The sequence below is a fragment of the Delphinus delphis genome, chromosome 6 (genome assembly GCF_949987515.2).
Source record: "Delphinus delphis chromosome 6, mDelDel1.2, whole genome shotgun sequence".
NCBI classification, from domain to species: domain Eukaryota; kingdom Metazoa; phylum Chordata; class Mammalia; order Artiodactyla; family Delphinidae; genus Delphinus; species Delphinus delphis.
In genome coordinates this window covers 7,295,793-7,537,344 of record NC_082688.1, presented here as the reverse complement: position 1 = coordinate 7,537,344, position 241,552 = coordinate 7,295,793, and the positions used below count along the sequence as shown (strand labels likewise).

The 241,552-nt window shown below is 48.7% G+C and overlaps 8 protein-coding genes, 1 non-coding gene and 1 pseudogene across 27 annotated transcripts in view; 8 read left to right on the top strand and 2 right to left on the bottom strand.

Moving 5' to 3' along the window:
• Positions 1-4,385: 4,385 nt before the first annotated feature.
• Positions 4,386-4,594, top strand: LOC132427819 (small nucleolar RNA U3). Its single transcript, XR_009520022.1, has one exon. It is a non-coding gene; the product is annotated as a small nucleolar RNA U3 (small nucleolar RNA).
• Positions 4,595-12,196: 7,602 nt separating this feature from the next.
• Positions 12,197-23,334, top strand: CERCAM (cerebral endothelial cell adhesion molecule). 2 transcript variants are annotated; one of them, XM_060013291.1, is made up of 13 exons: positions 12,197-12,280; positions 14,513-14,623; positions 14,799-14,916; positions 15,475-15,609; positions 15,764-15,968; positions 18,421-18,540; positions 18,799-18,875; positions 18,969-19,075; positions 19,938-20,070; positions 21,441-21,568; positions 21,687-21,890; positions 22,283-22,535; positions 22,846-23,334. In XM_060013291.1, exons 1-12 carry the CDS (start codon positions 12,219-12,221, stop codon positions 22,533-22,535), a joined length of 1,653 nt encoding a protein of 550 aa, XP_059869274.1. In that variant the 5' UTR covers positions 12,197-12,218; the 3' UTR covers positions 22,846-23,334. The 2 variants fall into 2 exon arrangements, with proteins under 2 accessions (XP_059869274.1, XP_059869273.1); XM_060013290.1 differs by lacking the exon at positions 12,197-12,280 and adding an exon at positions 12,744-13,076.
• A 1,791-nt stretch (positions 23,335-25,125) lies between these two features.
• Positions 25,126-25,610, top strand: LOC132426498 (peptidyl-prolyl cis-trans isomerase A-like; annotated as a pseudogene).
• Positions 25,611-33,007: 7,397 nt separating this feature from the next.
• On the top strand, positions 33,008-63,841 carry ODF2 (outer dense fiber of sperm tails 2). 8 transcript variants are annotated; one of them, XM_060014051.1, is made up of 22 exons: positions 33,053-33,171; positions 34,306-34,445; positions 35,821-35,911; positions 36,760-36,876; positions 37,153-37,278; positions 43,887-44,036; positions 44,975-45,135; positions 45,920-46,049; positions 46,610-46,741; positions 50,083-50,154; positions 51,260-51,331; positions 51,453-51,569; positions 52,204-52,389; positions 52,914-53,023; positions 54,761-54,896; positions 57,213-57,323; positions 57,469-57,573; positions 58,604-58,762; positions 60,109-60,209; positions 61,695-61,857; positions 62,281-62,406; positions 62,854-63,841. In XM_060014051.1, exons 2-22 carry the CDS (start codon positions 34,414-34,416, stop codon positions 63,040-63,042), a joined length of 2,586 nt encoding a protein of 861 aa, XP_059870034.1. In that variant the 5' UTR covers positions 33,053-33,171; positions 34,306-34,413; the 3' UTR covers positions 63,043-63,841. The 8 variants fall into 8 exon arrangements, with proteins under 8 accessions (XP_059870031.1, XP_059870030.1, XP_059870035.1 ...); XM_060014050.1 differs by having other exon boundaries at positions 43,887-44,057; XM_060014048.1 differs by lacking the exon at positions 34,306-34,445 and having other exon boundaries at positions 33,008-33,171; positions 37,153-37,221; positions 43,887-44,057.
• Positions 63,842-65,795: 1,954 nt separating this feature from the next.
• On the top strand, positions 65,796-109,629 carry GLE1 (GLE1 RNA export mediator). Of its 2 annotated transcripts, none has more exons than XM_060014046.1 (16): positions 65,796-65,948; positions 70,877-71,098; positions 76,972-77,082; positions 80,663-80,811; positions 81,070-81,130; positions 81,365-81,619; positions 95,571-95,802; positions 96,394-96,506; positions 96,667-96,736; positions 101,458-101,600; positions 101,705-101,895; positions 102,401-102,530; positions 103,301-103,405; positions 106,321-106,403; positions 107,194-107,257; positions 108,444-109,629. In XM_060014046.1, exons 1-16 carry the CDS (start codon positions 65,850-65,852, stop codon positions 108,510-108,512), a joined length of 2,097 nt encoding a protein of 698 aa, XP_059870029.1. In that variant the 5' UTR covers positions 65,796-65,849; the 3' UTR covers positions 108,513-109,629. The 2 variants fall into 2 exon arrangements, with proteins under 2 accessions (XP_059870029.1, XP_059870028.1); XM_060014045.1 differs by having other exon boundaries at positions 96,379-96,506.
• An 11,898-nt stretch (positions 109,630-121,527) lies between these two features.
• SPTAN1 (spectrin alpha, non-erythrocytic 1) lies at positions 121,528-181,835 on the top strand. 5 transcript variants are annotated; one of them, XM_060014039.1, is made up of 57 exons: positions 121,528-121,640; positions 132,232-132,471; positions 133,444-133,569; positions 137,599-137,739; positions 137,970-138,116; positions 139,471-139,604; positions 139,770-139,914; positions 139,992-140,146; positions 140,835-140,970; positions 143,215-143,316; positions 144,190-144,327; positions 144,835-144,945; positions 145,510-145,587; positions 145,699-145,854; positions 146,082-146,286; positions 147,060-147,241; positions 147,599-147,842; positions 148,043-148,165; positions 148,734-148,951; positions 149,724-149,816; positions 150,116-150,250; positions 151,303-151,451; positions 152,536-152,595; positions 153,711-153,909; positions 155,917-156,021; positions 156,456-156,479; positions 157,258-157,293; positions 159,429-159,476; positions 160,238-160,329; positions 160,607-160,751; positions 160,841-161,022; positions 161,584-161,683; positions 161,804-162,001; positions 162,103-162,249; positions 163,312-163,415; positions 163,521-163,683; positions 164,080-164,094; positions 165,728-165,859; positions 166,132-166,269; positions 167,087-167,191; positions 169,094-169,302; positions 170,121-170,241; positions 170,426-170,547; positions 170,834-170,966; positions 172,689-172,787; positions 174,290-174,449; positions 175,108-175,184; positions 175,816-176,025; positions 176,405-176,701; positions 177,090-177,202; positions 177,570-177,587; positions 180,024-180,078; positions 180,540-180,736; positions 180,868-180,921; positions 181,009-181,155; positions 181,240-181,387; positions 181,699-181,835. In XM_060014039.1, exons 2-57 carry the CDS (start codon positions 132,235-132,237, stop codon positions 181,822-181,824), a joined length of 7,434 nt encoding a protein of 2,477 aa, XP_059870022.1. In that variant the 5' UTR covers positions 121,528-121,640; positions 132,232-132,234; the 3' UTR covers positions 181,825-181,835. The 5 variants fall into 5 exon arrangements, with proteins under 5 accessions (XP_059870022.1, XP_059870025.1, XP_059870024.1 ...); XM_060014042.1 differs by lacking the exon at positions 152,536-152,595; XM_060014041.1 differs by lacking the exon at positions 159,429-159,476.
• A 325-nt stretch (positions 181,836-182,160) lies between these two features.
• On the bottom strand, positions 182,161-202,238 carry DYNC2I2 (dynein 2 intermediate chain 2). Its single transcript, XM_069540732.1, has 9 exons — positions 201,717-202,238; positions 190,875-191,123; positions 185,555-185,664; positions 184,903-185,060; positions 184,215-184,324; positions 183,637-183,804; positions 183,207-183,439; positions 182,717-182,874; positions 182,161-182,501 (listed from the first exon to the last, which is right to left on the bottom strand). Exons 1-9 carry the CDS (start codon positions 202,236-202,238, stop codon positions 182,263-182,265), a joined length of 1,947 nt encoding a protein of 648 aa, XP_069396833.1. The 3' UTR covers positions 182,161-182,262.
• A 13,389-nt stretch (positions 202,239-215,627) lies between these two features.
• On the bottom strand, positions 215,628-216,301 carry LOC132426861 (cold shock domain-containing protein E1). The gene has a single exon (XM_060013650.2). It carries the CDS (start codon positions 216,275-216,277, stop codon positions 215,732-215,734), a length of 546 nt encoding a protein of 181 aa, XP_059869633.2. The 5' UTR covers positions 216,278-216,301; the 3' UTR covers positions 215,628-215,731.
• A 9,553-nt stretch (positions 216,302-225,854) lies between these two features.
• On the top strand, positions 225,855-233,991 carry SET (SET nuclear proto-oncogene). 2 transcript variants are annotated; one of them, XM_060014034.1, is made up of 9 exons: positions 225,855-226,443; positions 227,317-227,424; positions 227,975-228,032; positions 228,695-228,837; positions 229,174-229,277; positions 229,375-229,488; positions 230,323-230,493; positions 230,595-230,741; positions 232,180-233,991. In XM_060014034.1, the coding sequence occupies exons 1-9, from the start codon at positions 226,371-226,373 to the stop codon at positions 232,201-232,203; spliced, it is 942 nt and encodes a 313-aa protein (XP_059870017.1). In that variant the 5' UTR covers positions 225,855-226,370; the 3' UTR covers positions 232,204-233,991. The 2 variants fall into 2 exon arrangements, with proteins under 2 accessions (XP_059870017.1, XP_059870018.1); XM_060014035.1 differs by lacking the exon at positions 227,317-227,424.
• Positions 233,992-237,083: 3,092 nt separating this feature from the next.
• Positions 237,084-241,552, top strand: part of PKN3 (protein kinase N3) — an 11,656-nt gene continuing 7,187 nt past the window's right edge. For 4 of the 5 annotated variants that reach the window (XM_060014028.1, XM_060014029.1, XM_060014032.1 and 1 more), the window contains exons 1-6: positions 237,084-237,449; positions 239,452-239,692; positions 239,895-240,040; positions 240,685-240,796; positions 240,870-240,997; positions 241,203-241,386. In XM_060014028.1, coding sequence (XP_059870011.1) covers positions 237,426-237,449; positions 239,452-239,692; positions 239,895-240,040; positions 240,685-240,796; positions 240,870-240,997; positions 241,203-241,386 — 835 coding nt within the window. In that variant the 5' untranslated portion in view covers positions 237,084-237,425. Of the gene's footprint in view, positions 237,450-238,536; positions 238,605-239,451; positions 239,693-239,894; positions 240,041-240,684; positions 240,797-240,869; positions 240,998-241,202; positions 241,387-241,552 lie in introns of those variants that run through there. The other variant, XM_060014030.1, reaches the window with a different exon arrangement.

Below are 241,552 nucleotides of genomic sequence, written 5' to 3'. Positions count from 1 at the left end.
TGATATTTACCCACTGTCGAATTTGTCTCTCCACTAGAATGTAAGCCCTCCGTGGACAGGGATCATGTCCTATTCATTGCTACATCCCCAGCACCTAGAAGAATGCCAGACCCTTAGAAGGTGCTAACTTTTATTAAATGCCTGGGTAAAGGGATAGATAGATGGGCGGATGCATGGGTCATTGTAATCCAGTTCAAAACGACCATATATTAAGTCCTGGGCACTGGGCTAAGCACTTCTCATGGATTATGACAGCTTTGTGAGGAACGCTGTTACTGTTCCCATTGTACAGACCAAGAACCCGAGGCCCAGAGAGAGGAAGTGACTGCCCCCAGGTGCAGAGCCCAGGTTATTTATATTTTTTTAAAATTATTTGGCTGTGTTGGGTCTTTGTTGCTGCACGCGGGCTTTCTCTAGTTGTGGCGAGCGGGGGCTACTCTTCGTTGCAGTGTGTGGGCTTCTCATTGCGGTGGCTTCTCTTGTTGCAGAGCACGGGCTCTGGGCATGCGGGCTTCAGTAGTTGCAGCACGTGGGCTCAGTAGTTGCAACGCGCGGGCTCCAGGAGAGCCCAGGTTTTACACCCAAGTCTGTCTATCAGCAAAGGCCATGTTCGTACCCAAGCCACCATCTGACACGTCTATTTTCCCAGCACCCGATGATGTTGGAGCCATTGGAAGTTAAGAGCTGGGACTCAGACATATTGTCTGATTCCAGTTATGGAAATATTCAGAATAGGTAAATCTATAGAAACAGAAAGCAAAAAATCATAGCTTAGGGATGAAGGGAGGAGACGTTTGGGGGGAACAGGGAGTGAAAACTAATGGGTATGGGGTTTCTTTTGGGGGTGATGTAAAGGTTCGAAAGTTGATTGTGGCGATGGTTGTGCAACTCTGGATACACTAAAAACCATTAGATTGTACATTTTAAATGGGCGAATTGTATGGTATGTGGATTACATCTCAGTAAAGCTGGTATTAAGAAAATGGTCGGGGCTCAAGAATCTCACCTCTGCCGCTTACCTGCGAGGCACATCACGTCGCATCTCTGAGCCTCAGGTTCCTAAACCCGTAAAATGGGGAAAATAAACGTCTCATGGGGTTAATGTAAGCACTAACTAAGATAATACATGTTACTATCCTCATTTTATCGAAGGGGAGCCTTAGGCCCAGAAAAGGGAAGTGACTTGGCCTAGGATGCACAGCTGGTGGGTGACAGGTGAGGGGCTCTGGCCTGGGTCTCTGAGCACTGCTGCTTCTTCTAGCATGATGTAGACTGGGTCAACATTTGTGCACCCACCCAGCCCACCACCACCACTCCCTTCCATCTTCCCCATCTTCCCCCTTCTCTTGGGCACTGAGGCCCTGTCTCCCCACTGCCCATGCCCATGAGCAGACTGAGGTAGCGAGATTCCCCCAGAGCACAAGACGCCCTCTCCCCCAGCCCCTACCCTGCTCCCCTCCTGGAGCCATGATGCTGTCTTGCCTTTGCTTGTAATAAAGAAAATATCTCAGCTACCCTTCCACAGTTGCTTGGCAACCCCAAAGGGGGGTGGGGGGAGCAAAGGGGAGGAGGAAAGGGGGAGAACTCTGGAGCCAATCTGGAGACAAAGAGTAGGATTTGGGTGACATGGAGCCTGTTCTTAGTGCTAACCTGGCCTGGCCGGGGCGACGGGTGGGGGCAGGGGGCTTCCTCTCACCCCACTGTCTCACACCAATAAATATGGATTAGGGAAATGGGCAGAGTTTTTCCCACGGGCCTGAAAGACCACATCTGACCTTTCTACCCCCTTTATGTACCAACATGACAGTCAGAGAGAGCAAAGAGCAGGACCCCCTGAGATGCCTCCCCCGTGGCCTTCTGACTTGGGGAAACTTTTCACCCTCCTCCTTCCCCAGGCCCCAGACCAGGTCACAGCCCCGCCTGGGCCCAGGTCCCAGAGACAGGAGGAGGCTGCTCTTCAGGGGCCAGTCAGGAGCTCCCAGCCTCGACGGCACAGAGCCCAGGCGGGCGGCCCTGGGGCAGCCTGTAAAGGTGCTCCCTGCCTCCCGTGCCAGCCCCCTGCCCCGTGGCTCGGGCTCTGTGCCCCCTGTCCCGCCCACCTCTGCCTGGGCTCCCTGCATTAGCAGCCCTGCTCTCCCCACTGGCCCTCCTACAGCCCTGTCCCTCTTCCTCGTCTTTCCTGACCTCACTTCACACCCCTCTTCCCCCACCACCCTCGTTTCCATTTGGTTTCCCTCTTTTCCTCTTCTCCAGGGTGGGCCCCCCTGCCGTAGTCCCCCCCAGACCAGGAAGCTCTTGAGGCTGAGGTTCCTGAAGGGAAGATGGCAGAAGGGGTTGCAAAGGCGGGAGGGTGGGGTGGTGATCTCTCTCCCTGGTGCCCCAGCTCCCTGGCCACTGGCCCGGGGTGGAAAAAGGCCTCTCTGAATGGAGTCAGTGTGGAGACAGGAAAAGCAAACACCTCAGCCTGGGCTGTACTGGCCTGCTGGGGCGGGGGACAGGATGGGGCAGGGGACTGGGCTCGTCTCAACCTCGCCCCGTCAACCCTCCCTTGGTTCCCGAGGGCCCATGGCTTCCTGGACCCTCAGCCCACAGTGTCCAGAAAAGGAGTGGGTTTAGGGACTGGGGACAAGCCCTCCAGGAGACACCTTTGCCCCAATCTTTCCCTGCCCCCCTGCCCAACCCCCAGCCAGTGCCCTTCCTGCCCAGCAGATGCCAGGAAAATCTGTGCCCGGGAAGGGCGGGCTAGCACCTGAGGGCCTGCCTGACCAGCCCTTCTCAGCAGCGGGAACTGGGTAGGCAAGTCACCTTGTGCCAGAGATGGCCCCAGCAGTGCCATCCACCTCCCGGGCCGAGGGGACCCCAAGATGCTCTGCCCAGGTGAGTGCTCCTCTGGAACCACAGCCGGGCAGTGAGGGAGCGGGAGGCTTTGTCGGGGCTCCCTATGCGTCCCCAGAAATCTGTGACATTTTCTGTCGGACTGTCTCACCCTCTGTCTGCGGTGCGTGTGGCACTTGTAGTTTGGTGAGAGGAACCAAAAGGATGATTAGAAGAGCTGGAGGTGATATGGGGATGAAGGGAGACAGAAGGGGCTGGAGTCTGGGAGCGGGACTTCTAGATTCCAAGCCAACCTTTTGCTTAAGACCTATGGAATCACAGAGGCTCCTGTGATGGTCTCCTTTGAACACTTTGGATCCTAAAAGACTTTTGGAATGAGCTCAGAGAGGGGTAGCAACTCATCCTGGGTGACACAGCGAGTTGGTGGAACTGGAACTCAAACCCACCAGGCCCCCTTATGACGCCAAGGGCAGTACTGTTTGTGCTCTGGGCGCTGTGCTCGGCCACCTTGCCTTCGCCCTCCACGTACAGTTTGGTCCCTCTGACTTTCAGGGGCAGTTGGGGGAGGGCAGACTCTGGATAGCACCTCCCAGGGCATCCTTCCCTTTCTATCCTCTCTCCAGGCATCATGCCCAGGGCCAAGCAACCCCTGCCCAGGCATCAGAGAAGCCACAATCTCTTCTGATGAGAAGGCATGATTTGGCCTTGACCTTACAGATCCCAGAGAATGTGGCCCCCTTAGGTCTCAGGGTCTAACTGTAGTCCCTTATGCTGTAATCAAAGCCCAACCACTCCTTGGAAAGCAAGGCCAACAGCTGACTGCCTGCTACAGGGTCCCCAAAGTGCCCACCTTGAGGTGCCCTGGCCATGGCACCTTCCTGAATAGAAACAGGCAGCCCTCACTGAGTCAGATGCTGTTCTAAGGCCTTGCATATACTTCGCTGAATGGTCTCCACACTCCTAAAAGGTGGGTTCAGTTTTACAGATTGGAAAACTGAGGCACAGAAAGTAGAAGTAACTGTCCGTGGACCCACTGCCAGGAAAAGTCAGAGCTGGGATTCGAACTCACAGCCTGGCTCCAGTGCCCTGAGCCCTTAAATGTTCTCCTATCCTGCCTCTAATTCCTAGGAGGTCTCCACTAGAGGTCATTGTGTCCAGTCCCCGCATCTGGGTGTCTGCCCAGGCCAACCTCTGCTCACAGACAAGAATCATTCTAGTTTTTAAAGGCACCTGCTCCAAGGGTGGAGTTCCCCCTGGGGGTAATCAGACATTTATTTATTCATAGCCTTCTGGCTGGGAGGACAGGCTTTCCCACCCAGGACTCAGCAGGGTCCAGCTGCCTCGTTGTCCCTCTCTCCTTCCCACTGCAGTATAATCTATAATCAGAAGAGAACCAGCCTTGCCTCATGTCTCGGCTCCATAACCTCCAAGCTGTGTGTCCCTGGACAAGTGACTCAACTTCTCTGAGCCTCAGTTATCAACTGTAAACTAGGGTTAATGGTACACCCGCTTTGTGCGGTTGGTGAGGATTAAATGATAAAAGCGGATGAAAAACTCTACTTTCAGGAATCATGTCTGTAGTTTGTTACTAGAAAAGTTTCTCTGAACGTGTAGAGCACCGGAAACCGCGAGGAGGAGGCACAGCATTCTCTCCTGAGTGTGAAACCTGCTCTTGGTGTTGCTTCTGCAGCTGCCATTTGCCATTGATAATCGCTCTTCTCTTGGGAGAGTAAGAGGCAGAGGATGCTGCCTGAGTGTTCGCCATCATTAAAAAAAAGAAAAAGAGAAAAAGAAAAAGTGGGGGGGGGGTGGCTTAAGGCAGAAAGGGGTCAGTGATCACAGTGCCTGGCACCTGTGAAGTGCCCAGAATGAAGTGGTAAATCCTCTCATCATCATCATCATCATCGTCACTGAGACCCTTTTGCCCGCAGGATCGGAGCCTCTTTGCTTTCAGCCTTATCGTTTAGCCTCCTCGTTACAGAGAGAGAAACTGAGGCCCAGAGTGGGGAAGGGCTTTCTCAGCAGGAAAGCTCTCAGGTCCCCTCATTCCCTGTTGGATCCCCTGTCTCTTCTCCTTCACTCCTTCCCACCTCGAGTCCTGCCCTGGCTTTCCGTGCCCAGGGTCGGGCCCTGGCTCCCAGTCCTGCCCAGGCAGTGCCCAGGAGAGAAGCGAGCAGCGGTTGGAAGAGTAGACGCAGAGGCCCGGCGCGTTCTCAGCCCTGGCTCTTTGTCTGTCGCTTTGTGATGGTAAGTGCTGCTCCTAAATCAGTTCTGTGACACTGTTATTGTTGCCCAGGGCGCAAAGAGTCTAAACTTTTCCCCTGAGGTCAAGAATGTGGCCGGTCCCCAAGCCGCCCGGAGCAGGGGCCTGGGTGGCTGGGGGTGGGGCTGGGGCCTCACCCCGAGCTGGGGCGAGATGTTGGGGGGAGGGGGTCAGCGGGAACAAAACGCTTTGAAATGCCTCCTCTCCATCACTGCCAACATTGTCCGCTGCCCACGGGGGGCCTGGCACCGCCTTGCCGGGGCTCCGGCCCCCAGCCCTGGCCAGGCCCGGCCCGGCATCTGAAAATGGACAGAAGGTTATTGTCCCTCCTCGCAGCCCTTTGTCTGCCCCAGTTCCAGATGTCTAGGCTGGGACCAGGGAGCTGACCCATGGTGGGCAGGGGGGAGGGGACAAAGGGGGAGAGCACGGGTCACTGCATCCTGAGGGGTCATTCCCAGACCCTGAGATCCCACCCAGCCACAGCCCAGTCACCTTCTGGGCCGTCTCAGCCCTGGGATTGTCCCTGTTCCCTTGTCTCTCCTCCCCTTCCCGGCAGACCAGGTTCCGGGCTCAGGAAGAGTTAAGGGCGCTTTGGGATTCCCACTGCTCTACCCCGCTAACTGTGTGATCTGGATAAGCTGTGCCCCTTCTCGCAGCCTTTGCTCTCGCGTGGGTATCACTGGACCAGGGTGCATTCATTCACAAGAAATGACAGAGCCCTCCTATGTGCCCGCTCCGTGCTGGGCATGGGGGCGCACAATGGTGGGTGGGCCACTCAGATCCTTCCGGATTGTCGTTTATAGTCGTGATAGTAAAGGGCAACATTTCCCACCGACTCTCTCTGTGTCAGGTACCTGCTAACCGCTTTACCTGCATTATCTCATCCTTTTCACAACAAAATCAAGGACGCAGTAGATATTGTTCTTCTATCCATTTTCTAACTTTGGATACTGAGATTCCGAGAGGTAAAGTCCCTTGCCCAAAACTAGGCGGCCAGGAAGCAGCAGAGCTGGGATCTTAGCCCAGGCTGACCGCAGCCACCGAGAGGAATGATCCACTAATAAACACTTGGAAGGTGCTGAGCGCAGAGCCTGGCACTGCTCCGGACTCAGCCCACGGAGTGGGTGGTGGTGGTAATTCCACCCGTGAGCTTCCCATTTCACAGATGGTGCTACTGAGGCCCAGATCAGAGAGAGAGAAGCTCGGGGAAACTTAAATAGCAACACCAACCGGGATTCCAGGACCACCAGGGTCGGCCAGAGAGAGGCAGGCAGCCCGATTTTGGTTTCAAACCCCAGTTCCGTGTGGGCTTGGGCAAGTGATTTAGCTTCACCATGCCTCCATTTTCTCATCTATAAGATGAAGATATTCCCTACTTCACAGGGTTGTTGTGAAAACTAAGTTAGGTAATACATTTCAAGCACTTAGCACAATGCCTGGCACACAGCAGACAGTTAATGATAGCTATTACTGTTATTATTCTGAATGGGGTAACATCTATCCTTTTGAACCTTCCTCTCACCTGGGGTCACCTGAGGACAAGGCTCTGTTGAGAGGAGGGAGGGGCTGCGGGTTAGCAGTTGCTGAGTGGGGGTGGGGATAGCAATGCTTGGTCTGCTTGGGGGTTTCTAGAAGTGTTGCGACACGATACTCCTGCAGGTCAGAGGAAGGCAGAAGGGGTCAGGCTGGGAGGGGAAGGGGCTGCCTGGCCCCAGAGGAGTTAACAGCTCCCGGGCCCTGGCCCAGCGGGACTGCCACGATTTTAGCAGAGGAGCCAGGGCTGCTTCCTGATGGGCAAAACAGCTGGCTACACGAGGAAAACAGCTGGCCTGGACCCAGCCTCCTGAGGACAGAGGCAGATTCTCAGAGGAGGACAGCTCCACATCTGGGCTCCTGGGAGAGGAGGGCATGGCCAAGAGCGAGAGGGTGGTCCTTTGGGGGTGGGGTGGGCATTGGGTGGGACCCTGGAAGATGAGGGGGCATGGGCAGATTCCTCGACCAGAGACCAAGATATGCTATGTCTAAGCGGAGTGGTGACTCCATCTGGAATTTGGGGGTCTCAGTCTCCCCTCAAATAGGAAAGATGAGGGGCAGGGGAGCAGATGGGGGGCAAGACTTTGGCGTTCAGCCCTGGGTCCGCTTGGAACCGGGCTTGGAACTTCATGTAGGAGGGAGCCTACTGGGGCTCCTGGACCCCCATCTGCCGAGCTGCACCAGGACCAGGAGCAGGGTGTGAGCTCCTGCTCTGGCCAGGATCCTGGGCTCCCTTGGCCACAAAGCAGGACAGGGGCCCAGAGAGCCCCCAACCCAGGAGACGTGAAGCTCGCAGCTGGTAAGAGCTCCATCCGTGCATCCCCTCTGCCGTAGGCTCCCCGTTCCCATCCTGCTTGGCTGCCAGGCTGTGAGGACCCGCAACCCTGGGGCTCTGTGTGGGCCCTGGGGTACTTTTAGGCTGCCCCCACCCGTTGGCAGGGAAACAGCACCTGAGACCTCGCGTTAGGTTGGGCAGGGAAGGTGGAGGGTTAATGGGGGTGTGACCAGGGTCCACTGGACCACAGCCACCTGCCAGGGCTCCTGACCCCCAAGCCCCACAGGCCAGACACCCCTAATTTCTCTCTGACCTAGGGGGCTCCTCTAGCCCACCTTCCTAACCTCCAGGAAGAGGGGGTTGGCCTTCACCTTGGGTGTGCCAACCTCAGCGCCCCTCTCCCTGATGAAGGTCACTCTTCAGGGTCCCTGCCTGTAGGCAGACCTTGGAGCTGAGGCTCCCAGAGGGGAGAAGAAGGGTGCCGGGGAGGGGGATAATTCTTCCAGGGTCTCTGTTTCCGGAAGCCAGGGTGGAGCCTGAGGCACTGGCGCCACCACCTGGCTTTGGCCAGAACTACAATGGCTGAGGGACGGGAGTGAAGATGCTGTGGGGAGGGGAATCCAGAGCCCAACTATGTGTTGGTCCAGGGTGGTCTGGGTCCTATTCAGCCAGATGGACCCAAAACAATCATTTTCGGGGTCCTACGTGACCCCTAGAATGAGGCCTTAGGCCCATAGAATAGCAGCCTCAAACTTGAGCTGGCATCAAAATCACCTGAAAGGCTTGTTGGTTTAACCTCCACTCCCAGAGTTTATGATTCAGTAGATATGGGGAGGGGCTTAGGAATCTGCATTTCTAACAATTTCCAGGTGACGCTGCTGCTGGCTCTGGTCCAGGGACCATGTTTTGAGAACCACTGCTTTAGAATTTCGGCGGGTTTGGCGCAATATTACCTTTGCAGAGTACGCCATATTATTATATGTGAAGGCAAAAAAATGAGTGTAAGTAGGAGCACAGGTGCTTGGTCGGCCCACCCTAGTCAGTAACCCCATAATATTTCTTTTTTTAAATTAATTTTTATTGGAGTATTGTTGATTTACAATGTTGTTAGTTTCTGCTGTGCAGCAAAGTGATTCAGCTATACATATATATATATCCACTCCTTTTTAGATTCTGTTCCCATATAGGTCATTACAGAGCATTGAGTGGAGTTCCCTGTGCCATACAGTAGGTTCTTATGACCTCATCATGTTTCTATTGAGAACCCACCCAGTGCCCGGCTGTTCCTGCTCTAGGGCTGGTATAAAATGGTGAAGGCGGCGGACGGGTCCCTGCCTCAGAACTCACAGCTGGGCAGGCGTGGCATGTGACCTTTCCACTTGCGAGTCTAAAAGGCAGCTCAAAATAAGGTCCAGCGCAGAACCTGATTTCACATTCTACCTGCTGCTTCTCAGGTCTTCCCCATTCAGAACCTATCCCACCACCCAGCCCACTTCAAACCCTGTGAGTCATCCTGACTCCTCGCTCCATCTCTCACATCTAATCCCATAAGGCTGTGGGCTCTGCCTCCATTACATCTCAGCCCTGCCCACCGTCATCTCTCCCAGTACCAGGCTCTCCTGGGCTTTCATCCTTGCCCCCGTGGTCCACCCTCTGAGCTGCAGCCAGAGCGATCTTTTTAAGAGGAATCCTGTCACTCCTCTGCTTACCCCCTCCAGTGTCTTCGTGTTGCACTTTTCAAAAGAATCCAAAATCCTGCCATAGTTTTAAGGCCCTAAGTGGTCCTCACCTCTTACCACACTCCCCTTGCTCACTTTGCTCCAGCTACCCTGGCCTCCTTGCTTGTTCCCACCTGTTCCCTCCATCTGGAACACTCTTCCCCAGATCTGCTCTTGGCTGGCTCCCCTTTGCTCTGAAATGTCTTCACTGACCCCTCTATTCAATGTTGCCTCCCACCCTCAGCTACTCTCTGTTCTCATTACCTTGTTTTATTTTGTTCATAGCATTTACTGTTCTTCGAAGTTATCTATTAATTTATCAGTTTGCTTGTTTCCTGTCTGTCTTCCCTCATCAGAATGTGAGCACCTTAGGAACAGAGACTGTCTGTACCTCTGTATCCCCAGTACCTAGAATTCTTCCTGCACATAGCGTGTGCTCAATAAATATTTGCTGAATGAATGGGATTATATAGGATTCCCTGTAGGAGTAGGTCCCCCTGACATGACATCAGGGAAGGCTTTCCAGAGGGCCTGTAGAAGTTGGCCCAGTTCAAGCAGAGGAATTAAAAAAAAAAAGGATGTGGGAAGGTCTTCAAGCATGAAGTGTTCTGGAAACTGTACATAGTCCAATTTGGCTGGAGCAGGAGATAGGGGAGGGGAGGTCAGAGGAGTTGGAGAAGCAGCAGGCAGGCCACGAAGGGCCTCCTTGTCCCTTGAGGGGTTTGAGCTCTATGCTGAGGGCAATGGCAGCCCCCAAAGGGTGTAACACCATGCAGTTGAGAAAGCACCACTGCGTGAAGAACAGTTTCCAGGGAGAAAGCCTCGGGCGCGGGGGTGAGTACTGGCAGGTGCTGTAGCCCAGATGAGTGGTGCTGATGCCCTGAGCCGCGCAAGTGGCCACGTGCAGGAGACATTGAGGTGGTCTAGCCAGGATGAGGAGTGGGCTGAGAGAGAGGCACTTGTAATCAGCTTGAGGGAGGCCACCGGAGTGGGAGCAGGTTTGGGGGAAAGACTGGGGTTCTGTTTTAGACAGATGGAATGTGGTCCAGGTGAGAAGCAGAGACACATGTCAGTTTTGCAGAAAGAGGGAGTAGTCCATGAGGTCAGCTGCTGGAGGGAGCCCTCTTGGATGAGGGGCCAGGAGGATGCCGGTCTTGACGGGAGCAGTTTGGCTGGAGCAGCCTTGGTGTGTGTCAATCAGCGAATGAAGGTGAGGAAGTGAGACCGGGAGCAAAGCACAGGCAGGCAGCTGACTGTATTCATATATTTTTTAAAAATATTTATTTATTTATTTGGCTGCACCAGGTCTTAGCTGCGGCATGTGGGATCTTCGTTGCAGCATGCAGGATCTTTTGTTGCGGCATGAGGGATTTTAGTTGCGGCATGTGGGATTTAGTTCCCTGACCAGGGATCGAACCAGGGCCCCCTGCATTAGGAGCATGGAGTCTTAACCACTGGACCACCAGGGAAGTCCCTGTATTCACATTTTAAGTTGGGGGAGGTTTAAGTCCTTTGGAATGTTGAAGGAAGGATCCAGAAGAGACGGATGTTGGTGATCCAGGAAGGGCAAGAGAATGGCTTTTGGAGTCCAAGGATGGTTCTGTTATGAGGAAGAGGTGCCTCTTCCATGGTAATAGGCCGTGAGAGCACAGGCCAGCTTGGTCGCAGGGCGTGGAAGGTTTGGAGGCTGGAAATAAGAGTTCTCAGGTGATGGCTTCTCTTTTTCCAAAGAAGGCAGGAAGATTTTCACTGGGGGAGAAGGAGTGGAGTGAGGGCTTCAGAAGACCCGGGCGTGTGAAATGCCACAGAGGAGCAGGGGCAGCAGCACAGGGAAACTGGATTGTTGGGCTCAGTGAAAGTCCAGTGGAGAGTGGAGATCAGGAGTGTGCAGCAGTCTTAACGTGCCCCAAAGCAAGATGGCTGTAGGGTTTTTTCAGGCAGGAATGATGGGAGAACCCTGGGGCAAGGGAGTCAGTGACAGGCTAGACCACTGGGTGAACTGCGGAGGGAGAGAGGTGAAGATGGGAGGGGTCAGTGCATTGGGAGGAGGACGACGACTGAGGTGAGAGAAGAATCTGGAAGCCCCATGACTAATAGCATGGGCAGAGGCTCTGGGATGATCCTGGGATGGGTGAGGTGGGGGATATTGCTTTGGTATCCCCAGGACTTCCCTGGCGGTCCAGTGGTTGAGCCTCCACGCTTCCACTTCAGGGGGCACGGGTTCAATCCCTGGTCAGGGAACTAAGATCTTGCATGTTGCTCAGCATGACAAAAAAAAAAAAAAAGGGTATCCCCTTTCTGGGGCTGGGAGTGCCTTCCAGCAGAGGCAGCCATGCAAGGGAAGGGACTCATTATTTCCCCAGGATGCTTCAGGGGGCCTCAGGCCTTCCATTGCAGGGCACTGGCTGTGAAGCAGCCCCACCTGGAAGCTGTTGGAGGCATTGGAGCTGGGCTGGAGACCAGGACTCTGGGGTCTGATGCCTCCACATGCTGCCCCATCACCAGGCTGTTCCTTGCTGGGCCCCCACCCCTTTTCTTGCAGTGGCTTAGCCCCCCTCCCTGACCCTGGGAAGAACCTGAAGGGGGACCCAAAGGTGCCATAGGAGAGTAGGTTCCCATGGGTGAGGGGCTGAATGGAAGGAGAGGCTGGCTTCTCCAGTTCTGTCTTCCAGCCCCAGGAACTCTTCCCGCCTGCCAGGCCCCATGCATAGAATGAAGTGCATTCACGCTCTCAAGGAATCCTTGCAAACCCTCCGAGGTGGGTGCTGTTAGCAGCCCTTCTACCCAGGAGGCCCTGAGGCTCCGGGAAAGCGACCTGCCTGAGGTTGGTGGTAGAGAGGAGCTAGAACCCACCGCTGGTGCCTCCAGACCCCTCCCCTCCCCTGCCCTAAGAGAGTCTGGGGACCCTCTTCCATCTCAGCAGGGGCCTTAGGACCCCGACTCTGACCAGACACAGGAGTCACACTGCTTTGGAGGGGGCTGGGTCACCGTGAGGGGCTGAGTGGTGCCCCATGTTCTACACTCAATCTAAGAGTAGGCCTTGCTCTCCTAAAGGGCCGGAGCAGTGCCAGTGCTGGCGACGGAGGCGAGGACGATGACGCGCGGGGGACGTCAGGCTCGGACCCATCCCTCAGAGCGGCGGGATGACGTCTGCAGGTCAGGGGGACCCCCTCCCCGCCCCCCAAGCCGGTCTTTCTGTCCGCCCACGCGTCGGCTGGCTGGTCTGAGAAGTTCCGTCTGGGCCCGCCAGAGGGCGCCCGGGGGCGGTGGAGGGGGCTGGAGCTGGGGAACCCGGAAAGGCCGCGGCCCAGTGGGTCCCGTCTGCGGCTCAGGTCAGAGGGTCAGATGGATGGCCAGGGAATCCGGATTCAGGGGCGCTCAGTGGAGCCGGATTCTGGCGATTGCACGCCCAGGGATTCGTAGTCGAGCATTCTGAGATGCCCGGGCGGCTCGGATGCCGTCCCCCACGACCCTCCAGCCGGGAGGGAGCTGCTCCTGGATCGCGTCCGGGGCGGGTGTCCGGTCCCTGGCCCTGCGATGCCCCTGGTCGAGGAGAGGACACTTGAGAATCCACGAATAGGGGTTAGGAGTGGGAGTCCACTCTTTGGGGGGTGCGCCCCCCACAACCCCTTCCGGGCCCGCCTCGGCCCCGCCCCGGCCCCAGGCCCCGCCCCGGCTGGGCCGCACCGCACCGCCCACTACCCTCGGCTAGGCTGGGAGCCCCGGGGGCCGCCGCAGCCGCCAGAGCGCCCGCCATGCGCGCTGCCCCCGCTGCCCCGCTGCTCCAGCTGCTGCTCCTGCTGGGGCCGCGGCTCGAGGCTGCGGGCGTCGCAGAGCCGCCGCTGCCCGCCGTGGTCCTTGCCATCCTGGCCCGCAATGCCGAGCACTCTCTGCCCCACTACCTGGGCGCGCTGGAGCGGCTGGACTACCCCCGGGCCAGGATGGCCCTCTGGTGAGAGAGACCCGGGCATCGGCATCCACCGGGCATCTATCCCCCAACCCCACCGACAGTCCGGGCTCCAGATGGCCCCATCTGCTCGCTGCCCAGACACCACCCAGACAGGCCCCTCCCTCGCAGATAGGCCCTCCGCAACCCGTGTCTCCGGACAGGACCCCTTATCCCCCTGGCCCTGCAGACTGACCTCTGAGGCCTTAGGTTGACAGAGGGACACCATTCCCTAATTCTGGCCCCTATTCCACCTCTTGGGACCTCCTCTGGGTGTAAGTTGGGCCCAGTCCCTCTTGCCCTAGCCCTCAGAGCTGAAACTGAACCCGTGGGACCTGTGGTTGGCCTGATTTGGAGCGGAGCAGACAGGAGCAGCTGGCGTCCCCTGGGGCCCGATGTGGCACAGACCAGCAGGCCTCCGGGTTCCTGGGGAGCCCGTGAGGGTGCTCTCAGCCCTGGGCTCCATGCTGCCCTATGGGGGAGTCCCACCCGTTCCCCCTTCCCCTGGGCTGGTTCCAGCCTCTCTCAGGAGAGGGGCTGGGTCCTGCGGCCAAGGGCAAAGCCCCCTTCCTGCAGTCTCTCCCCCTAGGCGTCCCTGCAGGGCACTGGAATCAGAGGCCACAGTCTGTGGAAGCCAGAGCAGGGAGGAGTCCCAAGCTGAGGTTGGGGATAAACTGAGAGAAATGACCAAACTACCCTCCCTCCCCAACACACCGAAGTTGGGCTGGGTTTGGAGCCAGTGGCCTGGGGAGGCTGCCCACAATTACCAGTTTGGGAGTTAGTTAGTTCCCACCCATAGAAGACTTGACACGTAGTTAATCTTCACTTCTGGGGAATTGACTTAAAGGGGCAGTATCACCTAAAACCTGGGCTCTTGGCTAAGCCCCCTGCACCCCGCTCTGTCATGAGAGCCCCTTCAGAGAGGCTACTCGTGGTGGCAACGGAGCTCGGGCCCATCAGCATTTCTCAGGGACGCTCAGAGTGTGGTTTGGTCGTTATTACAACTATCTGGTGGAGGGAAGCAGCAGCTCCTCTGTCCAGTCCTGACTCAGAGAGGGGAGGGGGCTGACCTGTGGTCACACAGCAGGGAAGGAAGGTAACCAGAGAATGTGGCAGGCATGTTCCTCAAAGTTGAGGTACTTTTCATCCTTCAAAATGCATTTGAGTTCTGTCATCTCAGCCCCTGAGCATGCCAGGACAGCTTAAAGTTACAGGAAGAAAGTGAAGCCCAGAGAGGGTCAGAACCTGCCTGAGGTCACACAGTGGATCACAGACCTATGATTGGGACCTGGCTTCCTGCCTTCCTCTGGAGCACACCTACTTCCTCTGCTCCCAGGAGAGGCCAGCCCTGCAAGTGTTGGTGCTCCGGGGGTCAAGGCTGCCTCAGGGTTTGGTCCTTCGGTGGCTGTGCCCCCTCACCCTTCTTCCTCCTGTGTCCTCAGGTGTGCCACAGACCACAACGTGGACAACACCACAGAGATGCTGCAGGAGTGGCTGGCTGCTGTGGGCGATGACTATGCTGCTGTGGTCTGGAGGCCTGAGGGGGAGCCCAGGTGGTGACCTGAGGGGAACGTTTTCTGGGGAAGATGGATAACAGCTGCAGCCCAGGGAAGGAAAGGGACAGCCCTGAGCCACAGCCTCCAGACCAGGGCTCTGTCCACTGCCCTGCAGAGAGGAACACCACATGCACCTACCGCATGGGAACATCTCATCGTTTTACTCCCTCAGGTCCTACCCAGACGAAGAGGGCCCTAAGCACTGGACCAAAGAAAGGCACCAGTTTCTGATGGAGCTGAAACAGGAAGCCCTGACCTTTGCCAGGGACTGGGGGGCTGACTATATCCTGGTAAGAAAGCCTGGCCTACAATTGGGCTTCCCACAGGTGGTGGCACCTGTCCTTGACAGAAATCTTGGCGTGACTTAACCACCTGTAGGCTGGCTCCTTCAGCTAGCAACCTGGGTCAGAACCCAGATCAGATATTGAGCTTGGATCCCTATGCTTGAGCTCAGACTTGGTACTAAACCTGGATCCCTGAGTCAGAGTGCAGGGTATATACTGAGACTCGATCCCTGGGCTAGAGCCCAGAGTATAAACTGAGCCTAGTTCCCTGGACTAGAGCTCAGAGTAGGTCTTTGGATTTACTTCCTAAAACTTCAGATAAAGTTCTTAGATCAGCAATTCGGGTATAATCTCTGGACCCAATCCCCAAGCCAGTGCCCCAGACTAGATTCTTGGTCCAGAAACGGATCTACTGGTTTATAGGTTAGACCTCTCTGAGGGAACCCCATTGGATCCTGGGAGACTTTCTGGGTTTCTGGAGATCTGGAGGGATCCCACTCAGTGAATCCTTGGGGGACTGCAGCCCAGACAAGGCTGGGGCCTGTGACATCCCCCTCCCCACAGTTTGCAGATACGGACAACATTCTGACCAACAACCAGACACTGCGGCTTCTGATCGAGCAGGGGCTGCCCGTGGTGGCCCCGATGCTGGACTCTCAGACCTACTACTCCAATTTCTGGTGTGGGATCACCCCTCAGGTAAGGCCGGGTTCGGGGGCCTCAGGAGGCTTGAGGTCTGAGAGGAGGGACGTGGAGAGACTGAAGGCCTTAGGGTCTGTGGGCCCTGGCAGGGGAGCAGTGTGCTGGGGATGGAGGGGCGCCCTCTCACAGCCCGGAGCCACCCCTTCCCCAGGGCTACTACCGCCGCACAGCCGACTACTTCCCTACCAAGAACCGCCAGCGCCGGGGCTGCTTCCGTGTCCCCATGGTCCACTCCACCTTCCTGGTATCCCTGCGGGCGGAGGGGACAGAACAGCTGTGCTTCTACCCCCCTCACCCCAACTATACCTGGCCCTTCGACGACATCATCGTCTTCGCCTACGCCTGTCAGGCTGCTGGTGAGGACAGCTCTCCTTGAGCCTTTCTCCCAGGCCTCTAGGCCTTTGCACATGCTATTCCCTCTGCTTGGTGTGCTCTTCCCCACTCTGCAATTAATCTTTTTAATTCCTGTGTGTCCTCCAGGTCATAGACTTTCTTGGGCCCACCGCCCCAGTAGGTTAGATGTCCTTCTGGCCGTCCCCACCATGGCACTTTCACGTATTCCTTCATTAGGCAAATATTTATGGGACACCTACCAGGTGCCAGGCACTGGGGAGACAGTGGTGAGTAAAATCAGGCAGTCTCTGACCTCCTGGATCCTCCAGTCCAGTCAGTCAAAGGATCACACAAATCAATGTCCAGTCACAATGACCGGAAGAAGAGCTTTTTGATTATAGGTGTTTTGGGAGCTTAGACTGGAGTTAACCTGTCAGGGAAGGCTTCCTGGAGGATGTAAACTTTGGGGCTGAGATCTGAAGTATGGGCAGACATTAACAAGATAGACAGAGCAGGACAGAGCATTTTAAGCAATGGGACCAGCAGGTGCAAAGGCCCTGTGGTGGCAGGGGATGCAAGAAGGCAGGCAGCTGGAGCACAGTAAGCAAAAGGGGCATGGTGCAGGCTGAGGCAGGAAAGGTAGGCAGGGGCCAGCTTGTGTGGACTTGATGGGCAAGCATCTGGTCTTTAGCCTGTGGGTGTCGGGCAGCCATCAGAGGATCACGTGATTGGATCTGAACACTAGAAAATATCATTCTGTTGTCAGTGGTTATTTTTAAGATGAAGGTTACTAGAAAGTGTTTGGGTTTGGGGAATTCCCTGGCGGTCCAGTGCTTAGGACTCTGTGCTTTCTCTGCTGAGGACTCAGGTTTGATCCCTGGTCAGGGAACGAAGATCCCGCAAGCTGTGTAGCGCAGCCAAAAAAAAACAAAAAGAAAAAAAAGTGTTTGGGTTTGGATGGGATAAACCCAGTTCTGAGGAAGAGTCGAAGTTGAGAGTGAGACGGAGATACTGCTGTTGGAATAAACATCTTGAGAAGGCTACAGAGAATGTATTTCATGGTGTGCACTCATGGGTGGCAAGGACGTGAAGGCTGTCTGGTGGGTGGAGAACTCTGCTCATGGTCAAGGTGAATTAGAAGTGATGATTTAATCAAGAAGTGTTGCACTTGGGCAAGCAGTGTGTGAGAAGTGTCCAGGGAGAAGAGTGTCATTTTTTTTTTTTTTTTGAGTGTCATCTTTTTTGTGTGTGTGCGTGAGGCACTAGCAACATCTGCAGTGCAGAGATGCAGGAAGAAAAAAAAATCAAGTGCAGAAAGAGAGTGAAGGTGAAACAAATACATGGAGAAAAAAATGAGAAGAAGCAAAAGTATTTCTTTTTTTTTTTTTTGGCTACACTGGGCGGCTTGTGGGATCTCAGTTCCTCAATCAGGGATTGAACCCAGGCTCAGAATCCTAACCACTAGGCCACCAGGGAATTCCCTATTTCCTTATTGTTTTCATTCCTACCTCTACTTTGAGTATCAGCTGCTCTTTATTGGTCAGCGGTTTGTAGGAATTTTGTGAACAGGGGTTTTGTCTCCATCATTCATGCTTCCACCACCTGCACTGGGCCAGGCTCTGTGCTCAATGCTGGGCCTGGAGTTAACTTTTTTTTTTTCTTCTGTTGTTGTTGTTGTTGTTGTTTTGTGGTACGCGGGCCTCTCACTGTTGTGGCCTCTCCCGTTGCGGAGCACAGTCTCCGTAGGTGCAGGCTCAGCGGCCATGGCTCACGGGCACAGCTGCTCGCAGCATGTGGGATCTTCCCGGACCGGGGCACGAACCCGTGTCCCCTGCATCGGCAGGCAGACTCTCAACCACTGCGCCACCAGGGAAGCCTTGGAGTTAACTTTTTAATAGATACCATGTGCCTGCCCTGGAGGACTCACAGTCTATAGAAGACAAAGGCTAAATAAATAATTATAATAAAGATGATAAACATTGAAGGAATAAAAAAGGCCACTCTGGTTGCCAGGTGGAGGACAGCATGGTGGGGGCAGGGGAGGGGGTAGGGTTAAGTGTAGGGATCCAGGGAAGAGGTGATGGTGCTGGATTGGCGAGGGGGGTTGGGCAGAGGTGGGAAAGATTTAGGGGGTGGAGCAACGCCCGGTGGCATCAGGTGGCTGTAGCCAGGTGTGAGTTTGCCTGCTCCTTCCTCACCTTGATCCCCTGAGGGCAGGGACTGTCTGTCTTTCTCACCACCAGCAGCCAGCTGGTGCTCTAGACACGTCTGTTGCGTGAATAAACCATTTCGGCAGGAAGATCCCTTAGATATTGTTTGAGCCAAGCCGTTTCTCCCTCCAAGCCCAGGTGGGAATGCCGGGTCCCAGACAGGACTCACGTTGTGGGTCACTGGCAGGACTGGGCCTAGGACCTCCCATCTGGGTTCTGAGAGCCCCACCCTGCACTCCAGTGCTCACTCGGCCTCTCTCCGCAGGGGTCTCGGCCCACGTGTGCAACGAGCACCGTTATGGGTACATGAACGTGCCTGTGAAATCCCACCAGGGGCTGGAGGATGAGAGAGTCAACTTCATCCACCTGATATTGGAAGCGCTGGGTGAGGGCTGCGAGCTGGTGTGTCCCCCCTCCCCACCGCTGGGGTTGAAGCCTCTCCCCAACTCATTCCCTGACTCTGGGCAAGTCCCTTTTCCCCCTGGGCCTCAGTCTGCCCATCCGTACAATGGAGGCAGGTGGATTCTGTGATCTCCTGCTGGGTATTCTGCCAGGGGGCAGGAACGAGGGGGGCTAGGACTCCAGGGCTGCCGCTGACTAGAGCCAGTAGGGACTCACGATGGGGGGGTGCTTTCCTCTGCAGTGCATGGGCCCCCCATGTGGGCCTCAGCTCATGTGTCCCGGCCCCCAAAGAGGCCCAGCAAGATGGGGTTTGATGAGGTAAGTCCTCCCGGCCTGCAGGATTGGGGCCAGGAGGTGGGTGGGCTCTCCCCTCCCCCTGCACCCACTCCCCTGCCTCCCCTCCTCTTCCAGGTGTTTGTCATCAGCCTGGCCCGCCGGCCCAACCGCCGAGAGCGCATGCTTAGTTCGCTCTGGGAGATGGAGATCTCTGGGCGTTTGGTGGATGCCGTGGACGGCCGGTGAGGCTTCCTGGGTGGGGACAGGACCCTGGGCAGCCAGTGGGGACCGGGTGGTCCATCACAGCTCCATGGGGGTGGGAAAAGCAGACAGTGAGCTGAATGAGTTTGCCGTTCTAGGAGGTATTCAAACAGGGCCTGAGTAATTCTGTCTCGGGGAGTCCCAGGGCAGACAGAACAGGACAGGGTGCCCTCCCTCAGCCCACCTGAGGGAGGAGAGTACAGTGGTTAAGGCCCAGGGTCTGGAGCTTCTGGGCGTGGTCACCAGCTGTGTGACCTCCATCTCTCAGCCCTACTGTGTAAACGGCGAGTAACTGCCTTCCTCTTAGGGGCTTGTAAGGGTTCAGTGAAGGTTTAGCCAGGGCCTGAAATGTAGTAAGTATCCCAAAGGTTAATAATGTCTTCATTACGATTATCAGGGTTACTCTTTTCCATCCTGAACTTAGGTCCCTGATGGGCGGGGCGAGGGTGGGAGCAGGCCAGTCGTGTTCCCCCGGCAACCAGGGGTCACGCGGCCCCACGTGCCCACTGCTGTTTGCTGCATACGCCCCGGCCCTGTGGACTGCAGGATGTCCATCCTTTGCTTGGGCCGCTGCCTAAGAAGTATCCGCCGCGTTCCCCGCATTCATCCTGGGGTGTGTCCCCCTCAGACTGCTGCCCCCTCCCCTTAGGATCCCCCCCGCCCGAGGTGGCAGTGGCTTTCCAGGTCCAGTCACTGATGGCTTCAGGCCACACGAAGCAGTAACAAGACTGAAGCCTCCTTCCAACCAGACTCCAGTGTGACTGTCCCCAACTTGCACAGGCCAGTTACCCCTGGACAGGTCCCTGGCGGGCACCCCTGACCCCCTTATACCATCTGCCTCAGGACACTCAACAGCAGTGTCATGAGGAGCCTCGGCGTGGACCTGCTTCCCGGCTACCAGGACCCCTACTCGGGCCGCACACTGACCAAGGGCGAGGTGGGCTGCTTCCTCAGCCACTACTCCATCTGGGAGGAGGTGAGGACCCCCATCCACTGCTCTGTGCCAGCACTCGTGTGACCGGGGCCTGACCGAGCACACCAACAATGACCCGGCCAGCAGCTTTCAGCCTCCTAAGGGCCCAACCCTATACCTTATTCACCCTGCGGTCTCCACTGAGCACCTGCTGTGTGCTAGGAGAGCTTCTGCTCTGAGAACACAGAGGTGAACAAGAAGAATGCAGCCGGTTCCTCCTGGGGCAAAGGGACCAGAGCAAGGCGCAGAAATCAAGAAAGAACTAAGCTTGCCGCGGAGCGGGGATATACAGGCTGTTCGAGAGTGCGGACTGGCCCGGCCTCCTGGCCTCCTGTGGGGTCAGGGTGGGCCTCGCCATTGAGGGGCAGGGAGAGGAGGCTTCTCAGCAGAGGAAGGCAGTGCGGGCACAGGCCCTGGGGCTGAAGGAGTTGGGTGTGTTCTGTGTGGGAAGAAGAAAGGCCTAGGGCTTGGCCAAGCAGCCTCAGCCCTGGGCTGGGGTGTGAGTGCCTGGGAGAGGTCACTGCCTGGACACAGCAGGAGAGGACCCGGGCCTGGCCCTCCAAGGGGCGCCCCCTCCAGGAGGTGGAACACAGACTCACTCCTTGTTTTTATTTTCTACTGTAGCCAGAATATGGGCGTGTGAGCTTATATTTCTGCTTTTCTGCTACCTCTGAACAGATTGAAGGATGATGTACGTTTCACCACTTACTGAGCTGATCTCATGCTCTTCTCACATTTCCAACAGTTACAAAAAGTATTTTTTCTCAGGGATGTGTGGGGCTAGGGCCTTCCTCCACCCCCCCAGCCCCCCACCCCCCAGCCTAGCTTCGTCGAGGAAAGCCCAAGAGGCAGAAGTGAGGAGCCAGGCCCTGGAGTCCAGCAGATGTGGCTCAGATCCCAGTTCTGCCACTTCCTGGCTGTGTGTCCTTGGACGAGTGGGTTCATCTCCCTGTGTCTCCATCTCCTTGCCGCAGTACAGGGACATCATGCCTCCTGAGGGTCCCTGGAGATGAGCACTGTGGCCCCAGTGCTCAGTGACTGCAGCAAGGGTTCTGATTGCCATTGTGATCTGCTTGGAGAGCAAGACTACCCTCTGGACCCGTCTTCCATCGGGAGAAACCACTCAGAGACGGGTCCCCTTCCCCGAAGGTCACGTAGCGCAAGGGCAGGGCTCGCAGGCCCCCTTACTTTGCCGGCCTGATTCAGGGCCAGGGGTGGAGGGAAGAAGGGAGGCCCCCCCCGCCCCGCCCAGCCTTTAGCAGCTGAGCGACGCAGCCAGGCTGAGCATTTGGCCTGTAACTGAGGCCAGGAGTGTCTGTCAGAGTCAGCCAGGTGGGAGGGGTCTAAAGAGCCTCCCCCACCGTGTACCACAGGTGGTTGCCCGGGGCCTGGCCCAGGTCGTGGTGTTTGAGGACGACGTGCGTTTTGAAAGCAATTTCAAGATGCGGCTGGAGCGGCTGATGAAGGAGGTGGAGGCGGAGAAACTTCCTTGGGACCTGATGTAGGCAGCCAGTGCCCCCAGGGGCCAGGGAGAGGGGTGGGCCTCCAGGGGTCTGCCTCCTCCTGAGGGGTCCTGGGACATCTACAGTGACTCCTGGGACCCCTGGTGTCACCTGCAGCTACCTCGGCCGGAAGCAGGTGAACCCTGAGGAGGAGGCAGCCGTGGAGGGGCTGCCGCACCTGGTGGTAGCTGGCTACTCGTACTGGACACTGGCGTACGTCCTGAGCCTGGCTGGCGCCCGCAAGCTGCTGGCCTCCCAGCCCCTGCGCCGAATGCTGCCCGTGGATGAGTTCCTGCCCATCATGTTTGACCAGCACCCCAAGTGAGCCTCAGATGGGGGCAGGGCAGGGTCAGCCTATCTCGAGAGCCCACCTCAGCAAGTAGTAAGTCCCCTCACTGGGCAGGTGGAGAGACTGAGGCTGGCAGGGCTGAGTCACTTCCTTCTGGTCACCAAGGAATAGCCCAGCTTAGCCTTGGAGTCAGACCAATCTATGTGTGAATTCTGTGATGCCCTGTGGTTTTCAGTCAAGCGATTTTCCTGTTCTGTGCCTCAGTTTCCCCATCCGGAAAATGGGGATAAGAGAAATCCTGCCTCAGGATTAGATGGGGAGGGCGGTCAGGTGCTCTGGGGGTGAGGTGCCTGGCTCCGGGCTGACATGGGTCTGGGTGGAGGGGCCTACCCCAGCCCCCCTGAGCCAGCCTCCCGCCTCCCAGTGAGCAGTACAAGGCACACTTCTGGCCGCGGGACCTGCGGGCCTTCTCAGCCCGGCCCCTGCTCGCTGCTCCCACCCACTACGCGGGGGACGCTGAGTGGCTCAGCGACACAGAGACCTCCTCGCCCTGGGACGATGACAGCGGCCGCCTCATCAGCTGGAGTGGCTCTTATAAGACCCTGCGGGACCCCCGCCTGGACCTGGCCGGCAGCAGTGGGCACAGCCTCCATCCCCACCCCCAGGATGAGCTCTAGGTGGGCCTCGGCTTTCTCTCGCCTTCAACGACTGACTCTGTGTTTGGGTCTCCCTTTCCTCTTCTCAGCTGTCTTCTCTCTCTCCCTCTCTCTGTCTCGGGCTTTCTCTCTCTCTGTCTCTGTTTGTATCTTTGACTGTGTCTGCATTTCTCTGTCCACCTCTAACTCCCTCTCTCTCGCTCTCTTTCTCTCTGCCCATCTCTATCTCTTTGTGTCTCTCACTATCTCTGTATCTGTTTCTGTCTCTGTCTCTCACTGTCCAACTCTAGTTCTTTCTACTTCTCTCCTCTTACCTCTCTTGTCCCACCAGGTCAGGCTGGTGACTCCAGAGAAGTACCAGGGAATAGGCCATAGCTGTCCAGGGAGCAGAGCAAGAGCCGCCACCAGGAACCATAGACCCAGTAGAGACCTGGCTGCCACCTTGGGCATGGCCACCCTGCCCTCTGGACTCGTCTTCCATTGGGAGAAACCACTCAGAGACGGGTCCCCTTCCCCAAAGGTCACGTAGCACAAGGGCAGGGCTCGCAGGCCCTCTTACTTTGCCAGCCTGATTCCGGGCCTGGGGTGGAGGGAAGAAGGGAGGGCCCCCAGCCTTCAGTTTCAAGCTGGGCGGACACAGGAGCCCTGCCCCCAGCTGAGGACCCAGCTGCTGGGGCCCCTCTGCCACCTTCTACCTCCACCTCAGTTCCCTATCCAGCTTGACACATGGGTCTCACCTGCCACCCTCTTCCCTGGCCAGTGGGAAGTGCAGGGAGGTGGGAGGAGGACCCAGCACACAGTAGGCCCTCAATAAAAGCTGGCTGGTATTGCACTTTATACTTCTTAACTCATGGTTGAGCCTCTTTGCGTGTCCTGAGGGCTGGGAGGGAGGCGTTCCTGATCTGTGGATGAGCAGGTGGAGAGACAGAGACGGGAGGGCAGCCTAGAGAAGGAGTCGGGCGATCGATCTGGCATCACGTCCTCAGTCTGCTCATTGGTGAAGTGGAGGTGGGAGGAGAAGTATCTCATGGGCCAGGTGGGTATAAAGTAGCCAGGCCTGGAGCCCAGCCCACAGTGAGTGCTTACCCACTGCGGCTGTCGTGGTCATCACTGGCCTCACCTTGCTGGCCAGGGTGGGCCCAGGCCAGACCGAGGGCTGCTGAGGCCTCCTTGCCTTTGGATCTTCACTTGTGCAGTTGGAACCCCTCCCCTGGAAGTGGCTGGGGAGATCCAGGGCTCCCCTCCTGCCCTAACTAGTGTGGCAGCCAGAGGGCGCAAGGTGGCAGAACCTGGACCTTGTGGGCCAGGGCGCCCTCTGCTGGTTTGGGGCCAGCAATGGGAAGGGAGCCTGGGGCATTTGGAATCCGCCCCCTGTGCTCTGGGTTACTTGCAGCAGCTTCACCTTCTAATGCTCTCCTGCTTGGGAACTGCCGGCCTTCCTCTCTCCCCACCCCTGGAAGGCCCAGCAACTGTCTCCACTGCCTGCGTTCAGGCAGCCGGAGGGGATGGGGAGGTGACTCCTTGTCTTGCCCGTAGCTGCTGTGGCTCCACCAGCGCAGGACCTGCCATCTCCAGGTTTCCTCCTTCAGAGGAGCCCCTCCCCCATGCAGCCCCTTGACTTGGTCTTGTAAGCCCCTGGGTCCTGGCAGAGTCAGTCAGGCACCCCCTGGGGCTGGGCTTTCCCTCCTTCCGTACCAGGGATGAGGTCCTGCTGGCCTGGCTTTGGTTCCAGAGCTTGGCATGGCTCTGAGAAGGACTTTAGGCCAGAGCTGTGGCATTGGTGCTTTGTTCATTCCAAGACCAAAAGCTATTGATTCTGGATGGCTATGACCTTGAGTAAGTCACTTCTCCCTTCCAGGCTCCAGGTGTCCCTTTCATTCATTAAAATGAACATTTATTGAGCACCCTCTATGGGCCATGTTTAGATACTAGGGATACAGCGGTGAATAAAACTGTCCCTCAAAAATCCCTGACCTCATAGAGCTGACATTCTAGTGAGGGAGACAGACAAAAACAGAGAAGCAAATATTGGAGGTTGTTAAGTCCTACAGAACAAAATGAGGGAGGAAATATCAAGTATGAGCTGAGAAGTTAACACATGAACAAAGACTTCAAGGAAGTGAGGGGACAAGCTATGGGGATATGGGAAAGAAGACCATTCTAGGCCAAGGGGGCAGCATATGCAAAGGTCCTGAGGCAGGAACAGGACTGGCAGGTTCAAAAGACAGGCAAGATGCCACTGTGGCTGGAGCAGAACGAGCAAGGAGGAGCCAAGTTCTGGAGGTGAGGGAGCCAAGGTCAGGGCCAGAGCACGGAGGGCCTTGGAGGTCATTTTGGCTTTTACTCTGAGACAGGGAGCCCCTGGAGGGTTTGAGGCAGACAAATGACACAATTTAATTTTTATTTTAACATGATTACCCTGGCTGCTGTAATGAAATGTAGTTGGATCCAGGGTAGCAGTAGGTAGATGGGTTAGGAACCCATTGTAATAATCCAAGTGAGACATGATGGTGCCCCAGACCAGGGTGTTAACAGTGGGGTCGGTGAGAGGCAGCAGCAGAATTTCAGGAGGAGACACTGATACGCCACCGCTGGGAGCTGCTCCCTGCGCTGCCTAGCAATGGTCAACCCCTCTGTGTTCTTCCACATTGTCAGCGAGCCCTTGGGCTGCATCTCCTTCAGGCTGTTTGCAGACAAAGTTCCAAAGACAGCAGAAAACTTGCGTGCTCTGAGCACTGGGGAGCAAAGATTTGGTTATGAGGGTCCTCCTTTCACAGAAGTATTCCGGGATTTATGTGCCAGGGTGGTACCATCATGGCACTGGTGGCATCCAGCTACAAGGAGAAATTTGATGACGAGAATTTCACCCTGAAACACACAGGTCCTGGCACCTTGTCTGTGGCAAATGCTGGACCCAACACAGGTGGTTCCCAGTTTCTCATCTGCACTGTCAAGACTGAGTGGCCGGATGGCAGGTGTGTGGTCTTTGGCAAGGTAGAAAAGGTCATGAACCGTGTGGCAGCCGTGGACCACGCTGGATCCAGCAATGGCAAGACCAGCAAGAAGCTCACCATTGCTGTCTGTGGACAAATCTAGTAAATCCGACTCGTGCCTTATCTTAAACAGCCCATTCCTTCCGTAGCTCAGTAGAGCATCCCTCACCCTCATCTGCTCGTGACCTCCTATAATCTTTGTGCTTTTGCTGCAGTGCTTTGGGTTTCACATTTTCCATTCCCCGCTCCAAGTCTAGCTGAATTGCAGAGTTAAGTTTATGATTATGAAATAAAAGCTAAACAACAACAGAGAGAGAGACCTAGACAGATTGAGGATAATGTCAAAGTTTTGGACCCAAATTACTAGAAGAATGGAACTGCCATCAACAGAAATGGAGAAAACTACAGAGTGTGGGGCAGGGGACTGGCTTGGGGCGGGAGGAGATCATTTTCAGATGTGCTGCATTTGAGATTCAGGTGCAGGTGTCAGTGAGTTAGATACACGAGACTGGGATTCAGGGGTCGGGTCTGGGCTGGAGATAGAAGCTTGGCATCCCCTGTCCTGACCCAGAAGTCCTGGCCCCAAACCACACACTCCACCACCTGTTGCCTGGGGAGCTGGTTGAAATGCAGATTCCTGCCCCCTCCTAATTCTCCTGCCCAGGGTTCTGATTCAGTAGGTTGTGGGTGAGGCCTGACTGTTTTTGAACAAAACTATCGCAGGTGATCCTGAGGAGCTGACAGGTTTGGGAACTGTAGCTAAATCTACATACGGTAAAATTTACTTTGATTTTTTTTTTGGAATGAATGAGTCTTTAAATTCTATAGTGCTTTACAATTTTCAAAAGTTTCACACACATGATTTCATATAATTCCATAATAACCCTGTTTTTCTCCTAACCCTCTACTGCACCTCCCCCTTCCCTGTCCCCACTGGTAACCCCTAGTTTGTTCTCTGTATCTAGGGGTGTGTTTCTTTTTTTAATTATGGATATTTATTTTATTTTATTTTTTTATGTTGGGGGTAGGAGTTTATTAATTTACTTATTTATTTTTGCTGTGTTGGGTCTTCGTTTCTGTGTGAGGGCTTTCTCTGGTTGCGGCGAGCGGGGGCCACCCTTCATTCTTTTTTGTTTTATTCACCAGTTTGTTGTATTTTTTTTTTTTAGATCCCACATATAAGTGATATCATACAGTATTTGTCTTTCTCTGTACTTTGATGATTTTTGACAGATGTAAAGTCATGCCACCAGTACTACAGTGAAGATACGGAATATATACATCCTCCCCAAAAGTTCTCTGCCTCTCTGCAGTCGATTCCCTTTTCCCACCCCAGTCCCTGGAAACCACTGATCTGTTTGCCTTTTCCAAACTGTCACCTGGATGGAATCATGTAGTACCTGGCCTTTTGTGTCTGTCTTCTTTTATCCAGTATGTTTTATTTGGAAGTTTTATACAAAACTGAGCTTTAAAGTCTTCCCTAATATTTTATACCACAGTTTCTAATCCTAATATATATTATGAAGAATGAAGTATGAAATTTTCATCAAGACTTCCAAACGTCCCCCAATACCCACCAGACTACTCAGATGCTGTGTAAATATTTTGGTTTTCTGTGGGTGCCCTGCTCTGAAAAAAGGCTGGGAAGTCTTTCTCCAAGGCATACCCACTGCTTGGGGGAGGCATGGGGAACTGCAAGAAAGTGAGAGTGGGGATGGGTCGGGGCAAGAACTAGGTCTCCTTCTCGCTCCTGCTGGACCACTTCTAATCTGCTCTTCCCCCCACCCCGCTACTGCCACAATAGTGTGCAAACCAAGAGACAAGGGGCTTTGCTATGAGTAAATGGCAGCTTTTGGGCATTAGCTGTTTGCCAACTGTTTCGCCTGCTTGGGGAGCTCTTTTTTTCCTTCCGGTTTCTTAGCCGAATTGTAGATGCTGGAGAATTCCCTGGCGGTCCAGTGGTTAGGACTCCGCACTTTCATTGCTGAGGGCCCTTGTTCAATCCCTGGTGGGGGAACTAAGATCCCTTAAACAGCAGGGCGGCCAAAAAAAAAAAAAAAAAGAAGGGATACTGGAGAAGAGCCCTCCCTGCAAACCTACTAGTCACAGCGTAGGCCTTGCGGGCAGAGAAAACTGGCTTGAGTTGTCTCAGCCCCTTCTAGCTCTATGACCATGGGCAAGTGTCCTGACCTCTCTCGAGGCTCAGTTTTCTGCTCTGTAAAATGGGATTACACTCAAGCCGACCTCACCGGATGTTGTGAGGATTCATTGAGCTAATGCAGGTGAGCGCGGTGCCTGGCACAGACGGAGTGCTGCACTGAGGGTCACTGGTATCACAGTGACCCTCCAGACGATGACAGTGAATCAGGATGGACTTGGGTGGTCTGCCTGAGTCAGAGGAAAAAGTGTGGCAGGGAGAAGGAGGGTGTCTCTGTAAACAGGTAATCTAATTTCCAATTTCACCTCTGCCACTTAATTATCTGTACCCCTTGAGCCAGGTCCTTCTCCTCTCTGTAAAATGTGTTTCCTTCATTAAAATGAAGGGGCATGACCAGATTTGCCCTCCAAGATCACTCCCAGATGGTCCGGGAAGTGGTTCTCAAACTTTAGAGTCCAAACTTTACAGTGCGTCCGAATCACCTGGAGAACTTGTTAAAACACAGATTGCTGCTCCCCCTGCCCCCCAGTTTCTGATTCAGTAAGTCTGGGGTGGAGCCTAAACAATGTGTGTTTCTAACAAGTTCCCTGGTGATGCTGATGTTGCTGGTACAGGGACCCCACTTTGAGAACCGCTGCTTTGGGCCACCGTAGAACCTGGACTCTCTTCTCAACTGAGTCCAGCGTCCATCCAATCTCAGAGGCCCAGGGTCACTGAGGGGCTGGTTAAAGGTCCAAGAGGAGCCAATCCTTGATAGGGCCTGGGAGAATTTTCTCTCCCTACTCCACCCAGGACTTGAAATCTCTCAAGTCACCTGAAAGAAAAAGCTAGACCCTGTTTGGAGCACGGATTCCTTCTCCCCAGGGTTATGCTGTGGCCATTGCATCAGGGCCCTGGAGGAAGTGCTCTAAGATGGAAACAACTGGTAATCAGGCCCTAGGGCAAATGGTGAGGCTGCTCCAGAGCCTAAGGACTCGGGCCATCCCCCTGCCAGGAGCTGCACGCAGGGCTGGGGTCCAGCGCTGGAGCTAACAACTCCTCCTTCACCTGTGTTTATTTCCAACGAATAAGAAAAGCCCAGGTTCATTGTTGAAATTTAGAGAAACAGAATGAGGAAACTAAAATCGTTAGTGTTAACATTCTGAGATAGTGTCTTCCGGTTAAAAATTAAAAAAATATCTTTTATTACTTAAGCTGGGTGGCTGGGTGGTGCTCCATTAGTGTTTATTTTGTTGTTATTAATATTATTATTATTTTTGGCTGCACCGTGCAGCATGCAGCAATCCTACTTCCCTGACCAGGGATGGAACCCATGCCCCGTGCAGTAGAAGCGCAGAGTCCTAACCACTGGACCGCCAGGGAAGTCCCGATTTTATTATACATCTTTAAATGGAACAGATACATTATGTTTGGGTTGAATTGTGTCCCCCAAAAGTTAATATGTTGAAGTCCTAACACCAGTACCTCAGAATGCAACTTTATTTGGAAATAGATTTGTTATAGTTGTAATTAGTTAGGATGAGGTCATACTGGAGAAATATGGGTCCCTAATATCCACTACAGCTGTTATCCTTATAAAAAGGGGAAATTTGGATGCAGACACACACACGTGGAGAAGGCCATTGGTAGACTGGAGTTCCGCTACCAAGGAACTACCAAAAGCTAGGACCAAGGCCTGGACCAGATCCTTCCCAAGCACCTTCAGAGGGAGCGTGACCCTGCCAACACCTTGATCTCAGACTCCTGGCCTCCAGAACTGTTTAGTTCTGTTTAGTTTCTGTTGTTTCATTCACCCAGTTTGTGGTACTTTGTCAAGGCAGCCCTAGGAAACTAATACACATTACATACCCTCTTTTGTTCACAGTTTTATTTTTTATTTCATTTATTTATTTTTAAATTTTTGACCGCCTCTCACGATATGAGGGATCTTAGTTACCCAACCAGGGATCGAACCCATACCCTGTGCAGTGGAAGCGCAGAGTCTTAACCACTGGACCACCGGGGAAGTCCCTGTTCACAGTTTTAAAAAGAGGATATATAAGTGTAATACAAGAAACACCCATGTATCCTCCACCCTAAATTTGTAGTTTTTTTCTCTGTGAATATATATCTACATCATCATGGTCGACTTACAGCTTTGCACCTTGCCTTTTACTTTTCTCAGCTATATGTTTTGGAAACCTTTGCACATTCAACAATTGATCTGTCTTATTATCTATTTTATTATTATTTTTTGGCTGCATTGGGTCTTCATTGCGGTGCGCGGACTTCTTACTATGGTGGCTTCTCTTGTTACGGAGCACGGGCTCTAGACGCGTAGGCTTCAGTAGTTGCAGCACGCAGCCTCACTAGTTGTGGCCCGCAGGCTCTAGAATGTAGGCTCAGCAGTTGTGGTGCACGGACTTAGTTGCTCCGCGGCATGTGGGATCTTCCCAGACCAGGGCTCGAACCCGTGTCCCCTGCATTGGCAGGCGGATTCTGAACCACTGCGCCACCAAGGAAGTCCGGTTACATCAGTTTTTAAACCTACCAGCAATGTGTGAGACTGCTTATTTCCCAATGTCCTCATCAGTGCTAGGTAGTGCTCTTAAAAAAAAAAGTGGCCAGTGCTGGCCAGGCTTGGAGTGGCTTGAATTCAGAAAACACGGTCCAGCAATCCAAAGTGATATCAGGGAATTCCCTGGCGGTACAGTGGTTAGGACTCCATGCTTCCACTGCAGGGGTCACGGGTTTGATCCCTGGTCAGGGAACTAGATCTCACAACTAAAAGATCCTGCATGCTGCAAAGAAGATCCCGCAAGCTGCAACTAAGGCTCGGCGCAGCCAAATAAATAATATATTTTTTAAAATTCCTGTTTTCTTTCCAATCGCACGTCCTTCCTGCAAGCCGCTTGATGCAGCCAAAACAAAACAAAACAAAAAACCGCCACAAAAAACAAAGTGATATCAGAATAACTCAAGTTCTTTACCTGCATTTCTCAAACACCACAAAAGGGGCAAATAACAGACCACAGCTATGCTTTAAAAATTCCCCTTCTCTGGGACTTCCCTGGTGGTCCAGTGGTTAAGACTCCGAGCTCCCAATGCAGGGGGCCCGGGTTCGATCCCTGGTCAGGGAACTAGATCTCACAACTAGAAGATCCTGCACGCTGCACAGAAGATCCTGCAAGCTGCAACTAAGACTCGGCGCAGACAAATAAATAAATAAATAAATAATATTTAAAGAAAAAATCCTGTTCTCTTTCCCATCGCACATCCTTCACCCACTACAGGTGTCCCTGTGCCCCTGTCTTCAGCACCCCTTCCTCCCTGTTGCCTGTCTCTAAGATTTTCCCCCTCCTCCTTCCTGTCACTCGTTTCCAGTGTATGCATGTGTGTGTATGTGTGTGTGTGTTGAGGGTGGTGACCTCTCAGTCCTGTCCATTCTCAGATTCTCCATCACAAAAGCCCCGAAGAACTGCACTGGCAGAGAAAAACCCTCCTCAGATGGTGGGTAGGGGACAGAACCACAGAGGCAAAATCCTTCAGTGGGTGGGGAGGGGAAAGCTTTAATCATTTCATCTGGTCACGTCAGAGGGGTTGGCTGTGTACTCCTTGAAGACCGAGTGGGATGTGTTGGTTTGGTGTCCCTCACCCTGGGCTTAGCACACAGTAGGGACTTCATAAATGTTGGTTCATTGAATGTGGGAGCACTGAGAAATGATCAACAACTCTGTGTTGGGGCTGGCAAGAGATGTTTTACAGAGATGTTTGACCTAGGCCTGGAAACAAGAAGGTTATCTTGGGCAGCAAAAATGACATCACTTCTTCTGAAGGTGGGGGAATAAGGTGGGGGAAGGTGGGAGAAGGTGGAGAGAATTCCACTGGATGAATTTATGTTTCTCTATGAAAAAGGAGAGTTGTCATATGGGATGGGGAAGAGGCAAAGATTTGGAAAAGCCAACGTGGCGGGCTTCCCTGGTGGCGCAGTGGTTCAGAATCCGCCTGCCAATGCAGGGGACACGGGTTTGAGCCCTGGTCCGGGAAGATCCCACATGCCGCGGAGCAACTAAGCCCGTGTGCCACAACTACTGAGCCTGCGCTCTACAACCCACGAGCCACAACTACTGAAGCCTTTGCGCCTCGAGCCCGTGCTCCGCAACAAGAGAAGTCACTGCAATGAGAAGCCCGTGCACCACAACGAAGAGCAGCCCCCCACTCACCGCAACTAGAGAAAGCCCGCGCACAGCAACAAAGACCCAACTCAGCCAAAAATACATAAATAAATAGACAGATAAATAAAAAGCCAACGTGGGGAGGAGGAGGGGGTCCAGGGATAAATTAAACCATTGCTGGGCAGTGGTGAGGGCTCAGCTGAGGGTGGAGGAAATGATTTGTGCATTTGATCTTTGCAGAGACTCTGGTGGTTGGATTACAATAAGGATTGGGGATCCATCATTTCTTCAACAGGGAGAAAATGAACGGGGCAAGGGAGTGGAGGGCTCCCTAACACTGAGGAATGAACGCCATAAGCATTAGACAGTAGGCGGGAAGGCAAAAGAATGCGTTCTGTTTGGAGAGGGGGGAGCTGGAACTTAAGATTTCAGGTGGACCAGTTGTGTGACCCTGGGAGTACATGGCTGAGGTGGAGAGAAGGTCATGGAGATGAGGATGTCAAGGAACTGAGGCCAGGATGGCCCTGAGGATGTTAAAGTCTCCCAGAATCCAGGGCGGCTGCGTGAGCCACGTGACAGCCCCCCATAATTGGCTGACAGTGAAGCATAGTTGAGAAGATGGAGACTCAGCGAGAACTTCAACGGAGTAGGTGTGTACACACAGCAGCATACAGTGTGCAGGAGGGCACTGACGAGCAAGAGGAACGCGGACCCTTCCCCCACCCTGGACAAAGACAGGCGATGTGGGAGGGGGAGAGAGTCTGGGTGGTGTGCAGAAGCGGGCTCCATCTCTGCACCAACAGGGGAGGAGAGACAGGGCTGTATTTCCAGAAGCAGCGCCCAGCTCCGGACAGTAACATGTTTCCTGACCCCTGAGCCCAGTGGCCTAATATGAATCAGAGGGAGTAGGCTAGAAGTTGGGCGCTCCTCTGAGTTTGGGGAACCGATGAGGGCTGAAGGCAGGGTAAAAATGGCGAAGGGGGGAAAGCTCGTCTTGACCGGTGAGGCAAGCCCGGTCGACGCAAGCCCGGGCCAGGCCCGTCAGTGGCGTCGCGCGTCTCCCTGGCGACGCTACGCGTGGCCCGGAAGGGGGTGGAGCTTCTGGTGGGGCGGGGCATCTCTGTGACGCCAGGGGCTGGGCCTAAATGGCGACACCCAAGAGGCTCCCGGGGGGGTTTGAACTGGCCAATGGGCGACCTGCCGATCGCTTGTCGGAAAAGGAGGAGAAAGCGGGGAGGAGTCGCTGCCAGAGCTGGATTGAATCCGCCGCGGCGTCTCCATGGCAAGACCCTGGCCTCTGACTTCAACGACTTCATAAGGAGGCGTTTCTGGGCGCAGCCGTGTCGCTTCTGGTGAGAGGCCGCCGGCAGGCGGGAGCCAGGGCGCTCCGGGGCGTTCCGCGGCCGCCGCCGGGCCTGGTCCCCACGGGCGGGGTGGCCCCCGCCGAGGTCGCCGGGTCCCGCTGCCCCCCCGGGCCGCCCCCGCCGGCACCCTCCGGCGCGCTCGTCCAGTTCCCGTCAGAATCTCGCCCCCCGCCCCGCCCACCGGCGCGGGCCTTCTCCTCCTCCCGCTAACGGGCGGGCCTTTCCTCACCTGGCCACCGGCAGGGTTCTGCTCCCTCCAGGCTTCGGCCTTCTCTCTATGGGCAGAAACTGGTCCCCTCCTGCCCGCTGGTGGGTGGTCGTCCCTTCTTTCCGCCGACAGAGACTGGCCCCGCGCCCTCTTGCCCGCCGGTGGGCGTCGCCCCGTCCGCCTCGCCCTCCCTGAGGGCCTCGGCCCGGCAGTTATTTGACGGCTTCTCGTAGGCAGCGCAGTCCCCGGGGACCGCCTCCGGGGCGCCCTACCCCGTTGGGTGGGTTCACCTGTCCAGCGGGCCTCCCGGTTCTCCCGCCGCGCTCCCTGCACGACCCGACGTCGAACCCGCTCTAACTCGGATACTAAATCTCAGCGGCCGCTGCTTCGCCCTGGAGGATTTTCCCTCTGCCGTCGGGGCACCCACTCGCTGCTTAGCGCCCCTTTCCCCCTGCAGCCTCCGCTCCTTCCTCCTTCAAATACTATTGGTCTTCTCGGGTGTCTATTTTGCCGGGAACGCCCTTCTCCTAGGAGACAGTTGCCCTGGCTCCGCCCCGACTATCCCTCCCGCTCCCTACGCCGGTTCCGGCCCTTTGGGGCCCACTTGGAGCCTAGCGGTTCTCTCCTGCCCTCTTCGCACGCGAGCCAGCATCTCAGGTTTTCCCCCTGGTGGCCACCCACCTTCCCTCCCGCGTGGGGCCTGGGTGTGGTGGTCCTTTACTTCGAAGTTCCGCCCCCTGGCCCTCCCTGGGGAGGGGAGCTCTCACCGCCCCGCCCACCGGGTCGCTCAGCCTCTCCTATCTCCCCCCACTTTGGCAGGACAGTCAGTTGCTGTGCGACTTGGACAGCAGAGGAGCACCTCCCAAGTTTTCATCCAACTGTCACCCCCAAAGCTTACACTCTCCTCCCCTCAGGACGTTTGATGCCCGGCCCCTGAGATTCTCACTGACACGCCCCTCTGGGTCCCCCTGAGCAGAGCCTGCTGACCCAATTGCCCACCTTTGCGGCTTTGATGCCTAACCATGTCTGCGTCATCCTCAGGCGGCTCCCCCAGGTACTGCCATTGTGGGGGGCGCCTCCGCCATAGGGCAGGGAAAAGCGGGCAGGGGCTCCCAGGCCAGGCTCACTGGATGATTCTCTTTTCAGCTCTCTGTTCTGTGTACTGAAAGCCTGGACCAAAACATTTAAAAATAATTTTTAAGAGGAAAGAGGAAAATGCACGCATGTAATCCCAGTTCTGCCTCCCTCTGGCCCGCCCTCCCTCAGGTGCCCCAGTTCCTGGTAGCAAATAGGATCACCATCGTTGTCATTGGAGTACTAGGTTCAGATCCTTTTTGAAAGGAGGTTAGGTGTAAATAAATAACAACCACGTAAGAGGTGGACGCGGCAGTTAGTCAGATGTTGGTGGAATCCAGGTAGTTTGATGGAAAACCCGCTGAGGGTGAGAGCTTTCCCAAATCTATTGGCTTCAAGTAAACAGAAATGTTCTAAGTGAGGAGGGAAAAAAAAAACCCATCTGCACAGATTTGGTATTCCTTGGCTAAATGATTAGTAGGACTCAAAAAATTTTTTTCTTTTATATCAAGGTGTGATATACATACAGCAAAATGTATGCTAAAGTGCTAAAGAATTTTTATGTTGCATTATTTTTTCCAAAATAATGGAGGGCGAGGGCAAGGTCATATTTTGGGGGCTGTCATCAGGCAGTGGGATGGATCAAATGTACTTTCCAAGTCCCTTCCCGTCCTGGAATTCTTGGATTGACTGCTGCCAGATTTTGGAGATTAAACTTTTGCTTTATTTGCAGATTTGGTGATGGGGCTGTTTATGTATAAGATGAATTACACGTGGTATTAAAAAAAAATCCGTAAAAGCAAAAATAACCCTGCCTCTTAGGGGCTTAACGGGTAGCAAATGGAATATTTTGGGAAATGGTCATTTTTCATCCTCTTATTTGAATATTTGACTATTAATTTTATGAAACTGAGTCACAGAGACCTTGTTCCTGAGCTTATGCCTCTGTCTTTTCATGGCAGTCATTCACTGAGCATTGTTCCAGCCAGTGTCCTGGGCACTTTCGCCCTTGGCCAGACTAACATGTTGGCTGTTGCCCACATGCTGCCTGCTTTTTTTGTCTCCTGACAGACAGGATGACAGCTGGGCTTTTCAGTAAAAGGTCACAATACGTGTGATGCGATGGCAGGTTAAAAGGCCAGCCCTGCGAATGCCCATCACCCCCTGCTTCCATCCCCCTGCCAGGCACACCATGAGAGCTTGGTGCTTGTGTACAGGGAGCCAAATGATTCCACACTGGTTCTCCTAGCCGTGGACTTGTTAGACACCATATGTAGTATATAACTTCGGGAGATCTAAGAAATAGAAGAGCTCTAGTTTTCTGCTTATAATCTGCTTCTTATGCCTGGGTACAGGTTTCCATCGTGTGAGAAGAACAGAGTAACAAGTCTCAAGCAGAAAAAGGTCTTGAGGACACCTTGTGGCTCACCCAGTGTGACTGTGACGGTAGGTGACATGCGCGCAGAGCAGCCCCGTGGTCTGTGGCCCCGCCAGAAGAAACGCTTCTGCTGGTAGCCCGGTGGCCAGGTGCTCTGTCAGGTGCCTTCATGCATAGCCTGCTGATTGATTGGATTTGGTTTTGCCGGTGGCAAGGCTGCCGGGTGTGAGGAGGTTGTGTTAGCCTAATCCTTCCAGACAAACTTCAAAAATCTGAAAACAGAATTTCCAAAAAAAAAGGAAAAAAGAAAAAAGTAAAAAAAAAAAGAATGGGGATTGACAGGAGCTGGTGGTAGGTGAGGGGTATGTGTTCAGCCCTGCTTAAGTGGCCTTTAGAATCCATACAACCTTCTCATCTCGGCATTTCCTCCAGCTTTCTGTCTTCACCGTCTTTTAGCTACCTGCTGCTTGAAGTATTTTGCACCGTAACCGTTCTGTGCGTGCTAATCCGCATGCCCCATTCAGATTCCGGTGTAGGAGGACTCACCTGCTTTCCATCTGTGCTGCGCTGAATCTCAGGAGGAGCTGTGCATTCCAGCAGGCTCGGAAAGAGATGCAGCTCTGAGGACCCCGGGGCCTGGGTTTGGGCTCTTTTGTAGAACTTGTGGGTCTCACAGACCCTTCTCTTGAACGGACCTGCATCTCCCCGGTGGTCTTCAGCTGGGATCTCTGCAGGAGCCTGCTGAATGGCACGCCCGCCTTGCTTCCTGCCCGCATGCCAGTAGTGCTGGTTGCTGTCCTGCTCGCTTGGTGGCTAGGCTTTCAGTGGCCCCCAGAGGCTGTGAGCTCGGTTTTTCACGCCCAGTTTACTCATCCACAGATCAACCTTTTTTGTGTTGTCCTCCCCCACCTGCCAGAAGCGAACCATGAAGGACCGCTCTTCAACTCCCCCCTTACATGTTCACGTGGATGAGAACACCCCTGTCCATGTCCACATAAAAAAACTCCCGAAAGCATCAGCGACCAACAGCCAGGTAGGAGCATGCCAGGGGGGCAAGGCCAAGGCTGTGGAGCAAGGCGACACCTCCCAGCTGGGCCTCCTCACACTTCTAACTCCAGAGATTTGAGAGACAGACACATTCGCTTTCAGAGCTCAGTTGCCTGGTTGGAAGGTAGGACGGTCACCTGGAAGTGGCAGCAGTAGCCTTAGTCAGAAGCGGCTCCCCAGCAGAGTTGGAAGCAGATGCCACCAGAGTGATGCCACGGCCAGCTGCGTGGGGAAGTGACCCTGGGTTTGTCCCTTTCCACAGAAATCACATAAGCGCGGAATGAAAGGGGACACCGTGAATGTGCGGCGGAGTGTCCGGGTGAAAACCAAGGTACCTTGGATGCCCCCTGGAAAATCATCCACCCGGCATGTGGGATGCAAGTGGGAGGTAGGCTCATTCTCGTTCAGGCTTTTCTTCTCCAATTGGTCAGGTTCTAGCAGGCCTCATACTCTGTATGGTTCAGGGTCGGCGGGAGCTCTCAGAGACATCCCAGTAGGTCCCGCTTACTAAGCGCCTTGCTAAACCCTGAAAGTGTGGGAATCTTCTTGAGTCCTGCCAACACTGCAATGCGGTAGGTCCCGCTCTCCTAAGGTGCAGATGAGGAAACCAAGGCTCAGAGAGGTGAAGTCTCACAGAGAGAGTAGCAGAGGTGGAGTTAGGACTCAGGGGTGTCTCATTCTAGAGGCGGTACTCGTAGGCTCTCTGATTTGTATGTGAGGAGCTACATGTCTTGCCCCACGTAACTTTGCTAGTGCCAAAGCATAATTTTAAAATATATACCAGAACGTACATATCCAAGAAAGCATCTTCACTTTTACGGTCACCCCCATAAGAGACCGTGCACGTATTGCATAGATGTCATCAAAACCACTGGAATAATCTCCTGAGGAATAACTGCCTTCCGTGTGAGTTGCCAAGGTTCCAAGAGAACTGTTGTCTTTTTTTAGCCACACCTCAAAACGTTTTGCTTGTCCATCTATCCATCCGTGCAGTCATTCATGCATTTCTTGCGACACTGCTGCACACTGGGGTTACAGCTGCAAACTGGCAGCTGTGCCTTCCTTACGCTTACGTTCTAGTCAATAGCAGTGAAGAAACTCATTGACAAGACAAGGCCTGTGACTGTGTTTTAGACAAAGATCTTATTATTGAGACAAGTAAAGGGCTTGAGACTACAGTTGGCCCTCTGTATCCACGGGTTCCACATCTGTAGATTCAACCAACCACAGATTTAAGAAAAAAAAAAAAATCCATAAAGTTCCAAAAAGCAAAACTTGAATTTGCTGTGTGCCAGCAACTACTGACAAAGCATTTACATTGAATTAGGTATTATAAATAATCTAGAGCTAATTTAAAGTATACAGGAGGAGGTGCCTAGGTTATGTGCAAATATTACACCATTTTATACAAGGGACTTGAGCATCCTTTGATTTTGATATCCATGAGGGTCCTGGAACCAATCCCTGTGGAGACCAAGGGATGACTATACCTTAAGATGATGATGCCTGATATATATATATATATATATATATATATATATATATATATATACACACACATATATATATATGTATATATACATGTACATATATATATATATATGTATGTATATATATATGTATTTTTTTTTGTGGTACGCGGGCCTCTCACTGCTGTGGCCTCTCCCGTTGTGCAGCACAGGCTCCGGACGCGCAGGCCCAGCGGCCATGGCTCACGGGCCCAGCCGCTCCGTGGCATGTGGGATCTTCCCGGACCGGGGCACGAACCCGTGTCCCCTGCATCGGCAGGCAGACTCTCAACAACTGCGCCACCAGGGAAGCCCCTGATCTATTTTGAAAGATTATCTTTCTGAGAACTTATTACTTTTAAAATTAGAAATAATAGTAATTACTCTGAAGTTTAGAGTCATACTTCACTCTCTTGACTCCCTGATTTACCATGTTATCCCTAAGAGACAAAGAGAGTTTGGTATTCTAGGGAATAAATGAAAAGTGTTCTGACATATCTCTCTATATAAAGTGCAAGGAAGACTGGAATTAAAATGCTTTTTAGATTTTTTTTACTATGTGTACCTCACTAATAATCAGTGAAATGTAAATTAGAAACAACTACATTTTAGATAAAACAAGCTATCATTTTTATTGAATGGAAAAAAGTTGAAAAGATTATGAATATCTTGTGTTGACAAGCATATGGGAGGTATCAACGAATCTTTTTTAGATGGTTTTTTGTTTGTGTTTTTTTTTTTTGGCCGCGCAGCATGGCATGTGGTATCTTAATTCCCCAACCAGGGATCGAACCTGTGCCCCCTGCAGTGGAAGTGCGGAGTCTTAACCACTGGACCACCAGGGAAGTCCCTGGACAGTTTTTTTTTGTTGTTGTTGTTGTTTAATATATGTTTTTTAAATTTATTTGTTTTATTTATTTATTTTTGGTTGTATTGGATCTTTGTTGCGGTACACGGGCTTCTCATTGCAGTGGCTTCTCTTGTTGCAGATCATGGGCTGTAGGCACACAGGCTTCAGTAGTTGTGGTGCACGGGTTTCAGTAGTTGTGGCTCGCGGGCTCTAGAGCACAGGCTCAGTAGTCGTGGCACACAGGCTTCGTTGCTCTGCGGCATGTGGGATCTTCCTGGACCAGGGCTTGAACCCGTGTGCCCTGCATTGGCAGGCGGATTCTTAACCACTGCGCCACCAGGGAAGTCCCCCTGGACAGTTTTGAGTGGATTGTGAAACCGATTCAGCCGTTCTGCAGGCAGTTTGGCAGCATCCATCCAAACATGGATTCTATAGTTCTACACTTGGGAATTGATGCTAAAAGTCACAGAAGAGTACAGGGATCTGTGTGTGTATCAGGATGTTTACTAAAGCATTGTTTGCAATAGAGAAAAATTAGAAGCAACCTAAATGTCTGTCAGGAGGGTATTGGTTAAATTATGATGCATCCATACAATGGAATGCCATGCAACCACTAGAAGATTGAGGTAGATATTTCTACATGATAATGAAGCACCAAGTGGCACAGCACGGAGAGTTTGGCCCTATTTGTGCAGAAAAGTGCATCTGTGTGTCCATGTGTGTATGGATATGTTTATATGTGCAAACCTGTTTTGGGGAGGAAATATAAGAAGTGGTAAGCAGTGATTACCTCTGGGGTGGGAGGCTTTAATGCTTTATCTTTTCATGGTTTGCTTGAATTTCTTTATAACAAACATACTATATTTTATTTAAAATGCTTTTTTCTTTTCTTTTTTTTTAATGAAGAGACTTAGTAGTTCTCAAATTATATATCAAAGTCATGCCACTGTGGAAATGGACTTCCTGTTGACATGGGTTCTAGGACTATGGTCCCCCCTGGAAAGCTCAGTGCCCCTTCCAGTCCTGGGGCCACAGAATTCTAGAAACGGAGGGGCCCAGAGATGTGACTTACCATCTCTCAAGCAGTAGCTGTCTTTCATGCTGTCCTCTTGGTTCAGCCCCTTTCCATTTTTCAGTGGCCTTCCATGTTCCTGGGAGGCCCCAGCCTGCCCTTACCATTATGGACAAGAGAGAAAAGACCACAGGAGGAAGAGTTTGTGGTGGAGCTGGACATGGACCCCGGAAGCTGCTATGTGCTTGTGGGGATTCATGTTTCTTTTCTTTCTTTTTAAATTAATTAATTAACTAATTTTTGGCTGTGTTGGGTCTTCGTTGCTAAACGTGGGCTTTCTCTAGTTGTGGCGAGCGGGGGCTACTCTTCGTTGTGGTGCATGGGCTTCTCATTGCGGTGACTTCTCTTGTTGCGGAGCACGGGCTCTAGGCACGTGGGCTCAGTAGTTGTGGCTCGCGGGCTCTAGAGCGCAGGCTCAGTAGTTGTGGCGCACGGGCTTAGTTGCTCTGCGGCATGTGGGATCTTCCTGGAGCAGAGCTCGAACCCGTGTCCCCTGCATTGGCAGGCGGATTCTTAACCGCTGCGCCACCAGGAAAGTCCCCGTGTTTCATTTTTAAAACCCCTCCTGGTACACAAGATAAGATCTTTGGGAGAAAGCAGGTCTGGGTTTTTTCTCTACCCTATTACTAATTAAGTCATCTATTTTTATGACAGAAAGCTGAAAATACAGAAAACTAGACAATCACTGTAATTCTACTACTCTAATCTGGCTGCTATTAAGTTTTAAAACCTTTTCATTGGAAAGTGCAGGATAGTACATGCATCAGAAGCGTGTTGATGAATTTTTACAAAGACCCAGCTCAAGAAACAACATCACCAGTCCTGTTCTTGTCACTGCCACCCTAAAACTATTAATATTTCGGTACATTTATTATCACTTTTTCCCATGCGGAGTTTTTTTTTCAAATTGTAATCATACTGTCTATACATTTTCCTATTGTCTTTCTTTTATATATTAAAATAACTCTTTTTCTTATAAAAGCAATGCACAGTCATTGTTGAAAATTAGAAAAAATTAGAAAATCTAAATCAGCATAAGGAAGAAAGTAAAAACCACCTGTAATTCCGCCACCCTGAGAAGAGACCCATGTAACTTCTAGGTGCAAGACTTCTGGATCTTTTCTTGTGAATAGACGTGTTCTTTTGATTTTTGTAACAATGGGATTATATTTTACTTATTGTTGTAATGTTCTTTTTTCCACCTATTTTGACTATATTTATATCGCACATTATTTTTTTAAGGCATTATTCCATTGTGTGTACATTTGTGTACTGTTAAGTATTTAACCAATACTATCTTGCTGTACATTTATCTATACCCTAGCCTTGAATTTAAATATTAATTCACATTCTTAGATATTCTTGATAAATTCCTCAAAAATAGAATTGCTGGGACAAAGGGCACATACATTTTTTAAATTGCACCCTATGAGTCCTACTTGTTTGACATAACAGTTTATACCCATATAAAACACTTCCTTTGGGAGGGGGAAGGGTAAGCTGGGATGAAGTGAGAGAGTGGCATGGACTTATATATACTACTGAATGTAAAATAGATAGCTAGTGGGAAGCAGCCGCATAGCACAGGGAGATCAGCTCAGTGCTTTATGACCACCTAGAGGGGTGGGATGGGGAGGGTGGGAGGGAGACGCAAGAGGGAGGAGATATGTACATGTATAGCTGATTCACTTTGTTATAAAGCAGAAACTAACACACCATGGTAAAGCAGTTATACTGCAATAAAGATTTTTAAAAAATTAAAAAAATAAAACACTTCCTTTTATTCCTGATAGCCATCATCTTTCCCTGGAAATTAGCACAGAAGTTTAGCCACCTCAGCTTACGAGAAGGAAAAAACGGTGCAAACAATGAGAAATAGCAATTACTTAATACAATGGAATAAATGTATAGAATGAGAGAGTCAAATTCAATATATCAAAATCCCATGGAGGGACTTACCTGGTGGTGCAGTGGATAAGACTCTGCACTGTCAATGCAGGGGGGCTCGGTTCGATCCCTGGTCAGGGAACTAGATGCCACATGCATGCCGCAACTAAGAGTTCACATGCCACAACTCAGGAGCCTGTGAGCTGCAACTCAGGAGCCTGCCTGCCACAACTAAGGAGCCCGCCTGCTGCACCTAAGACCCGGTGCAACCAAATAAATAAGTTAATTAATTAAAAGACAGTTAAAAAAACAACAACAAAAAAAAACATGGAAACACTTGCCCCCAGATTAGAATATCTTTTTGAAGTCTTGAAAGTATTATACAGCTTTGCATAAACTTCTCTGAGGGGGACATGCATTTTAAAAATTATTTTTTTAAGCTGATGTATTTAGGTAAATATTTTCTAGAAATACCATTTTAACCCTAAATAATTCAGTATGCATTTCTAATAACATTTTCTCCATAAGCAAAATAACAGTGATTAGTCCTAAAAACTTCACTTCATTTTTTTTTAAACTTAATTTCTTAATCATATAACATCTGGTTAATATTTAAATTTCTCCACTTGTCCTTAAAATACCTGTTATAGAAGATTTGTTTGCCTTTGCAACTATCCACAATATTCAATGTATTCATACAATATCCAATGTATTCATATTCATTTAAAAGACTTTTGACATATTTCATGTCTACCCTAGGTGTATGAAAATATTTACTGCCCCCAACTTTTGCCAACTTTGGGAATCACAGTTTTTGCCAATTTGTTATATCCTTCATTTTAAACTTGACACTGGGGATGTCCCTGGTGGTGCAGTGGTTAAGAATCGACCTGCCAATTCAGGGAACACGGGTTTGAGCCCCGGTCTGGGAAGATCCAACATGCTGCGGAGCAACTAAGCCCGTGCGCCACAACTACTGAGCCTGCTCTCTAGAGCTTGCGAGCCACAGCTACTGAGCCCGTGTGCCGCAATTGCTGAAGCCCACGCGCCTAGAACCCGTGCTCCACAACAAGAGAAGCCACCGCAATGAGAAGCCCGCGCACCGCAATGAAGAGTAGCCACTGCTCTTCGTTGCGGTGCGCGGGCTTCTCATTGCGGTGGCTTCTCTTGTTGCGGACCACGGGCTGTAGGCGTGCGGGCTTCAGTAGTTGTGTAACACACGCTTTTTATTTCTATGTTAGAAGAGCTTCAGAAACAACATTTAAACAAGGGTAGGGGGCTTCCCTGGTGACGCAGTGGTTGAGGGTCCGCCCGATGCAGGGGACACGGGTTTGTGCCCCGGTCCGGGAGGATCCCACATGCCGCGGAGCGGCTGGGCCCGTGAGCCGTGGCCACTGAGCCTGCGCATCCGGAGCCTGTGCTCCGCGGCAGGAGAGGCCACAGCAGTGAAAGGCCCGCGTATCGCAAAAAAAAAAAAAAGACAAAAAAAAAACAAACAAGGGTAGATAATGAGGCAGTGTTCCACCAAGAAGGTCGGTGTGCCCTTCCCCTTGGGGTCTCTGTGGTTTTGCCCTGTAGCAGTTTTAGCTCTTCCTGCTCAGCGGACAGCCAGGGATGGTGGGACCAATGGTTGCAGTTCTGCCTTATGACTTCATGTGTCTCTCCCTCCTCTACATCAGAATCCACCTCACTGCCTGGAGATCACACCACCATCTTCAGAAAAGCTGGTCTCAGTGATGCGGTTAAGTGACCTCTCTACCGAAGATGACGACTCGGGTCACTGTAAAATGAACCGTTATGATAAGAAGATTGACAGTCTAATGAACGCGGTTGGTTGTCTCAAGTCTGAGGTGAGGGAGGTAGGGGGCTGGGCTGGCCAGTGTCCCGAGGACACTTGGGACTGCCGGGTGAGTTCCTGGTGGACACCTCCTTCCAGCTGCCTCTGCAGGCCTCCCAGGGTTTCAGGTGCCCCTGGGGAGGTAGTCAGGGCAACCTGGGATCCCTTTCCATCAAGCACTTAGCCCAGGCCTGGCCCTGACCTTGCCTGGTGCTCTGTATGGATGGCCTGGTTTGATTTTTTACTACAGTAAACGAAGCCGGTGGTATTATTGTCCCTGTCTTGGAGATGTAGTGACTGGGACACTGGGGCCTCTGTTTTCCATTTTATACAAAAATTAAAAAAAAAAAAACAGAAAACAATGCCCCAAACAGGCAGAGGAAGTTTGTCCCCAGTTGCTGGGCTGTGTCTTTGGGTGGGATGTGGCAATGAAATTGGAAACAACTTGGAAGTCCAAGGCCCCCAACTAATAAGTTGGTGGAGCTGCCGTGGAATCCTCGTTGCGGCTGCTGACGGGGCCTGTGTCTTTAGTCCTCCCCTGCGACTGGGGCCCAGGGCCCTCTTGGAGAACCTGCGGCTGGTGGCTGCCTGGCAACAGGCCCGCCTTTCTCCACAGCCCGAGGGGCCTTTTTGTGACATCTCTCCTCCCGTGGAGTGCCAGCTGAACAACCGTTTGTATCCTGGCTCTGTCCCCAACCGGAAAGTCACTCAGGCTCCCTTTGCTCCCTTTCCTCAGTGACGAGGAAATGAGAGGAATCGTGTCTGTCCAGAGTCTTTGTGACGATTGACTGAGCTTGCGCCCAAAGGACCTCAGTAGTATGGAGTGCTCAATCGGAGGTGCCCCTTGCTTTGTCCAAAGCAGCGGACCTTGAGATGCGGTGGAGAGGAGCTCCTCCCCTCAGTGGCCCCTGCCTGCATGCCCCTGCACAGGTCAAGACGCAGAAGGGAGAGCGCCAGATGGCCAAAAGATTCCTGGAGGAACGCAAGGAGGAGCTGGAGGAGGTGGCCCAAGAGCTGGCCGAGACCGAGCACGAGAACACGGTACTGCGGCACAGCATCGAGCGCATCAAGGAGGAGAAGGACTTCACCATGTAAGGCGGCACTGCCCTGGGCACCTTCCCTCTTGCGGGGCTGCCCGAGCACCAGCCTAGCCCGGGTTACAGTGTTCAACAGAGTCACTAACACGCTCATGATTCCCGGTCAGGGAAGAGGGCCCCGCAGAGTTCCGGGGGGAGGGCATCAGGGAGGCCTTTCTGGAAACAACGGGAGTCCGGCAGGATGGTCAGGTGCTAGGCAGGTGAGTGCGGGGGAGGAAAACACGCCAGGTAGCAGGAACATCTTGCAGGAAGGCCCCAGGGCGGGAGGAGTTTGAGACTAAGAAATGAAAAGCGGGGCAGAGCAAGGGGAGAGGGTGGGCCGAGGGGAAGGGGGGCCACGGAGGTTGGCAGGGGCCGGCTCTTGGTGGCCACTTCGGGGTGTTTGCATCGAGGGCGGTTGGGAGCCACAGAAGGGTTTTCGAAGCGGGAAGTGGTGTGACCAGACTTGGCTCCAATGGGGAGAGTGGAGGGGAGGGCTCAAAAGTGGATCTGAAGATGGTAGTTAGGTGGCCATGGCAGTGGCTGGGGAACGAGGTGACACTGATTTCTGTCTGAGAGACAAGCAGGTGGCATAATGTCCCCCGGTGTGGAGGCCCTGCTCTGGTGGCCAGGTGTCCTTCCAGAAGGCCACTCGGGCCAGAAGGGCCATCCCTGCCCCCTCCCCCACTGTTCCCTGACCAGGAGATGAGCCTCGCAGGGCATTGTGAGGTGAGCGTCGGAGCTCCAGGTGGGCAGGGGCCTGGGAGGGCTCACAGAGCCCTGTTCTTTCTGGGCCCAGGCTTCAGAAGAAACACCTCCAGCAGGAGAAGGAGTGCCTCATGTCCAAGCTGATGGAGGCTGAAATGGATGGGGCTGCTGCGGCCAAACAAGTCATGGCCCTGAAGGATACCATCGGGAAACTGAAGACGGTAGGTGGCCAGCCCAACCGCCCAGTGCCGGGGCCGGGCCCAGAGCGGGGGCAGCTGCACACCGTGGCGGGGTCTTTCCGCTGTCTTCATGCTGACTTTATGACATCTTCAGGCCACGGCAGGGCACACTTAACTCCTCGACCCCCACCCCTCTTCTCACTTCTGGGGCCTGACCTTCGAGGCTGACCTTTGGTAGCCAGGGCCTCTGAGATGTCATCGTGGGTCTCCTGGGATCACAGTGAGTCAAGGCACGTGTCTGATTCCTGCCAGTATCAGCCACCAAATGTTGTCGTCCAGGAAGCGCACCTCGTCCAAGAAGCCCGCCCTAACTGCACTCGCCCACACTGAACTCTCCTGCCCTTTTCCCCACCTGGTGTTCTCAGCAGGCTCAGAACCTGCCCATCCTTCCAGGTCTGCCTCCTCCGGGAAGCCTGCCTTTGCCCAGCTCTTCTTGCCTGGGCTGCCTGGCACCAATACCTCTTAAGCTCCCCATGGGGACTCCCTGTGCCAGCTCTTCCCTTCTCCACCCGTGCCTGGCAAGACTGCCTGCTGTCTTCCAGGAGAAACAAATGACCTGCACGGACATCAACACCCTAACGAGGCAGAAGGAACTTCTCCTGCAGAAGCTGAGCACATTTGAGGAGACCAACCGCACCCTCCGAGAACTGCTAAGGGAACAGCACTGCAAAGAGGTGAGCTGCGGTCCTAGTCGCACCCCTACCCAGTGCTCACTCGGAGCCGTGGCCCTGTAGCACCGCAGGCTCCTGTCTGTAAAAAGAAAATATTCTTGGTGCCTGCCTGACCTGAGGGGGCCATAGAAAGATTTGCTGAAATCATTCATGTGAAATGCTGGGCATCTGGTAGACGAGTGCTGTCTTCGTTGTTGAAGTGGGCCTGGTGGCACAGGAAGGACCTTGAAAGTCAGAAGAGCAGTGGAGAGTCAGGCAGGGGTTCAGCCCATCCCAGGGGTCATGCGACAAAGCGGGGAGAAGACCAGACCTGAGTTTTGGTGAAGCAGGCGGCTTAATGGCTGGCGGACACATTGTATGGTATCAGTTTGTTTTCTTAAAAGGTGGTCTCTGAAATATATTTTATGTTAGCAAATGACTCTGAAAAGACTGACAGTATAAACAGCTCTCTTCCTGTTTGGTTCTAAACCAAAGGGATACCGAGAGTCTCAAAATGCCCATGCTGGGACTTCCCTGGCGGTCTAGTGGTTAGGACTCGGCGCTTCCACTGCTGTGGGCGCGGGTTCGATCCCTGGCTGGGGAACTAAGATCCTGCAAGCCTCGAGACGCAGTCAAAAAAAAAAAAAAGCCCGTCCTGATGAGATATTTTTTTTAGTTTAACTTTTTTAAAAGAACAGTGTCAACTTCCTTTGTTTGTAGTTTAAAAATTAATATTTAAAATAAGTAAAAGTGTACCCACTATCCAGCTTTCCAAACAAAACCTTGTCTACATGGTTAAATCCCTCTTGGTGTCTCCTTTGGCAGTAACCTCATCTTCCCATCAGAGGGAAACTTTATCTGGAATCTGAGAGTTTTTCACTTATATATGTATCCCTAAGAAACATATAGTATTGTTTAGCATGTTTTCAAACTTTACATAAATGATATTGTTCCATATGTTTTCTTCTGAGTTGGCTTTTTTCAATCAATGTTTTTATGAGATCCGTCCATTTTTATCCTTGAAACCTAAGGTAGTTCATTTTCACTGCTCTATTCCATTTTATGACAATACCACAACTTATTTACCCACTCTTCTGTTGATGGAGACAATTTTTGGTTGTTTGCTCTTACAAGTGTTACTTTGCGCATTCGTCTGTACTATCCCGGTGTACTTGAGGGTTTCCAGAATATATTTCTATGAATGTTACTAGTTATAGCTAAATTATTCTCTTAAAATAGTTTTATCTGTTTCATTTCCAGCTCAGTGTTCATGGGTTGGTGATTTTTACCTTTCTGGGCTTCAGTTTTCCCACCTATAAAATGGGAATAGCATCTTCCATGTGGGGTTGTGAGGGACTTAGAAGTGATGTGTGGACGAGGACTGTGCGTACTCCTGGCATGCAGTGGGTACTTGGTAAATGGTGGCTGTCGCTGCTGTTTGTCCTGGGACTGGGGGCGGTGGGGGGGACGGGGCTTCAGAAAACGTCTTCCTACCAGTTTTTTCCCTTTTCACCTTCTTAGCGCCTACAATCCGGGAATCCCGGAATCCCAGAATCTCCAGTTGGAGGTGAAGGGTCAGCTAATTTAAACTCCCACCACAGCAGGCGTTCCAGGTTCTGTACAGGCTCTCGCCTCCTCCCGCCCATGTGGCCCTCAGGACCACAGCCCTGCTGCGGTGCTTACTGGGGAGTACTCAGTGTGCTGGGGGAATGCTCTGGCTCTGGAGTCCTTTGGCTTAGCGCCCAGCTCTGCCATCTCTGGCTGTGTGATCTCAGGCAGCTCACGTCACTTCTCCCAGCCTCGATCTCCTCGTCTGTGGAATGGGGGTGGTGATAGTGCCTGGCTCCTTAGAGCAGGGGATTTGGTGAGATGGTGTGTTAGTTTGTGTAGAGTCCCCTGGAGGCTCAGAGGGCATGGCCTGTCGGGGCAGTGAGAATAGCTTCAGGCTCTGGGTCCCTGGCCTAGGTTTTCGTCCTACGTTCTTTGCCTCCTCTTGTTGCTAGAGAACCCATAATGCTGTCTTCCCCTAGTTCCTAGGTTCCTGGGAAACTTTGGGACCAGGGAGTCCTTTTCTCTTAGCCTGCGAAGGTGACCTGTGGGACTGAAAGGGAAAGGGGGGTGAGACTTCTTCTAGGGACACTTTATTTAGGTGACTGCGAAGAATAGAGACAGTTCAAAGACACAGCCCTGTGCGAGAGTGGGCAAAGGTGTGAGCAGGCAGTCCAGGGAAGAGGAAGCTTAAATGGTTAATAAGCATATGCATAAATAGGGAAATGCAAACTAAAACAGCAGGATTCATGCTGGCAAGACTGGCAACAGGCAGAGGCTGGCTACTGCCCGGCGTTCTCACGTCCTGTTTGTGTGCGTCAGTGCAGGCATTTTGCAGGGCATGTCACCTGCCACAAATCACAGATCTTCGGGCCCAGCCATTCTTACTCTTTGTATCAATCCTGGAGAGACACTTAGTACGTGCCCAACACGTCCACTGCTGCTGTGTTTACAGCTGCAAAGCCTGGGAACCACCTTATTGCCCAAAGGTTACGGGGGGGAGTTAAAAAATGCCACGGCATATTAGAGACAGAAAGCAGATTAGGGGTTGGGGATTTCCCTGGCGGTCCAGTGGTTAGGACTCAGTGCTTTCACTGCTGGAGCCTGGGTTCAATCCCTGGTCCCGGAACTAAGATCCTGCAAGCCATGTGGTGCGCCCGCCCCCTAAAAAAGAAAGCAGATTAGGGGTTTAGGGGGAGCTGGGGGGAGGGGAAAATGGAGACTGACGGCTTGACAGGTGCAGGTTTCCTTTTAGGGTGATGAAAAAATTCTGGAACTAGATGGTAATGCTGGTTACACAATATTGGAAATGTACCATATGCCACTGAATTTTACACTTAAAATGAAAAAGTTTGTTATATTTTACCACAATTAAAAAAATTATAATGTAATATACCACAAACCATTGAATTATACATTTCAAATTGGTGACTTGTATCTGAATTTATATCTCAATAAAACTGTGGTTAAAAAATCCAGTTGTGACACAAAAATACAGTATGATATCATTTTGGTAAAATTACACATTAATCCCTTCCCACCCCTCATCCCCCAAAAGATACTTCTCTAGGTGTAACTACGTATAAATGCATAGAGAAAGGATGGGCAGGACAGTCCGAACTCATAACAGCAGGGCTGGATTTGGAGGTAGGGATGAGGGGGACTTTATCGGTTTTCATTAAATATTTTATAATGAGAATATAATTTACTACTTCTATCATTAGAAGTATAATTTTTAGAAAAGGAACAGGACCTAGAGGATGTAGACATGTCAGTTTATTGCTTAATGAGTTGGCTTTCCCTGCCTTCCCTTGAAGGATTCCGAAAAGTTGATGGAGCAACAAGGAACATTATTGAAACGGCTGGCAGAGGCGGACTCCGAGAAAGCGGTAACACACAGCTCCCCCTGCCTGCTCCAGGGGGTATAGGCGACGGCGTAGAGGTGCTGAGTGGCAGCAGGAGGGCTGGAGCCCCGCTCTGACTTTTCTTTGGGTCTTAGTTTCATGATCTGTGAAATCATGAAACACATATCCCCGTCCCTCCTGCCCCACCGGGCTTGTCCCTCCTGCCCCACCGGGCTTGTCTAGTCAATCACTCGAGAGCTTGAACCACCAAGCTGGACATCAGCATGAGGGATGGTGATGACGGTGATGGATTTGTAAATCGTCAGAGTCTGTTCCCTGAATTTCCGTATTTGTATTATGGTACAGACTTGTTGACTCAACAATTCCAATCCTCCCAAGGAATCTCTCCCAAGGCAGCATGTTCCAAAGTCTGTTCCATAGAACCCTGAGTTCCTCAAGGTGTTAATGGGTACAAGAAACAAAAGGGGGGGTTGATCCATGGCCAAATAAATTTGGGGAACTGCTGCCCAGCCTGAATGACAAGTTAAACCAGCTGCTTAACTACAATACCTTTTGGAGCCTTTCATGTATTAATGCCTGTTGGGAGTCTCCAAGAGAAAGAAAGAAATAGAGACCATGGTTCCCGAGGTTTGGCCCTTGGCCCTCGGTGCCTGGCCGAACATCGCTGTAGGGGATTCAACGGTCATGGTGATAATGCCTAAACCTGCATTCCCAGCTCGAGAGCCTTATCAAATTATGATACATCCGTAAATTGAAATGTTAAGGTGCTTTTTCAAAAGATATAGAAGATTTAATCACACTATGGTAAATGTGGTTATAGTGCAAAATAGGTATCTGACTTTTTAATGTGTGCTAACAATGGTGATCTCTGGGTGGGGGATTATGGGGCTTCCTTAGTGTTTTGTGAGTCTGTGTTTCAGTGTGTCCCACAACTAGCATTATTTTAAATTGTTGTAAAAAATTGTGGTACAGATGCTGGGTGCTTCCTGCTAGGGTCTCTGTGACTTGGGCCAATGTATTTGGGACTTGGGCCCAGTGACCAGGCACTCACAGGAGTGTTTGTCCTCCCTGGGCGGGGCCTCCTCACCCTTCGCAGGGAGCTCAGACAGTGTGTGTGTGCCCTCTCCAGCGCCTGCTATTACTGCTGCAAGACAAAGACAAGGAGGTGGAAGAGCTCCTCCAGGAAATACAATGTGAGAAGGTACCGTCCCCAGCAGTTGCTCCTCTATATGGGCCAGCAGAGCTTAGTGGGTAGAGTGCGCTCTGGAACCAGAGAGCTGGGTTCAAACCCCGGCTCTGCCACTTTCTCTGTCTCTCCAAAGGCTCAAGCGAAGACAGCATCTGAGCTTTCGAAGTCCATGGAGACCATGCGTGGGCATTTGCAGGCACAGCTTCGGTGCAAAGAGGCAGAGAACAGTCGCCTCTGCATGCAGATCAAGGTACCTGCCAGCCCCACAAGTGGGGAAGGGAGGGGGCGGGGCCTGGCATTCGAAGGGCAGTGACCTGGCCAAGGCTCTCACACTCAGGAAGGCTTTGCCCTAAAGGTGTACAGGGCCGCTGTTGGCAAAGCACTCTGAGCCAGTGGCAAGAGCAGTGGACCCTGAGGGTCTTGGGTGCCCTTCCCAGCGGTGACCAATTGGGTGCCATGCCCCTGAGCCAATCACTTAATCCCTTAGGCCTTTAGTTCTCATAACTACCCATGGGGTAGGGGGTGGGCTCCAATGCAGCTTGCATCTTTGAGCCAGGGACCTGCTGAGGTCACAGCTCTGCTGAGGGACTGAGGAATATCTCTGACCACTATGCTGAGTTCAAGGAAGGATTCCAGAAGAGCTCTATCTTCACACTAAGACCCCAGTGGGTTCAGTAATGGGAGGGGTGCTACGGAGAGCTGGGAAGGGCCTCCACCTCTGCTCTGCACTGTGGGAGCTTTATGCCTCCACACAGTTTACCTGAGTTCTCTCTCCCTCATTCCTTCTTTTTGCTCGTCCCCTCTCACCTCTACTCTCTGCCTTGCCCCTTCCCGGCCTTCCTTGTCCCTCTCCCCGCACCTGCTCCCGGGCCGTCCTCTCCCAGAACCTGGAGCGCAGCGGAAACCAGCATAAGGTGGAAGTGGAGGCCATCATGGAGCAGCTGAAGGAACTGAAGCAGAAGGGAGAACGAGACAAAGAGTCCTTGAAGAGGGCCATCCGAGCCCAGAAAGAACGAGCTGAGAAGAGTGAGGAGTACGCTGAGCAGCTGCACGTGCAGCTTGCTGACAAGGTAGCAGGCCTCCCCGAGAAGGGCTGGCCGACGGTGAAGGGTCGGGGGTGGGTTGGCTGCCAGCGAATGGCTGCTTTGAGCAGGGAGAGGTGAAAAGCTGAGTAGAGGTGGCCGGGCGGGTGGGCGAACGGAGAGGAAGATGGCAGTGGAAAAGGGTGAATGAGCTGGGAGGACTGCTGGCTGCTGGGTGGAGGGAGAGGCGGGGGGGCAGTAAATGGGTAAAAGGATGACGATGGGGGTGGGCAGCTGGCTGGAGACAAGTGGAGGGTTTGTGGGACATTTTAACCACATCCATATTGTGGGTGGGAATGACAGTTAAGGAAGGATTTGCAGTCAGGGCGCGTGGGATGCTGGAAACTGAAAAGCAACAGCTGGGCTCCCACTTCACTCTCAGTGCTTCTAGGAAGGAATTTCAGGAGTGAGGTTGAAGTTATCAGGGTGAGGGGTGACCTGGGGTGACTCCCAGCTCGCTTGGCTTCAGCGGTGACACCAGGCTGATGGACCCTTCTGTCCCATGTTCCCAGGATCTTTATGTTGCTGAAGCTTTATCCACTCTGGAATCATGGAGGAGCCGCTACAACCAAGTTGTGAAAGACAAGGGGGACCTCGAGCTGGAAATTATTGTCCTGAACGAGTACGTCTGTGTTAGGAGAGGGCGTGTGGGCCAATGGGAGGAGGGGGTGTGCCAGTGCACGGCGCCAGGCAACCCGCGACAGCTCACGTCGCTCACACAGCTGCCATCTGGTCTCCTCTGGTCAGGGACTGCATCGGACTGAGCTGTGGGCGGCCCTGGGGTGGGCCTTCTGGTTGGACCCTGGGTCCTGGTGCCAGCCCCCGCCCCAGCATCCTACCCCCCGGCAGGCACTATGCAGGGGCCTTCTCTGCTCACACCTGGGCTTGAGCTGGGCCCCAGTCTGCACGGCATGGGAAATGGGCACAGGCACCCAGGAAGGTATCCTCCTTCCTGTCCTTGGGGCACAGGGCAGCTGGTAATCCCTCTGTCTTCTCTCAGTCGTTTTGTCCACCAGTCAGTAGGTCAGAGGTATGGCCTGGGAGTAGGGGGCAAAAGTGGCCTCAAGTTGAAGGTGACTGAACTCATACCTTTCTTGCCACTGGTGAACTGTCAACAGTGACCATTCTCAGAGTCAGCTATAGTCATGTGATCATTCATTTAAAGATACTTATCGAGCATACTATATAACAGGCTATGTGTTGGCCTTGAAGGTTACAGCAGTAAAAAAACAAATGCATTGGACTTCCCTGGTGGCACAGTGGTTATGAATCCACCTGCCAATGCTGGGGACATGGGTTCGAGCCCTGGTCCGGGAAGATCCCGCATGCCGTGGAGCAACTAAACCCGTGTGCCACAACTACTGAGCCTGCACTCTAGAGCCCGCGAGCCACAGCTACTGAGCCCGCGTGCCGCAACTACTGAAGCCCGCTCGCCTAGAGCCCGTGCTCTGAAACAAGAGAAGCCACCGCAGTGAGAAGCCTGTGCACCTCGACGAAGAGTAGCCCCCACTCGCTGCAACTAGAGAAAGCCCGTGTGCAGCAACGAAGACCCAACGCAGCCAAAAATAAATAAATGAAATAAATAAATTAAAAAAATTAAAAACTAAAAAATAAAGTTGCGTAGGAGTTTGCCAGTAAACCAATACAAGGCGTTTCCTTGGGCCTAGTCAGTACTCACTAAATATTTGCTGAGTGGTGAACTGTAATTTATCAATACTGAAAACATACACTGTGCAAAGGTTCTGCAGTATCAGGTAGGTCTACAGTCAAAAGCCCCAATGCTCTTCTCCTCAGTCTCTATTCTTGGATTATAGCCCTGCTGAGGGCCTGCGGGTAGGGGAAGGGAGCAAGGGAAGCTTGTGCCTTGTTATTGCTCATGGCACCTGCCCTCGACTGGAGGAGACAGAACCCCAGTGGAATATGTGTCTGAGGGAGACGGGTGCCTGGGGTTATCCCTGACCACTGGGCCTGCGAGTTCTGTCCTAACTTCAGTTCCTAATGGGTTAAGAGATCCAGGGGGTGCCGTGGGGAGCTGGGGAGGGACTGTGTCTCTGGACTTTGTCTTCAGGGAGTGTCTCAGCCTCACGGGAGGATCACAACAGAGAAGGCTTCTTGGAGGGGGTGGTATGAGAGACAAACCTTAAAAGGCTGTTAATACGAAGTGGGATACCTGGGAATGCCACAGGCGGCAGTGGCAGGGCAGCTGCTCCTCAGGGTGGAGACTGGGGAGCAGGCAGGTGCCAAGAAGAGAGACATGGGTGACCTGGGTAGGAACACTTGGCCCTACTCCATACCAAGTCCAGGGCTGCTCACAACCTGTGGAATTGATTCTGTCTGCTTTCACTTTGTGACCTTCCAGCCGGGTGACAGATCTTGTAAACCAACAACAAACCTTGGAGGAGAAGATGCGGGAAGACCGGGACAGCCTGGTGGAGAGACTACACCGGCAGACTGCCGAGTACTCCGCATTCAAGCTAGAGAATGAGAGGCTGAAGGTCGGTAGTGAGAGCCGGGACCAGGACGGTTGGGTGGAGAGCAGAGGCTGATGGTACTCCTGGTTGGGCCCCAGAGATGACCACCGGGGCCTTCAGAGGGCCTGGAGGCAGCAGCGTGATAAGAGGGCTTGTTCTGGAGTCGGAAAGACCTGGATTCAAGTCCTGACTCTGCCTCTTAGAGCTGCAGGACCTGAACGGGACGTTTCCTCCTGTGTTGCTGCAGTTTCCTCAGCGGGAGGAAATGAGGTCCTTGTGAGAAGGTGGTGATGCATGTGAAGTGCTTAGCATGACAGTCAGCCCCTGCACGTGAGATGGACCTGACTTTGAGGTTAACATTGACTCTTCTGGGGCACTACTGGGCCCCTTCACATGCATTAATTCTCACTTTAGCCTCCCAATAGTGTAATTATTATCTCTACTTTACCGAATAAGGAAACTGAAGCTTAGAGTTTAAGTTTCTTGCCAAGATTTTGCCCTTGGAAGCGTTGGAGTTGGGATTTGAACCTCAGTCTGACCCTGGGGCTCTAACCACTAGCTCTTAACCACTCCCTCTACACCCTCCCAGATCACCGAGGGCGAGAGGCAACCGAAAAGAGGTAGATGTTGCAGAGCCAGGTTGGATCTTGGTTTTTAGTTGATCTGGGCAATAACATCTAGATCTATTTATTTATTTATTACTGACTTTTTTTAAGTAAAATTGATTTTAAGGAAGTATAATACAGAAAGGTACACAAAATGAATGTAACTTTGTCCATCAGTCACCCTGATTGAACCTTAAAGCCAGCACCCCGGTGACCTTGCCTAGTTACAGACACCCCCTGCCAAGGGCACGGTTATCCTGACTTCTGTCACTGCAGATTAGTTTGCCTGGTTTTGAACTTTGTGCCTGGCCTTTATGGCTTTTAGTCAGCATTATGTTTGTGGAAGTTACCCATGTCATGTGTGGCAGTTCATCGTTCTCAGTGCAGTGCAGTGTATGAATGTACCACGGTGTGTTTATCCATTTTCCTGTCGGTGGACATTTGGGTTGTAGAACGTCTTTGTACCTCTTTTGGTGCATATATTTGGTGTATTTTTACAGTTTCTATACCTTGAAGTATAATAGAAATGCCAAGTCATCAGGTGGTGTACACAAATTCAGCTGTGGTAGATGTCACCAAATAGTAAAGCGGTTGTACAGATTTCCGCTCCCATCAGGGATATGTGAGATAATACTTGGTATTGTCCATCTTCTTCATTTTAGCCACTCTGGTGGGAGGATAGTAGTATCTCATTTCTTGTAGTGCAATTGTTGGATAAATGACAGATAAGCCCCGTGTCTAACAATTAGCTGGGGTATTGGTTGCAGTATGGTATGTCTGTGTGGTGAAACACAGTGTGACTGTTCAAAATGATTGTAGAAGTGTATTTTCCTAGCTGTTATCATTACAAAGATAAAATATGCTCATAGTGAAAGTTGAAAACATCACAGAAACGTTATATAGAAGTGAAGGTCCCTGTTACCGTAGATGTGTATTTTTCCAGTTTTTTCCCCTGATACTCACATACACATTCAAACACATGCACATCCATTCATCCAACCATTATTCTGCAGCTCGCTTTTCTCCTTCAACCATATTCCGTGGATATCTTTTTAGATTTTTTTTTTTGCTTTATCTCTTTTAAATGATTGCTTGTTATTTTTTTGAGATACCGTGATTTATTTTGTCCCATCTGCTAAGGTGAGCATTTGGGTTGTAGGAGAACATTCATTGATGAGAGAAGTAGTTCCCAACTTACTTGTTAATTGAAAAAGTTCGTTGCAAGGCAGTAAGTATATCATAATCCCATTCTTATTGGAAAAAATAAAATAGCTACACGGTTATCAATATATAGCCATATAATAAGGCATCATGATTCATTTTTCTTGGTTTTATCTCCCTTTTCTTTAGTGATAATGTAGTGCTCTTTTTTTTTTTTTTGGCCAAGCCGCAAGGCTTGTGGGATCTTAGTTCCCTAACCAGGGATTGGACCCGGGCCCCTGGCAGTGAAAGTGCTGAACTGAGTCCTAACCACTGAACCGCCAGGGAATTCCCCCATAATGTACTGCTTTTTGTAATAAGAACAAAAAACACAGGAGTCTCTTATTTGCATCTGTATGCACTTGAGTTGGTCTTATCAGGAATCCTGCCCTGGTGCCTCTCTGAGGAAAACTGCTGGTGTGGGTTTGAGTAGGTGGGGCTTCCCTTTGCTGGCCCCTCGGAGTAGGAGCTGGGGTTGGGATGGCCACCTGCCCCGGAACCTTCCCGCTGGTGACCGACGAGCCATCCCTTCTAGGCTAGCTTCACCCCTATGGAGGAGAAACTCAGCCAGGCGCATGTCGAGGTTCAGCAACTGAAGGCATCGGTTAAGAACTACGAGGGAATGATTGACAACTATAAGAGTCAGGTAGGCCTCTCAGGTGCCAAGCCTGCCAGGGCAGCGCCTCCCAGCAGGCTGGGATGGAGACTTACCATAAGGCCTCTCCTGGGAAGGTGTTTTTCACCAAAACTTGGCTCTGCCCAAGATGGCCCGATGCTTTCTTGGTCCCCAGGTGATGAAGACCAGGCTGGAGGCTGATGAAGTGGCTGCCCAGCTGGAACGCTGTGACAAAGAGAACAAGATCCTTAAAGATGAGATGAACAAAGAGATTGAAACGGTATTGTTCCCCTTCCTCGCTCTCTTCCCCTACCCAGTCCCATGTCTGTCAGTCTGTCCGTCTTGTTTGTCATTGGCCCTTTCCGATGTGGATGACAGAGATTCATGAAGGTTCTTATTGCTGGGCTGGTCCACTCTATTGTGTACGTACTCTCTCCTTCCTCGTCTCATCTCTTCCTTCTCTCCTGCTTCCTCATTATCCCTCTTTCTCATCCTGATTACCTTCTTTCTTCACTTTCCTTAAAAAAAAGTTCCCCTGCTTGGAACATCCAAGTGGATTCAAATCCACAGATCTGTCAGGCCTTAGCTGTGCCTATTTCATTCTGTGTGGTGTCTTTATTTTGTGCCAACCGAAAGTGTTCCTCCTGTCCCCTTCCCCAAAGAGCCTTATTCTTCTAGAGACGACTTGTCTCTCTAGAAGCAAAGGGGTCATCTTAATAGTAACCTTGGAGATGGATTGAGTCCAGGCTCAGCCATTAACTTGTTGCATAACCTTGGGCAAGTCACTGCCTCTCTCTAGTCCTCAGGCTCCTCGTTAATACAAGGATGCACTAAGCCCAGATAGGCCGTAGCTTTCCCTCTGACCTAGAGCATTGTGATTGCCTTCCCAGGGGCTTTGAGGTTAGACTAGACTTGAATCCTGCCTCTGCCAATTTGTAGCTGAGTGACCACGGGCAAATGATCCTTTGATCCTCAGCGTCCTTATATGGGGATAACGGCACCTACTTAATAGGTTGTTGTATGAATTTAATGAGTAATGCCTGGGTCCTGGAGTTTGCTACATGGTTGCCATTATTCTTCAATGACTGAAGGAGTGGCAGGCTCAAGTGGCCAGTCAGGGCCAAGTGTGTCCCCCCAGAGATCAGCTAGACACCCTCAGTGGCCTGCAGGGAGGCCGCACTTCTGCCCGTGGATCTTTCAGGATCCTTTCTGGGGACTAAGGGCGGCCCTGCCCTAAATCCAAAGCACTCTGCCTGGCCTCTTCAACAGCCAGGCCCTTCCCAACGGTGGGCCCCTCTCTCCCACTCCAGGCGCGGAGGCAGTTCCAGTCCCAGCTGGCTGACCTGCAGCAGCTGCCTGATATTCTCAAGATCACGGAGGCTAAGCTGGCAGAGTGCCAAGACCAGCTGCAGGGCTATGAGAGGAAGAATATCGACCTCACAGCCATCATATCAGACCTGCGCAGCCGGGTAAGGGACTGGCAGAAAGGTTCCCACGAACTAGCCCGAGCAGGGGCCCGCTTACCAAGATGAGCTGCACGCCCCCCGGCCCCCAGGGAGGACCACTTCCTTTTTCTTGGCTGCCGCTTTCTCAGAGGAGTGAGCTATCATCAGTGCTGTGAAATAAAAGTCTGGTGTGCCAAATGCCTTGTGTTTGCACAATGTGATTGTAGTTATAGGAGCCGCCACTCGATTGGAGCTGCCGGGCCCTCCTGCTCTTGCCCCTCCCCGAGGGTTCCAAGGCTCCGCCAGCCTCTGCCCTTCCCGCTCCGCTGCTGCCCTCAGCCATGCGCCACCAGCAGACACCAAGCCATAGGTTTTCTTTTTTTCCATCTTTCTCTTGCTTTAGCTGCCTTTCCGTAGTCTTAACAGACCCCTTGCCTGAGCTAGGGGTCCTGAAAGAGGACTTCCTTTCTACCAGAAGCAGTCTGCCTCTGGGTTACTGGAACCAAGCCTACGGTGTCTAAGAAATGCTATGCCTCTCGTCTGCACTGTGACCTTGGGCAAGACCCTTCCCCTCTCTTAACCTGCTTCCTTGTAGTACCAGTGAAAGTAGCTACCATTGTTTGAGCACGTGCTCGGTGCTCCAGCATTCCCTCATTGAATTCTCCCGGGAACTTTGTAAGGGGTCTTATTTTCCCCATTTTACAGAAAGCAGCCCAGGGCATAGAGGGGAGAAGTCATTGCCTGAGGTCACAGAGCTAATACTTGTCAACAGGGATTGGAACCCAGCCAGCTCTGTCTGGTTCCCAAGCCCAGGTTCTCAGCACTCTTAAATCACCAGGCTTCTCTTGAACCTGAGCATTCTCAGGGCCTTTCAGGCCCAGACGTCTGAGGCTTCTGCAGAAAGCAGCCTTCTGGATAACTTCTCAAACTTGCCAGCCTGAAGGACTCAGTAGATTTCCTGTGGCCTTGCCTGCATTTGTCCCCATTTAAGAAGAATGAACTCAGCGGTCCCAACTACATCCTCGGTAAAGCTCCGTGGTGTGTCATGTGGGCCAGTTAGGCCTGCCGTCTGCTTCTGCCTTCTCACGTCCGCCCAGATCCCACTGACTGGCCTCTCCTGATCAAGGAAGTGTCGTCGTGGCTCTTCAGGATCGAAGCTGGCTTCTCTCGGCGCAGGAAAGCCTTCAGTCTCGGGGGTCGGGCCTAACCTGTCCCCGCTCTCCCCTCTCCTCCAGGTTGTGCGTTGAGACTCAGATGCCTGCTGAGGGCAGTGTGCCTCTCTCCTGGGTGTGGATGACAGGTCACAGGGAGAAGGGAGGGCTGTACCGGGAAGTTCTTTCGTAAACCAGTCTGTGTTCCTGTCATTTTAGATCGAACATCAGGGGGACAAGCTGGAGATGGCAAGAGAGAAACATCAGGCTTCCCAGAAGGAAAATAAACAGCTGAGTCTGAAGGTGGATGAACTGGAGAGGTTAGAGGCACTTGGTCCCATCTCTGTCCTCTTCCTAGGACCTGAGACTTTCAGCCACTTAGCTGCTTTGGGCCTAGTGTGCAGAAGTGTTTGAGGGACTCAAGGCCCTGGAAGGTACTAGGCAGACCTTAGAGGAAAAGCTGCTTCCATTGCAGTGGTAGGCATTGTGGGAGAGAGGAAGGCGTTCTCCGGCCAGGGGGGACGCTCCATAGCAGTGTGATCAAGGTCAGACCATCCATAGGCATCATCTATCAGAAAGGCACGCTTCGTCCAAGCAAACGGGCAGGGCCAGGACGCTGCGATGGGGGCCTCCCCCCATTCTGCTCTTTGTTCCCGATCGTCCTTCCCAAGACCTTTCTGATCTGTTCTTCCCTGTTCCTCATGGACTATTGGAAGCAGTCGGGTAAAGAGGACACATTTTGGAATCAGAAGCTCTGGGCCTTGGTCCCAACTTGGCCACTTAACCTGCATTGTGATCTTGAGCAAGTCATTTCACCCTTTGAACCTCTGTTTACTCACCTTGAGAAAGGGACCAAGGTAGGGATAACAACCCAGCTCATGGGATTATTGTGAGTCCTCCATGAGATAATCCTCAAAGGGCTTAGCATTACTACCCGGCATGCAAAAATGTGCCATATATGTTAGTATATACGAGTTGATATCTTAGATGTGAGGAAACTGAGCTCAGGGAGAGGTTAAGTGACTTGCCCAAGGTCATATAGCTGGTACTTGGCAAAGCTGCGACTTAGACTGTCTTCCTCCAGGGCTTTTAGCATCTGTAAAATGAGGGCTGGAGCCTCAGTTTTCAGAGGTGAAAGGCTTGGGGTCCCAGGAGGCTGTAACTGGCCCAGGTGGCTCACACAGCCTGCCAGCAGGGACTTAAAGCAGGTGGTCTGCCCTGGGCTCCACCTCTACTCTGCTGGCCTCGAAGGTGTAGCTGGATTCAGCAGGACTTGCAGAGCTCCTTAAATTGGAAGGTGCCCTGGAAGTGCAGCGGGGACCATGTGTACACACGGGATGGTCACTGCTGCCCCATGGCTGGTCATGTATGATGTCGAGTGGCGCAGCTGAAGTCCCTTTGCTGAGGGAGGCAACAGTGAACAGAAGAAGTTAAGCATGTAGGTTTCGGTGACAGACGTGCTAGCTGTGCTGGCCTCAGCCAGTGACTTCAGCTGTCTTCGGCTCAGTTTCTTCATCTGTAAAGTGGGAATCATGATGGAACCCACCTGCCTGAGCCGCAAGTTGCTGTATTACACGTGATGACATACAGACTTAGCACAGCCGCGGTCAGTCTGTGCTTCTCCCACTCTTCGTACAGCTCCTTGCCGCCTTGCTGCTCAGCAGATTTCTTTGGTTTATTCCTGTTGTTCCTTGGAGATTCTTGGTGTGATGAGAACCCCAGCCCGGGGTGGCTGGCAGCCCCCAGCTGTGTGGAACCCGACAGGCAGGGGGACGAGCAGGATCTGATTGAATGCTTTCACCTAGGAAACTGGAGGCGACCAGTGCCCAGAATATCGAGTTCCTACAGGTGATTGCCAAGAGGGAGGAGGCAATCCACCAGTCCCAGCTGCGACTAGAAGAGAAAACCCGGGAATGTGGGACCCTGGCGAGGCAGTTGGAGAGTGCCATTGAAGATGCCAGGAGGCAGGTCAGTCTCAATTCTATTACTAACCTATCTCTGTGTCTTTGGACAAATCGCCTAACCCCTCTGAGCCTATCTCTCCATCTGAGAAATGGGCACATAGAAGTAGTACCTGCCTCATGAAATCATCATAAGGATCAAGTGAGCAATTATCGTAAAGGACTTGGCACTTTATTCACAACCGCTCCTTTGATTGCTGCCTGAGTGGGCATCAGACAGGTGTACCACGTCTTAGGTGATGACTCATGGAGCGTTGGCAAAGGGCAGGTAAAGCGGGGTTGCAGAAGTTGTCCCCATAGTTTGCTCCTGCCCTGAGGCTCCAGAGAATTGTCCGCAGTGAGACCAGTTAGTGGGAGCGGCCCAGCCTTCTCTTTACCAGGTGTTCCCCATGCCAGGTAAGCCAGCCCCACCTCTGTGCGTTTCTGGCAGGTGGAACAAACCAAGGAGCATGCAGCCTCCAAGGAGCGAGCAGCCCAGAACAAAATCCTGGACCTTGAGGCCCAGCTGAGCAGGACCAAGACTGAACTCAGCCAGCTCCGGCGGAGCCGGGATGATGTGAGTCGGGCTGGGGGTGGGAGGACGGGGTAGGAGCAGACAAGAAGGGAGTGGGTTGAGATCTGAGCTTCCTGGCGCCTGCAGGGCAAGATGTTCTGTTGTTTTTATGAATATGACATGGTTTTATTTTTCTCGCATCACTTTCCCGTCCCTTCAGGATATCCCAGGCCAACCCCCTTTTTTATTAACAGTTTTGTTAAGACAGCATTTACCGTAAAATTCCCTCATTCAAATTGCACAATTCAGTGGTTCTGAGTATATTCAGTGTTGTGCCATTATCACCACAATCCAGGTTTAGAATATTTTCAGAAAGAAAATTACCTGTTAGCAGCCACTCCCATTCCCCTGCCCCAACCCCTGGCAACCACTAATAAAGTCTCTGTCGCTATGGGTTTGTCTGTTCTGGATGTCACACACACTTGGCCCCGCCCCCGTTCCTCCTCTTAGGCTGACCGCCGCTACCAGAGCCGCCTGCAAGACCTGAAAGACCGCCTGGAGCAGTCGGAGAGCACCAACCGCAGCATGCAGAACTACGTCCAGTTCCTGAAGTCATCCTATGCCAACGTGTTTGGGGATGGTCCCTACACTTCCTACCTAACGAGCTCTCCCATCCGCTCCCGGTCTCCTCCTGCCTAAGGCAGCCACTCTTGGGCTAGGAGCTCGGATGGATGCCGTGGGAACTGAGGCTTTGCTAAGCCATACCCAGAAAGCCTGTTGGTTTTCCTCTCTCGTCCTGTGATGAAGTATGTTCAGGGTCTTGTCTTAGCTACTAGCTCCAGAAAAGTGCCTGAAGCAGCAGGGGATGAAGCAGAACCCACTTCGTTCTCTCCTCTCTGACAGCATCGCCTGACGGAAGTTTTTAATTACCCTGACAGGCCTTAAAGTTACTACTATTAGGGTCAGATTGTAACTCACCGTGACTTTTCTCATTCCTTTCCCAAGAGAATGTTTGGACTGGACTTGCCCTCCAGTTCCCTTACAGCTCTCTTCTTTTTAGGACTGTCTCTTGGGTTTTCCCTGACCTGAACCAGCAGGAGCTGTTCGCCAGAGGTCCTCACTGCTCCTCATGTTCACTTGCTGTTTCCCTTATTTCACGGGTATGGTGTTTTCCCCAAGGTGCTCCCCTCCCAAGCCCAGTGGAAACCTCTCATGGCCAGGTTTCCTCAAGGCCACTTGCCCTCACGCACTTGCCAATAGACACTCGAGGGCTTATGTCCAGTTCGCCTTGTAAAAGTACAATCCCAATCTCATTGATTTTTCTCTTTGCCAGGTTTGTATCTGTGGAATGCATTTATTCTTGAAACATGTATGTTGTTTTACAAAAAGCTTTTATAATCAGTATTTAAGTCTCCATCGGATGATTTCCTTTACCCGCCCCAGCCCTCTTCTAAAAATGATTCAGTAAAATGCTGCAGGAGAGCCAGTAAACGTTTTTAAAGGACTTGGTGTGTGAGACTCCTCATTTCATTTTGGCCAGGCTGGCTCTTTCTCCTTTGCGTGCTTTCACTTACAATCCCATGAAAGGCCTGGAGGAGACACACTGAAGGGCACTGCTCAGTGTGTGAGGGCAGCCTACTTTAGCTGTTAGGAGGAAGATGGGATGTGTATGTATTACTATTTTTTTAATGTTAATTGTTTTCTGAATGATAAGGTTATGGGCTATTTTTGTTCTCTTCACACTTTCCTGTATTTAAAAGAAAAAAAAATTCTTCAGAGAGAAGAGAACAAATTTGGTGTACTATGCTGGTACTGACCTCTGGGAGATCCAGTCTGGTCCTCTCTCAGCCACTCTAACCCAAGTCCAGGAGTTCCCCTATGTCCTCAAAAGCAATGGCTCCCACCCAGCCATCTGGATTCCACTACCAGAACCGCCCCACCCCCCCCATCCCCCCCGTTTTGGAGACATGCGTAGTTTCCAGCTTTTAATGTTTTGGGTTTTTTTGTTTGTTTGTTTTTAATTTTATTTCCAGCTTTTAATTTTGCCAAGGAAGGTCACTGAAATCACTACTACCGGCTACCACTGCCACAAAACCAAGCCTATTTTCACACCCTTAACACAAATGGACTTGAACTTTCATACAATGTATGAAAGCTCTTCCTAAGAAAAAACAGTTGGCAAACTTACACCGATGTGCATTCATTTCTGTATAGTTTGTCATTTCATTAGTTTGCCAAACTAATGAAAACCTCCTCAGTGCAGGGTTCTGCTATTTGTAACGATGGTGCGGGAAGCACCTCTTTTCCGGTCCATGGCTGGTATTCTCCCAAGAGCGTTCTATTTTTCTTCGTAAAATGTTGTATTCCAAAAAGTCCAGAGAGTTTGTGGGAAATGTTTATATTGCTTCAAACTCGAGAGTTTTCCTTTCTGCCTCAGACTGAGATCCCATGAAATGGGCAAAAGGGTCAAAAGTTAAAGGGTCCTAGTTAAAGCTGGCCTCAGGCAATGGTGAACATTTCATTTACTGAGAGATAATTCACATAAAATTCACTCTTTTAAAGTGTATAATTCAGTGGCTTTTAGTATATTCAAAGTTGTGCGACCACCACCTTTAGCTAATTCTCGAACATTGTCATCACACCCCAGTGGAACCCATACCATTAGCAGCTGCTCCCCATTCCCCTCCCCCCAGCCCCTGGCAACCACTAATAGTCTGTTTCTCTGGCTTTGTCACTCTGGACATTTCACATAAATCATACCATATTGTGACTGGCTTCTTTCACTCAGCACGATGTTTTCAAGGTTCATGTCGTAGCGTGTATTTGTACTTCATTTTTATGGCCCAATAATATCACATTTTGTGGATACACCATATTTTATTGACTCATTGACGAACACACGTGTTTCCATTTTTTGGCTGTTACAAGTAATTCAATATTCTACCAGTTTTTTGTGGACACATTTCTTTCGCGTATATATTTAGTAGAACTGCTGGGTTAATGGTAACTTTTTTGGCCGCAGGCAGGCGGGATCTTAATTCCCCGACCAGGTATGGAACCCGCGCCCCCTGCAGTGGAAGCGCACGAGTCTTAACCACTGCCAGGGAAGTCCCTCTTTAACCTTTTGATGAACTGCCAGACTGTCTTCCACAGGAGTTGACCCATTTTAGAGTCCCACTGGCAGCGTATGTATGAGGGTTCCAATTTCTCCACATGCTCATCAATACCTGTTCAGTTTTCTGCAACCCGGGAGGCCCAGCCTTCTGAAGCCCCCAGGTCGTAGCTCCCTGCAGGGGAGCGAGCCTCGGGCCAAGCCCTGTGCGCAGGCGCGTTGGTGGGCGGGCTCAGTGCCGGAGGTGGGGCCATGCAGCCGTTAGGGGCGGGATTGAACTGCGTCGCTACGTGTGCGCCCCGGAAGCGGAAGCGAGCACCTGTTTCCGGTCGGCTGATTCGAGGACTCGTTTTGTCTCAAGCGGCGCCCCTGGAGACCTGTAGCGGGGCAGGCCATGCCTTCCGAGGGTCGCTGCTGGGAGACCCTGCAGGCGCTGCGCAGGTCTGAGAAAGGTCGCATTTGCTACCACCGCGATTGGCTGTTGCGGGGCGAGGTGAGCAGTGGCCCCAAAGGGGGCGGTGGTCCTTCCTGCCCCTCGTCACGGGACTCTGCTCTTCCCTAGCCCTTGGCATGTCCTGCGCCAGGGAACCGGTGCGTTCTTGTAACAGCCCGGGTTTGCTGCTTGACTCCCGTGTGTGCACTACCGTCTCTCGCCTATTCTAGCCTTCCGTGGAGCTCCCCTTCAGACGTGCTCTTTGAAGGCTTCATTGCTCCCCGCAGCTGGCGTTAGGTGCCTGCGCCTATGTTGTCAAAGCAATCCTGGCCTCTCAGGGTCAGTTAGTTTACTGCGCGTCTCTTGTGTTAGGAGATCCAGATTTAGTGGTGAACGGTTAACAGGACCTAACTTATTGCTGCCAGTGAAATGACCAAACTTTTAGACGACGGAAGCTGGACGGACCTGGGAACTTTAATGGGGGCGTGGTCACTGCATCTAAGATTCGCAAAGCCCTGTACTAGACCGCGCAGGTGGGGGAATATAGAGACGGTTAAGGCATAACTCCTCTTCCCGAGTTGTTGGTAATCTAGCTACAGGTATGATGTCTTGTCTCTTCAGACTTAAATGTGAAACACTTCTAAAGCATTTCTGTCTTCATGTCTTTGACGGTTTTAAAGAATACATATGTTACATTCTATAGGATGAATTGCAGCCTGAATCTGTATGGTGTAGACTCAGATTATGCATTCTTAGCAGGACTACCACAGAAATGATGCTGTGTCCTCAGTAAGTCACATCAGTCACACATAGATGCTTCAGCCCATCCCAACACTGGTGATGCTCACATTGATCACTTGGTTACAACGGTAACTTCCAGATATTTCCACGTAAAATTCACTTAAAGTTCATCATTTTCGCTTTTGTAACTTCTTAGTATTTTGTTGAGAGGTAGTCCAAGGTTACACCAAAATATTTTTTTCTTATCAAACCTCCACCGTTAGCATTTATTGGTGATTTCTTCCTGAATCAGTCTTTTCTGTGATGTAGACGAATGGTGTTTCTTTATAGCTACCATTCCTACATTTGTTAGCTGGCGTTCTACTGTAAGGAAGAGCTTTCTTTTCTCTTCCGTTTAATTATTCATATCAGAATCCTCATGGGTTCCTTCTGTTTAATTGTTTATATCAGTATCCTCATGGGTTCCTATTTTATTCAATGAGTTGTGATCCACTACTTGTAACCTTGTGTGTGTATATTTGCCAGTTTATGTCTTTTGCTCATTTTTCTATTGGGGTTTTGCTAATATTTTATAAGTTCTTTATGTATTAAGGATAATAATATTCCTTTATCTGTGATATATATTGCATCTTTTTTTCTAGTTTGTCAGTTGAAATTATTTTCTCCGTTGATGGTGTTTTTTATGGGTTTATTTTTTACATTTGAAACTTTGCTCCTGGAATTTATTTTGGCGTAAAGAAAGAGTAAAAAGTTGTCTCAAATTCAAATAAAAGCTACTTTTATTATGGGACAAATAAAGCTACTTTTATTGTGGGACAGACCCACAGTCAACACAATACTCAGTGGTGGTGAAAAGCTGAAAGCCTTCCTGCTAAAATCTGGAGCAAGACAAGGATGCCCCCTCTCACCACTCCTAATCTAATATAGAATTGGAAGTCCTAGCCACAGCAGTCAGACAAGGGAAATAAATAGAAAGGTATCCAAATCAGAGGGAAGGGGTAAAATTGTTATTATATGCAGATTACATGGTACTATCTATAGAAAACCCTAAAGACTCCACAGAAAAACTACTAGAACTGATAAATAAATTTAGCAAGGTAGCAGGATATGAGATTAACATACAGAAATCTGTTGCATTTCTTTACACTAACAATGAAATATCAGAAAGGGAAAGTTTAAAAAAAAAACCCTTTTAAAGTCACATCCCCCCCCAAAAAAAAGAAACCTTAGAAATAAACCTGACCAAGGAGGTAAAAGACTTATATTCTGAGAACTGTAAAACACTGATAAAGGAAAGGAAATTGAAGATGATTCAAAGAAATGGAAAGATATCCCATGCTCTTGGATTGGAAAAATTAATATTATTAAAATAGCCATACTACCCAAAGCAATCTACAGGTTTATTGCAATCCCTATCAAATTACCCATGACATTTTTCACAGAACTAGAACAAGTAATCCTAAAATTTATATACAAGCACAAAAGACCCAGAATTGCCAAAGTAATCCTAAGGAAAAAGAACAAAACTGAAGGGATAACCCTCCCAGACTTTAGACAATACAACAAAGCTACAGTAATTAAAACAGCATGGTATTGGGACAAAAACAGACATATGGATCAATGAAACAGAATAGAGGGACCATAAATAAACCCACACACCTACAGTCAATTAATCTTCAACAAAGCAGGCAAGAATATACAATGGAGAAAGGACAGTCTCTTCAGAAGGGTGTTGGGAAAGTTGGACAACTGCACATGAATCAATGAAGTTAGAACATTTCCTCACAGCATACACAAAAATAAACTCAAAATGGCTTAAAGACTTAAATATAAGACATGACACCATAAAACTCCTAGAGGAAAACATAAGCAGAACATTCTCTGACATAAATCATAGCAGTGTTTTCTTAGTCTTCCAAGGCAATAGAAATAAAGCAAAAATAAACAAATGGGACCTAATCAAACTTACAAACTTTTGCACAGCAAAGGAAACCATAAACAAAATAAAGACAACCTACAGACTGGGAGAAAATATTTGTAAACGATGAAACCGACAAAGGCTTAATTTCCAAAATATACAAGCAGCTCGTACAACTCAATAACAAAAACAAACAACCCATTCCAAAAATGAGCAGAAGACATTTCTCGAAAGAAGACATACAGATGACCAATAGGCACATGAAAAGATGCTCAACATCGCTAATTATCAGAGAAATGCAAATCAGAACTACACTGAGGTACCACCTCATGCTGGTCAGAATGGCCATCATTAAAAAGTCTACAAATAATAAATGCTGCAGAGGATGTGGAGAAAAGGGAAGCCTCATACACTGCACCCCAGTGTATGAGGCTTCCCTTTTGAAAAGATATATGCACCCCAATGTTGTTAGTAGCACTATTTACAATAGCCAAGACATGGAATCAACTTAAATATCCATTGACAGATGAAGAGATAAAGAAGATGTGGTATATGTATACAATGGACTACTACTCAGCCATAAAAAGAATGAAATAATGCCATTTGCAGCAACATGGATGGACCTAGACATTATCAGACTAAGTGAAGTAAGCCAGAAAGAGAAAGACAGATACCATATGATATCACAAGTGGAATCTAAAATATGATCCAAATGAACTTTTTTTTTTTGGCTGCATTGGGTCTTCATTGCTGCGCGTGGGCTTTCTCTAGTAGCGGCAAGTGGGGGCTACTCTTCATTGTGGTGTGCGGGCTTCTCATTGCGGTGGCTCCTCTTGTTACGGAGCACGGGCTCTAGGCGCACGGGCTTCAGTAGTTGTGGCACACAGGCTCAGTAGTTGTGGCTTGGGGGCTCTAGAGCTCAAACTCAGTAGTTGTGGCTCTAGGCACGTGGGCTTCAGTAGTTGTGGCTCACAGGCTCTAGAGTGCAGACTCAGTAGTTGTGGTGCGCGGGCTTAGTTGCTCCGCAGCATGTGGGATCTTCTGGACCAGGGGTCAAACCCATGTGCCCTGCGTTGGCAGGGGGTTTCTTAACCACTGCACCACAAGGGAAGTCCCTAGTAAGCACTTTTCTATGCCTATTTTTTATTTGCTTATTTTCATTTTAAAAGGTATAACATGTTCATTTAGAAATTAAATACAGAAAATTAGAACAAGTAGAAATATGTCACTGATCACCCAAGCTTAACTTCTGGTATATTTCTTTCAAATTTGTTAGGGTATTTATTTGTATTTATTTTATATCATTGTAGACATAGTTATTTATACTCTTGTTTTTTCACTTAAAATTGAATCTTGGGGGAGGAGGAAATGGAGTACGGTCGTCAAATAATAGAAACTTCCAGTTATAAGATAGATAAGTACTAGGGATGTAATATACAACTTGACAACTGTTAGCTAACACAGCTATACAATATATAGGAAAGTTAAGAGAGTACCTGCTGAGAGTCTCATCACAAGAAGAAATTTTTTTTCCTTTTTTCTTTCTTTTGATTATATCTATATGAGAAGATGCATGTTGTTAGCTGAACCTATTTAATCATTTTACAATATATATAAATCAAAACATCGTGTTTAGGCCTTAAAATTTTACAGTGGTGTTTGTCAATTATTTTTCAATAAAACTGGAAAAATTTGAACCTTACATAGGATTCACAATTGGCATTTTTAAATGACTAATATTCACTGAGTGTGTATACCATAGTTTACTTCAAAATTCCTTTCATGTTCTTTTCTGTTACAACGTTTTAGATTGCTTTCAAATCTGCTTTTTTTTTTTGCGGTACGCAGGCCTCTCACTGCTGTGGCCTCTCCCGTTGCGGAGCACAGGCTCCGGATGCACAGGCTCAGTGGCCATGGCTCACGGGCCCAGCCGCTCCGCGGCATGTGGGATCTTCCCGGACCGGGGCACAAACCCGTGTCCCCTGCATCGGCAGGCGGACTCTCAACCACTGCGCCACCAGGGAAGCCCTCAAATCTGCTTTAATGACCATCTTTGTGCATTGTTCCTTTTTCTGTAGTTAGGGTTATTTAGTCTGATACTCTAAAAGGATAATAGTCAAAGTCATTATCAAGAAGCTACTGTACTTTCTCTTCATCTCTGATTGTTAATACAGTTACTTTGGGTCTTTGGTATGTATGTATGTATATATTTATTTAGGCCTTCTTAGATTTTCAGTAAAGCATGTAGTGGATTATAAGGACAAAATTATTTTTGATTGCTTAGATCAGTTGACATTCAAGTTGAGCTTAACCTTCTTCTTCCCTCTAGGATGTTTTAGAAGAATGTATGTCTCTTCCCAAGCTGTCTTCTTACTCTGGATGGGTAGTAGATCATGTCCTACCCAATATGCAAGAGAACCCACCTCCCTCTGAGACTTCAACATCCCCTAGATCTACTTCAGCCCTCGGCCAACCTTCATTTGTTCCCAAATCTCCTGTCAGAGACCCTGCCTTCTCACCAGTCTCCTCAGCAACACCAGATGGAACCAAGGTAAGGCTTTTGATCAGTGTAAGACAAAAGACAATGGTGGCTGCAAAGTTGAAGTGTTTAACATTGTCATACTACAGTGACCTTACTCTGGAGAAAATAATGGTTGCTTCTTCGAATTCTTGTAGCTGTTTGTAGCGACAGTGTTTTCCACATCACCCAGCGTTCTCTTTATGAAGACCCAGAGAGAGAAATTCCTCTCTATTCTTAGTACCAAGAATAGTAATTAATTTCATGAGCAAGTGGATTTTTTTCTCATGAGCGTTGCATCTGTTTAACTCAACAAGGTCTCCCTTTTTGTTGTTGGCTGCTGGAAAGCTTAGAGTAAATTTTATACTTGCTCTTAGATTTACATACCTTATTGTTGCTTCTGTATGAGTTTTTACCTTCTTTCTGGCTCTATTTTGTTTCTGCCTTTGTTTCTCCCACTTAAAACAGTTAAATTGTTGCTGGGGCTCTGCTCTTCTCTTTTCTCTTCTCTTCTCTTTCTTTGTATCTCTAGACGTATTTATTTATTTATTTATTTATGGCTGCATTGGGTCTTAGTTGCTGCACACGGGTTTTCTCTAGTTGCAACGAGCGGGGACTACTCTTCGTTGCGGTGTGCAGGCTTCTCATTGCAGTGGCTTCTCTTGTTGCGGAGCATAGGCTCTAGGCATGCGGGCTTCAGTAGTTGTGGCTTGCAGGCTCTAGAGCGCAGGCTCAGTAGTTGTGGTGCACAGGCTTAGTTGCTCCGCGGCATGTGGGATCTTCTGGACCAGGGCTCAAACCCATATCCCCTGCACCAGCAGGTGGATTCTTAACCACTGCACCACCAGGGAAGTCCTGTTGTTATGCTTTATGTTCCCTTATAAGCTGCATTAAATCCTTTCTGGATCAAAGTAAGATATAACAACTAGTATAACAAGAGTTAATAGAAAAAAAGTCTTCTAAACTTCTAAGCACTATTGTGCTTTTTCTTTCTTTTTTTTTTTTAAATTATTTATTTATTTATTTATTTTTGTCTGTGTTGAGTCTTTGTTTCTGTGCGAGGGCCTTCTCTAGTTGCGGCGAGCGGGGGCCACTCTCCATCGCGGTGCGCGGGCCTCTCGCTATCGCAGCCTCTCTTGTTGCGGAGCACAGGCTCCAGACGCACAGGCTCAGTAGTTGTGGCTCACGGGCTTAGTTGCTCCGCAGCATGTGGGATCTTCCCAGACCAGGGCTCGAACCCGTGTCCCCTGAATTAGCAGGCAGATGCTCAATCACTGTGCCACCAGGGAAGCCCAAAACTCCTAAGCACTATTGTGCTTTTTCAAGTTTTAGATTTTTGTGCCAGCAAAATAAGACTAGGCAACTCTTTAGAAAGGCAGAGATTACATTTTTCACGTTTAGCTTCCAAAAGACAAAGTTCTTTGTTCTTTTTGTTCATACTCACTGCAGACTTTTGTTTACTGAATATATATTATCAATTCAACAAAAGGAAGAAGTTAAATCTCCCTATGGTTTCATCATTTCAGTCATCAGTTACTTCTTTCCACTTTCATATGCCTGCATCCTTGTACCTTGGCATAATTAAATTGTATGTGCACTTTCATGTTCTGATTTTCCTTCCTAACTTTATTTTGTTCATGAACTATTTGAATTATTTGTTCACGTTATTTCCACCTTTGTAAATGTCTACTTAGAGGATATGTAATATCCTGTAATTTATTAAACTGCTCCTTTATTATTAGGCATTTATATTTTTCCATTTCATTGCTTTTAAAGATATTACACTGAGAAACTTTCTGCAGAGAGATCTTTCCGTTTTTAATCTTAAAATATGTCTTCTGGCTAATATCTTAAAATAAATGCCCAAATGATTTGACTGGCGTCAAAGATAAAAGGGTATGAACATTTGTTTGTAAATTTTAAACCTTTTTTTAAATTGTAAAATATTCATGACATAAAATTTACCATTTAACCATTTTTTAGAGTACAATTCAGTGGCATTAAGTACATTCATAGTGTTGTGTAATCGTCACCACTATCCATCTCCAGAACTTTTTCATCACCCAAAACTAAAAACACTACATTCATTAATCAATAACTCCAGGACTTTCCTGGTGGTGCAGTGGTTAAGAATCCACCTGCCAAGGCAGGGGACACGGGTTCGATCCCTGGTGTGGGAAGATCCTACATGCCATGGAGCAGCTAAGCCTGTGTGCCACAACTACTGAGCCTGCTCTCTAGAGCCTGCGAGCCACAACTACTGAGACCGCGAGCCACAACTGCTGAGCCTGCATGCCACAGCTACTGAAGCCCGCGTGCCATGCTCCACAACAAGAGAAGCCACCGCAATGAGAAGCCCGTGTGCCACAACGAAGAGTAGCCCCCGCTCACCACAACTAGAGAAAGGCCGCGCGCAGCAATGAAGACCCAACGCAGCCATAAATAAATAAATAAATAAATAACTCCTTATTTCCCCCTACCCCCAGTCCCTAGCAACCATCATTCTACTTTCCGTCTCTATGAATTTGACCATTTTAGGTACTTCGTATAAGTGGGATCATGTAATATTTGTCATTTTGTGACTGGTTTATTTCACTTAGCATAATGTCTTCAAGGTTCATCCATGTTGTCGCATGTGTCAGAATTTCCTTCCTTTTAAGGCTGAATAATACTCCACTGTGTGTACCATGTTTTGTTTATTCATTCATCTGTCACTGGACGTTTAGCTTGCTTCCACCTTTTGGCTGTTGGTGACTAGTGCTGCTCTGAATACGCATGTACATGTATTAGTTTGAGTACCTGTTTTCAATTCTTTGGGGTATGTACCCAGAAGTAGAATTGAGGAATCATATGGTAATTCTATGTTTAAATTTTTGAGGAACCATCATACTGTTTTCCACAGCAGCTGTATCATTTTACTTTCCTACTAGCAATGCACAAGGGTTTCAGTTTCTCCACACCTTTGCTAACGTTTGTTATTTGCTGGGTTGTTTTTGTCTGTTTGTTTGTTTTTATTTTGTTTTGTTTTACAAAAGCCATCCTAGTGGGCATGAAGTGTATCATTGTGGTTTTGATTTGCATTTCCCTAAATGATTAGTGATGTTGAGCATATTTTCATGTGCTTATTAGCCATTTGTATATCTTCTTTGGAGAAATGTCTTTGCAAGAGTTGTTCACAATAAGAAAGAATTTATTGTACAGTAAATAATAATCCTAAAAAATAATACAGGACAGAGATGATTATTCATATTATGAAAGACTGCATGATTACATACATAAAAAGTTTACTTTTTAGTTTATATTTCACACTTCATCTTTTAAAATATTAGTCTTTAAAAAATATTTCTAGCAATTGAGCATCATAGACACAAAAATGAACTTTAGCCTAAACTTTACAACTTACATAAAAATTAACTCAAAATGATCATGAACTTAAATGTAAAACTATAAGACTTTTAGGGAAAAAAAAAACATAATCAGAACCTAGGACTAGGTGAAGAGTTTTTAGATTTGGCACTAAAAACTTAATCGGGCTTCCCTGGTGGCGCAGTGGTTGAGAGCCCGCCTGCCGATGCAGGGGATGCGGGTTTGTGCACCGGTCTGGGAGGATCCCACGTGCCGCGGAGCGGATGGGCTTGTGAGCCATGGCCGCTGAGTCTGCGCGTCCGGAGCCTGTGCTCCGTGGCGGGAGAGGCCACAACAGTGAGGGGCCTGCGTACCGCAAAAAAAAAAAAACAACTTAATCCATAGAAGGAAAAATTAATAAATTGGACCTCATCAAATGAAAAGCGTGGCTCAGTGAATGACCTTGTGAAGAGGATGATCAGACAAGCTACTGACTGGGAGAAAGTAGTTGCAAACGACCTATCTGACAAAGGTTTATGTATCTAGAATATATTTAAAATATATATCGAGAATATATATTTAGAATATATTTTTAAAACTCAGAGGTTAAACAAAAACTTTCTAATCTTCAATTAGAAAATGAGCAAAAGATATGAACAGACATTTCACCTAAGACAATATATAGACAATATAAGTACATGAAAATATGTTCACAATCATTAGCCATTAAAGAAATGCAAATTAAAACCAGGACGAAGTAGCACTACACACCTATCAGAATGGTTAAAATAAAAAATAGTGACACCACCAAATGCTGACAATGATGTGGAGAATCTGGATCACTCGTGTATTTTGGGTGGAAATGTGGAACGGTACAGGCGCTCTAGAGAACAGTTTGGCAGTTTCTTATAAAACTAAATAGGTGCTTAACTATATGACCTAGCAGTTGCATTCTTGGGCATTTTTCCCAGAAAAATCAAAACTTATATTTACATAAAAATCTGTACACCAGTGATCATAGGAGCTTTATTTATTATATCCCCAAGCTGGAAACAGTGAAATGTCTTTCAACAGATGAATGGTTAAACAAACTGGTACATCTCTATCATGGAATACGACTGGCAATAAAAAGGAACAAGTCCTTGATAATGTGCAACAACTTAGGATCTCAGAGGCATTATACGAAGTGAAAAAAGCCAATCTCAAAAGATTCTGTGCTGTATGGTTCCATTTGTTTAATGTTCTTGAAATGCTATCATTATAGAGATGCAGAACAGATTAGCAATATAGAGGTGTGGCACGAGGAAGCTTCATGGTGATGGAACACTTCTGTACTTTGTGGTGGTGGCTACACATGTGATAAAATTGCATAAAACTGTACACGTACCCAAATGAATTCCTGTAAAACCTGGCGAAATCTGAATAAGTTCTGTGGCTCGTACCATCAATTTACCGTTTCCAACTTCCTGTAAATTATAATTATTTCAAAATTTAAAAAAAAATTTAAGTTTCTATGAGCAGCTTCTCAGAGGCAGCAGTTTCTAGTTCTGATCCTGCTAATAGTGTGGCATGCCCTCAGGCAGGCATCTTTCCCTCCTTAGGCCTCAGTTTCTTCATCTGTAAATCTGGTCCTGGACTACATTGCCAAGGTCCTCTCCAGGTATAAAATTCCGTAATTCTTAAGGTTTAAGTAAAGTTTTGGATGGCTTTATATAATGAATTGTATCATTTATAAATTTTTGGTGTTTAAGTAACAGAAACCCAGTTTAAACTAGCTTAAGCAAAACAAGGGAGTCAGGGGAGAAATTAATTAGCTCATATAACCAGGAAATCTAGGAGAGCATTTCGAATCAATTAGATCTAGAGGATCTATTTTCTGCTTGTCTGTCCTTGATACTATTTCTCACTTGATTCAGTGACTCAGACCCAGGGCTTTGCTTCTCCATTTCTCAGTTCTGTCTAACTCATCTTGGTTTCATCTTTCAGATAGACTGTCTGGCAGGATGTCTCTTGGTAGCCCTAGACACATATCTTCTTAGCTTAGCATCCCCAGAATAAGAGAAAGCCATCCCAAATAGCTCCATCAGGAAAATTCAGAGATGGACTCTGGCTTAGCTTAGGTCATAAGCCTCATTCCTGAAGTAGATACTGGGTACAAGGGAATAGAATACTTTGATTGCCAGGCTGGTCACATGCTTAGTGACCCCTGACACTAGGGGGCGTGGAAGAATCGGGGATGTGGGCTGGGGTTTCTCCATCCAAACCAACCCAGCAAAAACGGACACTTATTAGAAGAAATGGGGAAAATGTGCTGGACAAATCAAAACAAACGAGCAAGCAAAAAAAAAAAAAAAAACACAAAAAACTGTACAAAGCAAAAACATCCACTTTATTAAGGAAACCAACTAGAATAAGGTCAATATCATGAAAAGCACACTGGTTCTAACATATATTGTTTTGTTACTGGTTGTTCATAAGTAAGGATGTGATTTTTGTTCAGATTGAATAACACCAACTTTACCGTCTTAAAAGCTTAATTTTTCCATCTTCTGTCTGTATAGGACAAATACGAGTCCCAGCATACAGAACCTATGGTACTTCAGTCCTCCCAGGGGATCAAAGTGGAAGGCTGCATCCGAATGTATGAGCTGCTGCACAGAATGAAAGGAGCAGTGAGTAACCCTTGAAGTAAGACAGGCGTGACCCTAGGGAGCCACGTTTAAATGCAGTTCCTCAGGGATTATGAATGTCCACCATGTACTAATAATCATCGTGCCCCACCTACTAGTAGCTCTGATTCAGCTGGGGAGATAGCATAACATAGCAGTCAAGAGTAAGCTCTCTAAAGTCAAATCTGGTTTCAAATCCTACCTCTTCTATTTTACGTGTGACTTTGGGAAAATTACCTGGGCTTTCCTGGCTTCCATTTACTTCTCCAAAATTTGAAGATGATCTTTGTTGTCAGATAAGGTTATACTGAGAAGATTGACCTTAACAGCCTCTTGAAAAAAGAAAAGCACTATTTTAATTGGTTTATTTGACTTTATTCTTTTTATTAGAAAAACAATGCATGTTTTGTAAAACTTTTTCTTTTTCAAATTTTTATTTATTTATTTTTGGCTGTGTTGGGTCTTTGTTGCTGCACGCAGGCTTTTTCTAGTTGCGGTGAGTGCGGGCTACTCTTTGTTGTGGTGCGCAGGCTTCTTATGGCGGTGGCTTCTCTTGTTGTGGAGCACGGGCTCTAGGCACGTGGGCTTCAGTAGTTGTGGCTCGCGGGCTCTAGAGCACAGGCTCAGTAGTTGTGGCGCAGGGGCTTAGTTGCTCCACAGCATGTGGGAATCTTCCTGGGCCAGGGCTTGAACCCGTGTCTCCAGCATTGGCAGGCAGATTCTTAACCACTGTGCCACCAGGGAAGTCCCTGTAAAACTTTTTAAAGAGTACATGAGTTTATAAATTTAAAGTCTTCTAGCATCTACCCTCATTCATTTATTCATGGAATCACCAAATACTTATTGAGCACTTTTGTTCTAGGCCTAGATAAAATAGTGAACAGGGAATTCCCTGGCGGTCCAGTGGTTAGGACTCCATGCTTTCAATGCTGATGGCCTGGGTTCAGTCCCTGGTTGGAGAACTAAGATCCCATAAGCTGCGTGGCACAGCCAAAAGAAAAAAAAAAAAAACAGTGAACAAAGTAGACGCAATCCATGTCCTCATAGAGTTTGTATGCTGGAGGGAGAAACATAGAACCAAGGTTCTAAAATATAGTTAGAAGACTATTATAATCTGCGTGAGAGACAGCAACAGTCATTGAAGCATTCACTTTGACACTGGATAAAAAAGGATGACAGTTGCTTAGACTGGAGGGGAGCGGGTAGCAATGGAGATAGTGAGAGAGAGAAAGACAGTTTCTTCTTGAGTTTTCTCAGCTCTCTTCTTTCAATCATCACTTCTGCATGGACTTTCTGTCCTCCAGATGCGAGTAGAAAGGTTTTCCTTGCTGATAATCTTCCTCATATGCTCTCTGTTGTTGAGTCTTTTTTTTTCTTCCCAAGTTTTAATTAAACAGTCTCAGAGGAGAGGAGATATATATTTGTGTTCAATTTGCCGCCTTCTACTGGAAGTTTTTTTTTCTTCTTGTAAATTTATTTATTTATTTATTTATGGCTGAGTTGGGTCTTTGTTGCTGTGCATGGGCCCTCCCTAGTTGCAGCGAGTGGGGGCCACTCCTCGCTGCGGTGCACAGGCTTCTTATTGCAGTGGCCTCTCTTGTTGCAGAGTACGGGCTCTAGATGTGCAGGTTTCAGTAGCTGAGGCTCATGGGCTCTAGAGCGCAGCAGCAGCCGTGGCGCACGGGCTTCGTTGCTCCGCGGCATGTGGTATCTTCCTGGACCAGGGCTCGAACCTGTGTCCCCTTCATTGGCAGGCGGATTCTTAACCACTTTGCCACCAGGGAAGCCCTACTGGAAGTTTTAAAATAACTTTTAAAATACAATAGCCTAGGGCTTCCCTGGTGGCGCAGTGGTTGAGAGTCCGCCTGCCGATGCAGGGGACACAGGTTTGTGCCCCGGTCCAGGAAGATCCCACATGCCGCAGAGCGGCTGGGCCCGTGAGCCATGGCCGCTGAGCCTGCGCGTCCGGAGCCTGTGCTCCACAACGGGAGAAACCACAACAGTGAGAGGCCTGTGTACCGCAAAAAAAAAACCAAAAACAATAGCCTAATATCTTAACAATATATATTAACATATCACCATGCCAGTGTATACAGCATGTCATCTTCCTTAAAGGCTGCAGAGTATTTTCTAGTATGACCTACTGTAATATGTTTAACTATTTCCCTGTTAATTTAAATTGTTTCAAATTTACTACCATTATCAATAAGGATGCTCATTATCAATGAGCATCCTTGTACATATATCTATTTTTTTAAAATAAATTTATTTATTTTATTTATTTTTGGCTGCGTTGGGTCTTTGTTGTGGCACGCGGCCTTTTCATTGCAGTGGCTTCTCTTGTTGCAGAGCACGTACTCTAGGCATGGGGGCTTCAGTAGTTGTGGCACGTGAGCTCAGTAGTTGTGGCGCACGGGCTTAGTTGTTCCGTGGCATGTGGGAAGTCCCCTTGTACATATATCTTTGCACACATATGCAAGTATTTCCTCAGGACAAAGTCCTAAAATGGAATGAGTGTCAAAGGATATATACACTTTAAAATTTGATAGTTAAAATGTCAAATTGCTCTTATAAACCAAATGAGAGGGCTTCCCTGGTAGCACAGTGGTTAAGAATCCGCCTGCCAATGCAGGGGACATGGATTCGAGCCCTGGTCCAGGAAGATCCCACAGGCCGTGGAGCAACCAAGCCCGTGCACCACAACTACTGAGCCTGTGCTGTAGAGCCTGCGTGCCACAACTACTGAAGCCTGTGCACCTAGAGCCCGTGCTCCCCTCAACAAGAGAAGCCACTGCAATGAGAAGCCCCCACACTGCAACGAAGAGTAGCCCCCGCTCGCAGCAACTAGAGAAAACCTGCACGCAGCGATGAAGACCCAATGCAGCCAAAAATAAATAAATAAATAAATTTATTTTTAAAAAAAAAACAAATGAGAGTACTCTCGTGAATAATAAATGGAATACCTGGTACCCTTAGTTATAAAGGAATGGGACTTTGCTAAGTGACGGTGGAGGAAAAGACTCTAGGCAGAGATAATAACTTGAGGGAAGGAGTGAGATAGGAGTATGCATAGCATGTTTATGGAATTAGAATAAGGATTTCTTTAGATTACCCTGAAGCTCTCATAAGAATACACAGGATGGAAATTCCCTGGTGGTCCAGTGGTTACTGGACTCCATGCTTTCACGGACGAGGGCCCAGGTTCGATCTCCAGTCAGGGAGGTAAGATCCCACAAGCTGTAGAGTGTGGCCAAAACAGAAAAAGAGTACAGTAAGCTTAAGGATGGAAGCTTAAAAGTGCAGGGCTATTTGATACTGCGTTGGTGAATACCCGTCCATTCTTAGCTTATACTGGAGTGACATAAACCATATGGGGCAAATTGGAAAAGCTTTCCACAACAGCTGAGTTTAAAGATCAACCCAAAGCGGAGACGTGACTCAAGCAAAGGTTCCAAGAAGTAGGCAGATGATTCCATGCCCCGAAGTATCTTTGATGGAGTTAAGGGCTGATGGGAGGGCAGCCCATGGGGTAGATGAGCAGGGTGTGATGGAGCTGCAGAGAGCTGGTTTTGATCCTTTGCAGGAGGGCTTGAGGCAGTGGCAGGAGGAGCAGGAGAGGCAGGCGCGGGCCCTCTCTGAGATGGCATCTGAGCAGCTGAAGCGCTTTGATGAGCGGAAGGAACTGAAGCATCATAAAGAATTCCAGGACTTACGGGAAGTGATGGAGAAGAGGTGAGTTCCCTGAATTACAACGGGAATGTCGGCGTGGTCCACCGGAACTCTTTCCCTACATAAAACCCAAAGGGAAGGAGTTGAACTTCTTCTGAGTCCTTAAGTATCAAAATAAAATAGCCAGAGAAACTTATAACCTCGAAAAATGACCAACCTTGGAAAGATGAGCAATGCAACACAAAGAGAGGAGGCTTTTAGGAGAGGTAAAACAATTTTAGGAAGCATCCCTGACTCTTCCTCCCTCCATTTTTCATTCAGCTCCAGAGAAGCCCTGGGGCAGCAAGAGAAGCTGAAAGCTGAGCATCATCACAGGGCGAAGGTCAGAGCTTGGGAGAGTCCGTGTGGGTGTTCAGTGTCTGGGTGACGTGCCCGAGGAGTTGGGTTCCAGCACAGTCACAGAGGACCTGGCCCCTGTCATGCCACTGTGTGGCTGACTTGGGGCAGTCCTTTTGTCACTCTGGGCCTCTCTGTGAAAATAGGTAGCCCACACAGGACTGGAAGAATGTAGACAGAGAAGGCCCAGGAGCCCTTAATTTGACCGCCCTTCCTGTAGATTCTCAACCTGAAGCTGCGGGAGGCAGAGCAGCAGCGCCTGAAGCATGTGGAGCGGGAGCGGCTCCGGAAGGAAGAAGGCCAGATCCGCCTGCGGAACCTCTACGCGCTGCAGGAGGAGGTGCTGCACCTCAGCCAGCAGCTGGACGCCGCCGACCAGCGCAGAGACCTGCCCAGGGTCGACCTGTCTGCCTTCCGGACCCGAGGCAATCAGCTGTGCGGCCTCATCTCGGGGATCATCCGGGCCACTTCTGAGGTGAGGGGACTTCAGGAAGACTCTGTCTTTGAAATGAAGAACATTGAAAGCAAAACTGTTTTGTGATTTAAAAATAATACCTTCTTATTACCGCTTGTCATCCTCTTACCTAGAGATAACCACTGTTAGTGCTTTATATTTCTTTTTTCCCTGTGTATGTGTGTGTGTGTGTGTGATCTCACCCTAAATTGGGCTAATATAGATATAATTTCTTAGGTTAAAAAAAAAATTTGTTTCTTCCAACTACAAAATACTTTAGTTCATTCATTAATATAAACTGAACGCCTGCTATGCTTATGATAAAAATTAAAACCTTACAGAAATGTATATTGCTTTTTATCATTTGATATGGTATTTTGAACACGTAGTTACTGTAGTCATTGCAGTGTTAAAACCTGCAAGTATTGCCTTGACACATAATAGGTATTCAATAAATATTTGATGAACAGATGAAGTCGGATACTTCCAACATGTAACCATACCAAAATTTATTGAAAAAGCATGCCTATTGGTGAATATTTAAGTTTCTGTATTTTCACTATCGTGAGTAACACTGCAGTGATATCACTTTGTGTACGTCTTATCTGTATTTTTGATTATTTCTTTGAGGTAAATTCCTACAAATGGAATTACTTGGTCAAAGAACTTGAAGGTTTTGTTTTGTTTCTTTGTTTTTTTGGTTGCACCAGGTCTTAGTTGCGGCCCGCCGGCTCTTTAGTTGCAGCACATGGGCTCCTTAGTTGCAGCTCACTGGCTCCTTAGTTGTGGCATGCATGTGGGATCTAGTTCACTACCAGGAATTGAACCTGGGCCCCCTGCATTGGGGAGTACAGAGTCTTATCCACTGAACCACCAGGGAAGTCCCAACTTTAAGGTTCTTGATTTGCATCTTAAAGTTGTACCAGTTCACACTTCTATGAATTGTATGTTCTTCTTTTTTCTTTAACTTTTATTTTCCTTTTTTTAAATTTTTGGCGACGCTGCAGGATCTTATTTTAATTCCCCGACCAGGGATGGAATCCACACCCTCGGCAGTGAAAGCATGGTGTCCTAACCACTGGACTGCCAGGGAATTCCTAAATTCTATGTTCTTTGCCCTTTGTTCATATCTCTACCAGTTTGTGTTTTGAAAAATCAACTTATGTGAGTTCTAAATATTAAGAACCTTAAGCATTTATCATATTTGAGGCAGAAATTTATAGTTTATAGTTACCTTTCAATTCTCTTTTTGGCTTTTGTTTACCATTCTTTTTGTAAAATTTCAAACCTACACGGAAGTGGAGAGAACAGCATGATGTACCTTTTGGCACCCATTCCCCAGCTCCCTCAAGAATCTGCACATGGCAATCTCATTTCATCTATGCTGCCACCTGCACCCCTTCCTCCAGATGGTTTTACAGTAAATCTCAAACATACTACTTCATCTGGAAAATAATTTAGTATGTATCTCTAAAAGATATAACTCTCTATTACATAACCAAAACACTAATATCATACCTAAAAACCTAATAATTCATTTTATATGATCAGATATCTAGCCAGTGTTCAAATTTCTCCAGCTGTCTCAATAATTTTTTTTTTTTTACAATTGGTTGGAAAATTAACATCCATACAAAGTTCAGCTTTTTGGTTTGCTGTGTCTTACTTCAGTCTTTTAATCTTAAGACTCCCTTATCTCTCTCTTTTTTCTTGCTATTGTTGAAGAATCTGGATCATTTGTTCTATAAAATTTCCTACATTCTGGAAAATTTCAAGGCAATTGCTAACCCTAACCCTTGGATTTTTTTTTTTTGTAATGTCTGAAACATTTATATTAACATATTTCCATACAAATAACCCAAAGAAAGTTTAGTATTAGTTGTTTTTCTTTTTTTACTGCAGGTTCTTATTAGTCATCAATTTTATACACATCAGTGTATACATGTCAGTCCCAATCGTCCAATTCAGCACACCACCATCCCCACCCCACCACGGTTTTCCCCCCTTGGTGTCCATGTTTGTTCTCTACATCTGTGTCTCAACTTCTGCCTTGCAAACCGGTTCATCTGTACCATTTTTCTATGGTTCCACATACATGCGTTCCACATACATGCGTTAATATATGATATTTGTTTTTCTCTTTCTGACTTACTTCACTCTGTATGACAGTCTCTAGATCCATCCACGTCTCAACAAATGACTCGTTCCTTTATATGGCTGAGTAATATTCCATTGTATATATGTACCACATCTTTATCCGTTCATCTGTCGATGGGCATTTAGGTTGCTTCCATGACCTGGCTATTGTAAATAGTGCTGCAATGAACATTGGGGTGCATGTGGCTTTTTGAATTATGGTTTTCTCTGGGTATATGCCCAGTAGTGGGATTGCTGGATCATATGGTAATTCTAGTTTTAGTTTTATAAGGAACCTCCGTACTGTTCTCCATAGTGGCTGCATCAATTTACATGCCCACCAACAGTGCAAGAAGGTTCCCTTTTCTCCACACCCTCTCCAGCATCTGTTGTTTGTAGATTTTCTGACGATGCCCACTCTAACCGGTGTAAGGTGATACCTCATTGTAGTTTTGATTTGCATTTCTCTAATAATTAGTGATGTTGAGCAGCTTTTCATGTTCTTGGCCATCTGTATGTCTTCTTTGGAGAAATGTCTATTTAGGTCTTCTGCCCATTTTTGGATTGGGTTGTTTGTTTCTTTAATATTGAGCTGCATGAGCTGTTTATATATTTCAGAGATTAATCCTTTGTCCATTGATTCATTTGCAAATATTTTCTCCCATTCTGAGGGTTGTCTTTTCATCTTGTTTATGGTTTCCTTTGCTGTGCAAAAGCTTTTAAGTTTCATTAGGTGCCATTTTTTGTTTTTTTATTTCCATTACTCTAGGAGTAATCCATTACTCTAGGAGGTGGATCAAAAAAGATCTTGCTGTGATTTATGTCAGAGTGTTCTTCCTATGTTTTCCTCTAAGAGTTTTATAGTGTCCGGTCTTACATTTAGGTCTCGAATCTATTTTGAGTTTATTTTTTGTGTATGGTGTTAGGTAGTGTTCTAATTTCATTCTTTTACATGTAGCTGTCCAGTTTTCCCAGCACCACTTATTGAAGAGGCTGTCTTTTCTCCATTGTATATCTTTGCGTCCTTTGTCATAGATGAGTTAGCCATAGGTGCGTGGGTTTATCTCTGGGCTTTCTATCTTGTTCCTTTGATCTATGTTTCTGTTTTTGTGCCAGTACCATATTGTCTTGATTACTGTAGCTTTGTAGTATAGTCTGAAGTCAGGGAGTCTGATTCTTCCAGCTCCGTTTTTTCCCCTCAAGACTGCTTTGGTTATTTGGGGTCTTTTGTGTCTCTGTACAAATTTTAAGATGATTTGTTCTAGTTCCGTAAAAAATACCATTGGTAATTTGATAAGGATTGCACTAAATCTGTAGATTGCTTTGGGTAGTATAGTCATCTTCACAATATTAATTCTTCCAATCTAAGAACATGGTATATCCCTCCATCTGTTGGTACCATCTTTGATTTCTTTCATCAGCGTCTTATAGTTTTCTGGATACAGGTCTTTTGTCTCCCTAGGTAGGCTTATTCCTAGGTATTTTATTCTTTTTGTTTCAGTGGTAAATGGGAGTGTTTCCATAATTTCTCTTTCATATTTTTCATCATTAGTGTATAGGAATGCAAGAGATTTCTGTGCATTAATTTTGTATCCTGCAACTTTACCAAATTCACTGATTAGCTCTAGTAGTTTTCTGGTGGCATTTTTAGAATTCTCTATGTATAGTATCATGTCATCTGCAGACAGTGACAGTTTTACTTCTTCTTTTCCAATTTGTATTCCTTTTATTTCTTTTTCTTCTCTGATTGCCGTGGTTAGGACTTCCAAAACTATGTTGAATCATAGTGGTGAGAGTGGACATCCTTGTCTTGTTCCTGATCTTAGAGGAAATGCTTTCAGTTTTTCACCATTGAGAATGATGTTTGCTGTGGGTTTGTCATCTATGGCCTTTATTATGTTGAGGTAGGTCCCCTCTATGCCCACTTTCTGGAGAGTTTTTATCATAAATGGGTGTTGAATTTTGTCAAAAGCTTTTTCTGCATCTATTGAGATGATCATATGGTTTGTATTCTTCAATTTGTTAATATGGTGTATCACATTGATTGATTTGCGTATATTGAAGAATCCTTGCATCCCTGGGATAAATCCCACTTGTTCATGGTGTATGATCCTTTTAATGTGTTGTTGGATTCTGTTTGCTAGTGTTTTGTTGAGGATTTTCACATCTATATTCATCAGTGATATTGGTCTGTAATTTTCTTTTTTTGTAGTATCTTTGTCTAGTTTTTGGTATCAGGGTGATGGTGGCCTCATAGAATGAGTTTGGGAGTGTTCCTTTCTCTGCAATTTTTTGGAAGAGTTTGAGAAGGATGGGTGTTAGCTCTTCTCTAAATGTTTGATAGAATTCATCTGTGAAGCCATCTGGTCCTGAACTTTTGTTTGTTGGAAGATTTTTAATCACAGTTTCAATTTCATTACTTGTGATTGGTCTGTTCATATTTTCTGTTTCTTCCTGGTTCGGTCTTGGAAGGTTATACCTTTCTAAGAATTTGTCCATTTCTTCCAGGTTGTCCATTTTATTGGCTTAGAGTTGCTTGTAGTAGTCTCTTAGGATGCTTTGTATTTTTGCGGTGTCTGTTTTAACTTCTCCTTTTTCATTTCTAATTTTATTGATTTGAGTCCTCTCCCTCTTTTTCTTGATGAGTCTGGCTAATGGTTTATCAATTTTGTTTATCTTCTGAGAACCAGCTTTTAGGTTTTTTTTGTTGTTGTTGTTGGTTTTTGCGGTACGCGGGCCTCTCACTGTTGTGGCCTCTCCCGTTGTGGAGCACAGGCTCCGGACGTGCAGGCTCAGCGGCCATGGCTTATGGGCCCAGCCACTCCGCGGCATGTGGGATCTTCCCGGACCGGGGCACGAACCTGTATCCCCTGCATCGGCAGGCGGACTCTCAAGCACTGCGCCACCAGGGAAGCCCCAGCTTTTAGTTTTATTGATCTTTGCTATTGTTTTCTTTGTTTCTATTTTATTTATTTCTGCTCTGATCTTTATGATTTCTTTCCTTCTGCTAACTTTGGGTTTTGTTTGTTCTTCTTTCTCTAGTTCCTTTAGGTGAAAGGTTAGATTATTTATTTGAGATTTTTCTTGTTTCTTGAGGTAGACTTGTATAGCTATAAATTTCCCTCTTATAACTGCTTTTGCTGCATCCCATAGGTTTTGGATCATCATGTTTTCATTGTCATTTGTCTCTAGGTATTTTTTGATTTCCTCTTTGATTTTTTCAGTGGTCTCTTGGTTATTTAGTAACGTATTGTTTAGCCTCCATGTGTTTGTGCTTTTTACGGTTTTTTCCCTGTAATTCATTTCTAATCTCATAGCGTTGTGGTCAGAAAAGATGCTTGATGTGATTTCAATTTTCTTAAATTTACTGAGGCTTGATTTGTGACCCAAGATGTGATCTATCCTGGAGAATGTTCAGTGCACACTTGAGAAGAAAGTGTAATCTGCTGTTTTTGGATGGAATGTCCTATAAATATCAATTAAATCTGTCTGGTCTATTGTGTCATTTAATGCTTCTGTTTCCTTATTATTTCACTTTGGATGATCTGTCCATTGGTGTAAGTGAGGTGTTAAAGTCCCCCACTATTATTGTGTTACTGTTGATTTCCTCTTTTATAGCTGTTAGCAGTTGCCTTATGTATTGAGGTGCTTCTATGTTGGGTGCATATATATTTATAATTGTTATATCTTCTTCTTGGATTGATCCCTTGATCATTATGTAGTGTCCTTCCTTGTCTCTTGTAACATTCTTTATTTTAAAGTCTATTTTATCTGATATGAGTATAGCTACTCCAGCTTTCTTTTGATTTCCATTTGCATGGAATACCTTTTTCCATCCCCTCACTTTCAGTCTGTATGTGTCCCTAGGTCTGAAGTGGGTCTCTTGTAGACAGCATATATATGGGTCTTGTTTTTGTATCCATTCAGCAAGCCTGTGTCTTTTGGTTGGAGCATTTAATCCATTCACATTTAAGGTAATTATCGATATATATGTTCCTGTGACCATTTTCTTAATTGTTTTGGGTTTGTTTTTGTAGGTCCTTTTCTTCTCTTGTTTCCCACTTAGAGAAGTTCCTTTAGCATTTGTTGTAGAGCTGGTTTGGTGGTGCTGAATTCTCTTAGCTTTCACTTGTCTGTAAAGCTTTTGATTTCTCCATCGAATCTGAATGAGATCCTTGCCGGGTAGAGTAATCTTGGTTGTAGGTTCTTCCCTTTCATCACTTTAAGTATATCATGCCACTCCCTTCTGGCTTGTAGAGTTTCTGCTGAGAAATTGGCTGTTAACCTTATGGGAGTTCCCTTGTATGTTATTTTTCATTTTTCCCTTGCTGCTTTCGATAATTTTTCTTTGTCTTTAATTTTTGCCAATTTGATTACTATGTGTCTCGGCGTGTTTCTCCTTGGGTTTATCCTGTATGGGACTTGTTGTGCTTCCTGGACTTGGGTGGCTATTTCCTTTCCCATGTTAGGGAAGTTTTTGACTATAATCTCTTCAAATATTTTCTCAGGTCATTTCTCTCTCTCTTCTCCTTCTGGGACCCCTATAATGCGAATGTTGTTGCGTTTAATGTTGTCCCAGAGGTCTCTTAGGCCGTCTTCATTTCTTTGCATTCTTTATTCTGTTCCACAGCAGTGAATTCCACCATTCTGTCTTCCAGGTCAGTTATCCTTTCTTTTGCCTCAGTTATTCTGCTATTGATTCCTTCTGGTGTAGTTTTCATTTCAGTTATTGTATTGTTCATCTCTGTTTGTTTGTTCTTTAATTCTGCTAGGTCTTTGTTAAACATTTCTTGCACCTTCTCGATCTTTGCCTCCATTCTTTTTCCGAGGTCCTGGATCATCTTCACTATCATTATTCTGAATTCTTTTTTCTGGAAGGTTGCCTATCTCCACTTCATTTAGTTGTTTTTCTGGGGTTTTATCTTGTTCCTTCATCGGGTACATAGCCCTCTGCCTTTTCATCTTGTCTATCTTTCTGTGAATGTGGTTTTTGTTCCACAGGCTGCAGGATTGTAGTTCTTCTTGCTTCTCCCCTTGGATGTATTTTATAAATTTATTTCTGGCTGCATTGGGTCTTCGTTGCTGCACATGGGCTTTCTCTAGTTGTGGCGAGCAGGCTTCTCATTGCAGTGGCTTCTCTTGTTGCAGAGCACAGGCTCTAGGCACACAGGCTCAGTAGTTGTGGCTCGCGGGCTCTAGAGCACAGGCTCAGAAGTTGTGGCGCATGGGCTTGGTTGCTCCGTGGCATATGGGTTCTTCCCACACCAGAGCTTGAACCCATGTCCCTTGCATTGGCAGGCAGATTCTTAACCACTGCACCACCAGGGAAGTCCCTAATATGTTCTTTTATTCCTTGTATTTCCTGTGAATTTGTAACTTTCTCTAGGGCAGTGCTAAGAGAATTTTCTGTGATGATGGAAATGTTCCATATCTGTGCTATTCAATACAGCAGCCAGTGGCAACATGTGGTTATTGAGCACTTGAAATGTGACTAGTGTGACTGAAGAACTGAATTTTAACTTTTAAAAAGTTTTTAATTAACTTAAATGTGAAGAGCCTTATGTGGCCACCTTACTGCACAGTGCAGTCTAGAGGCTTGATCAGGTTCAGGTTTGAATTTTTTCCCCCCTGCAACAGTACTTCATAGTTGGGAGTGTGTATTTGTTACTGTATCACACCGGGAGGCGTAGAGTATCTGATGGTATTTCCATATGTGATGTTAAGATCAACCAGTGGCTTCAGATATCGTCAGGCTTATCTCCCATTTTAAAGATTCCTCTGAGCCTTTAGGTAATGATGTAGTAGCCATTGCTGATCATTACTTATATCTATTATTTCAGTAGGGGTGGTAAATTTTGAGTTTTTCTAATGCTATCATTTTTCTACATTTATTAGCTAGAATTCTACTACAAAGAAGAAAATTTCCCCGTAAACTATTTATCTTGAAGGGTAGTCTATATAGGGAAGGAAGGATAAATGATTGATTCTTTCCCTTTATCCGTTTTCAGAGTGTTGAGTTGCTTTTCTAGTATTCTCCCACAATGACTTGAGGTTCTTTTCTTTTACCTATCATTAAGAACATACGAATTTTATATATTTGAAGTGTAATATGTTTCAGTCTGTTATAGATTCATTGTTGTTCAAATTGTCCAGTGCGAACACCTTCACATTGGCTCCTCTGTCCTTTGGACATGGCCCCAGTAGTACTTGTTGCAGCAGAAAGCAGGCAAGCTGTTTCTACCTCATCTTGAACATTTTCTTCTCCAGAGCTAGAATCGGGCATTTCTTCGCAAAGCCTTATTACTTGTTAATGGGTAAAGGTATTAGAAAACACAGATTAGTTACTAGGATTTGTCATTGTTTTTAGACCTTTTCAATGGATTAAACTAGGAAGTGTGTTGTGGTTTTTTTTTTAGGTGACAATGCATCATTAATTAATGCTGACCTTTTCCATTTGAGTGTAGTAAAGGGTTACAGCATTTATTTAACTTCTTTACTTTTATGCATGTATCATTTTTATCACATATTGAAAATCTCAGTTTCTAAATTAATGAACACTACTTACTTACCTTACCCTACTGTGTATAATAAAATATAGGTGTGTATATATGTAATATATATGTGTAATTTCATAACATGTAATCTCAAAATAATAATACCAATACTAACAATATGATTGCTGATCACAGTTTAAGATTTGCAGTTCTTGGGACTTCCCTGGTGGTCCAATGACTAAGGCTTTGTGCTCCCAATGCAGGGGGCCCGGGCTCGATCCCTGATCAGGGAACTAGGTCCTACATGCCGCAGCTAAAGATCCTGCATGCCGCAACTAAGACCAGGAGCAGCCAAATAAATAAATAAATATTAAAAAAAAAAAAAAAAAGATTTGCAGTTCTTGGACTTCCCTGGCGGTCCAGTGGTTAAGACTCCCCCTTCCAGTGCAGGGGGTGCAGGTTCGACCCCTGGTCAGAGAGCTAAGATCCCACATGCCTTGCGGCCAAAAAACCAAAACATAAATAACAGAAGCAATATTGTAACAAAGGCTTTGTAATAAAGACTGTGAAAATGGTCCACGTCAAAAAAATCTTTAAAAAAAAAAGATTTGCAGTTCTTTTTGCCTACAGCTATATACCACTAAGGGATGTATGATTAAATTACTGTTTCATTTCACTTGAAATAATTCTCCTGAGACTTCCCCGGTGGTACAGTGGTTAAGAATCCGCCTGCCAATGAAGGGGACACGGGTTCTATCCCTGGTTCAGGAAGATCCCATATGCCGCGGAGCAACTGAGCCTGTGTGCCACAACTGCTGAGCCTGCACTCTAGAGCCCGTGAGCCACAACTACTGAAGCCCACGTGCCTAGAGCCCACGCTCCACAACAAGAGAAGCCACTACAATGAGAAGCCCGCGCACTGCAAGGAAGAGTAGCCCCCACTCGCCACAAGTAGAGAAAGCCCGAGAGCAGCAACGAAAACCCAACGCAGACAAAAGTAAATAAATAAATAAGTTTATTTTAAAAAAAGAAAGAAAGAAATCATTCTTACTGTTAAGCCACCTACTTGATAAACAGTTGGGTTCTTTGTTTCATTTTTGCTTTTGATTTTTAAGAGTTTTTTCCAACTGGATTTAATTTTATTTTATACTTACTGAAAACATTTACGTGATTCCAGAGTCAGAACTACAAAACAAGGTATATTTGGAGAAGTCTGGCTTTCTTCTCATTTGCTTCCACCCTGTTCTTGTCCTATCTGCCAGTGATTGTTTCTGTTAGCGTATTGGGTGTTGTATCTTTTCTTTAAAAACAAAAGCAGGGGGCTTCCCTGTGGAGCAGTGGTTAAAAATCCGCCTGCCAATGCAAGGGACGTGGGTTGGAGCCCTGGTCCGGGAAGATCCCACATGCCACAGAGCAACTAAGCCCATGCGCCACAACTACTGAGCCTGCGCTCTAGAGTCCATGTGCCACAACTACTGAGCCCACGTGCCACAACTACTGAAGCCTGCGCACCTAGAGCCTGTGCTCCGCAACAAGAGAAGCCACCGCAGTGAGAAGCCCGCGCACTGCAACAAAGAGTAGCCCCCGCTCACAGCATTTAGAGAAAGCCTGCGTGCAGCAGCAAAGACCCAACACAGCCAAAAATAAATAAATTTATTAAAAAACAAAAACAAAACAAATACATGGAATTTCCTGGTGGTCTAGTGGTTGGGACTCCACACTTCCATCACAGGGGGCACAGGTTCAATCCCTGGTTAGTGAACTAAGATCCCACAAGCCAAAAAAAAAAAAAAAGCATAAATATACATATATATGGTGTGTGTGTGTGTGTGTGTGTGTGTGTGTGTGTGTGCGCGTGTGTGTGTGTGTGTGTGTGTGTGTGTGTGTGTGTGTGTATCCCAGATAAAAGATAACTTGCTATAGACACTGTTCTGGACCCTGCTTTTTTGCACTTAATTTATCTTGGAGATCACTGCTTTGAAACATGTAGTTTTCTTCATTTCTTTATGTAACTGCTTAGCACTCTGTTCCGTTGCAACCATAGTTTATAACTTTTTTTTAAGGTCTTTATCTTTTTTTTTTATAAATTTATTTTTTATTTTTATTTATTCTTGGCTGTGTTGGGTCTTTGTTGCTGCACACGGGCTTTCTCTAGTTGCAGCGAGCAGGGGCTACTCTTTGTTGCAGTGTGTGGGCTTCTAATTGTGGTGGCTTCTGTTGTTGCAGAGCATGGGCTCTAGGTGCACGGGCTTCAGTAGTTGTGGCGCACGGACTTAGTTACTCCACAGCATGTGGGATCTTCCCAGACCAGGGCTTGAACCCGTGTCCCCTGTGTTGACAGGCGGATTCTTAACCACTGCGCCCCCAGGGAAGCCCTTATGACATTTTAAAAAATTATTTTATTTATTTATTTATTTATTTTTGCCTGTGTTGGGTCTTCGTTTCTGTGCGTGGGCTTTCTCTAGCTGCAGTGACCGGGGGCCCTTATGATATTTTTCTTTTTTTTTTTTTGCGGTACGTGGGCCTCTCACTGTTGCGGCCTCTCCCGTTGCAGAGCACAGGCTCCGGACGTGCAGGCTCAGCGGCCATGGCTCACAGGCCCAGCCGCTCCGCGGCATGTGGGATCTTCCCGGACCGGGGCACAAACCCGTGTCCCCTGCATCGGCAGGCGGACTCTCAACCACTGCGCCACCAGGGAAGCCCCTTTATGACATTTTTGGTGTAAGAATGCTTTGGGGTTTTTCCCCTCACTTAATCCACCTGGAATTTATTTGATGGTTGGTGGGAGATAAAGACCTTTATGCTGTAAAATATTCACACTATTTTACTACCACTTTCCCTCCTGATTTGTAAATATCTCTTATCACGCTAAATAGTATCCTAGGAGCTCTTTCTCAGTTTTGGTTTTTTTTAATTTTTATTTTATATTGGAGTAGAGTTGATTAACAATGTTGTGTTAGCTTCAGGTGTACAGCAAAGTGATTCATTTATACATGTACATGTATCTATTCAGTATTTTTTTCTGTTTCCTTGATGTGTTTTTATTCTTATATCAGGATCATTATAATTTAATTGATATAGCTTTATAATACATTCTAATACCTAAAAGACAAAACTTATCATGAATATCCTGTAGAATTTTTTTGTTGCTGTTGTTTTACTATCTGGAACAAGTTGGTTTAATATAAGAATTCAGGGATTTCCCTGGTGGCGCAGTGGTTAAGAATCTGCCTGCTAATGCAGGGGACACAGGTTCGAGCCCTGGTCCGGGAAGATCCCACATTCTGTGGAGCAACTAAGCCAGTGTGCCACAACTACTGAGCCTGCGCTCTAGAGCCTGCGAGGCACAACTACTGAGCCCATGTGCCACAACTACTGAAGCCCACGCACCTAGAGCCTGTGCTCTGCAACAAGAGAAGCCACCGCAATGAGAAGCCACCGCAATGAGAAACCCGCGCACCGCAACAAAGAGTAGCCCCCGCTCACTGCAACTAGAGAAAGCCCGCACTCAGCACCAAAGACCCAACTCAGCCAAAATAAATTAAAAAAATAAAATAAGAATTCAACATTGTAAATCAGCTATACTCCAATAAAATTTAATTTTTAAAAAAATAAATGAAAAATAAAAATAAAATAAGAGGACTTCTCAGACAAAGGCAAATATATCACTAATATGTGAAATCTAAAAAATGATACAAATGAAGTCATTTACAAAAGTAGAAACAGACTCACAGACTTCAAAAACAAACTTACGGTTAGCAAAGGGGAAAGGTGGGGGGAGGGCTAAATTAGGAGTTTGGGATTAACATATACACACTACTATATATAAAATAGATAACCAACAAGGACCTACTGTATAACACAGGAAACTCTACTCAATATTCTGTAGTCACCTATATGGGAAAAGAATCTGAAAAAGAATGGATATATGTATATGTATAACCGAATCACTTTGCTGTACAACTGATGCTAACACAACATTGTAATTCAATATACTCTAATATAAAATAAAAATTTTAAAAAGTGAAAAAAAGAGGACTTAATTCATGATGCATATACACCTGAAATTAATATAATATTGTATGTCAGTTATACTTCAGCCAAAAAATTTTTTTAATAAAAAATAAGAGATCTTGGTGTTTTAAGTATATTGCAAATATCGTAACATTTTACTGTTTCCACTGTTGCCTTATTTTTTGAGGTATAATTGACAACATGATGTTAGTTTCAGGTGTACAACCGTGATTCAGTATTTATAAACACTGCAAAGTGATCACAATAAGTCCAGTTATCTTCTGTCACCATAGAAACTAGGAAACATTTTGTTTTTCTTGTGATGAGAACTTTTAAGATTTACTCTCTTAGCACCTTTCAAATATACAACACAGTAGAGGCCTTGCTGATTTAACAGGCAAAACTATGAAACATGTTGATAGGACAGAACATAGAAAATGGTGCAGAGCTTCTCAATTCATTTTAAAATCCTGAGTGAAATTCTGACAAAATAGCACACTAAAAGAAATGTGCATGTTCGTTGGACTTGTATGTGAGCTGATTTATGAGCAGATGTTCTTAATAAAAGATAAAGAACTCAAATTTGTCAGTGACTCAAAGGAATAATGCACTATAACCAAAGAGGTGTCATTCTAAGAATAATGTAAAGCTGGTTCAGTTTTGATCTAGACTATTGCCACAAGCTTTTAAAAAATTATTCCAGGCTTCCCTGATGGCACAGTGGTTAAGAATCCGCCTGCCAATGTAGGGGACACAGGTTCGAGCCCTGGTCCAGGAAGATCCCACATGCCGTGGAGCAACTAAGCCCATGCGCCACAACTGCTGAGCGTGTGCTCTAGAGCCCAGGAGCCACAACTACTGAGCCCACGTGCCACAACTACTGAAGCCTGCGCGCCTAGAGCCCGTGCTCCACAACAAAAGAAGCCACTGCAATGAGAAGCCCGCGCACCGCAAGGAATATTAGCCCCCGCTCACTACAACTAGAGAAAGCCCGCACGCAGCAACGAAGACCCAGCGCAGCCAAAAAATAAATAGTTAAATGAAATAAAATAAAAAAAGAATTGGATACCATCTTAAAAAAAAAAAAAAGTTATTCCAGCCAGGGTTGGTGAGAGCATTGAAAAATCTCTCCGTTGATCCTGTGGATGTGATGGTAAATCGGTATTACCTTTAAGAGAACAGGAAAGCAGTAGGTATCAACGTGTTGAATGTGGGTACTCCACTGGCACAACTCCAGTTTAGAAATTTGTGAACTTGTGTGAGGTATGATTCAGCACCTCAGGTACCTAGGAAATAACCACTAAGCTCTGCCTCTGTCGCTGTGACAGAACGGCTTTCCCACAGCAGAGGAGCAAGCTGTGGCTGAGAGAGCGCTGCAGGAAATGCGGGACCTCCTTGTGAACTTGCAGCAGGAAATCGCCAGGGCCTGTGAGGACAGGAGGAGGCAGGATGAAGAGGAGGCCCAGGTACAGCGGCAAGAGTCACAGGTGCAGCAGGGGCCAGAGGTCCGTAAAGAGCCCCCAGCTTCCAGGCAGGGCCCAGGAGGGAAGCTGAATGAAGGTAGGTCTCGGTGTGGAAATGGTCCTTCAACTTGATGTGTAAAAGTTTCAGAATGGGAAAAGAAACAAGAACATGTTTTGAATATTATATTTAAGCTACAGGACAATTTACCAGAACTTTTAAATAATGTAAAATTCAGTACTTTCAGTGAATTAAATTTGGTTTTCGTTGATGTGAAGCCTCACGTCACATTCCAGCATTTGCTGTGAGGACTTGAAATTCTGTATAATTCTAGTAGATGTATTATTCCAAATTGCTGATACTGAGTATTTTAAATAAGTATGTATAGAATATATGTTTATTGAATACATAAGAGCATCGATATAGCATAGTGGTTCAGAACGCTGCCTTTGGAGCCAGATCAGTGGGAATCTAGTTTTTGTACTTCCTGGCAACGTGACTTTCGCAAGTTACCTAACCTTTCCATGACTGTTTCCTTATCTGTAACATGAAGATAATAATAGAATCTACCTCATAGGATTATTATGACAGTGAAAGCAGTTAATACATGTATAAGGTGATTAGAACAGTACCTGGCTCATATTAAATGTTTAAGAAATTCTCCTATTATGAAAGCCTTTCATCCCTCAGACCTCCAGGTGAAGGTGCAAGATAGTACAATGCAGTGGTACCAGCAGCTGCAGGAGGCCTCCAGTCAGTGTGTGTTGGCCTTTGAGGGACTGAGCAACAGCAAAGACAGTCAGGTAGGAGGGGTGGGAGTTGGGAATTCTCTGGGCCACATGGTGCCGCCCACAGCCTCGTGTCCCAGAGGAATGTAGCTAGCGTGTCACATTCCCTAACCCTAAGGGCGTCTACTCAGCTCTTCAGAACACTGTCTGCCTTCTCACTGCTCTGTTCTGACAGGCCAAAAAGATCAAGATGGACCTCCAGAAGGCTGCCACCATTCCAGTGAGCCAGATCTCCACCATTGCAGGTTGGTCAGAGGAATTAAGAACACGGCCCTTCACTACATTGTACAAGTATTTTTTGAGATTCCAAATCCACTTATCTGTAAAGTTCTTATAAATAGAATGTGTTTCAACAAATGTTGACCGTTGGGTTAGGTATATAAGCTGTATGCATATAGCTTACTCTCCTTTGTTTTCTTTCAACATGTAGAAGGAAATCATTACGTGTTTGTTGACACATTAAAAAAAATAAGCTATATATTAATAGTAAGTTACTGGGGACTTCCCTGGTGGTGCAGTGGTTAAGAATCTGCCCGCCAGGGGCTTCCCTGGTGGCGCAGTGGTTAAGAATCTGCCTGCCAATGCAGGGGACATGGGTCCGAGCCCTGGCCGGGGAAGATCCCACATGCCGCGGAGCAGCTAAGCCCGTGCGCCACAACTACTGAGCCTGCGCTCAAGAGCCCGCAAGCCACAACTACTGAGCACACGTGCCACAGCTACTGAAGCCTGCGTGCCTAGAGCCCATGCTCTGCAGCAAGAGAAGCCACCGCAATGAGAAGCCCTTGCACCGCAACGAAAAGTAGCCCCTGCTTGCCGCAACTAGAGAAAGCCTGCATGCAGCAACGAAGACCCAACACAGCCAAAAATAAAAACAAACTAATTAATTTTAAAAAAAAGAATCCGCCTGCCAATGCAGGGGACACGGGTTTAATCCCTGGTCCAGGAAGTTCCCACATGCTGCAGAGTAACAAAGCCTGTGCGCCACAACTGCTGAGCCTGTGTGCTGCAACTACTGAAGCCCGCATGCCTAGAGCCCATGCTCCACAAGAGAAGCCACCACAATGAGAAGCCTGTGCACTGCAACAAAGAGTAACCCCCACTCGCTGCAACTAAAGAAAGCCCGTGCGCAGCAATGAATACCCTAGGCAGCCAAAAAGAAAAAAAAGTGAATTGTTTAGGAAGGCTCTTACCTAAAGTTAGAAGTTATTGCAGAAAGCACCCCTAAGAGAACCGAGGATGTGACTTGTATTCTTTGCTTTTTGTCCTACAACATTAGCTTTTCCAGACTCGAAGCCTGCTTGTTAACACTTGAGAATGCTTTCCTTTTCTCTCCAGAGACTGAGATTTAGAGAGGAAGAACCAGACAGGGGAAAGACCCCTTTTTCCTATTCTTTAGAAACAGAGGTTCATTTTCACAGAGCTCAGATGTGGAAGCCTCCACAGTACAGACTGTGCTGCCCAGTGGCTGGGGAGCACATGCAGCGGGCAAGCTGCTCTGACTTAGCCTGGGTCCCAGTTCCCTTGAGTAACTTGTTGCCCAGAAAGCATAAGCAGTTGCAGTTCCTGCCCTTGAGAGGCTACATGACAGAACTTCCACATCACGTGGCTGCCTGGAATTCCTTCTGGAACAGGGCAAGGTCAAATAAGTAAACACGTATCACTTTCTAGATTGAAAGTGCCATTTCCTTTGATAGCCAAGGCAACGGGGGCGAGGTTGACTGAACAGCCGTTCCACACCTTCGCTGCTCTCCTCAGGCTCATCCTCAGGTCTTTACCCCTCAGCTGACCGCAGGCAGCCCTGCCTCCTCCTTCATCAGGAAAATTTGAGACGCCAGGTGTGAGATCCTCAGATGCACCCCCTTCCACCGATACACAGCTGTACTTACGTCTTGGTCTCCTGCTTCAAAAGGTGCGCTACCCTTCCGGCCCACACTTAGCCTTCTGCCTAAGCCTTGAACGAGGCTCGGGAGCCTTATTCTTATCCCCTCCCATCTCCTTCAAGAGAGATCGCTCCTGTTTTCTGCAAAATTACTCCCTTTTACAGGCTCCCTTCCCTTTAAACATGCCTGTCACTCACATTCTAAAATCTGTTTCTTTTGATTCTGTGTCTTCTCAGTATTTTCTAATTTTCTTGTTGCCTTTTGGTTAATTTATTTTTGGCTGCATTGGGTCTTCGTTGCTATGTGTAGGCTTTCTCTAGTTGCAGCAAGCTAGTCTTGGTTGCGGTGCATGGGCTTCTCATTGTGGTGGCTTCTCTTGTTGTAGAGCATGGGCTCTAGGCACGCGGGCTTCAGTAGTTGTGGCTCATGGGCTCAGTAGTTGCGGTGCACGGGCTTAGTTGCTCCACAGCATGTGGGATCTTCACGGACCAGGGCTCGAACCCATGTCCGCTGCATTGGCAGGCAGATTCTCAACCACTGCACTACCAGGGAAGTCCCCATGTTGCCTTTTGGTACCGTTGATTATTCCCTCCATCACCTCTACTCCTCTGGCTTCTGCAGCATCATTAATTTCCAGCTTCTCCTCCTCCCTCTCTTTCTCCTTTGTGGGTTCCTCAGTCTCCTGCCCCCACATCAGTGGTAAGTGTGTCCTCAGGGATGTGCTTCTACCCTGAAGTTCTTCTCATTCTAAAGAACCCCCATGGTGTCAGACTTGACCTCTGCACACATGACACTCAGATCGGTCTCTGGGTCATTCCTTTCCTTTGAGCTTCAGGTTCCCTCGCTCTAGCTAGCCAAGGGGCAGCTCTGCCTAGATGCCCCTCAGCTTTGTCAGGTTTAGAATGTTCCGATGTGAACTCATCATTTTCCTCTTGCCTGCCTTTTCTCCTGTTCGCTCTAAGTAATCAATAGCACCTTATCTACTCGGTCACCTTAGTTGAAACCTGCGAGTCATCCCCCTGACTGCTTCTTCTAGTTCATTCTCTATATCTGATTAGACTCTAGTTTTGCCATTCTTCATTTTCCTGCCTATTCCATAACTATGTCCCTTTGTCTCCATCATTATTGTAAGCATTTTAAGAGCTTACAGCCCAGTCAGACACAAACATTTTCTAGAGTTAGTGCCCAGTAAATGTTGAATGACTGAGAGAGAGGTGACCTAATTGCTGCCTCTTGAAAGGTGGGTGTCCATGAGTAGTTAGATTCGGAGCAGAATTTAAAGAAGGATATGGTGCCGTTGTGACATATGGGATGTGGGAGGCCATATCAGGCATAGGGTTGGGACCTGATTTTCCTAACTGGAGAGCCACGGGGAGAGGGGCTGGCTGGGGATTTGGCCAGTGGAGCCCTTTGAAACCGTCAGTCAAGGAATAGTAGGGTATGACTTAGCAGGAAGGTGAGCTGAGTAAATTTGTGTGGAAATGTACATATTTTAATATCTCAGTAAGGTTACAGTCTCTGTTTCTGTTTTTCTGGGATTATTAGCCTTGAGATTTCTGTGATATCTCATTATTTAATTCTTGGTTTCTTCCTGCTTCTCTTACTTCCTAAGAAATGTGCTGCTGCTCTCTCCCCCCCCCCCCGTTTTTTTTTTGTGTGTGTGGTACGCGGGCCTCTCACTGTTGTGGCCTTTCCCGTTGCGGAGCACAGGCTCCAGCCGCACAGGCTCAGCGGCCATGGCTCATGGGCCCAGCCACTCCGCGGCATGTGGGATCTTCCCGGACTGGGACACGAACCCGTGTCCCCTGCATCGGCAGGCGGACTCTCAACCACTGCGCCACCAGGGAAGCCCTCTCCCCTTTTTTAATGGAACTGAATCAGTGGTTTGGGGAGGATATTTCTGAGATTTTTAAATATTTCTTAAAGTGATTAGGAATTTGGCAGGGTATTTCTAAACTGGAGATGCTGTATTGGTTCAAACATTGATTTTAAATAATGGAAACTAATTCAGATCTGCTTAAGCAAAAAAAAAAAGAAAGAAAGAAAAGTAAAAAGAAAGGAAAGAAAAAGTGGGTGGGGTAGGGGGGTTTGTTCTAAAGATAAAGCAGTTTCGGGACTTCCCTGGTGGTCCAGTGGGTAAGACACTGTGCTCCCAATGCTGGGGGACTGGGTTCGATCCCTGGTTGGGGAACTAGATCCCGCATGTATGCCACAACTAAGAGTCTGCATGCTGAAACTAAGAAGTCCGCACGCCGTAACTAAAGAAAAGATCCTGTGTGCCACAAGAAAGATCCCGTGTGCAGCAACTAAGACCCGACGCAGCCTAAATAGAGAGAGAGATAGATAGCAGTTTCACAGAACCTATGGCAGGAATGGAGCTGGATCTCAGGAGCCAGAAATTTTAGGACCCTTTTCTCTCTCCTCTTGGCTTCCCTCTGTCCACCTCCATTCTAATTTTGTAGACTGCTGTTCTTTGGTCCACATAGCAGGGCCAGAGCCCCACTGCTTACATGTGTACATGTCACAGGAGTGGCCACTTCAAGGAATCGACTCTGTCAGCTGGCTGATCAGCTCAGTGTGACTAGTCCTAATCTAACTAGCCAGTGTGGAAGATGGGGCACACAGGATCTGTAATACAAACGTAGCTTCTGTGTTGCTGAGGATGGAGGAAGGCAGGTCGAAGAGAAGGGGGGAATCACTGTGAGTTGGGGAAGATCCTTTAGAAGGTTTTCCCTAGAGTTGCAAATGACTTCTCTAGGGACATCAGCCACACCCGTGGCATCTGTAACAATTCAACACCTGTTTCTATACTGCTGTCCATCTCTCGGCTGTGTCAGTTTCAGAATTAGTTGACTCTGCAAATAAGGAATTCCTTCGAAATAGTACCACGCTTTGTGTACTTTCTCATCCCCCACATCATGGATTTGATTGTCATACATTTTTCTGCATCTGTATTTTGGCTTTAGGCTTTGACCTTCTGTAGGGCTGCACAGCTGGGTTTGTATAGAGGATTTGTTACTGCGGTGGTGAAAAAAATAGATTGACTGCAGTTGTATCTTTTCCCTAACTTTGTCTTTCATACCCAGGCTCAAAGCTGAAGGAGATCTTTGACAAGATCCACAGCTTACTCTCTGGAAAACCCGTTCAGTCTGGTGGGCGCTCTGTGTCCGTCACACTTAACCCACAGGGCCTGGACTTTGTCCAGTACAAACTGGCAGAGAAATTTGTGGTGAGGAACCTTGTTGCCAAAGGTATGGGAAGAAGAGGCTGGTGCACAACCTTTAAACCTTTCTAGAGTATTAACTTAAAATCACCCCCTGTCTGTGCTCCCAGAAACAAGGGGAGGAGGAAGTGGCCTCCCATCATGAAGCAGCATTCCCCATCGCAGTCGTGGCGTCCGGAATCTGGGAGCTCCACCCCAGAGTGGGGGACCTCATCCTTGCTCATCTGCACAAGAAGTGTCCTTACTCTGTTCCTTTCTATCCAGCTTTCAAAGAGGGAATGGCTTTGGAAGATTATCAGAGGTGAAGTTGTTTTTCTCCTTGCTCACTATCCCTAGAGTGATGAATGAAATAGAAATGGAACTGGGATTTGTTTCCTCGCCTCAGAACATCTCTTATGTACCTTGAACATTCTATCAGAGAATACAGTGTCTTTCAAACTGTCTTTGAAAGACTTACTGTCTTGCAAACTGGGTGGCTTTAGAACACTGGATTTAGAATCCAGGGGTCTTAGAATTTTATTCCTGCTTTGTCTTTTAATAGATTTGCAAAAATGGGGAAATCATTTAATCTCTTTAAACATTATTTTCATGATTTGTAAATGGGGGTAATGATATCCATTACCTCCTGGGAATTTACCTCTCAGGGTTTATATGATGCACAGATTTGATAATAGATGTGAGTAGCATGTAAAAATGTGTTAATAATAATGCTAAATGTAGTAATAATATAGTTACTTTTAGCCATAAAAAGTAATTGGTCACCCTCACTTTGGCCTTGTCACATTGAATATTTTCTTCCCACATAGGATGCTTGGCTACAAAGTGACGGATTGCAGAGTAGAACAGCAAGACAGCTTTCTAAAACGCATGTCCGGGATGATCCGTCTCTACGCTGCCATCATCCAGCTCCGGTGGCCGTACGGAAACCGACAAGAGGTAGTAGAAGCGGCTTAGTATCGATAATGAGAGGTTGGACCAGAGTCCACGTTAGTGTATCTTACCTGCAGGAAATACTGACCTTTCAGAGAGGCAGTCCAGTCACATGATAAGTTAGACTATTGCTGCTTCATAGGTACTCTTCAGAGAAGTTGATGTTGATTATTAGGAAACTTTTGGATCATCAGGGTCATTTGTTCAGAGACTAATTGGTGCCTTAGAGGCCATCTGGGTCACATACCTTACTTCACAGATGGACAGACGGAGGCTTAGCAAGCTGTAGTGATACACACTTGTCAATGACAGAGCCACGGCTGGGGGCCAGGGCTTTGACCTGCCAGCCCAGTTCTTTTTTCAAGGAATGGAGATTAGAGGGTTGGAGAAGTTGATGGACTTGGAAACCTAAAGAGAAAGGAATATAGGTTGATTGAATCCAAGAAGTTTTTATTGTGCACCTGCTATGTCCCAGGTTCTGTGCTAAAGATACCAAGAATAATAAATAAAATGTCTATGAGAGTAACTGTGGAATCCCTGAAACTGAAGCTGACAGCCCTGTGTTGCAGGGATGCTGTGAAGAATGTGTGGATACCAGTGTATGCAGTATTTAAAAACAGAGTTTGTTTGGCTTGTGTTGCTTCTGCCCTGTGGCAGCTGCTTAGGTTAGCTGATCTGGGGGTTCATGTCCTTTTGGTAATGGCTGGTTGATAATGGTGGAAATTTAGATCTCTGCATAAAATGAGATTAAACAGTGACCGACTCTCTCCTCCCAGATTCACCCTCATGGCTTAAATCATGGCTGGCGCTGGTTGGCACAGATCTTAAACATGGAGCCCCTGTCAGATGTGACAGCCACCCTCCTCTTTGATTTCTTGGAGGTACGTAATACAGCTATCACACGAGAGAGAGCCAGTGGTTGAAGCAGCCTTGGGCCACTGTGTGACGTGACTGGGAAAGGAATATAGAGATAGAGACTAATGGGAATTTCCTGGCAGTCCAGTGGTTACAACTCCGCGCTTTCACTGCGAAGGCGCAGGTTCAGTCCCTGGTCAGGGAACTAAGATCCCACATGCCGCATAGCCAAAAAATTTTAAAAATACATAAATATATATACAACAAAAGATGTTCTTTTTACCTTTATCACTTAGGAAATTACAAGGATTTTAGGAGCTAAAAAAAAAAAAGAAATAGAGACTTAACGGTGAACAGCATTAGCGTCCAGTATCATAAATTTTTTCGTGAACCCCAAGACAAAGCTAGCTTTTGATTTTTCTTCCCAGTGTACTTTCCTTCGCTGTGTGGTTGTCTTCTCGTTCTAAAGAACAGAAAACTGTACATCCCAGTACAAGTGAAAAGGAATTTGTTTTAGGGATATAGAAGTGACTCACTCCAGAATCAAGGGTAGGATGTGCGGTTGAATCTCATCAGGGCCTGGAACCAGGAACTGGAATGTCCCAGGTACCAAGGCAGCCTCCCCCTGGGACCACGTGGTCTTCCATGTCTGCTCTTCCTGCAGGTTGCCTCCTTCTTGCTCTATAAGCCAACTTTCTGAAGTTTTCTGTGCGTAGTGGAGAAGATGCCATCCTGGGCTATATCCCTCAGCCTCAGTGTGGTCACCCAGTGTAATGGGACTAATGTCCCACCATTGTGATTGCTGATTCCCAGGAGAGAAAATATGATTAACCAGCTTGGGTCACAGATTACCAGTCTCGTCTAGGAGGCTCCGTATAGTCCTCTCTGCCCATTAGGGACCCCACTACAGGGAAAGGGTAGGGTGTCTGTGGAAAGGAGACAGTTCTTAAAGAATAAAGGCTTGGGGCACAGGCCATAACAAATCTGGGACCATTTGGCCTATAACACCAACAGTTTCTAGTCACCTTAAAGCTCCTGAAGTCACAATATGGGAAGTATGTCAAACTTCTACAATCAATAGTAAGTTAAGGGTTTTTTTTGTTTGGTTGGTTTCTTTTGAATTTTATTTTATCTGTTTTTTATATAGCAGGTTCTTATTAGTTATCCCTTTTATACATATAAGTGTATATATGTCAATCCCAATCTCCCAATTCATCCCACCACCACCACCCCCAGCCACTTGCCCCCCTTGGTGTCCATATGTTTGTTCTCTGTGTCTGCGTCTCCACTTCTGCCCTGCATACAGGTTCACCTGTACCGTTTTTCTAGATTTCACATATATGCGTCAATATACGATATTTGTTTTTCTCTTTCTGCCTTACTTCACTCTGTATGACAGTCTCTAGATCCATCCACGTCTCTACAAATGACCCAATTTCGTTCCTTTTTATGGCTGAGTAATATTCCATTGTATATATGTACCACATCTTCTTTATCCATTCATCTGTCAATGGGCATTTAGGTTGCTTCCATGACCTGGCTATTGTAAATAGTGCTGCAATGAACATTGGGTTGCATGTGTCTTTTTTTTTTTTTTTTTTTTTTTCCGTACGCGGGCCTCTCACTGTTGTGGCCTCTCCCATTGCGGAGCACAGGCTCCGGACGCACAGGCTCAGCGGCCATGGCTCACGGGCCTAGCTGCTCCGCAGCATGTGGGATCTTCCCGGACCGGAGCACGAACCCGTGTCCCCTGCATCGGCAGGCGGACTCTCAACCACTGTGCCACCAGGGAAGCCCACATGTGTCTTTTTGAATTATGGTTTTCTCTGGGTATATGCCCAGTAGTGGGATTGCTGGGTCATATGGTAATTCTGTTTTTAGTTTTTTAAGGAACCTTCATACTGTTCTCCATAGTAGCTGTAGCAATTTACATTCCCACCAACAGTGCAAGAGGGTTCCTTTTTCTCCACACCCTCTCCAGCATTTGTTGTTTGTAGATTTTCTGATGATGCCCATTCTAACTGGTGTGAGGTGATACCTCATTGTAGTTTTGATTTGCATTTCTCTAATAATTAGTGATGTTGAGCAGCTTTTCATGTGCTTCTTGGCCATCTGCATGTCTTCTTTGGAGAAATGTCTATTTAGGTCTTCTGCCCATTTTTGGAGTGGGTTGTTTGTTTTTTTAATATTGAGCTGCATGAGCTGTTTATATCTTTTGGAGATTAATCCTTTGTCCATTGATTCGTTTGCAAATATTTTCTCCCATTCTGAGGGTTGTCTTTTCATCTTGTTTGTAGTTTTCTTTGCTTTGCAAAAGCTTTTAAGTTTCACTGGGTTCCATTTGTTTATTTTTGTTTTTATTTCTGTTACTCTAGGAGGTGGATCAAAAAAGATCTTGCTGTGATTTATGTCAAAGAGTGTTCTTCCTATGTTTTCCTTTAAGAGTTTTATAGTGTCTGGTCTTACAATTAGGTCTTGAATCCATTTTGAGTTTATTTTTGTGTATGGTGTTAGGGAGTGTTCTCATTTCCTTCTCTTACATGTAGCTGTCCAGTTTTCCCAGCACCACTTACTGAAGAGACTATCTTTTCTCCATTGCATATCCTTGCCTCCTTTGTCATAGATTAGTTGACCATAGGTACGTGGATTTATCTCTGGGCTTTCTATCCTGTTGCATAGAATCAATAGTAAGTTAAGTTTGATTCACGTTTTCTGAAACACCTGGCTACCTGGCAGTCTGGTTAAATGGAGGTATTACCGTATATGAGAAATGCTTCAGAAGAAAGCTGGATTTTAATTCCCTTGCTTAGCTGGCTAAGTGGCATCGTGGTTGAAATTCTTGATAGGCACAAAAGGCAAAGGTCTGATTGTCCTTTATGGATCTCTCATATGAGTGTGAATTTTCATTCTCTGCTCTGACAGTGCCCACCTTCCCCTCTAGGTGTGTGGGAATGCCCTCATGAAGCAGTACCAGGTCCAGTTCTGGAAGATGATACTTCTCATCAAAGAGGACTACTTCCCCAGGTATTAGACTTGTTGGGTAGACACCAGGGGATTTGGTAGGTGAAAACTTATGACGTCAGATACTGTGGCTGCTGTTACATGCTGTTTCTGACTCAGTTAAGCACCTGTGTTAAGTGTAACATCTGCTCCCATCCATCTCCTCTTTGTTATTTGAATAAACGCTTCTGAAGTCTCTCTTAAATATTGTTGACTAAATAAAAAAAAACAAATTAGGAAGATCTTGGATTCAGATACCTGACATTTTTTAAACTCTCTTCTTTTCTAAACTCCCCCAGATAATCTGGGATGGTGATTACATGCAGTCATGAATGAAACCAAGGAGGCAAACTCCCTCAGTAAATCAGTTGGTGAAACTGATTGGTCAGCCAGTTTGCTTGACTCTGTTGTGGCTTTAACCTTCAAGGACCCTGCTCATTCCTCTCAACTCACTGGCCTTTCAAAGTGGGGAAAGGCATTGGCAGCACCCATCCCACCTGATCACAAAGACCTTGGAAAGGAACAGTGCTCTCTTTTCCTTTATCCACTTATTTGAAAAAAATAAGGGGACTTCCCTGGCGGTCCAGTGGTTAAGACTCCATGCTTCCACTGCAGGGGGCATGAAAAAAGAAAAAAGAAAAGAAAAGAAAAAAATGTTGAGACCATTTAGTAGAGCGACAGCATCCAGTCTAGAAGACATGTCTGTGAGTCATTTGATCTGCCTCTTCCTCCAGATCAGCAGGTCTCTTAACTCCTCCAAAAGATAAGTGTGAGTCATAGGTGTGACTCACCTGTCTTCTTTCTCTCCCTGTAGGATTGAAGCCATCACCAGCTCAGGACAGATGGGTTCCTTTATACGCCTCAAGCAGTTCTTGGAGGTAAGATGCCCTTAGACCAGCACATCCCAGACTGTTGTCGGCCTCCAGTGCACCTGTGTCTGACATGTCTTGCACATCCAGACTCTGACTGTGGTCTCTTCCTCTTGATTTTTCCCAACCCTACTGTTTTGTCCATCCACCCCTCTTCACCTTAAGGGCCGCTATTTCATCGTCTTCCTACGCGTCATTGTCCATACTGCCCGTGGGGAAAAGCTCTCCTAAGAGATGAATAAAATATATGTAGTGAATCTTAGCTCACTGATACACTTTTTGCATGTTGGCCAAGATTCTTTTCTCAGTCTCAGGTCTAGGGAACAGGTATGTGTGGTCACTTTTCTCCACGAAAACAGACTACAGTTTGAGCCAGACTCCTCTCCTTTTTCCAAGTGCCAAAAAACTTTACGTTTTGGTATGTCTGCCAAGACAGCCAACTGACTTCCAGTTTCCAGTAGCCCAGTTGGGGAAATTGCAGTAGTGAAAGGTGAAGCCAGGCTGTGGGAGATGAGAGTGGGACAGACATTAACAATACCCTGGCATTTGTCCTCCACTGCAATTCATGCAGAAGGAGAAGTCTTATAGACAACCTTTTTTTCTTTTTTCAATTAATTTTTATTGGAGTATAGTTGATTTACAATGTTGTGTTAGTTTCTGCTGTACAGCACAGTGAATCAGTTATGCATAAACATATATCCACTCTCTTTTAGATTCTTTTCCCATATACGTCATTGCAGAGTATTGAGTAGTTTCCTGTGCTATACAGTAGGTTCTTATTAGTTATCTGTTTTATATAGAGTAGTGTGTATATGTCAGTCCCAATCACCCAATTCATCCCTCCCCCCACCCCGTAACCATAAGTTTGTTTTCTACATCTGTGACTCTATTTCTGTTTTGTAAAGAAGTTCATTTGTACTATTTTTTTTAGATTCCATATATAAGCGATATTATATGATATTTGTCTTTCTCTGACTTACTTCAGTCAGTATGACAGTCTCAAGTCCATCCACACTGCTGCAAATGGCATTATTTTGGGTTTTTTATGGCTGAGTAATATTCCATTGTATATATATGTACTATATCCATAGGACTTACTTCCACTTGCTGTCCCTCAAAGTTTCTTCCAAACTTTAAGTGTTGGAAGCAGTGTTATCAGAGAATCATTCTGTTTTCCTTGTCTTTCCCTGACCAGAAATGTTTGCAGCGCAAGGAGATTCCTGTCCCCAAGGGCTTTCTGACTTCCTCCTTCTGGCGTTCCTGATGTTACTCCATCGCCCACCATCACCATTTTGTTGCAAAGGGACAATAATAAAGCAACTGAAGACAGCTGTATTTGGGAGAAGTCATGTCAATATGTGTTTTGTGTACTTGTACCTTGTCACTAGGAGAGCAGATTTTCATGGGTCACAGATCTAAGAGGTCCTTTAGTAGATGTGATGACTCCTTAAAGGGGTCCGCATGGCAGAGTAAGCAGAATTGGCCTTTCTCATTTTTGCAAAAAATTTGAAAAAAAAATTATGAGAAGAGTTTAGCACTTGATCTCACCCTTGATTTCCTTTGTCTCTAGTATCTTTCAGAAAGTAGGTTAATACCTTGACCATTTCACTCTGAGCTGAAGTGGCTTTCACTCCACCACCACACCCCAGCCCCTCCCCCCATGCTGACCCCGTTCAGAATAATTCCCAGGAGAAGCAAAGACTCAAGGTCACCTTTAAAGTAGCAGTTAATAGATGAGGCCCAAACCCTCACATGCAGGACTGGGTTATGTTTGTTTTGCCTTAGTCAGCTTGTGAAGTAATTATAAATTCAGAAGAAATGCCAGGTGTAGACATGGGCTAAGTCAGTCCCAGACTGCATCGGAGGTAGCTTAGTGTCTGGGATTAGGACTGTTAACACATGTTATATTGAACCAGGAAACACTGTTTGTCTTCTTGCTTTGGAATTTGGTTCCTGGATGAGTCGGCATGCGTGAACCAAACTTTGTTTTTCAATTTGAGTTAAGATGGGCTGAGGTGGAGCTTGCAACATTGTACATGCGCTGAGCATCCGTAAGCAATGAGTCAGGGGTTTAATAAAGATTTGGGGAAGAATTGAGAACTGCCTTATAATTTTTTTACATGTTCTGAGTAATGAATGATGATAGATTTGCCTGACTAAAGCCACTACAAAAATCCAGAGTCTGGCTGTTCAGATAAGAGTTGAGATTTGCTTTATGGAAAGACTCATTCTCTTGGATCTATTCCTCTGTGGTAAATGTTGTATGTGGGGTTGTGTTTCTTGTGGAGGATTCTCTGGTAATCTTGAGTCGCTCGAAGCGACCCATTCTGTGAATTATTGACCGTAGTGCCAAAAGATAAGTAATAAAGCTTGATTTTTAAAAACCCCTTGCTGGTATCTAGTCTGTTCAGTATGATCAACTTCCTGTAACTGGAGCTGTGTAAATCATAAGGGGCATGGTTGTGCCCGAGTCTAGGTATAGAGTGGTGTGTTTTTCTCTTTTTTGTCTTCTTGACCTTCACCTTGGGAAAACTGATTTTTTTCTGTCATTTCTTTTGTGGAATTATGTACCAATAACTGACCCTGTTTTATCTACCAGATGGGAAAGAATTAAAGTCTTTTGATGTGGACACAATGGAATGAACACTGGGGAAGGAGTCTAGAGACTTGGGTTCAATTCACTTTTTTTTTTTCCACATCTTTAATGGAATATAAATGCTTTACAATGTTGTGTTTCTGCTGTACAGTAAAGTGAATCAGCTGTATGTATACATATATCCCATATCTCCTCCCTCGTGAGCCTCCCTCCTGCCCTCCCTATCCCATCCCTCTAGGTCGTCACAAAGCAGCGAGTTGATCTCCTTGTGCTATGCAGCAGCTTCCCACTAGCCATCCATTTCACATTTGGTAGTGTATATATGTCAGTGCTACTCTCTTACTTCATCCCAGCTTCCCCTTCCCCCCCGTGCCCTCAAGTCCATTCTCTACGTCTGCGTCTTTATTCCTGCCCAGCCACTAGGTTCATCAGTACCGCTTTTTTAAATTCCATATATATGTGTTAGCATACAGTATTTGTTTTTCTCTTTCTGACTTACTTTACTCTGTATGACAGATTCTAGGTCCATCCACCTCACTACAAATAACTCAGTTTTTTTCCTTTTTATGGCTGAGTAATATTCCATTGTATGTATGTGCTACATCTTCTTTATCCATTCATCTGTTGGTGGACATTTAGGTTGCTTCCATGTCCTGGCTTTTGTAAATAGTGCTGCAGTGAACACTGTGGTACATGACTCTTTTTAAATTATGGTTTTCTCGGGGTATATGCCCAGTAGTGGGATTGCTGGGTCATATGGTAGTTCTATTTTAGGTTTTTTTTTTGTTTTTTTTTTTGCAGTATGTGGGCCTCTCACTGTTGTGGCCTCTCCCATTGCGGAGCACAGGCTCTGGACACGCAGGCTCAGCAGCCATGGCTCACGGGCCCATCTGTTCCACGGCATGTGGGATCCTCCCGGACCGGGGCACGAACCCGTGTCCCCTGCATCGGCAGGCAGACTCTCAACCACTGCACCACCAGGGAAGCCCCTATTTTAGTTTTTTAAGGAAACTCCATACTGTTCTCCATAGTGGCTGTATCAATTTACATTCCCACCAACAGTGCAGGAATGTTCCCTTTTCTCCACACCCTCTCCAGCATTTATTCCTAGAGTTTTTGAGTTGGCTATTCTGTCTGGTGTGAGATGATATCTCATTGTAGTTTTGATTTGCATTTCTCTAATGATTAATGATGTTGAGCATTCATTCTTTCATGTGTTTGTTGGCAGTCTGTATATCTTCTTTGGAGAAATGTCTGTTTAGGTCTTCTGCCCATTTTTGGATTGGGTTTTTGTTGTTGTTGTTATTGAGCTGCATGAGCTGCTTGTAAATTTTGGAGATTAATCCTTTGTCAGTTGCTTCATTTGCAAATATTTTCTCCCATTTTGAAGGTTGTCTTTTGGTCTTGTTTATGGTTTCCTTTGCTGTGCAAAAGCTTTGAAGTTTCATTAGGTCCCATTTGTTTATTTTTGTTTTTATTTCCATTTCTCTAGGAGGTGGGTCAAAAAGGATCTTGCTGTGATTTATGTCATAGAGTGTTCTGCCTATGTTTCCCTCTAAGAGTTTTATAGTGTCTGGCCTTTACATTTAGGTCTTTAATCCATTTTGAGTTTATTTTTGTGTATGGTGTTAAGGAGTGTTCTAATTTCATTCTTTTACATGTAGCTGTCCATTTTTCCCAGCACCACTTATTGAAGAGGCTGTCTTTTTTCCATTGTATTTTCTTGCCTCCTTTGTCAAAGATAAGGTGACCATATATGCTTGGGTTTATCTCTGGGCTTTCTGTCCTGTTCCATTGATCTATATTTCTGTTTTTGTGCCAGTACTGTATTGTCTTGATTACTGTAGCTTTGTAATATAGTCTGAAGTCAGAGCCTGATTCCTCCAGCTCCATTTTTCTTTCTTAAGATTGCTTTGGCTATTCAGAGTCTTTTGTGTTTCCATACAGATTGTAAAATTTCTTGTTCTAGTTCTGTGAAAAATGCCATTGGTAATTTGATAGGATTTGCATTGAACCTGTAGATTGCTTTGGGTAGTATAGTCATTTTCACAATATTGATTCTTCTAATCCAGGAGCATAGTATATGTCTCCATCTGTTTATGTTATCTTTGATTTCTTTCATCAGTGTTTTATAGTTTTTTAAGTACAGGTCTTTTGCCTCCTTAGGTAGGTTTATTCCTAGATATTTTATTCTTTTTGTTGTGATGGTAAATGGGATTGTTTCCTTGATTTCTCTTTCTGATCTTTCGTTGTTAGTGTATGGGAATGCCAGAGATTTCTGTGCATTAGCTTTGTATCCTGCAACCTTACCAAATTCATCGATTAGTTATAGTAGTTTTCTGGTGGCATCTTTCAGATTTTCAATTCACTTTTAGGTTTGTGACCTTGAGTGGGTCATCCACTCTCTGAACCTCAGTATCCCCACCTGCGAAACACAAGAATTGGACCAGTCACCAGATGAGTAGTTTTCAAATTGTGCTCAGTAGCGGTGCCTTAGGGCAGAGCTTCCCTGCTGTGTGTCATAGCATACTGATCTCTGTAGCCCATGGGGCCCGTGGCCGTTTGCACTTCCTCTCTCTACCTGTGCTTTACAAGTGGCATTTTCTGTGCATCATGATGGAACAACTTGGGAAGCACTGGGTGCTTGGGTGTTGAGTGGATGGGGCTCAGCTGTATAGTCAGTCAGCATATGGAGGCTTTGTGCAAATTTTTGAAAGGCTTCCCTTCCTACTACTGCCATCTGCTGGAAAGCTGTTCTATTAATAACTATGAAAATGGAACCAGGAGGTGAGCAGTGCCTCTTACTGGAGTTAAGCAGCTCACATTTGCACAGCCTTTAATAGGACTAATGGGCCTGCATGGAATGCTGGGATTCTCTCTGCCACAGCATTTTTGCTTTATGTGCTGTATATATTGGAGTTCTTTGTAACATTATATATGGGAAAGTTCTGCCAAAAATGAAATATAAAAAAAAAAAATCACTGGACAAGATGATCTCTAAGGTCTCCTCCACTTTGAATTTGTACCACTCCATAGCAGACACCTCTTACAATATTTGAATCTTCTTTCTCTAGACATGTTTAACAGTCTTGCACGTGTCATTTATTTTTAAAATTTTATTTATTTATTTATTTTTGGCTGTGTTGGGTCTTCGTTTCTGTGCATGGGCTTTCTCTACTTGTGGCGAGCGGGGGCCACTCTTCATTGCGGTGCGCAGGCCTCTCACTGTTGCGGCCTCTCTTGTTGCGGAGCACAAGCTCCAGACGCGCAGGCTCAGTAGTTGTGGCTCACGGGCCCAGTTGCTCCGTGGCATGTGGGATCCTCCCAGACCAGGGCTCGAACCCCTGTCCCCTGCATTGGCAGACAGACCCTCAACCACTGCACCACCAGGGAAGCCCCTGCACGTGTCATTTAAAGCTTGGTATTCCTATTGGGTTCTTGATGGTAAACCAAGAAAGGAGAGCATCACAGAGGCCAGGTTTTCAATACTCACTGATAGCGTTGCCTCCAGAGGTAGAGATTGCCGGCCGATAGCAGTGACTCCTGGTGGATGGTAGCGTCAGATTTCTAAGAGTAGAATACCAAGGACTGCATTTGCCTTTAAATTGGAGCGCTCACTTGCCTGCTTGCCTCCTTTCAAGTTTGACCTCATTTCTTAGGCTGAGTGCCCATATTTTTGTCTTATCATGGTCCTACATCATTTATTTATTTATTTATTTATTTATTTATTTATTTTTGCCTGCGTTGGGTCTTCGTTGCTGCACGTGGGCTTTCTGTAGTTGCAACGAACGGGGGCTACTCTTTGTTGTCATGCATGGGCTTCTCACTGCGGTGGCTTCTCTTGTTACAGAGCATGGGCGTCAGTAGTTGTGGCTCACAGGCTCTAGAGCGCAGGCTCAGTAGTTGTGGCGCATGGGCTTAGTTGCTCCGCAGCATGTGTGATCTTCTCAGACCAGGGCTCGAACCCGTGTCCCCTGCATTGACAGGCGGATTCTCAGCCACTGCGCCACCAGGGAAATCCTGTTCTACATCATTTTAAAGCAAATTTGATGATGAATTGGAAGTTCCAATGGGAGAGAAACCCAACACATCCCTTGGATAGAAGAATGGAGTTGTTCTGGAGGTTTCCCACCCACGTGCTAGGAGCTTTCCCCCACTTCTCAAGCTTCCTGTGGTGATAGCAGTGACGTAATTAAGTTTGAATGTCTTCTATCTCAGTGCCAGGAAAAAAGAGCTCCAGAGCTTCCCACAGGTGCCTTATCAGGCTTGGCCATTCACTTCCCTGTTCTCCGTGCCATTAATGAATCCCTGATATTAGGTCCTGTGGACCTGCAGAAACCAGATGAAAGCTATGGTCTCCCAGCTATGTGATGGATTTCCAGAAACACCCATTAGAGAGGAATTTATAATATCATCTAGTTTACAGCCAGGCTCCATTTATTTTAAATATCAATCTACACAGATGATGTAGTCAAGAAACATTTTTCTTTTAGCTCCTTCAGGATGTTTGCACTAAATGTAGTACATGATGCTGGATTGGAACCTGGTCCGGGAAAAAAAAGATCATTCTGTGTGTTTGTCTTGTAAAGGATGTTGGGACAATTAGCAAAACTTGAATAAGGTCTGTATGTTAGATAGCAGTATTATGTCAACATTAATTTCCCGACTTTGATCACTGTATTGTGGTTATAAAAATAAAAGTACTTGTTCTTAAAGTACTTAGGGGTGACTGGGCATGACGTCTGCAACTTATTCTCAAATGATTCAGGGGGAAAATATCTACACGTGTGTGTCTATGTGTAAGTATATACCATCAGAATAATGGAGCAAGTGTGGTCAATTGTTAACAAATTGGGGAATCTGGTTGAAGGGTGTATGGGATTTGTTTCTATTACTCTTGTAATTTTTTACAAATCTGAAATTATTTCAAAATTAAAAGATAATCCTCTTCCCCACTTAAAAAAAAACAAACAACAGCAACAAAATCAGGCCTACAATTCTGATGAGGTGACAAATTCAAGCTCTAGAACCTACAACCCTGCAAACAGGACGGTGATGCCAAAGGTGACCTTGAAGCCATCAACCTGTAGCAGGGATGGAAATTTGACCCTAAACAGGTTTTGCTGGGACTTCCCTGGTGGCGCAGTGGTTGGGAATCCACCTGCCAATGCAGGAGACACGGGTTCGAGCCCTGGCCCGGGAAGATCCCACATGCTGCAGAGCAACTAAGCCCATGCGCCACAACTACTGAGCCTGAGCTCTAGAGCCCACGAGCCACAGCTACTGCGCCCACGTGCCACAACTACTGAAGCCTGTGTGCCTAGAGCCCATGCTCCGCAACAAGAGAAGCCACCGCAATGAGAAGCCTGCACACCGCAAGGAAGAGTAGCCCCCACTCACAGCAACTAAAGAAAAAGCCTGTGTACAGCAATGAAGACCCAACACAGACTAAATAAACATATTAAAAAAAAAAGATAATCCTCTCCCCCACTTAAAAATAAAAACAAACAGCAACAACAAAATCAGGCCTACAATTCTGATGAGGCGACAAATTCAAGCTCTAGAACCTACAACCATGAAAACAGGATGGTGATGCCAAAGGTGACCTTGAAGCCATCAACCTGTAGCAGGGATGGAAAGTTGACTCTAAACAGGTTTTGCTGGACTTCCCTGGTGGTCCAGTGGTTAAGAATCCACCTTCAATGCAGGGGATGCAGGTTCAATCCCTGGTCGGGGAACTAAGATCCCACATGCCACAGGGCAACTAAGCCCACGTGCCGCAGCTACTGAGCCCACACTATCTGGAGCCTGCGCGCCACAACAAAAGTTCCCGCATGCCGCATCAAAGATCCTGTGTGCCGCAACTAAGACCCGATGCAGCCAAATAAATAAGTAAATATTTAAAAAAATAAACAGGTTTTGCAAAATGCTTCCTACTTAAAGTGAAGTAGGTGACTGGGGGGTAGAATTTTAATTCGATGGAGAACGAGATTTACAAACTTGGAGTGCTTGATGGTTTGAACTAAAAGTTACCATAGTGCAGAAGAAAGCTCCATTTCATCTAGGTCAGCTTCGTCCAGGAAGTTTTTCTGCAGGAACCTAAAAAAGAGTTCAGCAAAGGAGATTGGCAGCTACTGTGTTAAAGGTAAACTAGGTGAAGTACTATATGAAGTAAGAATGGCAGGATGTGGATAATTGTTAAAGCTGGTGGTGAACAGATGGAGGTTCACTGTACTATTCCATTTTCTAGGTTTATCTTTGAAATCTTCCATAATAAAATGTTTAGATTATAAAGAAAAGAAAAAGGACTTTTCTTGCAGGACTTTTTGGTGCCTTAACTATGATACTTTGAATTAACCTCCAAGAGTTCATATTGTTTCCCGAACTTACCACGGAACTCTTGAGCTTCTCTTGGGAGTAGTATTTCTGAGAATATACTTTCTGAAATGCTTTAGTTGGAGGTTAGGATGGTCAAGAAAGTATCTTGAAATAGTACTTCATCCAGATACTTAAAACTATGTGTAAATTTTTTAAAAGGAGATAAAAAAGTCCAAAAAGCCTTTTATTCTAGGTACCCACTGTGAACATCTCTTTAATCATCTCTGTGCATATATACATAGATATACAAATATAGCTCTTAAGTAAATAGCTCTTAAGTAACTGACTGCCACTGTTCAGTAACATCTTAGATATTTTTCAAGTCAATCAGTATGAACTATATCACCAATGTAGTCTTGAATTAATGAATCTTAACCATTTTTCAGTTGGTGACTAGCTGCTTCTAATTTTTTTTTACAATTATTAACATTCTTAAATATATTTTCTACCTTCTTAGGTTGTATTCCTAAATATAACCTTGTGTCAAATGGCATGCAAATTTCATATGCTGATCCATATCGCCAAACTGCTCTTCCAGAAAGGTTCTACTTACATAAACTCAAAATGGGTAAGATTTGTCAGAAATGAGGAGTGGGTGTTGGGAAAGAAGGACATTCTAATTTAGGGGGAAAGTATGAGCAAAAGCATGAAGTTGGAAGAATAAATAACCGTTTAGGAAGTGGCTAAGCTCAGGTCTAGAGAAGACCAGTAGGAAATAATGCTGTGGAAAGTTTGTGTAGGCTCCGGAATCTCTATTAAAATAGTGTGGGTGGGGACTTCCTTGGTGGCACAGTGGTTAAGAAACCGCCTGCCAATGCAGGGGACATGGGTTCGAGCCCTGGTCAAGGAAGATCCCACATGCCGAGGAGTAACTAAGCCCATGCACCACAACTACTGAGCCTGCACTCTAGAGCCCGCAAGCCACAACTACTGAGCCCACGTGCCACAACTACTGAAGCCTGCATGCCTAGAGCCCGTGATCCGCACCAAGGGAAGCCACTGCAATGAGAAACCCACGCACCGCAATGAAGTGTAGCCCCTGCTCGCCGCAACTAGAGAAAGCCCACGTGCAGCAAAGGAAGACCCAACGCAGACAAAAATAAATTAATTAAATAAATTAAAATACTTATATAAAAAATAATAATAGGGCTTCCCTGGTGGCGCAGGGGTTGGGAGTCCGCCTGCCAATGCAGGGGACACGGGTTTGTGCCCCGGTCTGGGAAGATCCCACATGCCGCGGAGCGGCTGGGCCCGTGAGCCACGGCTGCTGAGCCTGTGCGTCCAGAGCCTGTGCTCTGCAATGGGAGAGACCACAACAGTGAGAGGCCCGTGTACTGCAATCAATCAATCAATCAATAAATAATAAAATAAAATAAAATCGTTTGGGTGATTTGGTAAGCAGTGGGAAGCTACTAGAGTTGTATTTATTTATTTATGGCTGCATTGGGTCTTCATTGCTGCATGGGCTTTCTCTAGTTGCAGCGAGCGGGGGCTACTCTTGGCTGCGGTGCGTGGGCTTCTCATTGTGGTGGCTTCTCTTGTTGCAAAGCACAGGCTCTAGGCACGGGGGCTCCAGTAGTTGTGGCACGTAGGCTTCAGTAGTTATGGCTCACAGGCTCAGTCATTGTGGCGCACGGACTTAGTTGCTCTGCAGCATGTGGGATCTTCCTGGACCAGGGGTCGAACCCGTGTCCCCTGCGTTGGCAGGCAGATTCTTAACCACTGCGCCACCAGGGAAGTCTGCTACTAGAATTTTTTGAGAAGGTTTCACATGGTTTATGAAACTAATTCTGTGTGTTCAGGATGAATAGGAAGGAGAGAGACTGATGGGGCTTAAAAGGTGGTCCCGTGAGAGTACATATGGGAAATAAGCCAGCTGGATTAGGAAGATGTGCCAGGGGAGTGAGGGGCTCACCTCTCTGCTGTCACTTACAGTCCTGTTAGGCAAACCAGCCTGTTAAGTCCATGCTCCCAGCAGCTATCAGGCCTCTTCTCTAATGTGGCCCCTGATTTCAGAGGCAGTCATTGTAAAGTCATGTAACATTTACAGTTTAAAATTTAACATAAAATTTACAGTTTAAACCATTTTTAAGTGTACAGTTAGTTGTCTGGCATCAAGCACACTCACACTGTTGTGTTAACCATCAACACCATCCATCTCCAGAACTTTCTCATCTTGCAAAACTGCCACTCTGTACCCCTTAAATACTGGCTCCCCATTTTCCTGTCCCCACAGGCCCTGGCAACCCCAGCTCCACTTTCCTCTGTGAATATGACTGTTCTAGGGTTCTCCGGTAAGTGGAATCATACAATATTTGTCCTTTTGTGTCTGGTTTATTCCACTTAGCAGAATGTCTTCAAGGTTCTTCCAGTCACTGTTTTGAAGATCTGTGCTATTCCTTGCCAGCTCTGACACTGCAGAATCTCATCTGGGAAGAAGTACAGTGCACCTGCCAGGGTGACTTCCCAATCGGCTCCCTTCTTGGGGGGTAGATAAAAGAGTAGTGCTTGCCTGTTAACTTTCATGTGTGTGTGTGTGTGTGTGTGTGTGTGTGTGTGTGTGTGTGTGTGTGTGCGCGCGCGCGCGCGCTTGTGTGTTTGTGTGTTAGAGAGAGAAAGAGAGAGATTCTCCCAGGGAATGTGGGCAAGTAAATTGCCATGGCCAGAGTATGTGAAAACGTCATTACAGTTAGTTTCCCAATGGTTGACCTCTCGAATGACTCAAAAAGGTATTGGGACTACCTAAATGCCTAAGCTTAGGGCACGTATCAAACCTTCCTAGAACTGCTAGAATAGAAAAAGGAGCTTGGGGGAGTTCCCTGGCGGCCTAGTGATTAGGATTCCAGGCTTTCACTGCCGTGGCCCAGGTTCAGTCCCTGGTCAGGGAACTGAGATCCCACAAGCCGCAAGGCACAGCCAAAAACAGAAAAAAGAAAAAGGAGCTCGGAATTCTGTCCTAACTGTACCCCCACCTTTGCAAGAGGCTGGGATGGACATGATTAGATTGGTTACAGAGCCGCTATGCTACCCTTTTTTGTTTTTGTTTTTGTTTTTGTTCTGAATGAGCGGCTCTCAGAAAACAAAGAAAGCCAGTGTCTCCTTTATCATCTCCTTCCCCACACCTAGCAGAGCGTCAGGCATATGGTGAAATTGGTGGGAGGTGAGGTAGGCAGACAGTAGAACACAGGAAGAAGGGCTTTCTAAATGTCTCATTTCCAGTGCCAAATGCGGACGGGGTGGGTGACTGGGTGGGCACTACACAGGGCTGGAGGCACTGGGTTTTGGCCACGTTTCAGATCAGACAAAGGATCGACAAATAAGACTGTCATTTCTGTATCAATACAGAAGCTGTCTCTAAGATCTCAAATCTGTTTTGCGCCTGGTAAAAGCAAAACCCCCATTTCACTAGGAGGCCAGATTGATATAAAAGAAAAATCCTTCCTTTTTGCAGCTTCTGTCCACAGCCTTGAGCCCCGTTCTTTGCTGGAGCAGACGGTCTTGGAAATTTTGGAGAGCTATGATTGTGTTAGCCATTTTGTACCCAGAGCTGAGTATTTGGTTCAACATTTTGCTGCTACCCACTGGAGAAGACGCCATCAGCTGTTCCCAGAAATGCACACCCCAGGCAGGAGTTACCCGGTCCTGTTTTCTCTACATGGAGGATTGCAGGAAATGCCTCTCAGTTCCTATGTCTTTCCTCCAGATTCTGTAAAGTCGCTTCTGGGTGTGGCCACTCCTTTTCTTTTCTCTGCACTCTGGTAGAGTAAGGGAATGGTGGCGGGGGGTGGGGGTGGGTTCCTCATTATCAGGGCTCCAGCCGGAGCAGCTCAGAAACCCGATTACAGATCCCAGGCACAGGGAAGAAGCCAAACTACTGAGGATCAAGAAGCTCAGGGCTGGGCCCGAGCCCAAGTTCTGGTGCAGTGCCTAGTGCCTTTATATTTATTTAAAGGGGAGAGTGCTTGGTAACCAGGAGGCTGAGGCCTTCCTGAGCTGCAGAGCTCCTGGTCTGCCTGACTGCACAGGAATGACCTGGATGCTACTCTATGGCTGTCGCCCAGCTGTCATGGGGGTGGGGAAAGGGCGTCCTACTTGAGGGCTTCTAGCTACAGAGCCAGGCCCTTAAACTGCTAAGACTATAAGGAACAGAAATTCCAGAAATCCTCTGTTTTTCTTTTCTCAGCATTCCAGCATCCACCATCACAATGCCTCCCTTTCCTATGGCAAGGCAGTATAGCACACTGTTTAGAAGAAGGTTCTGACTGCCCGGATTCAAATCCTTGCTTTTCCTCTTGCTAGCTGCCTGACCCAGGGCAAGAGACCTAGCTTCCATGTCAGGGCTCCTTTGTAAAATGAGGAAATAATACCTAAATCATAAAATTATTGCAAAAAGATTTTTTAAAAAGGTAACACACATAGCATAGTGCTTGGTACATAAGGAAAGGTCAATTAATAATGGCGAGAAGAATCAATGTCTCATTTATAGAATACAATTAATGCATCCTATTCCACTGCTGAGCTGTCCGAAAGCTTTTGATGTAAGAATATAAGAAATTATTAACTCTTCAAATCTCGGAATGACAGACATAAACACCAAATTAGTCGGCTTTATTTTTTATGATCGGATTCGGCCTTTTCTTACCACCTTCTCAAACCCGGAGCCCCAAATCATCCTCGGTTTCTTGACCCCAACTCCCACCAGAGAAGGCTGACTTGGGGCCCCGGCACCAGGCTTCTCCTAGGGAAAGGGGGAAGGAGGAAGAGAAACACACGGGTGATCTCACCCTTTGGGACTGGGCGTTTTTCCGGCTGGGACGCGCAGCATCCCCAGCCAGACTGCGGCGATGGCCCTGCCCCGCCCTTCGCTGCAGTCCTGGAAGGGCTCCCAGGGGCGGAGGGGTGGGCTGCCGAAGATTCTCTGCAGGGCGGGGAGGGGCAGGATTGGAGGATTCCAGCTGCGGGAAGGGCGGTGCGGCTGGAGCGTCTCTGCCTGCCTGGGCGGACGCAGCGACTCCACTGCACCATCAACCCCCACCCCTGGCGCGCGCACTACTCCTTCCCCACCCTGCCGCGTCCCTCCCGGGGCTCGACTCTTCCGCCGCATCGCCGCTTCGGCTCCTTCCGGGAGTTCTCGGCCCTTTCCGCCGGGTGATCGGGCAGCGAGCAGGCGGGAGCTCCGCCCCCTTTGGTTGGCCGGCGCTCGCCCCCGCCCCTCGCGCCGCGCTGCGGCGCTTCCCCCGAGCTCGCGACCGCCCGCCGCCGGAACGCGCGTGGCCGCCTATAAAAGAGGCGGGGCGCGCGCGTCGCCGCCACTACCCGCTGCGGAGCGAACAGGGAGGAACGGAGGCCGCTGAGCCCCGTTGGTTCCTCCAGCACCCCCCGGCCCGACGCACCCACTGCCCCCACCCCCAGGAGCCGGTGAGAGGGGGAGCGGGCGAACTCAGGGCGGGAGCGAGGCCCGAGGGCGGCCGACCCCTGGGCGGGGAGCCGGACGGCCCCTGGGGCAGGGCGGGGCCAGCGCGCGGACAGGTGAGCCCGGCCGGCCTGGCTGCTCCCTCCGTCGGGCGGGGAACCGGGCTAGCCGGCCGCGACCGGCTTGTGGTGCGTGGGCTACTGAGGAGCCGCCGGGCCGAGCCTGGGCGCCGGCCGCTGGAATGTCATTGACTGGGTGGAGGGGGCGGCGAGGCCGCCGGGTCCTTCCCCGCAGCCCAGCCTGGCTGCGGCCCCGCCCTGCTCCATCCGGCTGCGGCAGGTGGGGCGGGGGCTTCCTGGTCCGGATCGTTTCTCCAACCCCCTCTCCGCAGAGCGCGCTTCCCCCACCGCCCGCAATCCCTTCCCTCAGTGGGGAGCGACTTGTGCAGCTCCTTTTCTCAAATCCCCACCAGCAATGCCGGCCCAGCCCTTGAAGGAGAAAAATCCGGGAGTAAAGGGCTCTTTGACCTTAATTTCATCCTGTGTGGCGGTTCTTGGCCTTCTCTGGACGGAGAGGTCCGAGACCGGCCATCTCCGTTTCTTATCTGTAATAAACATATTTTTCTTTCCCAACTGTGATTTGCGTGTAAATAGCAGGTAGGTGCGGCGCTTGCTTTGTATGCGACCCAAACTGAATAACTTAATAGCTTAGAGTTCTTTTTTTTTTTCTTGCCCCGAGACCGGGTCTTTCGAGTCAAGGACATAATTATTATTTGTCAAAAATTTTACAGCCATGCCGGTGTTGAATGATAGAGCAGCCTTTTGTTTGAAAGCAGTCCCTGCGAATTTCATTAGATGCTTCCCAAAGAAAATTGCTTTTAAAAGTCTCTGAGGGACTGGGTTAAAATGTATTTTAAACAAAGGGCTTGTCAAGGTTAAGGGTTGAATATGTTTTAAATTAAAAGCTTGAATAGCTCAGGAAGCTGGGTTGAGATGATGCTTGAACTGCCCAACACCTTGTCAAATCTCTTTTGTATAATAGATCCTAAACTATGTAGGCCCTTTGTTCTGTCTTCATCATGGCATATTAGAAAAACTTACCATGATGGCTGTTAGGGAAGAAGAGAAGAGAGACCATATGAAATATTTTCAGAATGTGTTGAGAAATTGCGTCGTCATAGCAATTGGACTTAACTAAAACAGAATGTGTCAAAGATGGAAGAGTGGGAGTGTCTGCAGCCAGGAAACAGAAAACCTGAAGAAAAGCGGTGGGAACACTCAGCTGTATGAAGCCATCGAGCCAGGGTTCCAACTCATCAGACTAGTCATGTATTTTCCCTTTTGTCTGCAGCTAATGTCAGCTTTTGAAAGGTCAAATTGAAGTCCGAGTTTCAAAAATGTGCTGCAGGAAAATAAAAACGGGCTGCAGTAAGGGCCTCTGTGCAGGAAATTAACAGTAAGCCTTTTTTAGTAACTGGGCCAATATTACTCAAAGGGACCCTCAAAGTGTGTTAGCTGTTATCCAGGGACCTAGATGGAGAGCCGAGACTCAGAAGATGGATTTGCTCTCTGCTGGACAGGTGTGAGGCAGACCTGCAGTAAACGGTCAGCTGGGGAACATTCTCCGATATGCTTTTGGTCTTTGGCAGGGCGTTTGTAGGAATTGAATAATTAGCAACCTGATACGTCACAGGCTCACAATATGAGCTTGTCAAGCAATCTCATGAACAGGTTTAGGTGCGGAGAGCTGTTTTTAAGTATATCTTTTGGTTCCCTGGGTGAGACTTTCCTCTGCTCTTCCTTTACCCGCCTTCTTCCCTTGGGCGCGGGGGCGGCGGTGGGGGGGGCGGCTGCAGATGCTGAGAAGTGGGTGTCAGGAGTAGTCCACAGTCCTGTCATTGCTGAACCTGCACTAAGGACAGTGGGCACGAATCCGGCCTTGTAATCAATCCTCCGTGGGCTACGCGAGGACTCTGCTAGTCGTGCGGTGGGTCTGCTGCAGCCCATCAGCTGTAGTTGGAGTAGGTAGAAGAATGCAGCACCCTGATGGCAAATGCCGACTCCAGGAATGCAGAGGAGGCCCACAGAACTGATCGCTTGGGGCCAGTGGGTAGAAGCAGCTGCGCTTGTATTTCCCTTCCACCGCTTTTGCATACTCCTCTTGTATGGGTTTTGAACAGGAAATAGTATTTTGTGAAGGAAGTGTCCCAGTAAACTAGGCCCAAGGTCGATCTTTGTAGCTTGAGTTCGTTCTTGCTTCTGATGACTTCACGAAATTATGCTATTTTATTACTGAATGGAAGGGGGTACAGAAATCATCTAGTACTGGGAATCTCAGCTAATGTATCGGAACGTGGGTTGGGGGAGTGCACGTCTAGAAAAGGGATATTTAGTATTCAGGATTATTTGAAAATTGGGAAACTGAGACCCAGAAGAGGGTATGACATGGCCAAGGCAGCGCATCTGCTCAGACCAGAGAACCTTGGTTCTTTCTGCATTTTCAATTCCTGGTTTAGAAGCTCTGTAGAATGAGAAGGGCGCTGGGAAAATAGCTAAAATTTGATTTTTACCTGTATTCATATATTTTTAAAGACCTGTTGTCTTCATTGTGAAATTATCGTGTTCAGTTTGCCCTTAGAAGCTTGTTACCTTGCTCTTCGCCCTCCCTCTTCAGACGCCACATTCCTCCATCATGCTGTCATCATTTCGTAAACGCAGAGTCCAGGTATTTGACCAGCATGCGGGAAGTGTGTTACCTTTTCGGTTTTGCCTGGCTTGCAGTGAAGACACATGTGTCAAAGAGGTTGAATGATCCAAAGAGAGGGGGAAGAAACCCCTCCTGCATGACCTGTTAAGCAAATTGGTTAGGGTTTGGGCTTTTGTTTGTTTTCTTTGGTGTTACATGAACAAAAGTCTTAGTAGATTTATTCTAAAATTTCCAAAGCCTTTGTTTTTTTACCTTCCTCTCTTTAAGGCATGAATATATTAATTTCTTATCACCCTACTGGTGTCTGCATGTACTGTTTGCTAATTTTTTTGATTGATGGTTACTTGGTTCTTAAAAACCAAGGGACTAAACACATTATCTTAGATATTTAGAAAAAGTAATCTGAAAACATGTAAAAATAGTGTTTTTCAATTTGACAAGTATCGTAAACTTGGGTTTGTTTCCTGTTTCCATTGATTTACGTTTTTTTGCCACAATCCTTATAATGAAATGGAACTTGGATTTTCTTGTTTATGAAAAAGCTCACTACCCATGTTTTTATTTGTGTACAGTTTTTACGTGTTTGCTAAATTGGACCTTTTTCAGAAAGAAAAATGCTTAAAATTAATGTCTTGATATCCCATAAGCAGAAGTATAAGCTCTGCAAATTTCTAGTGATTATGGGTGATAAATCCGAGGCAAGCCCTTTTATAAATCAGGCTGGTTAATTGTTTAAACAAGGTTTATAAAAATGGGCACGTTATACCTTTTTCCTGTTTTGAATCTCAGTGACAATATTTTGCACTTAAACACCTCTCATCTGGATTTTACAGGTTATAAAAGGTAAGTAGCAGCAAGGTAGTGTTTAGGAGGCATTCAGGAGTAAGTTTTCTCAACCTTGCTTGGCGTTTCTGGATTTTGATGCAGTACAGTATGAATCTTTTGCTTCTTTAAGCTAAATCCCTGCTCACCTCCGCAGAATCCTGCTAACAAGTTGAAATGAATTAATCAATTTGAAGGCTGACGTGCAGGTCTACAATCCTGATTGGAATGCGGTTTAAGCAAAAATATTTCTGTTTTTTCCATGGTTAAAATTCTTAATTTATATATCATTTACCTCTTTGCTTACCCTCAGGTCTACCACTAAAATCTGCAGCTGAGCTGGTTTTGACTTAATTCACTTAATCTGAGAATCAGTTGGCATCAGATTTTACGGTGCTCACCAATTCTTTGGTGCTTTGTTCTCGGGGAGCCCTTCCGCATCCGTGGATGTAGTTCTCCTGCTTTGGAAATGTAAAATGTGCTGGCTTTCTAAGCCGGGGAAAAAGGGCATTGTTGGTTCTGCACCTTTGGGCTCTGACTAAGCAACAAAAACAGAACTGATGAATGGTTCCTCTGACATTTTGCTCTGGGTGATCTTTATGAATTTTTCCATAGAGCCAAATGCTCTCTTCATCCTGTTAGTCCTGAAAATCCCTTTCCCTGCAAACAATATATCTGAGTCCTGCCTGAGGTCTGAATTCATCTTGCAGTGTTCCAAACGCCCCTGTCTGCCACATTCAGCTCGCTAAGATGTCGGCACTCCCAGACCTTTGTTTCCAAATAGGCACTCCTCTTGTCTTCATGACAGTTTTACTGTCTTCTGAGGTTCCAGAGGGAAACTCTTGACTAGTGAATTCTTCCACTCTCCAAGATCTGCGTGAGGGTGTCCTAAGCTACTCACTCACTGCAGGTGCCAAGTGAGCAGAGTTGGAAGCATTTGACCTTTGGTTTGAAAGTGTGTGTCTCCACAGTCTTTTCTGTTGCTTAACAGTGTTCTTCCCACCCACTGCCTCTCCCCGCCCTCCGCAGACAGACACCTCCCCTTGCACAGTGGTCTTATAGCTTCTGTGGATGAGGGTAAGGCTTTAAAAACTTCCCTAAGTACATAGCAAGAACTGCCTCGGACAGCTGTCTGTTGGCAGTTGTCAAGAAGACAAAGATATTAATTAATGGCTGGCTTCTTTTGTAGGAATCATTTTCCATTGATAATGTGTATAAGTTGGGGTTGGTTATGAGGAGTCATTCTCGTGCATGATTTGGATTAAACCAGAACTTTCTAGCCGAGATTCATATCTTGGCTTTCTTCTCAGAGATCTAGCTGTATTGTAAGAATACGGACAAGTTCTTTTTATTTATTACAGTAGAGGACATAGCTGTAATTCCTGTTTTATCCTCTGTGCTCAATTCACATTACTTGCTGAATGATGCAGCTCACATTTTGATGCTGCATTGCAGCAGCATTTAAAAATAGCCAGTCTTCTCTAATAATTATTTGCCAAAATATGACCTTTTTTCTTCAGTTCCCTTAAATGGGAAGCTGTCCTTAAACAGAGAGTACATTTAGCCCTTCGTCTCCCCTCCTTCATTAGCCACAAACATAGACCTGATTGACAAAATCAGAGTTGAGATAAGCAGTCAGTTGATTGCTGTCCTGGAGTGTGGCTCCTTTGCGGTTTTTAGGCAGTCCGTGAATAGCTAGATAGGCTGGTATGGTTGGAGATTTTTTTTTTTATGGCACATTTCCCAAAGTCTTCCTCTCTAGCTCTCAAAAGGTGTTAATCCCGTTAAGGCTGGGAACAGCCCAGGGCATTCTTTGTGGAGTCCACCCTATCAGTCAGCTGCACATTTCTGGCCTGGGGTGGAGTTCTTGCAGTGTGCAGCAGCCTCGGGGAACACGGTGCACACAGGCAGAGTCCAGAAAATTCCACTAACTCTCACAGAGTTTTGGGTGAGAGGTCGTAGCACCTTTGGATGGCAGTAGTTCTTTGGAGATAGGAGATTTTCTCCTGTGTTTAATGTAGTCTGTGGAAATGAGCCATTTAGGAGCAAAGAGACACTGGAACTTGTATAGAGACAGCTCCCTATCAGGAGAAGGGGTGGGGAGGAACTGCCGTTACCCTGTCATCCTTGGCTCCTGTAATCACGCAAATGAAAAGTCTGAGTGCCCACAGCAGTGGGAGAGCACTGCTGACTTTCAGATGCCCAGCTCCCCGGAGACAGCCAGTTGTGACTTGGCCAAGCTCCCACCTACTGGCGTCAGCTGATCTACTGCAGGAAAGAAAAGTCCATTATTGCCTGACCAAAGCACTTGGTATAGAATTGACTTGTTCTACTTCACTGGGGTGACAAAGAGGGCCTTTTAGGTTGGTTAATTTCAGCAGGGCCTCGCTGGACTGTCTCCCTGGATTGGTAGGGTCAGATCAGCAAGCGCAGCCCAGGCCGAGGGGCTCGCTCAGGGGGAACCTTTTCAGTATTATTATGTTGGGAATTCTTTTTTCATCAGAAAGGGCTGCTTCCGAATGTGATCGTTTAGAGATTTCCGTGGCAGCTAAAGGAAATGCAGTGAATCCTGTCATCTGGGGCGGCAGGACAAACGCCATAGACATTCTAAAGACTGAGACATCTTGTAGAAAGGCACATACAGTGGAGCTGTTGTCATGCATAACTGGCTATACATTCCTTGGAAATTTTATAAGCAAGCGAATTAGACACACAGTTTCCTACTGTTTCTCCACCTAACTGTTTCCGGAGAGATGAGAACAAAGGAAGTATATAAATTATTCTTAACACCAATTGTTTACTAACTTTAAGAAGACTCAATCTTAAAAAAATTAATTTTGATTTTTTTTGATGATTCATATATGCTCCTTCCCGCTTTTTTCCCCCCCTCAAGTGGGGATGGAAAAGATAAGAGGTAGTAAAGGGAATTAATAAATAACTGAACAGCCTTTAATAGAGTGTGTCAGCTCCGATCATGTTAAGAATCACTGGTTCTAGCATGCTGGTCTGGGAACTGGAGCATCCTGGGTCACCCTAGCTCTACAACTTGCTTATTAGATGATCTTTTGTCTCCTGACCACTTAATAATGAAGTGACAGCAGTTTCTCTATTTCTAAGCTCAGAGTGTAATTGACTGTCTAAATGTGTGCTGAGTTCTGTGGTCAGAGAGTAAGATAGGGTCTCTTTTATAGTCCCTTAGGAACTCTAAATTCCCTAGAGAACTTACAAAAACGCAGGGAGAAGACAGTAATCACGTGGCAGAATGTGACCTGAAGTTGCTCTAAGGGGGCCAGAGAGGGAGTGAGGGCTTCTGATTCAGGGCTGCAGACAGGACAGCGTAGTTGCTTTAGACTTGGAGGGGTTTGAATGGTATTAATGGTCGAGTTGGGAGTGGGGGAGAAGAGAACATTTCGGCCAGAGGGAACTTTCTGGTTTGGGAAGTGGACCTGCCCCGGGCCTGTAACTTGGGCTTGATGAGGGAGTTTGATGTAAGGTATGCCTGGAGCAGGTCACGCAGGTGAACGAGTGAATCGTAAATGTGGCCGGACCGGTAGGGATTCTTGTCAAGATCCCAAAGAGGCTGATGTCCTAGGGCGGCAGCGTAAACCAGAACGGCCCTGTTCTTAACAGACGTTTCCTTTGTCAAGGTTACCCTCAGTTTTTGGGTTTAAGGACTCTCTTGAAGCCCATTTTAAGAACAGAAACTATTTTTTTCAGACACAGCCATCTATGGATGATACAAAATTGTGCCTTCCTGAACTCGATTTCCCCAAGGTCCCACCCTGCCAGCGTGAAAAGAGCGGTCCGGGTGCGGACCACCCAAGCTCAGTAATTCAGGTCTGGTCATTAGGTTGACGCCCCGTGTTGTAGCTTCAGTCAGCACATTCCAGCTGTTCATTCAGCCACCAAATCTAGCTGTTACCTGGCCAGAATTCCAGTTTGACGATACAGAAATGAAACTGGGGTGGACTACTGAGCTCTCTCCACCCTTCACAGAGGAGCTCAGAGCTGCTTCTCCAGCACTCAAACAAACATTTGTTAATGACATCTGTCTGCTAGAAATCGGGATACAATTGGGACTTCCCTGGTGGTCCAGTGGTTAAGACTACGCCTTCCAATGTGGGGCATCAGGGAGCTAAGATCTTGTGGCCAAAAACCAAAATGGAGAACAGAAGCGACATTGTAACAAATTCTATAAAGACTTTAAAAATGGTCCACATTGGGCTTCCCTGGTGGCGCAGTGGTTGAGAGTCCGCCTGCCGATGCAGGGGACACGGGTTCATGCCCTGGACTGGGAAGATCCCACGTGCCGCGGAGCGGCTGGGCCCGTGAGCCATGACCGCTGGGCCTGCGCGTCTGGAGCCTGTGTTCCGCAACGGGAGAGGCCACAACAGTGAGAGGCCCGCATACCGCAAAAAAAAAAAGGTCCACATCAAAAAAATCTTTAAAAAGAAAAGAAAGAAATCGGGACACAACAACAAAGATTACATTGCTCAGTCTCATTATACCGTGAGAAGTATGTGCAAGTGCTTTGTAAATCTGCAGAAAAATGTGATTAAATCAGAGAAGGAGGGAGGGAAGGAGCCTTGAGGACAGCTTGGTAAGGAGGCCAGATCCCTGCAGCTTCCTCATTTCAGCTCCTATTGAGACATGAATGGGAGTTATCCGGACCGAGGAGAGACAGAACATTCTGGGCAAAGGAAGCCTGAGCAACTGACTTGGAGTCTTTAGAGAGAATCATGTGTTTGGGAAGAGAGTATTTCTCTGTGCCAGGAAGGTACGGGGCATGGGTGAGACATATCAGTCAGGTGTGCTGGGCCAGATTGGAAGGTTCAGCTAAAGAGGTAGATGCTTTCCTCTCTCAGAAGGGAGTGATGAAAGGTTTTAAAGCATGGGAATGACGTGGCAAAGAATATGTTTCTTGTTATAGTCAAACAGATACATTGGACTTTGTGGGAGAAAACCAATAAAGATAAATGGTTAATATGTGGAGAGTAATTTGGAAGGAATGGTGATAGGGCTAAAATCCCCTCACGTTCTCTCCCTAGGAATCTAGGTCTCTTCATAGAAAAGATAGGCCTCAGAGTTGGCTAGGTGCAGTCGATAACTTTTCTTGACACCTCTTAAAGCTGCTTTTCTCTCTGAAGAGGTGGAAACTTTGCCCCGAGCTTAGCAGTGTTGTTTATCTCACAGCTGGATGGGGGCAGGGAGTGGGGGGCACACAGTGGCCTCCAGACCTAATCCTTAGCCAGCCTCTCCTTTCCCATCGGCTGGGCCAGGCGAACAGGGTAACGGGAAGAGCTGTCACATATGTTTCCTGGGCAGCACAGTTTTTATATCTTGTATAAATTATGGAACAAGAGCTGGAGAGACCATAAGCTTATCTGGTCTGCTTTTTTACCGGGTCACAGACCCTTCTCTGTAGAACGTAATTTTAAAGTTAGAAGGGTCTTGGGACCATCTCATTTTCAACTGGTGTTTTCAGTCATTCTGGGTAATCGAGACACAGAGAGGGAAGGCAGCTCGTACAAGGTCACATGTTACTGACAAATTTACATGCTCTTTGTCATTAGTGTGTACCTATTTCCTTCTGTGCGTCCTTCCTTGGTTAGAGGATAAAATGGCTTATTCCTGAGAGAAGAGCAGGGAGCATATTCTGGGTTTGTCCCATAAATAGGTCAGATTTTCTTTTGACATTAAAGGTTGGTGAAACTGTCCAGATCTGAGAGTTTAAATTTGGGGTAGATTGAGTGCTATGGGGAAGTACCACCTACTCAATTAGCCTGTGTTTGTTGTTAACTGGAGCAGGTAAGAGTCAGGTAGGATAAATCTTTCACCACACCTTTTTTTTTTAAGATATGCTGTGATTTTCTTTTAATTCTGTGCATTCGGATGAAGCAAAGCCCGTTCATTGCCCAGCCTGAAGGAGATTGTAGGATTGACTTTTTGGGGTGACTGAGAAATCCACTACTTTAGGTAAATCCAATTGGATTTTGATGTTAAAGACTCAGTTACTGGGCTTCCCTGGTGGTGCAGTGGTTAGGAATCTGCCTGCCAATGCAGGGGACACAGGTTCGAGCCCTGGTCCGGGAAGATCCCACATGCCACGGAGCAACTAAGCCCGTGCGCCACAACTACTGAGCCTGCGCTCTAGAGCCTGCGAGCCACAACTACTGAAGCTCACGTGCCTCAACTGCTGAAGCCTGCGCACCTAGAGCCCATGCTCCACATCAGGAGAAGCTACAGCAGTGAGAAATCCGCACGCCGCAACGAAGAGTAGCCCCCGCTCACCACAACTAGAGAAAGCCCACACGCAACAGTGAAAACCCAACGCAGCCCCAAAAAATAAATTAATTTAAAAAAAAAGACTCAAGTTACTTGATAATCATTCCCTTTTCTTCAGTGAATAACAGGCTGAGATCTAGAAAGGTAGAAAAGCTGAATTAAGAATAAATGTTTTCGGGCTTCCCTGGTGGCACAGTGGTTGAGAGTCCGCCTGCCGATGCAGGGGATGCGGGTTCGTGCCCCAGTCCGGGAAGATCCCACATGCGGCGGAGCGGCTGGCCCCGTGAGCCATGGCCGCTGAGCCTGCGCGTCTGGAGCGTGTGCTCTGCAATGGGAGAGGCCGCAACAGGAGAGGCCCGCGTACCGCAAAAAAAAAAAAAAATAGAGTAAATGTTTTCTAATCTCCACACCATGAAATGCACAGACCAGATGAAAGGACTGTTGAATGGATTTCTCAGTAATTCTTTGAGCTCCAAAGTTGGTGTTTCCTTTGAATTCTCAAGGCTCTGTAGAATTGACAGTGTAAACCATAGTTCTCCCCTTCACATTGCTCGCCTGGTCTCATTGCAGTGTTGGTGAGGCATCCTCTGAGGGGCCCACTTGGGCAGCCATTTTTTATGAGGGAATGGGGCCTGGGCTTCACTCTTAGCTCCTGAGAAGGGACCACTTTCAATTCATTTGTCTGCTCAGGCTCTCATAATTCTTTATTTCCTTCCAAGAGGCTAATGCCATTAAGTCTATTTTGGTGTCATGTGCTTACTTCAGGACTTTCTGTCTTTTCAGAAAATGGACCCAAGCGGGGTCAAAGTGCTGGAGACAGCAGAGGACATCCAGGAGAGGAGGCAGCAGGTCCTGGACAGATACCACCGCTTCAAGGAGCTTTCGACGCTTAGGCGCCAGAAGCTTGAAGATTCGTACCGATTCCAGTTTTTCCAAAGAGATGCTGAGGAGCTGGAGAAATGGATTCAGGAGAAACTGCAGATTGCATCTGATGAGAACTATAAAGACCCAACCAACCTGCAGGTGTGTCTGAGGTGCCTCCCAAAACTCCAGAGCTCAAATGTCTTGGCCCCGAATTTATACAGAGCTAATTATGACCTTGAGCGATTGAATGTAGATCAGACATAAGGAAGGACTAACTCACTATTCTGAAAAGCCCTTAGTGGTTGTATTAGTGAGCATGAATGTGGAATCCCGCAGGTTTTAATTTATCTTTTGCGGATGCTTTAAGCCGATGGTTCTCAACCCGCTGCCTTACAGCCATTGGTGATCCTTCATCATTTTTCAGGGAGGGTCTGGTTTGATCTCTTGGAATATGTGTTTTTGAGAAAGGTATGCTAACAGTGTTGTTGCTGGTGAAAATTTGTATAGCTGTTTAAAAAAAAAGCCTTTCTTCTTGTTGATTTTGGTGAAAGACTTTTTTTTAGCAAGTGGAACAGTGGTTGTACCCGTGGTTTTTTTACTGCGCCAAAGTCGTCTGAGAAGAGAAAATGATGAGCGCTGGTTTAGGTACAGGCCCTGCCCAGCTCAGCATGTGAGTAAAGGGAGGTATTAAGAAATGCAATGTATCAAATCAATCAAAGAGTATGGTTTCTAAAGCAAGCTAAAAGAAGTCATATCATGAATGAATGTGAATGGATTCGTCAAAGATAAACACTACATGCTAAGCAGGCTCTCAGTATGGTTCTGTATTTCTAAAAGGGATTGGATGTCCATAAAGGCTCATTTCCTGATACTCAAGAAAATTACGATATTTTGTAGCATCTTTTGCTGTCTGCAAAGCTGTGGTCCTCGATGGCCAAGCTTTCAGAGGGCAAGTATGGATGCAGGCAGAGCATTTGAGTAATTGAACCGGTAGGGGGATGGTTGGGAGGCTGAGTGAGGCGTCCATAGAGAGAGGGAGTGGGATGCAGGAGGGGAGGAATAATAGGGAGCTGGGCGCAGAATGACGCGTGCCGAGGAGCACGTATGGCTCATTTCACGGTCCACCGACAGGGCAAGCTGCAGAAGCATCAAGCCTTTGAAGCTGAGGTGCAGGCCAACTCGGGAGCCATTGTGAAGCTGGATGAAACTGGCAACCTCATGATCTCAGAAGGGCACTTTGCATCTGAAACCATCAGGGTGAGTAAGAGCCGTGCCTGGTGTGGATGGCCTTCCTCTCTGGTAGAGGAATGTGGATTCATGCTTACATGTAAATTTGGGTTCCTAAAAAGATAGATTTTTCTAGCCTTTTAAAGGAATTTGTGAAGTATCCTGATGGAGTTACCAACTCCTGCTTTTGTAATATGATGATTCAGTAGGTCTATAAACAAGCGTTTGTGTACTCAGTGAGGAAATTAATGTTCTTTTTGTAGAACAAATTAGGATGCAATTAGACTTTAAAGAAGACTGCATATATTAAACTTCTAACATTTTCAGATGGTAATTGGATGGGAGAGCATATTAGTGAAATTGGTGAATTTAGGGATTAGGACACAAAGATAAATAGGATTAATCACAGACACTATAAAGTTCTCTGTCGGAAAGCTTGCTCTCTGGATCTTGGTACCTTGCCCCAGGAGGGATTTACTGAGGTCTGGTCAGCAAGCCTGTTAAAGGTCCAGCTGTGAGGAATGACGTGTGGTACCTGTTGGTCGGTGGCCGTGGCCATGTAGCTTACTTTGAAGCAGGAGTCCTCAGACTTGGCCTGGCTTGTTTGGGTGCCATTTGTCGAGGCTGGGGCAGTAATTGGTCTTTCTCTGTTTTGTTTCACATTTCCAATACCAAGGTATTAAGGGCAAACAAGCCTCTTTAGGATGAAGTGCGCATGCTTAGTCTCTCATAGCTGGATGCTCTCATCTATCTTTGATTTCCTTCTTATCTGTCTTTGTTCTTTGTCATCCAAAGTCTCGTTCCATTGAGGGACCAACCTTTTCAGTCCTTGACCTGTCAAGGCAGTCCCAAAGACTAAGATGAAAGCCACAGCTAGAAATGTCTCATCCTCTGCTGTTCCCTGAGATGCACAGTGGAACACCCACAGGGATTTCATTCCCTTAGGTTCTGGTCTAGTAAATACTTACTGTGTCTCTTTTGCTCTAATATACTCTGCAGTCTTACACTGAAGACTCGCAATTAGCCTTAAGCTTATTATTAATAATAAACTATTACTAGTAATGATTGTAAACAGGCAGTAAAAGTAAATTCTAAATGCTATATGCCAACTATTTAATTACTACATTCAACCCATGCAGGCAATATGATGCGTGTCTCTGCAATTAAATACAAAGACGTGGGACTTCCCTGGCGGTCCGGTGGTTAAGACTTCGTGCTTCCACTGCAGGGGGCATGGGTTTGATCCCTGGTTGGGGAACTAAGATCCCGCCTGCTGCGTGGCGCGGCCAAGAGAGTACAAGGATGCATCTGCTCATTTCCCCACTCTTTTGTATATAGTCTTACTGTACATGAAATCAGCCAGAGTGCCGATTTGCTGATTCAGCTGCTCTGTATTAGTTTAACCAGGTTACAGACGGGGAAATATGAGAAATAGATCAAGTGTTTGTCTTTAGTAATTAATGTGGGGGAGGGAGACCCAAAGCTCTCTTCATTCCCCTCTTCCCTGTTTAGAGATGTTATTAAAGCAGCATTTGAGGGACTTCCCTGGTGGCACAGTGGTTAAGAATCCACCTGCCAGTGCAGGGGACACAGGTTCAAGCCCTGGTCCAGGAAGATCCCACATGCCACAGAGCAACTAAGCCCGTGTGCCACAACTACTGAGCCTGCACTCTATAGCCCGTGAGCCACAACTACTGAGCCCATGTGCCACCACAACGAACAGTAGCTCCCGCTCGCCGCAACTAGAGAAAGCCTGCACGCAGCAACAAAGACCCAACGCAGCCAAAAATAAATAAATTTATCCAAAAAAAAATTTTGAAACTACTGTTAGCTACTATTTGTTGAGAAGCTGTTAATAGCTATTTATGTGCGAACACTTTGCTAGGACTTTTACATATGTTCTCTCTAATCGTCACAAGAAGCTTGCAAGGTCGCCATAGGATAGAAGGGTAGAAGCTGAGGCTCAGAGAATTTTGAGCAACTTGCTCAGGTTCCCACAGCTAATAGGTGACAGAACCAGTGTTTCAATCTACTCCTTTCTTTAGTTACAGTTATTCACTTTATTTTCCCAGCCCGAGTTTCATTCCTGTCAGCTTTCTTTTCCCCCAACTGCTTCTCTGAAAGCTGCTGCTGCTTGCTCAGGCCCCTGCTGAGAACTTTGCCTGAGCCAGCCAGGATTGTCCTCCACCCTGCCCGCTGTCCACGCGCTCCCTAAGCGCACCTGCCTCCCTGCCCACTCACGCTCTCAGACACCAGCAAGCTTGTGAAACTGGCCTCTGTCAAAACTGCAGTATTGACAAGAGGAGACATACTGGGAGTGGGAAAGTTGTTCCAGTCCTGGAACAGGCCTGGCCCCGGCTCTTCCCTCAAGAGTATGGAAATGAGATTTGTGAGAGACTGACGGCTGACTTGTAGGTGAGGATTTTCTTGAGCCTTCTGTGGCCTCATTTTAACTTGAGCAAAGGGGGGACTTCCCTGGCAGTCCAGTGGTTAAGACTCCACACTTTCACTGCAGGGGGCGCAGGTTCGATCCCTGGTTGGGGAACCAAGATCCCGTATGCAGCGCGGTACGGCCAAAAAATTAAAAAAAAAAAAAAAAAAGCAAAGCGTTCTCCTTTAATCCCTGCATCCGTGCCCCCAGGCCCCATGGCCGCCCTGTCTTGGTAACTGACCTGGCCCAGTAACGCAGTAGCTTAGTTAGGCAGGCAGCATTAACGTAGAGGAAGGTGGGTGGGCTGTGAAGACTGTTTGTGTCCTGGATAACCTGTCTGTCACCGGTTTAGACTTTCACACCGTACCGGACGGCGTGGCGCCCCATAGTGACCGCCACCCACATTGGCTCCCACATCCGAGTAGGTGGAGTATTGACTTGCTGTTGGTTGCCTTTTCCCCCTTGCCTGGGAATGCCTTTCACTTCCTTCTCAGTGGTGGACTCCGGTTTGAACCATCAGCGATGGAAATGATTGTAGTGGTGGAAGTGAATTGTGTGAGCCTTTATTTTCCTCCCAGTGCTTTCTCCTTTCAAATGAACCACCAGTACTTGCTCCTAAGAGAATCCACCCATGTTGACTACCCCGTGGCTTTCAACTTTTCAGTTTTCGGGGAGTGGCATCTCAACGATGGGTGGATCCCAGGTTTCTCTCCTGGTAGTGTTTGTGTTTGTGTCACTTGTTTCTGTCTGTGTTATACAGAAACTCCCAGTATCTTGGGTAGGCATAATCAACACCTAGAGATTGGGTTAGAATGCCAGACTGCATCGCCTAAGCTTGAATTGATGATAATCCCTCTGGTTCCTGACGAGTCCTTACTAGGACTGTGCCGTGAGAACCCAAAATGCTGGGAAGTGACTGTTTGGGCCTGTGGCTGCCACCTGGGCGCAGCTTGATGTAAACCTCACTTGGGATGTACTGTATGTACCACAAGCTGCATCTTTTCACGAAACACCAAAACAGCTTCTGCCAGGAGTCCTCTTTGACAGCTGATTGTGTTTCAGGACCCCATCTTTTTACCTTTATACTAAGGTTTTCCTCTTTACTTGTGCCTCATAGTTATTTCTTTACACGTATGATGCCTATGGGACATCTTGTTTTCTCCCCTTTACCTCCGTGAATTCAGAACACACACTTAAGTGATTCCTGCTGCGGTTGCATGATCACACCTCATCTTTCCTTCCCCTGTAGTCTTATGACCTAGAAATCCCACTGTAATAATTTAACAGTTAATATAACTAAAAACATTACCTAAATACTTACCAAATAATGTGATATCAATAATAACTGATAATTACAAAATAATAAATTCCTTGGCATAAACTAGAATACATCTACCTACGAAAGGTCAGTTATTTTGTACTTTAAGACCTACCAAACCACTGTGAAGTGTATGCATTTTCCTCTTCTCAGTTAACTTTACAATTTCCCCTCAGTGTAGGGATTATCTATCTTCTTAAAAAGACTTGTTCAGAGCTCTGTGAGGTTTCTAACTTGTTGGAACTCTGTGGAGGAGCCAGATCCCACAGGAAAGGTTGTAATCTGTGGGGTTGGGCTCTTTACCCTCCAGACTCGTTTGATGGAGCTGCACCGCCAATGGGAATTACTTCTGGAGAAGATGCGGGAGAAAGGAATCAAGCTACTGCAGGCCCAGAAGCTGGTGCAGTTCTTACGAGAATGTGAGGACGTGATGGACTGGATCAACGACAAGGTACGTTTGAGAAGGAAGGTGTGCTGGGGAGGCCTTGAGGAAAGAAGGGGACGAGACCCCTCCACGTCTGCAGCTGAGAGCCGGCAGAGCGGAAGTGCAGCACACAGAAAAAACTGCGTCTGCCGAAGCTGCCGCGGCCCCTACCGGAGCCCATTTCGTGATGGGGTTCTGGAAGCCATTGTTCCCAAGTGTTCTTTGGTGACTCTGGCTCTGTTGTGGTCCCTGAATAGGAGGCAATTGTGACCTCTGAGGAGCTGGGCCAGGACCTGGAGCATGTGGAGGTTTTACAGAAGAAATTTGAAGAGTTTCAAACAGACATGGCTGCCCACGAAGAAAGAGTTAATGAAGTGAACCAGTTTGCCGCCAAGCTCATTCAGGTAAATAGGGAAGTGCTGTGCTTCTCACAGCATCGTCCCATTAACTTCCTTTACTTGAACATTAATGTAATGTACCGTCATTACATTAACTTTTCCAGAAGAGAAGTTTTGATTGGGTCCCTGATTTCTGAGTGAGCAGGTTTTGGTAAGCATGTCTAAGAGTTCTGTTTAGGTCTAAGTAAGGCGGCAATACTGATCACTCCTAAATTGGACAATGCTTTCTAACTTGTGGCCGTGGGCAGGAAGGGCAGAGTTCCTTTGATCTGTTTCCTTCACCCACTTTCAGGTAGGGCTGAAGCTTTTATTGGGCTGCTGAAGCTGGGTGTCGGGGTTTCTCAGACTAGGGTGTGGTGGTGAAAGCTTCGTAGGGTTGGCAGACGTCCACCACTGCCTGATTGCTCTTCCCTTCCTTTTTGAGTCGGAGCTTCCCTGGGCTCCCGGGAGCCTGGGGAGCCCTGTGATGAATGGCTCTCCACCGGGAGCTCAGGAGCCATTAAGAGGGGAGTGGGGCAGCCCCTCCCAGTTGCATGCACGTGCGGTCCTATCACTGCCGCTTTATTCTCACCTGCTACCACAGGGCTCCGGAGACATCGAGTAGGATGAACTCGGGAGTTTCTGCTTTAGGGAAAACTGGATTTGGGGGGCGGGGTACACATTTTATGTATGTAGATCCTTCGGCACCGGTACTTGTTCCCTTTTGGATCCAGAGCCAGCATTCCTCAGATGTAATCTCACCCTTCCAACTGGCGAGTGAGCTGTCCCCAGAATCCTGGGCCGTCCCAGGGTTGTGCTGAGGAGAGCAGGCAGGCCAAGCCCGAGATCTCACAGGTGGATCCCGCAACCCGGAAGTGCTTCACCTTATTACTTTACATGTTATTTTTATTTAAACAAGACAGAATGTGGTTAGTGGGGAAGAATACTTTGAAAGGAATATCTCCAGTCTGAAGTCAGGAACAGACCTGGAAAACCATGTGTCTGGGCAGGAATGCTTATTAATAGCCTCGTGACGTTTGAAACAGTGAACTTTGGAGCGGCTCGGGCAAGTGGTGCGTTGACAAGGCCGCCACAGAGGTGCCGCTGAAGGGCCTTAACTAAGCAGGGGGTTTGGTGCTGATGCACAGAGAGAGACTTGCCCCACAGCTCCAGGGCGCAGAGAATGGCTCTCGCCTTTTTATAGAGCAAGCAATGGAAGCTCTTTTTGAATGAGCTTCCCTTCATTCCACACAAAAAGCCAGTGTTTCTTTAGAACAGTAAGGTTTGCTGAGGCGGCCGCGTCAGGGAGCCAAGGCCAGGCGCGCAGTTGGTGGGGCCAGAGGTGCTGGTCTGAGGGCAGTCTCTGCCCTTCCTGGCTCAGGAGCAGCACCCTGAGGAGGAGCTCATCAAGACGAAGCAGGATGAGGTGAACGCAGCCTGGCAGCGGCTGAAGGGACTGGCCCTCCAGAGGCAGGGGAAGCTGTTCGGGGCAGCCGAGGTTCAGCGCTTTAACAGGTACCGAGCTGAGGGGCTTGCGGGAAGGGGTCTCCCGGGGGGTGCGTGGTGAGGCCCAGGGCGAGGCTAGGAAGATGTGGGGCTGACTGGGTCTTGGCCCCGCGTGGCCTCCCAGTCCCAGGTGGGTGTCGTAACTGTGGATTAACAGGTGCCTCTGTGCTGTAGGGATGTGGACGAGACCATCAGCTGGATTAAGGAGAAGGAACAGTTAATGGCCTCTGATGATTTTGGCCGGGACCTGGCCAGCGTCCAGGCTCTGCTTCGGAAACACGAGGGTTTGGAGAGAGATCTCGCTGCGTTGGAGGACAAGGTGGGTTTTGAAGGCAGCTGACTCTATAAGTGAGTTAGCCCGGTCAGGAGAGCAGCCCTGACGGAGTGTGTCTGCAGGTCAAAGCCCTGTGCGCCGAGGCCGACCGCCTGCAGCAGTCCCACCCTCTGAGCGCCACCCAGATCCAAGTGAAACGAGAGGAGCTGATCACCAACTGGGAGCAGATCCGCACCCTGGCCGCAGAGAGACACGCACGTCTCAACGATTCATACAGGTAGAAATGCTCCTCCAGGGCCCCGCAGCCCGTACCAGGGGGCGTTTTTTTTAGAGGCGATAGGAAGGCAGAGTTGACGGTCAGTTCTCTCTGCTGAGAAACCTTCTGTATCGCTTGACAGCTTTCCTCTAGTAAGAAAAGGCAGATGACTTTTTCTTACTGTATTTGTTATATATTTTTATGTTGTATATTAATATATTTCTGTGTTACATTTGGAGACTGGAAACTTTGTAGTGTTTGCATATACACACATAATATTTATAACTATACACATCTTTTTTCCATCTCATATCACTGTGTTAGAACCAATAGAAATGGAAATAGTCTCTTTAGCAATGTGAGCATCATGTGAAATACTCTGTTAAAATTGAGTAAATCAAGGATTGAAAGGGAGAGAATGCTTCTTACTAATAACTAAGGGTTGAACTGGGGAGTGACAAGGAAGTTGAAAATAAGGGACAAGCTTGGGGAATTAGAGTGATAGACAGAACCTAAATTTTGAAGGCTTGATTTCAGCCTTCTTCTGCTTTCCTTTATAGTCTAGATTGAAAGAGTCCCATGTTTCCGAGGGCTAGAGTTTGTATGGTTCGTTAAGGCATCCGAGGACATGAATTCAGAGCTCTAGGGCGGCATCTTCCATCTGGGGCCTCCCCTCGAGACCTCTCCTCACTGACCTTTGGTTTCCCAGGCTTCAGCGCTTCCTTGCCGACTTCAGAGACCTTACCAGCTGGGTCACTGAGATGAAAGCCCTCATCAATGCAGATGAACTTGCCAACGATGTGGCTGGGGCCGAAGCCCTGCTGGATAGGCATCAGGAGCACAAGGTAAGGTCTCCACGGTCTTCCAAAAGTAAGGCCACGAGCTTAACAGGGCATCACTGTAGCTCTGTCACTTATAGCCAGAAGTGGCTGAAACCTTGCTCACAGGTAGCTCTCGCCATAGGGATTGTGGCTGGTTCTGCCTTTGGAGACTTGCTTTACCTTCTTCTAATAGATGGTTAAGGGAGTACATGTCAGGAGAATAACTACGGTTCGTAAAAGCAAAGGGCCAAGCTCTGGCAAGGTGGAGGTGCTACTGTTTTGCACGTGTGTCCTGTGCCACCTTAAACAATGTCTTTGTTTAAATGCTGAATTTCATAGTTGGTTTGGGTGAATTTAAGTTTCATGATTTGCTATTTCCCCAGAGAGCGTCCTTGGGAAACTACTTTTATGAGATCTTAATAGGCTCTACCTTAAGAAGAAGGGGTTTCTATGGCTAAGAAATTCTAGAAAACACTGTTAAACAAGATTTTTAAAATTATTATTACTGTAGGTCTTCTGAGAGGTGCTAGATATAAAAATTAATATACAACAGTCAGATATGCACTAGCAGCAGTTAGAAGCGTAATTTTTAAAAATCCTACTTATAATTGCATCGGAAAATATAAGATACTTGGGAGTAAATCTGACAAAAGTTGTGTAAGACATCCGTGGAGAAAGCTGTAAAGTTTTGATGGAAGAAAAGAAACACTGAATAAAAGGATGGGCAGGGATGGAATGGTCTCTTATAAAGGTACAAAATCTCCCCAAGATTTATACATTCAGTGCAATTCCAGGCGAAGGCCTTTATTTCTGGAATGAGACAAGATGATTTTTTTTTAAATTTAATTAATTAATTAATTTATTTTTGGCTGTGTTGGGTCTTCGTTGCTGCGCACAGGCTTTTCTCTAGTTGCGGAAAACGGGGGCTACTCTTTGTTGCGGTGCGCGGGCTTCTCATTGCAGTGGCTTCTCTCATTGTGGAGCACAGGCTCTAGGCGAACGGGCTTCAGTAGTTGCGGCACACGGGCTCAGTAGTTGTGGCTCACGGGCCCTAGAGCACAGGCTCAGTAGTTGTGGCACACGAGCTTAGTTGCTCCACGGCATGTGGGATCTTCCCGGACCAGGGATCGAGCCCATGTCCCCTGCATTGGCAGGCGGATTCTCAACCACTGCGCCACCGGGGAAGCTTGACAAGATTAATTTGGAAGAAAAAAAAATCAAAAACAGCTGAGATAATTGTGAAGAACAGGGGAGGGACTCACCCTACCAGGTATTATAAAATCATAAACAGATCCATCTGACTCACCCTACCAGGTATTATAAAATCATAAACAGATCCATCTGGCAGGACTTCCCTGGTGGCGCAGTGATTAAGAATCCACCTGCCAATGCAGTGGACACTGGTTCGAGCCCTGATCCGGGAAGATCCCATATGCTGCACAGCAACTAAGCCCGTGCACCACAGCTACTGAGCCTGTGTGCCACAACTACTGAAGCCCATGCACCTAGAGCCCATGCTCCCAACAAGAGAAGTCACCACAATGAGAAGCCTGCACACCACAACGAAGAGTAGCCCCCGCTCGCCACAACCAGAGAAAAGCTCACGTGCAGCAACGAAGACCCAATGCAGCAAAAATAAAATAAAATAAGTTTATTTAAAATAAAAAGAATCCACCTGCCAATGCAGGGGACACGGGTTCGAGCTCTGGTCCGGGAAGATCCCACATGCTGTGGAGCTACTAAGCCCGTGTGCCACAACTACTGAGCCTGCGCTCTAGAGCCCATGAGCCACAACTGCCGAGCCTGCATACCACAACTACTGAAGCCCGCGCGCCTAGAGCCCGTGCTCCGCAATAAGAAGAGCCACCATAATGAGAAGGCTGTGCGTAGCAACGAAGACCCAATGCAGCCAAAAATAAATAATTAATTTTTTTAAATGTTAAAAAAAAGAAATCCATCTGGCACAAGAAAGACCCGAAATAGACCAATGGAACAGAAGACAGAGAGCTCAGACCCTATAGATGTGTGGAAACTTGACAGTTTGACAGGTGGCACAAAAAGCCAGTAGGACACAGACTTCTTAATAAATGATGCTCTCCTGTTCGATGACCTAGGCTGTTATATGGAAACCTGGCCGTATCTTTGATTTTTTTCCTCATTCTAGATGTGATATTCCTGATTTGTAATGATTATGTGTAATTCAGTAACTTCCTCTTCTTTTACAAGATGCTGGGCATAAATTGTCCTTTTCTCCCCGCCCCCGGTTAGGGTGAAATTGATGCTCACGAAGATAGCTTTAAATCTGCCGATGAGTCTGGACAGGCCCTGCTTGCTGCTGGTCATTACGCCTCAGATGAAGTGAGGGAGAAGGTAAGAGAGGAGAAAGACTCTTTTACTAAGTCTCCGAAAGCTATTATCCAGCCTTAAATATCCAGACGTTGCATTCACCCTGGTGTGTGAGAAAACTTACACAAGAGATTCCGCCTGGAAGCAGCAGCTCCAGAGATTTTAAAAGAAGATGTGTGGTGATTGATCAGGGAGAGAAAGTTCCATTTGTTTGGGATACATGCAACACATTTCCTACTTAAAGGGGGCTTTGCAGGGAGCTGAGTCCTGCATTAGTAGTTGGAGCCAAGAGGAAACAAATTTGTATTATTTGTATGTGTGTGTATAATTCCAGAGTTTCAAAGTATCTTTATGAAGATGCTTGAGGAACATTAGATAACGATATATATTTTTAATGTTACAGAGACCAAGAAGAGACATTTCAAAGACACACTTTATTGTCATTAACTTTAGAGCCTAAAAATTAAGCCTAGGGCATTCCTGGGTCTAGTCAGCATATTCTGCGGAGTACCACTCAATTGACATTTCTCACCTAAGAGCCCCTACTCCATTTATGCCGCCTCACTTCTACATAGATGCCCTTTTTCTTCTACCTAGGGGTTTATTTGCCATTTTTGCCTAACATTATTTGTGATAATGTGGCAGTAAATTAATTCTAGATTCATTCGAGCAGGGCCACCCCTCTTAGGTTTAACATCAACTTTCAGCAAGCCGCTCAGGATCTGTGGTTTCTTGTGGCTTGCCTGACACGTGCAAGGAAATGTTCTCCTTCCCTTATTTAAATCGGAGCAGAGGCCTGAAGGTTGGCAGAGGGTTGGAAATGCCAGGGCAGCCTCTGAGTCTGCCCAGCGACCGTGGGCACTGAGGTTCCCTCCACCTGCCCCCTCTCCCTCCCAGCTGACCATCCTCTCCGAGGAGCGGGCCGCGCTGCTGGAGCTGTGGGAGCTGCGGCGGCAGCAGTATGAGCAGTGCATGGACCTGCAGCTCTTCTACCGCGACACTGAGCAGGTGGACAACTGGATGAGCAAACAGGAGGTGATTGGGGATGGGAACCGGCCGCCTGCTCCGTCTGCTGCTCAGTTAGCACATTCTGTGCGGGGATCACCAGTGGTTCAGCTCTGCGTCAGGTGGAGGGTTGCCAGCTTCTGTGGGCTCTGCCAGCACGGTCCTTGCTGCCAAGATTGAAAGGCCCTCAGAAAAGGCCCCAGTTTTTCAGGGTAGTGTGATGGCGTGAAGTGTTTTGTTAAAGAGAGTTTGTTTCTTTAGAACATAGCATTATGCGTAATTTAAATCTAATAGAAGCAACAGAAGCTATTGGAAAAAAGTTTCAGTGGAATGTGGAATAAGGATTTCATGCTCTTGTTGGATTAGTTTTAAGGGAATCTGAAGAGGCTTCTGGCTTTCTGGGGGAGATTTGAAGGTGTAATAGCCATAGAACTTCTTTCCTTCTTTTTGTCCTTCTGCCAGAATAGCCTTTGCTTTCCAGCCTTAGGAGGTGAAAGGAATCAGACATTATCTCAACATTTTGTTTCCTCTTCTAAGGCGTTCCTGTTGAATGAAGACCTGGGAGATTCCTTGGATAGCGTGGAAGCGCTTCTCAAGAAGCACGAAGACTTCGAGAAATCCCTCAGTGCCCAGGAGGAGAAGATTACAGTAAGACCCCTCCCTGCTGTCAGTGCCTTCAGATTATCATGAGAGCCAGCAGAGGTCTCGTCTTGTTCCAAAAGGTTCCTGAGCAGGTTCAGTGAAGGCTCCGGGTGCTTAAAGTCTCACGGTGATGATTGACCACCTTGTTGGAGACACAGCACGACTTCTAGAGTGAAGTCATTTTCTTGATGTGAACCTCCAAGTTGAGATTACCTTCCTCTAAAAGAAATTAAGAATTAATGTAAGAGATATTTTCCCATTGAACACAGACCTTAGAAGTAGGAATTGAAAGGCTGTTGACCCATATCTGACTCCGTCAGTTCCTGCTGTGACGTTAGCTGCAGCTAATGTGTCCAGTCCTGAGTGAAGCTAGCGTAACTCTGTGCCCTCTAAGAACATCAAGCAAAAACTCAGCAGTTGAGGGATAAAGATTGTCATAGCAAACCTCAGAGTGAAAACCTTGACCTGAGTTCAGGTCTAGAGCATTCCGTGCCCTGTTCTGCACTTTCCTCTGGGGTCCAAGCTGTGGAAGAGTCGCTCACCAGTGAAGAACCTTATTCTTCTTCCTAGGCCTTAGACGAGTTTGCCACCAAGCTAATTCAGAACAACCACTATGCGATGGAAGATGTGGCTACTCGCCGAGATGCGGTAAGTGTGCAGCCTCTTTACACACCTCCTTTCTGTCCGTGGGTGGCCCTTCTGAGCCTGATCTGCGGGGGGGGTAAGAGCTGGAGATTCACAGCGAGCCTTGCCTTCCAGCTGTTGAGCCGCCGCAACGCCCTTCACGAGAGAGCCATGTATCGCCGGGCCCAGCTGGCTGATTCCTTCCACTTGCAGCAGTTTTTCCGTGACTCTGATGAGCTCAAGAGTTGGGTCAATGAGAAGATGAAAACCGCCACGGACGAAGCTTATAAAGTAATGTCCTGTTAGCATTGCCATGTAGCACTTGGTTAGTAAGCTAAACACAGCACTCACAGTTAAACTGTAGCTAAATAAAGAAATTGGAAATTTCAAAATATACACGATTTAATGTAAGCTGGTCGTTTTATATGTCTCCCTATAAAGATAAGTGTGAGGGTAGTGCAGCGTAACTTGATGTCCTTAGGTTCAAGATAGAACTCCCTTCTTCCTTTCCTTGGCAGGACCCATCGAACCTGCAAGGGAAAGTACAGAAACATCAGGCTTTTGAGGCTGAGCTCTCGGCAAACCAGAGCCGCATTGACGCCCTGGAGAAAGCCGGGCAAAAGCTGATTGACGTCAACCACTATGCCAAGGACGAGGTGGCAGCTCGAATGAATGAGGTCATCAGTTTGTGGAAGAAACTGCTGGAGGCCACGGAACTAAAAGGTGAGAGGAGGGCTTCCCTGGTGGCGCGGTGGTTGAGAGTCCACCTGCCGATCTAGGGGACACGGGTTCGTGCCCCGGTCCGGGAAGATCCCACATGCCACGGAGTGGCTGGGCCCGTAAGCCATGGCCGCTGAGCCTGCGCATCCGGAGCCTGTGCTCCGCAACGGGAGAGGCCGCAACACTGAGAGGCCTGCGTACCGCAAAAAAAAAAAAAAAAAAATAGAGGAGGTGTGCACGGGGTTACGGGAGGCCGTTTGGGGAATTAAACCTTCCTCCCTCGTTCCGTGTTTTGGGGACATGTGCCACCCAGGCAAGCTGAGCTGGGTGACCTGGGCACTCGGGCTCACTTCCTGGGTAGGAGTCACCTGCCCTGGGTTCCTGATGCTTTGCTGATTTGGTGAATGTGGTTGAGCGTGCTGGTCAGGGAGGGCAGGGAGCCTGAGTGAGAAGGGGATGATTTGGTCGTTGGGCACAGTCTAGATAGTCTGACTGAATTGGGCCTCATCACTGAAAGTCAGAGCTCAGCCTGGAGCCAAGGGCACTTAACCATTCGCCAGCCCCTATCCCATGGGGGTTAGAAGGCTTCTTAAACGACTTCCACTTCAGCATCTAAAAGGTGGAGCAGAGGCTGCGGTTTTTCTTTACCCTCTTGATAGCAGTGACGCTGTAACTAGAATCCTGCCCCGTGGTCCTTCTGCGAGATGCCATTGTTGAGAGCACACTGGCAGAAGGACGGTGTTAACTAATGAAATCAAACTTGCCTCCGTGACTAGGAATAAAGCTCCGTGAGGCTAACCAGCAGCAGCAGTTTAATCGCAACGTTGAGGACATCGAACTGTGGCTGTACGAAGTGGAAGGTCACCTGGCTTCGGACGATTACGGCAAAGACCTTACCAATGTGCAGAACCTCCAGAAGAAGCACGCCCTGCTGGAGGCCGATGTGGCAGCACACCAGGTACGGTGACCTGGGCGCGGCTTTTGGGCCAGTGAGCACAGGAGTGAGAGTGGCCAGTCGGTCAAGAGCAGCTGGTGTGGGGAGGGATGAAGTGTGTTGATTTTCTTAGGGAACCATGTGTGCGCTATATGCTTCTGTTCAAATTAGACTGCCTTCCCTCGGACCTTTCTGGGATCCCAGAATGAGGGGAAACAGTGGCAGAAAGAATGCTCTTGGCTATGGGAAAAGAACCGTGTTATATTTTCTCGGTATGTGAGCAAACCACACCTGAAGTAATAAAGTCAGCCTAGAAATGTCCAGAACATAGTTGCCCCACGCTGGGCCAGGCTTTCAAGACTCTGTCCTACCTGTTCCCAGGATCGAATCGATGGCATCACCATCCAGGCCCGCCAGTTCCAGGATGCTGGCCACTTTGATGCTGAAAACATCAAGAAGAAGCAGGAAGCCCTGGTGGCCCGCTATGAGGCTCTCAAGGAGCCCATGATTGCCCGGAAGCAGAAGCTGGCAGATTCTCTGCGTTTGCAGCAGCTCTTCCGTGACGTCGAGGATGAGGAGACATGGATTCGAGAGAAAGAACCCATTGCTGCATCCACCAACAGAGGTCAGCCTCCCGCCATCAGACAGGAATCCAGTTGGGAAAGGGCTCTACCCTTACGGCAGGAAGGGGACCAGTGTCAGAGTGAGCAAGGTCAAGTTTAAGTTGAATTGGAAGTTTAGGTAAACCGTGGTGGAAGCTAAGTGACAGTTATGCTGCCTCTTCTCTTGATGGCTTGGGTGACTTGGGAGTGGTTTCTCTTTCAGGCAAAGATTTAATTGGAGTCCAGAATCTGCTAAAGAAACACCAAGCCCTACAAGCAGAGATTGCCGGACATGAGCCCCGCATCAAAGCAGTTACACAGAAGGGGAACGCCATGGTGGATGAAGGTGAGTGTCGTCGGAAAAGTGGCTTCACTCTCATTCACGGCACTCTTCTTGGAAGGCTGAGTGCGTGGACCCGAGTCAGGCTGGGCTGTAGGGTTGAAGACCGTCCCCGCGCTCTCCTGACTATGACTTTGACTTGCCCATAACCTCTCTGAGCTGGACTTGTTACCTGTGAGGTGGGGATGATATCACCTGCTCCCACAGTTGTGAGGATTAAACAAGGTCAGACACTGAGGAGCCTGAGACAGTGCCCGGCAAGTGTGTCTCCGTGACTGGGAGTTGGGGGAGTGGGGGCTGTTATTTTTATTGTTTCTTTATGATAACGTCACTGACACCAACTAGGGATACCCTCCTTCTTAGAGTCTAGATAGACTTCATGCTTTGAGGAGGCAGAAGACAAGCAGATCTGTTGGGCTGGAACCTGGACCTCTCGTAAAACTGAAAATATGAAGGGGCCTGGCTCCCCAAGATGTAGTGTCGTAGGTGCTGCGAGCGCACAGAGGACGTTTTTGTCCTGCTGCAATGTGTCCACCTGCTTCTCGTTGTCCTCCCTCCCCTGCCTACCTCGCAGGCCATTTTGCTGCAGAGGACGTGAAGGCCAAGCTCCACGAGCTGAACCAGAAGTGGGAGTCGCTGAAATCCAAGGCCTCCCAGCGGCGTCAGGACCTGGAGGACTCGCTGCAGGCCCAGCAGTACTTCGCTGATGCCAACGAGGCCGAGTCGTGGATGCGGGAGAAGGAGCCCATCGTCGGCAGCACCGACTATGGGAAGGACGAGGACTCGGCTGAGGTGAGGCGAGCTGGGGGCTGCCGCGCTCGGGCTGGGGCTGGCTGGGAGAATGACCACGTGGAAGGTGCAGCCTCACGGCTGTCGCCCTTCGAAGTGTTTCAGCGTCTTTTTTCCCTTTTTACTATGGAAATTCAGTCATACTTAAAGAAGAGAGGAGACGGCCTTTCACCATCAGCCGTGACCATTTCTCCATTCTTGTTTCATCTTTCCTCCCCCACCTGCATACACATACGTACATAAACACAGTTCTTTGTTAGTCATCTTTTTTTTAGTGGACCCCTTAAATTTTATTCATAGAGGTCTAGGTGTAGCCGTGTGCCTACCTCTTCTCTTGCCAGTCTTCACAAAAACCACAGTGAGCTGAATATTGACACGACCTGAGATGATTTTTGGAAGTGGCGGTAGAGGAAAATGGAGAAGCACCGAGTGTGGCGGGGAACGGGGTTCCCTGGACGAGGGAGCTGCCACTTGTTGGGAATGTTTATTTCTTAGGATGGGGGTGGATCTGCTGTACGTGTGATGTTGTTCTTTATGTCCCTTCATGTGTTTCAGGGGTTGCCTAGTTAAGCATGTAAAGGCAGGCTGAAAAGATTATAGTAGAAATCACAGTATTTCCTCCAAATTAAATGTTTATCAAAAAGGGGGAGAGAGTGGAGGACTGATCAGGTCGCCGGGTAACTAAACAGATTTCAGAGGCAGGTGGCGTGTGGGAGAGGCAGCAGGGCGGCTCTGGCTTCTTGCTCAGGGTCGCCGTGTGTTATTTTGGTTCCAGGCTCTGCTAAAGAAACACGAGGCTTTGATGTCGGATCTCAGCGCTTACGGCAGCAGCATCCAGGCTCTGCGAGAGCAGGCCCAGTCATGCCGGGTGAGTGTGGCTTCCGTTCAGCAGCTGCGAGTTCCCTGGGGGCTGGGGGGCTGGGGAAGATGAAGGACCCGGATGCGGCCAGCAGGTGTCACGGTCATGGGTGTTGTTCTTGTGACCTCAAAGACCCCAAGACAGCTGAACTTCCTGAATCAGATTTTGTTGGTAGCTTCAGAGAAGAACTCTGACAAAGGTGTGTTTGGTAAATTTGGGACAGCTGTGGAAGTTGGACTCCGCCGGGGGCTTAGATGCCACACCGGGGACATCCTGTAACTTTGTTTGCCCTTCCTTTGGATTTTTAGCAACAAGTGGCCCCCATGGATGACGAGACCGGGAAGGAGCTGGTCTTGGCGCTCTACGACTATCAGGAGAAGAGCCCTCGAGAGGTCACCATGAAGAAAGGGGATATCCTCACCTTGCTCAACAGCACCAACAAGGCAAGCGCAGAAAGAGGCCGTGGGCGGGTCTCCATCAGCACCGCCAGTTGCGCTCAGTTGGGCGTCTTGGGAGTGTGTCTTTCCAGGATGAGGCTGGTTTCGAATTTGAAGACTACTTCCCTGGTCCACCTCCCACTTCATACAGGTTTATCCTGTTTTGCCTGTGATCAAGATGACCAGTCTTGTTTCCTTGAATACCCGGAAGCTAGTGTAATGACCCACCCTCTCAAGGGTAGCTTTTTTCACCATTGAAAAAAATTCCAAGTGGAATTTTTTTTCTCTCTTGGATCAAAGTGTGCTCCTCTGTAGCTTGTACCTGTTGGTTCTAGACTGTACGACTACAGCAGACAGTTGAAGACGGCGCCAACGTCACCCCGTAGGCTCCGTCTTCTCAAAGTTAAACGCTGCCTGGTTCATCAGCGTTTCTCGCCTGACACATTCTGGTTTGGCAGTGTCCTTGGAGTGAGTCCATGGTCCTCCACGTGTCATAGGACTGATCCCCAAAGAGCCTGCCTCCCCTCTCGGTCTAGGCTGGGGAAGTGTCCTCGGCCCGGCCGTTGTCAAGAACCTCCTATTCCCACACCCTCAGCTTACCCCAGTCGTGGGAGTTTGAGAAAACCTGACTGGTGTCTTTATGTTGACTCTCACCCTCAACTAACCCTCCGGTCTGACTGATTTACTCAACAGCAGCGTCGTCCAGTAGAACCGTCTGTGGTGGTGGATGTTTTATGTCTGTGTTGGCCCTACAGTGGCTGCTAACCGCAGGCGAAGTGCTTCACGTGTGGCAAGTGCAGCTGCGTTTTTATTTCATTTCACTTAAGCGTGGCTCGTGGCTGCAGTGTTAGCACAGTTGCAGGGCGTCCACGCGAAGAGAAGGCTGGCCTTCCTGTCCCGAGTCATCGGGGCTGCACTGTGGCCGTCTGCATACTTGGCACGTCACGGGATTCTCTTGCCGTGATTAGAGCTTTCTTTTGTATGCACACAGGCCTCCTTGGATTCTTCCTTCCTCAGGGGAGGAATTGGCTTTCAAGTCTCTCTTTTTTTCCACTTAGGACTGGTGGAAAGTGGAGGTGAACGATCGTCAGGGTTTCGTGCCAGCCGCGTACGTGAAGAAGCTGGACCCTGCGCAGTCGGCCTCCCGGGAGAACCTCCTGGAAGAGCAGGGCAGCATCGCGTTGCGGCAGGAGCAGATCGACAACCAGTAAGGGTCTCGCCATCGGGCACGAAGGGCCCAGCGCCGCTTGGGGCTTAGTCTGCGTCACGCATGGGCTGAGGTTTAGGCAGCGTCCTGAGGCTCCAGAGCAGATGCTCTTATGATGCCTGTCTGCACTCAAGAACACACTCTTCCTGCCTTTCCCAAGTCGCTTCTAACCCACACAACGCTGTTGGAACCTAAAATCCCTGACCCGTACCTTTGTTTTCCATTGTTTTGTTGTCTTCCCCTGCATTGGCAAGTTTCTTTTCCTAGACATTTGCGAATTATTACCGTCTCAGTCTTTGTCCTCGGGTCAGGAGATGTTCTTGAAATGGGTTTTTAGCTGTTCCACACCCCTCCTGCGCCGCCCTTTGTAAAAGGCCGCGTAGGGAGCGTCTCGTCTATCGACTTTGTGCTCTGAGAATGGAGTATACTTTTTATGAACCGGCTCTGTCCTCTTTCCTGTAGCTAAGCCCCATAGAGACCTATGTCCCTCCCTTAGGGCATATCTTACTCTGCTAATGAAATCAAAGGCTTTAGGCACTTGGGAGAGATCCAGAAAATACATCCTCACTAGAGTTTAGAATAATAGAACTTTTCTGACCCTGATGATCCCCGCGGAGATCGGTTATTTATACACTTAATTAGACGTTTTCTGTTACTGTTAAGACAAGAATGAGAGGTTTTGGCCTGGATCATAAACACGAGAGCAAAACAGTGGACCAGATCTCTGACTACAGTTGCGTGTTAGCCCTCAGGAGAGTCTCTTCCTCGGGGCGGTCACTGTATCCCCTGGCCTGGCTCTGCGAAGTGACCAGTGTTTCTAGCACAGGAACGTTTACTGCCTTAAGCGTGGCAGACGTCAGGAAAACGAAGGTGAACTAACCCCCTAATTTAATGTGATTTTCCTGCTCTTTCCTTACTGTGATTTTACTCCCGGCCTGGCCTGCTTCCAAGAGCTCTTGAATGACTCCCTAATTTTCCCCACTCAAAGCCTCCGCCGTCACAGCACCCATCGGAGCCGCCGCCTTCCATCCCCGTGGATTAACCCACTAATCCGTGCGTGCTTTTGCTGTGCCCCTCTGTGCAGGACGCGCGTAACTAAGGAGGCCGGCAGCGTGTCTCTGCGTATGAAACAGGTGGAAGAACTGTGAGTAGGCCGGAAGCTCTGCCGAGTGCCGCCCTTGGCTCCCCGTCCATCCTCCCGCTGCCGCTTCTCTTGAAGGCGCTCGTGGGTCCAGGAAGGCGAGGGGCGGGAGGGGCCCGTCTCCGGCAGCAGCTTTCGCTCACAAGGGAAGGGGTTTGGGTGAAGCTGTGTCAGCTGTGGCCGCTTCTCTCGTTGGTTGCTTCTGTGCAGCTGTGTGTTCAGAGTGTTGTTGGTTCCCCTGCTGGTGGCTTTTGTGCTGGACCAGCCGCTCTCAGCAGACCCGGAGGCCGATGATGCCATAGCCCTCAGTAGGCAGGAAACCACATGCCTCGTAAAGTGCTCTGATACTTGGTAATTCGTTCCTTTTTTATTTCACTTCTGGAAGCTTAGAATGGATTCTAGATTTTTTTTTTTTTTTTTGGAATTTTAACTCAGTTGTACTAAGTTTGTCATTTTCACATCTCTAAAGATACCAGAAGTTCAGTCTTTTGTATTTTAGTTCCCCAGGGTGAGAGTGTCATTTGAGTCTCTTCATAAGAAACGTTCAGCTAATGAAATGGGATTTATGTGATTTCTCCTTCTGAAGTGGCCAAAACTTTCTGAGAAATAAATGTATTATTTTAGAAACAGTAGAAATTTCCTACTGTTCCGGAGATACTAAAATCCTGTAGGAGGCTGTTTAAGATAGCTCAGCATACCTTCCCCCACCGCCTGGGGGCTGCTGGCAGAATCACACGGCAGGAGAACAAGCCCTCTGTATACATTACGCGCAGCAAGTTCATCTCATCTCGCAGCTGTAGTCGCATGGAGCCTGTGGTGGTGTGCCAAACGCTTGGTTTCGGTCCTTTGTGGTTGTGATGTCAGTGCGCACGTGGCTGGGCATGAGTGTGCCGGGCCACCCAGCCACCCAGTTGTGAACCGTGCCGTGTGTGCTTGTCCCTGAGGTTGTCTGTGGGTGCTCGGGGTCTTCGTCTGCCTTCCGATACTTTGTCACCAGGGCATCATCGTTACCGACTCACAGCCTGGGACCCACATCTTGGAGACAGCTGGTAGTTTGCCACTGTGGGAAGCTAACTGTCTCCCCTGCCCCCTCTTGTCACCCTCTCGAATTACATCAGGTACCATTCTTTGCTGGAACTGGGGGAGAAGCGTAAAGGCATGTTGGAGAAGAGTTGTAAGAAGTTTATGCTGTTCCGTGAAGCGAATGAGCTACAGCAGTGGATCAACGAGAAGGAAGCGGCCCTGACGAGCGAGGAGGTCGGCGCAGACCTGGAGCAGGTCGAAGTGCTGCAGAAGAAGTTCGATGACTTCCAGAAGGTACAGAAAGTTGTTCGGGGACTTGGTTCTCTTGATTTTTGCTGCGGATTACCAGAATGAGAATTCAGTGACTATATTCCTTCATTTCTGTAGCCATTTTTAAACGAGTTTAATCGAAACTTTTCTCACACCAGTTTAGTTTTGAGGAAATACATGCAGTTTTTTCTACATGTTGTTTTAAGAACTTTCCTAGGGCTTCCCTGGTGGCGCAATGGTTGAGAGTCTGCCTGCCAGTGCAGGGGACACGGGTTCGAACCCTGGTCTGGGAGGATCCCACATGCCACGGAGCAACAAAGCCCGTGAGCCACAACTACTGAGCCTGCGCGTCTGGCGCCTGTGCTCCGCAGCAGGAGGGACCGTGACAGTGAGAGGCCCGCGCACCGCGATGAAGAGTGGCCCCCTCTCGCCGCAACTAGAGAAGGCCCGTGCCCAGAAACGAAGGCCCAACACAGCCAAAAATAAATAAAAAGATATAAAAAAAAAAAAAGAACTTTCCTAAACCTAACATACAAACGTGTAAAAGTAGTTTTTCTAATTGGGGTTAAATTCACGTAACATAGAGTTAACCATTTTAAAGGGTACAATTCAGAAACACTTAGTTCATTCTCAGTGTTGTACTACCATCCCCTCTGTCTAGTTCCAAAACATTTTTTATCACTTTAAAGGAGACCACAGACCCATTAAGCAGCCACTCCTTATCCCCCTCTCCCCTCCCCCCCAGCACCTGGCAGCCACCGAGCTGCTTCTTGTCTCTGGATTTATGTATTCTGGACATTTCCTATAAATGGAATCATAGATCATGTACTTTATGGCTGACAGCTTTCACAGAGCATAATGTTGTCAAGGTTCATCCTTATAGACGGATCAGTGATCTGTTAACTGTTTATGGCTAATGTTCCATGGTGTGTATATACCACATCTTGTTTATCCATTCCTCAGTTTAAAAGTATTCTTGGGACTTCCCTGGCGGTCCAGTGGTTAAGACTCTGCACTCCCAATGCAGGGAGTGTGGGTTCAATCCCCAGTCAGGGAACTAAGACCCCCGCATGTCGCACGGTATGGCCAAATAAAAAAGTATTCTTATAACCAATTCAGGTGGGTTGAGGGGCTTTTCTCCCAGAGTGGCTAGCACTAAAATTTCATCACAGTTCTGACATGTGTCCTGTCCCCTACAAAGAAAGGTTTTTAAAAAATCTCCAACCAGGGTTTCCCTGGTGGCGCAGTGGTTGAGAGTCCCCCTGCCAATGCAGGGGACACGGGTTCGTGCCCCGGTCCGGGAGGATCCCACATGCCGCTGAGCGGCTGGGCCCGTGAGCCATGGCCGCTGAGCCTGCGCGTCCGGAGCCTGCGCTCCGCAACGGGAGAGGCCACAATGGTGAGAGGCCCGCGTACCGCAAAAAAAAAAAAAAAAAAAAAAATCTCCAACCAGAATAATGGATTTTTAAAAATTAATTATTTATGGCTGCGTTGGGTCTTTGTTGTTGTGTGTGGGCTTTTCTCTAGTTGCGGCGAGTGGGGGCTACTCTTCGTTGTGGTGCGTGGGCTTCTCGTTGTGGAGCACGGGCTCTAGGTGTGTGGGCTTCAGTAGTTGTGGCACACAGGCTCAGTAGTTACGGCTTGCGGGCTTAGTTGCTCTGCGACATGTGGGATCTTCCTGGACCAGGGCTTCAACCCGTGTCCCCTGCATTGGCAGGTGGATTCTTTTTTCTTTTTTGGCAGGTGGATTCTTAACCACTGCACCATCAAGGGAGTCCCAATAATGGATTATTATTAACTACAGGTAGTTCAGTAAACATGAGACAGACGTCTCCGATGCCCTGCTGTTTTCTTACTTCCTTGGTAGTGACAATCAGCATTTTCTGATTTAGGTGACCGTCAAGGAGTAGAAAAGCTATAAGATACCTATTGGACAGAAATTTATATATTCAAACCATAGTTTATGAGTACCTGTTGCTCTTCTTTGAATTGCTCTTGTGGGTTTTAGTTATTATGTCTTTTTCTTTGAAGGATCTCAAGGCCAATGAGTCACGGCTGAAGGACATTAACAAGGTGGCTGAAGACCTGGAGTCCGAAGGTCTCATGGCGGAGGAGGTGCAGGCAGTGCAGCAGCAGGTGGGGGTCTGGCCCCTGCACGGTGTCTGTTAAGGAAGCAGCTTGGCTCCCCCTTCATCCTGTGTCGCCTAGCACGCGTGTTCCGTAGCACAGGGTGTGGCCAGGGCACTGGTTCTCTGTGTGACCTGCACTGTCTTGGTTACCTTTGACGGGAGGGAAAAACAGCTGTCCTCCTTATGCCCATTAAATATTGTAGAAGTTGTTGAATGTTCCTTTAGCCCTTAACTAGTAATAAATTCATGCAGTCCCTTAAATAAAGAAAAGGTATTACATAGGAACACTTGGTCTCTCTATAGACTTTAAGAAGTTCCTCTGGCCAGTCAGGCTGCCTGTCTTTTTGTAATTCTCTCCAGGTTTGACATGACAGTGATGAGTGTAACTTAGAAGTGTGTATTTTCTCTAATAATAGAACTGGTTTTCTTCTCTGCTTGTAGGAGGTGTACGGCGCGATGCCCAGGGTAAGTGTCTGGTGCCCCGTGTGGAACTTGAACTTGAGAAGGATTAGCTCTTGGGAAGAGGATAAAGTCAAGAGCCTCATAAGGATTTCTGTTCTTGAACCTCGAGAGATGCCTTTCGTGTGTAAAAATCTGTGGAAAATAAATAGCAGGAAAAAAAAAAAAAAGAAAAGAAATAACAGAAGTTGGTCTTTATTGGCCATCCTCCAAAGATCAAGAGTTTTTCTCTGTTCAGTTACCTAGAACTTTTTCCACAGCAATTCTTTTTTTTTTTTTTAACATCTTTATTGGAGTGTAATTGCTTTACAGTGGTGTGTTAGTTTCTGCTTTAAAAGTGAATCAGTTATACATACGTTCCCATATCTCTTCCCTCTTGCGTCTCCCTCCCTCCCTCCCTCCCTATCCCACCCCTCCAGGCGGTCACAAACCACCGAGCTGATCTCCCTCCCCAGCAATTCTTTAGGTGCGTTTATCCCTCTTCAAAGAGTCCTCTGAATATGACATAAAGAAACGCTGGACATTTTATTAACTTTCCCCATTGTCTCCATCTCTCCTACTGCATTAAAAAAGGAAGAACTTTTCTCTCCTATTTCTTTGCTTCGTTTCCCTCGAGCAGCCTTGCAGTTTGCTGCCAGCCAGTGTTGAGTTCTGAGTCACAGAGGGAATTGCTGTTCCAGCTGATTTCTCTGTGAACTTCCTGTCGTCCAGAGGGAAGGCTGGGGCTGCTTTGTTTTGTGCACAGTTGCTTGGCTGCCTAAATGCCTCCTTTTTCTTTGAATAGGATGAAACTGATTCCAAGACGGCCTCCCCATGGAAGGTAAGAGCTTCTGTGCAAATTATTATTTCCAAAGGTTTTCCAGGAACAGAAATACTTTACATCCTTTTCTGGCGTGCCTGTTATCTGAGTATTTAGGCTTGTCTGAGCCTGTGGTTGTTTCTGGACTTGTTTGGCCTGGTGTCTTTCTGACCCTGGTGTTGTATTCTTGGAATCTGTCATGCCTTGAAATGGGGTGCTTAATACACAGAAGCAAAATGTCTCCCTGCAGACGCTCAGCACAAATTCAGTTAGGTCGAGTTTATCACGCACTGTCGCTGCCAGGGTATACAGCTGGCCCTCCACATCCTTGGGTCCACATCCTCGGATTCAACCAACCAACAATTGAAAATACTAGCATCCGATCCATGGTTGGTTGAATCCGAGGATGCAGAACCCGCCCATACAGGGCGCCGGCTCCAAGGGACTTGAGCATCTGTGGATTTTAGTACCTCGGGGGGTCCTGGGATCATTCCCTGTCGGGTACCAAGGTTACAGGGGTGACTGCAGTTCACAGAGGTCACACTGCATAGTCAGGCATGGTCCCACCAATAGGACTACAGCCCAAAAGGACACATGATGTGAGGATGAAAAGGAGCGTAAGCTCCACTCATCGTCTGCCTGACCGCTTCCTCCCGGGGCCTAAGAAAGGCTTGAGAGAAGGTCCACATCCGACGAGACACATAAAGGGGGGACAGCAGATGTTTACCAGCTGCAGTGGACATTATTCCAGAGAGATCCAGGGGTGGTGCTTGACCAGGGTGGGCATAACTTCAGGAGGACAGGGGATGAGCTTTTTCACGTGAAGCGTTTATAGCCGTGATTATGGAACTAGTTGCCTAAATGCCAATTCTAGCATCTTTCCTCCTGACCCAGCTCTTCAGGAATATGCCACTCGAGTTATAGACAAGCTAAAAAGAGCAGATTTCTACTTTATGAAAGTACACCTTCCTAAAATCTGAAGAAAGCATGAAAACCTAAAAACAAAAAGTCTCCCCACACCAGTCCCTAGGCTGGTACTTCTCAGCCCTGTCATGAGGTCTGACCTGTTGTGAGGACCTAGGCTGAGAGGGGTTTGTTTCTTTGGCCTCCTTAGCCCTCCAGGCTCTGACCATTCTGCTTATTAAATAGGCTCCAGATTGGCAGGAAGGGGACATTTTTCCTTGGATTCAGCTTTCTCCTCTTTTCTCGATCTTAATTTTCGTTGCATAGCAAAATTCAGTCATTGGTGACATGAATGAGCAGCGCCCTTACCTGTCTGATCTCCTGCCAGAGTTTTTCTGGTAACAGGTATTTTTTCAGAAACGCACTCCAGATGACTTGACAAACACCAGTCAGTACCTCCTGTTTCTGAAAAGGATTCGAAACAATGGGTGTCTGCTTTCCGAACCCTGTACGCACCCACACTGGTTGAGCACTTCACTGGGTGTGTCACAGGAACATCCTAGGAGCCTAACTTCCCTGCGTCCAAGCTCAGCTCCTCCTTTTCTTTACATACTTGAAGATTACGAGCATCACAGTGCCTGCCAAGTAGGGTTTCTTTCTGATAAAACTAGGCAGGCTCTGAGATCCCAAGGGGCGTTTGATTTTTAGAAGTGACTACATTGATGAGAAGGAAGCTAACTCGCCAGCGTATTTTCTTTTTCATCTACTAAGGCTGTTGCCCTTAGTTCAAGGGGGATACTGTTAGAAGGAACCACAGTCCAGTAACCATAAACAGAAATGAAATTAGTGGTGTCCTTGACTATTTAAATAGTCCCAGCCGCCAGCATTTATTCAGCTAAGTGTGTTTTCTGGACTGTTCTCCTGTAGTAGGGACAAGAAAAAGACACCAATCAGTAGTCTTTGAGCCTTTTTTTTCCTGTCCAACCAGCCGTTTTAATTGTGGTTTTCACCGCTCTTTTCACTCTTCAAGTAAAATGAATCATTGAGTTGGGTGTGATTGTGCACTTGGGTTTCTGCCTGACTTTCTAGTTGTTGATACTCTCATTGCTGCTCTGCTCAGAAATTTGATGGTACCCTTTTACAGTCATTTTGGTGGACATTTGGAACCTAATTAATAGCACTTGCACCTCAGATTTCTCTCTTAATCAGCAGACACTTGATTAGTTTGCTCTTCTGCTTTCCTCCCCACATAGTCTGCTCGCCTGATGGTTCACACCGTGGCCACCTTTAATTCCATCAAGGTAAGAAACCATGGCAGCTTTCCTTGTCTTCCCCGGTCTCCTTCCTTGTCTCCTTCTCCTGTCTTCAGCAAGGCTCTTGTCCTAATTAGTTGTATGAACTGTAGCACTTGTCACTCTCCTGGGCCCGAGGGTGTCCTGGCCAGGACTCTCTTTACTCTCTTTGTGCAGCAGGAGGCTGTGCTCAGCTTGCCTGGTCCTGGCGATGAGCCTGGTGAGCTCCTTCCCTCACCCCCAGGAGGGCCCGGAGCTGCGAGGAGCGTAGTGTTGGAAGGCAGTCACTGCCTTTCTTGCCTCCTTTCTGGACCCCGAGCTGGCTTGTCTCCCCAGTACAAGGTCCTGCAGCTGCGCTGTGCTCCTTGGGCTGCTGCTGCTGCCCGGCGATGCAGCCGTGCGGGGTGTTGGGGAGCAGTAGGCTTGGGGATTTGTCCACTCGGTGGTTGTTAGGAAGCAGTGCTCTGAGGCAGGCACCAGGCTAGGCGCTGAGAGTGAAGATAAGTCAGCGGCGTCTCTCCTGCTGCTTCCGCGGTGATTGCAAGTCAGGTGTTGGTGGAGTGTTCGCACCGTGGCGTCCGGCGAGCTGTGGCAGGGTCTGGCTTTCTGGACTTTTGCTGTTGTGGCGTGCTCATCGACTGAACTAGGAAGCTTGGAAACAGGAAATCATCTGTGCCCCAGCCTTTCCTTTCACGTTAAGCCACCATTCCTCTGGTTCTGGCCCTTTTCCCAGAGTCTGGTGTGGCTGACACTTTGCTGTCCTCCCCCAGGAGCTGAACGAACGCTGGCGGTCCCTGCAGCAGCTGGCCGAGGAGCGGAGCCAGATCCTGGGCAGCGCCCACGAAGTGCAGAGGTTCCACAGGTGAGGGACGGCCGGGGCTGGCACGGGGGGGAGCAGGCCACAGTTGGGTTCATGCCGACGGTAACGGCTGGCTTTTGTCGATGGTTGTGCTCTCGCACCTGGTGGGCGCTCTCAGTCAGTAACGCTAAGCGGATCCGTATGTGTTCCTTGCTGTTTAGAGCTTGTTGGGCCACTGACACATGTGCTGGTGCCAGTGAAATGAAGTTTCCCTACTTGACCTGAGGTTAAGGCAGCCGTACTCAGCACTCATTAACTTGAACGCGTGTCCCACCTGCAGAGATGCTGACGAAACCAAGGAGTGGATCGAAGAGAAGAACCAGGCTCTAAACACAGACAATTATGGCCACGACCTGGCCAGTGTCCAAGCCCTGCAGCGCAAGCACGAAGGCTTTGAGAGGGACCTCGCGGCCCTCGGCGACAAGGTGAGAGGACGTGCGTGTGGAGCACTTCCTGCGATTCTGCCCGAGGCTGCGCTCCCTCCTTCCCTGCTGCTCACCACTTTCTTCCCCAGGTGAATTCCCTTGGGGAAACGGCCGAGCGCCTGATCCAGTCCCACCCCGAGTCGGCAGAGGACCTGCAGGAGAAGTGCACCGAGTTGAACCAGGCATGGAGCAGCCTGGGCAAGCGCGCCGACCAGCGCAAGGCCAAGCTGGGCGATTCCCACGACCTGCAGCGCTTCCTCAGCGACTTCCGGTGAGAAGCCGGCTCGCTGGCTCTGGGCCAGAGGGCTTTCTAGCTGGATTAAATGCATGCCTGCATCTAGCACTTAGAAGGCTTAAGCCTGGGAATTCCCTGGAGGCCCAGTGGTTAGGACTTGGTACCTTCACTGCTGGGGGTGTGGGTTCAATCACTGGTTGGGGAACTGAGATCCCACGAGCCACACAGCAAAAAAAAAAACAAAAAACAAAAAACTTAATCCTAAAGAAAAGCATTTGCGTTTGAAGCTGTAGAAAACTTAACCACAGCTACTGTCTGTAAGAACCTGTTTTTCTGTAGGGTGAGAAGATCTTAGTTATAAACCTGTTCATTCTTCCTCTGAGGAATTCTTGAGTTTTTCTTTTCTTATTATTTCAATAAGACAAACAAGAAGCTTTGAAATACTTTGCCTGGAGTTCTAGCCCCATTCGGTAGATTAACTAGATTAACCCCAAGTAGCCCTCTGAGATAAGAATTATGTAGTTCTCTCTTTTCCTGGGCAGAAGGCCTGCTTGCCAGGTAGCGTAACAGCCATTCCTCTGTGGATCTGGTTTCCAGGGACCTCATGTCTTGGATCAATGGAATCCGAGGGTTGGTGTCCTCAGACGAGCTAGCCAAGGATGTCACCGGAGCCGAGGCCCTGCTGGAACGACACCAGGTAGGTGGGCCTGCGGAGCAGCGGAGACGTGGCTGCCCTGCCAGGCTGGGAGGGCCTTTGCAGCTGACGTGAGAGTGGGCAGCTCCTGCCGGTACCTAACCCCTTCCCTCCTCTTGGCAGGAGCACCGGACGGAAATTGACGCCAGGGCTGGCACTTCCCAGGCATTCGAGCAGTTCGGGCAGCAGCTGCTGGCCCATGGGCACTACGCCAGCCCCGAGATCAAGGAGAAACTGCATATTCTAGATCAGGAGCGTGCGGACCTGGAGAAGGCCTGGGTCCAGCGCAGGATGATGTTGGATCAGTGCCTTGAATTGCAGGTACACGTGCTGGACAGTAGCTTCCTGTTTGCTGCAGGGTTTCTGGCCAGGTAGCTCGTCGCCACAGGCTCTGTCTTCTCACCTGCCCGTCCCCTCTTCAGCTGTTCCACCGGGACTGCGAGCAGGCTGAGAGCTGGATGGCTGCCCGGGAGGCCTTCCTGAGTACCGAAGACAAAGGGGACTCGCTGGACAGCGTGGAGGCTCTCATCAAAAAACACGAGGACTTCGACAAAGCCATTAACGTCCAGGTGAGGCCTTCGTACCTTTCCAGGTTGACATCTTCGGTCTCTCTGTTGGCGTATTCTCCTTTCCCTTCTCAGTGACAAGAGAAAAAAATAGTTATTGTTTGCTTAACTCAGCTGCAGAGCTTTGGCAGCATCCTCAAATTAAAATACTTGGCGTTGACTACAGAGGAAGCTGCGTAGTCCTCATCGGGTCCAGTGCAGAGCTGTGCATTCTAGGAAAAGTGACGTGCATTAATAGTTTTTTAAACTTTATATATAAATTCTGGCACTTCTGAGGTTTTGTTTGTTCGTTTGAGGCATACTTTTAAAAATGTTCATGTTATCCAATTTGTGTCTTTTTTTATGTTATTTATTTTTGGCTGCGTTGGGTCTTCGTTGCTGCGCACAGGCTTTCTCTAGTTGCGGAGAGTGGGGGGCTACTCTTCATTGCGGTGCGCGGGCTTCTCACTGCAGTGGCTTCTCTCGTTGTGGAGCACGTGGTCTCGGCCAGTGGGCTTCAGAAGTTGTGGCGCACGGGCTTAGTTGCTCCGCAGCATGTGGGATCTTCCCGGACCAGAGCTCAAACCTGTGTCCCCTGCATTGGCAGGCGGATTCTTAACCACTGCGCCACCAGGGAAGTCCCATTTCTGAGGTTTTAATAACAGAGATGCCACAGGGAAAAATTTTTATACCGAAAGGGAAGAAAAACAAACTTACGGGTAGGTAAGTGAATCCATGAACGTAAACTAGAAAGATGCAAAACTCCTTGGCTTAGAAACCATTTTGTTGAAAATCGGACAGTGTTTTCTTATGAAACCTAATCTTGTACGTGACCTCTGCTGGTGCTCAAGCCCCGGCCCCACCCCAGCGTGACCTGGAATCTTCTTGAGTTAAACTCTACTCTAATAATGATTGAAATCAAGCTTTCCTCTGGCTTTTTACACTCCTGCTTCTAGAGTGTCAGTGTATTCTGATCGTATCACCAGCTAGTCACCCAAAATAACCATTCTCTTCTCGAGACCTACAGTCCAGGCGAGGCAGAGTCGTCTTGCCCGCCTTGACCTCACGCCTCTTGTTTGCCGACAGGAGGAGAAGATCGCCGCCCTGCAGTCCTTTGCCGACCAGCTCATCGCCGGCGGCCACTACGCCAAAGGCGACATCTCTAGCCGGCGCAACGAGGTTCTGGACAGGTGGGTGGTCTGTGCAGCCGACGGGTCTTGCCGCCCTTGTGTGAGCGGCCCAGCCTGTCTAGTTCTGTGGGGTGCTCACCTTTGCTCTCGGTTTCACTTTCTCAGGTGGCGACGTCTGAAAGCCCAGATGATTGAGAAGAGGTCAAAGCTGGGAGAATCGCAGACTCTCCAACAGTTCAGCCGGGATGTGGATGAGATTGAGGCTTGGATCAGTGAAAAATTACAGACTGCAAGTGATGAGTCATATAAGGATCCTACCAACATCCAGGTGAGCTGAACAGATGAGCTGTTTATCTCCAAAGTAGCCTATGTTATTGAGTAGATCTTGTTAAAATAAGGTATCTTTAAAAGAGGGAGATACCTCTAAGACAACTTCCTCGTACCCTCAGTGATGCCGAGAAAAAGTATCTTAATAAGGTGAACCGGTGGGAAAGCCTCACTTAAATGATGAGAGCCGTTTCAGAAGCCGCTTTCCTCATTTGCCTCTGTTGAAACCGTGTCTGCTATTAAAGCGTCTGCAGAAAAGGCCCCCTTGTATTTGCTGTTCCTGAATGCTCACCTTCCCAGGGGAAGTATGACAGCAAAATGAGTTTCTGTTGAATAGCTGATGTGCATATTCACATGAAGTGTACTGAACTCTCGTTATTTTAATTTATTTTTGTAGCTTTCCAAGCTGCTGGTAAGTTTTATGTTTTTTTTTTTAAGAGTTCTAGTTAAACGAGCTCCAGTGTTTGTGCTCTTGTGTGTAGATTCTCGCAATTGTAGATTCTGCCGGTGTCGCCTCATCCATGCTTTTCATTTCTAATCATCCATCAGCCTCCATTCAAGTGTCCCCATGGGATGTGGCTTTCTCTGTTGTAATTAGCCTGCAGCCCTTCGCTCCTCCTCCTCCTCCTAATTTATCACTTAGGCAGGTTGTGCACAGTGTTTGATCTGGGGGGCAGTAGCTGACTGCTTTCTTTTAAGAGGTGTGCTTCTTTTAAAAAATGAAGTCGCTTTTTCTGCGTAAACTTGGGTTCCTCTTGCTCTGGGCTCGTGGCTCTCGGTGGACTAGGGCAGGGCCAGGTGTGAGAGTTTCGTTGCCCACGCAGTCTGGCATCCAGAAGTGCTGGCCACTGGAGAGGGACAGCTGGAGATCCACAGAGAGGCAGGTGATCTGCTTCCTAAGTCTAAGAGGAACTGGGGGTGAGAGGTTAAGATAAAAGTGAACATTACCCAGGGGGCAGGGAAAGAGACTTTCCAGTCAAAGCGTAGCTTAGAAGTTGCCTAAATGGTTGGAAGAAATGAAGAAATAGAATGGATGGGAGTTGAGCCAAAGAACGATCAGAACAAGAAACAGAAGAAGAGGGGCTTTTGTCAGGATGCGTGGGCATTTGAGACTTTTTGTTTCTGTAGTTGGGCTTGGGCGCAGAGTTGGTGCAGGGACGCTTCAGGTTGGTGCTGCATTTCGCCAGCCACATGGCTCCATCTTTTGACAGTTGCTGCCCCTGAAATGAAACATTTGATGCAGAATCCTTCCCCAGTTGTACTGCTTTTTTCCTTTTAGTTCTTTTTTCCCCATATCACATTCTTGCCTGCAGCCCCGCATTTCTCACCCACCCAGAACTGCCCCACAGCTGCGTCCTCCCACTTGTTTCCCGTGGTGCCCCCCAGCCTCAGATGCCCATCATCCTCCCAGCCCTCTCTTCTAGCAAAAAGAAATTCTTACCTACAGTCAAGCCTGGATTTTGACAAATCCAGCAGGTTTGATTGATTGCAGCTGCCAGATGAGAAGCCGGCAAAGCCAGGGTTTGCGGCAGCTTCTTCTCTGTCGACGGAGGGGAGGCTGGCCCTCGGACACCTTGTTTCATAGTGCCTGCCACCTTAGGTGATGAGAGGGCCGTATGTGTGTCACTAGTTAGAGCTACTTTCCACTAAGGAGAAAGCCGTGGATGGAAATTGATGCACAAGTAGATCCAAAACTACAGTTGGCCGTTACCAGCTCCTGCAAAATGTTAGAAAGTGTATAATTCTAGGATTTCACTCACAGATAGCTAGTCCAGCTGACTTAGGAGTTGACACAGTTCACCTCCTGAGCTGGTGCATTTCCTTCCTCCAAGCTCGGACCTTCTGCTGAACTTCCATCAGACTGAGCCCTAAAGTATTTCGCACAGATTCTGTGATCACCTTCTGTAAAAATGTTGACACTTGCCCCTAGTTCCTCGAGTCTGCTACCACTCCCTCCCTTCTGAGAACCCCTTCTCCCTGAAAAGACAGAGCCTAGCAGGACCTGGTTTCGAAAGGTTGTGGCAGGGTTTCTTTGGTGTTTTCAGAGCAAGCACCAGAAGCATCAGGCCTTCGAAGCAGAACTGCATGCCAATGCGGACCGGATTCGAGGGGTTATCGACATGGGCAACTCCCTCATTGACCGCGGGGCCTGTGCCGGCAGCGAGGACGCCGTCAAGGTACGCCGTCCCCCAGTTCCCCTCCTCCTGGCCCGGGAAGAAGAGGGGGCTGGATTTGACTTTCAGCGTTACCGTCAGCTTGATGATGACTCTAGAATGCAGTCTTAGGAGAATAAACAGACGACTTCTGGCTGCGTTGCTGAGGGGATGCTAGTGAGAGTGGCTCCTGTGAGCATCTTCCGTCCTCCTCTGTGAGGGGCGTCAGGTCGGCTTCCAGAGAGGGCGCTGACCGTGGAGTTGGCCATGTCCAACGGCCCTCTTCTCTTGCCCAGGCCCGGCTGGCCGCCTTAGCTGACCAGTGGCAGTTCCTGGTGCAGAAGTCGGCTGAGAAGAGCCAGAAGCTGAAAGAAGCCAACAAGCAGCAGAACTTCAACACTGGGATCAAGGACTTCGACTTCTGGCTCTCTGAGGTGAGGCCACGGGGCTTCCCTTCCCCACTGGAGGATTCCGTGGAAAGGCAGGGCTCTCCCGACGTCCCTTTTAACAGAAATCATCATCAAGTGTGAGCTGTGTACTCTGAGGGATTTGTAGTCAGAGGGAGGGAATGTTTACACAAGAGAGAGCTTATCTCTGGTTGGACATGGGTCACTTGTTTCCATAGGAAAATGCAAACAGGAGTGGGTGGTGGGGTCTGTGTGCAGGCCGCTGTCACGGTGCCCAGATAGAAACCAGAACCAAAGAGCCCGGAGTCCAGAGTTAGTCCTGCGGTCTCTGTAGACTGTTTGGAGAGTACAGAAAGTAAAAAGAAATAAAACATTTTTAAAGACCACTATTCTGTATCTCTCTGGTCTACACCTATTTCCGTGACTTTTTGTGTAACAGTTCTTTCATGTGTATTTGAACTCATGACGTAATTTTTCATCAGTACGTATTGGTGGTGGTATTTCAAGTCATGAAAAGTCTTCCTGAACATTTGAATAACTGCCTTAGACCATCACAGAGTTAGGCCATAATTTAACCATTCCCATACTGTTGGCCACACTTGGTGCTCCCAGCTTTGGGGGATACGTTTTGCTGCAGTGAACATCTCTGTACATTAGTCTTTGCCCAAGCTGCTGCCTCTCTGCCCAGGGGAGGGTCCACGCCAAGCTGGCACAGCAGCAGCGTGTGGTAGGGAAGTTCAGCTGTCCAGACGGGGGAGCCTGGGGGACGAGTGGGCATCCTGGGTTTGCCAGGACAAGGGATGCGCTCCAGATGGCAGCCTTCCCTTTCATGTTTCATTGCCAGGTGGAAGCCCTGCTGGCCTCTGAGGATTATGGCAAAGACCTGGCTTCTGTGAACAACCTGCTAAAAAAACATCAACTGCTGGAGGCGGACATCTCTGCCCATGAGGTAAGCAGAGGGGGCGCCAGGCCGGGCTTGGGACACGGCCGCGCGTGACTCTAAGGCACCTGGTGCATTCGGGGAAGGACAGTGGTGTTCATCCCTTAAAGCCAAGGTGCTCAAACGCTGTGGTCTCGGGGCCATTTTGTACTCCGAACTATTATTGAGAGCCCCTAGGAGAGTTAGTTATGTGGGTTTTATCTATTAGAATTTGCCATTATTAAAAATTAAATTTTTAGAGTTAAATTTTTTAAAACAATTTCAAAAACATTAAAAAATAATTTCAAAAGGTTACCTACCGTATAATTTCATTTATATGATATTCTCAAAATGACAGATTATAGAGATGGAGAACAGATACGTGGTTGCCAGGAGTTAGGGACAGGGTAGGGGTACAACTGTAAAGACGATACGGAAGTTCCTTTGTGCTCTCAGAACAAGGTCCATATCTTGATCTTGGCGGTAGTTACGTAAATCTACGCATATGATAAAACTGCATGGGAATACTTGCACATACTCAGGGGCACACAAATGCATATAAAAATTGGTGAAATCTGAATAAGGTCTATGAATTGTAGCAATGTAAGAAAACTGAGAAAAATGTGTTAATTCGTTTAAAATAATAAACCCATCACAAGTTAACGTAAGTAACATTTTTTATGTATAATGTCTCTGTTTTTCCAAAAACAAAAATATAGCAAGAAGAGTCACACTGGTTACATTTTTTGCAAATCTCTTTGATGTCCAGCTTGATAGAAGACAGCTGGATTCTTAGAGCTGCTTCTGAATTCAGTTTGTTGTGTGTGATGAAAATACAGCCTCACACAGGTAGAGGAGGGAGTAGTATTTTAATTCAGATAATTGTCGATACTTTCTGATACTACATCCAGCTCAGTAGGTGGTAGTTTCTAAAGGTTAGTTGGAAAGTGGACTCGGAAACACTGTCAGCTTTTCATACTGTTTATATGTAAATCCACTGGTCCATCCTGGACTTTGAATGGATCATTTACTCACGCCTGAGGTTACAGAATCATTAGGGAAGTGTTGATTCGCAGAGTTCAGATCTTCTAAATGTTGACACGTGTCTATATGGTATCAAACATCACGTTCCTTAACATCACAGCCAGTCTCAACGGAAAAATCTACACGTATCGGGAAGCTGTCAGGCTCACGGAGGTGGATGCCAATTTTCCAAAATTCTAATTTCCTCATGAAAGTTTGAATTTTATCATTAGCAAACTCAGTTTTCCTTAAAGTGACAGGTTCACTTTATTCATTGTCGACAAAGTATTTGTCAGCTCCCAAAGTCAGAATGACCATAGATTGTCCGTTGGCCGTTCTTTCAAGTGAAACTGAGGTTCCGTGGGAGAAGTGGCCAGTTCAGCTCGGAACGTGCGCTTCTCCTCAGCGCAGTCATTGAACTTCGGCACTCGGCGGAAGTGCTTCGTGTGGGTTCCCCGTTTTATCAGACAGGATATTAAAACGACACGTACTCAAAGATGGAGACTTAATAAAATTAACAGCCTTGCTGCTTGTTTAAGGATGTTCTTAAGTGAAACAGCGATTTCTACTGGGAGTGCGTGGCAGTGAAGAGTTGGATTTCTGCTCGTAGTTTGCCACTGCCTTGAGCAGCGCCACCCCTACCCTGGATTTTGCACCATCGGTGCAAATGTTCACACAGTAAAAAAGGCAGATCATGTTTTTGTATTGTTATGAAAGTAGTTTTGATCTCTTAGAACTCTCGGGGTCCACATACCACACTCAGAGTAACCTGAATAAATCTTAAACCAACCCGTCAGTGAAGAAGTCCCGAGTTCTGATTTATGAGCAGATAAAAGTCCCGAGTTCTGAATTACGAGCAGATCGTGGGTGCCCCAGATCTCTGACCCCTCCATCGTGTCCCCTGCCCAGGATCGCCTGAAGGACCTGAATAGCCAGGCAGACAGCCTGATGACCAGCAGTGCCTTCGACACCTCCCAAGTGAAGGACAAGCGGGACACCATCAACGGCCGTTTCCAGAAGATCAAGAGCATGGCGGCCTCCCGGCGAGCCAGGCTGAACGAGTCCCACCGCCTGCACCAGTTCTTCCGGGACATGGACGACGAGGAGTCCTGGATCAAGTACGCACCCCGCTCCGGGTGCCCTCGGAGCCTTTCACGGAGGGCGTTAGGAACCCCAGGCTTATCCTCTCCTGGAGCGTGGTGGTGAGATGGGAAGTGGGTCAGAAATGGCACGGACTCGGCAGCTGTGCCCAGCTGGTCCCAGCCTCACCGCACGGCCGCGGTGAGACGCCCCGGCTTCCCCTCCTGGTGTCTGGGCATGTGGTGATGGTGGTCGGCCATGGCCTCCACGTGGCGGTGTGTGTGATGGTGTCCAGGGCTTGTCTAGCCCCTGCCCTTAGGTCACTGGCGACATGAGTGAGTTCCCATCTGGGAAAGATGGTCTGATCTCCTGGGGAAGATTGCTGCTTGCAGGAAGAAAAGTTTGTCTTGTTTGTTTTTATCTCCCCTCCCCCAGAATTTCAGTCTGCCTTTGCCAGGTGATGTAGCCTGTGAACAGACCATTTTTAAGGACAGGATTCTCTCAATTCACTGCCTTAAAACACTGTTTACATTAGCATTTTCGTGTGATACGTGTGTATTTGATCAGGTAGGATTGATAGGGCGACAGCAGCGGCACCTCCTTGTTCTCCAGTGCACCCCGACCCTTTGCAGAGTCGGACACAGGAGGTGCTCCTGGAGATGTACGTGGGCACTGTTCATTGGGGAAGTAGAGGCTTTTTTCCCCAGAAGCCTGGCTTCTGAAGGACTTTCCCAGAGAGATGGGTAGATGCAGGTGAAGGACATCACGGGGTGTGTGAGCTTCACGCTCTTTGACTGCACGTCTCCAGCTGAAGACACGCAGGTGCAGAGGCTGACCACCCTCCTGTGCTGCCCAGGGAGAAGAAGCTGCTGGTGAGCTCGGAGGACTATGGCCGCGACCTGACGGGCGTCCAGAACCTGAGGAAGAAGCACAAACGTTTGGAGGCAGAACTGGCTGCCCACGAGCCGGCGATTCAGGTGAGGCGGGCCTCTCCCGGCCGAGCGGGCAGCGGGACTTGAATGGGCCCAGGTGCGCTCGTCTCACTGAGGTCTCTACAGTGGTTATAGCCCCTCATCCCACAGCGGAGTGGAGAAGGCCTGAGTCTAATGTCGAGGCCCTTTCCTGGAAGCATCTGTTGACCCAGTCGTTCTTGCCTGTCAGGGTGTCCTGGACACCGGAAAGAAGCTGTCGGATGATAACACCATCGGGAAGGAGGAGATAGAGCAGCGCCTGGCGCAGTTCGTGGAGCACTGGAAGGAGCTGAAGCGGCTGGCGGCCGCCCGGTGAGCGTGGCGGAGGGCGGTGCCAGGGCCCTCCTGCGCCCCCGGGGCCCTCCTCTTGGCTGTGCCAGCACCGCGGTTGGCTTGCTCTGACAGGCCCAGGCCGAGCTGGTCCCGTTATGTGAATCCGGACCGAGCATATGGTTCCAGGATCTCGTGTTGGACCAGCAGTCGCTGCTCTGTGTTAGGGCTCGAGTGAACCGTTTACGTCCCACGCTCGTCATTCGTGTTTGTAAGCGTCCAGGTTAGAGGAGATTATGGCTGATTTCATACTGTCCCCTGTGATTAGGGGCCAGCGGCTAGAAGAGTCCTTGGAGTATCAGCAGTTTGTAGCCAACGTGGAGGAGGAGGAAGCCTGGATCAATGAGAAGATGACCCTGGTGGCCAGTGAGGATTATGGAGACACTCTTGCTGCCATCCAGGTCAGAGAAACTGGAGGTGCTGCCTGCTGCTTCCCCCCCCCCCCGCCCCCGCCCCCGCGCAGCTGCCTGCCCCACCCTTTTCCTGCCAGCTTGCTCGGTGGCCGTGCTCTTCCCAGGAGAGCACTCAGAGCCGGCAGCCGGCGTCTCGTTGGCGGGTCTCGGTCCTCAAGATCCCATGCAAGAGACGCTGCCCCTCTGTAGACAAAATTGGGGTGACTTTGTCAGCCCCAGTTCATGGAGTCCTGCTGTCAGCCCAGCAGTATGGTTGGTATCGTTAACCACAGGTTACTAGAACCCTGTAGTTTCCTGTGGCTGCCTTAGCGAAGTACCACAAACTGAGTGGCTTTGAAACAACAGAAACTTGTTCTGTCCTGGTTGGCGAGGCAGAGGCCCGGGATCAGGGTGTCGACGGGGCCTTGCTCTCGCCGAGGCTTCTAGGAGAGGACCCTTCTTGCCTCTCCCAGCTTCTGGTAGCTGGGCTTGTGGCAGCGTGACTCGAACCTCTGCTGTGCTTTCGCATGGCTGTCTTCCCTCTGTGTCTTTGTGTCCCCGTGGCATTCTGTCTGCCTGTATCTGTGTCCAGATTTCCCTCTTCTTATATATGTAGGACACCAGTCATACTGGATTAGGACCCGCCCTGATGACCTGTCTTAACTTGATTGCACCTGCAGAGGACTCGTTTCCACATTCTTAGGTGCTAAGGTCTGGACCCATATCTCTGGGAGGATGCAGTTCAACCCGTAACATATTTCCTAAATACATTGGTTACCTATTGTTGTGTCACAACCCTAAAAACAAGTTTATTTCCCACAGTTCTGTGCATTGATGGGCATTGCCTCTGCTGCTCTCACTGGGACCCCCTAACACAGCTGCACTGAGGCAGAAGGCCTCTGGGCTGAGAGGTGCATGGTGATGGCACTCAGGTGGCTCCAGCTGGGACGTCTCAGTCCCCTCCACGTGGCCTCTCACCATCGGGCAGCTTAGATCAGCTTCTTCAGGCAGCGTTCAAAGAGGCAAAGGCAAGGCTGCAGGGATCCTAAGGCGTAGCCTGTGGGACAGAGCAGCCCTGGGTCTCGGGGGTGAGGCGACTCCCCTCTTCATAGGAGGAACTGCACGTTGTGGTCGGGTGTTCCTCCGTCCGTGCCACCAACTGTGGAAGCAGAGTTAGCATTCCCGAGGGTCAGGGTAGCCCCAGAGCTGTACTCCTCCCAGTGGGAATCCTGTTCAGCTAGTTGGGGGACGCAGGTAGGAGGCAGATGCAGTCAGTGGTTTCCTGTCCTCTGCATCGCTGTGTTCCCTGGAAGCCGACACGAGGGGTGTTGTCTCCAGCACTTCAGCTGTACGGAGGAAAAGACAAGATTTGGGAGGTCCCGCAGGAGATGTGCTCCGGTTAAACCCTAGGGCGGGTGTCACTGTTCTGTTGGTGCTTATTTGAAGGCTGCTCGGTGTCCATTCTCTGGTCTCCTACAGGGAAAGGGGCCTGTGCTGGTTGACTGGCGGCAGCCTCACCCCTTCAGAAAGGCCTCTGGTTATGCTCGCGGTGTCCTCGTTTTACTGCTGTAGGATTTTCTGTTTATCCTGTACCTGTCTGTTGTCTTAGCCCCAGCTGGACTGGGGTGCGTGCGAGGGCACCTTCCAGTCCTGCTCCTCTGGCCCCGGGGCCTGGCCCACCGCACGCACGTGCCAGGCCCTCAGTGGCGAGCCTTGCTGTTTCCCCTCCAGGGCTTACTGAAGAAACATGAAGCCTTCGAGACAGACTTCACTGTCCACAAGGACCGGGTGAATGACGTCTGCACTAACGGACAAGACCTCATTAAGAAGGTGAGCCTGGCCCGCTGGTAAGACCCTCATTTCTCGCTCCGGGACACCGCGTGCTGGTACCACAACCCGCAAAGCTCCTCCCCTGGGATACTCACCAAACAGAGGTCTGCGTGGAGACCGGTAGCGGCTCCATTCCTGCATTCCGTGTTTAACTGGATATTTACCCCCTTCTTGAAGGCAGTTAGTAAAGCCATTCTGCAGCAGTTGTTTTTCTCTGCTTTAATTAAGCAAAGAAGCATCCCTGCTGTGACATTGGCACTCCCGTGTGTTTGCTCTTCTAGTTTACTTCTCCAGGAATACAAGCTCTTTCTAGAGGTGGTAGAAAACACAAGTGGGCAGGTCAAAACAGTCACCCATAGGACCACCACCGGAGATGGCCCCAGTGAGACCTCCGTGCCGGACCCTCCAGACTCTCCTCATGCTGAGGCATCCACTAGGCTAAACGGCAGCTGTGCAGTGGGTGTACGTCGCTGTGTGAAACCTGGCTGCTATCCAGGATGTTTTATAAATGTGTCTGTCAGAATCACAAGGTTCATTTCATTCAAACAGCTTTCTAGGGAGAAAGCAAAAAATAAGGGGTCTTGGTGCCTTCTCAGCAGCAGTGAAGTCGAGTCACTCCCCAGCTGAAATCCAGACTAAACGCGGTGCCGCGATCTGTCACGTGGTCCACAAGACATGTAGTTGCACGAGACAAATGACTTCTATCGACTGATTTCCTGTCACAAACACATAATGAGTAAATAAAATTCCTCATCACAGAATTTGCACTGGTGATCAGGCCTTAAGACTAGAGATTTGGTCCACAGGAGGTAACTGTAGTTAAAACCTGTGTTCACTAGGGAGCTTTTCTCCTCACTCTCGTGGGCAAACAACCTAACGGAGACTAATTTCAGATACAGACCATGTCCGCGTAGATGAGGCCTGTGTACGACTCCCCACACACAAGTGCGCCCCACCTGTGAGATGACGGCTTGTGAATGTCCTTCAGCCTTGGGGCAGAGAGCCTGGTGCTCTCGTTCCAACAGCAATCTTCGTTTCCTCCCTGAGTTTCTTTCTGAATTTTATGCTGACTTATGGTTTGTGTTTTCACATACAGTTTTAACCAAGACTGCATCAGAGTGTTTGGGGCTTAATAATTTTTAATATCCACAGTGTGAAAACATTGTTCCAAGCCATTGTTTTTATTGCATACGTATAGTAGCCATTGAGTCATAATTATTTAGGCTTTTTCTAAGTTTTTGCTGTCAGAAATGACACTAATGAATACATCATCGTGACTTAACATTTTATCACATTCCTCATTATTACTTATAGGAGTAGAATTGCCAGTGTTCATCTCTTTAAGGCTCTTAGAAAAGCCTTCCCCCATTCTCCTGGCGGTGGGCAGGGGAGCACGGCCTGTCACAGAGGTTACAAGCCTGCCTGCGCCCTGCAGGGAGGGTGCAGATCAGGTAACCGCAGCAGGTGCCAGGCTGACAGGGTGTGCCTTCTCCACGGCCTAGAACAATCACCATGAGGAGAACATCTCTTCAAAGATGAAGGGCCTGAATGGGAAAGTATCAGACTTGGAGAAAGCTGCCGCCCAGAGGAAGGCAAAGCTCGACGAGAACTCGGCCTTCCTTCAGTTCAACTGGAAGGCTGACGTGGTGGAGTCCTGGATTGGTAAGCATGGCCTCGGCGCTGCCCAAACCTCTTACCCTCCCGGGCCGGGAAGATTGTTCAGAACCACAGCCTGTTTGCTTCCTACGCAGCTGGTTTTCTTCTGCAGAGAAGAAACCGCTGGAATGTGAGCGTATCAGAGACCCCTGCCACCGGGTAGACCACTGGTGGCAGCGGGAGACAGGGTCCTGAGGCAGAGAGCCGAGCCTCAGCAGTGCCCCTGGGCCGGCACGAGGGTTAACGAAACAAAGGTCCTGTAACGCTGAAAGAAGCAGTGGGCACCACAACACAAATAAGGGCCACACGAGCCGGACCAGCCTGCACCGGCACCGTCCCCGAGCTACACGGGTCCAGGGTGTGATCCAGCCCCCAGGCGAGGAGGAACTGCACCGATTTCAGGACCCACATGACCTTGGTAGTTGCTGTCGCATCAGTAGCGACTGAACAGCATCTAGGACAGGCTGGAGGGACCCCTTCAGGACACAGACGTAGAAGGGGGCCCAGGTACAGGGAGGAGCCAGCTCATTTGGGTTCAGAGACTGCTGTCAGTAGTATTGGAATTCAAATGTAAGCAAAATAATAGGTGCCTCAGTTTTCTTCTTTTCTTTTAAATTTGTCACATTGAAAAGGGATGGTTGATTTCCCATGCTTGGTTTTCTAGGTGAAAAGGAGAACAGCTTGAAGACAGATGATTATGGTCGAGATCTATCTTCTGTCCAAACTCTCCTTACCAAACAGGTCAGTCGTGGCTGCTTTGTTGATTGATTGAAATGTACTCAAATAGTATTTCCTGGTGAATGAGTGATGGTTAGCATCTTTCATTGAGACATTTGACTATTTATATTAGGCCCTAGGGGCCAGCAGTGAACAAGCTTCCTGGTCCTCAGGAAGCTCTCAGATTAGGCCTCTGAGCTGCAGCCTGATGGGTGCTAACAGGGCAGAGCACAGCAGGATGTGGACTTCACTCAAGAGGTGTCTGACTCAGTTTCCAGCAGGCAGGCGTTGACGGGAAAGTCTTCCCAGAGGTGACATCCAAGCTAGATCACGGAGGGTAAACTGAAAGTGGTTGGTGAAGAGCTGGGCGGGTATTCTTGGCAGAGGTAGTGGGGAGAGCCCGGGTGCCTCAGCCCGAGGCTGAAAGCAGGGCCTGGGAGGAGCTGCCGCAGTGACCTGAGGTCTGGAGGAGATGCAGCAAAGTGGTGACCAAGGTGTGACCAAGGGTCAGGAGGAGGTGGGGACTCGAGGCTGACAGTCTGGCCTGGGCAGCTGGCTGGACAGACGCAGGTGCCGTCCGAGCTGAGGTGCCGGGAGGCGTACGGTCTCATCTCAGTGCGGTCCCTGCATGTTGCCTTCTCGCTCCTCGTTCCAGGAAACCTTCGATGCTGGCCTGCAGGCCTTCCAGCAGGAGGGCATCGCCAACATCACTGCCCTCAAAGATCAGCTGCTGGCTGCCAAGCACATCCAGTCAAAGGCCATCGAGGCCCGGCACGCCGCCCTCATGAAAAGGTGGAGCCAGCTTCTGGCCAACTCAGCCACCCGGAAGAAGAAGCTGCTGGAGGCGCAGAGTCATTTCCGCAAGGTGAGCTTGGCCCCGGCCTAGCTCAACCAGCTCAACGCACAGGGAAAGCAAACCCCTCTCCCGGGACAGAGGTTCTGCACGGGGCTGTGGAGTTGGCGTAAACCAAGGGAAGGGGACCCTTGCCTTCAGGAGGCTGCTGCTCGGAAGCTTCCGGGAAGACTGAGCTTGCACGCCCCAGGGAAAGGGGAGAAAGAGGGAGGACTTTTCAGCAGTGGGAGGAGGGCGGCAGAGAGCTGAGCTGAGCCAAGCCGAGCAAGCCCGACACCCTGGGGACGACCCCCACCTTCCTGGTGCCCACACCACCGCCCCCCCACCCGCCCACCAAGGATGGTCCACACAGCCCCTGCAGCTGTGCTGACTCCGGCTCCTCTGCTTTCAGGTGGAGGACCTCTTCCTGACCTTTGCCAAAAAGGCTTCCGCCTTCAACAGCTGGTTTGAAAACGCAGAGGAGGACTTAACAGACCCGGTGCGCTGCAACTCCCTGGAAGAGATCAAGGCCTTGCGTGAGGCCCACGACGCCTTCCGCTCCTCGCTCAGCTCGGCCCAGGCCGACTTCAACCAGCTGGCCGAGCTGGACCGCCAGATCAAGAGCTTCCGCGTGGCCTCCAACCCCTACACCTGGTTCACCATGGAGGCCCTGGAGGAGACCTGGAGGAACCTGCAGAAGATCATCAAGGTGCCCTTCTCCGCTGGGCCGGGTGTGGCGCTGGGCAGGGAAGCCCTTCCTGGCTGAAGCGTGAGGAGATGGGGGAGGAAGCGCAGTTTCATTCATCACAAGTCACCCTGTGTGGGTCCCGCTGGCCCGCATGGCTGTGATCGGCCCTCCCACCCACCCCCCAGCGTCTTGTGAGGTCTCTGGGGAAGCGGGCTGGCGAATGCCTCCCAGACGCCTTCCGTGCTGTGGGTTGAGATGAACAGCTCGTCCTCCCTGACCCCCCGAGTAGCTTCAGAAAACTACGCCCTGTTCCTCTCAAATGTTGAGACGAGCCGGTCAGTGGCTGAGCCTCGAGCCTGTCCATGAAGCGGGGCGGGGATGACACGCCTCTTCCTCCCTCGGTCCTTAGGAAAGGGAGCTGGAGCTGCAGAAGGAGCAGCGCCGGCAGGAGGAGAACGACAAGCTGCGCCAGGAGTTCGCCCAGCACGCCAACGCCTTCCACCAGTGGATCCAGGAGACCAGGTGCGGCCCCGGGAGTGCTCGGTCCTGGGGGCTGAATGCCCAGGCCTCGGGCTCCAGAGTGTGGAAAGAAGGGTTAGGAGCGCAGTCTGGTCTGGCTGGAGCCAGAGGGGTGGGCAGAGTTGGGAGGGTTCTCGAAGGAACTTCTCCAGAGGTGGAGTCGCTGGATGTCCTGGATTGGGTGGGACTGAGCGTCGCCCGTGGTTGCACAGCGACGGTGACAGGGGTACAGGGTTGAGCGCAGCGTGGGTACTGATGACCTTGGTTTTGTTTTTGTTTTCTTTCTTGTGTCTGCCTCTGTCCCCCACCTCGCGATGCTGCTGTCCGGACACCACCTTGTCTTGTGGCTGCTTGGATCCCATCTCCACAGAACGTATCTCCTCGATGGGTTAATATTGACTTCTTATTTCTCCGGGCTTGTGGTGTGATGGTGTCTAGTGTGCTTGTCCCTCTGCCCTTTGTCCCCTCGTGGCCTGGCTTGCAGAGGATCCCAGAATGGACCTTCCTGCCTGGGGCAGGCTGCACGTCCCCTGCCCTACCCTCGCCCCCTTCCCTGGCACCCATGGCCCACTGTCCCTGACGGCCTGCAGTGTGGGGAGGGGAGCTGCTCCCACCTTCCTGTTCAGATTCCAAGGGTTCTCTAAGATGGGGCCCGAAAGCCAGAGCTGGAGTCCAGAGCCTCTGAGAATCCCCATTATTCAGCCATTGGGATTATACTGGACTTCTTTTCTGCCTTGTTCCCCCACGTGTCCGTTGGGATCATGTCATGGGCGTGAAATAGGATGACATTGTTGAGGGGCTCCAGCTGGTGCACTAAGTCTCCGTCTGTGCACTGACCCCTCCTCCCCCAGTGCCCCCACGGAGGGCTGAGGCTGTCTTTTGCCCCAAGAGGAAGCCCAGCTGCTCAGGGTTTCTGGGTGATGGAGAGACACAGGACTTGGGAGGAGCCCCGAGAGGAGCAGGGCTGTCCTGCCTGGTGCCAGTGGGGCCTCCCCAGGAGGCCTTGGCCTCTGCCCAGATCGGGCACCCTTGCATTCTCTCCCGGGACCATGGTGGCTTAGACTAGCGCTCCCGAGGCCCTGCAGGCAGACACATCAGGCGTTAAAAGGAGGCAGTGGGAGGAGTGTCACCCTCGCTCATGCGAGCACGTGCTGAAGGCAGAGTGGGGCAGGATCCTGGGATCACAGGTTCGGCTCGAGCTCATAAGCTGCCCTGGGGTCCGTTCTCCTCCCCAGTGCCCGTGGCCGTGTCTGCTGGCATTGGACTTGTCTCCACGAGGTGCCATGCTCCCCTTACCATGTGGCTCCTCCCAGCCCTGTCCCGTCTTGCCCGGTCCCCACGCGAGCCGCCCAAGGCTGCCTGCCCTCCCAGGCCGGCTGTCGGCTTGGCCTGTACCACGTCCCTGCCTGGGCGCCAGGTGGCCCTGCCTGTGCACTGACCAGCTTGGGCCTTGTGGTGTGTGTCTGTCTCGGTGTGCTCTTGCCTCCCCTTCCGCTGGTGTATTCATTTGGTTTCTTTTCTTTGAATAGCATAGCGTATCGTCGGGTCATTCGTGTCTATCAGTATGAAGTTGGGGATGATCTGTCTGGAAGGTTTTTCTCCTCTTTCTCTTCTTACCTCGCTGTGGTTTTACCAGTGCACTCTTGACTTCCCCAGGCGGCTCTGCTTTCTGACTAACCCACCGCCAGTGGCCGCATGGGAAGGAGGGGTCTGCCCTCCTCCCACTGCACCAGCACCCGGCCTCCTGCCCCCAGGTCCTGGGGGTGTGCTTTTCCTGGGGGGACATGGCGTGACTGTGAGTCTGACCTGCTGGGGTAGGAGGAAGCCTGGTGCCTTGCCTTGCTAGAGCACTTTGAACCTAGGGACATTTCACAGCTAATGCTGGCTTCGCTGGGTGTTGAAAGGGTAGGTTGGGGCAAAGGTGGGTACAGGGGAGGCTGGGCTAAAACCCCACCCAGGACACACACACAGTGTGACTCATCCCTGCACGTAACCTCATTTGTCTTCGTTCACTGGTAGCCTCTGTGACCTCACACTGTTGTTGGGAAGATAGAGGCTCCCCAGAGGCCCCCTGCTCCTCAGAACTTAGCCCCGGAAGGAGCCTCTGGCGTTGTGTCTGTAGATGATAGAACCTGAATCTGGGCCTTAGTCGTAGCCACCTCTCCTTTGGGCAGGACCAAACCCAAATCTGGTCATAATCTTCACACCCCAGTTCCCATGTCAAGGGGTCATCTGACTGCCTCTCCTCCCACTGCTGTCACTTATCCTAGTGTGTGGCTCCCCTCAGGAGCCTGCAGGAGACTCCAGGACTTCTTGGGGTGGCTTGCCAGCCTCCCCTAACCTTCAGGTCTCCTGTCTGAAGGGTTGCACAGGCATCCTTCTCCCCCTGGTTGCAGAGGAAGCATGCTGCCAGGCCTGCAGCCCCTCTCTGTTCCTGTGGAACTTAAAATCAGTTCCTGAGGTACCCTTTAAGGGCCTAGCTTGGATCAGGTACCACGCTACAGCCTGGGTGGGCTTAAGGAGCCAGCCACATGAGAAGGGGTCCCAGCTGGGGAGCGGGGAGCAGGCTGGATGGGGGCTCAGCCCTGGCTTATCTGTTGGCCTTACCAGGTGGCACACCACATCAGGCAGCAGCTTCCCAGTATACTGGAGAAGTATTACCTGCCCTCCCTGGCTCCCAGAGCTGCTGAAGAAAAGATAGACAGTAGCAGATAGGTTTCATATCCTAATAAGAGGAATTTGAGACTGCAGGCACTTTTATCTGAGGGAAGTTAATTTCGAGCTGGCAATCGGGCCTCCTGCCTCACTGTGCTTCTGTGTTTAGGTCCTGCATGGTGGAAGAATCCGGGACCCTCGAATCCCAGCTTGAAGCTACCAAAGTAAGTGCCCTTAGTGTTTCTGGCCCGCCTAAAACCCTTCATCCCACCACTGCCAGCAGGCCTACTTGGCTTCAGGTTGGGTACAAGGTGGGCTGGTCAGGTACCCCCTTTCCCCAAAGCAGCCCAGGACCTCCCTCATTTTAAAGAGTTTTTTGTCTTTGACAGTTGCTACCAGGAGCCCTACTGGGAGAGAAGGAGGCTCCTTTGGTCCTCAGTACTTATACTGTTTCCCTGGCAGGTCAACCCACTGATGTGTGACTGTCACACTGACGCCTCTTCCTCTGTTGAGGCTGCTGGATTTCTTCAACCTCACCCCATCCCCACTTTCCCCTTGCAGGCAGCCCTGCAGGTCTCAGGCTGGGGGTGCAGAGACCGAGGAGGGCTGTTTAAGCAGGCTCTCGGGCCTGGTAACCGAGGCAAGAGCCCCTGTCCCACGCATCTTTGCTCCCTCACCCCTGCAGCGCAAGCACCAGGAGATTCGAGCCATGAGAAGTCAGCTCAAGAAGATTGAGGACCTGGGGGCGGCCATGGAGGAAGCCCTGATCCTGGACAACAAGTACACAGAGCACAGCACCGTGGGCCTGGCCCAGCAGTGGGACCAGCTCGACCAGCTGGGCATGCGCATGCAGCACAACCTGGAGCAGCAGATCCAGGCCAGGTACCTGCAGCTTCCCCGGGTGGGCACAGCAGCAGCAGGGGCCGTGGGAAGCAGGGTCGCCCCCACGTCCAGCAGTCAGTTTAGCTGTATGGGGTGGAGTATCCGGTCCCTAATTCTGTTCTTTCTTCCAGGAACACGACCGGGGTGACCGAGGAGGCCCTCAAAGAATTCAGCATGATGTTTAAGTGAGTATATGCGCTGCGCCCTTCCTGGCGGGGGAGGTGGGCTCAGCAGCAGGGCCTCTGTGCTGAGCCCTCGGCCTTGTGCCACAGACACTTTGACAAGGACAAGTCTGGCCGGCTGAACCACCAGGAGTTCAAGTCCTGCCTGCGCTCCCTGGGCTATGACCTGCCCATGGTGGAGGAAGGGGAGCCCGACCCCGAGTTCGAGGCCATCCTGGACACTGTGGATCCAAACAGGTGAGCATCAGGGAACGTGGTAGAAGCAGCTCTGCACGTGGCTCCTACCGCACCCTCCCTGCTCACTGCACCTTGGCCCCCCAGGGACGGCCACGTCTCCCTGCAAGAGTACATGGCCTTCATGATCAGCCGTGAGACCGAGAACGTCAAGTCCAGTGAGGAGATCGAGAGCGCCTTCCGGGCCCTGAGCTCCGAAGGGAAGCCTTACGTGACCAAGGAGGAGCTGTACCAGGTCTGGGGCTCTGCTTCCCTAGCTTGGGGTGGGGGTGAGGGGTTCCTTTGAAAAGTGAAGCCCAGGCAAGGTTGCCCCCTTGGTTAGGGGCAGAGCCGAGTCTAGAGTAACGCACCCCGGTTTTGAGCGTTAGCTGCTGGGTGCAGTCATTTTTATCCCTAGTTTCAAATGAAACTCAGTCCAGGCTAAAGGCCGTAGCAGCAGAGGTCCTGAAGCTTGGGCATTAACGTTCTTGAAGTCGGCCTCGTCCCCCGGCCTCAGTGGGCATGGCTGGTGGGGGCTTGGCTGACAGGTGCCACCTTGCCCTCCAGAACCTGACTCGGGAACAAGCCGACTACTGCGTCTCCCACATGAAGCCCTACGTGGACGGCAAGGGCCGCGAACTCCCCACTGCTTTTGACTACGTTGAATTTACCCGCTCGCTCTTCGTGAACTGATCCTCTGCTCCTAGGTTAGCCTGGCCCACACCGCTTGCCCTGCCATCGCCTTGCTGCATGTCAACTCATCTCTGTGCTCTTAAGAAAAATCCTCCAGACAGTGCTGCTTTCCATTGTAACCTTAACCTGCTTAGCTTGGGGTGAGACTTAGTAGAAAATGGTGCTTCAGTGAACTGCTCCTGGTCCAGTCGCCAGTGCCATGTTGCTGTGGGGACCCCTTCCTGTCGTGAAGCCAGCTGCCCCATTCCGACTGCAGAAATATCTAAGCAGCTGGCTAGTTCCTCTTTTGTTCTCCCTCCCAGTTTTCTGTTTCCATGTGAAAGACAAATAAATGACTCCCCCCAAAGCTTGTCGTGTCTTCATTCAGCTTCCATCAGAAACGTACAGCACAGATGTAGCCTCACCCCACCTGCCTCTGTACTTGGGACTCCCCCCACCTCAGGTGGCCACCTCTGCTGCCAGTTGGTCCAAGTCCTCTGTTTCCCGGGGTCCTTGTTCAGTGAACTCGCTGCTTAGCTGCCACACCTTTACCACGCCCTTGGCATCGCCAGCAGCCAGGAGCTGAGTCTGCTGACAATTGAATTCAAGACAGTAGACTGGGCTTTCATCCTGGGTTTGCTTGATCGAAACTGTGGGTTTCTGGGAGCTTTTCTGGAGATCAAACAGCTGCACATCACCTTAAAGGGGAGATTCATGGGGTAAGAGAGGCCCAGAGCAGCAGCCTCTTCACAGTTTCCTGTGCACAAGATCAGGCTGTTACTCAGTTCAGCTCTCCACCCCACACAATGAAAGTCATCCTCACCCCACGTAGAGTCTCCCCAACCCAGAATTCCAGGTACAGGCTGGGCTTATGCCAGCTTCAACGCATCCAAGCCTCGTGTCCATTTCCTACCTTCTCCAGAAGCAGCCGCAAACACCAAAGGGCGCACTGGGGACCAGCGCACAGCGAACAAGTACTTGTGGGACAGTTGCAGGGAGGTCAGGGGCTGGGCCTGCAGCATGGAGTACAGGTGGACGTGGCCGTCGGTCCCAGCGCTCAGGAAGAGATTCCTAGACAGGATGCAGGGCAGACAGCCAGGCAGGGGATGAGCGCTGGGGATTCAGGTGTGGCTGGGGGCTTCCTGCCCGACTCCTCATGGGCTGTCAGGCTCATGAGAGGCCTCCCTAGGCCCCCAAACCTGGGGTCCTCCTCGAAAGTAAGGGGCCGATTACCTGGCGCCAACCCCAGGAGCTCCGGATACTGGGGCTCAAATGGGGAAGACCTAGGCCCAGGGCAGACCGCAGGTCCTTTAAGCAGTGCTGTGTGTGGCCTGGTGGGACTCCCTCACCCTCCCCGTGCCAGAGGCCCTGTGGCTGACGGAGGAGGCTCCGGCCCTCCCTACCTGTGGAAAGGGGAGCAGCTCACAGAGTAAACAGGGCCACCGTGGGGACAGAAGGTGAACTGTGCCGGGGCCCGCAGCGGCACAGAGCTGGGCATCCGCGTGAGGGCGGGCTCCTCCGCTGCCAGGGAGCACTTGAGCGGGAAGCCGCCTTCCGTGCCCAGCACGAAAAGGCTTGGGTCAAAGCTGGAGAAAGCCACTGCTGTGGCACCCACCTCGGTCTCCCCCCGGGGAGGCTGTGGAGAAAAGAACAGCAGGGCAGAGCAGAGGGAATCCGCTCACGGTGTCCCCAAGGAGCCCAGGCACGTGCGTGGACGCTGTGGCCCTCAGTGGCTCCCGCCTGCCTGCCCCCAGGCTCACTGGCTCAGGGGTCCCACAACCTGGGGCTGCCTCGGGGGCCCATTTCCAGGGCAGCAGCCTCGCCCCTTCGTACCTTCTTCAGCTTGGTGCTCCTGGGGAGCTGCTGCACGGCCAGGGCAAAGCCCGCGCTGAGCTGCAGCCGGCCAGCCCCGACCGCCAGCCAGAGCAGCACCTTCCCATCAGTGGCCACGCTCAGCACCTGGAAGCGGTGGCCATGCTGGGGCCCCTGGAGCCAAACCACCTGGACAACAGTGTGCGGGGCCAAGCTGAGAAGGGACGCCTGCTCCATCTCCCAGCAAGACCAGGTGTCCCTCCCCTCCCCCCTCCCCTTCTCTTCCAGGGAGACTTATGCGGGGAGGCCTGGGAGCCGCCTCACCCACCAGAGGGTTCCACGGTCCCCCCAGTCCCAGCAGAAAAGCAGGACAGTGGGGACTGTGGCTCTGATAGAAGGGGCGGGTGTGACTCATGGCCTGGGAGCTCTGAGAATGCCAGAAGCAGCTGTTCACTGCCAGCTCCCTGGTGACCTTCTTCCTTGGCTGTGGCGAGCAGGCGCCCCCTCTCCTGCCCCGCGTCGTGGAGCAGGCCCGCGACAGCAAGGCGCAGCCCGGGAGGACGTGCTTCCCCACCCGCCAAGCATGCCGCTGCTCTGACCTGGTACACGGGGTCCGTGTGCGCGTCGTCCGTCAGGCCCGTGCGCCAGAGGAGTGGGTCCTCCGGATGGCTCACGTCCCACACCAGCACCTCGCCATTGTACAGCCCCCCTGCGGGACCAAGAGGGCCTGGTCAGGAGCCGACCCACGCAGCAGCCCAGCTTCCTGGACAAGCCCCCACCCTTCCCACCCACTCAGCCAGGACGTGGGGCCACTTTCTCGAAAACAGTCCTGAGGAAGAAACGTCCTGGTCCCCGGGCCTCACACTCCAGCCTGCTGTACCCCTCCCCAGGAAGCTTCTCCCACTGCCAGGCTACCATCCCCCACCCAGCACCCTCCATTCCCTCCAGCTTCACCTGCCCCCTTTCCCCAACGTGCACAGCTCATCACCTCTGTCAACTCCCCAAGGGTGCCTGCTTCGTCCTGCCTCTTGTCCCGACCAGGCCACACCTCTGCACGGCCCACACCCCCTCAAGACTCAGCTAAGGACCTGCCGCCTCCTCCAAGCTCTGCACCCAGCACGGGCACCCCCAGCATCCTCACCTGAGCCCAGGGGTCAGGGCCACCTGTGGTCTCTGCTTCCCCCACAGACCTGCCCTGGCCGTGACCAGGGGCTGAGGGCCCAAGGGAGGGCTTTGGCCACCCTCTGCAGGGTGGGAAGCAGAGGCAACTTAGGCTGGTCGTCTCACCTGCAACGTGGGATGGCTGCGTGGGGTGGAAGGCCAGGCACATGACGGCGCTGGGCACCTCCACCACCGCCGACGGCTGCTGCGGGTTCAGGCCTCGCCGGTCCAGATTCCAGGTGCACACAAAGGACTTCAGCGTGCTCCAGTCCCCGTCATCCAGCCTGCACAGACGTGCCTGAGCTAGCTCTGCCCCTCGGCCTGGGCTTCATCCCAACCCACCCTGCCCCCACTGTGCTCCTATCACCTGACACACCTTCACCCCCTACTCCCCCAAACAGGTGAGCCTCTATAGCCCCATCACACACAGACACTGTGCTCGGTATCAAAGCGGCAGAGGCTCCTCTGAGGCACCCCGAGGGCATGAGTTTCTCTGGAAAAGGGTCTCCAGCTGGGCGAACCTGGGCGTATCAGGAGACAGCTCTCGGAGCAGGTGAGGCAGGCCTGGGGCCCACTGCCCAGTGCTGGCAGGTGGGCACTGGGAGTCCCTTCCCTGCTCTTTTCCTGCCAACCTGATGCCCAGGCAGCCTTGAGAAGGAAGACTCCCAGAAAGGCCAAGCTCTGGGCCAACCCCTTACTGCACAGACGGGGAGACAGAGGCTCAGACGAGGGTCTGAGGGCCTTCTATTGCCCCACACCCAGCCCTGCTGCCACTCACCGGCCATAGGCACAGGCCACCACAGAGCCAGTGGTGTTCCAGGAGACACCAGTCACATGCAGACCCTGTCCTTGGGCTGGGGGGTAGCCCAGGGTGTGGAGGCAGGTCACCTGCAAGAGACAAACCACCCCAACCCTGAGCCCCAAAGCCGCCCAGCAGTGTAACAAAAAGCACACACAGCCTTGGGCCTCCCAATCCCTATAAGTGATTCAAGGCCACCGTCCAGCCCTAGGGGAAAGTGTGGAGCCTTCATCCCAACATCTCCCCTAACAGGATGCTTCCAGAAGCCCAGAAGGAAGGGCCTTGGGAACTGAGACAGACTCCAGGCTCCAGATCAGAGCTGGACCCTGTACTCACATCTGTTTCAAAAGCTTTGGCTTCTGAAGCTGGACGGTGGTGATGGTTGCACGACAATGTGAATATACTCAATGCCACAGGATTGTACAGTTAAAAATGGTTAAAATGGTAAATTTTATGTTATGTGTATTTAAACACACACACACATTTTTTTTTAAACTCTGGCACCTTGTTTCTCAGCCCATAGGTGGCCAGCAGCAGCTAACGAGAAGGCCGGCGATGCCGGCCACGGCGAGGGATTTTGCACCACAGACACACTTTCCAGGAAGTATTTGCACCATAGACCAAAACTCCTGTGAATAGTTTCACACTTCTTGACCTCATAACCCCATATAAAGAAGCCATCCAATGGAAAGAATCCAAAATCTGTAAGAAGCTGCACTGTGCACTGCTAGTGAGAATGCAGAACAGTGCAGCCGCTGAGGAGTCTAGCAACTCCTCAGATGTTAGAGTTACCACATGGACCAGCAATTCCACTCCTAAGTATATACACAAGAGAACTGGAAACACACGCTTGTACACAGATGCTCACAGCGTGATCCGTAATAGCGGAGTGTGGTATATCCCTACCACAGAGTGTGATTCAGCCATAAGAGGAATGATGCACTGATAGACGCTGCAACACAAGGACCCTCGATAAAACTCTGCTAAGCAGAAGCAGCCAATCACAAAGACCACTTGTTATATGATTCCATTTATATGAAATGTCCAGAAGAGACAAAGCTACAGAGACAGAAAGTGGAGCAGTTGCCAGGAGGTGCGGGGGAAATGGGGAGTGACTGCTAATGGATATGGAGTTTCTGTTTTGGGGACGTGATGAAAATGTTCTAAAACTGACTGTGGCAATGGTTACATACCTCTGGAAATATACTAGAATTCAATGAACTGTACACTTCAAATGGAGAATGATATGGGATGTAAATTATATCTCAATAAATCTGTTATTTTAAAACAAAGCCATACAGTGGGGCCAGGAAGTAGACGGGGCATGAGAAAACCTTTGGGGATTTGGGATTCCATTTTTTTTTTTTTTTTTTTTTTTTTTGACATTCCATTTCCTGATCTCAGTCCTGGTTCTACAAATGTTTTCACTATGTGAAAAGTATGGACTTGAACACTTGTAATTTGTGCATGTGTTTATGCATGTTTTATAAATTTAATAAAAGTTTATATTAAAAATAAACTATATACATAATGTATCATAACACCATTTATAATTGCAATGATCAGTACAATTTAAAATCCAAAGATGAGAATGCAGAGGGATGGAAAGATGGGCCGTCCTCAGGACTTCCCTGGTGGCGCAGTAGTTAAGAATCCGCCTGCCAATGCAGGGGACATGGGTTCGATCCCTGGTCCAGGAGGATCCCACATGCCACGAAGCAAATAAGCCCGTGCACCACAACTACTGAGCCTGCGCGCCACAACTACTGAGCCCACACGCCACAACTACTGAGCCCACACGCCACAACTACTGAGCCCACACGCCACAACTACTGAAGTCCCTGCACTCTAGGGCCCGCATGCCGCAACTACTGAGCCCGAGTGCCGCAGCTACTAAAGCTCGCGCACCTAGAGCCCGTTTTCCACAACAAGAGAAGCCACCGCAATGAGAAGCCCGCGCACTGCAACAAAGAGTAGCCCCCACTCGCCGCAACTAGAGAAAGCCCGCAGGCAGCAATGAAGACCTGACGCAGCCAAAAATAAATAAAAATTTAAAAAAAAAAAAAAGATAGATGGGCTGTTCTATACCTTCACTGATGGGTATGTGTTTGCCAAGATTCAACACAGCACACAGGATGAGTTTACCTGTATGGAAAATATACCTCAGCAAACCTGACTCCAGAAAAAAAAGTTTATGGTGAAACATCATGTAGCAGTTAAAAAGGAAACAAGTCTATAATGGAAAAGAATCTGAAAAAGAATATATATATAACTGAATCACTTTGCTGTACACCTGAAGCTAACACAACATTGTAAATTAACTATACTTCAATTTAAAAAATGGTAATAGGGAATTCCCTGGAGGTCCAGTGCTTAGGACTCCACGTTTCCACTGCTGGGGGCCGGGATTCGATCCCTGGTCAGGGAACTAAGATCACGCAAGCCTCCCAGCACGGCCAAAAATAAATAAATAAATAAAATAAAAAATGGTAATAAAAAATAAATAAATAGGGGCTTCCCTGGTGGTCCAGTGGCTAAGACCCCACACTCCCAATGCAGGGGGCCCAGGTTCGATCCCTGGTCAGGGAACTAGATCCCACGTGCCTCAACTAAGAGTTCACATGCCACAACTAAAGATCCTGCACATGGCAACAAAGATCCCGCGTGCCACAACTAAAAGCCAGTGCAGCCAAATAAATAAATATTAAAAATAAATAAATGGATAGAGAAATAGAGAGATAGAGAGATACACAGATGGATGACATCTGTAGCAACGTGACAACACAGAACGGGCTTTGCTTCTGAAGAGAGAAGACCCCAAGATTGGTCACAGTGCCTCACAGCAGTCAGCCACACCCACATGGAAACAAGAGGCAGGACACGACACAGCAAAGAGGTCAAAGGTTTCAGGGGGTGCCCTGGGTCACCTCTTCCTCATCTCTAATTCTGAAGTGTTCAGCCATGTTGTCACTGATTTTAGAATTGTGAAGTTACAGTCCTTCATTAAGAGTGGCATCTCAGGGCTTCGCTGGTGGCGCAGTGGTTAAGAATCCGCCTGCCAATGCAGGGGACACGGGTTCAAGCCCTGGCCTGGGAAGATCCCACATGGCTGGGGAGCAACTAAGCCTGTGCGCCACAACTACTGAGCCTGAGCTCTAGAGCCCACGAGCCACAACTACTGAAGCCCACGCACCTAGAGCCCGTGCTCCACAACAAGAGAAGCCACTGCAATGAGAAGCCCACGCACCACAACGAAGAGTAGCCTCCGTTCACCGCAACTAGAGAAAGCCCACACGCAGCAACAGAGACCCAACGCAGCCAAAAATGATAAATAAATAAAAGAAAAGAAAAGAAAAGAAAAAAGGAGTGGCATCTCAGGCTTTCCGGGGCTACTAGAGCCAAGGATGGCAGTGAAATGTCAAGGCCAACACCTAGACAGCTGGAGTAGAGACAGAACAACCAGACATGTGAGCCAAAATAGTAATTCCACCAGGAAGAACTAATCAAAATACTGATGCAAAAGAAAAACAAAGTGAGAGAGAGATTCACTTCAGTTCTGTCATATAACAGCAAAATCTGAAAGCACTACTCCTCTGCCCAACATTCAGAAAGGCAAGAAACTTCAGGGCCATGAGGGGACCACACGCCACATGGCCACCCAGAGGGTGCTGCCCAACCCCCTGCCCATTCACGTGTTTCCGGAGGACACGTGTCTAGAAGTGAAGCTGCTGCTGGGATGTCCAACAACAGGGGACTCAAGAAAGGCTGGTGTGTCTGTGCAGTGGGATGTGATGCAGGTTATACAGGGACTGGGGCCCCTCTACAGGAACTGACGTGGAAAGCTCTGGTGAGTGAGAAAGGTCACAAAATGTACAGTGCTTTCCATTTTTGTTTAAAATGCTCTTAATGACAACCGTAGTAGCACTAATGCTATGTGTCAGTGTAGCATGGGAAAGGCCTCTGAACCAGGGCTCCCACTCACTGTCTACGTATTACATGTTCTGTACTTCTGCGATGACTCAACTTATTATAATGAACATGTATTGCTTTTGTAATCAGAAAAGAATAGTTTTTAAAGGGGGAGAAAGTAATACACAGGTGGACCAAACTAACTGCACAGAAGGGTGGAAAAGCCTCAACAATTAAGAACAAAAGCTTAACCTCTCTGAATGCAACTGTAAAAGGGGGCAGGCTGAGCTGAGCTTTTAACATTCATTACCTTCTCCTTGTGCTCTGCTTAAGAAGAATCAATGACTCCACACTTGGGTGTGGACTTGGCAACTGTTTTTCAGAGGGATTTTGAGGATTTCTCTCAAATGAACCGACTTTCCCATACCTATCAACGATTTGATGGGAACAGGGCAACTATGTATCTGGAAATAGATAGAAGGAAGATACAAGAAGAGGAGGGGAGGAGAGGAGGGCTTATGACCTCTGAATACAGAATTACCTCCATTTCTAAAGGAAGAAAACATTGTATAAGCAAAGTTTTTACTGCTTGCTCAGCAGCCTGTCCACAGGCAACACCAGGGTGGAGCAAAAGCCACCAAGGGGCCCTCCTTCATTCAGAGGTTACCTGATCTCAAAGCAGAGGCTGTGTACCCAACTGGACATCTGAGCTGACAGGGTGACAGCTCTGAGCTGTGCCTCGAGACCAGAAAGACTTGGCGATGCTGAAGTCACTAGAGCATGGCAGTGAGACCAGACAGACCAGGACTCAAACTCCAGCTCAGCCACTTACAGCTGTATGACTGTGGACAAGTCCCTTAGCCCCTCTGACTCTCATCTATAAAATGGAGATCATGGGAATTCCCTGGCAGTCCAGTGGTTAGGATTCTGCCAGGGGCCCGGGTCTGATCCCTGGTCGGGGAACTAAGATCCCACAAACTGTTCGGCGTGGCCAAGAAAAAATAAAAAATAAATATAAATTGGAGATCAGGATAGCACTACCTCATACAGTTGTCCTGAGGGATAGATGAATTGGCACAGAGAGTGCCTGGGGAAACACAGCTGAGTGGTTAAGAAAATAAGATCCAGAGTCAGACTGTCCAGGTTCAAATCCTGCCTCTACCGCTTACCAGCGGTGAAATGGAGATAACAAGGGCACCTACTTCAAGGGCAGCAGGGACGGCCCAGTGACTTCTTCTTAACTTAGTACCTGGCAAAAAGTATGAGCTCCGTGAATGCTGTTATTACTATTGGAGGTGTTACTATTATTTGCATGGCACAAAAGAAGGACTTAAAAATGGGGTAGAGCCTCAACCTGAGACATCCCAGGCCCACACCAGCCCATCCCTACCGTCTGCTGCTGCTCGGACCAGTTCACCTCGAAGCCGTCAAACGCATGGCTCTGCCAATTCTTGTTCAGCTCTCGGGTAACCATGGCCTCCACTCTCCGGAGAAAGGCCACAAGCCGGGGGCCATCATACTGGGGCACAGACTGCAGGCTGGCCGGCTCAGGGGCCTCGGTCTGCACCTCAGCATCTGCATGCTTCCGGGTCTGGGCGGACGCTTCAGCAGTGGCAATGCTGGCCGTCTGGCAACTTTTCTGGAGAAGGAGATCGAAACACAGTCACCAGCCAGATGTACTCCCAGCATCACCTGCGCAGGGCACTCACCCTCCCCCAAGAATAAATAACAATGGACCGCAGTTCATTCTGTCTGTCCCCTTCCTCTAGTAAATAGTCCATCTTTCTTTGTGGCATGGGTGAAGACAACCCACTGAGAGGGATACCTGACCTCCAGCTAGCCAATCAGAGCACTCGGTCCCTCCCCCAGCCACAGTGAGTGGTTTAGGGTGACCCAGTGAGGGCCTGACCCAGGACTTTCGGTGACACTATTTGGAGGGGACATGGGAGGGCCCTTTTTGAAAATATGGACATCAAGAAGAATCAGGTCATCTTAGGGCCAGCAGTGGCTGTCTTAGCCAGCGCTGAAGAACCTCAGACCTGGTCACCAACAGAACACCCCTCTTCTCCCCCAACTTGGCAGCCAGCCGTCTCCAGTAGGGTACCTTCCAAGGTGCCACCGTGATCAAAGGACACATGTGTGTCCGTGATGAGCTAGTTGGGAGAAGACAGACTACTCCCCAGCTGCCACTCCTCTCCACCCTGCCACCTGTCTCCAATTCCTTGTCCCCTGTTTATCTGGGCAGAAGGACAGACATCAGATCAGGGAAGGAGATGCAGCCTCCCTTTCTTGAGGACATGACCAATCTTCACCAAGTGAGGGCCCCTATACCACTGAGATTACTCTCATCTACAAGAGACTCTCCTCATGTGGCCACTTACCAGGCACCTGCACCTACAGGACAGTGACGAGGCCTGGACCCCTGTGCTCTCTGCTCAGACTTGGGCACCAGGCCAGTGTTAGTAAGCCTGAAGGAAGGGGGCTGGCCACACACAGGCACAGCTCCTGTTAGAACGTGGAGAACTCAGCACTTGTCACCATGCTCCTCTTCACGTTCAACTTAATTCTCTCTTTGCTTGTCCATCTCCCATTAAACTCTGAGCTCCTCCAGCATAAGAACTTCCCTGGTGGAGCAGTGGTTAAGAACCCACCTGCCAATGCAGGGGACACGGGTTCAAGTCCTGGTCTGGGAAGATCCCACATGCCACGGAGCAACTAAGCCCATGAGCCACAACTACTGAGCCTGTGCTCCAGAGCCCACGAGCCACAACTACTGAGTCCACGTGCCACAACTACTGAAGCCCACGTGCCTAGAGCCCATGCTCCGCAACAAGAGAAGCCACCACAAAAAAAAGAAAGAAGAAGAGAAGCCACCACAATGAGAAACCTGCACACCACAATGAAGAGTAGCCCCGGGCTCCCCTGGTGGCGTAGTGGTTGAGAATCCGCCTGCCAATGCAGGGGACACGGGTTCGAGCCCTGGTCCGGGAAGATCCCACATGCCACAGAGGAACTAAGCCCTTGTGCCACAACTACTGAGCACGCCTGGGGCAACTACTTAAGTCCATGTGCCTAGAGCCCGTGCTCCGCAACAAGAGAAGCCACCACAAACAGAAGCCCGCGCACCACAACAAAGAGTAGCCCCCCCGCTCACCACAACTAGAGAAAGCCTGCGTGCAGCAACGAAGACCCAGCACAGCCAAAAATTAATTAATTTAAAAAAGAAAAAAAAGAAAGAACCCTGTCTATCTTTACATCCCCAGCACTTTGCATGGGATTTGACAGGTAGTACAAGTTCATTCATAATATACACACACACATTTTATTTCTCTATTTAACATCTACTTGCCAGGTGCTGTCAGGCTATTATGGATATAGCAGAAAACAAACGTGCAAGATTCCTGTGCCTGAGGAGCTTACGTAGGGGTTGGGGACAGGCAAATAAACACACAAGAAAAACATGATGGAACACAAGTGGCGCTAGATGGATGCAGAGGTGTGGGAGAGAAGGGAACAGCTGGGGACGCAAGTGGGATGGGATGGCGAGGGAGCCTCTGGGGAGATGGCATTTGAGCTAAGGTGTGAAGGACAAGTGGAAAGCTGCAGGAAAAAGGGTCCCAGGAAAGGGTTGGGGGGAGAACAGAACAAAACCTTACGAAGAAAAGGCCCCATGCTTAGAAGCTGGACGGCAGGCAGTGTACCTGGGAGCAGAGGGTGAGGAAGGGCAGCCCAAGGGCAAAGTCCAGGCAACAGAAAGTCTGTGAGCCAGGACAAAGGGCTAGGGATTCCTTCGCAGTATAAGCCACAGGACCATGATGAGAACCAGTGGATGGGGTGTCCCTGAACTGAAAGTGAGGGCAAATTCCAGGAGAAGAGAACACAGAAGGCTTTCTGTTAGACCCCCTTTAGACAGATGCCTCTCAGGCATCCCCATGGAGGCGTCGAGGATTTCTGAGACCGGTCACAAGGCATGAGGCTCCAGAAAGCATCCAACCACAGATGTGACTTGAAGCCACAAGACGAGGAGTCCACTGAGGGAGAGTGAACACTGATCAATCAATGGATGGGCACAGGAATCAGAAAGTAAACACACCAATGGGATTTCCCTGGTGGCACAGTGGTTAAGACTCCGAGCTCCCAATGCAGGGGGCCCAGGTTCGATCCCTGGTTAGGGAACTAGATCCCACATGCATGTTGCAACCAAGAGTTTGCATGCCACAACTAAGGAGCCCACGTACTGCAATTAAGGAGCCAGCATAACCAAATAAATAAATAAATAATTTTTTTAAAAAAAGAAAGTAAACATGCCGAGACAAAATGTTAAAAGACTGTGGGTGAATCTCAAACTTCCTGGAAGCCTCAAAGATTGTAACAGTACCAGTTGTTAAGTGCTAATTGAGGCACTGTCCCCATAGCTTTACCTGTATCATCTTTTTTTTTTTTTTTTTTTTTTTTTTTTGGCTGTGTTGGGTCTTCCTTGCTGCCCGTGGGCTTCCTCTAGTTGTGGCGAGCAGGGGCTACTCTTCGTTGTGGTGTGCGGGCTTCTCATTGCAGTGGCTTCTCTTGTTGCAGACCATGGGTTCTAGGAGCACAGGCTTCAGTAGTTGTGGCATGTGGGCTCAGTAGTTGTGGCTCGTGGGCTCTAGAGCACAGGCTCAGTAGTTGTGGCACACGGGCTTAGTTGCTCTGCGGCACGTGGGATCTTCCCAGACCAGGGGTCGAACCCGTTTCCCCTGCATTGGTAGGCAGATTCTTAACCACTGTGCCACCAAGGAAGCCCCTACCTGTATCATCTTACTCATGCTCACGTCCACCCTATAAAGTAAATCCTATTTTTTGCATTTCTAAGGTTGGCACTGAGACACAGAGAAGTTAAGTAACTCACCCAAGGTCACACAGCAAAGAGGCAATCACAACAGAGCTTGAATCCAGGCATTCTGACACATGACACTGAATTATCTCTCAGTCAAGGTGTTTTCTCTCAGTCTAAAATCCTGGCCACTAATCACATCAGATGAACTCAAAACAATGTTTCTAAGAGAATGTTACATGAATGTCTTAATGTAAAAATTAATGTAAGGTCACAACCACAAGCAAAAATGTCCAAAGAGACAACAAGCTCTTAACTTTTCAGGTATTGCTATTAGTGTTCCTTTGCTGTTTGCTTATTCAGGCAAATAACAGATGCCAAAACACTAAGGAAAATTTATGGAGGGAAACTTAACTAAAACTTAACTAAAAAACTTAAAACCAATGACACTGCAGCCATAATTTTTTTCTGTTAACTGGTAAGAAGCCACTATTATTCTCTCTTCACTCTGGGACACCTAAGTCAGCTCCCACGGTTCGAGATACACATAACTCACAACCGATCCTGACCCATCTAGGGATGAGGTCCGGAGGCTCCGGGGGAAGGGCTTGCCCACGGCCGCCACATACAGGGTGGTGCCTTCCATGCCAGGCAGCATGTGGCTGTCGCCAGGGCGCGGCTCCCATAATAAGCCCTCTAAGAGGTGAGAGGAAGAATTTGCGGTGAGCAGGATCCTTGCTCCCTGGGCAGGTGACCACTGTGGATGCTGGGCCTGCCGCCTGCCTTCTGCACCTCAGAGGCACTGCAGGGGAAAACAGGTGGGACCCAGCCAGACTTCGATCACACTGGGCCATGTGGCCAAGAAACCGGAGAACCATTCCCAAACCAAGATCCTCAAACTGTGCAGCCTTCAGCGGAGCAGGAAGCCGGTGGGACTCAGGGAGCAGAGTCCAGGTGGCAGTCCTGCCCTCCGGTCCCAAGAGAGCCTACAGACACCCAGATGTCAGGGCTCCTGCATCTTGCCAACGAAGGAAACCGAGGCCCAGAATGGTGAGGAAATACCTTCTAGAGAATCTGCCCTCCACACAAGGGCCAGTTTTTCCAAAAACTTCCTACCCATGATGCAGGCTGGCCCCAAACACCAGGCCTGTAGCTACCGACTGGACGAGAAGCAGAGACTAACCAGGCCAGGCCAATTGGGTTCTCTCAGGGAAATTCACATCTGAGACAAAGACTCAACAAGATAAACGGCACATGCCTAGAACTGAAACACAGTGCCAACAATCAGCCAGCGCCACAGTGCAGACAGGAGACGTGCAGAGATAGGCCTCACGGGGGGTGTGGCAACAGGAGAGCTGAGAGGTGGAGGGAGGGTCCCAAAGCCGCCTAGCTTCTGATTCCTGCGCCTTCCTCAGGGCCAGCTGCATCTCCATGCCAAGCCCAGGAGACACCTCTGCATCCTAAAGAAAAGCGTCCGACGGGAGCTGGTTGGCTGGTTTCTGTTACTTGCTACCAGAGCCCTAGCCCATACCCAGGAGGGCTCTGTCTCCCAGACCACCACCCCACAAAGCCCCACTTCGGAAATAAGATGCCGCTGCTGGCCTCAAGGACTGGTCGATCAATTTCAGGAACACTTCCCATGACTGAGGAAACGGCCCTCATGGGCCAGGCGACCAGTCACTCTCCAGCAACAGGTGGCAACAGTGGCCCAGAGGGGTGTTCTGTGAGAGAACAGGACTCTTCCCCACCTTTAGTCCCAAAGGTTAAAGGAATCCCATGTCGACAGTGCCTATGCATGATTCATTCATTCAGAAACTGTCCAGCCAGGGGATTCCCTGGTGGCGCAGTGGTTGAGAGTCCGCCTGCCGATGCAGGGGACACGGGTTTGTGCCCCAGTCTGGGAAGATCCCACGTGCTGCGGAGCGGCTGGGCCCGTGAGCCACAGCCGCTGAGCCTGCGCGTCCGGAGCCTGTGCTCCGCAACAGGAGAGGCCACAACAGTGAGAGGCCCGCGTACCGCAAACAAACAAACAAACAAAAAGAATCCTCCTGCCAATGCAGGGGACAGGGGTTCGAGCACTGGTCCAGGAAGATCCCACATGCCGCGGAGCAACTAAGCCCATGCGCCACAACTACTGAGCCTGCGCTCTAGAGCCCACGAGCCACTACTGAGCCCACGTGCCACACCTACTGAAGCCCATGCGCCTAGAACCCATGTTCCACAACAAGAGAAGCCACCGCAATGAGAAGACCGCGCACCACAAGGAAGAGTAGCCCCCGCTCCCCGCCAACTCAAGAAAGCCCATGTGCAGCAACAAAGACCCAACACAGCCAAAAATTTTAAAATAAATAAATAATTTTTTTAAAAAAAGAAACCCATTCACACGGTGTCAACATGCAGTGGTCGTAAGTAGAACACAGTCACTTTCTTATTAAAAATATACCTTCTAGATCTCCTTGACTACTGATTATAAAACATACCAATTGGGACTTCCCTGGTGGCTCAGTGGTTAAGAATCCCCCTGCCAATGCAGGGGACATGGGTTTAAGCCCTGGTCCGGGAAGATCCCACATGCTGCACAGCAACTAAGCCCGTGCACCACAACTACTGAGCCTGCGCTCTAGAGCCCTCGAGTCACAACTACTGAAGCCCGCGTGCCTAGAGTCCGTGCTCTGCAACGAGAAGCCACCGCAATGAGAAGCCCGCACACCCAACTAGAGAAAACTCGTGTGCAGCAACGAAGACCCAACGCAGCCAAAAATAAAAAATATATATAAATAAATTTAATAAATAAATAAATAAAACATACCAATTATTTAGTAATAGCTCTTCAGGAGGAAACTATATTAAATATACACATCAGTCGTGAGACACACTCCTTTGTAATATCTGTTAAAATGGGGGTTGGGAGGATGACGAAATACAGAAACACACAGAGAATAGGCAGGGGTCTGGGACGCCATGCAGCTGAAGGCTGAGCCCCCTCACTCCCCTCGGCAGTAACCACTACCAGCAAATACGGAGCACACAGCCCATCACTCCACCCCCAAAACCCACCTGAGCCGCACACCTGACTCCAGAGTAGAAGAGGACCTCAGAGACCACTCTAGACTAGCGTCATCAATGAGCAGGGCCCCGGAATCACCGGGAGGCTCCTAATAGACAAACTGCTGCTTCCTCCCTGTACAGTTTCTGGTTCAGTAGGTCTAGGATGGGGTCCCAGAATTTGCTCTGCTAACATGCCCCCAGCGGATGCCATGGGGAGGGCACTCAGACCCCAGATGTGGGCCTAGCCCCTCAGCTATATACTTCCCATGGCCACACCCCAGGCCCCAGAGCCCTCATCTCTGCCCTCGAGGTGCAGACAGTGCTCGTATCGCCCCCCTTCCCCTTCTCTGGGGACCCAGGTTTCACCTGGGTAGGATAGGGTGAGACAGGGCTCCTCCCCAGGGGCTGAGAAATGTTGCCAATGTGAACATGGCTCGGCACTGTCACTGCCACATCCATTCAGGCTCACTGCTGCCCCCCTCTCCCTCCCAGAATCTCCCTTCCCCTCAGGTCTCTTCCCAGCCCTCCCTTCCATGTCCTTTCTGAGTCTTATACACACACCTGATGATACTCAGGTGTGATGGGAGCCGAGATGACTCCTGACCTAATTCAGCGGCTCTTTATCAGCATACCAACAAAATTTGACCCTGGTGTGAAATACATTTTGATGTTAACTAGCAGAAGCTGTATGATGGGACTATCTTGGATATAAAGTTGATGGGAATTCCCTGGCAATCCAGTGGTTAGGACTTGGCACTTTCACTGCTGGGGCCGGGGTTCAATCCCTGGTCAGGAAACTTAAGATCCTGCAAGCCTCACAGCACAGCCAAAAAAAAACCAAGTTGAGCTGAGTAGATTTTGTGATTTTGTGATGCAACATAGACAGTTACATTGTCTCTTGTCTCGCTGGTGTGAGACCTCCAAGAGTGTGCAGGTAACTGAACCCAGAACCAACATCAAGGTACTTCAAGGTATGACCTCCCGTTCTTTTTGTTGTTGGTTTTTGGGGGATTTTTAAAAAAATAGTTATTTATTTTTGGCCGCATCGGGTCTTAGTTGCAGCGTGGGCTCTTCGTCGTGGCTCATGGGCTTCTTTCTAGCTGTGGCGCGTGGGCTCCACAACAGTGAGAGGCCCGCGTACCGCAAAAAAAACCCCAAAAAACCAGCCAAGCCAAAGCAGGAGGGGAGAAATGCATCAGAACCATGCCCATGGATGACAGGACACAAGAAAAGTATTCAATTCAGTATTTCCTGGGGGCCTCTGGGACATACAAAAGTACACAAGACCCACACCCTGCCCTCTGGGAGCTCAGAGTCCAAAGGAGACAGACCAGAATGCCCAAAATGCAACTGCTGATAAAAAAGTTCTAGAACTAGATGGTAGTGATGGTTGCCCATTGTGAATGTACTTAATATCACTGAATTTACACTTTAATATGGTAAATTTTATAAGTATCTCACCACAAAAAATGGAAAAATGCACCCTACATTCTGATAGGGTCAGAATGGGCTTCAGAAAGGTAACTCTGCTGCAGAGTAGGGTGGATTAAATTAGTGGTTCTGAAGTTTTGCCACACGTTGAATGACCCGGGGAGCTTTTATAAAACCAGATTCCTAGGTCACACCATACCGATTAAACCAGAATCACTGGAGGTAAGGACCAGACATTCATATTTTTCAAGACTCTCCAGGGCATTCCAGGGTCAGCCAAGTTTGAGAAAGCAGATGAGTAAGGTTAAGGCAATCAGGAGCCCTTCATCTCACACAGCTGCTTGACTGAGCGCTGACACTCGTGATCCCCCCCACCTGAACAGAGCTGGGATCTCAAACTGTTTTCTTAGGAGCATCTCATTTAATCCCACAGAAGTATTCTACCAAGACCTATTTTGCAGAAGAGATCACATGACTGGCCCAAGACCAAGCCCCCAAAGAGTCTGTGCACTCAAACCCACAGACTGGTCCCAAAGTCCAGGACCCTGTCCCTCTGTGAACCAATCGAAACAGGACAAGAAAAGTCAAATCAGGCCAAAGATCATTAATACTTTAAAAAAAAAAATTCATCACTGGGACGTAAAAGTACATTCCAATATTGCACCACTACGTGGGCCAAGCAAAGAACAATTTTCGGCTTTTCCAAAGTAACTTACAAAAAAAAATTAAGAAGCTGCATACAAATTTAGCTAAAACACTCAGCACAGGGTTTGTCGATAAAAGTTGGAAACAGTCCTTCAAAAGGGACTGATTAAATAAAATGAAGTTATAAAAAAAAATTTAAACACAAAGGATGTTCAGGGTGTACTGAGTGAAAAAAGTGGGTCTACAAAATATTATGTACAGTGTGATTCCATTTTTGTAAAAAAAAATGGGAGAAAACAGACAAAACAAAAAAGGAGCAGGTATAAGCCAAATGCCTGGGCAATGAGACTGTGGGGTGGTTTTTATTTCCAGTCTTTGCTTATCCAGATTTTTTTCTAAATTTTGGACACAGAAACTTCTATAAAGAGAAACAAGTTAATTTGGAAAAAGCAATTTACCACTTTCCTCTGACCCCTGCAACAGTTTTACAACTTAATAAAGAATCTCCTTAATAAGACAGGAAAGACTGATTCAACTGAAACATCTGAGATGAAAGCCTTTACACCTCAAGTATTAGAATCAGTTCTTAGAGCCCTACGGGTTAAAACTATAGCTACAAGAAAATCAACAAGCCTCGATCTCATTCTTTAAAAAAAAAAAGTAAAAAGTTAGACTGAGTCAATGGTTCCCAACCTGGAATCTTTTAAAATCTGTATCTTGGACTTCCCCAGTGGCCCAGTGGTTAAGAATCCGCCTGCCAAGGCAGGGAACACAGGTTTGATCTCTGGTTCGGGAAGGTCCCACATGCCGCGGAGCAACTAAGACCATGCGCCACAACTAGCGAGCCTGAGCTCTAGAGCCTGCGTGCTGCAGGTACCGAAGCCCGCGCACCTAGAGCCCGTGCTCTGCAACAAGAGAAGCCCCTGCAGTGAGAAGCCTGCGCACCAGCAACAAACAGTAGCCCTGGCTTGCCGCAACTAGAGAAAGCCCGCGTGCAGCAACGAAGACCCAACGCAGCCAAAAAAAAAAAATTAAATTAAATTAAATCAAATCTGAATCTTCAGCAAACAAGAACTATTTCAAGTATTTTTTCAAAGCCAGTGAATGTGAATTACACATTTACCTTCAGTAAAGATGGATAGATATAACTAAACTATCCGCTGCCTTTGCTTTTAACTAGAACCATTTCTATCCAGCATGGCGAAGTGTGAAGTGCTTTGAAGCCAGATGAAATCTGGCTTGAGACCTGCAGACTGCTGGCCAGAGGCAAGAAACCTGTCCTCAAGAGTACGACATCACAGAAACCTCACTGGTATTGGTGTTGGTGAGGACATGGTCTCTGCAGGTTCTAACACCTGTGTGGCAAGCTAAGCCTGAGTTTCCTCTGCTGGGAAATATGCAGCCCCTTGCAATGCTCATTTTCACCGAGGAGAAGCCAACATCCTTACAATGATGAGCAAGCCCTATACTTGACCTGCCTCTCCTTACCCTCTCTGACCTCACCTGGAACTATTCTCCCCTTCTCTTTCCCCTCCAGCCCCACCTGCCTCCTCACACACACCAGATTGGCTCCAACCCCAGGACCTCTGCACTTGAAGTTTGCTCTCCCTGGGCTGTTCTACCTCAGGTATCCACTTGGTGAATTCTCTCACTCCAAGTCCTTGCTCAAATATCACTCTCTCCATGAGGCCCGCCCTGCAGCCCACCTCTCACTCCCCCACCCAGACTTTCTAATCCCTCGCCCTTTTTCTTTTGTCCATGTCCACTGCTCACCTCTAACACACAGTATACTTATTACATAGTTTATTTCCTGTCCGATGCAGACAAGCTCCGGGAGGGAGCTCACCCGCTGGTGACGGAGGAATCGCCACCGACGCAGCAGGGGCTCCAAGTCTCCACACAGATCCCTCAGAAGCCCTGGGCCCCTGCAGCCCTGCCCTCATCTCAGACCACCTCGTCTGTGTGCTTTGGATTAAACTACGTACTAGAAAACGGGTGTGTCTCGACCTGAAAATGCAGTTTGGTCGTGTTTTTTAAGTGAAAGTTAGTTTGAAATGCCTAAAAACCGCAGTTCACACGAAATCCTTCAAAACGTGGGGTTTTTACAGGTTTTAAAGAAAAACTCTTTTGTTGCTATTCAAAGACTGGGGAAATGGAGACGAGGGTATCCCAAAGGGTTAGTTTCTGCGAGTTAAAATATAAAAATAAAACGGTGGGACCTCAGAACCTGGGCCGGCAGCCGCGCGAGGCCCCTCGCCCTCCCGCCCACGTCGCCCCGAGCCAAACCCGCGCCCTCACCGTCTCCCCGCGGATGCCCTGGACGCCCCTCCACTGCGAGGGCACGGACGCCAAGCCCAGGGTCTCGTCCTGCAGCGGACCGGGCCGCTCGGGCCGCTCGGGCCGCTCGGTGCTCGCAGCCCCGCCTGAAGCCAGCGCCTCAGCACCCGCGCTTCCCGCGCGGCAGAGCTGCCCCGGCTGCGCGCGGGTTACCGTGGAGACGGATCCGCCCCCCCCACCCCCACCCCGCCCAACCCCGGCGCCGGCGCAGTCCGACGCAACCTTCGCCCCCGCTCCTCCAGAGCGGAAGGCTGGGAAGGTGAGGCTATCGGCGCCATTTTTGAACTTGTCAGCGCGCCGCCTCCTCCTCCTCCTCCTCCTCCTCCTCCTCCTCCTCCTCTTCCTCCTCCTTCTCCACCTCCTTCTCCTCCTCCCCCCCACCCCAAGATCCAAGAAGAAGAGATAAATTATTCTTTTCCGACGGTGCGACAAGCAATACCAGTTCTGGATTCTCCAAACGCAGAAGGAGCCCGCTTGGGGCATGCGCGTCTACTTTGGGTGGGGAGGGAAGTGCGGAAGCGACGCGCTCGTGCCAAGTTCAAAGATGGCGCTAAGCGGCCAGGCGCAGAGGCGAGGGCGGGGTGCTGTGGCCGCGGCGGGCTGGAGTCGTGGGGCCTCGGGGTGCAGAGCTGGCGCAGCTGCCGAGTGCTCCAGCAGAGCTCCAATTGGCGACCACCTCGAAGCCAAGTGCTAGCCGTCTGATCCTCAGTTTCTGCCACAACAGAATGGCGATTTTAAACAACCATATGCGGATCCAGTGTGGTTGAGTAGTTGGAAGGCCCAAATGAGGTCGAATGTGGAAAAATGCTTGTTAAACCGAAGTTAAAGGCCTGCACAACTACCAATTACTGAGTATCTACCGTGTGTCAGGTAGAACCCAGAGCTTTACTGTATGTTGATCTTAATAATCCTTAAGGTAACTATGAGGAATCAACTGTTACATGTCGATTGAGGGTGCTGATTGTCTGAAAAATAACTGCCCCAGATCACCCATAAAGCCTGCATCACATTTGCCCAAGACCCCCCGGAAAGCTGCTTGGCCCCAAGGCCCCGTTCTGAGCCTCTCAGCAAGAATGCTCTGGCCAGGTTCTCTGGGCTGCTTTCCTCCTATCCCTGAACTCTCAGAGGGATGGAAACCTGCCCAATCAGAGGCCCCTCTGTACCCACGACTGAGTCCTCATTGGGACCCTGTTCCAGCCAAGGCCGTAAGGACCGATTAGATTAGCAACACTGGAAAGAATGGAATGCAATAGAAATTTCCTAGAAAGAAAGTAGAACCAAACAAAATTCTCCTGGTGAGGCCCTCTTAACACTAGAAACACTTGCAAACATCACCAAGGGTTCCAAAAATCACATTCAAAAAGAAGCTTAATGGGCCTTCCCTGGTGGTGCAGCGGTTAAGGCTCCACACTCCCAATGCAGGGAGCCCGGGTTCCATCCCTGGCCAGGGAACTAGATCCCACATGCATGCTGCAACTAAGAGTTCACATTGCCACAACTAAAGGGCTGGTGAGCCGCAAATAAGGAGCCTGCCTGCTGCAGCTAAGACCCAGCACAACCAAATAAATAAATAAATGAAAACATCTTCCCAGCAATCAATAAAAAACGTTAAAAAAAATAAAAATAAGAAGCTCAAGGCTGTGGAAGTCGGGAGGCCTGAATATGAAGCCTGAACAGTGCTATGTCCTCTTTAATAGACTTGGTACCTCTCTGGGCCTTGGTTTCCTAGCTGTAAAAATGAGACTAATAAGACCTGCTTCACCTGAGTAAGGAAGGAGAATATTTCCAGAAGAGAAGGGTGGGGCTTCCCTGGTGGCACAGTGGTTAAGAATCCGCCTGCCAATGCAAGGGACACGGGTTAGAGCCCTGGCCCTGGAAGATCCCACATGTCGCAGAGCAACTAAGCCCATGCGCCACAACTACTGAGCCTGAGCTCTAGAGCCCGCAAGCCACAACTACTGAGCCCACGTGCCACAACTACTGAAGCCTGCACGCCTAGAGCCCGTGCTCTGCAACAAGAGAAGCCACGACAATGAGAAGCCCGCACACCGCAACAAAGAGAAGCCCCGGCTCACCGCAACTAGAGAAGGCCCGCACACAGCAATGGAGAACCAACACAGCCAAAAATAAAAAAATAAAATAAATTTAAAAATTTTTTAAAAACAAGAAGAAGAAAAGGGTGGCCCATAGTATTAAATGTCCCAAACAATTGCACGAGAGTAGTGGGAACAAAAGCCAGCCTGAAGAGGGTTTAGGAGGGAAAGGAGGAAGTAGAGAAAGTAATGGATAGTATTGGGAAGCTGAACATAGAAAGTAAGTGTGAGTGTAACTTGATAAAACTTAATTGGAGGGTAATTTGACCTTAAAGTGTGCCTCCTCTTTAATCCAGAAATCCTACTTCTGGGAATTTTTCCTGAATCAACATCTGATTCACAGAGACATTGAGACCCAAGGATATTCAGCAACTATTCATTTACGATAGTATTACTATGATAATAACAAGATCCTGCAGTCAGCCTAAATTTCTTTTTTTGCGGGCCTCTCACTGTTGTGGCGTCTCCCGTTGCGGAGCACAGGCTCCGGACGCGCAGGCTCCGCGGCCATGGCTTACAGGCCCAGCCGCTCTGCAGCATGTGGGATCTTCCCAGACCGGTGCACGAACCCGTGTCCCCTGCATCGGCAGGCGGACTCTCAACCACTGCGCCACCAGGGAAGCCCAGTCAGCCTAAATTTCCAAGCAAAGTCTTGGCACACAACAGGTATTCACTAAATATTTGAGAAAGAATGGATAGTAAGCCTTTGGTTGAGTAATTATGGTACATGGTATAGAATCTCAGGTGGCCATTAAGAGTGTTGTTATTTGCTATTTAAATGTGGCAAAATGTTTGCAGGATATTAAAGTTTTTATAAAATGCAATTTATATACATTGTATCCTGTTTTTATAACAATATATGTTTCTAACAAAACCTAGGGGTATAGATCCAAATATGGATAACAGATGCCTCTGGGTAATTTAAGTTTTCCTCTCTTTGTAGGGTTCAAGTTTTATGTGGTTTATTTATGAAAAGAAAGGAGGGAATGAATGAACAGACACATGCTTAGCGTGCTGGAAAGAGTATTATACCTTGGGTGGACAGGACAGCTGGGGAAACATTTCCAGGGTAGGAGAGTTTTGAGCAGGCATACATGCCAGAAAGGAGGAGGCTGAAAGGGTGAGCAGGGCTCACTAGAGGAGGAAGGGGAGGAGAACGTGCAGTTGGGCAGCAAGTGGCCCTGTGGTGCTTCTCCAGCCCTCTCTTTCCCATCCTGAAGCCTCAGACACTCTGGCCATTCCCTGTTACCATGACAGCAATTCAAACTCCTCCACCTGACCTCTGGCTTCCATGTACTTTCCCTCTGCCTGGAGCACTCCTCCCTGCTCTCCTATTTACTTCGAAACCAGATCCCAAGCCTATTGTTGGCTCTCAGGGGACTGAGTTTCTCTTCTCTGGAGCACTCCTCAAAATTGTAATTTAGTAACAAGGTGGTATTGCCTGTCTTTTCCCCAGTGGGTCAGCTCCTCCAGCATGGGGAACATAGATGTCCCCAGAGCCCAGCACTGTGCCTGACACACAGTAAAGACTAATTGAATGAATGTCTAGCCATCAGTAAGAACAGTTTCTAGCCTTATACGTAGGACAGAGCCCCACTCGCTTTTTTTTCTGGCTTTGCCATGCGCTTGTGGAATCTTAGTTCCCCAACCAGGAATCAAACCCGGGCCCTCAGCAGCGAAAACCTGGAGTCCTAACCACTGGACCGCCAGGGAATTCCTGAGGACAGAACCCCTTTTAAATCTCAACTAGGCCTCACCCTGCCTACCAGGGCATTTCCAGGAAGACTCCTGCTTCCTACCTCTACTTCTTGCTGCAAAAAAGTTCAGTCAGTGTGTGTTCAGAGAATGTTCAAATACATTCAAGGAGACAAAGAGTCAAAAAAGAAGACATCCCCATTTTAAAACCCTGGTGACAATTCTTTCAGGAACATTCAGTTCTATTTAGTAAAACAACTCAACTTCTGAATGTCTCTACCATGCTCCAAGGACAAAACAATTGTATAATAATAACACCTCCTAGAGTATGGAGTTCTCAATATGTGCTATAAACACTTTGCATGAATTCTCACAACATCCTGATAGGTCAGGTATTATTACAACTCACATTTCACAGATGTGGGAAAGAACGAAGGCTAAGAGACCTTTGTGACTTGCCCATGGTCATGCATAGCTGGTGAGTTGGAGTTTGGACTAAAACCCAGAATTGCCTGATTCCAAAGACCATGCTCCTTTCTTTAAATCATTCCATGCTTCAATTTTCTTATTTATAAAATTAGGTTGCTAGGCTTATCCCATTGGGTTGAAACAGGACTGAATGAGTTAATACTTGGAAAGCAAGCACAAAAAGCAGTACATAGTATGTTATCAGTATTTATCAGTACTTCTTAATTATTAACATTATTATTACCACCAAGCCATAAGGGATCAGAGAGACCACACAAAGGAAGGCTGGGCCTTAAAGGATGGGAAAGATTAGTCCTAAGTTACAGGGTAGGTTCTCAGCACACACACACACACACACACACACACACACACACACACACACACGACTGGCCATCTAAATCAGTGCCGTCTTCCCCCGGATTGACACCAGTTATGAGCAAGGCATTGTGATAGGTTCTGGGAACTATGATGGTTCCCGCCCTCAACAAGCTTACAGTTGCACGAGAGAGAGTCAGTCACAAAACCGTGCCTCAGCTCTCGGTGATGGCCAGGTATGTGTGGCCAGCAGAGGGCCCTCTGCAGTTGCAGATCGGGCCTCAGGAAGGAGAGGGCTTCTAGGCTGAGGTCTGAAGAAAAAGAAGTCAGCCTGGCAAGGACAACCTGAAGATGAAAACTAGGAGTAGGAAGAGGGGGAGAGTCTTCCAAGCAGAAGGAAGAACTCTGCGAAGAAGTCCCCAAAGCAACAGAGAACCTGGTGCCTTGATGATGCATGTGAACAGGGGCCAGACCATGAAGATGCTAGAGGGACATGGAGCTTGGACTTTATCACTAGATCACCAGGAAACCAGTGATGGGTTTTCAGCAAGGGAGTGACTTGATTGGATTTATGTATTTTAAGAAGATGCCTGGAGTGGAGAATGGATTGTGAACAGCTAGATTCCCTTAGCCCAGGACAGCCCCGCTAATTCATTATCTCTAAGGTGGGCTCTGGGATTTCCCTGGTCATTCTTTTGTGCTCTGAGGTTTAAGAGACACTTACTCAAGAGGAATCCCAGAACTATTTAGAGTAAAGGCAGTATCAGTGAAATAAGAGCTGCTCAGAAGAGGAAAATCCCATGGAGTCCTGGGCAGTAGGCATTACCTCAAAGTCACATAGGCAGGCTTCCCAGCTCAGCCCTGGGAGGCCTTTACCAGCCCAGGTAAGGGCTTCATTCATTCATTCACTCATTCATTCATTTATCCAGCAAATGATTGTCCTACACTCCCTACGTGCTCAGGAGCAGCCGACACCACCAAGCAGTTCTGCTCTCTTGGAATTTACACTCTGAGCCTTGACATATAAGTAATTACAGGGTAAAAAGGGCTTGGAAGAAGCCTAGGGTCATTACTACTGGGGAGATGGAGGGTGGGGTGGGAAGGATGTGGTGATAAAAGGCCCAACCCCATGCCTCTCACATGGAAGAGCACAAATAACTATTTTATTCAACAAATACTAATAGAATGCCTACTATAAGTCAAAGACTAGAAGAAAAAGCAGGGGAAGGGAACAGAGAAGGATAAGGGTACATCTGGGAAAAGCTATTTTATCTAGGGCAGACAAGGAAGACCTCTAGGAGGAGGTGACATTTGAGAAGTCAGTTCAATCCCTTCAGGCCTCAAGATTCCCTCTTGGCCTGCCCGCTTTCTGCCTCTCGGCCTTTGCTTCCACCCAGCACAGGCCCCATCCCTCCCCCACCAGGAAAGTCCCCTGCTCAAAGGTGGATTAAGACAAAGGCTTAATAAACTTATTAAAACAGCTTTGTCAGAGCTGGAGTCTGAGAGTGGGAAGGAAGGGAAGGACAATGGGGTACAACTCCCGCCCCTTCCCCAACCGGGAGCCCAGGATGATAAATCCTCCCCGCACTCACAAGCATTGCTGCAGCTTCAGCCCCAGCCTTGAGCAGCCATCCATCCACTCAGGGTCAAACAAGGCCTTGATTTTTCTTCGGACCTCCCGTGTGTGAGTCCCCACACTTAGCCGGGTTAACGACGGTTACTAGAATGTCATGGAGGGGAGTTTGTCATCTGGCATTAGGGTTTCACATCTTGGCTTATTCTGTAGTCCTTGTGTGACTTTGTGCCCTTCCTGTCCCTCTCTGAGCCTCACTTTCCTTGGCCTGGAATGTTTCTCTCCCAGCCCTGGAAGGTGCTGGCTCCTTTTTTTTTTTTTAATTTGGCGGTGCCGCATGGCTTGCGGGATCTTAGTTCCCCAACCAGGGATCAAACCCAGGCCCATGGCAGAGAAAGCACTGAGTCCTAAGCACCGGACCGCTAGGGAATTCCCTCCTTTTTATTTTTCAAGTCCGAGACAAGTTTTTCTTCTTAGACCAACCTTCCCTGAAGACTTGATTGAAAGAAGCTTTCCTTGTTATTCTCCATTGCAATCCTGCTTGGCTGCCTTCTTAACTTGGTATTACACATTCACTGTTTTCTGCTGTGCAGTGTGTGTCTCCTCACTCTACCATGTGCTGGGACCATTGTCTCTTTGGCTTCAAGCTTACCTGTGCCAGGCCAGTGCTCACCCACAGTAGGTAGGTCATCAATAAATATGTGCCCACCTTGAGTGAACACATAAAGTGGGATGATTACAATACTTGCCACACCTGGTCATTGTGAAAATTCAGTGCATCTGGCACCTGAGAGAGCTTAATAAAATGTAGCCATAATTAACGTACCTGTTTTGCACATGCTTTTGTGTGGCCTCTGTAGGGCCACACCAGGGGCTGGTGTGGCCCTACAGAGGGAGAGTGGAGGTAAAGCAAGTGGATATTCACGATTCCAAGTGTTACAGTCCCCATTATACAGATTACAAACAAACAACTGAGGTTCAGAAAGGAAGAATGATTTGTCATGCAGCTGAGTGTATATATGTCTTTTGTTTTTAGGAAGCAAACTGGCTTAATACACGAAGAGAACCTTCAATCAGTTACCTTGTAAGGTTATGATGTATGTAATTATTCTGGGGCTATAGTTTATTTATTTGTATCCTTTTTAAAATAAATTTATTTATTTTGTTTATTTATTTTTGGCTGTGTTGGGTCTTCATTGCTGCTCACAGGCTTTCTCTAGTTGTGGTGAGCGGGGGCTACTCTTTGTTGCAGTGTGCAGACTTCTCATTGCCGTGGCTTCTCTTGTTGCAGAGCACAGGTTCTAGGCGTGTGGGCTTCAGCAGTTGTGGTTCACGGGCTCAGTAGTTGTGGCACACGGACTTAGTTGCTCCACGGCATGTGGGATCTTCCTGGTTCAGGGCTTGAACCCGTGTCCCCTGCACTGGCAGGCGGATTCTTAACCACTGCGCCACCAGGGAAGTCCCTATTTGTATTCTTTTTAACTTTTATTTTATTTTATTTTTTGGCCGCGCAGCAAGGTATGCGGGATCTTAGTCCCCTGACCACGGATCTAACCTGCGCCCCCTGCAGTGGAAGCGTGGAGTCTTAACCACTGGACAGCCAGGGAAGTCCTGGGGCTATAGTTTAATTCTGTGTGATAACAACTTCTTCTGGAACAATCATTTTACTCTGAGAAATGCCCGAGAAATTTCCTAAAACTGAAGAATAATGAAAGAAGTCAGGCTCACTACATATTAAGAAACAGATAAAGTAAAGCCAGATGTAAAAGATGACATATTGTATGATTCCATTTATATGAAATGTCCAGAAAAGACAAATTTATAGAGACACAAAGTAGATTAGTGGTTGCCTGGAGCTGGGGGTAGGAATGAGCATAAAGTTTCTTTTTGGGGTGATGGAAATGTTCTAAAATCAGATTGTGGTGATGGTTACACAGCTTTGTAAATTTACCAAGAATCATTGAACCTTATGCTGCAAATGAGTGAAATATACAGCATGTAAATTACACCTAAATGAAGCTGTTAAAAATAAGAGAGAGATGGGCTTCCCTGGTGGCACAGTGGTTAAGAATCCGCCTGCCAATGCAAGGCACACAGGTTCGAGCCCTGGTCCGGGAAGATCCCACATGCCGCAGAACTACTGAGCCTATGCGCCACAACTACTGAGCCCGCGCGCCTAGAGCCCATGCTCCGCAACAGGAGAAGCCACCGCAATGAGAAGCCTGCACACCGCAATGAAGAGTAGCCCCTGCTCTCCGCAACTAGAGAAAGCCCGCGTGCAGCAACAAAGACCCAATGTAGCCAAAAATAAATAAAATAAATAAAATTTTTTAAAAAGTTGAAGTCAAAAAAAAAGAGAGAGAAAATAGTCCAAGTAAAATAATAATATAGAATGTGGACTTGACACTGGGATAATCATAGATATCAATTCAACTGAACAGCAAGTCCAGAAACAGACTTAAGTATATATACATATATGTTTAATAAATTTATTTTTTTTTGGCTGAGTTGGGTCTTTCTTGCTGCGCGCAGGCTTTCTCTAGTTGTGGTGAGCAGGGGCTACTCTTCATTGCGGTGCGTGGGCTTCTCATTGCGGTGGCTTCTCTTGTTGCAGAGCATGGGCTCTAGGCATGCCGGCTTCAGTAGCTGAGGCTCACGGACTCTAGAGCACAGGCTCAGTAGTTGTGGCGCACAGGCTTAGTTGCTCCGTGGCATGTGGTGTCTTCCTGGACCAGGGCTCAAACCCGTGTCCCCTGCATTGGCAGGCGGATTCTTCACAGCTGCGCCACCAGGGAAGCCCAAGTATATTTTTTAATGTATGTCAAAGGTGACATTTCAGAGCGGAATAGAATACTTAAATTGCTCAATAAACGGTGTTGCCCTCAAAATCCCTGCAAGCACACACACTCCATTAGTCTATGAGATTTGAATGATGGAGCCATATCGTTTTCATTTCTGCAACCATAAGGCCTAGCTCAGTGCCTGACAACATATAATATCCACTCCACAAAAGGCTGAGCTATCAATTCCTTGCAATTTTCAAAGTCTCAGACAAGGGAATTCTCATCTTTTAAAGGGAAAATCCTGGGACTGCCTTGGTGGTCCAGTGCCTAAGACTCCGCTCTCCCAGTGCAGGGGGTCTGGGTTCCATCCCTGGTCAGGGAACTAGATCCCACATGCTGCAACTAAAAGGTCCTACGTGCCGCAACTAAGACAGGGCGCAGCCAAATAAATAAAATTTTTTTTAAAAAAAGAAAAGATTGAGAGCCTTGCTTACATCAAAATAAAATACTTTAGTGAGTCTCCAAAAAAAATTAAAAACCACTAAAGGGGCTTCCCTGGTGGCGCAGTGGTTGAGAGTCCGCCTGCCGATGCAGGGGACGAGGGTTCGTGCCCCAGTCCGGGAAGATCCCACACGCCGCGGAGCGGCTGGGCCCATGAGCCATGGCCGCTGAGCCTGCGCGTCCGGAGCCTGTGCTCCGCAACGGGAGAGGCCACAACAGTGAGAGGCCCGCGTACCACAAAAACAAACAAACAAAAAACAAACAAAAAAACCCACTAAAAATACAATGCAAAGCAAATAACCTAGGGAAAATATTTTGCAATATGTAAAAGAGAGGCTTATATGCCTAATATATAAAATACACTTATAAATTAATGAAGAAAAGAGATACATCGTAACAGGAAATTGGGCAAATTGATATGAATGGGCTATTTACAAAATAAGAAATGCCATTGTCAAGAAGCCTAAGAAAAATTGTTCTGATGCAAATCAAAACTACAATGAGGGGACTTCCCTGGTGGTACAGTGGTAAAGAATCCACCTTACAATGCAGGGGACGCGGGTTCGATCCCTGGTGAGAGAAGTAAGATCCCACATGCTGCAGGGCAACTAAGCCCACGCGCCACAACTACTAAGTTCACACGCCACAACTACAGAGCCCACGTGCCCTGGAGCCTGCACGCCACAACTAGAGAGAAGCCCACACGCTGCAATGAAAAGCCTATGCACTGCAACGAAAGATCCTGCATGCCACAACTAAGACCCGACCCAGCCAAAAATAAAAATAAAATAAAGGATAAATAAATCTTTAAAAAAAAAAAAAACTACAATGAGGTACCACCTCACATTGGTCAGAATGGCCAAGATTAAAGTCTACAAATAACGGGACTTTTCTGGTGGTCCAGTGGCTAAGACTCGGCGCTCCCAGTGCAGGGGGCCCAGGTTCGATCCCTGGTCAGGGAACTAGATCTCACATGCCGCAACTAAAGATCCCGCACGCCCCACATGCCGCAAACAAGACCTGCGCAGTCAACCCAACTTAAAAAAAAAAAGTCTACAAATAACAAATGCTGGAGAGGGTGTGGAGAAAAAGGAACCCTCCCACACCGTTAGTGGGAATGTAGATTGGTGCAGCCACTGTGGAAAGCAGTATGGAGAGTCCTCAAAAAACTAAAAGTAGAGCTGCTATATGACCCAGCAATCCCACTCCTGGGCATGTATCTTGACAAAACTGTAACTTGAAAAGATATATGCACCCCGATGTTCACATCAGCACTATTTACAATAGCCAAGACATGGAAGCAACCTAAATGTCCATCGATAGATGAATGCATAAAGAAGATGTGATATATATATACAATGGAATACTACCCAGCCATAAAAAAAAAAATGGAATAATGCCATTTGTATCAACCTGGATGGACCTAGAGATTATCATACTAAGTGAAGTAAGTCAGAAAGAGAAAGACAGATATCATATAATATCACTTATATGTGGAATCTAAAATATGACACAGGAAATTTCCTGGCAGTCCCAGTGGTTAGGACTTGGCGATTTCACTGCCAGGGTGTGGGGGTGCTGTGTACAGGGCCGGGTTCGATCCCTGGTCAGGGAAATAAGATCCTGTAAGCCATTCAGCAAGCCAAAAAGTAAAAACTAATTAATAATTAAAAATAAATAAAACATGACACAAATGAACTTATTTATGAAACAGACTCACAGACATAGAGAACAGACTTATGGTTGCCAAGGGGGAGGGAGCATGGAGGAGGAATGGATTGGGAATTTGGGATTAGAGATGCAAACTATTACGTACAGAATGGATAAACAGCAAGGTCCTACTGCATAACACAGGGAACTATATTCAATATCCTGTATTAAACCATAATAAAAAAGAATATAGGACTTCCCTGATGGGGCAGTGGTTAAGAATCCGCCTGCCAATGCAGGGGACTCGGGTTCGAGCCCTGGTCCGGGAAGATCCCACATGCTGCGGAGCAACTAAGCCAGCGAGCCACAACTACTGAGCCCGTGTGCCACAACTACCAAAGCCCACAAGCCTAGAGCCTGTGCTCTGCAACAAGAGCAGCCACTGCAATGAGAAGCCCGCGCATTGCAACAAAGAGTAGCCCCCACTCGCCGCTACTAGAGAAAGCCTGCGTGCAGCAACGAAGACCCAATGCAGCCAAAAATAAAATAAATAAATTTATTTTTTTTATAAAAAAGAATATATAGGGACTTCCTTGGAGGTCCAGTGGTTAAGACTCCACGCTTCCACTGAAGGGGGCACAGGTTCGATCCTGATCCCACGTGCCATGCGATGTGGCCAAAAAAAATTCCCCCAAAACGAGTATATATACATACATATATATGTATGTATATATATATGTATGTATATATGTATAACTGAATCACTTTGCTGTATATCAGAAATCAATACAACATTGTAAATCAACTGTACTTCAATAAAGAATAAATCAGGGCTTCCCTGGTGGTGCAGTGGTTGAGAGTCCGCCTGCCGATGCAGGGGACACAGGTTCATGCCCCGGTCCGGGAAGATCCCACGTGCCGCGGAGCGGCTGGGCCCATGAGCCATGGCCGCTGAGCCTGCGCGTCCGGAGCCTGTGCTCCGCAACGGGAGAGGCCACAACAGTGAGAGGCCCGCGTACCGCAAAAAAAAAAAAGAAAAAAAAGAAAAGAAAAACTGTTTTTCTGAGATAAAATTTTCCACCTACTGAATATGAACTTCAGAGAATGAGGCAGGGTTCAGTGAAATATACACAAACACTGCAGGAGAGCAGCCGGACAATTGGGCAACATGTTACAAACCCTTAATATTTTACATACTTTCCCACTCAACAATTGCTGTTTAGGAATGTATTCTAAGGAAATAATCATATGTGTCAAGATTTAGTTGCCAGGATGTTTATCACAACATTGCTTATAATAACAAAATAGTAGGAACATCTTAAATTTCTATTGTCAAGTTTTGGTTAAATAAACTATAAGACATTTACCCAACAGAAAACAATATAGTAATGAAAAATGTTGTCACAGGAGTATATATAATGTCATGAAAAGATGTTAAAGAAAAATCGTTGGGCTTCCCTGGTGGCGCTGTGGTTGGGAGTCCTCCTGCCAATGCAGAGGACACGGGTTCGTGCCCCGGTCCGGGAAGATCCCACATGCCGCGGAGCGGCTGGGCCCGAGAGCCATGGCCACTGAGCCTGCGCGTCCGGAGCCTGAGCTCTGCAACGGGGGAGGCCACAACAGTGAGAGGCCCGCGTACCGCAAAAAAACAAACAAACAAAAAAATAAAAACAAAAAAAAAAGAAAAAGAAAAATCGTTAATGGAAAAAATTAGACTAAAAACCAGCTTTGTACAATAATCCTGTTTAAACTGCACACAAATACATATTATAGGACATATATGTTTTGTTAGTAGTTCCTATCTTTTTTTTTTTCAGGCACTTTTTTTTTTTCTTGGGGGGGCGGGGGTACGCGGGCCTCTCACCGTCGTGGCCTCTCCCGTTGCGGAGCACAGGCTCCGGACGCGCATGCTCAGCGGCCATGGCTCACGGGCCCAGCCGCTCCGCGGCATGTGGGATCCTCCCGGACCGGGGCACGAACCCGCGTCCCCTGCATCGGCAGGCGGACTGTCAACCACTGCGCCACCAGGGAAGCCCTCAGGCACAACTTTTAAATTATTTTTTGTTTGTTTTGTTTTGTTTTGAAAGCAGTAAAAGAAACTGGAGTGATCTAAGCAGCAGCAAGTTTGTGCATTCATCCTTCTGTTTTTGTTTAAATACGTTTAAATTATCACACTGCTGGCACACCTCATTTGCATGAAATTCTGTACCAGATGTACTAATTGTGGTAAAGTTACCCCCCCCTTCCCAGGTGGGGGGAAAAAAAACTACCCTGGAAGATAATTTTCACTGAAATCTAACCAAACTTCATTAAGTGGACTGTGACAAGATTATAAATAATATGAAAAATAACATTTGGCCACAACTTAAAGAATTGGTTTGCCTATACAAATTTTTGTAATTTTTAATATATTCTACCATAATATGGTCCTCAGAATTAAAGCATAATGAACAGAAAAGAAAAGGAAAAAGAATGCAACTGAGTGCTAAGGCAGAACATCTTGCCAGAAGTAATGAAGGTAGAGTACATACTAAGTATCAAGTGCAGAATTTCATACGGTCAACAAGGTAACAGTCTATAATTTTCACTTACACAGGCGAAGTGGATTTTGCAATTACCAGTTGCATTAAATGAACCAAATAAAGCTCCTAAAATTGATACTATAAGGCGCCACCTTAAGTTCTCCAGGCTGCAACTGTGCATAATTTTTAAATGGTTTTCTTAAATGTATTTATTTTTTTTAACATAGCATGAGGAAGGTGTTAAAACTGGTGTAATAGCTCAATAGAATAAGTATTCCAGATTTTGGGAGGGATGAAGAGGGAGATATTCAGAACCCTTCACCAGAATCCCCCCAACTTGATCACAGTGGGTTAATGATGTGTTTTGTGGATGTGGTTAGTCAATGACACCAGCTTGATGGATCTTTCTTTCGGCACCAAATCCCACTGAGTTATCTAGTCCCCTTGGCTGACGAAGAACCACTAGGCAAGGAGCCCTGGCATCATCCAGGGTGATGTTCTTCAAGCGATTGACCAACCTATCAGGTCGTGGAGCTGCAACAGCCTTGGGGCCCTCGCAGACTCGCCAAACATTACAAGCAGTGCACTTGCCAGCGCGCTGATTAAAAATCACCGAGAATTCTACCTCATCTCCTGCCTGTAGCTCAATGCCATCCTGAACTTCTTTCACATGGAGAAAGAGCTTCTTGCTATCTCCTACTTCATAGTTAATGAAGCCAAACTGATCTTTCACACACTCCACTGTGGCCCTACGCAGGGGTGTGATGTTGTAGGCCATAGTCTGTGCATTTTGGCCCAGGACACAGTATTGGAACTTGACGCTCTCCCCTTCCTGTAGGCAATCCCCTTTGTTGGCCATCCCAACTACGCCAAATGGATAGACCTCACCTTTCATATCCACTTCATCCATGATCTCAATCATTCCTTGGTACTCAGTCTGTGTTGGATCAACACGCCTCAAGGGGCGAATAGTAGCTCCTATCTCTTGATGGTGGGATACCGGTGTAACTTTTTTTAGACTATTATTATTATTATTATTATTATTTTTGGCCGCACCACGCAGCTTGCAGGATCTTAGTTCCCTGACCAGGGATCGAACCGGCCGCCCCCCTTCCCCCCGCCCCCACCACCCCATCCTCCCCTTCCCCTAGTCCCCGCCCCGGACAGTAAAAGTGCTGAGTCCTAACCATTGGACCACCAGGGAATTCCTTATTATTAACTTTTTAATAAGTACCAAGGAGCCAGAGAACAGTGTGAGGGCAATGAAAGAGGCACCAAATGACCCTCAGGCCCTGGCACCCATTTAAGACAAGAAACGCAGAATGTGGGATCTTAGTTCCCTGACCAGGGACTGAGCCCGTGCCCCCTGCTTTGGAAGCACAGTCTTAACCACTGGACAGCCAAGGAAGTCCAGAAAGACACCGGTTTGAATCCCGAGTCTTCTATTCCTATCCTTTTGATTTTTGGACAAGATTCTCTGGCTGTCAATTTTTCATTTGGTTTGATTCTCCCGTCTGTAAAATAAGGACATAATACTGTCCTGGAAAGGTTGATGGGAGGGTTTAAAAGGATAATGCTATTGAAATCCTCTCATACGGCTACGGGTGTTTGGGATGTGTTGGAAAATTCTGGTTCCCAGAGAGCGCCTGGCCTCAGGGTTATGGAACGTCATGATCCTGTCAACTTTTGGGTGGAGTGGAGGGAGGCCATTTGCCTTGCCTCCACCTCGTCTGCAGCCAGTTCTGGAATGAAGCAGAGTCGCACAGTTGCCTGGTAACACCTCTGGGAATCCAGGAAGTTCAACTTTTGGAAGCTGTGGAGGAAAGGAAAGGTGGGGTCTTGCACGTTTGAATTTAAGCTGACGTGTACCAAGTGGGTGCTGTTCTTATGTGATGCAAGTGATTCTAAGTACTAGAGCTCAGGTAATCTTTGTTTTGTTTTAATGTAATATATACACAGGTTCAAAATTCAAAATGTACAACAGGGTGAAGAGTGAAAGATCGCTCTGTTTCCCTGTCCTTTCATTTCTCACCACCCAGTCCCCTCCCCAGGGATGACTGAGTTATCACCTTCGCAGGAGTCCTTTAAGAGCTGTGTTACAAGTATACAGGCAAATAAGTGAACATGTATTTTTTTTTCTACCCTCCCTTTTACACAAATGGTAACATACTACCTGCTTAGTAGGACCTTGCTTATTTCACTTCACCATGGCTCTTTTTCCCTATTTGATTTAATGGTTGCAGCTCATTCTACTGTATAGGTTATACCCTTTGGTCACCCAAAGCCCAAAGAAGTTGTTAGGTTGTTTCCAAGCTTTCATTTTTATGATGTTGCAGTGAATTGCTTTGCATAGGTGCCACCTCATTTATCTGTAGGATAAAAAATAGAAGGGGAACTTCTGGGTCAAGGGTACGTACTTTTGCACTTTTGATAGATACTCTGACGGTTAAACTGCCCTCCCAAGGGGCTGTATCCATTTAAGGTGCCTTCTCCCAGGTAGGCTGTTTTTAACTTTTGGATCTCAGATTGGTGGGTGATAAAAGGGAATCTCAAGGTAATTGGAATTTGTATGGGTCTCATGAAGCTCCTTTTGCTATTCCTCACTGACCCCCTTCTCCTTTGTTTCTAGGAACTGAGCTGGTGCAGCATCCTGTCAGTACACTCCCTTCTGGCTGCTACAAGCAAGGGATTTAGGGTTTGCCCCTCAGCTGCCAGAAGTGTCCTTTGCTGATACTCCCAGAAATCTGTAGCTAGGGCATCTGTCCTCTCTTCCTGCATACATCCTGTTCCTTTTCCACTGCTTTGCCCATCCAGCCACCTATTCTGTGCTTTGGGGTTTAGCTGACTCCCAGTTTCATCAAAAGAGAGTTTTTGTTTTTGTTTTCCATGTTGTTGTTTTGGACAGTTTCTTTGGTAAAAACAGGAGAAAGATGACTCTTTGTCCTTAATTGAAAATCCTGAAACAAAGAGGCAGGTATTATTATCATCCATTTTACAGGTGTAAACACTGACACTTAGGCTGGTTAGAAAGTGCATCCTTGTGATAAAATGACCTCAGAACTGGGGCTCCAGTTGTAACTCAGTTATTCTCCTCATGACTTTAGGTAAATCACTTCTTTCAGGTCTCAGCTTGCCTAGCTGTGAAACCAAAATGTCTTAGAAGAAGCCCAAAGTCCCTCAGAAGCTGTCAGAGAATGGAGGGATGGAAGGGAGTAAGAGATGTTGGTGGTGCTCGGTCTTCCTCCAGAAAGAGCTCAGCTTTTTATCAGTATTGACATCACTGACTTATGCCTTAGGTTTATTTTAAGAGGGTAATTAATGGAAAGAAAACAAACAGGAAAAAAAAAAGGAAAATCATTGCACTATCTCAGAGGTTGTAAACTCATGGCTCATAGGCTGAAAGTGGCCTGATGACATGCTTTACTTGGTCCACAAAGTATGTTTTAAAATGTTTAATTAGGCTTCCCTGGTGGTGCAGTGGTTAAGGGTCCGCCTGCTGATGCAGGAGACGCGGGTTCGTGCCCCGGTCCAGGAGGATCCCATGTGCTGCGGAGCGGCTAGGTCCGTGAGCCATGGCCGCTGAGCCTGCGTGTCTGGAGCCTGTGCTCCGCAATGGGAGGGGCCACAGCAGTGAGAGGCCCGCATACAGCAAAAAAAAAAAAAAAAAAAAGTTTAATTAGTTGCTAACTTTTTTTTTTGGCTGCGTTGGGTCTTCATTGCTGAGCATGGGCTTTCTCTAGTTGAAGTGAGCAGGGGCTGCTCTTTGTGGCAGTGCGCGGGCTTCTCATTGCGGTGGCTTCTCTTGTTGCAGAGCATGGGGTCTAGGCACATGGGCTTCAGTAGTTATGGCATGCGGGCTCTAGAGCGCAGGCTCAGTAGTTGTGGCACGCGGGCTTAGTTGCTCCACAGCATGTGGGATCTTCCTGGCCCAGGGCTCAAACCCATGTCCCCTGCATTGGCAGGCGGATTCTTAACCACTGCGCCACCAGGGAAGCCTTAGTTGCTAATTTCTAAAAATCCAGAGATTTCGTATAAAAATGTGTATCTATGGGACTTCTCTGGTGGTCCAGTGTGTAGGACTCCGTGCTCCCAATGCAGGGGCTCCGGGTTCAATCCCTCGTCGGGGAAGTAGATCCCACATGCATGTCACAACTAAGAGTTTGCATGCCGCAGCTAAGAAGTCCGCCTGCCGCAACTAGCATGCTGCAACTAAGACCTGAAGCAGCCAAAAAAAAAGATTGAAAACAAAATGTATACCTCTGGCTGTTCTTTAGAAGAATCAAAGATATGGCAGCTTGGGGTTCACAAACCAAACACACTGGTGTAGCAAACCCCAGATCCAGAAACTGGGCATCACTAGAAAGGTTTAAGGCCCTTAATCCCGCCTCAGATGATGTCCCTCCCCAGGGCAAAGGTAACCACACTCCAGACTTCTAACCGCATAGATCAGTTTTGTCTGTTTTTGTAATTTATATAAGTGCAATCACACAGCCTGTCCTATTTTGTGTCTTGTGTCTTTCACTCAACATTATGTTTGCAGGCTGCATTCACACGATGGCACGTAGCTGTAGTTCATTTCTTCTCATCGTTTTATCATGTTCCGTTGTATAAATATCTCAAAACCTATTTATTCGGCTGTTGGTAGACATCTGTATTGTTTCCAGATTTTGGCTAGTAAGAATCTCACTGCTATGGACATTCTTGCACACATTTGTCACACATATTGGCGCACACAGATATGCATGTCTGTTGAGCATGTAGGCGGGAACTGTAGGTAGAACTGCTGGGTAAGAGTAACTCAGCCCAGGCTCTGCTTTGATAGAGCCGGCACACGTTTTCCAGAGTGGTTATACCAACCTACCTTCCTCCAGCTGTTGTGAATTCCAGTTGCTTGCCTTACTCATAGTTGTTACCTGACAGGCATTGGGTTTTGGGACCGCCCCCCCCCCCGCCAGACAACATACCTTTTACAGGTTCTTCAAACTCTTAACCTTCTAATCGTACCTGAAATGAGAGAAGAATGAACGGCTGTCCCAAGTCCTCTCAAGGGTACCTGCTTTTCCTTTTGCTTTCTAATACTCGACTGGGATTCTTTTATTTTAAAATACTTATTTATTTGGCTGTGCTGGGTCTTAGTTTCAGGATCTTCGTTGCAGCGCGCAGCACAGGATCTTTAGTTGCTGCATGCGGGATCTAGCTCCCTGACCAGGGATCGAACCCAGGCCCCCTGCATTGGGAGCGCGGAGCCTTAGCCACTGGACCACCAGGGACGTCCTGGATTCCTTTATTTTAACATTCATTTATCCCTCCAAGCTGAGACATGGAGGTTGGGAAGGAGTTAGCCAGACAAGGCGGTGGGAGTGGGGAGACTGAAGAATGTTCCAGGGTGAGGTGAGACAAGAGCACGTTTAAATCTTCTAGGAGGCCAGAGGAAAAAAGAAGAGTACAGTTCTCAATGTGGGCAGTGCTGCCTACAGAGAATATTTGAGACAGGACTGGGGGATGGGCCACTGGTGCTTCAAGTCAAGACCAGGAGGGTCCCGGAAAGCACAGAACTGCTCCCCGCCCAAGGAAAACACCTCCGCCCCCCACCACCCCACTGCCGAGAAAGCCCTTAGAGAGAAAAGCAAAGAGCAAGTAAAAGAAGTTGATCTTGATTGGAGGGTGGGTAGGAGGTTGAGGCTGGGGGAGGGGGAATGGGTGTGTCCCACTGTCACGTAAATATCCCCTCCAGGCGCCTCCAGAGTATATTTAAACCTCTTTTGTCACCTGGGGCAGCCTTAGTTCTCAGAGCTCCTGGTACGAGCTTTTTCCCTTGGGTGGATTCTTGGCTTTTCTCCCAGCATGGCCCCCAAACACCAGTCTTCACTTCCACCCCAAGCAAAGAAACCGAAGAAACCGAGACGGACTCCTGCCTCCAGGCCAGAGGAAAAGTCTGCTTCTCCGAACTTGCCGAAGGAAGGTACGTCCGGACACTACGTTTTATTGGAGATTTAAAGGATTTGCAAGGATTGACTTCTAGGTGATTTCTTCTTTTTTTTTGCCCCACACTTTTTGAGATGACTGCAAATTCCCCTGAAGGGTTTTAAGCATGGGGTGCATGGATTAGGTGTATGTGAAGGAAGAACCAGAAGGGGTGAAAGTGGGAGGCCTGGAGCACGCGTGAGCTCGGTCCTGGCCCCAACCCCACACCTACGCTCCCAGCCCCCAAACTCATTCCTTTTGTCTTGGTCAAGTGACACCAGTAGCCAGCCTGAGGCTGGGGGAAACACGGGTGACCCCTCTCCTCTCCTCCACGTGCCATCAGATCCCTGAGTCCTGGTGGTTCCTCAACACCTCATATCCGTCCACCTCTTTCCTGCTGTTGCTGCCCGCCCATAACTCTGGCCCGGATTACTGCCCCCTCCTCCGCCTCTTGCTTCCGGCTTCCTCCTCCCTTCCAGGCAGAGCAAAGCCAATCATGTGACTCCCTGGCTTAAAACCCTTCCTAGCCTTCCCATTGCCCTCGAGGTACTGACTAAGAGACTTCCGGGGCACTGCCCACCCGGTCCTTGCCGACCTCTCCAGGTTCAGGCTCCCTCCAGCACCTTTAACCTCTCTTCACCTCCTGGGGCTCCATTCTTTCACCTCGGGGCCTGGAAGCCTGTCTGTCCTCTGCCTGGATCGCTCTCCTCTCCCTACCTGTGCATGCCTACTCGTTCTGCAGCTTCCTGCTGGAAAGTCACTCCTTGCAGGTATTCTCCTTTGAGCGACAGCTGCTGTGTGTTAGGAGCCCCCTTCTGCCCTTGCAGCACCCAGAGTCACCCCAGCCTGGCCTGTACATTCCAATTGTTGGTTTCATGTCTGCCCCACGCCCCATTAACACTTAACTTGGAGGCGAGGGCCGTGTTTTGCACACACACAGCTTGGAGTTGAGCACAAAGTGCATTGTTCTGGTGATTAGGCCTCCCAGATAGATCGCGGGTGTGGTGGGGCCTTCGCGGCAGGGGGGCAGCTGGAGGGGGTGAGGGTGAGTTTGGATAGGTCCTGGAAGGCAGGACAGCATTGCCCCAGGAAGTGACAGCCAGCTGGCTCAGCATAGAGGGGAGGGGCTTGGAGTCCACGAATCTTCCTAATTTGCTCACTTGGCTGAGGTCCACGTTTGCTTGTGGAAGGAGCAGTGGGTGAGGAGCCCTCATTGCAGAGCTCCTGTGGATCTGTTGGGTGATGTGGAAAGTTTACGTTTAATGGGTCTCAGTCCATCCCCTTCCAAATGAGGTGCAAAGACCTCCTGCCCAGCCGATGTCCCGATGTGGTAAAGCTGGACAGGGCTCGAAACCTGGCTGCATCCAGCTGTGTGACTTCGTTGGGAAAGTGACATAACCTGTGCTTCTTTCCTCTTCTGTAAAATGGGCTCAATCGTATCTGTTAGGCTTGCTGTGAGGCTTAAGTGGAAGTGAAACACAAGACAGCAATTGGCTCATCACCAGTGCTCTTGAGACGGATAGTAAACTCTTTCCCACTTGTGAGCAGCAAAATGTGGATGAGTCCTTCTGGTCGCCTTCTGTTTAGCTTCTTGGGAAAATTAACAGTACCAGAAGGGACGGCAGGGTGCAACCACGGTCCCTCCAAGGTGGTTCATCCTGGGACACTGCTGCATTTCAGGGAATGCCAGCATCTCTGTTCCAATCTTTAAGCTGTGGGATTCTCCTCCTTCAAAGGAAGCTGGGAAGGAGAAGGGAGAGGAATTCTGAGAGTGAGGTGAGAGGCCAAGGAGAGAATGCAGAGCTCCTAAGGTTGGAGGGGAGAGAGACCACAGAGAATAATTCGGTGGGTGAATTATCTCTTAGTGTGTCCACGCCACTCCCTTGTTTACTGAAACTTGGCGTTTTTGCTTTCTCTTTCTCTTCCACTTCCTAGTGTGTGCTCCTTGAATTCATCTTGAGAAGTGCTGTGGGAAAGGTCTGGAAGAACAGGATGGTCCTAAGGGCTGGGGTGGGAGCCTTGAAGCCCATTGCCTAACCAGAAGGCATTAGAAGGCTCCCTGGAGCCCCTGCAGATACATGGGAAACACTGGTAGATCAGTCACTTAGGAGATGCTATGGGTCACTGGTACCAACCGGTGAGCAGGCTTTGTTTTGTGTATGAAAGCAGCCTTCAGCACAGTGTTTTTCAGACCGTTTCGTCCCATTTGTGGGTCATGAAATCATTTTAGTGGAGAGTGACCTGCATTTAAAGAAAATAGAAGATTAAGAGTCATCACACTCAGTGAGGGTAAGCATTGTTTTGTGTGTAGGTGTGTACTGGGTCCTAATGTCAAATGTACCTCTTACTGTAATTCATGTCAAAAAAGTGGAAAAACTCTGTCCTTAGGGCAGGAGCTTTGTTATCCATTAGCCTTGGTCCTGCCACCTGTATCAAAAAAAGTTGAGTTTATCTGTGAAATGAGGATATAAATACCTGTCTTGTATTTTGTGAGGACTGAAAGAGAAGGAAATGCGTGTATTTATCACAGCCTGTGGCCCATGCTACATGCTTCAGCAGTGCACTGGAGCCTGGTATTTTTGTTCTTTAAAATTTTTTTTAAATTTTATTTGTTTATTTTTGGCTGCACTGGATCTTCGTTGCTGCGCACAGGCTTTTCTCTAGTTGCAGCGAGCAGGAGCTACTCTCTTTTTTTTGTGTGTGGTACGCGGGCCTTTCACTGTTGTGGCCTCTCCCATTGCGGCCTCTCCTGTTGCGGAGCACAGGCTCCGGACGCGCAGGCTCAGTGGCCACAGCTCACAGGCCCAGCTGCTCCGCGGCATGTGGGATCTTCCCGGACCAGGGCTGGAACCCGTGTCCCCTGCATTAGCAGGTGGATCCTTAACCACTGCGCCACCAGGGAAGTTGGAGCCTGGTATTTCTTTCCATCTCTCTTCAGTGACATCAAAGTGGTAGCAGGAGGGCTTCCCTGGTGGCGCAGTGGTTGAGAGTCCGCCTGCCGATGCAGGGGACACGGGTTCGTGCCCGGTCCGGGAAGATCCCACATGCCGCGGAGCGGCTGGGCCCGTGAGCCATGGCCGGTGAGCCTGCGCGTCCGGATCTTGTGCTCCGCAACGGGAGAGGCCACAACAGTGAGAGGCCCGCGCACCGAAAAAAAAAAGAAGTGGTAGCAGGAAATTTACCATGGTAGGAGTATTTATACATCACTGAAATCAGCAAATGCTACAAATCAGGGTTTTTGGTGTGTTTTTTTCTCTTCTGGGAGCTGGTTGTCAAACATTTCCCAGCTTCTCATTGGTGCTAATAATTCTTCCCTTAAAAATCCTGTCCAATTGGGATGGGTATGGATTGAGCTGGACTCAATTGAGAATAATAAGGTTTGGAGGAGAAAGATTAACTTCTGGGTTTTGGGGAAAGCCCCAAGAAGACATTTGTATTCTCTTCCCATGGACTGTCTGCCACTTAACATTTATCGATCACCCACCAGTGGATTATCTTGAACATGAAAGACACTGCTTGAGCTTTAAGAACTGATAGTAACATGTGAGTCCTGGAAGGCAAATAATCCAACCCCTGGTTTTGGTTATAAACACCCAAGGAGAGATTTCAGACTTTTTGTGTCCATGTCTTGGGGCCCTGCAGGAGGGAGTAGAGCAGTGAGTGGTACATTTGCATTACCTGGAAAGCATAGTTTAAACAGAAATGCCTTGGCCTTCCTGTTTCAAGACTTGGCTTCTACAGCAGGCCTTGTTCTCTGACGTAGCGAAATGAAATTAACACAACCGACTCCATCTTGCAGTTGTGCGATGCAGGCGCAGTTGCTGGGAGTGGCGCTTAGCACTCTGTACGGATTCTTGCAAGCTCCTTGAATTAGGCACTGAATTGGGTCAAAAGCACCCGCGGATGAATGTGGCACCTCCTTGCCTTCAGAGGACTTCCACTTTAGCGTGGCCCTGCTTAAACATCACCACTTAACACAACGTTCCGTTTGTCAGCCTTTCTTGAATATTGTAATTTCATAACAAATAGGCCCATAGAGGGAAAATGACTTGCCCAAGTGCACACAGCCTGCTGGGCAGAGCTTGGACTAAGAGGCAGGAAAAGGCCCTCCCTGTGAGTGCACTGGGCAGCTTCGGGCTTTGCAAACAAGCCTGACTCCGAAGGCAGCTTCCCTCTCTGAGAAATAGGATGGAGGTGGCGCCTTCCTTCCCCCACGAGGAGGGGCGCCCCAGTAGTGTCCCAGAGTGCAGAACCCGGGGTGGATATATATCTGGGCTCCAGTGCTCTGAAGCCAGGCTACTACGAGGCCTGCGCTTTCGGGGGGCTTCAGACACCCCTCTTCCCCGCGCCACCAGGCAGACAGGGGAAGCCGCTCCGCCACCACGTGACACACCCGCCTGGGAGCCTGCGCGCAGCCTGGCGAGGCCCCGCCCCTTGGGCCGCCGCGCGCCCGTAGCGCGCAAAAGTCCCGGGTCGGGCTGGAGAAGGGGAAAGCGGGGGAGGGGAGCGCGGCGCGGGGGGCAGTCCCCGTACGTCGCGGCGTTCCTTCCTCCCGCCTCTTCGCCAGGCCCTGTGTCTCCTCGCCGCGGCTCCGCCCGCTGGTCCTGGCGCCCTAGCCTATGGTGAGGCGGCGCGAGCCTCTCTGGCCGGAGGCGGGGCGTGCGCGCGGGGCCTGGCGCGCCTGCGCCCTGCCGCCCGCCCCTCGCCGTGAGGAGGAGGTGGAGGAGGAGGCGGCTCGGGGAGATCGAGCAGCTAGCTGGAGCGCGGAGCGTGAGTGAGGGAGCAGAGCAGCCTGCCCGCCCGCCGCCGCCTCCCCTCCGTAAGCAGGAGCCCGGGCCGGGGCCCGGCAAGCAACCCCAGCCCCTCCCTCGTCGTCAGGCCGCGAGGGCAGCGCGCGCGAGCCAGGGGGAGGGAAAGCGAGCGAGCGCCGGGAGGAGGCGGCCGGACCGAGCGAGCGCCCGCGCGTGTGGCGTGAGGGGAAGCCGCTGCCCGCCCCCTTCGCCTTCCCTTCTCTCCCCCTCCCCGCTCCCCCCCCGACCGCGGAGAGCACCATGTCGGCGCCGGCGGCCAAAGTCAGTAAAAAGGAGCTCAACTCCAACCACGACGGGGCCGACGAGACCTCAGGTGAGGAGCAGGCGAGGCGGGGGCCGGCCCGCGCCGCCATCTTCGCCACCCGCCCGGCCGCTGGCCGCCGGCGGGGCCCGGGGCGCGCGGGGGGCGCCGGGCGGACGGGCCGGCGCGCGCCTCGGCGCCCTTTTTTGTGCGCGCGGGGCCGGGGCCGGGTGGCGCCGCGGCGGCGGACGGCGCTGCGAGGCGGGGGCGCTGCGGCCTGCTCGGCGCGGGCGGAGGAGACCCCCCCTTCCTCTCCCCCCTCCCTCGCTCTCCTCCCCCTCCCTCCCTCCCGAGAAGCCTCTCTTTATTGTGCTCCGCCATGATGCCTCGCTCCCATCAGCCGCCGTCGCCGCCACATGGTGCGGCCGGACGCGGCCCCGCGCCCGGGCCTCCGCGCGGCTCCCCCTTCGCGCCCGGCCCGCGGGCGGCGCCCCCACACTCCCACCCGGAGGCCGGCCCCGGCGCGGCCCTCTGCCTCGAGCTGGGGCGGGGTGGGGGCGCGGGGAAGCACGCGGCCGCGCCGCGGCCCGAGCTGCTCGGAGGATGCTCTGGCTGGCCCCGGGCAGCCCCCACGTGGGGTGGCCACCTCGTCGCGACAGCGCGCTGAGAAACCTGGCGCGGCGACCGGGGCGTCGGAGGGTCTTTACAATGGCTCGGAGCAAACCTACTGGCCTTTTCCGTAAAGGCTTTCTCGGCAGGGGGGCTGCACCACCCGGGCTGGTTGCCGGAAATGAACCGCGCGATCTGGCCCCTTCACGCCCACTTAGCTTTGTAGGTTTTGCGGTCTTTACCGGACAAAAGGGTGCCTTTCCCGTAGCACACCCCCTTTTCCTCCTCTCCGTTCTTTGGCCCATAGTTTCTGACTGCATGCTTGCTCCCTGTAAGTGTGCTCCAAAGTCGTGCGGGGCCGCCTCTTGAGATCAGCCCGCCTGAAATTGGGTTGGAGGGGCGAGAAAGGTCGGATTCGAATCCGGGGGTTCATATTCTTAGAAGGTAAAGTCGAGTGTTTACGGTGGTGAGGTAGTTCCCAGGGCCTTCCCTGTCTTTGTAGGCGTGTCTGATGTCTTAATAGTAATCAATACTGAGCAATAGTTTCAACTTCGTGTAAAAGGGGATTTCACCATGGAGATAGGTGGTGTCCTAATTTTTGTTATCGTCATGGGTTAGTTTCCGTATTCTAGTTAATAGCTGGTGCTACTCTGTTGCAGGCTTATGTGATTTTTTTAAAGAGAACTTAAGGATCTCTGAATAGCGTTTATTATCTCATTATAGAAACTTTAATTGGTCTTGTAATAGAACTCGTAAAAGCGTTACAGTCAAACATTTTGACTAGTCTAACAGCATGGTTTGTGAATAGTCTTAATTGAAAAGTAATTTGTCAACTATACACATGAACACGTGGAAAGCATGCCTTGTAGTAGTAGGCAAGTTTTTTTTTAAAACAGCTTTATTGATATAACATCACAGACTTAACATCAGGAAGGAAAAGCAGTTAAATTTATTTTCAAATTAGTATTGAGTCTCATGCACCTTTTTCTTGCAGAAAAAGAACAGCAAGAAGCAATTGAACATATTGATGAAGTACAAAATGAAATAGACAGGTAAAGTTTTTCTCAATTTGCTTTGAAGTTTTCTGACATGCATCTTATGGTTTGGTAAATATTGAAACTATGGCCAAATACATCTGTATCTACTGGCCAAGTGGAGATGATTGTAACTTAGTTGGAAATATCAATATGAGGATTCAGTGTTATTTTCCTGTGAAACATTTTACAGTCACCAAAAAGTTTCTGATTAAAATACATTGACCTTGTAAAGACAGGGTTTGCTTTCGTAGCCTACAAGTTGTCTGAGTTGCAGTTGCGTGCACTTGTGATAGTTTAGTATTATGGCATCATTGTTGCTCTGACTCGCCTTATAACTTTGTTACTTCGTTGGCAGCTTTTTTTTTTCTTCTTGATCTGCCTGAGGGAAACAATCGAAGTTGGCCTGGTAACAGAGTAGATAGATATACAAAGTTACCAAAATGCTGTTTGGGCACCGTCAGGACTGTCAGTTGTCCAGTGCCTGTTGGTAAAGCTGATCAAATGGCCATCTCAATTTTGACTTGGGTCTCTGGCTACAAAAATCTAGGTGATTTGGTTTTTATAAATGCGTACTTTGCGTTGTTCTAAAGCTAATAAGAGTAAATATTCTGTAATCTCAGCAATTTTTGTATTTGTTAAGTACCGTCCTCGTCAACATGTCTTTTCATTTGCTTCAGACTTAACGAACAAGCCAGTGAGGAGATTTTGAAAGTAGAACAGAAATATAACAAACTCCGCCAACCGTTTTTTCAGAAGAGGTCGGAATTGATCGCCAAAATCCCAAATTTTTGGGTAACAACATTTGTTAACCATCCACAAGGTATGTTGCAGCAAAGCATTATTAAAGGGTGTGGGTGTCCACTTGTTAGAGAGTGGAGGGACCTTGGTTGAGGACCTGGTCCACCATGTTGATTACATGCAGAGGTTGAAACGGGGAGAGGCTTGCAATTCATCCTTTCTATTTAGAAGAGATCCTATTCTAATTTGGGATTCTGTTTAATTACTTGATAAAAGAAAGTGACAGCTCTGACACTGAGCCATTTGGTTTTCAGTTTATAATGGATTTATGAAACCAAATTCGGGAAATTTAAAAGGGATTGCTTGAGTTGTTTGTTAATGTTTGTTTAATAATCATTTGGCCTATTTACTGATCTAGTGTCTGCACTGCTTGGGGAGGAGGATGAAGAGGCGCTGCATTATTTGACAAGAGTTGAAGTGACAGAATTTGAAGATATTAAATCAGGTTACAGAATAGATTTTGTAAGTATCAGTAACTTGTTTGTCACTATGGAAATCAACTTGAGTATTGGTTAGAAGGGCTGTTTTGTATTGATTTCTAATTCTCTGTTTATTGTAGTATTTTGATGAAAACCCTTACTTTGAAAATAAAGTTCTCTCCAAAGAATTTCATCTGAATGAGAGTGGTGATCCATCTTCAAAGTCCACTGAAATCAAATGGAAATCCGGAAAGGTATTTGAGGGATTGTTGGGCATTGATATTTTCTCTAGTTTGATCTAGTTGAACCATTTAATTAAATATTTGGTGTTTTTGTGATGTGTTAAATGCAGATCCTTAAAATATAAAAATGTCTATTTTGTTAAAGTCAAATACAGTAGCTTGTGGTCTTATAAATTAGAGAGCAAGTTTTTGTTGAGGTGGACTAAATCATTTTGGTTTCTACATTGGTAACGTGCGGTTTCCCAAAACCTATTTCTGTCTGCGTTGGGTCTTCGTTGCTGCGCACGGGCTTTCTCTAGTTGTGGCAAGTGGGGGCTACTCTTCGTTGCGGTGCGCGGGCTTCTCATTGCGGTGGCTTCTCTTGTTGCAGAGCGCGGGTTCAGTAGTTGTGGCACGTGGGCTTAGTTGCTCCGCAGGCTGTGGGATCTTCCCGGCCCCGGGCTCGAACCCGTGTCCCCTGCATTGGCAGGCGGATTCTTAACCACTGTGCCACCAGGGAAGCCCTCTCTGTGTTTAAGTAGTAAATATATTTTAAATTATACTGTGTTAAGATACTGGTTGTTGAAGTGGAACTAATTTTGTTTTAAAAAAAAAGCCAAGTCTAGATGGTAACTTTCAAGAGAAGCTTGACATATAAATTTGACGGCGTTCTTTGTAGACCTAAAATTCTTGGGCTTCTCTTTCTCTTTATTAGCTGTACTTTTTGTAACTTTTTAAAAATAAGAATAATAGTGTAGATAATGTAACATCCAGTTTTTGCTCTGCTTTTGGGTTAAAACCTTCTTTAAATTATAGGTATTTAAGGTGTAGTGAGCCTGTGTCAAAAGTTCTTCCATCTTCATTTAGGATTTGACAAAACGTTCAAGTCAAACTCAGAATAAAGCCAGCAGGAAGAGACAGCATGAGGAACCAGAAAGCTTCTTCACCTGGTTTACTGATCATTCTGATGCAGGTGCAGATGAGTTAGGAGAGGTCATCAAAGATGATATTTGGCCAAATCCATTACAGTACTACTTGGTGAGTTGAGAGTGTTCTTTTCAAGGTTGCACTTGTTTCATTTGTTTGAAAATGAGTTCTTGAGGTGACTCTTTGTTTTTTGTGTGTGTTTTTTCCCCTAGGTTCCAGACATGGATGATGAGGAGGGGGAAGGAGAAGAAGATGATGATGATGATGAAGAGGAAGAAGGATTGGAAGATATTGATGAAGAAGGGGATGAGGATGAAGGTGAAGAAGATGAAGATGATGATGAGGGGGAGGAAGGAGAGGTAAAAAGATTTGGTTAAATCCAAAAAGAAAATCTTCAAAGAATTCACCATTGTTACTTTGGAGATTATTTATGTTGTATGGTGGAACTGACCCAACAAATTGTGGGAAGACTTGTAGAAAAGATAGGCTGTTTTGTCCAAGGTTGAAAATTTTGATAAGCTCATTGTATCAGTGATTCAATTAGTTCTGCTTTTGTGGTTAGCACTTATAACTGTTCAATTATGTCATTCCCTAGCCAGTACTTAATGAAAGGGCTGTGGACAGTGCAGCTGCTCAAATTCTGAGAAATCTCCCAAATAACAAAAATACGCATGTTTTGGACAAACTATAAAATTCTTAACAATCATATTGGGATAGAGTGAGTTTTGGTTTGTATTACTTGGTCTGAAAGATGTCTGATTTGGTTACTTCTGAAAAGTTAATTTGTCTGAAACATCACTGGGTCTTTTAATCAAGAATCAGATTGGGATGCAGATTGGGGAGCTCCCTGGTGGTCCAGTGGTTAGGGCTCGGGTGCTTTCCCTGCTGAGTCCCAGCTCCTGTCCCTGGTCGGGGAACTAAAATCTGTAAGCTGCGTTGCCCTGGGGAAAAAAAAAAAGAATTGATGAAGACTGATGTATAGTTTGTTTGTTTTTGGTTTTTTTTTGGCGGTGTGTGGGCCTCTCACTGTTGTGGCCTCTCCCGTTGCGGAGCACAGGCTCAGCGGCCATGGCTCACGGGCCCAGCCGCTGTGTGGCATGTGGGATCTTCCCAGACCGGGGCTCCCCTGCATCGGCAGGCGGACTCTCAACCACTGCGCCACCAGGGAAGCCCTGATGTATAGTTTGACCTTCGTGTCTGTGGGTTCCCATTCTTCAGATTGAACCAACAGATTTTTTTCTTTTAATTCCAGAAAGTTCCAAAAAGCAGAATTTGAATTTGCCAATTGCTGGCGATTATTTACATTGTATTCACAACTATTTACATTGTATTGGTTATTATAAGTAATCTGAGACAATTTTAAAAGTATATGGGTAAGTTGCATGCAAGTACTGTGCTATTTTATTTAAGGGACTTGAGCATCCTGAGGATTTTTTTAAATTTTTAAAAATTTATATGTCTTTATCTATTTATTGGCCATGCTGAGCGGCATGCGGGATCTTAGTTCCCCCACTGGAGATCAAACCTGTACTCCCTACAGTGGGCATGGAGTCTTAACCACTGGACTGCCAGGGAAGTCGTCCCCCCCCCCCCCCCCCCCGCCCACAAGGATTTTTGTATGTGGAGAGGGTTCTGAACCATCCTTCGCACATACCAAGGGACCACGGTAGAGGTTCCTAAAATTAATTTCCCTTGGCATGTCATGTTCTGTGGAGTCCATCATGGTCCATATGAATATTGGGGACTGGCCTTAGAATTAACCCTAAAGATTAACTGCTTGCTTTTTTTTCCTTACAGGAAGATGAAGGAGAAGATGACTAATGGAACACTGATGGATTCCAACCTTCCTTTTTTAATTTTCTCCAGTCCCTGGGAGCAAGTTGCAGTCTTTTTTTTTTTTTTTTTTCCTCCTTCTCCTCTTGTGCTCAGTTGCCCTGTTTTTGAGGTCTCTTTTCTCCTTTATACCATGGCTCACAACTTATTTTGGGGGGAAATACCTTGAGCAGAATTCAGTGGGAAAAGAATCTCTACCCTTTTCTGTTCCAAATTCATTTTTATCCCTTCCTGTCTCAACAAAAACTTTATGGAATCAACACCATCATGCTCTGTGGGAAAAAAGAAAAACCTTCTGCTCCCTTAGCTCTGCTGGAAGCTGGAGGGTGCTAGGCCCCTGTGTAGTAGTGCATAGAATTCTAGCTTTTTTCCTCCTTTCTCTGTATATTGGGCTCAGAGATTACACTGTGTCTCTATGTGAATATGGACAGTTAGCATTTACCAACATGTATCTGTCTACTTTCTCTTGTTTAAAAAAAGAAAAAAAAAACTTAAAAAAATGGGGTTATAGAAGGTCAGCAAAGGGTGGGTTTGAGATGTTTGGGTGGGTTAAGTGGGCATTTTGACAACATGGCTTCTCCTTTGGCATGTTTAATTGTGATGTTTAACGGACATCCTTGCAGTTTAAGATGACACTTTTAAAATAAAATTCTCTCCTAATGATGACTTGAGCCCTGCCACTCGATGGGAGAAATCAGCAGAACCTGTAGGATCTTATTTGCAATTGACATTCTCTATTGTAATTTTGTTCCTGTTTATTTTTAAATTTTTCTTTTTGTTTCACTGGAAAGGAAAGATGATGCTCAGTTTTAAACGTTAAAAGTGTACAAGTTGCTTTGTTACAATAAAACTAAATGTGTACACAAAGGATTTGATGCTTTTCTCTCAGAACAGATATACTTAATATGACTTTGCAAGTTTGACTTGTATAATGTTACCGTCAAACTTTGTCACCTTAACTTCGTATTTTTTGATATGCACTTTGCAGGATGACCTCAGGGCTATGTTGATTGAGTAAAGGGATTTGAATCAATGTATTAATGTCTCCATAGCTGGGAACCCATATGGGTACAATTTGACATCAGTTTCTGAAATTTTTCACATCATTTGGGATATCAGATTGCTGAAAGCTCAGTTCTGAATATGTTGTACCCTTGATTTGTATCTCAAATTGCCATTTCAAGATATGGGCTTTTATTTACCTGGATATAATAGTGCCTGCCACCACCATCAGACAGACCTGGTGCTCTACTGCCGAGTTCATACACAGGACGATTGTTGGCATGTCTTCGCCGGCACTGTAAAATGTGGCCGAGAAGACAGGCTTTCAGAGTAAGAAGTCCGTATTGGTGGTAAGAAACTCAGGTTAGGAGTACTTTTGTCTCAAAGTACCAGCTCTTTTAGCATATAGCTCTCAAATGAGACTTGTCTGTGTGAATCTGGGGGAGATGATGGACTCTGCTCTGTCTGCTAAATGCCATTGTGCATAAATCACATTTTGAGAAGCTACCTAATGCATAAGCTTTTTAATGCTGTAAAGTATAGTAGCTAAAGTTAAATGCCACTTAGCTTTTTCAGAGATGAATTAATGGACCGTCTGGTCAAATTCAAAGCTTTTTGATGTATAAAAACTTTATAAATGGAACTATTCCATCAGTAGGCAAAGTGTAACGAAAACCTGTCTAGATGGATAGTATGTAATTTCTGCACAGGTCTCTGTAGCAAATACATCACTGTATACTGGTCAGGAATCTTGCTCCAATAAAGGAACATAAAGATTTTTTTGGCTGGGGTCATTCTCCTTGTTTTACAGAGAAATGTTGGTACTTGCTTTTGAATTTAGATGATGAGCTAGTTTTTGCTTTGTTTTTGTTTTCTGGTCTTGTTATTTCCGTTCGTAGTGACTGGGAAATGGGGAGAGCTGTGCTTCAGAGCATAGGTACGTCTGTGTGGAAAGGTATGTTTGGAAGTCATGGACAAATTACTGTTACTTGGAATGTTATAGATTCGTGAGGGGATTCTGTATTTTGATTTTGAAGTCAGCATTTAAGGGACTTTTCACTACGGAAAAAAAACAAGTCACTTGAAGTAATACTCATGAAGTAAGCCTGTGATTTTTGTTTCACAGAGTGACAGCTTACCAAAACTAGTTTTTCATGTGCTGGTGAGGTCATGGCACTGTTAGGTTATTTAATCAAACTACAATGTTTATTTTGGGGAATGTGGTCAAAAGATAGGAGCCCCTAAAGGTAATTTCTTCCCAGTTACTGAGACAACCCTTTAGCTTCCGCTGTGGCCGTAAATCTGAAGGAGTGCTAGGCTGTGAGAAGGCAGAAGGGGCAAACTTAGTGTACTGGAAGATGGCTACAAAGTAGTGTGCTTTGTTTGCAACTGCAAGAGTTCTTGGGCTGGCCCTTAGGCAAGTATGTTTTGGGAAGTGCCAGGTGAATGGCTCAAAGCGCCTTTGGTACAAGGACATCTAAAAAGGAAAGAGCAAATAGTGGCTGTTTAGCTCATTTCTCTTGGGACATCCTCTTCCAAAGCTGTGCCATACTCTGCTTACAAGGGGAACTTCACTGCATGAATTGGGGCAGAGAGGACAGTAGCTTGTAATGTGTCTTTACATTTAATTTAAAAACTTGTACGGAATGCTCTGCAATCGAGGTTGCCTCTCCAGTGATGTACTAATATTTTTAAGACTTTAGTCTGTGCTCTCTGACCTCCATGAGAGGCCCTTACTATTTCAACCAATGCTGGCTCTAAAATGTAGAGTTTAAATGTCTGTGGAGTACCTCAGTGTCTTGTTGGGCTGACAGATTGGCTTGGCATCTGCCCTGCTTCACCTGTGTTAGCTGTTTGGGTGCCGAAAAGTAGGAGTCTTTTACTTGATGGATTCTTGGGAGTTTGGGGGCTTAGAGGGCTGTATAATTGTGTTTGTGTATTAATTTGGTAATCTTTATCATTACTGCTTTATAACAACTGGTTTCATGGTTTCACTTGGTCCCATAAACACAAATTTGTTTTTTTTTGCCTTTTTTGTTATATTTTGCTTATAAACCCTTTCTGGCTATTGTCAGAATGGGATTCTATTGCAAAAAACGAAGACTTGGAGGATTTCATTTAATGAAGACTTACAAGTTTTATTTTTAATGGGCCTGAGGGGACAGGGACTGCAGTTTTGTGATGAGAACAAGAACAGGGAGGACTTTTAAAGTGGAGGGTATGTTACAACTTGATTAGTTAGTAACATTGCATACTCAGATACTACCCAAGGGAGGCAAATCTAAATGTAGATGGATTGATGTCTGCAGTACCAGGAAGGAAAAAAAAAGTATAGAAAGGGGTAAATGTTTCTTTATGTAGCCTGCTGGGACAGTTCCTTTCAGGTTGATGTTACACAACTTTAATAGCTCGTTAGCCAGAGTTCGTTTGGGCTATTCATTACCCGCTGGGTGTTAAATGTGAACTTCAATTTTCCTAAGAATTACAATTTTATGAAGCACCATCACCATCAGACATGTAAGATGCAGCTATCTTGTCAGACTCATCCATCAGCCCAGGGCTATACTTTCGTCCAGCCTGGGGTTCATTAGGAAAGGTGGATGTATTCTATTTCTGAACCCCTTTCCCTCAGTGGCCACTGAGACAGTGAAACACTTCACAGCAAACTTAAAAATCATTGTTCTTCCACATAATTCAGCTTTCTGGCTGGAGGATTGGATAAATGAGCCTCAAGATGGGAACTAGATACCCTCCTGAAAGGCAGAGCTTTGCTCGTTTGATGTTTTTTTTCTGAAACCCATGACCTATAGTCAGAAGCTGGTAGTCTTTTTACCTCTCAGTTATTTGTTAACATTCAGCTAAGGGCACTTCGATAACCCCCACTTAAAGGAGCTTACCATGTGCCTGGCCAGCTTGCTTACTAGCTGTTAAATGTCTAGCCTTCAATAATTCTGATTAGTATATATGTAAAAGTGTTGCACTTGGCTCTGATTATGAAGTCGGCATGTCCCCCAGTGAACCAAGTCTCCTTAGCATATGTTCATGTCACTTGGTTGATTTTCCCATTGCAGGACAATCCCAGGATTGCCCATGTTTTGCCGATTTCACTTTCCAGTCCACTGTGAAGGAGGTGATAGAGCAAAGTGGAACTGACATGGTTTCCTCCTATAAAAGCACTGGAGGGCACCTCTTCCAAGTCAGCAAATAAGCCACCTTCAGTATTTGAGCCTTACTCACTTCCGGCCCCTTGGACAAGGCTCCTTCCAGTAAAGTCCTGGCACAAAGTGCTGGTGAGCATAGGATAACAGGAATTGCCTAAACAACTCTAGACTAGGCAGTAAAGAACCAGGGTCCCCTACGTACCTAAGCCATTGCAAGAACCGCCTAGTGCAGGCTAGTTTCCTGAAATGGTGGCTTTTTCTCAAGGTTTAAATGTGTATTCTGTTTAGATGAGCCCTTTAGGGCAAAGGCTGAGCAGCTCTGGCTGAACCAGAAAGCTCCAGTCTAGTCAAGTGATGGGGCGGGGGTCCTGAGGGATTTTGGATTCGTTTGTAATTTGGTGTAATTTGGGTAAGGCTTTATTGTTTCCCCACGCATACATTCTTACAGTGATTACAGACAGGGCCAAGCCTCCTTGGGGGGCGACAGGTACGGGATTAGCCCATTTTACACCAATGACATGGGAGAGGAAGAGTGACTCCGGGCGGGAGCCAGGTCGCGGCGGGGTTCCGAGGAAGAGGCTGATCCGGCCCAGAGAGGACAGACCACACAGGCATTGCCCCGCGGCCGGCAGGCGGCGCTGTCCCCACCCGGGCCCGCCCCTCTGGGCGCGCGACCCGGCAGCTGGAGAACTCCGGCCCGGGAAATGTCCTTTTCTGCCCTTGTATCGCGGGGCGGGGGTCAGTGTCTCAAGGAGCGGGAACCGCGGCCTCAGATGAGGGGCGCTGGGCTCCAAATCCCTCGGAACATCGGATCCGGGGGAGGCGCCGGGGCCTCTGGGTCAGGAGCCGGGCTCGATCCCTCGCGGCCGAGAGGCGGCGCTGATCCCAGGTCCCGCGAGGGCCAGCGGACCTCGGGAGGGGGCGCCCGATCCCGCGACTCCGGCGCCGCTTCCCGGGAAGTTTCAAGTTTGAAAGCCCTGGCGGAGGGGCCCGGGCTTCCGGAACCGGAGTGGTCGAGAGGAGGGGCCGAGCTGCCCGAGCGGCGCCATGGAAGAGGGGGCGCCGCAGCAGGTGAACGGCGCCCGGAGGGGACGGGCCTCGGGCGCGGGCCGGGGGGTAGGGGGAGGCTCATTCACCGCCCCGGGCTCCGGCCGCGTCCCCAGCCCCTCCCCGTGTCCCTTCCCAGCCCTTGCCCTGCGCCCCCCTACACCTTCGCAGGGCAGACCTGAGCATTGGGGGTAAGTCGTTCCTGCCTCCTGGAAACGTCCCCAAATCACCTCCAAGTGAATCAGAGCCTCCAGTCAGGCCTAACCATGAGCACGTCTGAGTCCGCAGTCAGGGCCACCAGGGTGGGCCCCAAAGTTTCCTAAAATCTGTTCTTCCAGGTAACACTCTAAGGCCGATGTGCATCCGCTGCGAAAGCAAAGGGGGGCCGTGCAGGCACCTAGGGACGGGTCCTGGGAGGGGAGAAGAATGTGTGCGGCAGGCGGAGGGTGCCACTCCCACGCGGTCGTGGGGTCCTTCCCAGAGCACACAGGCAGGCGGCGAGTGGGGACCCCAGAGGAAGGGGCCTACCCAATTCCCGGGGGAACCCTCGGGTACACAGGGTTCCAGACCAAATGGCGAGGGGGCGGGGTTCTTGCCGGAGTTGGCAATAGGTTCGCGTGGGACCGAGGCTGTGTGTCTTATTGGGGTGTGTGGGGAGAGGTGGGATACTAGCCCAGAGCAAATGGGTGTGGGGACGTTTGTGTACAAGATAGCGCCCCAGCCGCGGAGCCGAAAGGGAGAGGTGTGTGCGCACTTGGCAGGATTCCAGCCCAGAGCAGGCAGGACCATGGGCTCTGGTCAAGGGTGAAGTGTTGTCCACAAGACTCCTAGAGTGCCCCCACCCCTTGGGCAACTTTCAGGGCTGCGTCTGTGCCCTCCCTCCCCCTTCCTCCGGAGGTCCCTCTGCCTGTTCCAGCCGTGGCTTGTACATATTTTCCGATTTCCTGTTAACCTCCGCCCAGCAGCGGCAGCTGGGTGACTCAGGACCCCGGTGCCGGGCCCCCAGCTCCGTGGGATCTTTGTTTGCTCAGGCCTTTGGCTCTGGCCTCTGGCCTAGGGCCCTCAAAGGATTTCCTGAGCCCCGCCCCTGCCCTCTGACAGACGGGCCAGAGGGCCAGCGGAGGCCTGGGGTGGGGGTCCCCAAGGCTCCACTGGGCTCGGGAGATGGAGAGCCGAGAGGTAAGGTGAGGGCTCTGAGGCAGTCCTGGGTTGGGGGCATCATGGGATACCCTGGGCTGAGGTCAGCAGCAGCACCCGTTGGTTTGAAATGGCCTCTGGGAAGGAGCTTTTCCTCTTTCTTGCTCTCGCTTGGGGTGAAGCAGTGAGAGAGCCTTCTAATTCCTCCCAGGAGCTGAGCTGGGAGTGGGCCCCGGAGACCTCCTCAACCCCTCTGTGCCTCTGCTTTGCCAGCTGGGGTGTCGGAAGATCAGGGGAACAGCCCTAGCTTCCACTCAGGCCACAGGCTTCCCTGTCTGCGTGACCTTGGTGGTGGCGGGGGGGCCCTTCTCAGTGCCAAGCCTCTTTTCTGGTCCCCAGACCTTAGCCTGGATCCCAGACTGAGAGCAGCCCGATGTAAGCATGACCGGCAGGGAGAGGCTGGGGCCCAAGAGATGACGGTGCATCTCCTTCCCTGTGTTGTGGCCTTGGGCAAATTACTTAACCTCTCTGTGTCTCAGTTTCCTCATCTATAAAATGGGGATAATAACTACACCTACCTCATGGGGTTGCTGTCAGGATCAACAAGTTAATGTCTGCACAGTTCTTAGAACAGAACACCATGTAAACATCAACAATTTTTTCCCCCTTACTCTTCTCTCTGATGGCACAGGACAGGAGCATGGGCTGGATAAATAGCCTTGGGGTTTCCATCTGGCTTAGGGATGCTAGCTCTAAGCTCATAGATGCTTCCCAAACCATGTGTGTCAGTCCTGGGTGCTGACTGCGCCTGCCTCCCTTCCCCTCCGCCTGTGATGAGCTGAGGCCGTGGAGGTGGGGACTGAGGGGACTAAGGCCTCTGCCTTTCCAGCCTGGGGCGGGCCAGTGGCCCCCAGGGGATGAGAAAGAGGCGATCCGCCGGGCCATCCAGAAGGAGCTGAAAATCAAGGAGGGTGTGGAGAACCTGCGGCGGGTAGCCACCGACCGCCGCCACCTGGGCCACGTGCAGCAGCTGCTGCGGTCCTCCAACCGCCGCCTGGAGCAGCTGCACGGGGAGCTGCGGGAGCTGCATGCCCGCATCCTGCTGCCTGGCCCCGGGCCTGGCCCGGCTGGTGAGTGAGGAATCTGAGCAGGCCCCTCGGGACAGCAGGCGGCAGGCTGACCCAGCTCCTTGGCCTTGGCCCTGGCCCTGACCTCTCTTAGAGCCTCCTCTTGTAGCCCCTGCCCGGGAGGGGCGGGGAGGAGAGAGCTAGGCCATGAGGGGCTCTCGGCTCTGGGGGAGGGGTTCATGAGCCCCACGCTCTTTGCACACAGAACCTGCGGCCTCAGGACCTCGTCCGCTGGCAGAGCAGCCAAGGGCCCGACACCTGGAGGCTCTACAGAGGCAGCTGCAGGTAGAGCTGAAGGTCAAGCAGGGAGCCGAGAATATGACCCACACGTATGCCAGTGGCACTCCCAAGGTAAGGCCCCTGGGATCTGAGGGGAAGAGATTTGGCTCTCTGATTATTAGAGAAGATGGTGATCCAGACCCTATTCTTTTTTTTTTTTTTTGAATTTTTGAATTTTTTTTATACAGCAGTTTCTTATTAGTTATCTATTTTATACATATTAGTGTATATATGTCAATCCCAATCTCCCACTTCATCCCACTACCAGCCCCTATTCTGATAGGGAAATGCAACCCGGCCATTGACCCTGTAAGAGAGACAGTCTCACCCTTAGTCTGATGGGGGAGGCAGAACCCCAAATCTCAGCTTGGTGGGAAAGGCATGGCTCGAACCCCTTGTCTAACAGAGAAGGCAAAACACGTCTAATGGGGAATCTCAGCCCAACTCCCAACCTGTCCCAACCCCCAGCATGATGTGGAGGCTCGCCCTGATCTAATAAGGGAGGCTTGACCTTAGCGCTCCCTTGTCTAGTCTGATGGGGGAGGTCTGCTCCAGACCTAGTCTAAAAAGGGAGGCTTGGCTGTAGTATCTGGCCTACCGAGAGAGGCTTAGCTTCAATTCTGGACAGATGGGGGAGGCTTGCTCCAGTCCCTGGTCTGACCAGGGAGGTTCCGGCCTTGTCCTGGCCTCAGGGGGCATATGTTACAACCCCACAGGAGAGGAAGCTTCTGGCAGCCGCCCAGCAGATGCTACAGGACAGCCAGCTGAAGGTGGCCCTGCTACGAATGAAGATCAGCAGCCTGGAGGCCAGCGGGTCCCCTGAGCCAGGTGAGGCCTTGAGAAGTGTGGATGGGCAGAGCGGAGCCGGGCATGGGCCTGAGGGCTGACCCCCTCCTCCCAGGACCGGAGCTGCTGGTGGAGGAGCTGCGGCACCGGCTACGCATCGAGGCTGCCGTGGCCGAGGGCGCCAAGAACGTGGTGAAGCTGCTCGGTAGCCGGCGAACGCAGGACCGCAAGGTGCTAGCCGAGGTCAGATCATGGTCCCCACCCACTGCTGCTCCTCTCTGAGTGGTACCACCCTCTGCAGTGGCGGGAGACACCGCTGGACTGGCTGTGAGGGGTGGCAATGAGGAAACAGGAGGCACATTCTTGTCTAGACCTCAGCCAGGGTGTCTCCAGGTGGCCTGAGCCGCTGCCCCCGCCGTTACCCCATGGCCCTGTATCCCTTCTGCAGGCTCAGGCCCAGCTCCAGGAGTCCTCCCAGAAACTGGACCTCCTGCGGCTGGCCTTGGAGCAGCTGCTGGAGGGACTGCCTCCTGCACACCCTCTGCGTGGCAGAGTGGCCCGGGAGCTGCGGACTGCTGTGTCTGGGAACCCCCAGCCTTCAGGGACACTCGTGAAGCCCACCGCCATGACAGGTACCCGGGAGTCCCTCCTACTTCAGAGCTCTCCTTCCCTTCCAGGGAGGAGCCTGAAACACAGTGGGGAAGAATCTTGGAGACTTCCAATCCTGGCCTCACCATCCCCTAGCTGTGTGACCTTGTGCAACTGACATCCCCTCTCCAGACCTCGGTTTTCCACTCT

Coding starts and splice junctions, on each gene's coding strand:
- CERCAM (XM_060013290.1), top strand. CDS start 12,880: ATGCGCGCTGCCCCCGCTGCCCCGCTGCTCCAGCTGCTGCTCCTGCTG. Junction 18,541..18,798: donor CCTGATATTGGAAGCGCTGG/GTGAGGGCTGCG, acceptor TTTCCTCTGCAG/TGCATGGGCCCCCCATGTGG. Junction 21,569..21,686: donor AAACTTCCTTGGGACCTGAT/GTAGGCAGCCAG, acceptor TGTCACCTGCAG/CTACCTCGGCCGGAAGCAGG.
- ODF2 (XM_060014047.1), top strand. CDS start 33,008: ATGGGCGACCTGCCGATCGCTTGTCGGAAAAGGAGGAGAAAGCGGGGA. Junction 50,155..51,259: donor AGGCGGACTCCGAGAAAGCG/GTAACACACAGC, acceptor TGCCCTCTCCAG/CGCCTGCTATTACTGCTGCA. Junction 57,324..57,468: donor TTGACAACTATAAGAGTCAG/GTAGGCCTCTCA, acceptor CTTGGTCCCCAG/GTGATGAAGACCAGGCTGGA.
- GLE1 (XM_060014045.1), top strand. CDS start 65,850: ATGCCTTCCGAGGGTCGCTGCTGGGAGACCCTGCAGGCGCTGCGCAGG. Junction 80,812..81,069: donor CGGGAAGTGATGGAGAAGAG/GTGAGTTCCCTG, acceptor TTTTTCATTCAG/CTCCAGAGAAGCCCTGGGGC. Junction 107,258..108,443: donor GCCTCAAGCAGTTCTTGGAG/GTAAGATGCCCT, acceptor TTCCCTGACCAG/AAATGTTTGCAGCGCAAGGA.
- SPTAN1 (XM_060014039.1), top strand. CDS start 132,235: ATGGACCCAAGCGGGGTCAAAGTGCTGGAGACAGCAGAGGACATCCAG. Junction 150,251..151,302: donor TGCTCAACAGCACCAACAAG/GCAAGCGCAGAA, acceptor TTTTCCACTTAG/GACTGGTGGAAAGTGGAGGT. Junction 162,002..162,102: donor ATCAGTGCCTTGAATTGCAG/GTACACGTGCTG, acceptor TCCCCTCTTCAG/CTGTTCCACCGGGACTGCGA.
- DYNC2I2 (XM_069540732.1), bottom strand. CDS start 202,238: ATGCCCCAAGCGGGCTCCTTCTGCGTTTGGAGAATCCAGAACTGGTAT. Junction 185,665..190,874: donor GGTCCGAGCAGCAGCAGACG/GTAGGGATGGGC, acceptor TGTCTCTTGCAG/GTGACCTGCCTCCACACCCT. Junction 182,502..182,716: donor TGCGGCTGCTTCTGGAGAAG/GTAGGAAATGGA, acceptor CTCCCCTTTAAG/GTGATGTGCAGCTGTTTGAT.
- LOC132426861 (XM_060013650.2), bottom strand. CDS start 216,277: ATGATTGAGATCATGGATGAAGTGGATATGAAAGGTGAGGTCTATCCA.
- SET (XM_060014034.1), top strand. CDS start 226,371: ATGTCGGCGCCGGCGGCCAAAGTCAGTAAAAAGGAGCTCAACTCCAAC. Junction 229,489..230,322: donor TCAAATGGAAATCCGGAAAG/GTATTTGAGGGA, acceptor ATCTTCATTTAG/GATTTGACAAAACGTTCAAG. Junction 230,494..230,594: donor ATCCATTACAGTACTACTTG/GTGAGTTGAGAG, acceptor TTTTTCCCCTAG/GTTCCAGACATGGATGATGA.